The following is a 288,358-nucleotide window of genomic DNA, read 5'->3' on the forward strand; positions in this document are numbered from 1 at the left end:
TGGCTCTCCGGCAGCGGCCCCGCCCGCCTGTCCCCGCAGCAAGTGGCAGTGCCGTGCCGCGGGCTCTCCTCTCCGGCAGCGTCCGAAGGATGCGGAGCGGCGGAGCGCGGGCGGCGGCGAGGCGCCGCGGGGTAGCCCGCCGCTGCGCCGGGCGCGGGCGCCGCCGCCCCTGCGCGCTGCGCTGGGCAGCAGCTCAGTGAGCGCGGTGGCCGCGGCGGGCGGAGGCGCAGGCGGGCTAGCTGCAGCCGCTGCCGTCGCCGGAGGGGCTGCGAGCCGCTCCGCGCCGGCGGCGGGGCTGCGCGGCGCCCCGCGCTGGGGAAGGCGCGGGCGCCGCCGCCACAGGTGACTTGCGGGCCGGGGGCCGTGTACCGCCCCGCTGCCGCTCGGCCGACCCTGTGTGTTCGTGCCCCTGCGCCGCGGCCGCCTGCGCGAAGCCCATCTTTAGCCACTTCACCGTGTCTGCGCGACCGGGAGCGCCGGGGGACATGGCTCTGCTCCGGCTCCTTCTCCTCTTGCTCCTCGCCCAGCCGGGGCTCGGGGCTGCCGCCGGCCAAGGGCAGGCGGTGCACGGCCGGGAGCGGGCGCTCGGAGAGAGGCAGCCGATTTACAACCACATCAAGAGCCGGGAGCCTCCGCCGGCCCCGCGGAGCCGCTCTACGGAGAGCACCATCTTGGCGCAGCGGCTCACCGAGGAGGTGCCCCAGGACGTAGCCTCGTTCCTCTACACGGGCGACTCCCGTGAGCTGCGGCGCGCCAACTGCTCCGGGCGGTACGAGCTGGCCAGCCTCGCCGGCAAGTCGCGCTTCACCTCGCACCCTTCCCTGCACGGGGCCCTGGACACCCTCACCCACGCCACCAACTTCCTCAACATGATTCTCCAGAGCAATAAGTCGCGGGAACAGAACTTGCAGGAGGACCTGGAGTGGTACCGTGCCTTGATCAGGAGCCTCCTGGAGGGGGACCCCAACATCTCCAGGGCAGCTATCACTTTCAGCACGGAGCCTTTCTCCTCCACCCCCCAGGTTTTCCTCCAGGCCAGCAGGCACGAGAGCCAGGTCCTCCTGCAGGACTTGTCCTCCTCAGCTCACCACCTGGCCAACGCCTCTGTGGAAACAGAGTGGTTCCACAGCTTGAAGCGCAAGTGGAGGCCACATCTGCACAGGAAGGTCTTAAACACAGGCTCCAGAACTTTGGAGAATAGCTGGAAGAGGCGGGAGACCTTCGCCGCTGATAAGAACCACATCAGGTGGTCCTCACCTTACCTGGAGTGTGAGAATGGGAATTACAAACCTGGCTGGCTAGTGACCCTCTCAGCGGCTTTCTATGGGCTACGGCCAAACTTCCTCCCCGAGTTCAGGTAGGAGGAGTGTTCCTCTGCTTGCTTTCTGTTGGGAAGGGAGTAGGATGGGGTTTGGGTTCTGCTCCCGTGCTAGGGAAGGGCGTGTTGTGTCTCTGGAGTGACCTCATCAACCCTTGCCAGACAGGCTATTCAGTCGCACCGCAGAGCAACCTCGGGCCTTCCTGTTGAGCTCTACCTTTGTGTGCCTTAGGGAGTTGTTGCTCAGTAAAAGAATCGCTTTCATCTCCGTTTGTAAGACAGCGTTTGCTTTACCTGCTCCCATTGAAACAGGTGTGCATGTGGGTTCCTGTCATCCTTTGTGGGGGGGGAGAGGAGAACAGCAGTTGCCAGTTGTAGTTTATTTCTGACTGCAAGAGGAAGATATTTACTGAAGTGTTATTTCTTACTCCACTGCATAATTAAAACTAACTTGACCCCAGCTATGAGTTTAACCAGCTGGGAAACAACGTTGTTACACTGGTAAACTGCTATTTCTGGTCTCCAGAGCACATCACTGTGGGGTGCTCGAGCCTGGTCAGTGGTCAGTACGTTTATAGGTAAATAAGTGTTTGTGACTGCAGTTCTGTCATAGTGCATGTGGCTACAACCTGAGCTGGCAGTAGGAAAGCTTTTCTTAGGACACCCCCCTGTTACATAGCTGGGTAGCTGATACTTGGTATATGTAAAGAATTGCTTTTTTTTTTTTTTATTGCTCTTAGTCCCAGGACTTTGCAACTGGGCTGTGACTAGCAAAGAGAAGGATAGAAGAAGGCCTGGTTTTGTGTCTTTATATTTTGACAGCAAAGAGGGATGTGTCCAAGGAATGAGAGTATCCTGTGGGGTGCGGGATGTCAGACTTTTCCCACTGGCACTTCTGTGGTGGGGCTCATGGGTAGCTGTCCCTCAGGGAATGCCCACTGCTCTGAAGCAGCTGGCATTTGTCAGGAGGTGAGAGGAGCCACAGAATTTGCTTTCTGCTGCAATTCAGTAGTAGGTAAAGATAAATAAGAGCACAGCCGACACCAAGGAGATTTTGCCACACCTCGGTGGCTGGGCAATTGTGTATATGTGAACACTGTTTTTCTTGGCTTAGTCTGAAATCCAGTGGGACCAAACAGGTATGAGTGCAGTTGTGCATCCTTGGGGGGGGCGGGGAATAAAAACCTGCTGAATAGAGGATGGCTGATTATTTCTGTATGGAATTTACCTTTTGCCCTGAAATCTTCACACTTAAGAGACTGGTAGGGTTAAGTGAGCTCACCTGCAGGCTGTTTGTTGTTGAATTCCTCTCAAGACCAAAGCTGAAGAATAGCTCTACTTACAGAGCTCTTCTGGATCCTAGCAAGAGGACTGTCCAGAAAAGTTCAGGAAACTTCTTGTATTTTGTTGAAATGCAGTGTTTCACACTTGATAACTTCAGCATGCAGATGAAAGCTAGTGTAGGCTGATATTGTCTTGTTGGGGATAGAGGTTCCTATACCCTAAAGAACCACCAGGCTGGGGGTGGGATGGCAGCTGCTAACCAGCTATCTGACAGCTTAGTTCTTGATATAAAGCTTAACTCAAAGCAGCTTCCATCTTGACTTCAGTTAAGAGAAAAACAGATTCTTAAATAACAGAGACTAAAGCTTCAACCTCAGCTCTGTGCCAAGATCCTGTGATGCCAGGAAGCATCTCAGTGGTGCAGGTTTCTGCTGTGGTAGCTCTGGTGTGCACAACACACCAGGTCCATTCTGGAGTAACCCTGACCAACCAACGCAACCAGTAGAGGTCCTCCTGGGTGCAGTACAGAGCACTGCCTTCACTTCCTCATCTTCCCAGCCTCCCTTTACCATGTGAGAGTCACTTCAGTTGAAGAAACAGAATAACCTGTTGTAACCGTGATAGTTCAAAGGGCATCCATTAAGCACATCTAAGCTTGGAGAACCTCTTCTTTAGAAGACCTTGCCATGGGGTGTGCTGTGCCCGTTCGAAGTGTTGGATTGCTGTTGTACTGAACAGTTAGGACAAAACTAACTGTTTTGTTGTATCAAAACCAGAGATGGGTTGGTAAGCATTTCTAAGAGAATGGGTCAGTGTGTTTTTGGTAACTGTATAAGGAAACAGGTGGAAGAAGTACATATATATACATAGAGAGAGAGAGAGACACACACATATATTCTGGCAAGGCTAAATGATGGTTCCCATGTTGCTAGTTTGAGGTATGTTACATGAAAGATGGGCTTCTAATAAAAGCTTATTATGTGGGATATTGAAGAAGTAACTCTGCAGCTACTTAGGAAATACTATAAACAAAATACACTTCTCTCAAGATTTGTGGGTAGTCTTAATATTTGCACAATATTTTCTATGCTTGATAGGCACACAGCCTCAGTGTGAGTTCTTAAGAAGTGGTTTAAAGTATAAACATGTAATATAAAAATGTAAAATCTAATGTAGGTATTAGAATATTACTGTTAATTACTATAAGGTGCCTCTTGAAATAAGCTTTATTTCCCCTCACCATCTGTCTTTGAGCAACACAATGGTTTAACTTTAAATTCCTGTATAAGGCCTATATGGTAAAAGCAGTATGTATTAACCTCCATCTTTTGAGAAAGCTACATTGATTTTCCCAATAAAATATCTCTGAACCATCTGTTAGGAACATGTTAATGGATCAGTTTACATGCTCCTTCCATTTAATAGTCTGGCATGAGGTCATTAATGGTAATTTAGTGCATACTCCTTTAATATTCATCTAACAGTTCATGTGCTTTCTTCTTTGCTGACATTAGGTTTATGGCATGGTATGTTAGAGTAAGGGACATTCAGGAACACATCACCGTGAAAGAGTTCTTTTTGATTACAGAAGGAAAATCCATTGTCCCTGCTTCTTGGTCTATCTTCTGTTGCAGTAACAGATGGGTACTTCATGTGGTGTAGCAATGGAAAGAGTTTAATGAAGGCAATACTAATAATTACTGCTGGTTATGTTCAATACATGCTACCAGTGCAATGCTGTTGTCAATGATGTTCTGAAAGTGCAGCCAAAAAAAGCTTTGTTCTTGTGGTGAAGGGTTATGGTGCTTTCTGCCAGAGGAAGCGAGTGTTAAAAGTGGGGGGCTCCTGCAGACAGCTTGCTACCTGTCTCTAATTTCATCTTCTACCTTCTTCTCTCCCCCAAGAGATGATAGCCGAACTGTACAAAGTGAAGGCCAAGGAAGGTGAGAGAATATGGTCATTCAACTTGTCTTGCCAAGGCTGGCACCGTAGGCCAATATTGAGATGAAGTGGAGGAACCAAAGACAATTTGATTGTGCTGATAAATTTACCAGAAGGTGTCCAAGCGTGGTGGGACCACATTAGCCCCGTGCAATGCTAAGCTAGGGGCACTGACTGTACACAGCTTCTTAGCAGTGCTTGCTCGTGGTGGTGTCTGCATTCACCAGCTTTTGGTCTGCCAAAGTGCAGGGAGTAAACATTCCTGTCTGCTTACTAAATCCAGTGTAGGCTCTCGTTCAGAAACGAGGATCCACAGAGACTAGAACTAACCTCTTGGTGATACTGACCATTCCCTTCTCCCTTAAAAAGTCCAAGCTGATGCAGTTTGCCGCTGGAATTCACCATCTAATGTGTCTAATCACTCTACAGCTAGTGCTGCAGAGGGTAGAGCATGATAGCACTTGTCACTGATCTTCAGTGACCCTCCTCTGCTACTTCCTACCACACCAGTACACCGAACCATATTCTGTGGCACATGGTGATTCAGCTGATCTTTTTTCAGCTCTCCTGTGGAAGTGGAATGGTGTGAGAAGCTGCATTTTGTGAGTACATTTCCTTCTCTAAAAGTACTCACTTGATCCCTGGAGAGGAAGCAGGAGATTTTCCTTGCTTTAAGCAGTCTAGTAGGCTGGTGGGAAGGATTACTCCTTAATCTGGAAGAAAGGTATGTGAGTAGTCAGCTACTAGGAGCATATGAGTTTTTTTTAAAAACAAAAGTTCTCTGGGTCACTGGATCCAGACCCACTTAATGTCACTAGCTGACCAAATTCTGTCTTGAAGTAGGTAGGTTTCCCTCTTGACTCTCCAGTCCACTGGCATGCCAGGCCTAATGGTTGGATAGCTTCTTCTAATTTGATATAAACTTATTCACAGTCAGTTCTCATCCATTTATTCCTGTTCCAGAGCGGCCTTCTATCTGAAATAGCACTTTTCGCTGTTGTTTGCTGCTTTGACCTATTTATGGGCAGCAGTCCCTTCTCCACCTTTGTTTACTAGACTATACAAACTAGCTTTCTTTCGTCTCCTGTTAGAAGCTCTCTGTTGCCATGGTCCCTCTTCTCAAGTTGTGTTCCAGTATGTCTTGAATGTGGTTGGTCAGATTCATGTGCAGTATTTCAGCCTTGTGCAATGACATCAATTATCCCCAAACTCTGATGAATGAATTGCTGCTTTTGCAGTTCAGAATGTTCTCTTGCATGCTGTTCTCACTTTCTTTGATGTTGTGTTGTAATATGTCAATGTTTTGGGAACTGTTCATTGCTCTTGCACTATTTTTCATCTAGGAGGTCAGAATGTCTTTAGGATACAGGGACATTTTTTTTTTTTCTTCCTACTATGTTCCGGTAAGGTCAGGTGTTTTTTTCACCAAAACCAGGACAGTATTTGCAATCTTTTTCGAGGACTATTGGGAGAATGCAATGGAATAATTGCTGCTTTGGCAGAAAGGCATACAATCAGCAAGCTGAGTAAGTTTGGTTTTTTATTTGGAATGATGGTGTGTTCTGGAGTGCTCACAGATAACTTCATTCTGAAGTTTGGCTGAGTCAAGTGTTACCTCTGAATGTTTCTTTGTCTTCCTGACAGTTGCTACTTCTCTGTTAATTATTAGAATGGTATTACTTGGTGCAAAGATTAATCTTTATTGCACAGTTAAATTTATCTGTTTCTTCCCTAAAGGCAGTGTAATGTAGTGATTTCCACCATACTACTGACAATGACTTGGACTGCTCCAGTATTAGGCCATAGTAGGGTGCTTGCTGAGGAATTGTTATTGAAGGCTAATTAAACCATGGAGGTAGAAGTATATATGACAAATAAGTAATTTCTTAAGGGATATATGATTTCATCTTCTGCTAAGTATTTAATAGGTATTAAATTGTTTTGTAAAATAACCATAAATATAGACATAAAAAAAGATTGTAAAAATCAGGAACTTTTAAAAATATAGTTTAATTTCTTCCTTCAGCCCCCTCTTTTAGTTTCCCCTAATCTATCTTTAGTCTCAGTACTGAAGTAAGAAATAAAATTCATCTTAACTGTTTAAGGAGGCTTTCTAATTTTTTGTGACATGATACATTAGTTGTATAATCCTGAAAATATTTTAAAATGGTGAGGCTGACATTTTTTCTATAACATGCCCTGGCCTGTATGACATGATTGAAGGCACGAGTACATTTAGAACAGGTTTTAAAAATGGAGTAATTTATTTCCTAGAACTTCTGAAAGTTTTGGATTTATATTCCTGAAAAGAGGTGAGAACAAAGAAATGTCTTCCTATGATGTACTGTCTGCTTATAGAAACCCGCAGTGTGTTTCGAGTGTTGTCTAGACAATCAATTATGTCTCTGCCTTTTTCGTAGGAGGTCATGGATGAGGATAGAAAACTGGATGTTGATGAAACAAAAGGAACTATAAATATGGATTTCTTTTTAGAAACACGATTCAGCTTTCATCACTATTGGAGAAACAGAAGTGGGTGTTTGAAGGAAGCAGTTAAATGTGGCTAGGAGAGGATTGAAACACATAGTGCGTTTATGTCCACAGTTGTGTAGCACATGGTAAGTCGCAATAAAAGGAACTAGCTTTTTTTGGGTCAAACTGCTGTTTCCACTCCTCTGTTCTCTACCCCTGTTCCCCTCAGGCAAGGCTTCCAGCACAGCAGGTTATCAAAGCTCTTTTGAAGGGGATGGACATGTGACAGTCCTTGCTATCTAAGATTCAGTTCCAGGACTGTCACCTCCTATTCCATCTACTCATGAACCTGAGCTGATATAGAGAAATGTTCCTAAAGGTAAGAACAAAAGTATTGTTGCGTTAGATGAAAGGCTTACCGAGCCCTCTCTCCAAAAGCAGCTTCTGGCAGGTACTTAGGAAAAATGTAAGAGCAGTGGAAGTGCCAAGTTGTCCTATCTTGGTAATATCCCATTTATGAATAATAAGGAATAATAAAAAGAAGTTTTTCAGACTCTATCTGAATGAGTATTGATAGTAAGTATGGATTAAACTGACCTCCATGATTCTAATTCACTTTTTAACCCATTTTTGTCTTCTGCAATGTAATTTAGCATTGGGTTCCATAATATAATTATGAACTGTTCAGAGGAAAAAAAAAAAAGTTCTGTTTTCAAATTTTCATGAATTTAAATTCCCTGGGAGATCCCAGATTCTTGTGTTACAAAAACGCTTTGGAAAGTGTTCTTTCATCTTCTCTGTGTCAGTCAGATTTAGTTGTGGGTTACACTAAGTGTTTTTATTACCTGCAAACTTTGTCGCTGGTCACCCATTTGTGGTCATCTGTGTATATGTTGAACAAAGCAGGGATAGATGTGGTGCCCAGCTTGTTAACATCCCAGCATGTGAAAGCTGGCTTTTGTCCCATTGATACTCTGAAGAGTGGCCCAGAGGTTGAAGCCTTCCTGGATCTGAAGTGTGCAGTGATGAAAAGAACTCATTTTCTGCAAAGGCTGTCTCTACCCTGAGCAGGTTTTATATCTTGGTTTTATGTTGGCCTTACAGATTCTATTTCAAGCTTCCTTTTTCTGAGGTATTTGAGAAATTTTTAATTAGTAGAGCCTATGCTTTTAACATGCTGCTTCCAAAAATCTTTTTTTTTTTTTTTGTCTTACATTCTTGTAGTTTTGTATGTTCCTTGCCCAGGTTTATGCTTCTTCGTTTTCCTTTTTTTTTTAATGTTGGCTTCCACTGACTTTTCAGTTTTAAAATTCCCTCATTACCTTTAAATAAATCATCAGTGTCAGAAGATTGGGTATAGTTAGGCTGAGGCGATCTCCCCTGTGTAGGATCCTTCTAATTCAAAAGCTTTTCTTGTTCCTAATGTCTTTTTTTTCTTATATCACTTTCTATACTGTTCCTTGAGGCCCTTTCTTTCTACCTGTCTCTTTGATCCCATGGATAGTAGGAGGAGCATTAAAAAAATGCTGATTTCTTGCTAAATAGCTTGAATTTGGCTCCAAGACCTTTTTTCGTAGGGAGAACCTAATGTAAGTGGTACCCCACCATCATTGACACCTCAGCGTTCCTATACAAGGTGATGCTTTGTGACAGAATTAAGATGCTAGCAGCAACTTGAACATCCTCAAGCAAAAAAAATATCACTGGCCCTTGAAGTATCTGTATCTAGGAAGCTCTCTGACTAAACTGCAGGAAAATCCCCAGAGAGGCAGCACTGCATGCCATAAATCTGAAGGCAGATTTAAATCTGAAATAGTTCTTCAGACAACAGAGGATTCAGCTTTAGGTATTTCGCCCTTATAGTACTGTTCCAAATGGCCTAGAGGGATTTTCTTAGCAGGTGAATCCTAATTCATGTGCCCACACTGCTATACATTACTCTTCAGTTAAGTTGATTTTTAGTGAAAGCTGGTTCTCCTGTGAAAATGTGTGCTGAAAAGCAGCAGTCATGCTATGGCTGAGGAGCTAGGTAAGTCTGTCTGTCCTGTTAGTGAGGAATTAGTGGTAACTGCGTGACCAGATCAAAATCGTGTTGTATGTAACGTCCCAGTGGCCTTTTGTGATTTTGGCTGGATGTGCAAAGGTGATAGTTTTAAAAATGTTTAAGTGATGCAGAATCCTAAATCTTAACTTTCAAAGGCAACTTGAACCTGCAGAAGCTGCTGATTACCAGTAGGACTTATGGCTGAAAGTCACTTGTGAATTTGAGACCAGGATTATTTTTGAATGCCCAGTTGATGGTACATTGAAGGAGCCTCAGGTGTCAGGTAGTATGCACTGTTTGAAAATTAATATTCTTGAAAGTGTCAGCCTCCAAAATGAGAATGATTAGAGAAGGTATCTGCCCTGAAACCATTGGCTATACTAAATTACAGTATGCATTTATCTAGAGGTCTGGGCATCTGCAGATTTGGGATGGCTGTAAAGAATTTGTTTTTCTTACTCCTTGTTTTGTGGTAAGGAGGACTTATGAAGGACAGGATGTAGGGGTGAACGAATATGGCAGCAAGAATCTAGGCAAGCATTTAGATTTGGGGGATGATGTCTGCTTCAGCATGTGATAACCATGCCTTATACCTTAATTATGGCTGCTTGCAGGTACAAAAATAAGTGTACAAACTTAGAAGACAAACTTTGAATGCCTGTTTAGCTGAGCTGTGATGACCTCTGTGCCAAAAAGCTTCTGAAGATCTAGAGGACTAAGATATTGTTTATCACCATTTAAATGTTGGCAGGCTATTATTCTGTGCAGCTCTGGCTGAGAGAAAGCGAACATGCTCTTTCTGCTTTTTTTACGATGTAACAGTACAGGCAAAAAAAAAAATCTGTAGATATAGGTTTTACAACATGTTGTTACAATGAAATATTATAACTACTGAAACTATCAAGATAGCTAGTAGGTTGGGAAAATAAGCTTAAATCAATTTCTGGCACATTTTTCAAGGCAAACAGCATGCCAGCAAACAGTGGTATGGGAAATTAAGACAGACATGAAAGCCTCTTAAATCAAACCTCTGACCTGACAGAAGATCCTTGCTGACATCATTCTTCAATGATTATCTATTATGTACAATTCAATTAATTCTTTCTTAATTACGTGTTAAACATGAATATGTAATCTTTATCTATTTTGTAAGAACTGTAAAATTGTGGCAGAAAACAAATATTTATTGTTATCAGGAGATTAACAAAATATACTTACTTACCAGATGGTCCACAATTACCAATAGTATTGTTATTAACTTATCACTGGCTTGAGTTCAGCCAGGCAGCATTCAGTGTGGATGAATATGTCTGCTCTTATGTCATTGATGTTTGCCTTGATCGCTTCTATTGAGATAGCAGAGCTGCAATTATTCCCAGTTAGTTCAATAAATATAACACAGGTAGTTGGTCTGTATACATTCTAGTAGGATGTGTTCTTCCATATGTTCCATTTTCCGAATGCTGAATCAAAAATAACTGAAAATGTGGGTGGCTAAACAGGCTGTGCCAGCTACTGTATTAATCACAGATGAATTTCAGAAATGTATCAGCATGTACATATCTGTGTACTCTGTGTAATAGCGGTAGGGTGCAAGTCTGAGATGGTGTTTTAAAATGGCAAAGCATCCCAAATAAATGCAGTAGAAGTCTTATACCATGGTGATGCTTTCTGTAAATGCCACATGTATGCTTAAATAAACTTTTATTTTGAAAGCATTATATCCTCAAGTAGTTGCAGACCCTATTACTACCTCAGCAGAACTGTGGTGTTACCATGAAGCATGAACATATATTGCAGAGGTTTAGTGAAAAAAGAATAGTGCGCACCATGGGGGAAAAATGGAAAGCCTATGGTAGATTGTAATTGTCAGGAAAGATTGCTTTCGTATGCCTGCTTCTGGACTTCACGTTTTTTCCTTCCTGTAGGCTTTCACCCAAGAAATTCATAAAGCTCTGAGAAAAGGAAAAAGCAGAACAACTTAATCATATCAGAAGTTCAGGTTGTGTTACAGAAGAGCTGCAGACAGGAGAAGAGTGTAGGTAGAAATGTTTTGCATTGAATTCACAGACTGGGTTTTGTGGAAGGCAAAGGTTCTTGTAAGAGAAGTTCCAACACAAGGGAAGCAAAGGGAGAACACATTCAGTTTCAAATGGAAGAATTTTGTAGTGTTTCTGGAAGAAGTACTGTGAAAATATTTTGAAATTAGATAATTTTCAGGCCTGCATGGCTTAACAGGGAGCTCCTGACAAAACTCAAGCATGAAATGGAAGTGCACAAGAGGTGGAAGCAGGGTCAGGTGACCTGGGAGGAATACAGAGACACTGTCTGAGCATGACAGTGAACATGAGCATCTTGTATCAGAAATAGTGTGGCCAGCAGGACTAGGGAAGTGATCATCCCCCTGTACTTGGCACTGGTGAGGCTGCACCTCAAATACTGTGTTCAGTTTTGGGCCCCTCACTACAAGAAAGACATTGAGGTGCTGGAGTGAGTCCAGAGAAGAGCAACAAAGCTGGTGAAGGGTCTAGAGCACAAGTCTTATGAGGAGCAGCTGAGGGAACTGGGGTTGTTTAGCCTGGAGAAGAGGAGGCTCAGGAGAGACCTTATTACCTGAAGCAAGGTGGGTGTCTGTCTCTTCTCCCAGGTAGCAAGTGGTAGGACAAGAGGAAATGGCCTCAAGTTGTGCCAGGGGAGGTTTAGATTGGGTACTAGGAAAAATTTCTTCACTGAAAGAGTTGTCAAGCAGTGGAACAGGCTGCCCAGGGAATTCGTTGTGTGACCATCCCTGGAGGAATTTAAAAGACATGTAGACATAGCGTTTGGATACATGGTTTAGTGGTGGACTTGGCATTGTTAGGTTTACAGTTGGACTTGATGATCTTAAAGGTCTTTTCCAACCTAAATGACTCTCTGATTCTGTACATGGGTGGGTTTAGGGAAACCAAAGCCCATATGGGACTGAATCTGGTGAGGGACATGAGGGGGCAACAAGAACTAAGTACACTGGCAGCAAAACTGGCACTAGGGAGAATGTGGGTCTGCTGCTCAATGGAGCAGTGGACTTTGTGATGGAGGACATGGAAAAGGCCAAGGTACTTGAGGTCTTCCAAGAACTACAGGCTGGTCAACCTCCCCTCAGTCCCTGGGAAGGCGATGGATCAGATCTTTCAGAAAACCACTTCTGAAACACATGGAGAAGAATGTGATTTGGAGTAGTCACTGTGGGTTTATGAAGGGGAAATAGTGTTTAACCAACCCAATAGATGACTGGAGTCCAGCTGGAGGCCGGTCACTATTGATTTACACCAGGGGTTGATACTGGAGCTAATTCTGTTTAACATTTTCAGTTGGTGGTCTGGACAATAGGGTAGAGTGTGCTCTTAGCAAGTTTGCAGATGATAAAAATTGGGAGGAGTGGGTGAGAGGCCAGATGGTTGTGTTGCCATTCAGGGGGACTAAAACAGGCTGGAGAAATGAGCCAAGAACTCATTTGAACCTTGTGAAGTTCAGCAAAGGCAAATGCCAAGTGCTGCACCTGTGTAGGAGTAACCCCATGCATCAGTACAGGCTCAGAGCTTAATGATTGGAAAGCAGCTTTTCAGAAAAAGCCTGGGGGGACCTGGTGGACACCAGTTTGACATGAACCACCAATGTGTGCTTGCAGCAAAGATGACCGACAGCCTTCTGGGCTGTGAGAGGAAGAGCATTGCCAATGAGTTGAGGGAGGTGATCCTTCCTCTTTACCCAAGCCTGGTGAGGCCATGTATGGAGTACTGTGTCCAGTTCTGGGTTCTCCAGTACAAGAGACATGGATGTACTGGAGTGAGCCTAGTGAAGGGCCGCAAAGATGATTAAAGATTGGAGCATCTGACAGACAAAAAAGGCTGAGTGAGCTGGGACTATTCAGCCTGGAGAAGAAAAGGCTCCAGGGGATGTTACACATGTGTGTAAATACCTGATGGAAAGGTGTAAAGGAGACAGCACCAGATTCTTCTTGGGGTAGTCAGTGAAAGGATGGAAAGTACAAGAGGCACAAATTGAAATACAAGAAATTCCATTTAAACATCAGAAAACTTTTTTTTTTTTTTTACACTGTGAGGGCGGTCAGACACTAGATCAGGTTTCCCAGAGGTGGTGAAGTCTCCATTATTGGAGACTCCATTAAACCCAACTGAACTGAGCCTTCTTTGAGCAGGTGATTGGACTGGATGATCACAAGACGTTTCTTCCAATGACAGCTGCTATATGAATCTATGATTTTCGTATCTATTTTGAACAAGATAATTGTATCAAAGTGTTTTCAAAGGATACAAGTTATTTAATCAATTCTGATGTGAAAAATCCAGAAGTACATTTCCTTTCTTTCCAGTACGTGGCTCTAAGTGTAAGGATGCTATCCTGCTTTCTGCCTCTTGACCCACTGGAACATGCCACTAGTTCTTCAAGTTGCAGCATGTCTGGCACAGGGCCGCACTCAAATGCTTGCTCAGTGTGGTTACTGTCCCTAAGTCCTCTGGCTTGTATGTGTTGTCTTTCTCACAAGTAACCTCTAGGTAAGTTTTCCTTTGAAAATGTTTGTATCCCTTTGTATTGACTCTGTGCTTCTACAGGGCCTGCCTGTGATGCCACGCAGCAAACTCTTAAGGTGTTTCTCCTCTCCTAACAGTGATTAGTTTACCCTTAATTTTCCATCTGTACCTCTCTCTCTGCAGAAGCATTTGTAGAGGGGAAAGGGAGTTTCCTCTCCTACCCGTTAAAAACAAAATGTACCCAAGGGAAAAGCTTTCCATGTAAAGGAAATAAAGACCTACTTCCCTAAGGTGCTTAGAGAGTCTCCCAGGTGAATCTGTTGCAGCCCTAATAAGGATGAATCATCACTGTTTTTCGTACTGTATAAACTGATTTCTTTAGAGTAGTCAGAATGATGCTAATGCTTGAGAGACCCTTGCCAAAGTGCCGGTGTATAGCATGAACTAGGAGAGCAAGGAGTAGCGTTGGTCCTGTTCCTGCTGCCTGCTTCATGCCTCTGTGCAGCCCAGATGAGATTATTTGCTTGCAGAACAGGTCCTGACCCCAGCCCATATGCTAATGTTTATGCTCAGAAAGGTCCAGAAAATATTAGAAACTTACCTGGTGGGATTTGCATATGATCAAATGAGGAATTGGTTACCTCGGCTCTATGAGCAGCTGAGACAGATACCTTGTTAACAGGTTAAGATATGCTTGTAATCCACTGACATCAACATCTTGTAAAGAGTTAGTATGTACAGTACAGCAGTTTTTCCCCTAAGGTTGCTGGTCACCTGAAACATGGAAAAAGCAGTTGATTGGGGTGGAAGTGTTATTTTAGCAGTCCCTGGAGAAACTGTTGTCCAAAACAAGAGTGGAAAGTTTACAAAGCTGTAAACTAAAAATATTTCTGAGTATTCTAGAAGCATGGTATGTGCTATTTCAAATTGAACTTGCTAGAGCCAGGACTTAAATATTTCAGGTCATTTCTAAGTGTGCACAGCATCAGATTATTTAGATTCTAGGCAGGAGACAGAAGGGGATGAAGTGCTCTTGTACTGTCTAACTTCCTACTGGCTATCCTACATAATTTCCTAATGCATTCTTCAGATCACTTAAATGATGTGCTTGTGTTTCTCCAATGACTGTATAGCATGTCTGAAGATGAATGTCCAAATATAGCTATTGTGGACACTTTGCACTTGGTTGTACTGGGGCCAGGTATGAGGGAGCACTATTGTCCTGGTTTGGATCAAGCTTGCTCAGTTATGTTCAGATTTTGTTCATGAGTGGCCTCTCAAATATATGGCTCTGTAGCTCTTTTTATTATTGTTAGAATTCTTACATGTACTGAGCTTTAACTAAAAGAGGCAACATACTTTGAGGTGAGCAAGGTGTTCTTGAGATGGAGGTTGGGCCATGCCCTTGGTAGTCCACAGCCTGAAAGGAAGGATGATGGTGTTTGTACTTGGGGAAGTTTAGACTGTGGATGTCAAAACTTTTGTCTGAAGTGGCTGAAACAGTGGACTTAAAAGAACTGGTACCCTAGATTTAAGAAATCACTACAGAGCATTCATTGGTTACAAGTGAGTCCGTGTAATGATCTAACTACCAGAAGTTGCATACTGACGTTTTTCCTAAGTCCAGACAGCAGCGAAGCAGTCAGATACGTACTTTCACAAGATGGTGCTGTAAAAGTTCTACGTCCAAAGTCATTCTGCAGGTTATTTTAGAGAGAATAAGGAAATTTTGAAAGCTTTAAGATAAGTGAGTAAAGTCTTACAGCTTTCTTTCTTCTGGTGATTTCCAAGTTGTTTATAAAATAGTGTTGGCTTTGAAATCGAGCTTTTAGATTTTCATTCAAAAAATTTCAGAGGGAAACCGTTGATGACGAAAACTTGAGTGTTCTTGGCATAGATCTAATACAGTTCAGGCAGACATGAGGACCTGTGTGTGTAGGAAACATTGTTGTGTTGTTTTGTTTTTTTTTTTGTTTGCAGACATCAGTGGCCTACTCCTGGCTCATGCTGCCCTTCTGATGTTGTATCAGGTATTATACCAGCGCTGGCTGGCAGACGTGGGGAGAGAGGGGTTTGGATGCCTGCTAGAGGAGGGTGCTGAGCCATGGAGGGAGGCCTGAAGTTGCTGGAGGTCGGGATGTGTTGGGGGAGTACAGAAAAAGGCTTTTGCCCAGTGGTTTTGGCAAACAGCATTCCCTGGAGCAAAGGGGAGGATGTCATTGTCACCGGGCTTTGGGGTGAGATGTGGTGCCTGGTACTGTACTGAGAGGGGTTGATGGCCTTGGAAAAAGGAGTGCAGGTCATTCATTGTATTTATTTTAGTTCTTCTCTGCGCTGTAAAATGTGAAGTGCGTTAAATTATTTTTAGTATATAACTTATTCTTACCTGCCACCTTACACTTAATGTGTTAGATTTACCCAGCTCTTGTCATAATACATCTCAGTGAGGTCTAATGTAAGACCATGTCCCTGCAATCAAGGCTTCGGGAACACAAAACTTATCTGTTTTCAGACATTTCATCAAATTCCTTATTTAGAAGAAAGATGTAGTTCCACTTTGCAGGCTGCAGCATCGTAAAGAAGTTTAACCTATTTCTGTAGTCGCTGTGTTCAAGGCTGTTTTTCGCTTTTTTTTTTCAGAGGCGTTGTCAAAGTCGACATCAATCTGCAGAAGGTGGACATTGACCAGTGTTCGAGTGAGGGGTGGTTCTCGGGGACGCACAGGTGTCATCTCAACAATTCTGAGGTACGTCTGTCCCTAAGGGACCGAGCTGCACTTCAATAGCAAGTCTTTCCACTATGAATAATTTTCTGTAGTATAAATGCTGTCTGTTTTATAGACTTTAAATGTGGCTTGTAGGCTGAAAAGATCTTTCTGCCCAAGGCATTACGGTGTGCGTGAGTTTTAAGAGTGCCTGCGTCTCAGGAATACTAGTGTTAAATAAAACAGAAGCGAAGTTATTGTGCAAGAAATAACAGCTATAGGGAAAAAGAATATTACCAGTGAAATGATTGATGAAGCTCTGCTTGCAAGTCAAACAATTATTTTACACTCAAAATCAAAATAGGCTTTTAATGTCAGTGTCACTTTTGACTGGACAGACTTGCAAAATACAGTAAAAGTGGCTCAAATGCTCATATTTATTCAGAAAAACATGGGTGTTTGGTAGAGTGATACAGGATAACAAGCAGAATTGGATACTGTAATTCTTCGCTAATAGAAATGCCAGCGTTTTGACAGAGCTGACTAAATGTTTCTGTTCAGCTCCTTCCTGCTTCCCCTTCTGAAGGTCTGTGCCTGGCTCCGTCTGTCAGCGTATCATAGGTCATTCAGCCTGGCCAGTCACGTGTGTTCAATGAAACTTTAAAACAAAATACATTCAATTATTTTCTTTTTATTATGGGGTATGATGTTGTTTTCAAAGGCACCCATTTGTTTTCTGTGAGAGTAGGTACCTCATGCACTTCTGTGCTTCCAGAAAGGAAAATTAAAATGTAGGGAAGTTGATAGTTGTCTACCAGAAGTCAGGAGGTGTTTGCCCAATTTGTTATAAAATGCCAATTTATCAAAGCCAAATCTAAACTTAGGAGAAGAGTTGGTTTTGATGAATTCATCTGCTAACATTTCTGAGCAAGAAAACTCAATTTTTGTAAACATTTTGGGTATTTTTCACTTGAAGATTTTTTTTCTTAAACTTGAGGTGAGATATCAAGTAGTATTTGATAAAGAAAGATAATTTTAAATGAAATATTTCTGCAAATGGAAAAATAAGGTTTTGTCAAGTACTTTTAACTTCTGAATTCAAGAGAAGACTTTTTAATATCTCATGTTTCTTCTGCGAAGAAAATATTGTTTCCCATGAGATCTGGTAAACCTTGTTTTTTATTATATGCTAGCTATCCTGAATGTGACTATATATTTTTGGCAAGTGCTCCTCCTTTTCCTAATGTCTTATGAGCAGAAATGTCAGCAGAGAAGTAGGATTTTAAGTTGCATCTCTTCCTGCAACCAAGAAGAAAAGGGGAAAAAAAAAATACCTTATAAGAAGACTAAGAAAAACCCAGGCAAAAGTAAAATGGAGAAAATGAAGAAGGATCAGTGGTGGCCTTTAACACACCTTTAGTCTGGTTCAAAGCCCACTGTTTGCTGTAATGGGCTCTGAATCATGCTCTGTATTCTTAGTATCTAGGAAAACAGAATCTGAATCAAAATCTGAATCTGAATCAAACCAAACTGGATATAATCCCAAAGTTACACTTCCCTTCCAAATCTAAGTTCTTAAGAGCGTGTCCTGGAGAGGACTATTCAACAAGCTACTCTCTGGAAGAATTTGTTGGAGAAGGGGAGGAAATAAAAGGATTTTTTTTCACTCTTCACAGTTCATTTTCATGGGAGTAAAAAGTAGTTTTTACTTCTCTGTAGAATTAACTCTGATTATGAAAAGGGATTTTCTTCATGAATATGACATTCAGTAAAATCTACCCTCCATTTTGTTATTACACATGAGGCAAGGGGAGTGTCATTTAGGAAACTGAGTGCAGACTGAAATTCTGCATGGAAGATGACCTTAAGGGTTACAGAACGTTTTCTATTACTTGCAAAACCCCATTTTAATTCCACAGTCTTTAGTGTCTCAGTGGGCAAGCTGGAAAATATCACCTCTATGATTTGTTGTCTTACTGTGTATGAGAAACTGAGGTAGCTGTTATGGATCACTGATGCAGAGATGGTATCACAACCACCTTTGAGCCAGGACAGGGTTCTTGGCATTCTGGGCTTCATTCTCTTGCTGCGAGAGTGCTGGGCATTTCCTGTCTGCTGGGGCAGAGAATAACATTTCTTTTACTTAAAATGTAAAATGTGCATTACAGATTGGTTCTTCATGTTGGGATTTTGGGGTGTATTCTTGTAAAGCTGGCTGTGCTCAAGTAAGTTTCTTTGCAGAGCTCTTATTTATCAGGCTCACTCACACTGTTTTTGCTTCTTTTTTCTTCTGTCCCTGTCTATTCTGTATAGTGTTTTCCTTGTTCTTGAGAGCTAACAAAGGCTGCTGTAAATCATTTGCAATAATCTTTTTTAAACAGCACTTCTGCTACTGTGGAGTCTAACCTGATATATCAGTGCAAAACCAGAGCTGCTTTTTTAGAGAACAGGAAGCTTCGTGCTGTTTTAGAGAATAAGTAAGCACTACATTTGCTGATGTTACAAAGGGTATTTTATTTTTCATACTGGACAATTGCATGTTTTTGTTCTAGTAAGCCTGCTGTGGTGCTGTAGTCCATATGTGAGTTCCTGTAATGCAAAAAGGTTTTAAAATATGCATTCTAAGGTAGAAGATCTTTAATGTGATGCTCTATATGTGAGAGGGGCTCATGTTCACACCTTAAGGTGTTAATAACATGGGCGAGGAAATTAATACTACTGCATGAATGGCTTTTCAACTTGTATGCAGAGAATAAACCTGCCAGCTGTCCAGCTCTTCTTTCTTCTCCATGGCACTTGTTAGAGTGTTAAATCAACAAGGGTCTCATGGCTAAGAGAAGGATATATAAGTAATAGAAACCTCCCCCAAAATGAAACTTGCCAGCAGGGAGTGCTTTTACTTATTGTGCCTGAAGTGGGTGAGACTCCTTGCTTAACAACAGTGACCCTGGGGATGGGGAGTTGCTGGGAACAATCTATAGAGAAGCTTTCTCTCCTTTTACCTTATTGTCGGTCACCACTTCAGGAGAGTTCAGCCTGATGGGAACTTTACAAGCAGGTCCCATATGCTGCTTTTCACACTTCGTTTCATTGGAATCTATCCTGTGCAATAGGGTAAATTACATAGTTGTGCAGCAATGCTTTCCACACAGTTTGTCTTATAAATGCTAATGAAATTATATTCCTCATCCTCTCTTTTATTTTCTTAAAGGCAGATACAGAAATACCTGCTGACACTGGAATGCTTTGTCCTAGATTACCAAGTCAGTCTCTGCCAGAGTAAGGAAGAGAATGGAGATCTCTGGATTTCCAGTTCTGCTTAAGTTAGACCATCCTTCCTCTCTTTAGTTTTGTTAGATGACTTGAATATTTAGAGCCTTTCTGCAGACCGTTTGGTAAGCCTTTGCCGTAGTGAATTTCTGATTTGGCTCTGAAAAGTCTGTTTACTGCATAGTCCATGCTACTTGGCCAGGCTACCAGTGCCATTAAGTCATAAAAGCATGAAGATCAATATTTCAGAGATCCAACTCCCCTCTTCCCATACGGTATGAAAATATAGCAAGTGACAGAGAAGGGGAAGGGGGTGACTTAGGGAATGGACAAAAGGAAGAAAAAACTCCACAACTTATGGGTTACTAAAATGCTTCTTTGTCTTATATTTCTGTTAGTTTTGTAGTGGCTAAAATCTACTAGATGTCACGGGCAAAGTTTCCTACTTTCTGTGCTGTCTTGAAGTGTTTATCTTCTAAATAAAAATTATTTGAAAAGAGGGGGATGGAGATGCATTACAGTGAACTTAATGTGGTAAACCAGTGGTCTGTATACTAGACAGAAAAAAGGAAGGAATGGATGGGACCCAGCTTTTACCAGAAAATAAAGGAATTGTTGAAAGTACTGTATTGCCTTTTTGTGCTCTGGCACAGAATCAGAAGGAGATGATGCTAACCTGTGTGTGATGTTGGGATTTGGCTTTGGGAGGTCATCAAGAGTAACCTAAATATGTGCTGGAATAGTTGTAGTGCTAGTCTTTGCTTGAAAGAAAAACAGTGTGTGGCTGGGGAATTAAAGAATATTACGATTCAAATACACAAAATGCTTAGACATCCTGTTCCTTCTTTAACTGCCATCTGTCCTTAGATTTAGGTGTTACTCAGGAGGCAGATTGTTGACTCTGGGACACCTTGCTTTGTGTATGGTGCCCTTGAATACAAAACAAAAGCAAGCGCTGGGAACCTTAGATCCTCCATTTTTAAATTGACTACCTAAATTCCTAATATATAGTCATGTCTTTTCCCGATTTGGTCTTTTGTGTTCAGGACTCATATCCCTGATTTCATAGATGAAACTGGGAGATTAACTGGGAGAGCAAGGGTGCCCTCTTTCAAGCTCAGGATGACTGGAAACTGCCCAGCCTAATTAGGCAGGAAGTTAGGTGAGGTTTACACAGGGAAGCCAAACTGCAGCAGTGGCCAAAGTCTATTTCAGTTGCAATTTTTCTCTTTTTTTTTTTTTTTTTAAATGGTATCAGACAAAAAGGGAGGAGGCTACTGCCAGGTGTTTTTTCATTGGCCTGGGGAAAGAAGGGACAACTCATGGTGAAGCACAGAGAACTACATTCTCCTTTCTGCCCTCTACCTTGACACTGAAATAGGGAACAGTTTCCCTGAAAAAATATATGGGCAAGGGATTTGGATTCTGTGGGACTGTGATGGGTGAGGTGGGTAATATCTGCAGGATTAGAAATAATTAAAATGAAATGGGTAGAGAACAAAATGATGCAGATAATTCAGAATTTAACAAACATAGGAAAAATATGGTTACCCAATAACAAGTAATTTCATTGTACAGGCAAGACTGGTTATGGAGGTAAGAAAATATGCATTTTTACCCTCTTTGAAACATTTAAATTTTTTCTTTTAATATAGTAGATTCTTTCCCCATATGTGCTGGCAGCAGCTGCTGGAACTTTTAGTAAAACCTTTAGAGTCTTTGTTGAGACACCAACAATAAAATCAAGGCTGAGGAGCATCTGAAGAAATCAGCTGGCGTAGCCCATTGAGCTTGGCCCAACACTTCCAACCAGCAGCATCAGTCTGAAAACCAGCAGTGGACTCCACGCTGTTCCCCCATCCTTAATGAAACTGCCAACAGCTTGCAATGCAAGGCAGGCTCAGCTGACATCCCTTTGGGTTTCAACGGTATTCCACAAAGCATGCAAAAATATCTAGAGGGAATGAGAGAGGCAGAGTAAACAAAAAAGCTGCATTGCTGTCTGTATATAGTGTGTATATATCCGTGTGTGTAGAAAGATGCATAGGCCTACTGTGTGTGTATTTATTCTGCACAAACACAAAACCAACTGAGAAAGGAAAACAAATGAGCAATACAGCCAAAATCTTTTTTCTATCGTTTAGCAAAACATTTGAGACCATCATATTTTATTATACTGTATGTAGTGTTACAGACAACCAACTGAAAAAGGGAGAGGCGGGGGCTGATTAAAAATAAAAATGTAGTGGGGACTAAGTTGGGAGAGAGGAAAACCAGTGCTTTCCAGGTTTTTCACACAGATGCTTTCCAGTGCCCTTGTCAAATGGGGAAAAGGCTATTAATGCACATACTCTGTGGGAGGGGAAGCATGACAAGAGGTTAGCATCCAAAGTCATAACCCAATGGGTCATACCCAGTAGCATGGGTTTTGCTTATTACTTGCATGTATTTTCTGTACTATCCATTAGGAATAATGCAGTCAAAATGAGAAAAATTTGAAAAGAAAGCTGTTTCGTGATTCAATCTGAGTGAACAGGCTTTACGGAATATAGTTAACTTCTGTAGAAAGATGGAAAGAGATTTTTTACAAGGGCATGTAGTGATAGGATGAGGGGTAGTGGTTTTAAACTGAAAGAGGGTACATTTAGATTAGATATTAGGAAGAAATTTTTTCCTGTGAGGGTGGTGAGACACTGGCACAGGTTGCCCAGAGAAGCTGTGGATGCCCCCTCCCTGGCAGTGTTCAAGGCCAGGTTGGATGGGGCTTTGAGCAATCTGGTCTAGTGGAAAGGTGTCCCTGCCCGTGGCAGGGGGGGTTGGAACTAGGTGATCTTTAAGGTCCCTTCCAACCCAAACCATTCTATGATTCTAATTTGGAAATAATCATCATCCTTGGAGCTACAGATTGCATCCAAGACAGGGCAAGAGAAGTACTCACACCAGGGTGGAGAGCATATGTCAGGATATGTTTCCTCTTAGAAGAAAACAAGATCTTTAGTGGTAGAATACAATCACTAAATGCTATATCAAATCCTGGGCTAAAGGGCCAATCTAAGACAGAAAGGGAAGCGGGTCAGTACAGTACACAGATAAAGAAAACCTAGCCAGCGCTTGTTGGATCCGAAAGCAGAAAGGTGTATCTGTTCTCTCAGGCTCATGGCTGCTCACACAACTCAGTATATTTGAAGAGCATGCAGTAGACAGAAAGAACATTTTAGATGCTATTTTTAACTTAACTTTGCATCATCTGCATTCATGGGGAAAAGTCCCTTTGTGACAGTATACCAGATCTAATCTGGCACTCCCCCAGACATGATTACATAAAATAAGGTGAAGGTTTGTCAGAGCCTTCAGTGATAAACAAATTTCTGTTTAAGGAAGAGCCAGGTTGCTTAGCTACAGCAGCCTTGCCTTTTTAGAAAAAATCTTAAATGATTCTGTGTTTTGCAGGAGCTAGTCTTGGTTTGCAGTGTCTTCTTCAGAAGAAGAAAACCTTTGCAACAATTCCTTTCATCCTAGTTAGCAGTGTTAACTTGAGCATTTAAATTCATCCAGGTCAGTTCTATTTGCTGCTGTTTTCCTTTCCCCAGAGCTAAAAAGTGAAAAGCAGTAGGTGATTGGTTGATGGATGCTGTCTGACAAAAATGAAGATAACAGGGAGGTATTTGGGTTCTCTTGCAGCTGACAGGTGATGATAGTGTTGCACCAGTTACCAGTTCGTTCAGATCCATCGCTACAACTTTCAGATCTTTCTCTGCTGGACAGAGCATCCCATTGGGCAATGGTAATTAGCTGAACGGGTGGTTCTCCCCATCATGTTTGAGAAGGAAAGAGATGAGGGCCCTGAAGTTTAGTTAACTGGGGGGACATGGACAAAATATACCTGGTGGGAGCAAAGGGGAAGTCGCAGAAAGGGGTACAAGTGCAGGGAAGAGCTATTCCCTGGAGAGACTGAGAAACTGATGGTCTGTGGCTGGGGCAAGAGAGAGAAGGTCAGGGTCTGTTGAGAGCTACAGAAAAACTTGCTGCAAGGAGTCTATGGGCTGTAACTAGGCTGGACCATTTTCCTTTGGCAGGCTGACTGTGAGTTATCTTTCCCAGATGTGAAGTGGCAGTAGCTGTATCAGATCTAGGCATGAACAGAGCACAGCTTCATTCAGGGCTCTCATTTGTTATCACTACCTTCAGAGGACTGTACAACATCTGAAAAATGTCTCTAGTAGTATTAAGTACAGCTAGATATATACAATTAGATAAATATACAGCATTTCGGTATCAAAGCATCTGGTCCATCCTATGTGAGGTTTGATATGCTTATCTTGGAATATACGCAAGTACTTCCATATCTTGAGAGATAATATAAAGACTATTACCCCCATCTTACAGCTGGGATGCAGAGGCAAAATGATCATCTCTCAACTAATAGACACCTTGACTCAGATTGAGGTGTGATCTCCAGGTGTGAAAATTACCTTCTCCACAGTCTGGTTTCTGCAGAAAGGTACACTAAGCATGTGACCTGAAAGGGAGTTCTGATGTGCTCCAGTCAGGGTCCAGGCTGCATCACCTTCAGAGTGGGATTTTGGGGTGCATTACAGCATGCATCCACCCCACGCTTCAGATACTTCCAGGAAGAGTTAAGCATCCTGATCATAGAATCATAGAATGGTTTGGGTTGGAAGGGACCTTGAAGATCATCTAGTTCCAACCCCCCTGCCATGGGCACAGACACCTTTCCACTAGACCAGATTGCTCAAGGTCCCATCCAGCCTGACCTTGAACACTTCTGGGGAGGGGGCATCCACAACTTCTCTGGGCAGCCTGCTCTAGTGCCTCACCAGCCTCACAGCGAAGAATTTATTCCTTTGTCCTATCACTGAGGAGAAGAAACACGCCTCCACACAATCCAATGTGAATCAAAGTGAAGACGTTTATTAAACATAAGCTGTCCCTTTTATACATTTTGTACTTTCCCTGGCTGTAAGCATGTGCATTGCTATTGGTTAATATTACTAAACATACTCTTCTTTGATGTGTTGATTGGTCACTGCTCTGCCACTGGTCCTTTCTTAATTGACTCCTTCAGTTCTTGTTTCTTCTCCTCTGTTTTTGGCTCCCACCGGCTACTCCCTCAATTCTTGTTTGCTCAGCTGCTGTTTTTCCTCATCTCTTCTCTCCAAGGTCGGCTTGTTGACACTAGCTACATGAATCTTGTCACGCAGCTGGGCCCTCACTCCATGCTCTCATACTTCTGGCTCATTACATGACCATTCTCCTCCAAAAGCCCCTCTACATATCACTACATGCTGTTGTAAAAAGTTTCTCTCCTGCTTTCCTGTAGGCCCCCTTCAGGTATTGGAAGGCTGCTAGGAGGTCTCCCTGGAGCCTTCTCTTCTCCAGGCTGAACACACCCAACTCTCTCAGCCTCTCTTCACAGGAGAGGTGCTCCAGCCCTCTGATCGTCTTTGTGGCCCTCCTCTGGACTCATTCCAACAGCTCCATGTCCTTCTTATGTCAGGGGCCCCAGAGCTGGACGCAGTACTCCATGTGGGGTCTCACAAGAGCAGAGTAGAGGGGCAGAATCACCTCCCTTGACCTGCTGGCCATGCTGCTTTTGATGCAGCCCAGGATACAGTTGGCCTTCTGGGCTACAAGCGTATGTTGCCGGCTCATGTTGAGCTTCTCGTCAACCATCAGTCCCAAGTCCTTCTCCTCAGGGCTGCTCTCAATCCATTCTCCTCCTAGCCTGTATTTGTGCTTGGGATTGTCCCGACCCACATGCAGGACCTTGTACTTGGCCTGTATCCTATATATAGTCCAGTATCAGGACTATATCCTGGTATATTTTTGAAACCTGTTGTCTGACCAGCTTTGTAGTTTTCTTAGTGATCTTGATTTGTGATATCATTCTGGTCAAAAATGAAGCCACCCAGCCTCCTCTTACCTATCGCACTGTTGCTGCACTTGGTGTCATTACAAAGGACACCAGCTTCTTATGAACTGTGCAGACTCTGTTCCTGACTTGCATACGTACCTATTTGCTTACTCAGGCAATATACTGCAGAGGGTTTTTTGGTGGTTAAAATATGAAAATTCTGGTCATGCACATATTCCACAGTTAATTAGTTTTGTTGAAAAAACATGGACTTGAGAAACAGTAAACCAATGGAAAAAACTCATCGTTTGTGTTATTTTAAAAAAGCTTTTATTAAATGTAGCAACTGTTTCTCCTACTTTTTTTATACTGCATGATACCTGCACAAGAGACAAGTTTAATTTAGTCTTGAGGAGGAAGTTCATTCCTCTTTTTCTATAACAAATTAAAATTAGATTGAAAACATATTAAAGATCCCAAGATGAAAAACTAGAGAGAATAGCTGCTGAATCTTCATATTCAAAGCAATGTACTGAGCCATAGTAATAGCTTTAATGGAAACAAACTCATTTAGTTTTATTTTTGGAGCACGATTTTATAGCACTAGACATTCAAATACCATCATTTTTGTTGGTGACTTCTGGTAGGAGGTGAATGTTGTTTTGCAAATGAAAGATAACTGCTTTTGGTTTACCTATGCTTTTGTTTAGGTCCCAGTAATTCATGTGATTTGTTCTTCTAGTTTTCATTTGCCAGTTCTGTGAACTGATGGCTATCAGGTCATCCATTCACTGAGGAGGAGCTGGGCTCCTAGAAATTTCTCAGTCTTTACTAACTTACTTAATATCTTCTCTTGTGTTTCTTCATTGCTTTGTTGCCCTGTGCTATTTTAGAGCATGAATATATTAGGCACCAGTACTGACATGGGAATGCAGAACATTTGATTTTTAATCTGTGTCTTTTTGAGTATTTCTTCATTTCTTTTTTATGTTTTGGCTAGTTTATAAGCCCTTACTGAGCTTCACTGTATTACTGCTTTTCTTTCTCATTCATCTCCTTTAAGGGTTTTACTCTTCTTTTTGTCAGTGAATAAGTAGTGAAAGAAAAAACACTTCTCCCCAACATACTATGCATGTAAACTGGAGAGAAGATACTTGCTATCTTTGATTTCTTCTTTACTTGGAAGAGATGGTGAGGAAAAGTAGATGTTCTTGTAGAGACAAATAAGACAGTTTTATATTTGTAATACTGCACTGTTTTCTTCTTGTAGCAGGATCAGAATTCCTCTGCAGTTAAATTTAATCCCTAGATTTACCACAACTATTGTTTGCAAGGCAATCAGTTTCCATTTACTTGCATAAAATAGACAGTAGGATTTGCTTACCGAGCTCCGTTCTGTCAGAATATAGTGGTTACTTTTTTTTACACCACCAATTCCATCTAATCATTCTGTTATTTTTTTTCATCTTTCAAATATGGTTGGCTAGGGAAAAAATACTAATGGAGTGGTATAACTATGCATTCTAATTTAGGCAAAGTGAGTTCTGTAACTTTCATCCAAAACAATTATGGTCTCCACTCTTACATTTGAAAATAAAGCTAACTAGGTTGGCCTGACCTGAGAAACAAACTGAGCTTTCTCCATAGCTGATAAATTGAATTACTTGCAACCTTCAAATATTTCTTTTGTGTATATGTTTTTATATATACATTTATTTATAGCTAATCTGTGTATGTGCATGCATATGTACGGACATCATATAAATGCATATAAATGCATGTGCATGCATGCCTATATGTACACAGGGAACTGTGAATGACTTGGTTGTTTGCACGTAGGCATTCTGCTAGACCTGTTCTGTGGTGAGGTGTTACAGAGGCTGGGGAGATACTGCTCCTTGTCTTGCACCTAACCCCTGCACCAGTACAGGCTGTGGGGCTGAATGGCTGGAAAGCATCTTGGCAGAAAAGGCTCAGGGGGTCCTGGGGGACATCAAGTTGACCAAGAGCCAGCAATGTGCCCTTGCAGCAAAGGCAACCAACAGTCTCCTGGGCTGCATTAGGCAGAGTATTGCCAGCTGGTCGAGGGAGGTGATCCTTCCTCTTTACCCAGCCTGGTGAGGCCACACGTGGAGTGCTGTGTCCAGTTCTGGGCTCCCCAGTACAAATGACATGGATTTACTGCAGTGAGTCCAGCAAAGGGTCACCAGAATGGGTAAGGGTTTGGAGGACCTGTTGAACGAGGAGAGGCTGAGTGAGCTGGGACTGTTCAGCCTGGAGAAGAGAAGATTTGGGGGATTTTCTGTGTGTGTAAATACCTGATGGAAAGATGTAAAGGAGACAGAGCCAGACTCTTCTCAGGGGTAGTCAGTGACAGGACAAAAGGCAATGGACACAAACTGAAACAGAAAAAAATACCTTTTTTTTTTTTTACACTGTGAGGGTAGTCAGACTCTAGAACGGGTTGCACAGAGGTATGGTGGCGTCTCCATCGTTGGAGATATTCGTAACCTGAATGTACTTGGCCCTGAGCATCCTGTTCTAGCTGAGCCTGCTGTGAGCAGGGGTTGGGACTGGATGATCTCCAGCGGTGCCTTCCAGACTCATCTGCTGTGTGATTCTGTGGCTGGCTCTTCCAACTTTCACATGATTCGTTTTTCCCGTCTGATTTATATCTGGGAAATATGGTATCCCTTTTGAGCTTTGTATTTCCACTCTGGTTTATCCACACTTATGTCAAGACTCTCTTCCATTGCCAACTGCTTTTGCTCACCAGTTAGTTTCTTTTAAACTTCTCATAAGTTTGTGAAGATGTGCATGGGAGTTTCTTGAGAGATCATTTACTTCTCATACTTTCTCTATAACAAGTTCAACACTTCTTTCTCCTACTACAATAGAAGAAATGGAGTTAGTATATTCAGATTCTTATTTTTTAGTTAGTAGCTGCAAATGTATCTACTTATTTTCAGAACTTCAAAAGCTGATTTAGTAGTGGTAACACTATGATTTTAAATGATGATACTGGCTTGCTGCTTAGGCTAGAGTTGAAATATTTTTATCCCTTCATATATATTATCTGAGTATCTAATGGTTAAAGCTTTGAAAGGGAAGAAGATCTGTAATATAGATATGGTAGTGGGATTTATTTGGATAACATATGCTGCATTATAAAACGTGAGTTTTCTAAACAGGGTAAATTAGTCTACAATGTATAGGATCCTGTCCTAGAGATGGAGGAGAATTCCTAGGGTTATTCAGTAAGTTGTTATTGGCTTGTTTGAAATCATATCGTTTTGATACTTGTTTTCATCCTGAAATGGAGTGAAACCAATACCTGCAGTGCATTTTTCTGAATTAACATTTAAAAAAAGTATTAATTTGGAAATATGAAAATATGTATTTCAGGGAGCTGCTCTAGGAAATTGTATAATTTGAAAGACTGATAAAACTTGATTAAAAATGTGCATTAGTTTTAATCCTTTCTTTTGGGGGGGAAAAAATGAGAGAAAGATATTTTGAAAGTCTGTTGTATGGTAATGGAAAACAGCTTGGTGATAACATTTTGAGCAATTCTAGAAACCTATCAACCAGTCAAAGCCCCACCAAAAACATGTCCTTTTTTTCCTCTTGAAACTTTTGATACCATTTGTCCAGTTCCATCACTAATTATATCTGTCTTAGGTCACTGGATGGTCATTGTGTTTTTTAGCTCTGACGAAACAACTCCTCTCTCTTCCAAGAAAGGAAGTTAAATAAAGCAGCACTCCAGAACTTGTAAACTTTTACAAGACATGATGAAACATCTTTATATTCCAATATGTACAAGACACAAATTGGGTTTAAGCATGTGAGAGCAAACCTTTTGCCCTATAGAGCTTAAACTCCTGAATTCATATGGTTCCAGAGCCCTTCAAAGTGAATACTGCATTACCCTATTTGAAGGAGGCATTTCTGGGTAGTTATACAGAATTTTTATATAGATAACTAACAGGATGATTGTTTGAAATAATTTCTAAATAAAATGCTCCAGTCATCCTGATATGAATCTTCTGGAATATTTTTGTGAAAAACTCCCAAGACTGACTTTTTTTTTTCCTTGGTAATCGAATGAAGTTCAATTTTGAAGTTTGAGTCTTCTTGCAGGATAGGACTCCATAATAACGATTGCTTTCTAAGGGACCACTTTATGACTACATAGCCTGTGTAATTATAAAAAAGCAATTTTTCTGAAGTATTACTTAGTAAGCCACTTAAAGAAGAATTATTTTTACAGGTTTAATGCATATTTCAGTTATGTTTCATTTCCATAGGTGATTGAGAGTTGCTTTTAATTATGCATCAGTGGATTATTCTAGCTGCTTTCTAACATTGCTTAACAAAAATGGTGATACATTATAAGTAATTTTTGTTACAAGTGTAACCTAAAAATATTTTCTTCAGTGATTGCATGATTATAAGGAGTCACATTTTGCATCTTTATCATTGTATTGTACTGCACCAAATTTAAGTGTTTTCCCTATTTGTTTATCTTTGTTATTACACAGCCAAATGATGAAAATGTTGGAACATCTGGAATAGCTAAGAGACGCATCGCTTTTGAAGGCTTCGCTGCTCGCTGAATTTTCCATAGCCCTTGAGTTAATTCTATGTTTAAAAGTGTATGTATGTTACACGAGAAACGGTTCCTGTATCTCGCAGATCTATGAAAGAAGGCAAAGTTGGTGTTTATGTGAACCACCACATATGTCAGTAGGATCCTATGGCCACAGAAGGCTCCCCTGAAGCTAGAGCTACAAGCTTCAGTGTCCTATTGAGAAAAGAGTGATGGAAAAGAGAGCACTTGAAAGTGTTAAATTCTGTACAAGAGCTGAATACGTACCTTCTTAGTAAGAGTTACATGACAAGAATAACACTGTTAACACTGTTAACGTTAGCTCTTATTTACAGTCAAATGGCGTCTCACGTGTTGACTGCAAACATCAAACATTTGACTTTGTCTATGCTCTTATTCCACTCAGTTTGTTTTCTCCAAAGATATAAGCACTGTTACAAAGAACAGTTCTTGCATTCTTCCCCCCCTATTATTTCTTGCCTCGATTAAGTCCCAAATAACTTTAGGGTTGCAAGTGTGAGTATGTTTATAGTTATCCACAGATGTTCCTTAGCTGTATGATTTCATAACAATGATTTTACATTAGGAATTGATGTTTCAGTCTGGAGCATGCGGACAGTTCTCACTAATATGATTTTAATCCTTATTTGATCCTGAGAAATCAGAGGCAGTAATCTGTGATCTCTGCAAAGATGAGTGGAGCTACTGACCCGTTGCGCTGGCCCTCAGAGCCCCTGTTGTGCCGCCTTTTATGTTTTTGGGTATCCTCTGTAGTGAGGCATTTTAGATCTTGGAGGGAGAATGACAGCAAATGGGATATGTTCTTCCCTCTTGCAACAAAGGCTAATCAGCTCACCGTTCAGTGGATCATTCTCCCTTTATCACCTTCTCAGGTACTATTGATCTTCTTGTTCAATTTAACCATCAGTACAAGCAACGTACTCTTAGTAAGTAAAGCTTTGTGGACGTGGTCCAAATCGTTGAGGTCAGACCAGTTTCTGGCAGGCATTCATTCTGACTTCTGGAGCACCTCTATGCAGGTTAAAAAAAGTCTTTTGTTTCTGCTTCCTCTTTTGGAGTGGAGAACCCTTTTATTTTCTGAAATAAAATAACCACTTACCTTACTAGTGGCATTTCCCTTCATTTTTGGAATGACTGCAGACATCGCAGTGGTCATATTTTACCTTTCAAGAAGGAGCTTTGTATTGATAGCCAGCACTGTGGTGATGTGCTTTTAATGTTTTCTTTTACTAGCAATTTATTTGAGTGGAGGTGAAATCTGACTCTGTCTAGCGCTTGGTACAATGGGACCCTGGGGCTGGTTGGCCTTCTTGGATGTTACCAATAATTATTTTCGCCTTTTGATACAGTGTAATAATTGGGACAATCAGACCCTTTCCCTGTTACCTTCTCCCCCACAAAATCCCACATCACACTTTGCCTTTTTGGAAAAAAACAACCCCAGACAACTGTCTAAATTTGTGCTCTTGAGTCTGCAGTCTTATTTTAAATATGAATCTCTAGCTTAGCCTAGCTTTGGTTTTAGATTGTATTCCTGGATTTGGGAAGTATCCAGATGTAAATAAAACTATTTGTTTGCAGCTCTTCGCCTTAAATGTTTTTGCTTTTCTTCTCTCTAGATTGACTATCCAGTGAAATGCTTTGGAGTTTCAGCTTTTCTTTCTAACAGTACTTCTGATCTCTTCTGTTATTCTCTTCCTATTATTTTTGTTTTCTTACCAGCTTATGTAGTGCCTCTAGTAAACATGGTGGAACGCATTGGGCTGAAGTGAGTTTTGAAAGTGGCAGAAACTTGTGTATTGTACAAATGTGTGAGTGTTGAGGCGTGCGGGGAGCAGTGGACGGCTGCACCCTCCCTTGGACCTGGACCTTCTTCTTCTCCCATTGACAAGAAATCCCTTCTGCTGTCTGATAGCCAGGCCGCTGAAGAGGGTGAGGGGGTGAAGGTATAATTATGCATGCGTTTGTGTTGTTTATTTTGCCTTGATGACCATGAGTGCAAATGCATTGTAGGCTGGTGGTATTTGCACTGTTAACCAGGAAAATCAAATCCAAATACGGTCTAACCTCTTCTCTGTCTGGTTTTCAAATGCAGACCAGATACCTTTCTGGAAGACCCTTATTAGCCATTCACCTGCTGTTGGGATCTGGGCAGAGGTGTTTTGTTTGAAGCAGTGTGGTCAGTGTTATATAGTTGGTCAGATTATATTATCTAATGCTCCCCTTTGGCTTAAAATATAGTCAATAAAGTCACAGAAGTGCTGAATCATTTCATCATATGTACCTTTGGTCCTGTTACTCTTTCAATGCTGAGGGATTTTGAAGTATAGTAAATGTCTCCTCACCTTTGATGTCTTTTCTAAACTAAATTGGCTGAGAGTCTTCTAAACCCAGACAATTATACACCAGTCCTGTGCAATTTTATTTAGTCTAACCCCATTAGAGAGCTTTCGACTTCAGAGCTTGTTTCCTTTTTGCTTCAGCCACTCACATTTGTGAAGTTTTTGCCATTAACAGCCTAATGCACGTGAAAAAAAGCCCAAAAACTTCTTTAAAATATTACTACTCTGTAATGGATTTCAAGAAGACAGGAGTTAATGTGGTTGCTGTAAAACTGCTGGATGCTGGACTGTGGAGCAAAGGCTGGTGCGTTCGCAGGGCTGTGCAGGACGGAGTGGCTGCAGGTGGGTACTGCGAAGGTCTCTGCCTCTCCTGCGAGAGACGAAAATGCAGAAATGGCAGCACCTGGCTCACCGAATCAGCAGCTTGTCTCTATTTTGAACCAGTTCTGCTCATATATATGAAAACTCTTCTTAGCACAGACGAACAAAAATAGAACTTTAGAAGAAACTTTTTTTTCCCCTTCATGCGTCTTCCTCAGACTTCTTAACTTGATGGACAGCTAAGAGCCTAATTCCTATTAGGCTTGTCTCTGTAATGAAAATCAAGGAAAGACATCCAGTGGGCCTCTGACAATTTTCTTTGTGCTGCCTTAAATATCCCCACTACATTTTGATTACAGAATTAGTCTTGTTTATTTGCTATATCGCATCTTGTTGAGAGAAAGGCAATGCATTGGGGTGCTGTGGCAGCCTGAGAGCCTTGGGAGCACCACTGGACTGGTCACATCTCTATCTCCCTGAAAATAGTCTGTAGGAAGAAAAAGAACAACTAGATTTTGGGTGCTTGCCTGAGACTGCCAGTTTGGATTTTGGAGAGGAAAAGCTACAGATGTGAACTGAGTGAATCTTGTTTAGGATAGCTACAAGCATGGAGCCTCATAATAACAGTCTTAGACAGTCTTTATGAAGAAGACAACAGGTTTTTAAAGAAACAGCACAGCTATTTTAAAGGAACTTGCCCAGTTTGCACATTCACTTCAAAACACTGTGGCCAGACATCTGTAAAGAGAAAGTCTAGGTTCAGATCAGTGGACATTAGACTTCTTCAACTTTGTATTTCTCTGTTTTTCTCCCTACTTGTATAAAGTAGGTTCTCCCTTACACTGCTGCTAACACTGATCTTGTGAGAGTTGAGTCAAGAAACTATCCTCTGACTGAAAGGTAGAGATTACATATTGAAGGGATGGTGAGTTGTCAAAACATCTGAAGATTTTTACAATATAGATTCCAAAATGAAGATTTTTTTCAGCACTCCTTCAAAATAGTGTTGTTTTTATCTATTCCCCTTTCTCACAAAGAATTGCTTTTTCTTGTCTCTGTCAAAATGCCATTAACTGACATTTCAGATCTGATGGTCCTGAATGTTGAGGCAGCCCACAATCTGATCTTCACGGTTAGAGCCTCTGGTATAGCTGCTTTAGGAGGGACGACGATGAGGATGTGTTCTGTAATGTGATACCATGTCCCAGAGTTGCTCTAGTTCTTGTGGAGACAAATATTAAGAACTTTTCCCCAAAAAAGCCCAGTTGTACTGGGAAAATGTGTGATGGGTTCTACCACGGATATAAGGAATACAGGCATGTTTATTGTCATGTAAGTAAATGTTCCTAAAAGCAAATGTAAATCAGGCTTGAAGAGTTGGTAATCAAGTAGACTGTTTTCAAGCCAAGGAAAAGGGACAGGAGGATGGGGAGAACATGCCACTTAGTGGGAAAGGCCCATGGTTTTCCTATTTTTCTTCTTTCCAGGTATTTTTTAACGTTTTGTGTTGAATCGGGTTATCAATAACAAAGCAATTTTTTAGGGCAGTAATTAACAATACTGGGATGGATTTAGACCTGACTGGGAAATTTTGGATGATCCCTTTCTTCATGCTGGATAGCAAGTCAGGATGCTGGATAGGAAGCTTGAAAACAAACTGTTCTTTCTTCGACTTGCACTGGAAATATTTGTAATGACTTAAGTTTGTTGAACTACTTTATCAACCTTTGTCTGTGAAAGTCGTGCCATTAAGTTAGTTGTTTTGTAAGGACAGTAATTTAAAAGTGGGGTTGTATTTGGCTGTATACAGTCACGTTTGAAGTGATGAAAGCATTAATGCCCAGTTTGTCACTACGCCCAAGCGAGTTCTGACAGAGGAGCCATGTGCTATTGCCAGTACACCTTGCTATGTGCTATTGCTTTGTAAAACACAGCTCAGCATCTTCTAGACCACAATGAGAAGATCCTTTCTTAGTTATTTTTTTCTGCTAGAACTAAAAAATTACAACAATATTCTACTCATAAAATAATAGGTGCTGTCAGGCATGAGAAGTAATGAGGAAAAGAGATCAGCAAGCTTCTTAGCTAGAAAAAAATAAATAACAGGAGCCTCTTACTTGGGGATGTAATTATTTGAGAGTATAGTGAGGATATTAACTAAACAAAGCAGATGGGGAAAAAGCAGTTTTATTAAATTTCAAATATGTAAACACTGAGAAAAATGCAGTCCTATTAATTTAATTGCTTTCATTCAAGGTAAGTGAACCATTTTTATTCAGTAGAGCACTATTTAGGAAGTTGTTGTAAGTTAGAACTGATGTATATTTTAGAGCCTAATTTTAGACTTCTCTTGTATATAAATTTCTATCAGGCAGGGTTTTTTATTGGAAAATCCCTGATTTTAATTTTAGATGATCCAGAAAGAAAGTAATGCCAAAGCTGTTCTGTAATAAGACATTTTGTAGCCAGTAAGAGTATAGTTCTGCTATTACAGGAGACAAGGATTGCTAAGAAATTTTCAGAAAAAGCAGAGCATGAAGCTGTTCCCGTAGAGCTGATAATGAGCACCTAAAGGGTGCACCTATAAAGTTAGTTTGTCTGTAGGTCATCTCAGGGTTTTCAAGTACACCATATCTGCCCACAACCTGAATTCCTACGTGAGAGGCATGGTAACAGTTTGGGCAGTCCAGGCAGTCCTCTTCAGCTGCTGGACCAAACCTTCTGAGGGATCTGGTACTGACTTCAAGCACGGTTTGAAGGACTGCAGAAATTTGGCAACTGTTAACTTACTTTTTTGAATGAAATGAGGACAAAAAATCTGCTATGCTTGAAGAATTATGTCTTATTTTACTCCTTTCTCATTGATGTTTGGCGATAAAAGTTCATACTACTAAGTCATTTATAAATCTCAGAGTTTGTGGCTGAAGATGCAAGGAGTTAACTGTTCAGGTCTAAAAGAATGCAAAAATCCATTCTTAGCTCATAAGCTTGTTATTACTCAGAGTATGAGATATTTTGTCTTAAGGGTACCTTGAATTGGAAAACATTGAAAATTGTTTTTTATTTCCATGCATTGATTTTAACAGTAATCTAAAAAAAAATATAAAAATAGGACAATAGTTCCCACAACAAATATCATGTAGGGAGTTCCAGAGAGAAAGGGATCTTGAACTGAGTGAGAGTGGGTAGAAAAACTCGTTGCAATTTCAGAGGAAATTCCTTGTACCAAAAAGGGTCTTTCTGTATTCAGAAGTGCCTTTGTATTCCTGACAGATTTCTGCATAAATGCTATGTTACTTTATATGAAAGTGAAGTAACTTTGGTTGAGAAGTTGAAAATCCCTTCCCCTCTGCAGAGTCTCCTAGCAGAATATTATGGCAGAAGAGCCACAGAGGAAGTGTGTCTTTTGCTTTTGAGGTCAATGTCATCCTTTCAAGAGTAGTTTAAAAGATTAAAAAAACAGAAACAAAAACAAAAAAAAAACCCCAAACAAAACCCAAACCAGACAAAAAATCCCAGACATAACAATATTTGAGTGTTTTTATGGGTAGTGTTTTGCTTTCATTTTTGGCATTTGAAACAAAAGTTACATATTTTTGACGTGGTGATGGAGACTGGGAATGCTTTCTTTCAGAAAAAAAATCAGTGTTCCTTATCCTCCGTTAGCCCCTCCACAGCCCAAAGAAGATTTTAAGCCAATCCAAGCAAAATACTTTTGGTTCGGACACTGGAGTCAAAAAGCGTTTGGAGAGATCTGATGGCAGGAGCTCCAAGACCTGTAGCTTTAAAACCATTGTAATTGTGTCAAAGTTGCACTAAGACCGCGGGAGCTGGCAGTGCCATGTGTACCTGCACAAATATGGCTACTACATGTAAAGTCAACAGAAGCAGCTCTGCTGTAGGTCTTCAGAGATGTTCAGCTTTGCTCCTCATTGGGCAGTGCTGCTGTTGACTTCAGTTTAGGACTGAACTTCTCACAGCAGAACTTTGCCCTACAAGTGACTGAATGTTGTCAAATGACCTTTGAATTCAGAAAGTAATGATATAAGGCTTTGAAAGCATTTGGAAGTTTCCAAAGCTTTCTAAAATGCTTATCTGGGGAGAAACTACTGTATTAAAAGTTCACAAGAGTATGGAGTGTTTATGGGTAAAAGGACCCCAAATCCATTCAAATAACCTCTCTGAAATACCTTTGTTCTTCACTCCCCCCTGCACATTCTTTCTCCTTGCTATCTGAGCACAAGTGGACATTTGTCTGCCACCTTCTGCACAAGTGCTTGAGCTTCTCTCATTAAATCAGGTAGATGCCCAGTGGTTGGTAGCTTCCCAATGCAAGTGGCAAGATCTGCTATGCTATTTTACAGGTGGCCCCACAACAGCTGGAAGCTTATTAGTATTCTGTAGCATTCTGTGGCCTTTAGGAGGACATGAGTTGCTGAGGACTTTCTGGAAGATGTTGGGAAAACCATTACTTTTTACTTTTGCTCTGCCTGAGAAGTCAAAGTAGATCAAATAACTCCATTGTGCAAACAAGTAATGGATACATTATTCATCTCTGTCGCTCCCAGTTCATGCATTTTGTATATGATCTCTTTCCTTCCATTTAATGAAGAAGCTAAAAACCCCTCCATCCTGCACGCAGTACCTCTTTTTTTTTTTTTATTTTTTTATTTTAACAATGTTCTTGCCAGTGCTGGCTTGTAAGAAGCCAGGTCAGGGTCAAGGTGTCCAGTTTACCCAAAGTGAAAAGGCTGGACCTACTTTTAAAATTGGAAACTCCAGCAGTGGACATCATTGTCTAGAATTGTTTTGCTGCTACAGCTGGTAACTGTGAGTTTGCTTTTATGTAATTGCGTGCCTGGATGGGATAAGAAAAACTTCTGATTTGAGAACTAGGTATTTTAAGAAGGAGCCCAACTGAAATGTTGTGTGGTAGAGAGTGTATCTTGCCGTTTGTTTCACATCTCACTCTTACCCTGTCAGGAGGAAATAGAATACTTGAAGATTATTGAAGATCAATACTTACACGTTAATGAAGGGTTACTTTTTCCTCTTGCTTACACAGGGCTTACTTCAATGTGATTGTGTAGACTCCAAGGAACTGCGTCTGAGTTAGGCTGTCAAATCATCACCGAGCCTTGCGTTTCTGAGCAATTGCAACCTGAGGCATTGCTGTAGCAACTGTCATGTGTAAGGTGTTTAGTTCCCCCAAAAGTCCCAAAACATGACTCATTTTTTTTTTAATTACTATTCCTTCCCTTCCTTTCTGTTTTGTATTTGTGGCTACTACCTAATTTCTATATTCACGATTTTTTACAGATGTTTTCACTTTAACTTCCACCCATACAAACTCAACTTGGAATCTCAAGATTAATGTGCTTTTGCTTCTTTATACAAGACAAAATAAGGTTCATGTTTGTCTGACCATATTAGTGTATCATATAGATGCCAATGATTGAATTCAGAAATAAGAATGAAGTTCATTTATCCATAGATTAAGTTACTTGGTCTTTAAGGTACTTGAGGAGCACTTTTTTTGAAAGTTGTGTGTGTCTGTTACTACTGAAATTACGGGAAAAAATTTCCTGGGTGAGAAAGTGCTATCTTTCTTCCCATTCAGGTCTATAGCAGGACCAAATTTACAAATAGTTTGAACAATTTTGTATTGTGTCTGACACTGAGGATTAAATGCAAGTAAGTATCTAAACAATTTTCAGTTCGGTGTTTCAATGTTTCAGGTTTAAATGTTGTTTTGACCTTACTTTTCGCAAGTATTTGTATGCAATTTGTCTACAATATTTGTCAATTAATCAGTAGGTAGCAATGCCAATAATGAAAGGTAAGCAAACCAGTATGCACCTGTAGTCTGTGAAAAGACTTCCAGGGCTTACCCTGTATGGTTGACTATACCAAAATGGAATTTTTATTTATGAACCATTACTATAATTAAATTCCAATTTTTTAGGTTGTGTATTCCCACTGGAAAATAAGAAAAGTAGGTCAAAAAGCGTGACTGTGAAAACACAAGCTGTTTTTGGAAGCAGAGCTCAGCTCTTGGAGACTTTGAAAGTTCAGTTCTCTTGTGACTGATAGGTACTGAGCACTCTAAAGGTTTTTTTCCTAAGAATGTAGTGAAAAATTGAGGAATTACATTTCTCAGAAGTTTAATGACAATGTCTGTGTTGTCTTTAGTGGCTATAGGGTTGTTAGACCTTAATGGCCTTATTTTAAAATAACAATGCTAGGAAGAAAGGCTTGAGCGCCTTGTTTCTGTATAATACTGCAAACAACAATAAGAGAACCAGCAATAAAGGAGCCAACAGTAAGGTTGGCTGTCTGAAGTCTTTTGCCCTCAAATGAAGACTCTGACCTTGAATCTGTTTGCATATTGGTTCAAGGTCCTAGATCAGGAAAACATCAGGAACAGGACAGAATGACATAAACCTCAGTGGTACTGAAATGCCACTTTAATTTTCAGCACAAGCTTAAGTGCATTCCCAATAGGAAGTCTGACTTGGAAGTGACTGAAGAAATGAGGTCAATACATTGTAAAACTTGTCTTCAATCAGGGAAGGGTACAAGACCACTCTCTTTGGATGTGTGGGCTACCCATCTTTGTAGTGAATTTTTTTTACACACCTCGTGGAGGAGACTTATAATACTGAAAAGGATTGTTTGATAGGTCCATCTTGTGTCATTCTTTTCTGGCCAAGGTATTTTCACACTTAAATAAGGATAAAAGTGACAAAAGTTGGTCCATAAGACAACTTTCATCTTCCTAGCCCAGGTAGCAGCAGTAGCGAAGAAAAATAGGTAACACAGAGTTTAGTACAGAATACACGAATTTATACATGTCTGTACGTTGCCAGGTTAAGTACAGGTAGCTGAATTTTTTCCTCTTCATGCTGAAGACATGATTTCCCAAGTGTTGCATAAATACTTATGGGACACCATACGTCATAAGTAATGTCAAAAAAGTATGAACTATAGGAGAGAAAAAAAGCTGAGGAAAATGCCATGACGGATGGCATAATCTTGCCTGTTGTAATCAAAAGTATGTGTCAGCAATTGTCCAAGTAATTAAACATTAGAAACTAGTGTGTGTTGTATGGGGTCCATTTCATCTCTCGTAGGAGGAAAGACTGAGGGAGCTGGGTCTGTTCAGCTTGGAGAAGAGAAGACTGAGAGGGGATCGGGGATCTTATATAACACTTACAGATACCTTAGAGGTGGGTGTCAAGAGGATGGGGCCAGACTCTTCTCAGTGGTGCCCAGTGACAGGACAAGGGGCAACAGGCACAAACTGAACCATAGGAAGTTCTGTCTCAATATGAGGAAAAACTTTACTCTGAGGGTGACAGAGCACTGGAACAGGCTGCCCAGGGAGGCTGTGGAGTCTCCTTCTCTGGAGATATTCAAAACCCGCCTGGATGTGACCCTGTGCAACATGCTCTAGGTGAACCTACTTTGGCAGGGGGTTGGACTAGGTGATCTCCAGAGGTCCCTTCCAACCCCAACCATTCTGTGATTCATGGTGGGGAGGGACAACAACAGAGGTTTGGGGAAATCAAACAGATGGATTGAGCCCCGTGGATCTCATTTGTTATCCACTGAGAATCTCTTCAGTCTCAGTTCTCTTGCAAAAGTGGTAATTTTCCTAATGAGTAAAATTCACGTTTTTTAACTTGTCGGCATTGTCACAGCAGTAGAGCTGATTATTAGTTTTAATAGACCAGAAAGAAATACTGCAATTTTCTTGTTGATGTGGACCGCTGTATAGGTCCCTACCAGTGCTTAGTAGAAATAGGAAAAACTTTTTATCTGAGTAGAAAAATTTATCTGAGTAGAAAAATTATGTGCAAATTGTATCGCTACTCTGTTGTTAAAGACATGATGAATATAAATTTAATGAAATACAGGACCATTCCCATTGCATTCTCTGAGAAAGATGCTTATTACCCTTGTCTACTTGTTACACCTTAATTCACAGGCAGCTCAACTGGATGTGGTGAGGTGATGTTAGAAACAAAGTGCTTTTTAATGCAAGAGACACAGAATCTAGGAATCCTCATTTCTTTTTCACCCATTCTAAAGTATGTTTTAAAACATTCATTTTTATTTCATCAGAAATTATTAAAAGCTATTTTCAAGCATTTTTTTTTTCTTTTGTCCTTCCACCTTCAGTCTCCATCTCGGTAGGCTCCAGGTTTCTTACAATATAGAAACGTTTCAGTCTGGACAGTCCTTTTTGCAGGGTCTGGTATTAGCTGATTCCAAGGGATTCCTTGCTGAAAAGGGAAAGAGGAATGTTTACTGGGTGGTTAACACAGATAGCCATCACCCTCTGCATCTACAGCTTGCTCTGATTAAGATCAGTTGGCTTGCCACTGGATAAAGGTGCATTTTTCATTAAGGCTTCATAAGAGCAAGAAAAATACATAGTTTTATGCGTGTCTTTTTGGCATCTAAAGTAATTTTTCTTTCTTTGTTTTTTTTTTTAATGAATAGTGATGCTGAATAATTCTTTATTTCTTAGGAGAAATGATTCTCGCTGTCACCCTAGTCCCAACTAGCCCTACCTACTGTGAACATTAAAAGCAGAGTCATGTTTTTAACTCAAAAAAAAAAAAAAAGCTAAGGGATTCTGTCAACCATTTTTACAGAAGGAACAGCCATATTCCATCAGTTTGCTGTTACCTTTATTTCAGATCATTTTTGTCTTGCTTTCAGGAAAGTCTTCATGATTCTGTTCACTGTATTATCACTGTAATAGACTGCAGCTGCTCTTTTGCAGTCCTCTACCTTTGCAGAATGCCAAGATTGTAAGTATTTCAAGCTGAAGCAAACAAAAATCAAAGGCACCAGCTGAATTACTGACTGATGGAGATAAAAATCATGCCGTGGTAGCAGGCACAGGGACTTGAACAAGAAGCCTTCTAGTCTTACGTTATTACTCAGAGTACCCGAGGCTCTCTTTGCTCCGTCTTTTGTGAAACAATTCCGTGCAGTAATTTCATGAGAAAAGAAATCAAAAGTCCAAGCCCTTGTGTAGAACAGGTTACCTAGACTTACCTACTGATTCCTGCATGAAACTGGTAGACCACAAGGTGATGACTTGGAGAGGGAGATCCCCTCTTGTCTTTACATTTCAAATGGTAAATAATCTGGTGGCGTGATAGGTTTTCCAGTGAAAATAATTCTCTTATTCCATATTTGCATTTGTCTAGCTTCAGTTTGTTTTTCATCATAAATGTCATATGCAGATTCAGAGATAACATGTACATGTCAGCCTTGTCATGCCACTTATCTAAAGATCTCCTTTACTGCTGATTACCTTCTTCCACTATGGATACTTAGATGGTAATCAAATAAAATTTGCTGCCTTTGTGAAAATGTGTTTCGATCTAAACAACTCAGTCTTTTTTATGATGATGAGGTCTTACTGTAAAGCCCATTTTCTGGTGTTTAGCTCATTTTTATGGATCTTTTTCTGAATTTACTCCAGTGTACCACTGATCCTTCACAAAATGTATAAACCAGGAAAGGGCACACATCCCAGAATATGCTTCACCATTGCTGAATTCAGAGATGATACCATCTCCCTACTTCACTATTTGATATTTTTCCAGGTATTCTATTCAAAGATTATGTTCTCTTTTAGTCTTTCAGGTGACTGGAATGTTTATCTTTGTTTAGACTTCTGAGTGGATCAAAACATTTGAGGAAAAAACAAAATCGTTTAGTACCTTTATCTAAACTGTAGACTGAGTGTACCCTTTAGTAAAATAGGAAGCAATTTTTGTAAATTTTGTATGCATTGATATTTTTACTCATTTTTTTGCTGCTGTTGGGAATTTGAAATGTGAAATACATGCAGGTGTGTTTGTATATGTGTAACTGATATGAATTGGAAATTTGAAGTGAACTGCGCTGGCAGATCTGTGATGCTTCAGTATTTACCTAGGATGCTTCCCTAAGTGGGTACTTACTTGAACCAACCATGATTATTTTTTTGATTGGCCTGTTGCTGGTATGTCTAGTGCATCTTACAGCACTTAAAATGTGCCACTGAAAATAGAAGATGGTAGAATACCAAATGGTTTTAATTAAGAGAAAACACCCTTCAGAGACAATATTCAAGAATATAAAATGCTGAGGTGTCACTTTTCCTTAAAACTTTCCAAATATATTTACTTCAGTTTGAACTGGATGTTGTAATCTTTGGTGCACTACTCAGAGTCACTGTGCCAGTGCTTAATGTCAGCTGTATTGAAGTGAGTCTTGGATAAATTACGTGAAATCAATGGAGTTGCCCTGATGCATTGAAATCTGAAACTTCTAAAATAGCTTTGTCAACTAGGGGTGGGAGAAACCGCTGTCTTAAAATTCTGGCTAAACAATTTAATTTGTCTCTACAGCATGTTTGTAATCCCTCATTCAGTTTCAAGAAAGTTTCAATAAAGGTATTTGATCTTGGTTGAATTTCTTCCAATGATTTATAGCCAAACACATGAGATGACAGGCTGTTCCAAAAGTTTGTGACTTTAATTGGCAAAAATAATAAACTTATTTCCATTTTGAGGTTCTGTAACTTCAGTTTTTAATAATTGGAATGAGTCAGGCCGTTTTGTTGGATAAAGAGGCAACCAGTACTAGAAGTCTGTCTGACAGGGAAGAATTTATGAAACTAATTTATTATTATTTTTTAATAAATTAGACTATCATTGTGCATATTTCTCAACCTTTGACTCATTCCTATAACTGTTTTTGACTGCTTCCTTTCATTTGCTCATATACTTTCTGAAATTTGCATGCTAAGACAGGACACTATCTTTTAATTATGGCTGCATGAATGCCATAGTATGGTATTAACATTGTCTCTTCACTCTTGCAATATTCCCTTCCTGATGTATGCCAGGATCAACTCTGCTGTCTTAGCAGTCAAGAGTAATTGGTGATGAATTTTGATCACTAATTTCTAATCCTTCACAAGTCCTTCAGAGTTTCCTTTTCCTGATTTCAAGTTCAGTGGTTATCAGACTCCTAAGTATTTTCTGAAGATCTGAACTTCAGTCATGTTCTGCATTACTGCTTTCCCTAGCACTGTCCTTCATCTACCTTAGCTCCTTGCTCCTTTACGTATAAAATTTCAGGTAGAGCTAGGTTAAATTGCATGTTCTGTGAACCTCCTTAACTGGCTGTGAAATTCCTATTTTTCCTATGTAATCTTAGTAGCACTTGTTCTTGATTATGCCTTCCTTTTAAACAGTGGTTTTCCAAGTTTGGCTTTCCATTTCCTAGGATATCAGGAGCAGTTTCCCATATGTTAAAAAGGGAGAAAATGTCTCCACTCTTCTTTCAAAGTGAATGCTTTTTTACTTTAACTACTTATGCATTTGATATTAGGTGAAGAAGGTGAATGAATTTATTAATTCAAATTAGGTATCTTTGACATATTATCCGAGTTACCTGCCCAAGCCTGTTTTTAGTTTAGATGTCAGAAGACTCGAGTAACCCTACCCAGACTGTTGGCCCTGGATTTCTTGCTAAGAGTTAATGCTTTTTGTAATCCAGAAGTGAAGCATGTTGTGTCATCATTTTGGGTAAAATTTAGTTCTGCTCATATAAATGAGAAATTTTTGCAGATGTTTCTGTAGCAGAAGGGCAGCGTCGCCTACTGGACACACTCTTTCCTTTGTAGCTTCAGCAGTAGCTTGGTAGCAGGAGCAACTGGGGTACAGATGAAGCTTCAGGTTTGTAGTAGCTACCTAATGTGTCTAGACATTCCTGTCTGTCTGGGACAGTTCTGAAAACAGAATGTCCTGGCATCCTAATGGAAATAGTCAGGATGGTTTTGTCCTGATGTTTTCTTAGGGCATGAGACTTACTTTCTACAAACTCCCCTCCCCCAGCTGCAGCTGTAGGAATTAAGCTGTTTCTGGGCTTTGGCTGTGAAATGTGATCACTGCCTTGGGTTATGGAACCTGACAGAGAGCAGGTCCCTGTCACATGCACTGTGACCATCTAGAATATAGAAAAAAAATTAGAAAAATCCCAAACAGAACAAAAAAGTGCATTTATTTAGAAACAAGAAATGTCTTCGTATTCCTATTGCAAATTCCTGAGGTTATTTATTGAAGGCTTGAGTTGCCTGTAAGTATTAACTGGTACTATTAATTATAAATCTTTCTTGATAAAACCAATTATCACATGTTCTGTGGCCTTTTAAAATTGACAGCACTTAATTTTTGAAGACCTACAAGTTAGTAAGGTCCAGCCAAATGAATGACCAATTAAAGAGTTGCAGCATCACAGCAAGGCTGAGCTGTCTTGTTTCTGTCTGCTTTGCAGCCTGTGTTACAGCCCTTTGCTTCTGTGTTAGATACACCCATGGTCACTGCTGGGCAGCGCCTGCGTTTTTCTGCAGTCAGCATTTGAGAGTGTGGAGATCACATTAAGTGGTTAAAACTCCCATCAGCTTGAACTATTCATGGTCAGCAGTGGGAACGATTCACAGGGTAGTTAGGACTGCATCTTTTCCAGTGACTTTTCTAGGTGTCTTGGCCCAAATAGAGTAGCTGGATCTCCATTACTCTGAAGATGCTGAGCTGCTTCTGCCCCGAGCTATTGTCATCAAAATAAAAAGTAAAATGCTTCCCTCTTTTCTCTGTGATATAGTTCTATATTATCAGAGGGCTAACTTGGTGGGTCAAAATAAATCCTGTAATAAAGTGAAGACTTCATGAAAAATGGTGAATCCTTTTCAGTCTATACAGTTTGGACAGTTCTTCGTGCCGATGTGACATTTGGCCTGGGAGAAGCAGATCTTCCTCTATTAGCACAGAAAAAGTAGATCTATGATCTTCAAAAGTATTCTCAGCTTTTTCAACAGAGTTCTGAGAGTTTACTCTGATCATACATAGTATAATATTTTGCTTCAAGTTAGTGACTGCTGCCCATGTAGAGCAAGCATCAGCATTTGCTGGAAGCTGGATGTGTTTCCTATGACACTATTTCAGTTATATCTGGAAACTTGCTCACTGATATTTTTAGCCTGTTCTTGTCTTGGCACATTTCTAATTTTTGCTCTTTTTTGTTGCTTGTGTCTGAACAGTTTTGTTATTTCCTGCTGGCTAATGGCTTCTAGTAGGAATGGCTGCTGCTGTGGTAATGGATTTTGATAGACACATTTCAAAGTTTCAGGAAAGCAAAATATGATCTACGTAGGCTGCCACGAACACCACAGAAGGAAGATAGTTCTCTAGAACAAATGAAAGCCCTTTAGTCTTGTGAAGTTTTGTTTCCGCACTTCTGGAGAAGTCTTCCTAGAACTGATATTCTGCTATCTTGAAAACAACAAAACCACTAACTTTACTTGTTATGATTCATGTCCATGATTTCTCTGTGAGAGCCAACGCACACAAAATACTACAAGGCTGATCAGAATTAAATGCCAACTCGACTGGGGTAAAATGTCTCAGCTCCCTGCCCCTGCTTCGTATAGCATGTTTTGTGGGGAAAAAGTAGTTTTCTTCCACCTCTAGCTGTGTCATAAGAAATTGCGAATTGTCCCTCCCTGTCCGCTTCTCCGTGGCTGTCATTTTATAAACTTCAGTCGTGCTTCTAGCGAAGCATATCGCTTCCAAGCTGGAGAGACCTGCTCTGTTTGGTTCCTCACCAACTCATATACGTTTTCTCCTTAATTTCTTTTTTGGTTGGCCAGCGTTGCTTTTGACACAGGGGAGCTGTCAGCCAAAGGTCCTGTGAGAAGCATAGGTCAGAAGCACTCTTGGCTTTCTCTGTCAGGAGCGGTGCCTAGAGGTGGTGGGGCCACAGGAACCAAAGCGCTTTCATGCCTGCCTTTGTTGGACTTGGATGCATGGTTGTGCCTCACCTAAGACACCGGGAGCCTTTGCTGACCACTTGGCTTCTGTGGAGTGTTGACTCTGTGTTTATGGATGCCAGGAACTGCAGAGCTTCAGCTGCAACTTAAGAGGTTCAACTGAACTGTAGAGGTTCAGCAGTGGTTTTCTTGATGCCTGTGTTGTTTTTCAGGGTATACATCAATTATCAATATGCTATATTCTACTGTAAGAATATGGACTACAGCATAGAGAAACAAGGCCCATCCTTATGGCAGCTTGTTTTTTGATTAAAGTAGCTATCCTGTAGTTCACTTTAATTTTGAAATTGTAATCCTAGCTATAAAGTTTTTCTAATTTTAGAGTAGATGTTCGCATCCTTACCCAAATAGCAGACCATGGATGTATGTGAGAACTAAGATTAAAAGGGTTGTAGCCTCTTCCCCTTGCCTCCTCAAGAGCATTGCCTGGAGTGGTAGGTGTGCTCTGTATCGGGTGGTGTGGTGGTGCTTGGCTGGTGTGGAAGTCCACTTTGACCCTTACACCCTAGTCCACTGTGGCAGCATACAGCAGTGAGTGTATCATCTCCCTCGTTTGTCTTTAAACTAATGTTTAAAAGGACTTACAATATAAAGGCCAATACTTCAGCAGTGTTTTTTAAATAAATTTTTCAGATAATGATCTTTGTAGTTTGAAAAGAAGTCAATGAAAACACTACTTGGAACACCCACGTCTGGTATGGTAAACACCAGCAGAACCAACTGGGTAATGTTTAAAAAGCAGAACATACAATTTGTCAGCAAGCATCGTTCCCAAATTTAATCAACTACTAAGATACTAAACAGTTAGTAATTGGAACTAAATAAAATGGAAAAAAAAACAGAATGAAAAATACGAAGTTGTTCTAGTTATAAATGTCTGGTTATTTTTTTCTTATTTAAGCGTTAAATTGAATTTCATGTTGATGAAGTACATAGTGTGATGTACTCAATAGCCAAGTGAGATGGTGTATAAGAGGAAAAGGAAGAGATTTTGGATTCCTTAGCAAGTATATCTGTGTTCTTCTTTGTATTAGTGAAAGCAGCCTGAATTTTCGTTAAGTGGATACAGTGTTGAAAATCAGCTTGGAAATGTGGCTAATTTTGTCTGGGGGCTGTCTTTAAAACAGTGGATGTGAAAAGGCATGGCTTTGTGTATATATGTGTACGTAACATAGCTGATGAAGGTTTGCATTTTATTTTTTTTTTATTTTCTCTATGTTTTTATATAGAGAAAGGTTAACAGAGAAGAACATTTACTCCTTTCCACAAGTACTGAAACAGGAAAGAGCAAAAACATTAAAACTTGAAACATGGTATGTAGCAGAATCAAAGTGGAGCTTTCTGTTTAAGTAGGTGAATATCTCTTAAATTCAGAGGGTTTTTTTTAATAGTTCTGTACAGTATGGACTAGATGTCTGTTAGGGGTTTTGTGTATGAGTGTGTAAGAAGTGCAGAGCCAGGCTGCATTCCTTGTTGGCCTGGGGGAGGGCCAATGCATGTGATGGCTGACATCTTCCTCTGAGCCCCAAGTGTGTTACCTGTCACCAGCGCTATCGGACAAGACTGTGCCTTTTCCAGGCACTCTGCTACAGACCAGCTCTGCTCACTGTGTATTCACAGCGGTCGTTACTTCTAAGCGGGGTCTACCGCCTGCCACCCAGGATTATATGCCATTATAGGACTGCATTGGAAGCCCGTGGTGACAAAACCTCTGCAGTTTTGCTTCTTGTTATAGGGTGGTTATTTCCTCATTACTTTCCGCTCTCTTCCTTGGGACTATCTCTATATTAGTGAAATTTCCTAAGTCTGTTGCTTATTGACCCCAGGATATTTGTTTAGTTGCCAGCCATGTTCACATGAGAACTGCAGTTGTAAGGAGCTCTCTGTGAAAATGTTGTACATTTCTGTTTCACTCATGAGTATTCTTTCAACATTTACATAAAAAACTTGTTAAGTGTCTGGATATAAATACACACTGGAGCATGCACATAACTCCTTTGAATGTGAGTAGTTTTATTGATTAGTCTGTTAAGTGTATTCAGTGTTGCCTCCCATCCCTCCCAAACAGGCTGGCAGTCCCAGAAACAATTCAGGTTCCTCACTGGCTACCATGCTTGTGGCAATGACTTGACTTCCTCACCAGAGCTTGGGAGGCAGAGCCCTGCAATCTCTGCTACTGACTACAGTTACAACCACCAGCTTTAAAGGTCTGCTGTAGCCTTTGGGATACAGCTCTCTCCTGGAGAAGATGCCTCTGGTTTCTCAGGTTGCTACGAGAACACCATCCTGTATCAGCCTTCTCTTGCAGCACTGGTTTGTTATTGTATACGAGGAGGTCAAGATCTGTCTGATTTTATTTTTATTCTTTTCCCCGCAAGTGGTGACTAGGTACCAGAGATACTTTATCTTTCCGTAATAATGACGTTCTGGGAAGGAAGATACCAAATGCATCAAGCAGGTGACAGACGGAAGAAGGGATTCCTTTGGGCGCTGAATAGTTGAGCACTGAAATTCCTTGACAGAGGGCACCGTGGAAGCTAACAGTTCATATATGTTCAAAAAATGTCCGGACACAGGAAGGGAATCAAAATCAAATGGGGATTATCAAATCCAATGACACCACCTCTTACCTCTGAGCTGGAAGTTGGGAGAGTATTGTAGAGAAGTATCACTGTATATTATTCCAGTCCTTATGGGCTTCCCTACATTTGCTATTAGCCACAGTACCAGATTGGATGCTAGGTACCGTTACACCTTTGGTCTGATTTAATGTGGGTCTTCTGTGCTTTTGAGGGCATTCTTTAAAGGATATTCATAATAGGAAAACCAGCTGAGGTCTCTAGCTGTATGGAACAAAAAGTGGGAGTGGTTGCTTGCGTCACGTAGATGCAGCTTTCTAGCTTTGTGGGGAAGGGGAAGGGTTAAGAACAGTAGTGAATTTCTCTCTCTTTTGCTTAGCTTTCTCAAGTCTCTCCTTGCTCTCTGCCTATCACCATACATTACTGACTCCTAAACCTATGCACTTTTTTTTCCCAAGAGATCCTCTTACAAGCATCATTTTGGACAGGACACACACAGCTGTACAGTGATCTCCTAGAAGCTGAAGAATTATAAAAATCTGTGTTAAAATTGGAAATTACACTATATACAGCTTCCAGAAAGATACACAGGCAGACTAAGAAATTTTATCCCATTGCTGACTGCAGTTACATTTTTTTTCTGCTAAGTCTACTTTATGTGTGATTATCTTTTGATTGTGGAAGGCTAATAGCTTCTTCAGTTCAGCTGCAGACAGTTTGTGCTGTCCCTCAAGCAGGGAGTGGTTCCTAACACACGCCTGGCCCGATGGGCTGCTCAGTCCGGGCTGTGCCGCAGGTGATAACAGGCTCTTTCATACAGCCCTGGTTTTGCAGGGTGAGCAAAGAAGATGATAGTTTCACTGTCATCTGTGCTATATGGCTTTCTGCTGCAAGGTGGGAGCTCACTCTTGTCTTCTAGCCTCTACAATATCAGGACCGTGAACTGATATGGTAGCAGAATTACCACTCACACCCACAGCATCTCAGTCAACCCATGCAGGTTCAGTTTAACTGTCAAGCAGCTTGATTTATAGCCCCCCCTTTTACCCAGTACATATCCCAGTATATCAAATCATGCATTTGCTTTTTTTTTTTCTGAGGTTTTCATATACTACATGCGTATCTGTGCACAGTTCAAAAAGGTGCAAAATTTGCTCCTTTTACTCCTTCATGCTTTGTGTACACCTAGAGCACACAGCTCTGTAGCTGCTTCAAATTATTATGATACGCAAATAATTTGTAGCCTGATTCCAGATAGTTATTTTCAGTTAAAACCACAAATATATCAAAGTCAATCTAATTAAAAGTATCTGTCTTTGTTAGCTTTGTTAGTTCTATTAGCTTTCTCAACCCTGTCAGTACTACTGGGGTCATAGTTAGTAGTGTTTAACTCATGTATATGTTTGTGCAATTAGCATATTCCCTTTACAGTGTAAAGCAGTTTTGCCTGTTGGCAGATGTACTATGTATTATTTTAATGCATGTAATATCACAGTGTCTGAGACCTTGCTGAGCTATCAAATAACACAGCCAAAAATCCCACTGCTTGATGTCCATATTTTCAGCTGGCAGCGTCCCACAATCATTTTAAGTGGTTTCATTTGATGAAAATGGTCAAAAGATCATAAGACCTTCGATGGTTCTTGCAGTAATGTAAAAGTGGTAACAAATCCTTTCTCTGCTGTGGAGAGATGCTCTGGGTTCTCCTGTGGTGTTGGGTTTGTGCCATGTTTGAAGGGAGACTTGAACATGGTTTCCCACAGTAGCTTGGATTGGATAGTAGCACTGCAAAATTCAGAATATCATTCTAGACCACTGGTGGAACAAAATGAGACTGTGAATGTCAAGGTGTTAAATCAAAAATTGTCTTTTTTTTTTAATCTGTGTAGGTAGTGAATCACTAGAGACTTCAGATTTTTTGTATACTGGTATCACTGGAAGTTTGCTAAAACTTCTGTATTGTTTCTGTGAAAATGTTTAAATTTAAAAGATTCTAGTATTTTTAAAATAGAGCCTCACGTTTATCCCCTTTTGCCTGCCACGGGAGTGTGATAGTCACAGAAGGGCTGAGTTTGGTCCCTGTTTACTTCCCCTGGTCAAATTCAGCCTTAATGATATTTTTTTTGTTACACTGTTTCCTGCAGTGTAAAAAGTAATGAGATAAAGAATACATTGCAGTTGGTTGCAGGGTGCTTTATGGTGCTGCAGCTGAAGGAGATTACAGGATACAAATAATACTTGGAAATTCTTATGTAACCTTGTATTATTTATGCCTTTGCCAAAGTATTTATTTACTGTGAATTGTGAGATATGACCCTTTGATACCTGCTTCTAATCTTGCCTCCTCCCATTTCAGATATGACTTAAGGATCCAGTATATAATACTTTTTTTTAGAAAGTTAAAGGAGGAGATTAATGCTTCATAGCAATGTTTTTTAAGCTATTCTTGGATAGTACAAGGATCTGCTTTCTATTTCTGGCTGCTCTTGAATAATTGGTTGCTAATATCACATCCAAATTGAAATGAGGGAGAAGGAAAGTAAAAATGTTATAAAAATGAAATTATGTGATTTTAATGTCTAATATTGTGCCACTTGCCAGGAATAGAATAAAATGCTTTCTACCATTTGGTAATCGAGAATTGCTGTGTGCCATTAGCGCACGGGATGTTCTGATGATGATGGCCCATGAGATATCAACTTCCCCAGCCTCAAACGATTTTCTGTGGGGAGCAGTGGAAATTTGAATTCACTGAGTCTTGCTCTAGTGTAATTTGTATTCTTCGGGTTCTTCAAAGATGTAAAAAGAATACAGTAAAGATTACAAAATCACTTAGTATTCCTCTGTTTCAAAATTACTGCAAGTTAGCAGTGATAAGAATTAATGTATTAATGTTATTTAAAGAAAATATTGGTGGGTTTTTTTTTTCCCCGCATACAATCTGAAGCTGATTATTACTTTACTTTAGGGCTGCAGCTTGTTCATACATGAAATGCTTCCTGATTTTGGACTTGGATTAAACCAAAGCTGAGAAACATGTTCCTATCCAAGTTGGAATTACCCAGGAACTTGTAACTTGATGAGCTGTGCCACGTTACAATTGTTTTAGGCAGAGGCTCGTCTGTAAAGTCAAATATTCATTTGGGAAGTCTAGACCACATGAAGTCAGATATCGTAGCCTCAGCAGTGACGCACTGATTTTAAGGCCACATAGAGAAGCATAACTGGTCTGATCACCTGCATAATTCAAAGCACAAAATGTCACTTGGTAATTCCTGCTGTGGAGGAAATTCATCTTTCTAGGATGTAAGTAAAAGCTGTCAAGTCTGATAAATTGTAGCTGAACTCAGGTATGTCTTTGAGAAGAACATACAATCTGAAATTAAAGACTCTAATCAATGAGCAATTCCTTAGTTCCTTTGGTAATCTGTCCCACTGTGTTACTCATGGCTGTGAGTAGCTCGTACTCTGCAGTTGGACTGAACTGTGTGTGTGATGTGAGTGGATGACACGTATGCTAATGCTGGCCTTTCTCCATTTCTGCCTTTCTCTGTCTGCACTTTTTTAAAAACTGTAATTCTCAACTTGATGAAAAATGTGCAAAGTGAAATGAAATGACTAAATTATAGTAGACTGAAGGCTAGCGGGAAATAAAATTACCAGTGAAGAGACAATGAAAGGAGAGAATTTCAACAGCGGAAAGCACCTCATCCTGCAATACAGTGAATATTGCAGCTTCTTTGCCAACAGGCAGAAATGATGCATATCAGCCGAGATAATTAGGGTAGTACTGTCGAAATCATTGAAGTTGTTAAAGTTTGATTGAGAAAAGAATTTGGCCACTTATGATCCATTTTTAGCGTATTACTCATATAAAACCACAAAGATTGGTTTAGTTTTCAGAACAGATGTCCTTAGTGTTTATTTGAGCAGCCCCGTCCAAATGTTCTAGAACTTCTGCTCGTTGTGCAGGGTATTTCTTGAAGCTCTATTTGCAAAACTCTTGGATAGGGAGGAAGATGTTAGTTCTTGCAGAGAAAATGGGAATTTAAGACTGCATAACCAACCTATGTTTTGAACTGGGAATTGTGGAAAAGGTGATAGGAAGGTATGTAGCTTATCTCTTTATTAATACAGGAAGGCTTAGCAACGCTGGATTTTGAAAGATGCATCTCTTGACTTCTGAGTCTAGCAGGATTCTTCCTTTTCTGCTGTGCCAGATATTTTGTGCTTCCTCCCTAATTCTTATCTGCCTGTTTCGTAACTCTTTGGAACAAGTGGTTACAATTTCTGGGTACTGAACTCAGAGTACTTTGCAGTAGAAAGTACTTTGGACTGTTTGTTTTTCCTTATGTCACCCATCTCTCTCACACCTCTCTCTCTCTCTCCCCCCATATGAAAATCTGATTACAAATGGATATCACGCTGTAATTCCAGCCGGCAGTATGGTGGTACCATTTTTGCTACAGCCAGCTACTCTGTCAGAATTAATAAACTGTACAAGTGATTTTATAGACATAACTTCTGAATTTGGTGTCCTGCTGGTTTCCGCGGGTCCTTCCAGTTGCAGTGCAGCCCTATGTCTAGGATGTTGAGAGGGCAATTCAAATATGTTTCTCCTCTAAGCACATAACTTCGCGTTGTTTCAACTGGCTGCGTATACAAGAAAAAGCACAATATAATCGACTTCTGCATCTTTAATCTTGTAGTAAACAGCATTTTATAAAAAGTATTACTTTAAATTTTATTTAGATCAGAAGAAATGCTTAAGATTATGTTTATGTTATATATACAGCTGTTGTACTAACTGTTGTATTCTGAGCTGTATTCTTAACCAGTGAAAACAGAATAATTCACTTTTTTTTTCCAATTTAACATTATACAGCTCTAGTACCTGAAGGTGTAGGCAGTTGTCCCTAACAGTATTTATTTATTTGTTTATATTAAAACATGATGACAAGCACAAAGTCAACGCTCGTGAAATTAGTTTTGAGAGCAGCATTACTTTGGAGAAGTAAGATGGGTTATCCTGATCCCTGAGTGCAAGGGGGAATCTTTAACATCCGTGTTCTCAGCAACCAGGGATAGGCAGAAGGGACTTAGTTTTATCCTCTTATCAAGGCTATAAATAACTTTATAATTAAAATATATAGCCTTTGTGAGTTGAAGTTCTGAAATAATTTCAATGTCAAATATTATCAATACCTTATCATTAGACATACGGGCTGCTAGTTATGTCTGATTTGGGATGTGTCTGGAGTCTCCTGTAAGTGATGACCGTGAATTTTGGCCTTGGTTTCATGGAGATTGTGAATTAATAGAGGAATTAACACTGCTGTGCAGCAACGCCCATCACTGTTGTTGATGTAATTCAGGCTCGTATCAGTTGCCTGCAGAAGCAGCTTACAAAGGTGGGGTTGGTGCAGGGCATAGTAAGTGTCCTCACTGTTCACTCAGCATCTCTTGAGTGATTTTTCCCAGAGGGAATGACAAGAGCTAAAGAAAGAGCAAAGGTGCTTGGGCACTGGGAGACAGGGGACTGAGCCCAGAGTGTGGACAAGCCTGAGCCTAATCCAGATTTTAACTCTTGGAGCCGCTGAAGTTCCCTTTGTCAGTACTCCTTAAGAATATGTGTGTACTCGTCTAAGGTGTAAATATGTTTTCTAAGCTACAGTGACTACATTGTTCCCACTTCTGGTGTCACACTGCCATAGCTCCTGAAGTCTCACGTAAGTCATTCTGAGTGAGTAGGAATAATAGCAGCAAGACACGCAGTGGCACTGGAGATGCTTAAATATAAGGGCACTAGATTTAGAGAAGAGTCATTCTGGTTCGGGAAGCTGTTGTGCTTTCTTGGAGCAGCCTGGACATCAGTCCTGGGCTTGCTGCCTGGCTGCTCTGCGGAGAGCTTGGGCAGGTGGCTCCCTGCCTCCGCCACCCCTCAAACCTTCTCCGAGCAGCTCCACAGGGCTTGCAGTGCTGGCTGAGAATAGCACCATCGCGAACTGCTTCAGCCTGCTCCCATCACATTTTCTTTGACTTACAACACTACAGTCAGGGAGCCAGGGACCAAGGGAAAAAAAAATACAAAAGTGTTGAGGAGTTAATGTGCAAACCTGGGTGGATGTGCTGGTCTAAACCAGAGCTCTGCGCTGCTGCGGCAGTGCGGTTTCCCAGTGCGCAAGCCAGCCTGTTCAGAGATGGTATCTCTACGCTGCACTGCGTCCTGCAGCATCAACACCCCCACTGTCTCCCGCTGTTTGATTCCTCCTGTGCTCAGGGAAGTAGGACTTTTATAAATATAAACACAGTTGCGTCAGAGGCATTTTTGGATCTCTGATCAATTGCTTTCCTTTCTGAAGGCAGCCCCCAAACCACTGACTGTATTTAGTGTATGTCAGAAAAAGCACCAATACCATATAATCATATGTATACACAGAGATCAGCAAATTACTTTGGCTTGGTTTGTACTTATTATTTTATGCTTTTTCTTCTAAGCTGCTTTTACTTGCTGTTTCAAGGTAAGTGCTCTGTCATGTGACCTCAAGTCTGTTTCTAAGAGGTAGCAAAAAATACAGAAAACTGAGAAAAAACTGAAGGGCAATATGTGTGTGACAACTGAAGTAGAAAACCTGTGAGATGTTACTAAAATTTCTATTAGCCAGCAGGAATTTTGCTGATTCACGCATGCTGCAGATCTGGCCTGATGAAGAGTCAGGGAGACGGATCAAGTGTTGTGGCTGTGTGGAGGGACCAGGGAGCTCAGTCTCCCCAACGTGACCTGCTTATGGAGAGAGCTGGCACTTGGCGTGTTTGGTAACTGGGCGTTTTCAGGTGAATCATGCTGAGGCATCCTGAGATCAGAATAAGTACAAGAGCTGGCTGCTGTGGAAAACATTGCCAAGATCTATAAATACCTTTGAGGTAGTAATAGAAATGTAGGAGGGGAGCATTGCTCTGCCTGCATCCATAGGAAGACAAACAATTATCTGAATTTAAGTCCAGGGGAATTCCAGGCTCTGGCAGATGTTTGCTGGCAAATCTACATGTAGTAGATGGAAGCACTGCTGCCCCCAGCCCTCTGCGTGTCCCTGCTGTCGGAGACCTTCATCCCTGCCGTGGGGTGCCGACAGGTACATTACCTGCATCGGTTTTCCATCCTGAGCTTTAATGCAAACCCAGCTTTACCGGGTGATGATAGTAAGATCAGAGTGTGAGCTGAGTAATTCAGCTGTGGCCAGGGCAGAATAAATGCCCAGGGCAGCAATGTCCTCAGCAGCGGCAGCTAGAGACAGCCTTGCTGGCTGTCAGGCTAAATATTCAAAATAATTCACAACAGGTGGGTTCTCTGAGGAACATCTGCAAAATCTGTCTGTTTTGCATGCTTATGTGCTACCTCTCCTTATGAAGTATCTGACACTTGACAGCCTTTTAAAGCAGCTCTTTGTGTGTTGGCCCGGGCAGTAGGTATGTGCTGTAAGCTGTGTCTTCAAAAGGCAACGTGGTCTCAGACAAATAGCTAAGTTATGGTGGGGTGGCAAACTGCTGCTCTTCATTTAAGGCACTGTAACTATCAATCTGATAGACTCACAGAGCAGTTCAGATTGGAAGGACCTCAGGAGTTCATTTGCATGTTCCTAGTCTTCCGAAATAAAATGTATTAGCTTAAACCTTTTTGCTGAGGTTTTAAGTGAAGCTGCATTACTTCATAACTCAAGGATAAATATGGGAAATCGCAATATAAAAAGAAATTTAAGGAAATGGAAAGCAGGTTGAAGAGAAGGTAGAGACAGTCATTGATTAGTCTAGTCCATGCAACAGTGTACTTAAAGGACACGGCCAGAACAACCATGGGTAGGATCTTCAATTTGAAGAAAGAAAAATCAGATTTCTAAAGCCAAATCTGACACCAAGGACTGAAACTTGAATAATAAAGTGACTCTAACACTGGAAGCGCTCATAGGACAGTTTACTCCACAGTAGTGCAGATCCTATTTGCAGCAGTAAAAAAAATGTATGAGACTGTCTTCACAGAGTTTAGAAAAGGAAAACTTTGAAATCACAGAAGAGACTACCTAGAGAATTGTTTAAGGACATATGGAAGGAAGAAAAGGCAGATAAAGTCAGATAAAGAGCATGAGGGAGTGGAGTGCATTAATACGTCAACAAAATGAACGATAAACGACTGTGCAACATGGTTTAGTGTGCCCTCAGCTTTGGCACAGAGCCCTCTGTCCTGACAGTGAGGTCCTGGATATGAGAGACCATTTTGAGGCACCTGCTTCAGCACCAGGTTAGCTGAAATTCGATGGATCAAACCAGAAAGCTAGATGGAGTTTTCTAATTTACTTGTCTCTGTAGTCACTGAATTTTTCTGTTTAATGAATTTTCTCCCTTCTGTAGCTCTTTGTAAGACCCTGAAATAAAAGCGTCATAACCTCTGTAGACAAAGACTGTTTTGCTTTGTGGTTCATGTAGCCTGGACCACACGTGGTCCATGGATAGAAATTTGCATGACTTCTGCCATCACATTTGGGTGCTTGCTAATTTAGATCTTTGCACAATTTCTGATAAGCAGAGTTATAATTTATAGTTTATATATAAATTATAAGAAGCAGACTTATAAGTTCATACTGTTTGTTTCAGATGATCCAGTCTGGTATTTCTGCTGCTATGAAGTAAAGCAGGATGGATAAATGCCTTATCACGTTTACATCTAGAAACATTACAATTTGTTATTCAATGTGTCATATTTATCCACTTCTGCTGACAGCTTTAATGAACTGTAGGTCTTCTAAGTTTTATTTTCCCTGTGGTCAGTCATGAAATCATTATTGAATGGTCAATGAAGTCAGGCAATCAAGCACTTCAACAAAAAGCCTAACACAATTTAATTTGCCATAAGAAGAAAAGAAGGATGTTATTTATTAAATAGGAGGTCTAATAATGAAAATATAGTGAGTCACAATGTAACTGGTGGCTTTCGTTTGGCCTATTAATATACATGTTGTCCCTTTACTTTTTGGTGATGTAATTCCCCCTCACTCCTTGCCCCCCAAATCTACCTCTATAGGAAGTTCCTCTCTTAAGTTACATATTTGGAAAAGTAGGGCAATTTCCATTCTTCCTCCCAGAAAGATGCCTTCTCCTCAGCTTCTGAGTCACCATGGCTGTGACTCACATGGCTTGCTTTCATGAAGATGAGTCACTCAAAATTTTCTGTCATTAAGACTATCCTACTGTCTGTCAGTGTGTTATCAGCCATACACTGAGTAATGTTCCAAGCCACACAGTTGTAAGTAGAGATCAGAGAGGAGTAACAAGAGAGGGAAAATCTTTAAGCAATTGGTGGTTGGTTTGATTCTTTTGGGGGAAAGGGGAAGGTGAAAGAAGATGATGGTGATAAAGTGTAGGTTATTCTGGTGACATTAGCAGATGTTATTCCTTTGACTGCCAATGTCCATGGGTAGCAATTTGGGAGACAGTGTTAAAGAGAGACTCTTTGCCGGTTAATTGTGAGAAAGAGAGAGAGAAGTCTTTAAGAGGCTGAAATAGCTGGTGTCTGAAAATAAGAAGCCTTTCCCCCTCCAGTAGCTGTTGGAAGCATGTCAGCAGCTGTAGCAAAAGCCGAAGAAGCTGGATAGCAATCATGTGCTGTGTAAACTGCAAGAGTAAATGTCCACTTTTTTTGTGAGCTGTTATTTCATTTCTTCAGAGGACCCAGAGAAGAGTGGTAACAGCAAAAATGGTTTTGCTTTGATCATTTGACTGTAGACATGCACTCAGAGAAGGCTCCCCAGAGGCTGGGCAGGTTGTCTTGCTGAATCTTCCCCCATTTGACTTTTTCTCTGCTTTGTCCTTTTCTTCAAAGTAGGGGATTTGCACCTAGACATAAAACCAGCAGGGCTGGAATAGTGTGTGTATGTATTCTTGGATTTATCCAAGAGGAAATGCGCTGAAGGGCTTCAGCACATGGCAAGACAAACTCGCGTAAAGCTGGGGAGTCTTGGGGGCTTAAGCTCTATTTCAACGCCGTGAGCTCAGAAGATGCAACAGAAAGGGCACTGGGTTAGGAGGCATATTTAGATTCAGTTCCCTGTGCTGCTGCTGACCCATTGTATGACTTCTGGCAAGTCACCTAAGGCAGCAGAGGGGTCTATTAACACGCTGCTGAGCCCCCCCTTCATTATGGGCAGCCTTTTTTATTTTTTCCCATGGAACTCGCCATGCCTCACTCTTTTAATGTAAAACACAGCTGGAGGAAGAGCTGCTGCTGGTATCCTCATTCCGCAATGGCTCAGTAATTGAAGCTCTCACCCAGGATGAAGGAGACCAGATTCCAGTATTCTTCGTTCTGAGTGAATATAAAACCACACAGATCAGAGGAGTAACATGCCACCAGGCTAACACTGTTCTTAGCTGGAACACACACCTCTCTTCTTGTTGACTTGATGCCAGTGCGTAACCAAGGATTCCAGATGAATCAGATGGGAGAAAAGGGTTGGGGAAAGCACTGTTCTGTAGCCAGCTGGTCAGGGACCTCACTAGATAGAGAGGAGACTTGTCTTCTTCCTGCTGCATATGTAATTTCTTTGTCTTGTACAATGAATCTTTAATTCTGTTTAATAATGCTTCAGCTACATGGCTGAGGATCAGTCCCCACCTCCTCCTGCCCTTCGTCTCCTTTCACATGCACAGAGTACAGAGTCTGGTGGTTAATGCTCTTTCTTGGGATTTACAAGGTGTGGGTTTGAACATTGTTCAGACAAGAAGGACCTGAACTGATGTCTCTCCACGTCCCGTGCAACTGCTCCAACCCAAAAACTGTTACAAAAACAGGGGAGAGGGGCAGATGCTCACTAGGCAACTGCAGCAGCTGCCTTCTGCAGGGAGCCTGTTTCTGTCGGTACTTGCACGCTTGCCAGGCTGCACACCAGGTACGGGAGGAGTAAGGTCAGCAGTTCTTAGCTTCTGCACCTTTCTCAGATGTCAGCATCTGTTCAAAGAGTGTAAAAGCCTAGTTAGCTCTTGTTAAGGGACATTGTCTGCCAACAGGCTTAGTGCCTTCAGTATTGTATGACTCAAATTCTGTGCTTTTTTTTTCAGAGGATGGGTGGGTTATCAGGGCTAGTAATAGAAGTGTTAAGGCTGAAGTCCACCTGCCATTTTTGTATGCATTCCTGAGTGGACTGAGATAATGGATACTCAGAGCTGAAGGCTGGGGTTACCTTCTCTGAAGGTGTTGTCACCAAGACTTAAAAGTTTTCAGACTTAACCAAGATGCTGGAAGTTCCCTACAATATTATCTTTACTTTAGAGCTCATCTTTTCGGAAGATAGCAAAGATGTTTGCTTGGGGATGTTGGTGCAAAAATAGAGAAACATTTAAAGTAATTTTAAAAAATTACATCATTTTGTTTATGTTACAGAGTTTGCAGAGTTCTTTCTCCTGTATTCTTATTTTGACACATTCATGTTTTGGAGGGGGCTTCACAACTTTATGGAAGATAATTTGAAAGAATTCAAATTATTCTGAATTGAAGTTTAAGATATTTGTTGCAACGTCCATTTCTGTAGTTATTAGACTTGTTTAACACCCAACACCTCCAAACACATATGCTGGATTTGAGTCAAACCGTTTTTAAGGCCTCAAACCAGTTGGCAGTGTCCCTTTAAATTTGCTGTTGCACTGCTTTCATCAAGCACAATAGTCAGTGCCACAAAGCAGCTTAAAACATGCATATTTTATGAGTATTTCAGAGAACTGCTACACAAAAGGAGAAGTAGGCTATGTCTACAGTGTTACCACTTCACCTATTGTAACCTTCTCAAAGATTTTTTTAGATAAAAGAAGAGCTGCAGTGTATGATCACTGCAGAGCAGGGTCAGAGATCATAGGAATGGGGAGGAAAACAATGACTCGCGGTGTCTGAGGACACTTCTTGCCACCTTGGTGCATGCCATGTGATCATCAAACTCTGTTCAGAGCTTTATTTTGAGGGTATTTTTGGAGTCATTCAGATCGTATTAACCCCCAACACTTGTTTCTGATTTTTTGGGGCTAAATTATATGAAATGTTGGCTGCATGGTTCCTATTTTTTGTTAACTCTGAAGGCTTGTGAAAGCTGGGAATTACAAAGGATGCTATATGTCTTATGAATCCTATACTCAGTTTCGATCAACCCTTGTGAAAACAGCTTTTACCTTTAATGAGAATGAAGAGAAATGTTTGCTAAAATGAAATGCAGTTGTTGCCTGTTTAAAAATAAAACAGCACAGTCTGCATCCTTTTAGTATTTCAACTTCTAGAATATTTACAGGTTAATTCAACTATAAAACCCCGTTGGGAATACTAGTTTAGATGTAGCGTTATGCAAGTAAAACTAAGTGTGCAACACAGCTTGTGTTTGCTAGGCCATGCAGACAATGTGGAGTAGTATTATTGCATTCAAATGTATAGGAAGAGCTGCAGCAGTTATTGTCCATCAACAAACACAGCAGCCGGGGACCGAGGTGACCTCCACGCAAGACATAGCTGGTGTGTGCAGGGTGCTTTGGGAGCGGGTGGGTGTGCAGGGAAGCCAGCAGAGCTTGCTCCCACGGCCGGAGCGGAGCGGTGTCAGGGTCTGTGCCTCTTGCCGTGCAGCTGGGAGGGTGAACAAGGACCCCGTGAGTCTGTAAGCCCCGGTGCTTCCGACCTGCAAATAGCCACAGGCTACTGAGCTCTTTTAGCATCTATTTTAGATTTCTTGTGAGGTGGCCTTGGAGGACTATTTATACAAAAGTTTTAGAGGCACTGTTAAGGCAGCTCTCGCTGTAATTATTTTCCATTATTTACTCATGGGCTTTGTTTCTATGCTGTCTTTTCTTCTTCCTGCTGCCACATGGCTACCCATTGAAGCTGCTGATCGTACCACATGTGATTATCAGACTGCTTCAGCTGGCTTCCCTCTCCAGCAGCAAAAACATAAGCCCAATGTCATCTGCTCGGCGCTTGTTTCTTTCTTTTGATCTCTGCTGCTTCCCTTCACTTGATTTTGGTTTAACTGAAGTTCACTGTGCCCAGGCTTGAGCAGATCTCTGCCTGTTGGAAAACTCTTTTTTGCTCCCTGTCTTGATAGGATCGCTGTCAGGATGACGCAGGAGAGCTGCACTGAGCAGGCAACTGTTGAGACAGGACACAAGCTATCCATGGATGTGGTAGGGTTCAACCAAACGGACCTCAGAGGAAAATCTCACATTCTTGTTTCTCTTCCTTAGTAAATACTTCACTCTACTGACTTCGGGTGCCTTACATGCAGCTGAGTGCCTGACTTCCTGCACAGGGCATGTGAGCCTGGGCTTCGTGCTATGGATGCACATGGTCATGGATCAGCTCACTGGCAGCGTGAGCTCATGTTGACTTGGAGAAAGCGTAGGGTGAGCTCAAGTCTGCCAGATTGACTACACATACCCTTTGCAGCCTGGGCAGGGATAGAAACAGGTTCTTCAGGGAAGTACATAGTTATCTGAATCATGAAATCATCTTGGAAGTCCTCTAATGCTTTGCCTCATTTTCAGTGCACTGCTCAACTACTGCAACAAATGAAGCAAGGGTTACTCAGGCAGCAGGCTCTGTCAGTGAGCACTGGGATTTGTCCCAAGTCCAGATCTAGCCTGTGTCCTGAATGAAGAAGGGGTGACAGCCTTAGACTGTACAATTACAGATAGTATCCTGTGATTCTCTTCTTTGTCTTGGTGTTTACTGGGCCCTCCTAAGTTCCTCTTCTTGCTTCTGGTGTCAGATAAGGCAGTACTATAAGGGTCACAGAAATATGAATTTCAGGACCATGGAGTGGAGGTAGAAGACAAGGTCAGACAGGTCCCCCCAGGAAGTCTATTGCTATGTTCAAAAATACATGAAAAGGCCAGGTGGTGTAGCTGGAAATGGCACCAGGATAGACCTGGATGTGATTTGTAAAATGGAACAGTCACATCAGTTCAGAGGCAAGTTGATGTGTTATATTTATGGTACATGGCTTGAGAAAACGGTAGAGAAAGGAGCCAGAGCAGGGCATTGAGAAATGCAGCTAATGACATGGCCATGAAAGAAGAGTCCAGGGAGCCTGCAACAGGGAGATACATGTGGCTCACCAAGGCTGGAGTGTCACCAGAAGAGTCACAGGGTGGTGATCAGTAATGGCCGCCACTCCCTGGCATGGTGTTGGTCTTAGTGAGCTGTGTTGGAAAAGTCAGAAAGCCAAGGGAACCACAGGAGGGGAGCGAGGCTGCAGTTTGCTCTCCCCAGCTTTACCCAGAGCAACCTTTCTGACTGACGTGCCTGGTAGGAAGGAGCTGTGACTGAGCAAGCGGGCTTCTGGGAGCCATAGTACAGTGCAGGACCGGGGCTGAAAACCCATCCTCAATTGTTGCTCCTTCCCATCGGTCAGAAGCTGTGGCAGAGCTGGACAGTTCACAGCCTATGCTGTAGTCCTTTGAAATACAACCTATTAGGTGTGTATCGTGTTTGAGACAGACTCAAGTCTTCTGCAAGTAAAGCGTGAGCAAAGATTCAAAGTACAGGAAGAAGATTTTCTTTAATCTGGAAGTGGGGTCATAGAGACCACTGATCACTTGTCTTTCCATGGTCCTCTCCTAATACTGTCCAGAAGTCCAGAGCAGTGGATAGCCCTGGGTCTCTCACTGCAGCTTCTGCTTCCTCGAACTGCTGCGGATAAAGGTCATTTGGCTGTTCTCTGAGAGAATGTCAGGTTTCTTTTTCCTGCAGAAAGTAAGTCAGGTTTCCACACTCCAGGATCAGTTAGTTACTGGGAAGCAATGTCATTGCCCAGTTTCATCATGCTGATCACTTGCATATTTGTACCTGTGAAACTTAAAAAAACTCCGTTTCTTTTTTTCTTTATTACTTTTATAGGAATTGTAAACACTGACGTCTTTTCAACTGAGTCTTTGCTATCAAATACAGAATGGTTTATATACATAATGCCACTCCTGATAGCCTAATAATATAGTTGGTAGAATTAGGTGCATTGTGCCTATGAGCGAGATGACTTGGTTTGCACCATCTGTTAAACAAGGAGAGGAGCTGCCTCTGCAAACTTCCTAAGAGCGGTGGGTTTCTTGTCGCTGCCACAAACTGGTCACATGGCAGGAGGCGAACCCCAACATCACTGTGATGCAGGGAATAGGTAATATAGGATTTCATTTTTATGTTGAATAGCAGAATGGGTAACAGCTACTAATGCGAATGAATAGCCGATAATGACAGAAATGGTCCTGGGGCAGATTGAAATTATTCCCATATGGTCTGGGGAAGATTTGTGGTAATATATGAACACACAATTACTCTTGGGAGGGAAGGAAAAAAGAAAAATAAAAGGAGGAAACTACTACTACTTGAGTAACCTTAACTTAGTGATGTAAAGGAGTGAGGAAATGGGGAAGGAGTAAGTGACAAACAGCAAAGATGCTGTGCAACCACCTACTAAAGCAAAAAGAAAACACAGTTAGAATGCTATGGACTATATTTCTTCAGAAATCTATGCAGTGTATTCACATTGATATTTATTTAAAGCTTGGTTCAAACGCCGTAATAGGGCAAGAGGAATTTTTTCACTAACTTTGGCTGTATTTGACTTAAATTCTTTATTGCACAACTTTGGTATTTTTGTATTTTTTTTTTTTTATGAACTGAGAAAACTGAAAAATGCACAGGTTGGTTTTAGAAATTGACTTTTTAGGTATGTTCTTTTCAGAGACATTCACAAAATATTTTGGTGACTAATTCTTGGTTTACCACAGCTTTTCTCCACAATTTAATGTTCCAAATACAAGCCATCTCTTTTGGTTTTCTTAGAACATGTTTGTCACATATGTTCTGTACCCTTATTTATCTTACAATATCTGGCTATTAGGCATTTGTAATTCAGTTTTCATTGTTTGCACCATTATTTCTGCTGGTAAACTGCTTGGCTGATTGTATGTGGGAGAAAACCAATATTTAAAACCAGAAAAATAAATTTAATAAGCAGTTTGGATAAGGGAAGATTCATTGAAACTTTTAAACACTTCATTAGTTTCTAGATATGTGCATTTTTGAACTGAACAACTGCAAATGAAGAAGGAACGTAAAATTTAAATCCTTTTAAGGAAAGTCACTTTGAGAGAATTATCAGCATTGCGTGCTTTCAGTCTACAGCCACTGAGAAATGAAATGAAAAAATCATGTAATTCCCAGACAAAACCCCATCCTTAATTTAGCTGAAAGTGTAAATACATATCTGCTAATTAAAAATCTTATTAGACTGTTATTAGAATTTCCCAGTACATCAAAAACCAAATCTTAAATTCAAACAGAAGGCTAAGCACAAATGCAAATGTGTACCCATATCTTCACTGGAAAGAGTAGCAGCACACAAATCAAAGACATTTTTATCTATCATTAACAATCATGGCAAAACCCAATAGTGGTTTACTCAACCTTGAACTTAATTTTATTTTTTTAAATGAAAAAATTACCTTAGTGAATTGACACTTCAGTTCCTGCATTTTCTTGCTATTTTTACATTTTTGTTCTGACACTGAAGCTCCTTCTTAGAGAAGACATCTAGTAATTATTAAAACTCTGGAGACTTACTAAGAGGAAAAAGAAAATAATGTTGCGTGCGTTCTAGACTGACTCCCGTTTCTCCTAGAAATCTTTCCCAACCATTGTTGCACAGCTTAGGAGACAGCAAAGGGAAGACAGCAAAGACATGTTCTGGGAAAGGAATATCGGTTTCTTGCTACATGCTTGCTCTTAAGCATAACAAATGAGAATGTCTTGAATTGAATACAACTGGAAAACAAGATTAGAAAGTGCATTCTTTTTTTCATAAGCAGTTCTCCATAGTCCATCCTTATATTAGTATCCATAAAGTTGCAGCTGCAGCCTTGGCTAAGATCAGGGACAGTCTGATTAATGATGTCTGTCTCAACGAGGTGCAGCAGCCCCCCAGCTGTGAGGAAATTTCCAGTGATTTTCAAACTGAAATGATGCAGGTCAAGGCTGCCCAGCTTTCTGTCAAGGCTACAAATGTGGCAGATGATGGATCAAATGCTGCTGTCTTTTCTGGCTGGGTGTAGGTTAGTGGTGCTCACTGCATTGTTTAGGCAACTTTGTATAATCTTTGGACTTTGGATTTTGGGGCAGATTCTTTTAGGCTGCAGATGCGTGACCTCCCTGTTTGGGAAAGGTCCATGAAGAAACCATTATACTCTTGCTTATGGCAATTATTAATGCTTTTTTTAAGCAGGAAAGATAGGAGTACCTGATGGGGAGGCCACTGGGTAAATTTTGCTTGGGAAGCTGGTTTCTGCTGATGATAATCAAGTTAATTATTGCTCAATAAGCAGTTAAGATTATATCATTATCCTTGCTTAGTTGCTTTGAACAGAACAGGAGCCATACTGGGAAGGACAAGTCATGGCAGCAGTGGTGGGCACAAGTGCCTCGGAGTGCTGTCAAACAAAGCTGCTGATGGTTAGCTGCTTGGGGTCAGTGGTCGGCTGGTGCTGTCGGCTTCCTTGTGGCTGACCAAGAAGTGGATGGGATTGGTTGGAAATTATATACTCCTGTTGCTAAGAAAGCATGAAATGTTGGGTGGTTCTCTCTTCTCAAGACACTGTCAATCAGTAGGGGCCCATCTTCTTTCTGCTGTTGGATGGTTACAGAGGCTATTGGCATGCTGATGTCATGACTTCTATCTGTTGTACTTAAATAGTGGTACTGGACACAAGAGACATGCTTTTGAATAGCTACAGCGAGAGTAACCTACCTGCAGCTGTGGCAGTGCTCATAGAAACGTGGAAGCTACCGTGGAGATAAACGATTCTAAGAAAAAGAATGCTTTTTTCTGATGATTTCTACTTTTAATTGGTAAAGTGTCAAATACACTGGGAACTCTTATGTTTCTACAGTCATACCTCTGTCCAGGTCATACAGTCGAAGTTGATTGCAGAGATGTGCGAGCTCAACAGCAGAAAAGTGCTGAAATTGAGCACTCTCTGATGGTGTTCAGTCTTGCGTTGGGATAAAGAGAGTCAGGTCTTGGCAAATTTGTGGGCACACTCCAAGACCCCAGTGTTGCTAAACAGGGAGTCTGTGTGGAAGTGTTTTGGAGGCCAGGCATCCAGGTTAAGTAGGGACAGTCTTGCAGCTTGGTGGGTAATGAGCACAGAAGCTAGGGGTGAGTGTGATAGGAGCGGGGGGGAAACTGTGTTGCTGTTGGATATATTTCTATTGTAATTTTAGCCTGGTTTCTCATGCAAAAGTTCTATTTGCGACTGTGTTGTGTGACTGTCAGGTCATCTCACACAGAAAATTTTGAGCCAATTGGCCAGTATGACAGTGAGATGGAGGTCACAAACGTGTTGTGGTCCTGTAATGTTTTGTGAAGAGAAAGGAGTGGAGGAGAGTGAAAGCTTTCCATGAGGTGAAAGACGTGGGGTGACTTCATCTATTTCAGACAGGAGAAGCTGGACAAGTGCAGGAGATGTTCTAAGTGTCCTAGCCACGTGAGGTGATTTAAGTACAGCTCACAGGTACATTATTAAGAAACCAGACTTCCTTCATTGTACTGCTTACAGAATTTTTTTTTAGATGGTACCAAAGGCATCCAGAGTAGCAAGAGAGATGTTAAATCCTGTTGTCACCCACCCTTTCTATAGTCTAAGGTCTAAAAGCAAGGACTTCATATTCTGTCAGTACTATAAAGCACTGCACAGTCTGGGCAGGCTTTTTTGAGAAAACTAATTTCTAACAAAATTCAAGGGACAAAGCCTTGTGCCAGCCCGTGAGCTTGCTGAATTCTTGCCTACTAACCACAAAGAGTACCTCTGCAGGTTGCTTTGATGGGGCTCTGTTCCTTTGTGGCCTTTTAACTATTTCCTATTCTGACAGCACACCAATGGATAGTAAAGTGTTATACAAAGCAGCATTTCACTTGGCAGCTGCACCCCTGCTGTTGATGCTTCCCTCTAGGGAGCCCTTGAGTTAAATGGTGCATCGTCAGCTGACTGTATCTTTCTTCTGTCCCATGGAATGACTTCACCTCATTACCTCCCAGGTGAAACTGGAGCTGTCTGCATCAGCAGCCTGCTTCTGATTTCAAAGAATGAGTTAGGATTTATGACTGTTGGCTGTGGAAGGCAGGGGCATTGGAGCACTAGCCGATTTTAAATCTATTATACCAACTTTTTGTTGCAGTCACTGCTTCTGGAATTAATTGTTGGGCTTTCTTGGTCAGTTTTGTTCTAAAATACTGAAGTAGAAAGTTGAAAAATGTAGAAAAGGAAAGGAAGGCAACACTACAGAAAAAAAATACGTATTAAAAATCTTCCCTGTGACTCCTGAGAAATGGCACAGTAGTCCTAGATGTAACGTTCAAATACTGCTTGCAGTTCTCCATTTATAGATTTAAAAAGTGTATAGCTAAATATTTAAGTATGCAGAACATAAAAATGCATTAGTGAAAGAAGGGGGAATAATACCTGATCGGTTTGCTTCTCTGCTCTAGCAGCTTTTTAGACTTCAAGAAAGATGTTGAGGTGTTGGAGTGAGTCCAGAGGAGGGCGACCAAGCTGGTGAAGGGTCTGGAGGGTCTGACCTACGAGGAACGGCTGAGGGAGCTGGGGTTGTTTAGCCTGGAGAAGAGGAGGCTCCGAGGTGACCTTATTGCAGTCTACAACTACCTGAAGGGAGGTTGTAGTGAAGTGGGAGTTGGCCTCTTCTCCCGGGCAACTAGCAATAGGACAAGAGGGCACAGCCTCAAGCTTCACCGGGGGAGGTTCAGGTTGGACATTAGGAAGAATTTCTTTACAGAAAGGGTTATTAGACATTGGAACGGGCTGCCCAGGGAGGTGGTGGAGTCACCATCTCTGGATGTGTTTAAGAAAAGACTGGACATGGCACTTAGTGCCATGGTCTAGTTGACAGGGTGGTGTCAGGGCAGCGGTTGGACTCGATGATCCCAGAGGTCTCTTCCAACCTGGTTGATTCTGTGATTCTGTGTGAACGCTTTTAATTATCTTTGTAAGATACCTTTGAAAATTCATCAAACCCTTACCTATTTTTCTAAAACAGTTATTTAAAAAGATGTAAATCCTTTCATTTCTATGGAGATGAGCAGTGACAAATAATTACAAGTGTAAGCTAGGATCAAGTGTATCTGCAAATAAAAGCCTGGGCTCTCCCAGGGCGTCTGCAGCTCCAGAGTGCCTGGATCCAGGCTGCCCAGTGAGAGGTTCCTTGGCATTCATCTCCTAGTAGGCTAATCCTACGCTGACAGCACTTAAGAGGAAGAAATCTTTTTCCTTCATTCCCCCTCAGCATTCAGCATAACCTATTTAATATAGAGGCAACAACTAAAGCAAAAAATCACAAGCTCAGCTTGTTCTGTTGCTCTGAAACCCAACATAGAAGCTGAGGAAGTTGGATCACGTGGAGCAAGTTCACATGTATTTAAGACAGCTGCTGTCAAAGAATGAGTGGAGGGGAAAAACATTCTCAAATTCTGTCCCCAAGCATAGATTCCTACTTCTGCAGGTGGTGCTATCTGCAGCGCTGTTTCTCATGGTCCCCAGGTGGGAGAAGCGCTTCCCACAGAACCCTTGGGAGCTCTTAATGTGATTGTGCTCTACCAGGTTGCATGCCTCATTTCTAATCTTCTTGGAGGTTACCAGCTTTCCATTAGCAACGACCCTGAAGACACAAAAAGTACTGAAAATATGGTAATACAGATCTCTCGAGAGGAAGTGCCTTGGGAAGCTGACAGAAGTGGTACAGGGTTGTAGGGAGCTGGTTCATCCTGACTGAGGATGCCCAGCTTCTCCAGCCAACCTAAAGGTGCTTCTGAGTTCATGTCCTGTTTTGATTGCATTGGTTTCTCTGAAAAAATAGTTAACTCACATAGACCTGCTTGATGACTTCTTAATTCCTAAGCGTTTCATGCATCTTTTGTTACAGGGACCAGTAGTGTGGTTGGGTTTGTCTTTCATATCAAAAGTGATAATAGGTTTTATTTTAGTCATATCAAACTGAGCTAACAAAGGAATAGAAAAGGAGAGAAAAACAAGAAGCAGAAAAAGACATTGAAAGAAATTTTAAAAAAGGGGGGGCAGGGAGGGGGAAAGAACAGCAGAGCAATTCCTGCAGGTGCAGCTCAGGGCTGTGAAGATGCCTCCCGAAAGATGAGGGCTGTGGAGGGCAGACAGGCGAGGAGCCAGCACTGTGGGAAAGCACAGGAAGAGCATCTCCCAGAGCTCAATAACTGTGACACCAAACTGCCTCGCCCATGCGTGCTTCTCCGGGCTGTGAGTTCCTTGGGCACAGATCATGAGTCTCTGCCATCCAGTGCTCTCGTGAGTGTTATAAAATATTTCAGTGCTCTGGTGAAACATGTGAAAACCTAGAGGGCACCTTGAACAGGAGAGAAGTGTGTGAAAAAAGATGTAAGGGGGGTTGTTTCGGTGTGAGGAAATGGGAAATAAATTTTACGCTTCGACTCTACCCCACTAGTGTCACTTAATAAATCACTTAAATAAAGTGCTGCCATGAAGCATGGAAGCACCGAGGACGTGTGAAAGGATCAATAGCCTGGTAGCTAAAGGGTGCATCCGAGAGGTGAGATGCTTTTTCAAAGGCACATTCAGAGACTTGAACTAAAGTGCCCAGAGATGAGTATCTTACACTGTTCTGGCAGAGTCTGGGAGAAACCACTCCCAGAACAATGTGTAGTGCTAGAGCAGTCTCTGGGCATGTGAGATGCAAGTTTGGGTCCTTCAACACAAGGGAAGGACCTGGATCTGTCATGCCTACCGCACCACGGCAGGTGTAGGTACTCCTGGTTTTTCAGTGCGCAGTGGGAGACCACCGTTTCTGCAACCATTATTGAACCCATATTTTAATCATACAGCATTTAAATTCTCCCTCTCCTCACCAGTATTTTTCACTGGAGTAGATTTAGATGGTTAAGTAGTTTAAATATGACCCAAAAAATTTGTATTTTGCAAATAATAGTTGAAAAGTAGTTGCTCACCCCTGCGTGTGATAGTACTAGAGCTTTCCTTCGGCCCATATCTCATCGCTGTAAGTTAGCAAAATAGGAACGACCCCAATTTTTTAACAGAGGCACTAGATCTGCTCTCCTCAGCTGGTAGAATTCAAGTCTTTGTGATATATCCATCACACGACATAAGTTTGTTAGGGGAGAAGGTGGTATCACAGCTGTGTAGCTGCTGGCAGCGCTCTCAGGCAGAGCTGGTGCCCTTCCCCAGGTCAGGGCAGGTGGCAGCTGAGCCAGGCGAGGGGCGTGGGAAGGGTCCTCAGTTTGATCTGCTGGTTAAGATGACTGCAGAAAATATGTGTGGATAGACGGAGATGGTCCTTCCCTCTTGGAGAAGGATGGCCATGGTCCATGTGCGGTCGGCGGGGACCCCCACATGGCTAGCAGCTGGGGCGGGAGGGCAGGTGCCCAAAACCTCCATCAGGCAGAAGGGGAGGGGAGCACAGGGGAGGGCAGGAGAAGCTGTGGCGTTGGCTCCCTGCGTACAGGCTTGGCTCCTCTTTGAAACAAATAGTACATAGGTGTCCCAGGCATGCTTTTTAGCCATGATTTTGTCTGGTTAAAAGTGGGGCAGACAGTGGACCACAGCCTTTGCCACTGGATTGGACTGATGCTTTCAGACCACTTACTACCTCATTGTGATCCATATTGAATAGGGCAGAAAGTAACATTGTGCTGTGCTAGGTATTTTTTGGCAGAAAAATTGCGATTCGCTAATGGCCTTTCCCCAGTTAAATGATGTACAACTACATTCTTGTAATTAATATTTAATCAGACACTAATAGCACTTTATGCAGAATTCAGATGTGCTGGTGAGGCCTTGCTGCATCTCGGAGCTTTGGGCTGTTGTGCTGCTTAGAGAACAGTTGTGTGCATTTTAAAATGATACACCAACAGATAGCTCTGCTTCCATCTCTGCAGTCAACGTAGAGGAAATATAGCATAGGTAAACGTGACTGCAAGTTGTTTTGCTCTATGAAATTCTACAACACTGACAGCAAAATAAGACCTTTTGAGGCCACAGTTCCTTCAGAAGACTGGACAATATATTTAGGAAAATATTATTGGAGTGGAACTGGCACTTACTGTTTCTTTTTTAAAATTTTACCTACAAAATTGAAGGCTCAAAAAAATTACAGTAAGTTTTTTCTCTTTCTTTTCTCTCTTCTCCTACCATTGGATCTCTTAACTGTGCTGTCAGGCAACGTGGCTTCATCTCTTGCGTTCCTGAGAATAAAACTTTGGACTGCACTGCTAAACAGAAAACCTTAAAGCCAAGCCGCAGTTAAAATCCTCAGTGAAATTAAATTGAAAGCTACATGTATACAATTAAGAATAATAATGGGGAAAATCAATCTTCCTGGTGAAGTGTGTGTTGACATACTAGACATTGCCTTTCAGGTTTGAATGAAAATGCTTACAATGTTTTTCTTCAGTTGTCATTCAACCCGACATTAATTATACTGTAGGGTTTCCCCAATGACATGTTTGTTGAGCTGTATGTAAGTGACAAGATGATTATGTCTAAATGATTGGTAAATGTGTTGGCTTTGAGGGCTTAAATATTTATATAAATTATTCTTCTGAAAGCTGAGGAATGCTCGACATCTTCACAGATAACAGGATAACAGCTTTGTTACACACCTTATTTTTGGGCTGTATTTTGATTGTCTTGCTCATTTTGGTAGTTCGTTACTCCAGCAAAGCAACCATGAAAATCCGAGGGGCTGTTTCAAAGTAAGAAGCAAACCAGTATAGAGAAGATGACAGAATCCCCTATGCAAAGAAGGAATTTCTTTTGTTGCTGTAAGACACATACAGCTATGACGCCTACTTTTCTGAGAGCAGATGAGGGGAAAATAAACCTGGAGTTAGTGTCTTCAAGTGGGGAGTGCCTCTTACCTCTGTGAAAGAAGTAATTTGTTTGGACAATAAGTTGAATAGAATTCTGCAAAGTTATTTTAAAGGATGAAATTTCGTAATAAACATCCTGATTCAAATCTGCATAATCTTAATAGAAATAATATTCTAATGATTTTAATTTCTAAGGAGCTGCTGACACATTCAGTTAAGGAGATGTGTGTGATGAATGTGAATGCCAGGGTGGCAGCCTAAAAACATTTATCAAACTTCCCTCAATTTTTCTATAAATTAAGAAGCGTGTCTTAGACCAGAAAAAAAGGTGGAATAAAGAACTACGTGAAGCAGGGCAGAGAAGGGGGAGCTTTAACTGGCACCATTTCAGGTTGCGCAGGTAGAGGAACCTCCCAAGGAAGCAAACAGAGCTGCAGGCAGGCGGGGGGACAGGGCAAAGATGGCCTTTCCAATCCAGCGGGCAGTTCACGTGAAAGGTAAGTTAGGGCATGAAAAGTATGGTGGATTTACGTGATAAAGGGAGAGGATGCTGTCTATAAGAGATCTGGGTGATTATTGAAACAGTGAAATTCTCATAGCTCAGATATGAGTTACTGCTGCATAAAAATCGGCTAATGTACTGAAAGTGAAAAGGTGTCTCTGGGCTGTCAGAAGTTCTGGTGGTGGAACTGCTTTTTTCAGACAGGGGCTTTCTGCAACATAATAGCTATTTTGGTTGTCTAATGAAGATGTGAATCACTTAGGCCATGGCACAGCATTATGTTCTGAGCCAGCTTTTTCTGCAATCTCAAGTGATACTACAAATAGATATTCCAAAGGATCTTTGGTTTTCTTGGAAAGAACCTCTTTGTTAGTCCTACCAGTGAAGTTCAGGCCGTGTCCATAATCTCTCTGGCATAGATTATAGTGAGTAGGGTGTTCCGCAAAAGTAATTCAAGTCCTATTAACAATCATACAGTCACATAACTCTCTTCCTCTTTCAAAGATCCCACAGTCCGCTTTATTGACTTAAAGAATAGCTCAGGAATTTTTTCCACCTGCTGAATCCGAAATCCAGCTGTTTCTGTGGTAGAACTTGGCAATTAGTTGGCATCTCAAGACAAGTTTACTGTACACCTTACAGCAAGGAGAGGGGCTTGCTGAAACTGTGGATTGAAAAAGAGGATTTGAGGATTAAACGGTTTTAGGAAAATATTCACTGATAAAGCTGGAAATTGATGAGGATCTGGGAAATCATGTGGCTAAATGAGTGTTATTTGCTAATTGGCAATAGCAGCAGGCTGCCCTAGCTTCTGGTCCTTCTGGAATCTGCTGGAAACCAGCATCATGGGTGACACTTGGGGCTATGTTGGTCTTTGTTCTTTAGGTTTTGTAACTTCTTAGTAGTCTCAACAAATGAATTTATATTAAAGGAATTGAGTATAAATTAAAGTACAAAAGCAGAATGAAGCAAAATAGATTTGATTCTAGCATCATTAGCCAGTAATTTCCGTGAGGTGACCAGCAGCACTGGAGTCACTGGAATTTTGTTTTATTTAAAATAAAGGCAAATGAGAACAGAATTGGATCCTTCTCATTTTGTCTTTCAAGTGTCTGTTACAATAAACTTCATGTGACAGAGACTGTATACGTCCTTTGTTCTGTGCAGCTCTGAGCACATTATTGTGATTCTGAAAATAACCACTAATCATTTTCTGAAGAATCGTCCTTTTTGATGAACCGCTGTGTATTTTCAGCTGCTTTTGACATTATGCCATTAAAAGCTAGTTTGCCTTTCAAATGTGTTTCCTCAGCTGTAGTTTGAGGTTCAGCAGCACAATTGCTTCTGAGGATAAATGGATTTGTCTGGAAGATTTAGAGATTACGAGGCTGGGTAAGGAATATGAGGGAGGAAAATACTGGATGGGGTCCTTGGGATAATAAGATATACTAAATTTTCCCCCTTCCTCTATATTGTTAATTTTGATGTGAGAGAAACTAAAATAAGAGGAGCTTAGCTACAGTTTTCTGATGGAAAGAGGTTTTCATAAAAATGCCAGTTCAACTGATGTGATTTTTTTGAGGGCACACATCCGCTCTGTTCAACTTGATGCAGAAAGGCAAGGAGACCACCCCAGTACACGGCTGGGCTGCAGCCCCTGTCTGCTTCTCCCCTGGGCTGCCTTCTGGCTACAGACTTGTGCTCTTCTTCGCCACCCCAGGTTACATGTTTACATTAGATTGTATCTACATTTTGTTGGAATTTTGCTTGATATTGTTCTATATTACACTCTTACTGTTAGAAATTTCTCATTGCTAAACCATCCTTTAATCCAAATTCTGACTTGAGTATCAGCCGTAATCCCTGAGGCTACTGATTGAGCAAGTCAGCAGTTAGCGATTAGAGCAACTATTTTGAAATTTGCTGATTTGTAACCTAGAGATTCAGTGATGACATATGTTGCAAAGTGACTGCTGTAGTACATTGCAATACAGAGTTGTTACTAAAATCAAAATGAAATTTTGTAAAAAATTTGTTAGTTATTTTTGTCATTAGTAGATCTGATAATTTCTACTGTAAAGTATTTTAAATTCCTTGTAGTTCAAACAGAGACACATTGTTGGTTTAGCTATAGCTAACTGATGGTGATCATAAATATCCACTCTAGTTGTTACTTTGTTACTTTCAATACAGGTTTGCATGCAAACATGTTTCTTTGGTGGCTAAGTGTGAGTTATGTATTCTTTTTTATATTAACTTTATATGGTCGGTATTTATATAAATTTATATAATTCGTATTATTCTAAATTAACAGTAGTATTTACTTTTATTACTAAGAGATTAGTGCAAGATGAGATGTCTGTTTTTTTTTCCACTCTCTGTGTATTTATTTTGGAGCCTTATAATAGGAGTTAATTATGAGATGTGGCTGAGGAGCCTGTAATATATCTCAAGGGAGGGAGACAATTTTCAGGATACTAATAGTTTCTGTGAATACCTGGGTAAAATGGTGTAAGGTGCTAAAGAGTGCCATTGAAAGTAGTGTTTCTATGTTAAATCATGTCTTGCAGCTGTGGAAACTGTAATGAGAAAAAGCATGACGGGTGCAGTCTATAAAAGCCCGTCCTTCCCCTCACTCACGTGTGACAGCTGGAGGCGGATGAAGCGGCACTGGCACTCACCTGGCTGCTGCTGGAAGGATGCGTTCCGGAGGTGGAGGTGTTTAATTGCCCTCTGACTTCTTTATGTTTGGTCCCTACCCGGGGAACTTTTCCTTCACAAAAATGCTAATTGTTCTAACACAAACCTATAAAAGTTCATTGGGGAAATGAAGTTGTGCATTTATGGTAGATTGTAATTTGAAAAGTAGCCAAATGCTGAGTGCATCCAAGTACGTTTCCCAAATTTACTTTAGTTTTAATATAATTAACTTCAATGTCTATAACTTGCTCTGCCAGTACCAGCATCACTGCCAATATTAACAGGGGTTTTTTACAGGTCAGGGTAATTATAAGCAGCATACCAGTCCCAAATGAGCTAATAAGGATAGCAAAGAGTTATAGCAGAATTGAAGTACAATTTAGCTTGTCGGGTAACCTTCTCGGTCATGGGAATACTTTAATAACATTTACATTACAGTGAGCAAGTTACTACTTTTTAGAGCAAGGATCCTTTCTTTTTTTTTTTCTTTTTTCTCTTGTGTTTCCTTATGGGTACGATACAGACTAAATATCCTGGTATTTATACTCGTTCACCAAAACACTTCTCATGGTACAAAGCTGTATGAAATGCCTGATCTTGAGATGCCTTGAGGGTTTGCAAGTGGGATCAAAAAAGAAAATCTCCCACCCCTGAGAAGTCCATAGATGAGAAAAAGATGTGTCATTTGCAAGACAAACGGAAAAGCAGCCTATAGGTAAGCAAAGGAAACATTTTCCTGGTGAGAGATAGGTAAGGATCGTTAGTAGGTAAGTCACATTGACAGTCTGCTGAAGTATTTGTCCTGGAGTGACCATGCAGATGCCTGTGAACTTCTGAGCATTTTTAACCTTATCAAGAACCTCCAAACTTGACCTGGAAGCATGCAGGCTCTGCAGGTCGGCAGGACTCTAGTGCTGCTAATATAGAGTGCTTTCCTTTTTCGCCTGATGTTTCTGACTTTTTTGAACTTTCAAAACATTGCTTTGGGGTTTTAGGGTTTTCATTACGTTTTCTGCAGCTGACACTCCAGAAGATTGATGAGAGTGGGAGTAGGATTTCACCATAAGCTTCTGCCATGGTCCACTCATGCAGCTTTGTAATTCTATAATATAGTGAATACAATCCTATAATATGAGAACTGAGTTTTTAACTTTTGGATATAGTTATCATATTATAAGATTGTATTCACTATAATACAGAATTATAACTTTTGTATACAGAATCCAGAAACTTCCTGGAATCTATGAAGCAATGACAGTACATGGAAGAATTTGCCTCAGAATCAAGAAAACTCAATAGAAACTCTTGTCTTCAGATTTGGCTGGTTTATAATTCACTTATGGTGCAGAAACATGTTCATGCAATTTACCTTCAGGAGGGTTTTTTTGGTTTTAATGAAGTCAATGGTCGAGATGGATTTTTGGAAGTCTTGGAATAGAAATTTGGCAGACCCTATCTGTGTCCCATTTGTGCTGACAGAAAACTTGGAAAAGTACTGGTCAATGTGTCTGAACTGGGAAGGCTGTTCACACTACTGAATAGGCTGATGCCTGGATTTGCCTCTTGTTTCCTAAGTGTTGGGAATAAGAGTCTGTTGGAGTTAGGCAAATGGAGAGTCCTGTGTCATTCCTGGGGGTGACATGGGAGATTTTTCTGGGGAGGTGGGTCAGAAGTCTCATGTCTTTGGTGACGTGTTGCGTTTTACAGCGGAATAAGGGTAGAAAGAACAGAGAGGGGAGAGTGGTAACACAAAACATAACAGCAAGCTAATTTTACCAGCCTGTGTGCTATAATGTTGTCATTCTTATGGAATTGTTAATCCAGAAAGACAGGCAAGCATTATTTATTTATAAATGTGAAGCAAAACCTGATGCCATTAACTGCAGGTTAATGAAGTTACTAACCAAACATTTTCTCTCTTAACCTGAAAGTTGTTTCTTTTTCCATTGTCACCTTTATAATATGTAGACATTACCAACCAAAACCTATGAATGTGGGACAGGACCTTGTTCTGCCTTCATTTGTCCTGGCTTTAGCTTCATGAGTCTCAGGGACTTTGCCACTTGATGAAGTAATAACTGTGTGTCAGACTCTTCAAGTGATTTAGAAGTGAGAGCTAAAAAGTGAGATGATGTGGAGCGAGGGTGGGCTTTTGTGTGGGCACGTGTGTGTCACATTAAGGCTGGAAGGTCTTTGATGCTATTTCTGTGGTGGCTTCCAGTAAAATGGGTTTACTCTGTCAGATGGAAAGTAAACTTGACATTTTGTTGAGTCAAAGGCAAACTTTTCCAAGCATCTTATTGTCTGCTGAGGTTTATATGTCTACAGTGTCCTGCTACCAGATGCTGTTTCACCGTTTCTGAGAGATCTGAGAACAAGAGGTACAATTCTATAATTAATAATAGAAAACAATTTTCTTTTTAATTTTAACAGTGTCAGAAAAGATCCAGTCCATCATGCTTTGTGAACCAGCTCCTCGCAGCTGCTGAATAGTAGAGAGAAAACTCCAGCTTGCTTTCTCTCCAGTGAATATACCATGTTACTCATTATTCATTAGTCCTATTTTCATGCAAGTTCATTAAATAGAATTGGTGGGTGATAGGTGCCTTGCTGCCTGAAGGCCACTTCGATTTCTGTGTTTCAGTGTTACCCTTCTGCCACTGTATACTTGGAAGTGCTTGAGGAAGAAATAATTACAGTGCAGATAAACTCGCTGAATTTTCTGACATTCTTAATGATCCCTAGGAAACTGGCTTCCAAGTTTGCAGTCGCATGCTTTTCAAATAGTGTTATCAGTAGTTACCCTGCCAGGAGAAGGAATACAAAGTTCTAGAGTTTCAGGTTCCAGAGACTGTTTGATGCTTTGCTTTGGCTTCCTGCTGCAAGCTGGAACATCTTCATCTTTATTGTATCTCTGTGGTGTTGCCATCTGCCATTGGGGTTAGCAGGGAACTCATTTCAGAACTGGTTAAGCTGTCTGCTGGTTTGGGACCTTGGCTCAAAAATGGTGCATTGCTGAACCAAGGGAAAGCAGAGTACTGAACAAAAACTAAAAGTGTATTTTATCCTTCCAGCTTAGATTTGAACTTAACCTTCATTTTGGTGTATGTATTGTTTATACATCTTGGAGGATTAATTATATGTGGCTGTACTTCTGTGATAAAGATTAGTTGTAACTCCAATTTATGCAAGAAGCAAGCTGTCCTGCTGGAGCTCGCACAGTGGAGGAGGGCTGCTACCAAGATTTTAAGCCACCTTGGCACACTTGTGAGTCTGGGCTGCTCCTTGGAGGACCCTGGCATAACACTGACACAGAATCCCAGCAGAGCTCTGGGACCCATTAAGCTATGGGTGTTGTGCTCCAGCAGACCCCCACCTTAAACTGGTATGGATACAAGAGGACTCTGTAACAGAGGGGCTCCCTGTTGGAGACAGGGCAAGGGAGTATCTGCTTTCATATACAAGTCTAGACACAATAGTTTATTCTCAGTCCTAAAATAAGAATGCTGCTTATAGATCTGCATCAAAGCTGGTGTTACACCATGAGCTTCAGAGAACATCTTTATAACGGGTGGCTTTTGTAATGTTAAATGGAGGCTGGGTGTAGCTTTGTATAAAGGAGGAGTTCATCTTGGGCAGGAATAGCAGTTGAGTAAAACAGGGAAAAGTGGCTTTTAATCACTGGGGCACAGGAATAGCCTTGTTAGATTGAGTGCAAACCTGAGGGAAAAATAATGATGAGCAGAGAGAAGCATCATTAAATATCAAAAACGGTCATTTAGAGAGAGCCTTCCAAGGAATTTACATTCATAGCCAAACCCTCCAGCTCCAGAAGGCAATAGAGCGAGATGTGAGTCATCAAAGCTACATTGGCTTTGGATAAAAAGTAAGAAACTAGATTTGAGATAAGGGAAGCAGAAGAACAGAGGAAAGATTTTCAAGGTGTCTGTCTAGAATATGGTGTCTCCATATAGGGAGGTGGATCACCAGCCCTCTGGCTAGCCTTGGACGTAGAAGTGAGGGCTTGCCTATGGACAGTTACTACTCAAAATTAGGGCATTTTTCCTCAAAGCTGATAAAAGTTGCAAGAAGAAAGTAAGTGTTCAGAGTAAAAAACAGGATTTCATAGTGTACCCTCATGGCTGATCTCTCTTTGGTGTCCTGGATGAGAAGCAGTAAGCAACTAAACGGGTTATTTAATTTATTAAGTATATTGCTGTTTCATGTTCGGTGTAGTTATAACTTTGTTTCTGATTTGTTTCCCAAAAGTATAACTGTATGTCTTGCCCAAATGCATTTTTTTAAAGCCCTTGTGCTTGCCTAGTGCTAAAGAAGAGGCTGAATGGACTAGCAAATAGTGGGTGCTGTATTTTCATGGTGCTAGTGGGACATGCAAGGACCTCTGTGTGACTTGTGCCTTGTAATGAGTGAGTATACAGCTCCAAGCTGTGAAGATCAGTGTGAGGCTGGTACTGTCAAGTAATGGGAGTTTGGGGGGAATTTTTTCTTGCGGCAATAATATGGTGCTGCTTCTGACTGTGGTATGTCCCTTATGATGGTGCTTGAACAGCAGTCTGACAGTCTATGGTATGCAGTGTTCTTGGGCAAGAGGAGAAATGATGGATTTGTCACAAAATCATTGTTTCCTTTGATAGAAGAAATTGTGAAAGAAGCCAGGTGATGAGATTACAGATTCTTCTTGATTGCTTTCAGTTTAACAGAGCTCAGATCATAGGTTAAACCTAGAAACTGCTCTGAACTTCGGTTCTGAGAGACATCCCAACTTTGAGGATGGGAGACTTGTAGCTGGAACATGGAGACATGTTTGACAAGTAGAAAATCTCAAATTCTGATACTATCTTGTAAGCAAGATTAACTTTCTTGATGAGCTGACACATTGTCAAAATGTAGAGGCTACAATCCAGAATAAAGCAAAATTAATGAAAGGATATTGATCAAGTTGTGGACAGAGCAGTCACTCTGCTGCAGGACTTGGCTGTCTTCTTGCATAAAAGAAATGCTTTTGAAATGTATGCTGCTGATGGGCAGAACCTAGCTAGGAGTTTTGTTTTACCAGTGACCACCAAGTAAGCAGAAAGGTTCATTTAATAGACCATATCAGACTCTTTTTGTGATAAAAAATGCTATATCTTCATTCAAGTACCAGTGAGGTGGATATTTTCCTTCAGTTGCTCTCTAATGTTGTGCTACTATAAAAGGAAAGAATGCAAAATTGAGCAAAGATATTAAAATTCAGGTCCTTTATGCAGCAATCTTTTTGATCATGTTTCACACAAAATACCCAAGTAGAATTTCAGTAAGAAATGATTTTGTGACTAGGAGCATCATTTATCCAACTTTGCATAGTTGGACTCAACTCAAGACTCCTGGCAGTCCTGAGTAGTAAAAACCTCTGGAAAAATGGGCCAGCTTGTCCTAAAGATGGACTGAATGCCAAGGAACATGAACATCAGATTATTGTAGCCTGCTTTCCTAATGCATTTTCTTATGCTGTTACCTGACGTCTAAGAGTGCACCAGTGCCAGCTAAAGCTTTTCTTATGACTGTGGCATTTCAGAAAGCCTTCTCTAGTGTCTAATACAAGGTATGTCGTCATGATGTAGTCTCTCCCTCAGCAGGGACACTGATAAGGTATCTCTTCTTTCCCAGGATGCTATTTTCATGAAGATTATGGGAACTTAGCAAGTTTCTCACCCCTACTGCACTGCCTGGAACCAGCCAGTAGGTCCAAAAAGTTACCGTGGGTTGGGAAGACAGACACAAAATGTTACACACCTTTTCCAACATGATCGCATGTCTTGCTAGTGTGTGGCATCAGCCTAAAAATAATGTTTAAGAGTCAAGAAATAGTTACGTTAATGGTTGCTGGGAAATGCAATAGAAGTGACAGATACAGCAGCTGGCTAGAAAATGTTGTTTTAGCAATGTTGTCCGTGTTAACTTAATAAAATATTGTGCATTGTTTTCCACCATTTTATTCCTCGCTTTGAATTATGCATCTAAATTACCCATTGATTATAGCAGCTATTTTTTAGCTTCTGGATGAACTATAGGAAAATGTTTCCCTTTCCAAATTGCAGGGCCAGCAGGATCTCCATACTGGTGGTACTCATAGAATCATAGAATTGTTTTGGTTGGGAAGGACCTTTAAGATCATCAAGTCCAACCATTAACCCAACACTACCAAGTCCACCGCTAGACCATATCCCTAAGCACCACACCTACTCATCTTTTGAATACCTCCAGGCATGGTGACTCCACCACTTCCCAGGGCAGCCTGTTCCAATGTTTGATAACCCTTTCAGTGAAGAAATTTTTCCTGATATCCAATCTAAACCTCCCCTGGCACAACTTGAGGCTGTTTGCTCTCGTCCTATCACTTGTTACCTGGGAGAAGAGACCAACACCCCCCTCGCTACAACCTCCTTTCAGGTAGTTGTAGAGAGCAATAAGGTCTCCCCTCAGCCTCCTTTTCTCCAGGCTAAACAACCCCAGTTCCCTCAGCCACTCCTACTAAGACTTGTGCTCTAGACCCTTCACCAGCTTTGTTGCCCTTCTTTGGACTCACTCCAGCACCTCATTGTCTTTCTTGTAGTGAGGGGCCTAAAACTGAACACAGTATTTAAGGTGCAGCCTCACCAGTGCAGAGTACAGGGGGACGATTACTTCCCTAGTCCTGCTGGCCACACTGTTTCTGATACAAGCCAGGATGCTGTTGGCCTTCTTGGCCACCTGGGCACACTGCTGGCTCATGTTCAGTTGGCCATCGATCAACACCCCCAGGTCCTTTTCCACCAGGCAGCTTTCCAGCCACTCTTCCCCCAGCCTGTAGCGGTGCATGGGGTTGTCGTGCCCCATATCACTCTTTAACAGTCAGGCTCTTTCTAAAGAACAGTGCAGTCTACAAGATGTTCAGCCATGCCCTTCTGTGAGATGAGCTATGCAATTCCTGTGCACCCTCTATTACTCTTTCCTATTCTGAATGAGGTTTGTTTACTTAAACTCCACATTCTCTCGATGAATTACTGGCTTGAACTGGCTATTCTAGTATTTCCTATCGGCCTTTAGAAGAAAATGTGAATGGCTGTTCTTAGTATTATAAAGAAATATATTTTATAAAGTTTATAAATATGCCAAATGGATTTCAGAATGGAAATAATTTGTATTGTGACAGTGCAGATAATTGCATTTATTGGCAGAGGTAGGCCAACTGTGAAAATTTGGTTAAAAAAATTAACATCAATAAGTAATACAAAGCTGAGGTTTTTTTACTTTTTTTTAAAAACATTGCAAAATTCTGCTAGTTTGTTAATAATTCAGGGAAACATGAACAGGTGAGGAAGAGTACTCCACTACTCAGAACTGCACCCTTCATGGGGATCAGGAATAGATTCAGCTTTTCCCCCCACCGAATGTTTTTGGAAATGCCTCACATTCTTGCAGTTTTTGGCAAACTTTCTTAATCCTCTGTCTTACTGTGTGGCCCATCTTCCAGGCAAACTTTTGCAACACTTGCTGCCAAGTGACAGATGAAAGCAGAAGCAGTTGTCAGAACCAGAGGTAAAGGACCTCTGTGTATTTTGGCATATTCCTTGACAGCTTCTGGAAGGTCTTCTGCAGATAATGTTTGGTATTTCCAGTACTGCCCCTATGTAAAGCACAAAATTGATCCTAGTGATAGGAAAAAAGGGGTAGAGATTCAGTATGAAAAAAATTCTCTCTGATGCACTTAAGACACTAAGGAAGTGAATTAGACTTTGCTCTTAATACAGTTCAACCTGTGCTAATAGTAAAAAATGTCTTAATTTATCCTCAAAGCCAAGAAAATCTGGCCCTGAGAAAGTGCCTTCAAATTAATCACACTGCATTATTTAATGGCTATAAAACTATCAGTCCCTTTGGTGTCTGTTAACAGGTTCCCCTGTAATTGCTGCGCGGTTTTCTGGGAGAGGAGAAATTGTGATTTTGTTGTTTAGCAGGTTAATCAGAAGCGAAGTTTGATGTGTTCTGAAATGGTATTCAGGTTACCAATAACAATTCCGATCTGTCATATAAAGAGATCTTTTTCTTTTTGTTTTTCTTTTTCTTTTTCTTTTTCTTTTTCTTTTTCTTTTTCTTTTTCTTTTTCTTTTTCTTTTTCTTTTTCAGTAGCCTGATTGTAGCCTGCACAGGTATTTTCAGCAGTAATGAAAAACCTGTCTTAAACACTGTCACTGCTGAGAACCTTTGAGTGCCTGAGCTACCCAGCCTCTGAAAATTGCTGTAATTGTTGTGCTTTCATCCTTCGGTAAAGGATCCCAACTGTGGGAAGCACAGTTTGTAAGCTGACCTTGGGTTCTCCGTATGCATGACTACAGCTGATGATGAGTTTTCTACTCTTTATCCCCCCACGCCAAATAACCTGCTTTCAAACACTGCTGAATTCACCTTTCATCACCTCTGTCTTCTAAGCAAGTACCATGATTTGTATATAGTTCTGATCTCTCTTCCATTCCTTTGCAAAATGCTCCATTTCCACTTTTTTTTTTTTCACTTTTTTCACTTGAATTTTTGTCACATTTGTCCACCAGTGGGCTGATAACATTGTCATCTTGGGAGTGATGGAGGCAAGAACCAGAAGGGAATCCTGTATGTCCTCAGGCACACAGCCACATCACCAAACTGATTCACGTTGCAGAAGGGGTTAATTAGAAGTTACAGACTCTGCAGTCTCTTACATTTAGTGGGTGTCTTCCTGCTTGAATTGTGAATGATTTGACATTAACTTTTCTTTGCATGGTTTGTCAGTAGTAACCAAAGTTTCCTAAGAAAAAAAATGTAACATGAACAACGTATTTAATTTTCTGAGTGTTTTGAGTGACAGCTAAGATTAATAAAAAAATCAGACGTTATAACTTTAATGTTCGCATGTGACTGAGCTGAGGCTCCTTATCATCAGTATTTACTCTGGTCCCATGGCTTAACAAGACCAGAATAACGAAAAAATCACATTAAAAGGCAGCAAGAAATTTTTAACGAAGCTTCAAAGTATTGAGACAAATATTGTCCTGAGGGCTACCTTTGCGCTGAGCTGAATCAGAGCAGCTATTGCTGTGCTTTGTCTGACTCAGGGTTTAAACAACTCACTGTCATTGTAAGTCCATTGTTGTTGGAAAACACATTTTTAAACTTGAATTTAAAAAAAGAATTAACTCCACTGATGCACTCAGAAGGTAGGAGAAAACTATGGGAGCCTACCAAGTAACCCTGTGGTGTAAATTGTGGAGTGGCCAGCCCTGTCCTTTTGAAACAATATGTTGTGTCTGAAGAGAAAAAGCTTAAGAGTAGTGGTGTTAGCAGGCTGGCTGCCTCCCAAGCTGTCTGGAGGCAAGCGAGGGGCTCCCAGGTGATGGATGCAGCAGGTCCTTGGATGCGTGGATGTGCTCACTGCTCAATTCTGAGCAGGCTGCAAACACACTTTAACATGAAACTCGGCTTTTGAAGGAGAAATGAAGTGCGAAAATATAACATGTAAAGCCTTTTCAGTGACAGAGCTGTAACTGACTTCAGCAGGCAGAATTTTACTCTGACTTTTATCTTCTCTCATTTATTTTTAAGTGAGCGTGCTTGACAACATGGTGAACAGGATCAGAAAGGAGCTCTCGGGGTCTCGCAGGATGCCAGCCTGCTCCAGCTGCCATCATGTGCCAGGCACAAAATGACTCTTCTGTACATAGTATTTTCTAGGAGTTCCCTATGTGCTGCCCCAAACTAGAGCAAAGAAATGTGGGCTTATTTGTATTATTTTTGCTAAGCTTTTTTGATCATGACGTTGCTCTTATTACGTCCTTTGAACAAGGACTTTAGAAAAGAGAGGCATCCCGGTTGCTGTATGCATGTGGAAATACAGATTTTGAAAGATGCTTGTTGAAAAACTTGAAATACGCAAGTCAAGGCTGGCTGCATTTTTAGTCTTTTTTCTTTTTTAATTCTAAAACTCCTGTTTTAACCCCTCTACTCCATAATGCCACTGGCCAGATTTATTTGGTGGTGTTATCTAAGTTTCCAAATTACATGTAGGACATGATGCCACACGCTTTCTCTTTTAGACTACTGGTTTCTTTTTGCCTTTTGTTTTCTGGTGTGGATGTAACACCTGCTTTGAGTATTTGCTGAATACTTTGTCACTTGATTTCTGGCTAATCAGATCTGATGAAGGGCTTTGCCTCTCTTATGCCTGAAGATTTGGCTCAGACTTCCGAAGCGATTGCCCAGGTTATTAGAAGGATTTATTTTCTTTCCAACAGTTATATTCTTGATGACAATAGATTTTTCCAAATTTGTCCTTTAGAACGAGCAGCATAAAAATAAAACCAATACAACCTTTTAAAACTGGTTTAGATGATGTGTCTGTGTTTATTCAGGGCCTGTTTATTTATAAATAATTTCAAGATAGATATTCATTGAATATCTTATTTTTTGAGCTGACTGTATAATTTAAAACATACTGTGTTAAAGCTGAAAGTATAAACTTGCAAACCAGGGAACAGACAGCTGCAATCAATGTGCTGTGTGAATTGTACAGACACCTATTATTCTCTTTTTAGCAAAGATTATGATAAAGCTGTTCTGAGTTTTAACCAAGCCATCTATAAGTGCTAATGGCTGGAAGTTAAAGCAATACAAATTCCATTTAGGAGTGTGATGTCCTGAAGGGCGTATGGAGGGGAAGGCTCACTCGATAGCCACCCTGCATCTTTCACTGTTTGCCTTGACACTGGCTGCTGGACACATAAGAGGTGTGATACAAGCCTAAATGGAGCTTCTGGTCTAACCTAAGGTAGCTGCTCTTATGAATTAAATAAAGCATGATTTTTAGAAAGCTGATGGCCACTACTGAAGAAAAAAATACTCAGGAATATGGTGGTTTTATTCCCAGAGCTTTGCTTTCACATTCATAAAGAAATCTGAAACCAGGTCAGTTTTATGCTTGCTTTTTTTTGCTTATGTGGAGGTGGGTATTTTTCACACATCTGCTTTTTTTTGGTGCTAAGTTCTATATGGATCAAATCTTAAATGACTTAGCAGCAGATTAATATTTTACTGGCTATGTCTGCACAGTCTGTTGTGGGCTGCTGAGTCCCTGTGCTCCTGGCAGCCTGAAGCCCATGACTGACACCATGGGCTGCTGTGGCTGAGCGAGTACAGCTTTGCAGGGCTCAGGCTCTGGGTCTGCCACTGGGGTCACTGGAACCAGGGTGCCACTTGCCAGGGCAAGGACAAAAGTTGCTTGCATGTGCCTGCTGTGTCTTGTGTGGCTTCACCCACAGACAGACAGGAAAAGCCTCCATATCTGACAAAACAACCCTGATTAAAGGAATCTGGACTTTGCTAAACTCCTTCTGTACACCAGCAAACTCTTACTTAGTTTATTTATTACCTTTTTTATCATAATATTTACCACCATTGGTTAATATAATATTAACTGTTAAACCATTTGTAAAAAAAAGGGATTTTTTTTCTTTCCAGGAAAAGTATTTTCCCCATTTTTGGCCACATGATACTTAGTGTTCTTCCCTGCCTAGCTGATGCAATTTCTTAAAAAAAGCGAGGCTGTAAATAGTTCTGTTTGATGCAGTGTTGAGCACGGTGGAATTTCAGAGTTTGAAACTGCATCTAGAGGCATCTAGGCTTGCTTTCTCTCCTTCTCTCCTTCCCTCCTTTCAACAGACTGATGCTCTGATCCCTTTGCATGGGATTATGTGGGCTGCAAGAAACAGAATTTGACCAATGGTTTTTAAGGTGTGTATTACAGCTGCCAAAGACTGGAAAAAAGGATCATATCTTAGACCAAGGAAGGATAACAGCATTTGAAATATTTTGTTAATTTTCAAGTTCTAGACTGGTCAGCAACAATAAAGTAAAAGTTACAGACGTGGTGTGAATATTGGATGTATGTGAAAGGATCATCAGTAAAGCATTTATTTTAATGCAGAACAAATTCATGACATGAGGCTGTGACACATTTTATATGAAGAATTTTTTCAGTATGAATGGGTTATGGATATGGTACTAGGGGTGCTGCAGTGTTTGCAGAATTCCGCAGAAGCTACTTCTTTTCTTCCTTGCCTTCAAAAAGAAAATGCAGTGTCTATAGCAGCATCTACCTTCCTATTACAAAGCAAGAAGCCAGAAAGGCAGAACAGAATTTTCCCCTGAAAAATTCTTTTTACTACTTTAACTGCTTTTTTGTGCTTGGTTAAAGAGGTTTTGCTGTCATTGGACTTGCACACATGCTCATCCTACTTCGATTTCTCCCATCCTCCACCCTGTCAACAGTCACATTTCTGTAGGGTGAATAAAAAGGTTTTGTGACTTCTGGTTCCATTTTTTCTTGTTTTCATGTTTATACAAAAGCTGAATGAATTTTCAGTGTTCTTGCATGCCAGTTTCCTGCTTATTAGTTGTTTTCCAATAGCACCTGCAGGTCCACACTGTGTGCATGGACATCGGATCGACAAAGGCTGTGAGAAAAGACGATGCCATCTGGGGAACTGAGGCAAAGAAAAGCAAAGTGACTTTCTCAACATCAGGAAGAATTATGTCACAAAGCTGAAATTTAAGATTAAAAAAATTGAGTTTTTCTTAAGTGTCAGTGCAGACTGTCCTCTCTCAGTGTGTATTCGATTTTTGAAACTCAGCTCTTTTTGACTAATCTTCCTCCCAGTCGCAGGCAGTTAGAGACTGAAGCATATTCCAAAGTCACAGACAGTCACAAACAAGTGAAATGTAAGGAGGTGAGAGGACTGAGGGTGTTTTAGTTAAATTATTCAGTTGCTCGCTGAGGAACTGCTAGTGTCTAGTTCCTATTCATGGAGGATTTCCCAGGGCAATCAAAAGGGACTTCAGGGCCCTGGGGCGTTTGGTAAAGGGGGTAGGTGCACAGGTTATATTCTCCTCAATTCCTTCGGTGTTTGGTGAAAATAGGGAAAAGACTATGAAAGTACAACAGATTAATATGTGGCTAAGAGACTGGCGCCGTAGGTGGGATTTTGGGTTTGTTGACCACGGGGCGGCTTTCATGGCACCGGGCCTGCTTATGCCGGATGGGGAACAGCTGAATCAGAAGGGGAAAAGGGTTATGGCCCAGAAGTTGGCAGGGCTGATCAAGAGGTCTTTAAACTAGGTTCAATGGGGGAGGGGGATAAGACCAGGGCAGCCACAAATGAACCTAGGGGTAACAGGCCTGCGTCGGGGGCATGGCCGCTAGCCCAGCTGAAGTGTGTTTACACCAATGCACACAGTATGGGCAACAAACAGGAAGAGGTAGAAGCCACTGTACAGCAGGAAGATTATGATGTGGTTGCCATCACAGAAACGTGGTGGGATGACTCTCATGACTGGAGTGCTGCTATGGATGGCTATAGGCTCTTTAAGAGGGACAGGCGAAGCAGGAGAGGCAGTGCGGTAGCGTTGTATGTTAGGGAGTGCTTGGACTGTGTCGAAATTGGGAGTCGGTCCTGAAGGGCAAAGGAGTCCAGGAAGGCTGGACGTGCTTTAAAAAGGAATTGCTAAATATTCAGGAGCAGGCTGTACCAGTCTGTAGGAAGACAAGCCGTCGGGGAAAAAGACCGGCCTGGTTAAACAGAGAACTTAGGCTAGAACTTAAGGAAAAAAAGAGAGCCTATTTGCTCTGGAAGAAGGGTCGGGTAACTTGGGAGGTCTGTAGGGATGTTGCCAGGTCGTGTAGGGAGAAGATTAGAAGGGCCAAAGCTCAATTAGAGCTTGATTTGGCTGCTACAGTTAAAGATAACGAAAAAAGTGTCGACAAATACATCAACAGCAAAAGGAGGGTCAAGGAGAGCCTCCACCACTTGCTGAATGAGGAGGGTAGTGTAGTGTCAGGGGATGAGGAAAAGGCAGAGGTGCTCGATGCCTTCTTTGCCTCGGTCTTTAATGTCAAGACCGGTTGTCCTCAGGAGACTCGGCCCCCAGAGCCTGAAGTTAGGGACGGGGGACTGTGTGAACTTCCCGTAATCCAGGAGGAGATGGTTAGTGACCTGCTGTGCCAGTTGGACACCCACAAGGCTATGGGCCCGGATGGGATTCACCCCAGAGTAATGAAGGAACTGGCAAATGAACTTGCCAAACCACTCTCGATTATCTACCGGCAGTCCTGGTTAACTGGAGAAGTTCCAGCTGACTGGAAATTAGCAAATGTAACGCCCATCTACAAGATGGGTTGGAAGGATGATCCAGGGAACTATAGGCCTGTCAGCCTGACCTCGGTGCCAGGCAAGGTGATGGAACAGATCATCCTGAGTGCCATTACACGGCACATGCAGGACAATCGGGGCATCGGGGCCAGCCAACATGGATTCATGAAAGGCAGATCCTGCTTGACCAACCTGATCTTCTTCTATGACAAAGTGACCCGCTTAGTAGATGAGGGCAGGGCTGTGGATGTAGTCTATCTAGACTTCAGTAAGGCGTTCGACACTGTCTCCCACAGCATCCTCTTAGACAAACTGGCTGCCTGGGGCTTCGATGGGTGGACTCTTCAATGGGTTAAAAACTGGCTGGATGGCCGAGCCCAGAGAGTGGTGGTGAATGGGGCAAAGTCCAACTGGTGGCCGGTCACTAGTGGTGTTCCCCAGGGCTCAGTTCTGGGGCCAGTGCTGTTCAATATCCTTATAGATGATCTAGACGTAGGGATTGAGTGCACCCTCAGTAAATTTGCAGATGACACCAAGCCGGGTGGGAGTGTCGATCTGCTGGAGGGTAGGAAGGCCCTACAGAGGGATCTGGACAGGTTAGATAGATGGGCGAGACCAACGGCATGAGGTTCAACAAGAACAAGTGCCGGGTCTTACACTTTGGCCACAACAACCCCATGCAGCTCTACAGGCTGGGGGAAGAGTGGTTAGAAAGCGGCCCGGCGGAAAGAGACCTGGGGGTGCTGATCGACAGCCGGCTGAACATGAGCCAGCAGTGTGCCCAGGTGGCTAAGAAGGCCAATGGCATCCTGGCCTCTATTAGGAATAGTGTAGCCAGCCGGTCTAGGGAAGTGATCGTCCCTCTGTACTCGGCACTGGTGAGGCCGCACCTTGAATATTGTGTCCACTTCTGGGCCCCGCACTTCAAGAAAGATGTTGAGGTGTTGGAGCGAGTCCAGAGGAGGGCGACCAAGCTGGTGAAGGGTCTGGAGGGTCTGACCTATGAGGAACGGCTGAGGGAGCTGGGGTTGTTTAGCCTGGAGAAGAGGAGGCTCAGAGGTGACCTTATTGCAGTCTACAACTACCTGAAGGGAGGTTGTAGTGGAGTGGGAGTTGGCCTCTTCTCCCAGGCAACTAGCGATAGGACAAGAGGGCACAGCCTCAAGCTTCACCAGGGGAGGTTCAGGTTGGACATTAGGAAGAATTTCTTTACAGAAAGGGTTATTAGACATTGGAACGGGCTGCCCAGGGAGGTGGTGGAGTCACCATCTCTGGATGTGTTTAAGAAAAGACTGGACATGGCACTTAGTGCCATGGTCTAGTTGACAGGGTGGTGTCAGGGCAATGGTTGGACTCGATGATCCCAGAGGTCTCTTCCAACCTGACTGATTCTGTGAATGTTGGTGTAGGTACACCTATACTGATGAGAAAGGCATCAAAACAGTAGCCTGCTTTGATCTGATAAAGAGAAATAAGCTATACTGGGGGAAAATAATTTTACCACTGTTTCTGCCTTTATGTTGCTGAACTGTTTCTTTCCTCTGTACTAGGCAGAGTCTGTTTGTTGTACAGAAATGGTCTGATAGTAGCTGTTCTGTCACTGTAATAAATTTGCTGTGGTTGTCCTGATGTCAAAATTAAGCGAAAGTGAATTTGAGTTAAAACAAAACTCGTTTCACATATTACTTCCTCAAAGAGGGACAAGAGAGCTTAGACGTATGGGGCTCCCATTGGCGTAGGTTTGCTGCCTTTCACTTAGGTCAGATTTAGGTCTGCAGCCATTTTATCTAACCAGTTGTTGGCTTTGTTTTGACTGGGTCAGTCTCCACTCCAGTATGGTTGCCATTGTGGTGGGGGCATCAGCACCAGCACGTGCTGCCTGCAGAAGGTTGGTGGCTTGACTGCAGCTGTCCACATTCTGGCTCACGTAGCATGAGCTCCAGCCATCTGAACCCCACCTGCTCTGCTGGGAAAAAGTGCTGGAAACTCTCTAGAAAAAAGCACATCCATTCTGATGTCCCATCTAGAGCCAAAATACAAGAGTGATATTTGGCACTCGGTTGGTCGGTTTATCAGTGAGACAGGCTTGACTATAGCTGTCTTTGCTGTTTGCTGGTGATGAACAACAAGAAAAAGAATTGGAGTCATGTATGACTATGGGAAAAGTTGCTGAGAAATACTGTCAGAGTGGAAGGGATGCCTGTTTATTCTTAGAAGTCTACTCATAATGTCTTGTAATGTTTTTATGCCTGAATGTACATCTGAGTATATTGTTGTATGATCATCTGCATGACTTTCCTTTTTTTTCCTTTCTCACAGTGCATGCCAATTAAAGGCCTTGGATTTGTGCTTGGAGCCTACAAATGTATTTGCAAGGCTGGATTCTATCATCCCAACATCTTCTCAGTGAACAGCTTTCAGAGTAAGTGCCTTTGCTTGATTTTTTTAAAAAAAAAAAGAAAACAGAGCTAGCATTAATAATGCAGGGCTCCTTTTATCCTTGTCAGGGTTATGCAGTAAAATCCCAGTGGTTTGCAACTCGGATTATGTAATCACGTAAGGAATTCTAGCCCTTTGGTTTGTCATTCACGATACTCTTGGGGATCCTGTGAAACATACCCACTTGAAGAATATTTCATTTGTGAATAAATGTTAAAACGTGAAAAAAAGTCTTGCTGTGGGGACATAGAGATTTCTGGCATCTGTGCTCAAGCATAGGTATTGAGGAAATTAACCCAGTAATTTTCTCTTTATTCAGGGCCAACCAGAATGCCCTAGCCTCTGGCTTTCTGCAGGCTTTAGTGGTTTTCATTTTACTTCATTTGCAAAGGAGAATCCAAGAACCATCCAAACTCTTAATACTTGCTTTGAGGTATTAGAGATGGGTCAGGTCTAAGAGTCTGGTTGGCTTTATTATATGGATGACATACAGCTTACAGTTGCCCAGGGCACACATCGTATGGTACTTAGACTGAGTTACCAACAGTAAGGGAAACATAACTTGGTTGATACTCAGCAGGGAAAATATGTAAACTGTCATGCCCAAAGTTGATGTCTGTTACTTTCATCATACGACCAAAGTGTAATCTTTGCACAGATTTTGTGCAGAAATTATTGCAGTTATACTAGTAGAGCTCATGCTGCAGTCACTGGTGTAAAGGTGTTGCTTGAAGGTGTAACAAGGCATCCTCCTTTGCCTCCTGCTTTCGAGTGATTACCATCGCCAGCTTCTTCGCACCATTCTTTAGTTGAAGGTTCAGGTCGTCAGCTCTCTGCTGCAGGAGCAGTTTGTATGAGATGCCCAGGGAATGGCGATGAGTAGCTTTTGCCAAGCTTAGTCCAGACCTGTGGTTATTATGTCTTGCCTTGTGTGAACATACCTGTTCCTGTTCCACTACAGAAGTACCTCTAGTAGTATTCAACACTTAACGTGCAGCTCTGTAATACTCACAGATACAGATTCAGGTGTTTTGTACTGGTAAATCATGTGCAGGATTATATGACATGGTACTTGTAAAAGCATGCCCTCATGCTACAGAATACCCAATGACTGTGTTAAATAATTTGGTGCAGACTCAAGAGCTGCAAATAAAATTTCCAAGCTGCTTCCTGCGTTAGTTACTCATGAGCTCCGCTTTCTTACATAAGAAGTGACACGGGTTATAGAGGAAAAGGAAGTAACTTTTAATATTAGGAAAGCTTTAGAATTCCCTGTTTGTTTGCAGCCCTGAGTTCCAGATATTAAATACTTTGATCTGTGTCATGGATTGGCATGTTTTTTTATTGATTTGATCTGGTTTGGATATAGATTGGCCAAGATATCTTACCTTTAACTTAGTAGATCTCATATGTATGAGAGGGAGAGATATATATGTCATGTCTCCTAGGTTTCAGCTGCAGTCAGCAGTGAGAGCGTGGCTCCCCTGGAGGGTAATTCTGCTGCTTTAGAAAAGCAGAATTTGCCTTTAGATGGGAAAAGTAACTCTTCAGGCAAATAACTTTTTTTCTCCATTTACTATAGAAGGAGGAGCCTATATAGCTACCTTAGACTGGATATTTAGCTTCTAAATAGCTAACATAGACTGAAATTTGTCTCATGAAAGTGTTTGCATATGCTGATATTTTAGGGGGTGTAATTACATGATCTGGGGCCACTTTGATTTGAGCATGTGTTATTGTGAGCTAACATAAACATGAGTTTTGAAACAGTAATAAAGAACTGCTTTAATTCATCCAGATGCAGCTCAATCTGACAAGCTCTGGTGATTGCAAAAAATGAACAGTGAAACAGCTAGTGTGAGACTGAAAGTGACTGTGAAGTAATAAGAGAAAAAACAGTGGTTCAAGGGAACTTAGCCCCGTCACCCAGCTGCGTTCTGTAAAAAGAAAAAAGGAAAAGATGACACGCTTAAAACAGCTCTAGGGCATATTTGGAGGGTCAAAATGATGCTAATACAGGAATTCTAGACATGAATCCTGCAAGTGGTTTTGACAGAAACTGTCTGACCTGAAGATCTCTTTGTGGCAATAGGTTGGTGAAGTCTGATGATAGAAGAGATGAAACTGAGTAGAAATGTTAGTTGTTTAGAAAGTGTTCCTAGAGGAAGAAAAAGAGGCAGGAAAGAATTGCAGGTCTCAAGATAAGATGTAGGTAGGTAGATAGATAGAAAAATGGACCAATTCTCTACTTCTGTGGATTGAAAAATTTGATCTAATGGGTTATATCTTGAAATGGGAGCATTTCTGAATGATACTGGGATTCTGCACCACAGCAAAATATGGTTAATTACAGTTGCACATTGTACCCAAAGGGTCAGAGTTTTAAGCAGGGGCAAGGTTTTGCTTTAGGTCCAGATGGATGTTTTGGTTTGCGTCTGAAAGATAGCTGTATAAAATCTGCAGGGATTGTTGGACTCTGCAGGACTCTACATGGTTTGCTGGTGGGAAAGCTTAAAAGATTCCTTATCTGCCTCCTCTGCAAACTCAGCTGGGGCCCTGAATGCCAAGATGCCATGTTGCATAAACAGTGTCCTTGGTAGGAAAGATTCTGCAAATCAGTTCCTTTCCTTCTTCTAGAGGGTCTGAAAAATGTTCTTTCTTTTTGGCAAGGAGGGAAAAAAAAAAGATGGGGATTGGAAATAATTCCTTATCACATTGTGTAAAATCTCAAGTAGATCCATTTTTTTTTGATCTTTCTTGCATTAGCTATAGTGAAGAATCATTTCAAAGTCAAAAGATATTCACCAGATAATCAGTCATAGCTGGCAGTGCAGGAGATATGGATGTTCTTCCTCTGTATACAGCAGACAGCATGACACCAGACACATCTAAGCAAACACTTGCTGTTGCGTTATGAAGTCACATCCTTGTGATATTTATTGCAACATGCAACTGTTTACTGGCTGTTATCCCTGTAGTATGTGACGAGCATACACATGAAGAAACTTCCAGGCATGATGCAGATAAGAAAATGCTTGGTAAAATGGATTATAATGTATTTGCAACAACTTACAGGGTTGAACGTTTCAGAAATAAATTAAGAATATCAATTTTAGGACCATGCAAAATTATCGAGCCGTATTCATATAATATTTGTGACTTAAGTAACCTCATAACTTTAGGTTTTAAATGATATTTTTTCAGTGGTTAAGTTTTTACACTGAAAATAATTTATTTAGTTAGCACAATAAAAACACATTAACAAATGGCTCATGTGTGGCTCGGAAGTGTGGGGTTTTAAAGAGATTAAATAATCTTTTTGGAGATGGGCTAATTGAAGGGAGAGTCTTTATGGAAATTATAAAGGAACACATGGGTGGTGGAAAAGCAGGTTGACGTGAGTGCAAATGTTGAGCAAACAAAGTGGAAAACTCTGACAGTATATAGTGCACTCTTGATTTGGATACAGAGATGGGAGGTGGGAGCCTGTGACTTCTGTCTCTGTCAGAGGACAGCGTGGGTCCGTTGCTCTAGCTGTAATTTAGAAAACAGAGATACAGTGTTAGATATAGAGAATGTGGTTTCTGGCAAAGCACTTGGAATGATAATGGACCAAGATCCATGAGTGCTTGCTCTGAAAAGAAGTTCCAGTCCTAGGATATCTTCAGGATTAGTGTTCCTTAGAGGTTCTCCACCTTCTTGGGATGCCCAAGCACGGTTATTTTCCAGCATTTCTATTCTTGCCTCCCACAGTCTGGGTCAAAAAGACACAAGATCTCTTTTTACTGTCTGCTTGTATCTAAGAAAATCTGGCTACCAGCATGAGTCAGCACTGCTCTACTATATTCAGGTTTCCAACATCTTTGTTTAGAATAAAGCTCCAAAGAGAAATCCACAACCTTCACGAGAAATACCAGCCCGGTCTCCGCTCACTGCAGGATGCCGAAGCAAAGCATCCTACACTGAGGGTGAGGAGCACAGGGTTGCTGGAACGGCATGCCAAATAAACAGACTTGGGTATACAACCTCTTTGTCGCTTTGCCTGTCAGCAGATGTGTACTGATGTGCATTCGTACATAGATTTGAGAAAGCAAGAAATAATTACCCTTCCAGGTAACTTTCTGCTTCAAATGTTTCAAGCTAAAAGTCTGAAGAGTTTCATAAGCCAATATGCATGTGCAACATTGGTGGAATAGGGTGTCTCTTGAATTAAGGCTAAACAATGCATGATTTACTACTTCCACTGATGGAGGAGGAGAATTTTGATCAGTGATGTTGGAGCAATTCTCTAGTCTTGTGAAAAGTGAGAGAAGTTATCACACATTTTAACACATCATTGATTTGGCTTCATACATGTTCTCTTGTTTCTGGAAACTCCCAAGCCTGTCTTACTTATATTAAACATTTTCAGCAAATTCAGTTTTCCTTCTTATTTAACATTATTCTTTTTTGCCTCCTTTTTCTTTTGCCTTTTTATTCCATACATTGCCTGTAGGGTAAGCAGTCTTGCAGGTGATTACGGGCAAGTGTTCACAGATCAGAAAAAGTAGGAATCCTCCTGTGTGCTCTGTTGGTGGGTTCACTTTGATGGAGGAGATGCCAGCTCAAGAATCATGGATTTTCATAGACAGAATATTAACTTTCCAATAGGTTTTCCAGATTTCCTGGTGTGCTTGTGTGAACAATGGAAAATTATACTCAGTCTAAGTGCACTGGTTTTGCTTTGGGGATAGAATAGTGCAATCATGCAACAGCAGGCAGAACAAACATTAATTAAGAAGGGTTTTATCTAATTTGAAGCTAATTAATTCAATAGATAGAATCCTTATGAAATTGAAGAACAATCTGAAAGAGGATCCAAGCTTGTACTGTGAACATTAAGTAGTTAATGGGTCTTCTCTTCATGTGTCTGTGTAAAATCCTTTCCTTATTCCCAAATCTTTGATGTATTTTTTTCCCCATTCAGAAGTCTCCTTCAAAGAATTTCCTACACAGATTTAGCCCACTTTCAATACAATGGGAAAGCATTTGGCATTTGGTAAGCTTAGTTTCCTTCATGTCTAAATTGGTCTTCATATTCTGAACGTGACAAAGGAGGGTGAAATGGCAAAAGCAGCCCTGGAAGCCATTTTGTAACTTAGTGAAAGAGACCAACAGGGAGGGAAGGGGAGTGAGCAGAGGACTGGTTTGCTCCTGTATGGATGAACTGCCCATACTGTACAACTAAAGGGGTCTCCCCTTACCCGTCTGATACTTTCAGGAAAGGATGCAGAAAATCGCTTTTCTGGCGGTGAGTTGTCGGAGGAAGTCTACACCTGCCTACCCTGCAGGGAAGGATGTTCCTACTGTACAGATGATACTCCCTGCTATGCACAGGAGGACAAGTATTTACGGCTGGCTATCATCTCATTCCAAACACTCTGTATGCTGCTGGACTTCATAAGCATGCTGGTAGTCTACCATTTTCGTAAGGCAAAGGTAAGCAGACATGTTTTACTTTGATATTCCTGCTCATCATGTGGTACAGACTCATTTATGTTAGGTGCACAGCTTCTCATTCTGACAGTTAGTTTCTCAGGTAGGGAGATGCTTTAAGCATGGAGATACCTAAATTGTTTATGTAATTTCTTAAAAAAACGCTGAGCAATTTGTGTCTCCCAGTGACATCTGCTTATGTTTATAGATGGTCAGCAAAAATCAAGGAAACCTGTTACGTTTTGAGCAATTTTGGAAAATCAGGCCAATTACACCGGTACCTAAGGAGGCATGTGGGTATTTATGGTCTCAGGATCTTGAAAGTCTCTGTTTTACTGTGGCTGGGAATGGTGTTTGGTTTCAATATAGTTGAGAGACTAGCTGGAAAATAATTATATCAAAGAGAAATCTTTCCAAATAATTCTAGTTCCTAGAGGGTTTAAACTTTTTTCTATGGTTAAAGATTTTTTTTTTCCTCTAAAGTATGAATATGTTAAGGGCTGTCTGTAAATTGCCGATGCAGGCTACAGTTGTTTTATGTACTAACCTAATGAACTTTCTGCTTTTACCTCACTCAAAATCTTCCAACATGTCATATCTGATGGAATCTCTCTGTTGCCTCAGTAAATGCAGAATATTCTCTGAAACTTCCAGTTTACTGAAAAAAAAAAATGAATTGAAGCTGGCACATATTCACTACCTACATTTGGGAGACATGGTATGCTACATTGTTAAAATTAATAGCTTTATCCACTTTCCATAACTAGATAAGCATTTCCATTTTGGTTTTTGGAACACTTGATCCCAGAGTCTTCCTAATCCTACAGTGTCTGTGTTACAAATACGTGGCTCATTTTGAAAGACTTTAATATCCTGGCAGGAAATCACAGAATGAACAGTAACATTCTATTTTTTTTCCTCTTCTGTTCCTGACAGAGTCTTTGTATTTAATGATATTGCATAAAATGATTTGAATTACAGACTTAATTGTATTTATAAAGTTTTTCATTATGAAAAGTCTGTTGTAGGCATCTGTTTAGTTGCCTTACATTTACCTAGCAGAAGAACTTCATTGCAATTTTGTGAGTTTTTAGTCCGCATGGTAATGTTACTCGCTTTTAATCTCATAGACAACATCATGAAAGAAGCATTCCATGTGAGTAAAAACTTTTCTCTCTAGACCTACAAAATGAACAGAGTAGACTACTTCATATGCAGCTATTGCAAGTTTGGCTTGATTTTTTTTTCACATTGAAATATTGATTGTTTTATAAGATATTTCTTTATTTTCTCATAAATAGAGATCAGAGATGAGTAAGCTTGCATACACTCTTGCACTTGTACACTTGCGTATGTTCTGATATGTGTATCTACTACAGTAAAAAAAAGATACATCTTTATTAAACATACTACAGAAATCTTGTCTTTCACAAAACCTGCTAGTAATGAAAGGTGCATTTTTACTTTTGTGATGATTAGCCATTTCTCCAAAGTATGCTATGAATAAAGAACCAGATGGGATCTGAATATTTAATAGCAAAGCAATACCAGAGAGGCATATACATACCTTTCCTTCTTTCTAAAGAACTTTTCAGCCTTTATAAAAAAGTTTGAGCTTATTTTTTTCCCAGATTACCTCCTACTATTAGAGATTCATCATGACATCTGAACAAGTGAGAATCAGACTTTAAAACAAAACATTCTTTTTTTCCAGAAAGAAAAGTGATGCCTTTGAGACATTGTATTTCATTCAGTTGGACAGACATAGATTCAATTATAATTTTGCTACCTTAGAAGAGAGATGACTTTGCTCTAAATGTATATCTCACAAGGAAAAGGGGAGGGAAAATGAGACAAAAAAGTAATATGGTGATTAACAATCCTTTCTTGTATGATCAACGTTTTAAAGGAATAGAAACTCATAAACAGATGTTCCTTTGCTTTTCATATCATTCAGCTGAGTTTTTTCTTGGATTCCTTTCATGTTCTTTATCTTGTTGGTACAGCATGATTTTAAAAAGAAAAAGTTCTCGTGTGATTGCTATGAAATGAAAAGCTGTATGAAGGGCAAACATACTGAGAACAATGAGTATTTGCATAAGAAAACAGCTGGTTACATTGGATAATGACGGAAATTTTGAGTGAATGAAGAAAACTAGTAACTGACTGTGTGCTCTCTGCCAAGGGGGGAAAGTCATGAAAATGAAAGAACAGTTATTGAAATATATTCAAAATATCTGCATTTAGAGAATTTCCAACTGTTAGTGAAACAAACCTCAATTAGGTTAGTGTATCTGTCTGTGATTAAAGTTACTGTGTTAAACTGCTCATTTCCATTGTGCTGGGTGGGTGTCAGAGAAGACCGTTTTTTGGATTCTCTCCCACGTATGGCACTACAATATTCAAATAGTTAAAAAAGAAATTTTTAATAAAGTATTTTAACAGAAAGAACTATGTACTGCTACTATATCAAGAAACAGTCTTCAAAATCTTTAGAAGAGCAAAAGGCGGGGGTTAAGAATTAAAAAATGCTAAATTATGGCCCCAGTGCTGACAAGAATGAGAAGTAAATAAGTGACATTTTGGTACAGTTGTTGATCAGTAAAATGAGCTCAGTAAAATAGGAAGGCAAATTGGATCAGGTTACCACTGTAGTAAAAATGACTGTGCAAAATACTACTTGATGTTTGTACTTTATCAATGCTCCTGCTAAATAATAACTTCGAAAAGCTAAGGTCCTGAAAAGTTTAAGTCTGCCAACAGAAAGCGCCTTGGGAAGAAACACTTCTGACACCTTGACTGTCATATTGTGAGTATATTAATCAGAAAAAGAATGATAAAGGTCCATAAGAACCCTTTAGATCATGATGGAGGTGACAGCCTTGGTCTGAAAAAAATCAACGCATCAGTAAGAGCAGATGCAGATCAGAAGTATTTTAGGGAAGAGAAGAAATATCTCAGCTATTCAGATCATAGTGGTTACACATATTATGGCCAAGAAGTACTGCAGGAAAACTGCAGGAAACTGCTGTGGAAGAGTCACTTATAGGCTTAGTTTCATCAACAATGCAGAATATATGCTAGATCCAAGCCAGTTACTAAAAGATCAACCATTGGTAAAAGATCTACGGCTCCACTCCCAAAGAACATAGCAATGAGAACAGAGATGTTTTCAACAATTACTGCTAAAGTGTTATTGACAGAATGTGGCAATACGACTTTTGTTCTGACAGGATCTTTATTACTGACCTAGGATGTAATAATAATGATCTACAGGGAAACCTGGTAAATATCAACCAAAGTGGTTCCACACGTGAAAGATTTTGACAAAATGAATGGTGATAAATAGGCAAAGCCTATAGCAAAGCCAGATGACTAGCTTCTAAAGGCCAGGCTTCTCTTTAGAGGATCCTTTAGAAGTCTCTGAAGTTTTAAGTCTCTTTTAGAATGTCTAAAGGTTCCTCTAAAGAGTCCTCTTCAGACTTCTGAAAGAACTCGTCTACAAAACCGCTGAATTATTTACTGTGGGGTAAGCTACTGCTTACATTAATAGCAGTAGCGGGGGAATGGAAGATAGGAAATGTGACATCTGTGTTTATAAAGACTTCCCGTAATGGTGACAAGAACTAAAGGTCAGTAGGTCCAGCTTATATGCTTTTAAGTTCATAGAAATGGTAATAAAAAATAGAACTGCTGGGTCCGTGGATAAGTGTGGGAAGTGGGCTTTTGTGAGAATGTGATGCTGTACAAATGTATTTATATCTCTGCAAAGGTGGATTATGAGCATGTGGAAATGAGAGTACTTGTTCCAAGATCAAGTTAGATTTCATGCCTGTTCTTGAAAGCAGTGTAGTTACTTATATAGACTTGTACCTTTGATACATGGCAAAACAAAAATTGAACTCTTTTGTCCAAGGCACAGTTGCTCCAAACTATCCCTGGTACCACTGACCAAAAACTTGGCATTGCCAACCTGTAAATGAAGCTGCAAATTAGTGTCTTCAAGCAGTAGTCAGCATTGGCAAACAGTACAAAATGGCACTGCGGAAAGATACTGTGCAAAAGCTCAGATCGATGCTGAGGAATTCATTTGAGACTTTGTCAAACAGGTGAAAGTGACTCAGCAGCCCCGAGATTAGCTCAGCAGCAATGGTATTAAACCGCAAGAGTTATAACTAGAGAAAATCACAGGCAGAAAATATGGCTCTTTGCCAAAAGGAGAACTCCAAAATGGTAAGAATAAAAAAAAAAATTGGAAGAAGGCACAGAAGGAGTAGCAGAAGCTAAACCACTAGTGAAAAGCATTGTAGGGAAAGGCAGCAGAAGATGAAAAATGTAACAGACAAAGCAGATGCTGATGCTGTAATGGGAAAAGGCAAAACATTTCAGCAGGAGAGTAAATGGCAGAAATGGTACCAAACAAAGTTAAAAAGGAAAAAAAAAATGTTCACAGCTAATACAGAAGGGAAAGCAGATGTGCGGATCGCTTCAAAGAAATCTTTAACTACTCTAGACAACCCTTATGCCAAGCAGTAGTGAAAGCTGGAAAGCCTAAGCCTGGCATTAACACAAGCTGCAAGAGACTGAAAAGCTCCTGGGAGATGGAAATGGATGAAATCCCATCAGAAGCTGGCGGCACCTGACAGCACCAGTTTAACGATGCTGGGGGAGTTGTGCAATGAAGCCAGGGAAAAAGAGATTTTTCCTCAAGAGTGGAAATGTTGGAGTTTTATTAGACTGCCCCAACAGGGTGATCTTGCTGGATACTACAGCTGGGAAGATGTTGAGGCTTCTGCAGTGGGACACTGGATGCAAAATGAGAAACAGGCTCAAATGAGGCTCTCAGCGCTTTGGCTGGAGTAGACATGGGTCCTAGCAATTGTAGAGGAGTGTATGAAGGACTAGGCTCCTCTTATTTCTTTGTTTTTTTCAAAAGACTTTGACAGACTATGAGAAGATCTTGCAGAACAACTTTCAACCCTATGGAGTCAGATCTTCATGGCTGTGTACAGAGGTGCAAAATATTCTCTAAGCTGAACAACTAAGAAACAAATCAGCTCAAGGTGAACACTAGCAAACATCCTTGTGTGCTGTGGCATTATTATTGATTGGATAATGCAAACATCACTACTGAAAACACACCCAAAAAGTATGCGGCTAAGCTAACAGAAGTAGCTGGCTAGGCAAGGACAGAAATCACTGATGCTAAAACAAATATTCTCAAAGATGAGAAGCTGAACAGAGATTTTGTAAGAAAAAGCATCAACAAAATAAGAGAATTCGTCAATGTTAGTAGTGTTACATGAACCAATGGAGACCTCAAACAGGGAGCGACCGTCTGCAGTATTGATTGCATGCAGTGTAAGGGTAGCAAAGCTATATGGCACCACAAAGAAGCAGAATGTTTAAATAAATATAAATAAAAACCAGATTTTTTTTATTTCAAAGTTTACATAGGATTTCAAGGGCTAAAGATCTACCAGAGCCTTAGAGAGGAAACCAGCTGCGTTATAAACAAGTTCTTATAAAAGTACCAGACCGTGGAAGGACATCACCTTAAAAGAACCTAAAGAGCTCACCAGTTATCAGGCTGCCTCTTCAAATGAACGAGAAAGAAGAGCTGAAAATATCTGACATTTGCATAGTGGCATACCAACTTAAACATGGAGCTATCAGGTAGAATACAACTGCTGTGAGGAATTGTAAGTGCTCTTAAGAAATGCTAAGAGCCACTCCTGGCAAAGAAACCAGAGAAGCTGATCTCAGCTGTAGCATGGAAGAGGCTAATTGCTACTTCAGTGATGAAGGAGAGATGAGAATGTGATGCCAGCCTTGACTCACACTAGACCTACTCAGAAGGGTCTTGTTTGCTGTGAATTCTCATCCAGCTCAACACTAAAGGGTTCAGAGTAGTTGCACTAAAGTCAAGCTGCTTTCCCATCATCTTTCCTTGTCACGCTCTACAGCACTGCTGGGTTCTGAGCAGGTAGGGGAACCACAGGCACGCTGGAGGAAACCTTTGCGGATTCTGGTCTTTCTGTCTTCCTAATGCATCTGTGGCCAGCATCTCTGGATGTAAATCCAGCATATCAATGTAGAATTGACAGCAGCCAACGCACTTGGAAAAGATTGTTTTCAGCTTTTAAAAATAATGTAAAAAGTGCTTAGAAGAGAGTCTTCAAAACAGCAGTTCGGAACAGTATTGTCATGTACAGTGTTCTCATTAACAATGATGAAGGACTGCTATAGATCCCATTGAAACCAAGGGCTTTGCCCCATTCAAGACTATTTCGACTCACAAGTGTTATAAATTTATAACTAAACAACCTTTTATTGTACTGGTCTTTTTTTCCCCCACGTTTAAGAACACTCAAGAACTGTTGGAAAATACAGAAATAGAAATATATTTCATGAGAGGAGAAAAATATGTATCTGTAACTCTGATCAAGGAAAAAAACTCGCAGTTAACAGGGCCACATGGCTAATCATCAAGAAGAATAAATCATTTTGCCTTTCTTGAGTGAACTGTGGCAAATAACAGTGACTGACTTTTTATATGGTTTTTACTCTTTGTTGAATACAGATTTCCAGTGATTTGGATTCAGGATGGCTAGATATTCTATGCCACCACTTTCCTATTTTGCCATTTAGTGTAAATACATCTAAGTGTTCTGCTGATTATTTAAAAAGTGTAAAGATAGTCCCTAAACAATGCAGTTTTAAACACTGCACAAATCTGCACATAGATGGAAAGGCAACATGCATATTAATGCTGTAGTTCCCCTTTCTAGAACTGAGAAATCAAGAATTTCTTTTCTCCCTTACTGCATCCATGGTAGGATGAAGTAATTAAGAGTGAGATAATCACAGGCTATTGATGTGTGATACATCTTTAAATATTAAAGCATGCTGGCTTAGCAAATATACCTTTTTTGCTAATGTAAATCAGTCAATCCTTTCTCTTTTTTAACTACAGTGGCATCTCAATGTGATTATGCCTGGATGACTTTCATCTTTGGTGCACATTCTGCTTTTTTTATCCCTAGACACCCATTTCTGACATTTCAACTGAAGTGGAAACTTGATAGAGGGAAGAGATCTATCTTGCGCAGATGGAGCAGCTGCCTTTACATGCTGTGCTGGTGGGCATACCTGACATCTCACTCAGCACATACACATTCTTTGCAGTGCTTTATACACCCTTTCTTCATCATATGCTAGAGTGAAAACCTAGTTTCTTGTGATTTCTCAGGGAAGCTTATCGTAGTCTTGAGGTGTGCAGCTTTAAAGACATTGGCGATGTTTTCAAAACTGTTGTTGTTAGTGGAATTCTCGTTTCCTTTATTTATAAAACAGAACTCATAAAATGTCCTTCCCCATTTTTCAGCATAGTTAAGATAAGCCTTTAGGGATGCTGTACTTTTTCAACTCTCACATAAATAATTGCAGAGTGCCATATTGAAAAGATAAGTGCAGTGGCTGTTAGCCTGCAGCAGCAGTTGAGAATTGGAGATGACGTGCTGGCTGCTGGAGTTCCCAAAGACAGCAGGCATTGGGAGGCATGGCTGCGACGGTAGTATTGCCCTGTCTTTGCGAGGTGTTATGGCATTCACTTCGAAAGCCCAAAGGTTTCACATCTGCATATAGTTGCATTCTAATACATGGTTTAGAGGAATTAAGTGCTTGTGAATAGAAAAATAAACCTAGTTCCCCTGTAGATGCTTTAGGCCTAAGGAAAAACTGAAGTGTAAAGAAAATAAAGACCTAGATATAAAATATGTTGGTTGATTTCAGTTCAGTCTTATGTAGAAGAGATAATAAGCAGAGCAGGGCAGTAGTAGGAAGCACAAAAAGGCTATATATAGTGTTCACTAGGGAGAGTCTACCCATGATGGACAAGGTAGCTCTTAAAACTGACTTTTCATCAGTACTCAACAGTAGCTCTAAGGATCCGAAAGCTACCGTCTTCTCTGTATATCTTTATATTAAGCCAATATTTGTCTCCACAAAGTTGAATTACAAAGCACCTTAGGGCCCATCTGGAAAACATACATGGTTTATTGAGGAGTGTACTGCCTTCCAAGTCATGTGAACCAGCTGTGGACTGTGACACGTTTGCTTCGCTTTGGTGTTCAGACTGTTTCCTGGCCTTTACTTTCTTAACCTTAATGTCTTGCTATTTAAGACCTTGTAGGCTATGAATTATTGTTATCTTCTGTTCCACCAATGCTCCGCAAAACTCTACAACACAGAGCCCCAATGTTCAAATTAACAGAGATGATAGTCATGCACTTTCAGTGTAGAGTGCTGGTCAGGAAGATGGCTGTCACCAGAGACGAGGCTGTAGTAGCCTTGAAGGCATGTGTAAATTTAATTGTATTACACTGTGATTTTACTTTTAAAATAAATCATGCAAGATAAAGGTAATCAAATCCTTGAATTTCAGCATATGTTTTCCAACAACAAGAACTATTACAGCATAGAATAATTTTTCCAAAGCTATTTCAGAGCTAGAAATTAAACTGAGCAAACTGCTAAGATTATTGGTTGTCTGTTACTCTCTGGTTTTGGTTCTTGATGAGTCTTGTATTTGTCCCCCTTGAAGGGAAGCTGAGTAGATAAAATGATCTGTCACATGATAATAAGTTTTCCCCACTGATTCTTTGATGCAGTAACTTCAGGACAGTTGCATTGACCTGAAGTTTCATTTGGGTTTGTGAATGGGCATTTACAGATTTGCTGGGAAGGGACTTCCTGTCATGTCAGCAGAATAACAGCGACATTATTTATTTATCCTGCTATTTGTCTTGGAGTTTTATGCTGCTATGAACCTTCCTTGTACAATCAATAGCAATAGCAAAGTCCCTGATGGCTTGCACGAGGTCTTTGGCATGCCTCCCTTTCCAAGAGCAGGCTTCTGTCTGAAGTAGGCCTTTCTTTTTGTTTTAAGGGTCTAAGTGGAGGCTCAGAGCTATTCCAAGCGTGAGCCCAATTTGTAGTGGAGGGACTTTTCATCCAGGAAGGCTTGCAGAATTTCATGGGGACCGTCATTTTCTTGATGAGCTCTTTGTCTCTAGGAAAAGCATTTGACCAACAGACAGGGCCAAGGTTTGGAGACTGAAACGTGGTTTTTGATGCAGCTGGGATTTGCGTTCCAGTGTGCCAGTGTCTGGACCCTGTTTTGACACTGAAAAGCAGTATAACTAAGGAGAAGCACATTTGAAGATGAGAAAATAATTTTTTTAAAAAGTTTCACTCAGAGAGAAGGAAGAAATAGCTTAAATGAAGAAACTGGGAAAACAAACAATATCAGAAAAAATGTAGCATGAGAACTTTCAAATAACAAATAAAACTGTATTGGAAACCTTATTCTAGGAAAAGTCTTGCATTTTTTACTAATTTTTTTAAATTGTACAACTTATTTAATGGTAGCATCCTCAGAGAAACTTTATGTGCTGCTTTTTGTGTGTTTTTTTTGGCTGTATCATGTGGTGGAAACTCAACACGGATCATTCAAGACTAAAACATATGCCTGTTCTTCATTCTTTTCTCCATTTCTTTGGGCGAATGTTGCAAGTTTATAGCTCACAAGCAGCAGCCTTATGCTGTCAGCTTCTCTTTAGGACTTTGTGCCGTGAACACAGTCAGATTGCTTTCCGCCTTCCCTGTCCCAGCCGTGCCTCCCTCTGTCTAGAATAAAATCTTGACATTTTTCTCTGACATCTTCTCATCGACACCAATATAGCTGAAAAGAAACCTTGATCTTCTCCTGCTTCCCTCTAAGACATCCCAGCTACTGCTTTCTTAGTTACTGTAGCAACCTGCTTGTTATCTAACATAATTTTGGACTCTGGAGCTCACTTTGCCTCTGGCTATGTCTAAGCCTTACTGTGTTCCTTCTGAGTTCCCCGTTTAACACATGTTTTCTGCCGGTCCACAAACCTAAAATTCTTGTCTCAGCTTGTTATCTTGTGTCTTGACTACTGCAATGTCCTTTCAGCTGGCCTTGGCAAATGCAGTCATGGCCTGCTTGTATCTGTTCAAAATGATGCTGCAAACAATTTTTTGTACTGTCACTTTGTGTTGTCCTCATTGCATTTCCCTGTTGACATCGTACATTCTTGGTTTTTGAACTCCCACATGAGCTTTTCTCTCTCTCCTGATGCCATTTCTTTGATGCAGCAGTGTCAACACCAGCCTCCATCATCATCATCTTGTTACATTTTTCAAAAAACACCCATTTTTCCCATCACTCTTTCCTCATGCTTCTTGGAGGCTCTCAAGAAGCCTCGGAGGCTTCTTGAGAGCATCCCGTGCTCTCTGTATCATGTTTTCAGATTCCAGTGCTGACAAAGTATGTGACTACAGGTGGGAAGCCGATAGGCTGGGACTACTGATTGCTTGTTACGATATGTGATATTGCCTTGTTGTTCTGTTGTTCTTCCCATCTGTCCTTATCGGTCTGTTGTCCCTTATCTTAAACTCTTAACTTTGTGGAGGAAGGACTTTTTTTTACTTTCTCCTTGTGCGGGGTCTGCGATAACTTGAGGCTGACCTGGGGCTGGGGCTGTCCAGTGGAAGGAAGAATAATTAAATTATATATAGCAATATTTCCTTGAAAGGCAAGTTTTAGATCAAAACTTATCTCAACTTTTTAATAAGGGATCACTTAGTGTAATAAATTCTGAAGAGCTGAAAAATCTCACTACTTTTGGGATCAGCATTTCTCAGATCCAGTCATAAGCTATTAGTTTGAAGAGGTTTAGCCACTTGGCTCTTATAAGGTAAAAGTGAATAAAACAAACTGGAGTTGGATTATAAAATCTTCAGAATTATAAGGGTTTTTTTGATTTGAAATTAGTATAATGATCTTCATCTGTAGTTCATTTGCCTTCTCAGTTGTGAATAATGAGGTGGTTTTATCTTTATCAGATTTATTCTAACCCTTCTCTTACATCATTCTCAGTTTGTTTCCTTTGAGATGTTACGAATTTTGAGCTGTGCAGTCAGGTTGTTTTTTCTCCTGTAATTCACCACAAACTACTTCTTTCTACATGACTGAACTACAATTTATACAGACTGTTTTAGTGAGCTGTGGTATTATCTTCTGTAATAGGTGATGCCATGTGGAATTAGAGAGCTAAAATTCAATTCAGGTGTTCTGAAGCTATTTGTAAACTAAATCAGGGGGACATGCTAACTGAGTCCCACCTCCTGCTCGTGAAATTTGGTTTTGTATTCCATCAGATTTTTTGTATATTCCGTTTGATCTCTTGCTGATTAAACAACTATAAATATTAAAGTGCATTTTGTTCTTGAAGACCATAATGCCTTTGCATCTTCCTTTCATTTCATTTCTGCATTAATTGAATGCATAACCTAGTGAAACAGGCACTTTAAGTGATCCAGAAATTTGATGATCATCGTTTTACATATTCAGCTTTTAAATTAACCCTAAGGATGTGAATAGACTGAAAGTGAACTTAGGTGTTATTTACCTCATTACTGATTTTCCTTCATCTACATATTCATCACTATTTGGTGAGAACCAGGTATCTTGATCTAAGGAGTATGTCGCCAAGGAAGGAATTCCTGCTCTTATAAGAAAGGTGTCCCTGGACATTAACCATTTTCACTGTGAGGGTTCTTCACCAACAAATACTGTTTTTTCAAATATCTGTATCGTAGGTGGTGTAGTGCAACTTATATGCAGTGGGACCCATGTTTCAAAACGCAGAACACCTTATCTTCATCATGATATATCATAATGGGTTTCATTACTTGTGTAACAGAAAGGATCAAGGGCCACATGAATTGAAAAACAAAGTATTTGGGGATTTCTTGGATCCCTGACATCTTGTGCTCTTTTAATGAAATTGATTTATGATTGATGGCTGCTTCACCTTTGCTTTTCCTGATTTTTTTCCAAGTAAAAAGTAAATTTAATAATTACGTTCTATTTGAGCTGAGCTATAACTAGTAATAGAAGAAAAATTGACCTTTGAATAAGTATTCTTTAAGAGGAAATGAAAAAACATGAGGATTATATTTATTTGGTTTAGGAATACTGCACAAAAACTGTAAATGCCAGAAAATTCTGACAATTTGCCAATATAGCTGTCCTGGTTTGGCCCAAACCAGGCCAATTAGTCTTAGAGAAACCAAAGTCACTGCTAAATTCCTCACTGCTTATGAGTGAAGAGCCGAAGGGGGGTTGCACCTGCAGGGAGGAGCAGACAGGGCAGGTGACCCAAGATTGACCAACGAGGTATTTCATCCCATACACGTCATTCTCACTTTCCTATTTATCACTAACCCACTGCCTCCTGGAGGTGGGGCCCAGGAGGGAGGGGTCCTCCTGTCTCCCACTGATTGGTACCAGCTTTGCCAATTCTCCAGTTAAAAGCCTGCAGGTGTGATGGCAGGGGAGCTACTGCATTTTCCCCTCTGCCTGTGCTGGGGGGAGCAACTCTGCCTGAGGAGGATTTCCAAGCTCTTGATCTTGGTTTTGTATATATTTGATTATTTCTATTATTCTTATTATACTCTTTTTCATTACTATAGTTTATTAAAACTGTTTTAACTTTCCAACCCATAAGTCTCTCTCCCTTTTCCCTTTCCCTTAGAGTGGGGGGGGGGAGGGTTAACAGAGAGCGTCTGCCACAGGTTTAATAGCTGGCCCAGCTTTAAACTGTGACAATAGCTTAAGTGGCAGCACATAACTATAGGCCTGTCCTTGGAAAACTGGCCTTTGCTATGAAATTCACTGTATTTGCAATCCATACTCTATTAGGAGGCTATTATTCAAATAGAACAATTATAATTAAAAGTATTTGTCAGTGTGGTAGGAGGTTGAACAGGACACAGAATTTCATCTTGAATATTTTACAAAGAAATGTTCAAAAGAGGCACAACTGTTTCTCCCTTGAAGTGAAGAGTGCTTCCTGCAGTTAGTTGAGAATGAGTTGCTTGAATTTTGTACGTCAACCAACAATAATAAAATGAAAGCATAGCCTTGTTATGGCATTTGAAATTTCCCTTTTCCTGGATAGCAGTCCTAATCAGTCCCTGAGTTTATTATTGAGAACATAAAAAAATTATGACAGCACCATTCTAGCGTACCTAACTGAGGCTTCAGGGGACTCCTTCCAGTTGCTTTTGTGCCCGTTCTTTAGTCCCTAGCAGTCCTTGTCCAGGTGCAAACAGTGTTAAGATAACCACTGCAATGAAATGCAGTTCCCACTCTTTTCTGCTCTTCTTAGTGTTAGCAGCTGTCTGGGAACTGGCAGGTCCAGCTTTTGTCTCGTAACAGAGGAGCCAAACATCTTGTTCACTGTAGCTCAGCCTCAGGGATAGAAAGAAGGATCTCTGTATTCTATTTCTTACAGGTAAATTTCAAGTGAAATAAAATTTCTGAAAACTAGCACTTTAGTTTTTCCACACAGCTTCTTCACTGAAAAGTAATTGGGAAAAGTTATATGGGATAAGAGGCAGGAAAAAGGTTCAATGGGCTTTGAAAAACAGTGCATGGAAATCAAAGCAAAAATATAGTCATACTGAAAAAAATTTGTTTGCTGAGAAAGTGTATTTTAGTCAGAAAAGGAAATGGTAATAAAACATTTCAATGAGCTCCACTTCAGACCAAATATTTTCAGCTTGACAAAATTTCCTCTCCCTTCTGTTGTTTGACAGAAGTAAAGAACCACCTATACCAGGAAACAAGAATTTGAACAGGAAGGGTTTTCAGAGAAGTAAGAGGCAGATTTGGGTTTACAATCCAGTAACTTCTCATCACATCTCCTGTGCCCTCATGTGTAGAACAGAATGGATCTGTCAGACCTGCACCATGAGGGTGGTGCCAGAGCTACTCCTTCTAGGAGCACCGGAGAGTGAGCGCACAGCCATCACATGTACCTTTAGCTAAGATTTTTGTTTCACTTGTTCTGAGACAGTTTTGCATAGTAATTTATTTAGTCACTTCAAATACCTCAGCTGAGCACAACAGAGCAAACCTGTATGTGTTCAATTCTTGGAGAAGTAAGGAAGGGGGTCAGCAGAACTGCTACCTTGGACTTCCGGAAGGCAGACTTTGGCCTGTTTAGGAGCCTGGTTGACAGAGTCCCTTGGGAGGCAGTTCTGAAGAGCAAAGGGGTCCAGGAAGGCTGGACACTTTTCAAGAAAGAAATCTTAAAGGCGCAGAAGCAGGCTGTCCCCACATGCTGAAAGATGAGCTGGCGGGGAGAAAGACCAGTCTGGCTGAACAGAGCTTTGGCTGGAACTTGGGAAAAAAAGGAGAGTTTACGACCTTTGGAAGAAGGGGCAGGCCACTCAGGAGGACTATAAGGATGTTGTGAGGCTATGAGCAGAGAAAATTAGAAGGGCCAAAGCCCAACTAGAACTTAGATCTGGCCATTGCTGTAAAAGGCAATTAAAAATGCTTCTACAAATCTCCGTCCTTTACTGGATGCTGGAGTTCACATGGTGACAAAGGATGAGGAAAAGTCTGAGGTGCTTAATGCCTTCTTTGCCTCAGTCTTCAGTAGTAAGGCGAGTTGTTCTCTGGGTACCCAGCCTCATGAGCTGGAAGACAGGGATGGGGACGGGGAGCAGAGTGAAGCCCCCATAATCCACAGGGAAATGGTTAGAGACCTGCTATGCCACTTAGACATGCATAAGTCTATGGGACCGGATGGGATCCACCCAAGGGTACTGAGAGAGCTGGCGGAAGTGCTCACCAAGCCACTTTCCATCATTTAACAGCAGTCCTGGCTAACCGGGGAGGTCCCATGGGACTGGAAATTAGCGAATGTGATGCCCATCTACAAGAAGGGCCAGAAGGAGGATCCGGGGAACTATAGGCCTGTCAGTCTGACCTTGGTGCCAGGGAAGATTATGGAGCAGATCATCTTGAGTGCTATCATGGGGCATGTACAGGACAACCAGGCAGTCAGGCCCAGTCAGCATCAGTTTATGAAAGGCAGGTCCTGCTTGACTAACCTGATCTCCTTCTACGACAAGATGACCCGCTTACTGGATGAGGGAAAGACTGTGGATGTTGTCTACCTAGACTTCAGTAAAGCCTTTGACACTGTTCCCCAGAGCAATCTCCTGGAGAAACCTGCTGCTCATGGCTTGGATGGGCATACACTTCGGTGGGTAAAAAACTGGTTGGATGGCCGGGCCCAAAGAGTTGTTGTGAATGGAGTTAAATCCAGTTGGTGACCGGTCACAAGCGGTGTTCCCCGGGGCTCAGTGTTGAGGCCAGTTCTCTTTAACATCTTTATCAATGATCTGGATGAGAGGATCGAGTGCACCCTCAGTAAGTTTGCAGATGACACTAAGTTGGGCGGAAGTGTTGATCTGCTTGAGGGTAGGAAGGCTCTGCAGGTTGTTCTCGACAGGTTGGATCAATGGGCTGAGGCCAACTGTATGAAATTCAACAAGGCTAACTGCCGGGTCCTGCACTTGGGGCACAACAATCCCATGCAGCACTACAGGCTTGGGGAAGAGTGGCTAGAAAGCTGCCTGGTGGAAAAGGACCTGGAGGTGTTGATCGATGGCCAACTGAACATGAGCCAGCAGTGTGCCCAGGTGGCCAAGAAGGCCAACAGTATCCTGGCTTGTATCAGAACTAGTGTGGCCAGCAGGACTAGGGAAGTGATTGTCCCTCCCAGTACTCAGCACTGGTGAGGCCGCACCTCAAATACTGTGTTCAGTTTTGGGCCCCTCACTACAAGAAAGACATTGAGGTGCTGGAGTGAGTCCAAAGAAGGGCAACGAAGCTGGTGAAGCGTCTAGAGCACAAGTCTTAGTAGGAGTGGCTGAGGGAACTGGGGTTGTTTAGCCTGGAGGAAAGGAGACTCAGGGGAGACCTTATCGCTGTCTACAACTACCTGAAAGGAGGTTGTAGCGAGGTGGGTGTTAGTCTCTTCTCCTAGGTAACAAGCAATAGAACGAGAGGAAATGGCCTTAGGTTGCACCAGGGGAGGTTTAGATTGGATATCAGGAAAAATTTCTTCACAGAAAGGGTTATCAAGCATTGGAACAGGCTGCCCAGGGCAGTGGTGGAGTCAGGAGATGAGTAGATGTAGTGCTTTAGGGATATTGTTTAGGGATATTGTTTAGTGGTTGACTTGGTAGTGTTGGGTTGATGGTTGGACTCAATGATCTTAAAGGTCCTTTCCAATCAAGACAATTCTGTGATTCTGTTCTCCACGTTTCCTTGCTTCTGTACGATTCGTTATGTATCCATATGTGCTTTCCAGCTATATGTTGAGTGGTAGATACCCTTTACAGTTTAATAAGTATGAGTGTGTCGTATTCAAAGTTGAGATCAAAGACGAAACCTGGCTTCACTTTTTCCTAATAATTTCTTGTAGGCCTTGTTTATCTGTAAGGCAAGCTCACGTTCTGGTGGTGAGCCACCTTTGCAAAAGGAAATTTCTTTAAATCACAGCCCCACTTAGTCATTCTTTGTATTGTAGAAGTGGCAGAACTGTTTAATGAAGGTGAAAAAAATCAAAATATGCCAGCCTTTTCCCCTCACTAGGTTTCCATGGTGCCGTGCTCATATAATACAGTGACATGGGGCCTTGGAGAAATCTGCAGCCTTCCTGGACTGACACCAGAAGTGTACAGTTCTGTTAATTCAGTGACAGACAATATAGCAGAGACAGACTGGCTTTAATTTCTTCTTTTTTCTCCTTTCTGAAAATACTTTTGACACTCATATCACTGACTTTGTGTGATGACATTCAGAAATTCAATGCTAATTAATGCTGCTGTATTTCCTGGATTGCTTAGGACCACAGAGAGTTGACATGCAGTATCTTCTATGATTTTTTTATCCATCATTTTAGCTTTTTGTTTTGTTATACTTGGTGCAACTTGGCCAACTACATTTTTTTTAATTTCCCTCATGCAAATAATTGTTAAGCATTTATTTATGACCCTTTAGCAGTGCCCAAGAGGCACCTATGACTTTCCTAAAGTGATTTACCACAGAAATGGTGTTGCTTTCTGAGATCCAGGGATAAGGAATGACTGTTTATCTGAAAAGCTACTAATGCGGTTCTAGATAGTATGGATAGAACGAAGACTGAGCAAATCCCAAGGCATAAAGCAGCCCTTCACAAACAATATTTTTTGCAGGGCTAGTGTCACGGTTTAAAGCTGGGCTGGCTATTAACCAGGTGGCAGATGCTCTCTGTTAACCCTCTCCCCCCCCCTAAAGGAAAGGGAAAGGGAAAAGGGAGAGAGACTTATGGGTTGGAAAGTTAAAACAGTTTTAATAAACTATGATAATGAAAAAGAGTATAATAACAATAATAATAGAAATAATCAAATATATACAAATATATACAAATATATACAAATATATACAAATATATACAAATATATACAAATATATACAAATATATACAAATATATACAAATATATACAAAACCAAGACTGAGAGCTTGGAAATCCTCCTCAGGCAGAGTTGCTCCCCCCAGCACAGGCAGAGGGGAAAATGCAGTAGCCCCCCCCCCAGCACGGGCAGAGAGGAAAATGCAGTAGCTCTCTGCCATCACACCTGCAGGCTTTTAACTGGAAACTGGCAAAGCTGGTACCAATCAGTGGGAGACAGGAGGGCCCCTCCCTCCTGGGCCCCACCTCCAGGAGGCAGTGGGTTAGTGATAAATAGGAAAGTGAGAATGACATGTATGAGATGGAATACCTTGTTGGTCAATCTTGGGTCACCTGCCCTGTCTGCTCCTCCCTGCAGGTGCGAGCCCCCTTCGGCTCTTCACTCATAAGCAGTGAGGAATTTAGCAGTGACCTTGGTTTCTCTAAGACTAATTGGCCTGGTTTGGGCCAAACCAGGACATTCTACCCCTTATTCCATACCATTCATGTCATACTCAGATCACCACTACCTTTTTCATTTTCAAATATATATATATATATATACATATCACTAGTTTATGATTCATCTTTATGCAAAAAGTCCATCAAGTTCATTTGGTTCAGGATTGTGGGTTTCCATCTGGCTAGCAGTCTCTCAGCAGTCTTTCTGGCTAGCAGTCTCTCTTTTGTCATGGTTCGTGCCCACGGGTTGCAGGTTAAAGATGTCAGACTCGAGGAGGTTATTGGATGCCACTTGATGAAGCTAGCTCCGGTCTCATCACCACTGTCTTAACCTGAAAGACACTTATGCAGTAACAACATACAGTTCAGAATTAAGTATTCTCACCCAGAATCAGATCACCTTCAGGGACACATCGGACTTCACCATCTTGCAACATCACCCACCAAGTACATCCAGGTCCCTGAGCAAAAGCAATCCCACGAATAGGTTTACCTTTACCCGTTGCAGGAAGAATCCAGACAGTTTTTCCCAATAGATTCCTTTCATGCACCACCGGGACTTTATCTCCTTCTACTGTATGTAGAAGGTCTGACTGAGCAGGGCCAGCTCGATTGATAGATCCCCTGGTGTTAACTAACCAGGTAGCTTGTGCCAGATGTTTATCCCAGTTTTTAAAGGTTCCACCCCCCATTGCTTTCAGGGTAGTTTTTAACAGCCCATTATACCGTTCAATTTTCCCAGAGGCTGGTGCATGATAGGGGATGTGATATACCCATTCAATGCCATGCTCTTTGGCCCAGTTGTCTATGAGACTGTTTTTGAAATGAGTCCCATTGTCTGACTCAGTTCTCTCTGGCGTGCCGTGTCGCCACAAGATTTGCTTTTCGAGGCCCAGAATAGTGTTCCGGGCAGTGGCATGGGGCACAGAGTATGTTTCCAACCATCCGGTGGTCGCCTCTACCATGGTAAGCACATAGCGTTTACCCTGGCAGGTTTGAGGGAGTGTGATATAGTCAATTTGCCAGGCCTCCCCATATTTATATTTCAACCACCGCCCCCCATACCACAAAGGTTTTAACCGTTTGGCTTGCTTAATTGCGGCGCATGTTTCACAGTTATGGATAACCTGTGCAATAGAGTCCATAGTTAAGTCCACCCCTCGGTCACGAGCCCATCTGTATGTTGCATCTCTCCCTTGATGACCTGAAGTGTCATGAGCCCACCGAGCTAAAAATAGTTCACCTTTATGTTCCCAGTCCAAATCTATTTGGAACACTTTAGCAGCTTGATCCGCTTGTTGGTTGTTTCGATGTTCCTCAGTTGCCCGACTTTTAGGTACGTGAGCATCTACATGACGTACCTTCACGACTAGTTTCTCTAGCCGAGTAGCAATATCTTGCCACAATTCAGCAGCCCAAATAGGTTTACCTTTGCGCTGCCAGTTGCTTCGCTTCCACTGCTTTAACCACCCCCACAAGGCATTTGCTACCATCCATGAGTCAGTATAAAGATACAGCCTTGGCCACTTTTCTCGTTTAGCAATGTCTAGAGCCAGCTGGATGGCTTTTACCTCTGCAAATTGACTTGATTCACCTTGTCCTTCTGTGGCTTCTGTGACTCATCGTATAGGACTCCATACAGCAGCTTTCCACTTCCGATGCTTTCCTACAAGACGGCAGGATCCATCGGTGAACAGGGCATACTGCTTCTCATCCTCTGGTAGTTCATTATATGGTGGGGCTTCTTCAGCACGTGTCACCTCCTTTTCTGGTGGCATTCCGAAGTCTTTGCCTTCTGGCCAGTCCATGATCACTTCTAAGATTCCTGGGCGATTAGGGTTTCCTATTCGAGCCCTCTGTGTAATTAATGCAATCCATTTACTCCATGTAGCATCAGTTGCATGATGACTAGTGGGAACCTTACCCTTGAACATCCAGCCTAGTACTGGTAATCGAGGTGCCAGGAGAAGTTGTGCCTCAGTACCAATTACCTCTGAGGCAGCTCTAACTCCTTCATATGCTGCCAGTATCTCTTTTTCAGTTGGGGTGTAATTGGCCTCAGAGCCCTTGTATCCTCGACTCCAAAATCCTAGGGGTCGACCTCGAGTCTCCCCTGGCACTTTCTGCCAGAGGCTCCAGGTAGGACCATTGTCCCCAGCTGAGGTGTAGAGCACATTTTTAACATCTTGTCCCGTACGGACTGGTCCAAGGGCTACTGCATGCACAGTCTCTTGTTTAATCTGTTCAAAAGCCTGTCGTTGTTCAGGGCCCCACTGAAAATCATTCTTCTTTCTGGTCACTTGATAAAGAGGGCGTACAATCTGGCTGTAATCTGGAATATGCATTCTCCAGAAACCCACAACGCCTAAGAAGGCTTGTGTTTCCTTTTTGTTAGTAGGTGGGGACATAGAGGTGATCAACAAGATAACAACTATCGGGATCTGGCGACGTCCATCTTGCCATTTAATCCCTAAAAACTGGATCTCCCGGGCAGGTCCCTTGACCTTGCCTCTTTTTATGGCAAAACCAGCTTTCAGAAGCATTTGGATTATTTTCTCTCCTTTGTCAAAAACTTCTGCTGCTGTATCTCCCCACACAATGATGTCATCAATGTATTGCAAATGTTCTGGAGCTCCACCCTTTTCTAGTGCAGTCTGGATCAGTCCGTGGCAAATAGTAGGACTGTGTTTCCACCCCTGGGGCAGTCGATTCCAGGTATACTGGATACCTCTCCAGGTAAAAGCAAACTGTGGCCTGCACTTTGGTGCCAAAGGAATAGAGAAAAATGCATTAGCAATGTCTATGGTGGCGTACCACTTGGCTGCCTTTGACTCCAGTTCGTATTGAAGTTCTAGCATGTCTGGCACAGCAGCACTCAGAGGTGGTGTAACTTCATTTAGGCCACGGTAGTCCACAGTTAATCTCCATTCTCCATTAGACTTTCGCACTGGCCATATAGGACTATTAAAGGGTGAGGGAGTCTTGCTAATCACTCCTTGATTTTCTAATTGTCTAATCAGTTTATGAATGGGGATCAGGGAGTCTCGATTGGTGCGATATTGTCGTCGGTGCACCGTGGTAGTAGCAATTGGTACCTGTTGTTCTTCAACCTTCAGCAACCCCACAACAGAAGGATCTTCTGAGAGGCCAGGCAAGGTAGACAGCTGTTTAATGTCCTCAGTCTCTACAGCTGCTATACCAAAGGCCCATCTATACCCTTTTGGGTCCTTAAAATACCCTCTCTTGAGGTAGTCTATGCCAAGGATGCACGGAGCATCTGGGCCAGTCACAATGGGGTGCTTTTTCCATTCATTTTTAGTTAGGCTCACTTCGGCCTCCAATACAGATAACACTTGAGATCCTCCTGTTACTCCTGAAATGCTGATAGATTCTGCCCCTTTATGATCCGATGGCATTAGGGTGCACTGTGCACCAGTGTCTACCAGGGCTCGATACCTTTGTGGTTTTAATGTGCCAGGCCATCAAATCCACACAGTCCAATAAACTCGGTTGTCCCTCTCCTCCACCTGGCTGGAGGCAGGGCCCCCCTAATTAAGAAATGGATTCGTGCTGCTCACAGGGACTGGACCTTCATTTCTCCTATTCACACTTGGGAAAAAGTGATTTGAGGCCCATCTCCCCTGACTGGGGTCCTGCTCACTGGTAACTGGAGCAGCCATCCTCCTAGAAAAATTCTCTCTGGTATTTCTTTTAGCTTGCAACTCACGTACTCGTGCCTGTAGGGTACTGGTAGGTTGTCCATGCCATCTGCTCATGTCCTCACCATAACCACACAGGGCAAACCACAGGATACCTCGTGATGTGTTCCGTTTCCTTTGAGCTGGTCCTGTAGGAGAGCGTTTGCTCCTAACAGCTGCAACGTGCGTCTGTGTAGGTAGAGAGTCAAGTTTATTCTCGATCTTGGACAGTTTGTCTGACAGTTGTTTAAATGAGTCCTTGTTTTCCTTAGTCAGTTTTTCCACAGCCGAGATGCGTGCCTGTAGTGGGGAAGAAATACTATCTTCATACTGTCGCATACAGTTAGCCATTTCGCCCACAGTAGAACGTGCCATATCATCTTCTCCCCATACTAATATTGACAATGTATGGGTATGTGTCGGTGGAGCATTCTTCACAACCTTCCGGAACATGGATCGGTTGCATTCCACTTCATCAGGATCTACAGGATCTACAATGTCCCGTGGGTGTCTATAAATGATCTCTTGCACAGCTAGTTCTCTAAGGTAGTTAATACCTTTTTCTATAGTGGTCCATTTGCTTAGGTGGCTCATAACATCATCTTTATAGGGATACCTGCTCTTTACAGCTGACAAGAGCCGCCTCCAGAGACTGATAGTGTTTGACTTTCTTGCAAGCGCCTTATCAATACCACCATCTCTGGACAGGGATCCCAACTGTCTGGCTTCTCTGCCATCCAATTGCATGCTGTCTGCCCCATTATCCCAGCATCGGAGCAACCAGGTAATAATAGGTTCACCGTCATAACGGCTGAAGTCTTTCCTTATATTTCTCAGGTCCTTCAGGGATAAAGAGTGGTAGGTTATCTCTACATCCGAGTCCTCCTCTTGTGATAGTTCTGCTTTAGAAGGACCTTTCTTCTGTGATGGGTCTGCTTTAAAAGGACGATTGAGGAAACCCCCATCTGTGTCAGGCCCTATCTCTGCCTGAGAAGGGCCCTCACCTGGGTCATATGATGGTTCTGCCTTAGAAGGCTCCGAGTCATCATCCTTCACCTCATGAGCTGATTTCTTTTGGTATTTCTTCCTGGTTACAGGAGCAATTGGTAGAGATTCGATAGATGCTGGAGTCTGAGTAGATGCAGTGGCTGTCGTGGGAGTGCTGAGAGTCTGAGTAGCTGCAGTGGCCATCTTGGGGGGTGTAGCAGCTGTGGTACAGGCTGCCGAGGTTTCAGTGGGTTTAGTGGCTGTAGTGGCAGTACACACTGTAGGATCTGAGGTGGCTGCATAACACCTACAACTGTCCCTGCACCGATATTTAATCTTATCCCACATCAGAAACATATTCAGGACAACCGAAAATAAAAACATGCCACCTAGACAGCACCATCCTATTTTCGCAAAATCTAGTGGCATCAGCTTGGCAGAAAAGGAGAAGGTACTATTTCCCGATGTAAAACTGGAAGTGTAATCATTAACAGAATCAGCTAAAGGACGCCTGGAGCGTGCAGATGAAGTCGCTGCTACTGATTCGCGATTAAAACTGCCCATCATTGTGTCATAGAGATAAGAGATCGGAATAGGAACTGCCCAGTTTATCACAGCATAAATCAGTATCAAACCCCATACCAAAACAATACATTTTGACCAGCGCCCACTGCTAAACTGCATGTAAACATTCATAAGAAGCAAGCAATAACACAGTGCCCACGGCAGGTAAGGCATCATTGCAATACTCAACTGTGAAAGAAACTCTATAAAAAGACGACATAACACAGCATTCAAAAATGACATCACCATTTTCACTATCTGTTTTAATTTCCAACCTCTCGTAAATCTTAAAGGAAGAAATCTGATACTCTCTCAGCTGAGTTCTCCAGGTCTCCTCCCACCAGAGCCAGGATTCAAGTTATCAGAGCAACCTGTTGGAGCTTCTCTCGAGCCCCACGTTGGGCACCAATAAATCTGTCACTGTTTAAAGCTGGGCCAGCTATTAACCAGGTGGCAGATGCTCTCTGTTAACCCTCTCCCCCCCGCTAAAGGAAAGGGAAAGGGAAAAGGGAGAGAGACTTATGGGTTGGAAAGTTAAAACAGTTTTAATAAACCATAATAATGAAAAAGAGTATAATAACAATAATAATAGAAATAATCAAATATATACAAATATATACAAAACCAAGACTGAGAGCTTGGAAATCCTCCTCAGGCAGAGTTGCTCCCCCCAGCACAGGCAGAGGGGAAAATGCAGTAGCTCTCTGCCATCACACCTGCAGGCTTTTAACTGGAAACTGGCAAAGCTGGTACCAATCAGTGGGAGACAGGAGGGCCCCTCCCTCCTGGGCCCCACCTCCAGGAGGCAGTGGGTTAGTGATAAATAGGAAAGTGAGAATGACATGTATGGGATGGAATACCTCGTTGGTCAATCTTGGGTCACCTGCCCTGTCTGCTCCTCCCTGCAGGTGCGAGCCCCCTTCGGCTCTTCACTCATAAGCAGTGAGGAATTTAGCAGTGACCTTGGTTTCTCGAAGACTAATTGGCCTGGTTTGGGCCAAACCAGGACAGCTAGTCATGTAAATGTGCTTCGCTAAGGCAATTGGTAGGGGGAAACAGAAGGTCAGATGAGAGATACTTGGCCTGCACTACCTAGAAACTCCCCGCCCCCTCGTTAGTTTCACAGGCAATTGACAGTAAAGCTCTAGGTTGAGAGGTAGACTGTTAGTAGCGTGCATGGAGCTGATGAATAGTTCCTTCCTGCCATGGAGAGAGTCTCAGGAGCAAACCAAACAGTGCAGTAACACTGAAATCCCACTTTTGAAGTGTTGTGATGTGAACATGATCTGGCTTTACCTGTTCTTCTCCAGTGACAATTGAGAGTTAGACTAGATGTGTTTGCTCCTCAGCTCTTGTAGTCACCATTTCCATTTTTCTCCAGGAGCTGCCCTCTTGTTTTGGTCATTTTCTTTATGAAGTAGCTGAAGGTAATACCAAGAATAGAAAATGACATTCCATTTTTATGCTGGATGGAACCAGTAGTCAGATAGACAAGAAACTCTGGCTGAAACGCAGTCTTGGAGTGAGATGGATGAGGAAGCTCTATGAAAACCCCTTGCCTTGATACCATCATCTTAACAAAGGCATCTGTTCATATATTGTATGTCTAAGTCTTTATTTTATCCTGATCTTTTCATTAATCAAATGTCCTGAGCAGCAGCCTGGCTGAAGCAGACCAGGAATCTCCAGTGGAATCAGGCTGAATACAAGCCAACAGTGAGCTCTCACCACAATCCAGGAAAACAGTATACTGGGCAACGGGAGGATGGCCAGCAGACAAAGGAAAGCTGTTATTCTTCTCTACTCAGTGCTAGTGAGGCGGCTCCTGAAATACTGGGTCCAGTTTTGAGTTCCGTGGTTCAAGAAGAATGTGGAGAAACAGGAGAGAGTCCAGTGGATGAGTACTAGTGGGGACTAGAGCATATAACCTACTGCTAGAGCTTGAGGGAGCTAAGTTTCGATAGGATGGCAAAGAGGAAGCTAAGGGGCAATCTAGTAGCAGCCTTCTTGAAGGGTGGTTGCGAAGACAAATCCAAACTCTCCTTAGTAATGGCAAGTGATGGAAGTAACAACAGTCACAAATTATGGCTTGAGAGGTTTAAGCTGGGTATTAAGAAAAACTTTCTCACTAGGAGAGAAGTGCTAGACCAGAGTCAGCTGGGTAACACATCAGTTACCCAGCTCCATTCTTGGAAGCTTTTAAGACTTGGATAGACAAAGCCATGGCTGACCTGATCTAGTGTTGGCAGTACTCCTGCTTTGACCAGGGAGTGGGACTAGATGATCTGTCAAGGCCCTTCCAACAAACATTTCTATGAGTCATTGATTCTATGAGACTAGTTAGATTTTATTATGCACATTGTGGCATATTAGAGTGTTTATCGATCAGATACAAAGCATGCATGGTAACGGGAACTGTGAAAAGAGCATGTCAGTCTTCTTTCAGCTGATGATTAGTTCTTTGTAAGGTTCATATTCCCTTTATTAGGATATCCTGGAGAATATCAAGACTCGGAACGTTCCTTATTTACTTTCCTTTGGATAAAGTAGATTCGAACAGGAAACCTTTACTTCTAAGAATTTTTCTGGTAACCTTCCTTGACATTTTAATCAGTTATAGTGAATAATATTGCATTAAATCCAGCTGATTGATGTTTTACCTTTGTCAGTAGTTAGAGCTTTACCTATCTGTGCAGTGTTACTTCGTCTTCTTTCAGTTTCTCCAAATCCATTCTGTAGATCAGTAGGTATTTTTGCTCTGCCACCCTACCCAGACACCTCCTTTTCTAATATATTCAAGAGAATAAAGGGTGGTGATCTTACTATGAAAGGTTCTGTAAGTCTCAAGTTCCACTGGCCCTTTTTCCTGTCACAAGACTTTGCAAATGAATGTTTGTTTGCAGATGTGACCCCTAGGACCTGTATTATTTCTAGCTTTACCTGCCTGTTCCATCTCACTTTTTTTTTCTTTTCAGGTTAATAAATTTGTGTGTTCTCTCTGCGTACTTCTTACATGCTAGCTCCTTGCCTAGAAAAGCTATAGACATCAAACTCATAACAGAATCAGGATGATCTACACGTTAAACACGTGCATGGTATTGAATGCACATTGCTGCTGCTGCTCCTCAGTCATGTTACTTTTGTTCGAACACTAAGGAGTGGTCACAGAGTCCTCTGTATTTTGTGGTAGTATGTTGGGGTTTTTATCCCTTTTCTAGTAAAGGTATATAAAAAGAATCTAATATATTCCAATTGGGCACGCACTCGCTCTTTCATTGTTCCTTCTTCTGTTCAAGTCTTCAGTTTTGAAATCAGGCATTAGCCCCAGTCCTGCTGGTTTGGATGAGTCCCGTGAGTTACTCTGTGTTAAAGGGGTGCTGCTGTCTCAGCTGGACTGCTATTCACAGAACAGCACAGACTTATGGTGATGGCATACCTCCTGTAATAGTGTTTTTGGTTTGTTTTTATTAATGAGAAAAGATACATAAGAAAGTTAGCAAATAACTGAGTTTCTCTAATAAACAGTGAATGAGGCTTTCTGTAAAGAAATTGCTGTGGAAAGACTGTTATGTTTGCTGCACAGGAGAGCAGAAGTAATGAACCAGCCTCTACTTCCTTGTCTTCCTAATTGGGAATATTTGTATGTGCTGAACTGAGATTTCAGTATTGAAAACGCAGTTAATAAGAAAAATGCCTCTGACTGTCTGTGTGTTTGGACTGCACCAAGGTCTGGCAAGGTCTCCTTTCTCACAGGGCTGCCTCGCACCCCAGCACCCTAATTTTGCCCTTCCCCCAAGGCTCTGTCTCCTCTCCATCAGAGCATCTTGCTTGACTGACCAAAAGAATCTGCCATGGGGTTACCGTTGACCCACTTTTATGTTTGTCTTCCAAGGGGAATCCTACAAAGGCAATTTCAGTGTAGCTGCTCTTGGACTTGTTTATAGACTGAACATGCTACATCATGTAGCGTGACGTCACGTGCCATGACTCTGACCCTATACCTGGGTGCAGAGTTGCAATCAAATCCTGAGTCTCACGCGGAGGTGATAACTAACCTCTGAGCTGGTAATGACCATGAGTATTTCTTGACTTCGTGAATAGTTTTAACAGTTTACTTTAGATCACCAGCACTCATTTAACTTTGAGTAGTCACTGAAATGCAAAACAGTGAGTATCATCTCACAGCTGTTGGTAGCTACATCCCAGCTGAGACGAGTTGCTGTGAATATTTCTTGTGTCTTCCTCCTTGAGTTGGAGTGCTGTTTAACATGAGGGTATGCGCTCAGCTATGAGTCCTGTGCCACTGCCTAAGTCACACTAGTTTACTTGAACTCACTTTTTCCATAAATGCCTCTTGAAGTATGTTACATACAGATGCAAGACATTTTATTATTTGCGTATGCTGATTTTTCTGTGTAGGTGTAACATTAAGTACTCAGTGATTCAGAAGTTACCCAGGCATTTAAGTCCTGTGTCCTCACACTACTTCGTTATTTGCATTTGCTACCATGTACCTAAACCTATCTTGCATTTTGCTAGCTGGCCCTTTTGATAGCTTCCTATGAAATACCCAATTGCAATTCACCTGAATTTCTCTCGTGGCTGACAGCTTGCATCAGATTTGCTGGAATTGTCTTAGTGGACATTATTGTTCACTGCAGAATTGAAGGATGGTAGCTACTCTCTAAAAAACTCTGGTTCAGGATGAAGAAGATGGTAGAGACCAGTACATACCTCATCTTGACCTTTAGTGTAATACATGCCATACTATTTTAATTTTGCTTCCTTTTCATTTGATTCCAGTATTTCTGGATGGAGGCTGTATTGAAGCTTATGCCTAGTTCAATCATTATTTTTCCTCCTTTGACTTATTCGTAATAATAATAATCACTATTTTTTATCCAAGATCTCAGTCAATTAAAAATCAAACAGACATAAAGAATGTGGAAAATGTATGATAGAGATAGGTAAGCTAAGTATGAAAGTTTGTATGAAGCTAGAAGCAGAATAAATTGCAGTATCACTTAGGTGTCAGCAATGTATAACCATTAAGTGAGACAGGGAAAACCAGAAAGGACAGTTTTACTGACACAAATAAGTAAACATAGAAATAAAACCCCGAAAGTGAAATGAGCACACAGATGAAGCAGCAATAAACAAACTGTACGCAAGATGAACAGCCAGAGAGATAAATAGGCAAAAACCAAAATAAATGCCAACAAGCAAGGCAGATGCAAAAAAACAAGCAGCTGTTAAGGAAGAGAAAAAGAAATTGAGCAAATGTTATATGCAAGTGGAAGAAAATCCCACTGCATGGAATTTCAAGGCTATATCCTAAAATGCCCTGATTTCTGTGAATTCCATCAGAGAATTTTAATTGTGCAGACAGTATAGGTGGACACCAGTTGGTGGAGGCTTCGGGTTTTCATTTGTTTCCATCCTTTCATTTGTTTTCTTAAAAGAACAAAAGCTTTTTTCTGAGGTATGTGGGCATATTCACTGCTGTGTATGTCGCAGATTCCCGTACAGTCAAGCATTTGTGATGCTGCCCACAGCTGTGCCATAGGGGCCTGTATTTGCGAAGTCTGTACAGTGAAGGACTCAACTTTTGGTGCAGAAACTGGTGCTCAGAGAGTGGTGGAAATACTGTCTATCTAATATAGAATATCTTTATCTAATAAATTAATTTAAAAACATCCTGGTTTAGTTTTGGTTTTCCCCTCTTTACCTATTCCCTGTTATTAAGGCTTTAGTGCTGGATGAAGACTTTGCTTCCTGGACCTTAACTCTTGGGCTATAATGGGGCTATTGGAAGAAAAAAGTCATATATTTTTTTAAAATCAATGTATGTGTTTTTTCTAAACCAAAAGCTTTCATGTTACATTTTTTGTTATTAAAATATCTCTTTTTCTTTGCAGTAGAGAAAATTAACAACTAGAGTTTCAAAAATTTAGTTTGGGAGAATTCTGATGCTTCTATTTCCATCCCATTTTTTTTCTTTTCTCACACTTATGCAAAAATAGTTCTTTGGTTGTACTATTTCTTATTTGAAGTTTTGTGCTTTTCTTCATCACCGTGGATGGCATTCATCTCTGCCAGAATGTCTGCTCCATTTGCTGAAGAATCCTGTTACGAAGAGCTGTGGTATCTGTAACCGCTGGGTTAAAACCTCCGTTCTCTAGGTATCAAAGACTGAGATAAAAGCACAGCCAAAACCTGAATTCAAGCTCATTTGAATTCCCGTGTTGCTCTGTAAGCCACACTTTTTTAGAGCAGGAAACAGAAGTGCATAGACAGAATTCACAGAGAATGGTTCCTGCTGGAACACAGGTGAGAAGAAAATAATGGGTTAATTCATTGTTTTGGAAGAACTGGAAACGCTGAAGTTCTTTGCCCCTGCAGGTTATCTTATGATCATATCGCCCAGAAAAAAGCTCGATAAGAAAAGACTGATCAGGATGTGAAAGACTTGTTTAGAAAAGGATGTTCACACAGAAGCTGTTTGAAGACCAGCTTTTTCAGATCATTTCCGTCTTCACTATGATACCCATTTCAGCTGCTTTCTCAGCCATTCTGCCCTATCCAGATGCATTGTACAAAATAAGAAAAAAATGCTGCTTAAGTGGTTTAGGTATTGATCAATAGCAGGAGATGTGAGTTCACTGACCTGTGCCAGTGCCTTGTGTGGTGTTGAGCAAGACCCTTCTGCATTAATTCCCAATGAGTAAAGTGCCGTTGTCTTACAAAGATGATGTGAAGAAAAACCGTATCAAAATGTGTGGGACTCCCAGCTACAGCAGAGTCAGGGCCACATAAGGAATCTTATGCACATGGTCCTATAGTGCTTTTTTTAAGTTTATGATATAGTGCTAGGAACTTTACATCACAAAGTGTGAAACCTGTGTTGGTGGAGGTAGATTTTAACCTTTTCTAAGCTTTCTAAGCTTTTCTTTTTTCATCTGCTGCACACAAGATGTATGTCTCAGGCTAAATTTATGTGTTCATTAGAAATGTGAACTAACTCATACTGCCATTTATAGTTTGTAAAAATATTTGTGCTTTCTATTATACATGTCAAAGCAGTGTGCATGATCCATAGCTTCAACCGTTTAAGCTCTAAAATAATTGGGAGTCTAGTCACTTCTCAATTAAAATAACCTGGAAGTCTTCCAATTAATGACTTCATAACTGGCATCTAAACATTTACTTCCAGCTTTTTGGTGTTATATTAGATCAGAACAGAACTGTTTGCAGAAAGCAGTCTTGAAAAGTTGTCTATAAGTATTGATTTTTTTCGTGCCATTTGAAAAAGTTGAATGTGTCTGCATACAGAAATATGGGTACATACACAATTTTATTACAGCAGCCATAAAAGATAGTATCATCCCTTCGGGTCTTTGTTTATTTTTTAGGGATGCTTATAACAAATGAGTGTCTCACAAATACAAAATCAATGTGGTTTATTCTGTGTGATTCTGTGATTCTGTGATTTTTGGTCTGTTGATATACTTTGTGAGTGTCTCTCTGGAGCATCCTTCTAGATGAAGTGAGGAAAGCTGTTACCTGGGGAAACGCAGTATGGGAGTGCTGGACTTACATTAGCAGACTAGGGGGTGAGGCTGCCCACCTATCCAAGTGACAGAAATAAATTATACAAAGTACTGACTCAGTTGAATTTGATATGTCATTGAACAATGGGATCACTTGAGCCTAAAAAAACCTGACACTGGCATTTCAGTTACCAGTTTCCCAGCTTTTTGCATTTGGGATTGTGTTTATGTTTTACCCAACATTATAATACAGAAAAAAAAAAAAACAACAAACACTTTAATTTAAAATTTTATTTTTAATTAAAACCCAGTGTAAATATAAGCTGCACTTGTGGGTCGCTATTCAAGTTTCAGCAATGGCTAAGGTAGGCATCGCATTCTATTCAGAAATATAGTTACAGTATTTTAACTATTTGTTGGTGGTTTGTTTTGCTTTGCTTTTTAAGAAATGTTTCATGGAAGCATATCAGTTCCATGAAAATTTTGCTAGAAATATGTATGTCTCAGTTTCAGGATGCAATTTTAGAGAGATGTAGCACAACAGTTTTGCAATCCTTAATATGAAACTTAATGCGAAAGGTTAAGGTTCACAAAGAAAAGTGAAAGGATAGGAAAAGTCTAGAAAAGAGGAGCCATAATAATGATTCTCAAATACATAAAGAACTCTGGCCAAAAAATAAGGAAATAAAGTGTGTTCCCAAGATTTTCCTGTGAAAATCATGCAGTGGTTGAACCAAATAGCCACTATTATCATCTTAAGACCAGTGGAAAACTGTTCCTAATCCTTACTCCAGGCTTTAACTGTGACTAAAATAGCATCAGTAGCACAAAGATGTCCCTGGAGCAGTTATACTAGTGTTTTCCTTAAAAGGGAAGCTTTGATGTGAATACTGTGAATACTCATTGGAAGTAACTTTTCATGATAATTTTTGAGGTGGACACTGGTGTAGGATGTTGATGACATCTCTGCTGATACATGTGCTTTAGACAACCTTTGCTGCAAATTTCACCATTGCTAGAAATCAGGTAGCTCCATAATTGTCTCATGCTAAAAAGGCTTCCTGAGAATTTTGTCCATGTCTTTCAACCTATGTTCAGTACATTAGATGCTGTAAAAGTAAAAAATGAAATTTTTGGTTGAAAAAATGAGTGATGAAATAGGAAATCTGAGTAAGGTTATAGATTCACTGAAAAGCTGAATTTTTATCTAGAAAATTCCACCAATCTTTTGCAAGCAGAAACTGGACTCCAGGGCACCAAAAATATGTCTGTAAATCCATTCAGATAGAGTTTTTTTTTTTATGATTGGCTTACTTCTGAAAGATAAACTCCATCTAAACCCATGAGAGAGATGACCACGAACCATTGATTCCAGCCCACAAGAGGATTTTATGGTTGCGAAAGGAGGGGATTTTTCAAAAGATTCTTGGCAAAGCCTCTTCTGCTGTCCTATCTGACTGCGTTGCTTGCAGTTGGGAAAGCACTGTGTTCTTCCAGAACAGTGTATGAAACAGTATCTCAGGGAAAGGAGATGATTAAAGAAATGGGAAGCAGTGTTGATGTTTTGTCTTTAAGATAAGCTGCAGATGCACTATACGTAAATAATCAAACTTAATTGGAATGTGCTTTGTATTAGGAAAAATAATTGATTTTTTTAAAAAAAATTTAAAATATAAGAAAACTATGATGGAGAGACTGCATTAGAATCAGTGAGGAAATGGCATGCTGTTTTACAATATTGACAAGTTAATGTCTGAATCAACATCTTTGTACGAAATTTCAGGAAAAATAAAGGCACTTTCAATCAAAAGCACACTCTGTATGCAGTAAAATTGTAGATTATTCATACGTATTATAGAAGCTAAGTCATTAATATTAAATAAGTCAAAATGTTCGAAGGATTTCTTGAAATTTAAATAGTACAGAACAAATTCTGCAGTTAAATTCGTATCTGCAATTCATGTGATCCATAATTCTTCACACTTGAGAGCAGTTTTAGCAGTTTCAAAATGTATCCAGGTAATGTGTGTATTGTATATAACATAGGAAAGAGTGATTTTTTAAATTGGATTTTGTAAAACACTGTGAGGTTCCCACGGGACAAGGGTCACGTACTGAACGAGCTATGTCCAGGCATGTCCAGGGGGTGGTAGTAGGGTGGTGATGAACTAACCAATCATAATACAGAACAAGGGCCTTGGCTATGAGACCAACAAGATATGGGGGAAGTTGAAAAATAAGAAAGAATGCTGCACCTGCAAGATATAGCTTTTTAGCATAAGCCAATCAGAACTAATATAGAGGCGTGTGAACAAAGCATACTAACCAATCATAATAGAAATGACATGTACACAGAGCATGTACAAAAATAGAATAGTATAAATGTACCCTCAATAGAATAGTATAAATGTACTCTCAGATACGTAAATAAAGGAGAACCTCCATACTCATATTGAGACTGTGTCGTTACTCCGGGACCGTCTCCCAACTCCAACAAAACACAACTATTGTAATGGGCCTGTGAATTAAAGAATGTGGAACATGCCAGTATGACAGGCAGCTTAATACTGTGCTTTAATAAACATTACTGTGGAAGCCTTATACTGACAAAAGTGAAGGTGCCTTCTGCAAAGAACCCGGCATCTAAATGGCACACAGAGAGAATTGTCTAATATTTTGTGTTGGGTTTTGTCTTCTAGAGTATCAGAGCTTCAGGGCTGGTGCTGCTGGAAACCATTCTTTTTGGATCACTTCTTCTGTACTTCCCGGTAAGTCCAACTATAACTTTTTTTGAAAAATTATATTCTTGCCAACGTTTTAAAACCTTGTGTGAATCACCTTGGTGGAAATATAGATGTCAAAACTATTTATGTAATTATTAGTTTAATCTGACTATAAAATGTGCTGTGTTCTATAAATATTCTTAAGAACACCTGAATGTTTTACTATATTTGTAATAATTCTCCATTTTCAGTTTAGGAAACTTTCCAGTGTTTTTTACATGGACGTTTTTAGGTGTTCTGGGTTAAGCTGAGTTTTTGCTTCTAAAGACGATACCTCTCTAAACTATGCTATGGGAAAAATATGACAGGTGTGTAAAAGGAAGACACTGATTGTACCAGGTATTTCTCTGGAATGTAGTACAAAGGAGAGTAATTATTCCAGTGTATTACTGGCATATATTTTGATGTTTCTGAAGCTACATGACATCTGCGATACCATGTATTTGGGAAAATGAGATGGTATTGTCCCTATGCTATAAGTGGGGAAAAAAAAAAGTAATTTCACAGTCACATGAGGAATATAACACAAAACTCATAGCAATATAGATCCGTTCTCTTTTAAAAAATCCTAGAAAACCTGAGTTTGTTGATTGCCACATAAAGCCAATATAATGACTAGATAAAGCAAGACATAAAAGTGTAAATTGAATGAAGTTGATAGAAAGCGTGCAGATCATGAGACAGAAACAAAGATGGAGTTGTGGATTATTTTAAAATACGTTTATGTTCTCTTTTCCTAAGTCGTCAGAATCTTCTGTGCTTTTACAGACCATCATGTAGTTACTGAGAGACTAGCTGGAAAATATAACTCCATAGCAGTTGCAGAACAAGTAGCAAATAAACTGTAGTAAAATGAGGTGTAAAGAATATAATAACCACAAATCCCGATAGAATTTTTATACATTATTTTTTGAATCATGTGGGCCTTTCAAGTTCTAAAGAAGAAGTGTATTTCTAGGTAGTTTTATGTATTTTTTCATCTTTCACTTTGCAGGTATCAGGAAGAAAGTAGTTTTGTTTTTTTCCATATTGTAGAAATGCTTTTTACAGCTTGCAGTACCTCTCCTCAGGGTTTTCAGAGCTTCTTGCATATTCTTTTCCAGTGAGCAGAACAGAAAGCCCGTACACTGCTTCCTCAGCTAGTGTAGAAATGGTGTGAAGCATAGCATAAGGCATAACGTGAGGGGTTTCCTTTCCCTGGCTGTCTCCTCTCTGCTTTCCCAGAGAACCCTGGAGCCATGTAGTGGCTTCCCCAGGCAGAGGCTCCAGAAGGACCGGTCAATGTTTGTACAGCCTCAACTCCAAAGTATGCCAGAAGCCTCATCGTAGCTCTTGCTGTGTCTGCAGTCTGCTCACCTGTCGCTTATTCTTCAGTTTCTTTCCCAGTTCTTGTCTTGATCTTCTGATTGTTGTATTTCACAAAGGACAAACATCCTTTGGTGGCTATATGTCTTCAGGCCTCAGGTGCTCAGCATCAGGAATACTTAGATAGTGTCGGTGGAAGACAACTCTCTTGGCAGTTGAGTTGAAGAAGAACCGTACAGTTAGATGCAAGAGATGGCCATCCACATCCTTTAAATGCAGAGGGAGATGAAAGGAAAGGAAATGGAGCTGTGAGGGAGGGGTTCGATAACCAAAGCATCCCCTCAGCTTTTCACTGATGTTTAAACATTTCTCCCTTTTTTTTCACTGACATTAATGGTGTTAAATGTACAGCAAGTACAACATGACAATTTGGTGTATTCTGAGGAAAAATCTTTTGCTCAAAATTTCTGATTAGCCTTTCTTCCTGTTGACATGTAGATACTTGACTAGAGCTTATTCTTTTCTGCACATCTCGTTCTCATACTGTATAAATAAACTGTCCACTGAGAATACATTATGTTAGAAACGAATATGCAAAGTGTACGACCTGAGTTCTCTCTTATAGCAATTTTATGCTCCCACACACTTTGCTGGGGTTCTCTTTCTTTCTGACACAAGTAATTACTAATCAGGCTGTTACTCCTACAGGCTGAAACAAAAAAGAGAGAAATTTTATTGTTTCTGTTTTCAAGGTCTTAAGGGAGGGATGTAGAGAGTGTGATAGTGGGAGTTCATGTTAGTGTTCAGACAGAGAAATTAATCCTGATTTCACCAACTGCAAGAATATGGTTTTGCAAAAAACAAAGAAGATTGGGACTGATACAGAAATATCAGGATTTCAACATCCCTATCCCTCAATTCATTGCAGGGAAGATTTCATCAGTTTCTGATCCAGGACAAGACAGTGGAACAATAAATGTGTGAAGGCTATAAAGCGTAGCCAGAGAGGTCTATTATGTAATCTTTAAGAAAGAAAAGCCTGTGTTTCTGCAAGGTGTGAATTATGGGGTTTGAGTCTTTGGAATGTGAACTCTTGACATTTTGCTGTCCATGGACAGTATCTAAATGTGCTCATCTGCTGCTTTTCTGGAAAAGGAGTACAAAACAGAGCAGGATGGTGTGAGAAAGAAAGAAAACCTCAGCCCTAAACAGAGTCTCGTTTGCACCAGCTGACATTCACACACATGTTCGTTCATAGCAACATGTAGAGCATAGATTATCAATTATCATATTGGCTATAAGTGACATACATGCAAAGCAGATCTTATTTTTCCTGGGTCATATCCATTGTTTATTTACTTCTTCCTATTATTTGGTGGTTTTATTTGTTTCTAAGAAGAACTGGGAATATTTTGTAACTCAGTGGTGTGGTTAAAGACTTCATAATATGTGCACAGAGGTAGAGTTGTTTCAGCTATTTGATTTGCTCCTCATTTTACAATAGAGGAGTAGATTAGAGCTTTAAGACTAATTAATATATAGATCTCACCTCTTATACACACAAATTAGGCTGTTTTCCACAGCTAGCATGAAATGCAAGTTAAAATACAGAATGGAGTTCACCAGTTTGAGCCAGACAAGCATCACTGCAGTAAGGTGTTCTCCTTTAATATAAGGCTGTTTTCCTTTTTGTGTCATCTCTTTTTCTCTTGTGATTTGGATGATAAAACCAAAAAGCTTTACTTCTGCGCTCAGCTGAGTGCAGAATTACACAGCTTACCTTAGCGTATATACAATGTAAAGAGATAAAATGACAGCATTTCAGTTCTAAATAACTCAAATCTCTGTTAGTTTAAGGATTCAGCGCAAAATTACGTTCTTATTTAAAAATCAAAATGCCCTTAGATTTTCTCAACGCTGTTTTAAGTCTTTTGCATCTCACTCTCCACTCCTCTACACTTTCCTAATTCTCGCTTTTTCCAGATCCATTCACCCAGCCTGTCTTGGATTGTTTTGAAGAGCCTTCAGCATACAAATTTTGCTGTGTCCAGAAGGGCTTTATTGCATCTCTGACTTTTCCTAATCTCCAATTGAATGGAAACCAAAACCTACTTTGTTACATTGCTTAATTTCTTTCACTAATTGTGATTGTTTTTATGTCTACATGCAGTAATCTATTTGTAATGTAGCATCATTAATTGAAAAATAATATCACCAGCCAGCTGGTTTTGGTGAGAAAAACAGCTGTTACAATGCCCTTCTAACCAAACGGGAACTGCAAATGATGGTCTCCACCAAAATTTATTATTCAAATTCTGCTGTACTGATAACAACACACTGATCTTTCCTGAATTATAAGCAGGCAGATGAGCTTTGTCTATTACAAATGCATAGATTGTACCCAGCAGTTGCTGGGCAGCTTTCATTTCTGAGGCTCTCATTTCTTACATTTTCTCTAGTTCTCACAGTAACGTCTCTGATTTCCCTCTACTTAGTCTTTCCAGTTATCGATGGACGTCCTCCAAATGAATGCTGGTCTTTCTAATTTCTTTGTTCTTTCATTTTGAAGAGAGGGCCAAAACCTGATTGTTTTATGCAGGAGTCTCTTAACTTCTATACTTGGCGTCTGAGGGGAGGATTCTCATTACTTTCCTTTTCCAGAAATACTGACTGTGGTGGAGCTTTTAGACCTTTCCTAACTCCCTGTCTTGCTGATGCTTGGAACACATCTTGCACTAACACAGGTTTGAAAACTCTTTGCATGTTTCAAAGACCTTCAAATAAAGCAAGCACTTGGCCTGCAGTCCAACCTCCTGCTCAAAGCAGGGTCAGCTATTAGACGAGCTATAAGACAAGGTTACTAAGGGCTTTATCTAGACAGATTCTTAAAAACCTTCAAGGAGAGAGACTACTCAGCCGAGCAGTGTGCAGGCACATTAAATAAAGTCACATGGTTCTAGTTTTTGAATCTTGTGACGAAATATGTGATGGTGTTGAAACATACAGCGGGGTTTATAAATGACAGGCTGTAGATAGGTCAGTGAAGGTGTAGATATGGATGATACTATCCTTTCATGTCTTGGCCTCCCATGCTCATACTTCTGACACTAGTTGTGATACCAAGATAAAACCTGGTCTCCTCCTTCCACTAATCCAAAGGTGCAGTAGAGGATTGTAGAAGGGCAGTGTTATTTTTGCTACTCTGAAAGCTTTTTTTGAGAACTGAGTTTAAGGACACATTTGTCAGAATCTAAGTTCACTGAATAGCCAAGTGTATGTGTGCGTGCAGGCCTTGAGAGCTGGAGAGAAAAGGACAGCAGTCAGTGACCTGAACCAACTGCCACATTGAGTTTTCACAGAATCACAGAATCACAGAATGTTAGGGATTGGAAGGGACCTCGAAAGATCATCTAGTCCAATCCCCCTGCCGGGGCAGGATTGCCTAGACCATATCACACAGGAACGCGTCCAGGCGGGTTTTGAATGTCTCCAGAGAAGGAGACTCCACAACCTCTCTGGGCAGCCTGTTCCAGTGTTCAGTCACCCTCACCGTAAAGAAGTTTTTCCTCAAATTTAAGTGGAACCTCCTGTGTTCCAGCTTGCACCCATTGCCCCTTGTCCTGTCAAGGGATGTCACTGAGAAGAGCCTGGCTCCATCCTCATGACACTTGCCCTTTACATATTTATAAACATTAATGAGGTTCATTGACCTTTTTATTTTAAATGACCGTCTTACACTGCTGGTTTGCAGGGACTTACGTGGTACAGTCTTGTCAGCCCTTCATTCAATGAAAGTGATCTTGTAGTGAGGGGAGCAGGGCAAGGTCTTGTGGTCTTTCCTCTTAACTCATCATTCCACCGAAGTAACTCATATGAATACACTTACTTGCATATGTAAGACTATGTAAGAGTTAATGTCTTCTCTTCAAAGTAATATTATGAAAACAGACCACAATCTTGAAAAACAATGCACAATGCTTAGCCAGGGCTTTTTAACTTTTTTTCACAGAATCACAGAATCAATCAGGTTGGAAGAGACCTCTGGGATCATCGAGTCCAACCATTGCCCTGACACCACCATGTTAACTAGACCGTGGCAATAAGTGCCATGTCCAGTCTTTTCTTAAACACATCCAGAGATGGTGACTCCACCACCTCCCTGGGCAGCCCGTTCCGATGTCTAATGACTCTTTCTGAGAGGAAATGCTTCCTAATGTCTAACCTGAACCTCCCCTGGTGAAGCTTGAGGCTATGTCCTCTTGTCCTATCGCTAGTTGCCTGGGAGAAGAGGCCAACTCCCACTCCACTACAACCTCCCTTCAGGTAGGTGTAGACTGCAATAAGGTCACCTCGGAGCCTCCTCTTCTCCAGGCTAAACAGCCCCAGCTCCCTCAGCCATTCCTCGTAGGTCAGACCCTCCAGACCCTTCACCAGCTTGGTCGCCCTCCTCTGGACTCGCTCCAACACCTCAACATCTTTCTTGAAGTGCGGGGCCCAGAACTGGACACAATATTCAAGGTGCGGCCTCCCCAGTGCTGAGTACAGAGGGACGATCACTTCCCTAGACCGGCTGGCTACACTATTCCTAATAGAGGCCAGGATGCCATTTGCCTTCTTGGCCACCTGGGCACACTGCTGGCTCATGTTCAGCCGGCTGTCGATCAGCACCCCCAGGTCTCTTTCCGCCGGGAAAGAGTGATAGAGTGTGAGCAATAACGTGCACAAGTTAAAAATCTGCTGCAAGTAAAAGTTGTGGAGAGCTCGTTTCTGATCATAGAAAGCACTGACACACAAAATTATCCAAGGGTGAAATGTGGGTAAATTCATATGGTGGAAGATAGTGCTGGAAATATTCATGGTATGCTCCTTACTAATGAGTGGAACCATGCTATAATAATTCATCCTGTTTGCTCTGCACTCTAAAACTAAAACATTTTTGCTCTGCTCTCTAAAGCTAAACCTTTAGGGGGTTGGCTAGCACTTGAGTGGGAGACCACAGCAGTGCTGTAGTCAAGCCAAGGAATTACTGAAGAACACCTGGTAGAAAAAAAAATCTGATTAGTGAAAGTTTTTACTTGCCCACCCTGTTTCTGCTGAATTAGAGTAACAAAACAGGAAAAAAAAAGTCATCTTGAATGATTATGTACTTTATTTTATGTAACTCTTGTTGGATCCCAGTGGCATATAAGCTAGAAAGGATAGGAATATTTTTCTTGGCCAAACATGTTTTGATGATCACATTGACCACTGGGCAAGTGAACTGAGTGGATGTGCACGATGGTTTAGAATATGTTCAAATTTTACTGTTGTGACTTAAGTTTATGAAAAAATCAACACATGAAAAAAGGCGCTCTCATGTATTAGTTCAAAATATAAATGTGATAGAACTTCTACAGGAAAGATAATGAAAAACAATATACCACATTTTTATTAAACTGTAAAACTAAAGGCAAGATTTTTTGACAGTATAGATGAGCCAGAATTGAACTGTGCCAGAAAGGAAGATATTAAAAGTTATAGTCAACATTTGAGATATTCTCAGTAGGGCATAGTGCTGACATCAGTGATTTACCTTCACTAATCAGTTTAACACCTGAGAGACCGCATGTTGATGGGAGATAAATTTCAGTCATTGTTTTTCACTTACCCACATGTCTTTCAGTGAAAGCTAGGGGTATGTTCATATTTTTCCATCAAATGTCTTCTCTCATTGTTTTCGTACCTGAGACCCAAGGAGCAACAACTGTAGTCAAGTGAAAGGCCTGTAGCTTGTTCTTAAATCTTGCCGAACTTCCTAGACTCAGCCATTGCCTGCTTCCTTAGTTCAGGGTTGTTGTGATCTCCATCAACAAGAATCTGAAGCAAAATGAAAGCAGAAGCAGTTCATGCCTAGGGAGGACTTGACTTAGGTAATCTGATACTACCGAGCTGTTTCTGGTATGAAATTAAGTGCGATTGTAAACCAATGCTGTCAGTGAAATGGGCAGTATGATAACTCGCCATGCCTTGGAATACAAGTTTGAGATATTAAAGGTAAGACACAGACTGGTATAATAGGTACAGCTGAGTGGTAAAACATGGTATCTTATGTATCAGCTTCCATGTCACTTGACAGAGTACTCTGCATCAACACAGAGGAAAAGGGAAAGGCAGAATCCCCATCTCAAAGCCTGTTCACTGTGCGTAATACAGGAGCTGAAATATGCTTTTTTCCTCACTCAGTTTTTTCTTCTCAGTCCCTCTTCTTTTATGTATGAATGCATTCCTAACCATCTACTTAGAGTTTAAGTTTCACACCATGGGGGATGATTAATGGTTAATGATTAGGAGAGATAAGAAATTCAATGCATTACAACGGAGAAAGAGAAAAGTTGATGGTTTTGGAAGAGATCCTTAGGAAAGGAGATTTCATCCATCAAAGATGAGACTGCCCTTATTCAGTCATTCTAAATGCTGAGAACCGAGAAGATGCAGACAATGATATCTTTATGGTTTTGAATACCAACTGCTAGATGCTGTTAATCAGTTTTCAGTTTGCAGGCAAAATGATATGATAACTAGTGAAATCTGTGCACTGGAAAAGGCTTATAGAATTATAATAGTGATAGTAGAAAGTTTTCATTACTGTGTAGCACTTTTAAACTTCTCATTCTAAACTCTGGGATAAGAGATTAGTGGGATTTAAATCAATGCTTTTACCCTAAAACCACTTATCACCTGATGTAAATAAGAAATTAGCTTTTTACCTGTAGAGAGGAACTGGAAAAAGTAATGTAAATACTTAGGAGAGCAGAGACAAGTTTATAACATAAAATATAAGTTGCAATATAAAATTATCCAAACCCATCAACAAGTACTAGTGTATAAGTTACGCTGTATTTCCTCTATTGTTGATAATAATAGTGTAGACTCATCTGACAGAAATATACAAAATTTTAGTTTACCAGGGTTAAACAAATGAAGAGTTAGAGACCAGCAGGTAAAAAAGTTCACCATGAAACTAGCCAGATTGATTTTTGAAAATGAGGCATTCAAGAGTAGTACCTGGGTCTAAATCTGCACCACATCAGGCAGGGAGAGATGAGATTTCTGTTCTTAGAAGTAGCAGTAGTACTGGGGATGAAATCAAAGTTGTTCCCTAGAGCAAGCGGTTAGTTTTTACAAAAAACAGCTTTTTCCTATGTGATATAAACCTTCTGATTTATTGCATACAACTCTGTATATTAGAACCACATAGAAAAAGCAGTAGTATTTTCAGCAAAGTGTTTTATACAAACTACTTGATTTCTAGTTCCTCTGTCTTTGTGGGACTAAGCACAGATCTGCAAATATATGCAAGTTTTGAGGAGGCTGTTATGGAATATCATGTCCTTCACAGCCAATATACAGCATCCATGTGCTGATCTCTCTTTGAAATCTGAATCTAAAGTAGATTTCTTGTAGTGGCATGATACAGTTCAGTAAGTTCTGCACTTTCTTGGGGGTGGGGGGGAGCAAAGAGAGAAATATGTCAATTCAATCAAATATCTTAATGGAAATCGATGGGAGGATTTCAAAGCTAAAAAACATTTTAAGCAATTCTAAGGTAATATATACGGACAAAAAAAGGTCGAAAATAAGAGGATGAAATGAGACTTTCTTTCGTCACACAAAAAGTTGAGTGGAAGAAAATAACATTTTCACACATTTCTTTTAGAGTGTATCATTTATCAGACTTAAATTATTTCATAGAATCATAGAATGGTTTGGGTTGGAAGGGACCTTAAAGGTCATCTAGTTCCAACCCCCCTGCCACAGGCAGGGACACCTTTCCTCTAGACCAGGTTGCTCAAAGCCCCACCCAACCTGGCCTTAAACACTGCCAGGGACGGGGCAGCCACAGCTTCTCTGGGCAACCTGTTCCAGTGTCTCACCACCCTCACAGGAAAGAATTTCTTCCTAATATCTAATTTAAATCTACCCTCTTTCAGTTTAAAACCATTCCCCCTCATCCTGTCACTATTTGTCCTTGTAAAAAGTCTCTCTCCAGCTTTCCTGTAAACCCCCTTCAGGTACTGGAAAGCTGCTATGAGGTCTCCCTGGAGCCTTCTCTTCTCCAGGCTGAACAGCCCCAACTCTCTCAGCCTCTCTTCATAGGAGAGGTGCTCCAGCCCTCTGATCGTCTTCGTGGCCCTCCTCTGGACTCGTTCCAACAGCTCCATGTCCTTCTTATGTTGGGGGCCCAGAGCTGAATGCAGTACTCCATGTGGGGTCTCACAAGAGCAGAGTAAAGGGGCAGAATCACCTCCCTCGACCTGCTGGCCACGCTTCTTTTGATGCAACCCAGGATACGGTTGGCCTTCTGGTCTGCAAGCCCACACTGCTGACTCATGTTGAGCTTCTCATCAACCATCACCCCCAAATCCTTCTCCTCAGGGCTGCTCTCAATCCATTCTCTTCCCAGCCTGTATTTGTGCTTGGGATTGCCCCGACCCACATGCAGGACGTTGCACTTGGCCTTGTTGAACTTCACGGGGTTTGCACAGGCCCAGCTCTCAAGCCTGTCAAGGTCCCTCAGGATGTCATCCCTTCCCTCCAGCATGTCGACCACACCACACAGCTTGGTGTTGTCGGCAAACTTTCTGAGGGCGCACTCAATCCCACTGTCCATGTCGCCGACAAAGATGTTAAACAGGACCGGTCCCAATACCGACCCCTGAGGAACGCCACTCATCACTGGTGTCCACTTGGACATTGAGCTGTTGACTGTAACACTTTGAGTGCGACCATCCAGCCAATTCTTTATCCATCAAGTGGTCCATCCATTAAGTCCATGTCTCTCCAATTTAGAGACAAGGATGTCGTGCGGGACAGTGTCAAATGCTTTGCACAAGTCCAGGTAGATGACATCAGTTGCTCTTCCCCTATCCACCAGTGCTGTAACCCCATCGCAGAAAGCCACCAAATTTGTCAGGCACGACAGCCATGTTGGCTGTCACCAATCACCTCCTTGATTTCCGTCTGCCTCAGTATATTTTCCAAGAGGTTCATCCACAATTTTCATTATTCTTTGATGTTAATCTTTTAAATAAGCTGGGATGCTAAAGCTTTGTTGCATATTGTTTAGTTAGGAAAAAGCAATGTGAAGAGAAAAAGGAAAGGATAATAGTGAGAAAAAAGAATAGGAACTTTGCCCCTAAGCATTAAAACACAGCAAAAAGTCTAATATAACAACAGGAAAATTAATCCAATACCAACCAAACAGTATAGAAATGAAAACAAGACAGAAGTGATATCTTGTACCTGATACATTGCTGACTTTTCTCTCATTGTCACGTTTACATGTTGTAGAAGATTCCTGTAAAACCACAAATTGTATGTTCAGTGCTTATTCTTTGCTTGCATACAGTTATTTCTCACTACTCCTTGCAAGCTTTCTTCTAGTTTCCTAAACCACCACTTGCATAATTGTAGAAGATAAATCTTTTATTCTTTTGCTGAGCTTCCTCTGTATTGACATGTGGGTTCTCATCTCATATTTAAATTATGAACTCTTTGGTACAGGGATGTTTGGCATAGCTGTGCCGTGCACAGCGGGGTCCTAATCAATGAGTAAGAATCATATTACAAATGGCTGTTACTTATAATAACAATGAAAGTGTTTAAAAATATTTTATTAAAGGTATGAGCAAGGACACATTTGATTGTGAATTTTTTATCTTTTCAAAGGTCTGGTAGCATGCAACTGTTTTTAAACTGCAAGAGATGATAGATGCTCTATGAGAATGATCTAAGGATATTTGATTTAGGCTTGAAAAAATTAAGCCATAAAAATGCTAACAGAAAAAAACCTGATTCCAGTCCCACGTGGACTGTATTTCAGAAGTATTCAACTAATTTCTATGGAGCTGCACCCAACTTGCATGACAAGACATTAGACGATAAACAAAGTGGGGAATAGTAAGAAGAAAATCCATCACTACCACTAGAAAGGCTCAGTCTGCAGGATTTAAGGTAACATGGGGAACAGTGCGAATGCTTGCAATGTCAAGGGGCAAGAACAAGAAGAGGTCCCAATTTTACTCAAATTGATGTTTCAGTCTTCTACTGAATAGTCCAGAACCATGAATTTGTAACTCAGATTTGTCCGTTTTAGGGGACTGACCTGAGCTCATAAGGTACAGACTGTCCCGGTGAATGCTTTCAAGCATTGCATGTAAACTGGAGCAGCTCTGCTAGCATGAGTTGAGAACAGGCCAGCTTCAGATCACTGAGCTGCCTCATGGTTGGCATGCTATTACAGATAAGGGTCTTTGAACTCTCTCAAACTAATCAGGGATTTAAAACTGCTTGTCCACAGCCTGAATGAGGTTACTCAGTCTCCTGGTCTGGCCTTGCCAGCAAGACTGGCTCCTACATGCTAATAGCTGAAGAGGGCTCAGAAGGGAGTTAGACGTTGCATAGTTTGGCACTGGCATGAGTTAGGTAGGTTGGTTTGTGTGGAGTGGTAGTGCTGGAGGGGGTTCAGATGCATGCTAGATTAGGCAAGCTTTTGGTGACTAACAGCAATGCATAAGTCTTGAAGTTAATGTAATCCTTTAGATGCCTTAGTCCCCTTGGCAAGTAAGGACTACCAGTTACATGTGTTGTCATCTTCTCCTCTTATGTATTGCAGATAATAGAAAGTCCTTACTTCTGTATGTCCTGTGTGAGGTTGACTCAAGGGTAGTGAGAAAGACAGTAAGCCAAAAAGTAGGCAAAAGTAAGCCTAAGCAGTCATTTGGAATACCTGGAAATATTATCAGGGTCAGGGTCATTGGTTTTAAAAGTAATCTGAAGGGCCAAATCCACTGGAAAATGCAAAACATAGTGTACATACACCTTAATGTCAGAAGGGAGAACATGTTCCTTGGGTGTGCTGAAATCTCGCTGCTGTGTGATGGAGTAAAGTTGTGTTATGAATTTCTTGTAGGAAAGCGTGCCCTCTGCTGCCGCTGTGGCTGGGCTCTGTTCAGGCAGTGGCACATCGCTGCTGTGGGCTTTTGCTGTTTGAGAGCATATTACAAAGAGGTTTGGTTGTACTTCATGGTGTGTGTACAAAGCTTGGTGAAAAAACATATATGGATAAAGAGAAAAGTTAATAGTACTTTGTTTAACTTTTTTTCTGTTAAATGCGTATTGATGCTGCTTCTCCTGCATGATCTAAACTTTTTTGGTCATTTTCAGTGAAAGAGGTGTTTAATCCTGTTACATGTATATCCAACAGGTATATTTTGTATAGCATATGCTGGTACTTATGTGCACTATAATGACATTCAGGAAGAAAAGTAAAGGAAGTTTTGTTGCCATAAGGAAGTTCTTTCCACTTCAGTTATTGTATCTTGTTCAGAGTCTTATTTTCCTTTTAAATTTGGGAATTTTCTATAAAAAATAGTTAAAATAACCACTGTTTTTAAACCTTGGAGCTAAGATTTAATCTTCAGATCTCTTCTTCCATGTCAATCCAAGAGTGCAAGTTGTCTCATTAGTTAGAGTCCAAAATAATTTTATATATTGCAGTAATATGTCGTTAAATCTACTAATCTTGCTTAATTTGTTAACTAGCCCAGTCCTCTCAAATATAGCATGTATTGGGGTACAGAGCAAGTGTTCTTAGTGTTCATCTCACTCTCTTCAACTCCTAATCTGAAATCACCAGCGTGCTGAACTATTGAAATGTTGTTTTGAAACTCTGGCAGTTTCCTGGCCCATGGAGTCAGCTCGTCATTTTTTCTGTCTTTATTGAGGGCATTGCCTTGAAATCTGTAAAGAACTAATCTGCAAAAAGTCAGCTATTTATATCCATATTTATTAAACTTGTATCTACTTTCCAAGCCTCGAGGCATATTTACATCTTTGAAATCATAATCCAGATACATTACTTCCATAGTAGCTGGCACTCTTATGTTCAAGTAATCACCAGTCGTTGCTACAATAAGAGAAGGCAAAATGCTGTCACAAGAAGTCTTTTAAAACCCTAAGGAATATCTATATTGATCATGAATTCAACATAAGGCTCTATTTTATGAAGACCCAGGAGTTTTGGAAGATAGCTGAATCGGAACATACCCTAAATACCTACAATATAAGTCTTAAGCAAGATTAATAGATTTAGTAACATTACATTGGTAACAATAAGGTATCTGCCAATTTCAGATATCACCAAGAATATTAAAAAAATATAAATTGAATTTTTAGCTGCTCTTTATGTAACTTTTCTGTAACCAAAAGACATGCCACGCGTCTAAGTTCAGAGGAAAAGAAACTTGATCGGTTTTGACCCCAAGCTGAGATTACTTTCTATGGGCTATAGTTACTGCTGTTGGTTGTGGGAATAACAAATAATGAGGAGTACTTCTTTTCTCAGGCAGGATATTTTCTCTGTTTAGGGTAAGAGCCTTCAGTGCTTACTACATTTGGAAAAGAAACCTCTAGTATATTAGGCTTTCCTCAAGTGTTTGTGAACTGGGCTAACCTGATAACATCAAAAGCCTTTCATATCAAATGATATAGTTGTGAAAGGCACTCATTTCTCTTTTGACTCTCCAATGTGTATAGCAGACATCAGAGGTGCTCAAGAATTTGTAGACATGAAATTAATTTCATAATGGATAACGAATCATATTTTTATACCATAATTAGCTCGTGTTATTGTCTATATTAATGACAAGGCCCCAGATGTGGATCAGATGAAACAAACAAGCAAGCTGACAGAGAATGAATTCTTGAGAAGACAGTAAAGTTGGGAAAAGTCATTCTCTGTTGTTTTCAACAAATTAAACAAAAAGCTTGGAACCTTGATCGAACTTCAAGTAATGTTGAGTCTTAACTGATTAAGAAATAGGTTGGAGAACAGGAAAAGAAGAAAGCTGAAACCACTCAGAGTGAAAGAGAGAAAAAGAAATCGAGAACAGAGAAGTCCTTGTTGCTAAACACTGAGTACTCTGTTGGTCTAGAGAGCATGCCAGACATTCTTGGGATTTTGTATTTACCTGAACAAGTTCAAAGAAATGTGTTTTTTTTCCCTCCGTATGTGTCTTTCATAAAGTAGGTGAAATTTTGCAGCATGATACACTGAATCTGCTAGGTTCATTTCCGTAGAGCGTCTGAAGTAATGCGTTTTTCTCAGACTTGTCACAAGCAATCCTGTCAAAATTTGCCTGTATGAGTTGGTTTTAAATCATAAATAGTTGTGATATATACAGTAAGTGTTCAAGAACCTTGAAGAAAAAGAAGGTCATGGCCTTCTGAGTACTCTCAGCTCCTTGTCTAAATGTGGGTCTTAAAGTGTTTGTTTTGGCCAGTCTCAGATATGGGGTCTCACCGCTTGGGTGTTTTATTTCGTTGCTGTCTGTCTTTCTGTCTCTTATCAGCCTGACTTATCTTTTTAAAAAATGCTTTGTTTCTCCCTGGCCGCCTGGAGTTTGGTTATTTTGGTTTCTGTTTACCATCTCATTCTTAGTTCTGATGACAGCTGTTCATTTTGCTCTTAAATATTTTGTCCTTCTGCTTTTATGCTGTTTTTATTGTACAGTTGTTTATCCAGCACCCCAAGCAGCTTGGTAGGGAGGATGGAGAAGGAAATTCATATAAATAAATAATTGTTGTAAAATGCAGAGGACTGCCTAGCAACAAAATGCAGTAGGATATGTGTCTCCTGGTAGAGGGTGGGCCTTTTCTTTGATAAATCGGTGAAACTGAAACAGGAGGACTCCCCCTGTGCTCAGAAAGGAGTGGAACATTTGAAGAAAGCCACCTTCTGCTGTTTTGTTGATCTGTTAATGAACCCATTTTGTGGACTGTGCAAGTGAGATGTGTCAGCACTGCAAATGAGAGATCTTGCCCTGGAAGGGTGGTATTTCTAATGCTTTATTTTTACAGCTGCAGCAATGGGAGGAAACCAGCAAGTACTGTTTATAGCTATTTTGGTCAGCGTCTCTGGAAGGAGGAGAGCAAAGATGGTTGGTTAGGCCGTTAGCAGGGAATGTGTTTCCTAACATAGCTTCATTTTTTACCGTGGCAAGTCTTTTAAGGACTCAACTTACTGTAAGGTTAGGCATTGCAACTCCAGATTGCAGTGCCTAATTTTGGTGCCTTGAGGTAACGTAACGTAGTCTTTACATTAGAGGGCTGTGTACCTACAGTCAGAGACACAGAAGCCAGCATGCCTGCTTTGGCTAGCTTGCAGGTAGACGTGCTGAAGAGAGAGGCATTTGTGGTTTATGGTCTGCCTAGTTTTTGTGCATGAGAAGATACCTTCCTTCACAAAGGGCTGCAGATTTGAATCCTCTCTTCAGGTGCACCATGCAAGCCTTGCTTTCTTACCAAGTATAGATGTTAAAAGACCAACCTATAGATAGGTTTTTTTAATCCAATATCCCACTTGTTAAAGGTTACCTATTGGTTAGATCGTGGAGACCTGACTTCTAATACCTGCTCCAATTAATAAGCTTAAGTTACTTTTAGGTATAAGCACTGAGTAGCATATGGACCTAGACTGTTATCACTGGGAAGGCGTAGCTTGAAGTTGGGTGTTTCCCAGGTTAAAGCATTAACTGTCAAGAACTTTCCTCAGGAGCCTGCTAGTTGTTGCACTGAGGACAAGGTGTGTTGTTTTGTCTAATCCCACTAAATTTTCAAAATAATAAAAAATTGACTCCTCTGAGTTTCTTTTTCTTACCCACTATTTATTTCTCTACAATTATTTTACATGTTTGAAATAAAAGGCAATTTTAACCACAAAAACCCAAGCCCTAAGTTACAGAGAAAGCATAATTCAGCAAAACAAACTGCAAGTCCTAATGCTGTTCTGGGTGTTTGAGTTCAAATCTGTAGGACCTGAAAAGACTTCATATCATGTGAGAGAGAGGATTGAAGTTTTTAATGACAACTGAAAAGGACATTAAAGATCAAAGATATGCCCATCAAATACAGCCTTACATCTCAAATGTTTTTGTGGTTTATCTTTCTTTTTGAAAAAGAAATTGCCCATGTCAGACACTTAAGAACTCATCAATATGTTTACTTTTGCATTTGCCAATACAGTTTTATGGAAAACCAGAATGTATGCAAAGGTTAGCAGATGCAGTATTTGGAAGATGAGATGTGCCTATTATCCCTTAGGGATTTTACTGTTGCTGATTTTTCAGGTGATGAGCAGCAATACAAATCATTGGGGTGCCATGAAACTTTGTTTTCCAGAGGAGGAGAATTTATCACCCTTAGTTTCCCTCAGTCAGTGATTTCAGACTTTGCAAGTCCTCTTTCATCTGACTCCTCTCTTTCCTGCACCGTTGCACTTCAGACATCTCACCAACTGCTCAATGACCTCCACAGACTCTTTAAAGTTTTTCAAGTCCACACTCAGTTTCCTGAAGATCTGCTCCGAGATCCATCCCTCCTACTTTCCATTTCCATGCAGCATTTCGAAGGGGAGATTTCTCTTCTGATTTGTTGTTCTGTTTAGTTGGTTGCCACCTACATGTGTTGAAGCTTTTGAAGACTGCTCTTTCAGAGTTCAGTACGTTGTTCTTGTACTATTAAAGAAATACTCCTCCTGAGGTCTCTAAAGAAGAAATCTTCTCAGGCTTCTCTGAGTTCATTCAGCTATGCTGCTAATATGTTGCTCGAGATCACTTCTTAACAGCTTGTATTCAGCATGGCTAGTCTGAGATCATTGCTTTTCATTTTAAGACTTATGCATTTTTCTTCTGCAATGTAACTACACCCGTTCATTCAGAACACAGCCCTCAATGGGCTAATGTCTGTGTTACTTTCATTGCCATCTTATTTCTGTGTTTCTGCATACCCTCATGGTTACCTTAAAGTTCATGAAACCTACCTTGTGTTCTAGACCTATTTCTTTCCTCAGTTGGATTCTCCTGAAGTTTTTTTTCTTCGAGATCTCCAGTTTAAAATAGTATAAATATTAAATTAGGCTAAGTAGTTCTGAAGCCTTTTCCAGCTTGTTCTCCTCTATAGTATTTCAGAGTTGAAGGATGGGCTTTTCATAGTCTGCTAGGTTACTAGCTGCCTGTGGACTGTAGAAAAGTCTTTCTCGTTTGAGAAGGAGAAAGTGCTGAGAACTGCAAGAAGAACTTTGGAGCGGTAATTTGTGGTGCAGGGTTTTTTTTAATTGATTTTAACTTTGAACATTGTATTTTGCCCTTAGGCTCCCTTTACAGCCTGTGGAGAAAAGTAGGCACCTCTGGAGGACAGTGCTCGTAATCCACCTTAGGGCCCTGCAGAAGGACGATGTGAGTTGTCCTCTGCCTATGATGCTCCCCATTGAACACAGAGGCAACTTAGGCTGCCTGTCTTGGACTTCAGCGTTTCACTTGTCTTCCCTAGCTCAGGTGTGTAGGAGCTGCACTCCAGATTTCTATTCCCTGTAGAATTATAGGGATTATAGTATCAAATCATACGAGTTGAATGTGGTGAAGGAGAGCGACTGTAAAGAAGTTAATAGGACTTTCTTCACATACTGTATGAAGAAGTGTTTTGTGGCTCATGGAGATGCCATGTGAACCCTTTTGCACTAGAAGTCTGTTTCAGGGCTGCTTAGGATTGCGGGAGACTGAACTTGGTGTTGTTCTGTGTTGCTTCTCATAAAGAAAAAATATTGGCACGATATACTTAAATTGAATTATGCTGGTATTTTGGAGTCAATGTGCTGTAGAATTGGTATGAAAAGTAGCTAACTTTTAAAAGAGAATGATGATTTTCCAAGCAAAAATGAAATCACAAGGAAAGCACCAAATCTATTTCTGTATATAATTGTATAGATATATAAATATTCATACAAGCATGCAATTAATTTTATAGGTGCAAACACACATACATGCACGTCAGCTGAAGAAGCAATTAGGAAATGTCTGTGTATGTAGAACTTACACTCAAAAAAAAGGTTTGATGTTTTATTTACAACTATGCCCTCATACGCACACGCATACCCATAAACACAATCACATTCCGCAGCGTCATAGTATCAATATATATCTGTAGTCTATATGATCTCAAAGTTTGTGAAAGCATTCATTTTTGCACCATCCAAGTATCTATTCTGTACTGCTTTTATTTATTTAAGAATGTTTTCCTCCTCCGAAGCTATATGACAGGAGAAGTGGAACTCGTGTGCCCTGCGACCTAGTTGTTCACCTTAACACAAGAACTTGAAAGGCTGGTGAGTCAGACTTCTCCAGTTAAGGGTTAAGTCTGGTGGTTAAACTCCATGAGAGGTAGGAAATCCTATCTCTAAAAGAGTAAAAGTGTTATTGATTAATTGATCTGGCAGTGTCTTGCACGTGCATGCCAAGGGATGTAAGGGCCCAGCTACTTCTGAATTCAAATCCAGATGCCAAGAGCTGGGAGCTTCTACCTGAAAGAGATGCTTTTCTAAGGAGTCTTGAACTCTCAGCACTTCTTAAGTAGCAAGAGCAATGTTCAGAAATGTACTGGACTTCTACAAACCTAGGCTTATGGCAGCCCTCATGATAACAAATGTGTGGTAGCAGAATTTATTTCTAATATGTTTTCAATGGCCAACTGACAATGAAAACAGGAAGACAGGAATTATGCTGTAGACTTCATTCGCCTGCACCTTGGAGCCTAAATGCAGTGAGGAAATAAGAAGCGTGTTTCCTTGAAAATGCTCTGTCTATGGTCCTTCCAGTAAGCCCAGCTGTTCTCTAAATATAGAGGTGATTGAGTTTTTTGTTTTCTGTCCATGCTTAAGAACCAAAATGGTGGAAATACATCACAAAATATCACAGAATCACAGAATCACAGAATGTTAGGGATTGGAAGGGACCTTGAAAGATCATCTAGTCCAATCCCCCTGCCGGAGCAAGATTGCCTAGACCATATCACACAGGAACGCGTCCAGGCGGGTTTTGAATGTCTCCAGAGAAGGAGACTCCACAACCTCTCTGGGCAGCCTGTTCCAGTGTTCGGTCACCCTCACCGTAAAGAAGTTTTTCCTCATATTTAAGTGGAACCTCCTGTGTTCCAGCTTGCACCCATTGCCCCTTGTCCTGTCAAGGGATGTCACTGAGAAGAGCCTGGCTCCATCCTCTTGACACTTGCCCTTTACATATTTATAAACATTAATGAGGTCACCCCTCAGTCTCCTCTTCTCCAAGCTAAAGAGACCCAGCTCCCTCAGCCTCTCCTCATAAGGGAGATGTTCCACTCCCTTAATCATCTTCGTGGCTCTGCGCTGGACTCTCTCTAGCAGTTCCCTGTCCTTCTTGAACTGAGGGGCCCAGAACTGGACACAATATTCCAGATGCGGCCTCACCAGGGCAGAGTAGAGGGGGAGGAGAACCTCTCTCGACCTGCTAACCACACCCCTTCTAATACACCCCAGGATGCCATTGGCCTTCTTGGCCACAAGGGCACACTGCTGGCTCATGGTCATCCTGCTGTCCACTAGGACCCCCAGGTCCCTTTCCCCTACGCTGCTCTCCAACAGGTCTGCCCCCAACTTGTACTGGTACATGGGGTTGTTCTTGCCCAGATGCAGGACTCTACACTTGCCCTTGTTATATTTCATTAAATTTCTCCCCACCCAACTCTCCAGCCTGTCCAGGTCCCTCTGAATGGCTGCACAGCCTTCCGTTGTGTCAGCCACTCCTCCCAGTTTTGTGTCATCAGCGAACTTGCTGACAGCGCACTCTAATCCCTCATCCAAGTCATTAATGAATATATTGAATAGAACTGGTCCCAGAACCGACCCTTGCGGGACTCCGCTAGACACAGACCTCCAACTGGACTCAGTCCCATTGACCACCACTCTCTGGCTTCTTTCCTTCAGCCAGTTCACAATCCACCTCACTACCCGATCATCCAGACCACACTTCCCCAGTTTAGCTGCGAGGATGCTGTGGGAGACCGTGTCAAACGCTTTACTGAAATCGAGATAGACCACATCCACAGCTTTACCATCATCTATCCTCCGGGTAACATCCTCATAAAAGGCTATCAAGTTGGTTAAGCATGACTTCCCCTTGGTGAAGCCATGCTGAGTGCCCCTAATGATCCCCCTATCCTTGATGTGCCTAGAGACAGCACCAAGAACAAGTTGTTCCATCGCCTTTCCGGGGATGGAGGTGAGGCTGACCGGTCTATAGTTACCCGGGTCCTCCTTCTTGCCCTTTTTGAAGGCTGGAGTGACATTCGCTTTCCTCCAGTCTTCAGGCACCTCTCCCGTTGCCCACGACTTAGCAAAGATGATGGAGAGTGGCCTAGCAATGACTTCCGCCAGCTCCCTCAGCACCCGCGGGTGCATCCCATCAGGGCCCATGGATTTATGGACGTCCAGGTTGCTTAATTGGTCCCTGACCCAGCCCTCATCAACCAAGACAGATTCCTCCTCTATCCTGACTTCTCCTGGGGCCTCAGGGGTCCGGGGCTCCTCAGGACAGCCTCCAGCAGTATAGACAGAGGCAAAGAAGGCATTCAGTAACTCCCCCTTCTTTTTATCCTCTGTCTCCAGGACCCCCATCTCATTCATCAGTGGGCCTACATTGCCTCTAGTGTTGGCTTTACCTGCAATGTATTTGAAGAAGCCCTTTCTGTTGTCCTTGACCTCTCTTGCAAGGTTTAATTCCAAGGAGGCCTTAGCTTTCCTAGTTGCCTCCCTACATCCTCTGACAACAGACTTATATTCCTCCCAAGTGGCCAGCCCCTCCTTCCACGATCTGTACACCCTCTTCTTCCACTTGGAATATAAGTTCTGTGAAGAAAAAGTTGCTAATGGAAATCTGGAGGAGAAGAGTTGTCTTAGGTACATATAAGAAGAAAGGTCTCCTCCTTCACTGAGATCAGTCCACAGCTCTTCCAGGCAACCATGGTAGTAATCCCACTTATACATTTATCACGTTCACTTCTGCTTTATTAGGCCATTCTTGAACTACTGCTTTGCAGTATCCCTGAGTCGTCCATAGGTAAGCACCTCAAATACTGTGTTCAGTTTTGGGCCCCTCACTACAAGAAAGACAATGAGGTGCTGGATCTTGTCCAAAGAAGGGCAACGGAGCTGGTGAAGGGTCTAGAGCATTAGTCTTATGAGGAGCGGCTGAGGGAACTGAGGTTGTTTAGACTGGAGAAAAGGAGGCTCAGAGGAGACCTTATCACTCTCTACAACTACCTGAAAGGACGTTGTAGCAAGGCGGGTGTTGGTCTCTTCTCCCAGGTAACAAGCGATAGAACAAGAGGAAACGGCCTCAAGTTGAGCCAGGGGAGGTTTAGATTGGATATTAGGAAGAATTTCTTCACAGAAAAGGTTATCAAACATTGGAACAGGCTGCCCAGGGAAGTGGTTGAGTCACTATCCCTGGAGGTATTTAAAAGACATGTAGATGTGGTGCTCAGGGACATGGTTTAGTGGTGAGCTTGGCAGTGCTAGGTTAACAGTTGGACTCAATGATCTTGAAGGTCTTTTCCAACCAAAACGATTCTATGATTCTGTAAGTAGTGACTTACCTATGGAAGTGTCTGGGTTTCCAGAGAAGAGGACTCATAGTACATGTGCCTATGCTCCGCACAGAGGAGGGCCGGTTTTGCAGGCTGCTCTGCTCCACTGCTGCAGAGAGGAGTGGAGCTGATTTATGCTGTTCTTTAAAAATCACCTACAGATCATATGTGACTGAGAGAAAATCTCTGAAGAGCCTGATCATTTTGAATCTAGACATTTCTTTTTCTAAATTTATTTTCTTTTCTTAGTCACAATAACTTATCAATATCTCATCAACACAACATAACAGAACACAACAACATAAATATTTTTCTTGTCTGGATTTATATTAAGAAATAATTTTCTTTTGACTAGAACCAAAGAGTATGAGCACTCTGGCCCTCTTAGCCAAGAAAAGTCTTCACAATTGTTTGGAAGGGAGCAACGCTCATATGCTTGTGATATGAGAACTCTAAGTATGTCCGTAGGAAGAGAAATAGTTTCTGCTATGGAGTGAATTTTGAGTTTGCAGCTGTGGCTGGTTTCTTCTGGACTTTGTTAATTACCCATAATTAATTTATTATATTAATGACATAATTTGTTTAGTATTGTTAATACAGATTTAAGACCAATGGGATCATAGATCATGTCATCAGAGTATGTCACTCATTTTCACAATTCACGCAATTACCTCTCTACTGAAGCCAATAGCTTCAGTTTACCTACAGCAGATTTACCAGACAGGCAACGTTCTTGATTTGGGAACGTTAAGAAGTGGGGTGTTCCCACCGCTTCCTCTGGAGGTTTGTCACACTGTGGCCTTTGGCTTGTCCCCACTGCTGTTGTTGCTACAGGTGTTTAAGCTGAAAATGAAAAGTCAATAGTTCCAGCAGTGATGTCTGCATTAAACTAATCAGCACTGGCTCGATTGAGGTGTCTGGCTGGTATTCTGTGGAGAGAGGTTTTCTAAATTGCTGGTTGTGAAAATAAATACCGACAAAAACTTTCCTGCAGAGGGTAACAGCCAGTTCTGTGTCCTACTCTTTGCTGTGGTTTAACAGGATATTTCAAAGATCTGCTCTGTCCCTATTGTCTTTTCCAAGTAACCATCTTAAAAGTTGGTGTCAATAAAATTCTTCTACCTTGGCTTGTGAACCTGCCTAACATGTAGTTCAGAGAGAGCATGCAGCCAGGAAGGAGGTGTTCCTGAAGAACCTAAACCATCGGGTAGTTTTTTCTCACAAACTTGGTGTTAAATACTTCACTGGCTTTGTTAGATTAAGGTCAGAAGATAAGGTATTTCTGGACCTCTAAATAGCTGCATGTTTTCTTTTTCCCAGGTAGAAGTCACTATTCGAAAATACTCACATAAAAACCACTCTCTGCACTCTATATTTGTAGGGATTTCAGCCATATTGTAATGAAATGCAAAAGTCTATGTATTTTATGACCTGTGTCTTGTATTAAGTATACTGGGCAAATTGCTCTGAATAATTTAGTCTATTATGTCTTGATTTCGCTGCAGCTCTTGCAAGATTTATTTTAATATGGACTACTTTACCATTATGTTTTTAAAAGGTTCCTTTTTCTTAAAATTACAGATGTCTTAAAATGAATTGTTAGATTTTCCTTGTTTTTAATAAAATATTGTATTGCGTAGTGCACTTCTTTATTCATAAAATGAAACTAGCATATTCTTAACCCTGTTGTTAAAATGTGTCAAGTATTTGGCAAATTGCTGGGCTGAACAGATGTCTGTCTTCCATTAGAGATGTTTCAGGTCCTTAAAATTTTTCTCTTTCTGCTTCTTGGGTGACCACATCTTTGTTAAGAAAAGATGATAGTAGTGCATCCAGTAAGAAAGTTGGGCTTTTTTTTTTCCACATATGAAGTATGTAAACTAGGACATTCAGTTGACTGTTATCATCTACCCAAGTGGCATGTCAGACTGAAAAAAATGTATATGAACAGATGAAAGAAATAGTTGGATTATAAAAGTTAACTGATGGAAGAAGCAAATATTTTAGAAGATATTTTGTCTTTACAACTTCATTTGATTTTCCACTTTCCTAATTTTTGGGTGAACAATTTTTGAAATGTGCCTATGCGTACGTACCTGTTGCCTAGATAAAACATTCTGGTGAAATTACTTCTATTAATTTTGAATTACCTTTTTTGGATGTATTGCAAGCCATGAGAACAGAAGCATTGAATGGTTAAGGAGCTCAGTTTCTGCTTTATGCTTCGCTCATGCTTCTTTTCTCGTCCTTAGCATGCATGTGGCTGGAGTCATGAATGTCCCACCTGCTCATCTTTGCTTTTAGTGTTATTGCTGGCAGAGCATGTCTAATAATCTCCACTCAAAACCTGACCATTTGCTTGATCAGGAAACCCACATTTTCACATATATTTCAATACTTCACTGGAAAGTAATCCAAGACCTTTATGTATAAGTTTAGGAAGAAGAAACATCAAATGAAGGAGTGCAGAGCGTCAATGTGATCTACACTGCTTTTAATACTTGCAGCTCTTTTTGAAGACGGGGAGCCAGATATTTTTTAAATATTTGGGTAGTTGCCTTTTAATGAAGTCCAAGGCTCCTAACTCCCTGGCTAGCTCCTAACTATCTTTAAAGTCAGATCAATGACTATACATTAATTTTGTGCTTCAAGGCTGACGCTGGTGACCTACATGAGTCAGGAAAAACATTTTTCCCTTATGTACAGTTAGCTACATGGATTCTGATGGGCTTTAAATTTTCAAACACAATATGTTGTTTCTGTTTTTAAAAATCTTGTTTAAACAGATTTTAAACCTTCTGTGGTAATGTGCTGATTTCAGTGGAAACTTCTGACATCCAGCCAAGTCCACATCTGTCCAGGTTGAAGTCTCTGAACTGCTGAGATCAGCCAACTCTGAAGTACTCAGGGACTGACTTCTGAGGCTGTTCAGGCTGCTGTTAGGGTAACTGTATTAAAGAATGTGAGGCTGTCAGAGTGAGCCAATATATGTATGAGGGTTATGTACATACCAAAGACGGAGAAATAACTGGCATGCCAAAGCAAATGGATAAGAAGATCCATTGGGCCAACCAAGCCCATTCCTGTTTGGATTCCCTGAAAAGTATTTATTTGCTGCTTTTGCTTTATGGTGGTCGTGGAGCAGAAATACCTTTGAATGAGGATGAGGAAAGAGTAGTATACAATTCAGGCTTTATTTTCTCGTCTTTCTTAAGATGGGATGTGACTAGAGCTATTGTATAGATTTTTATTCTTTTTTCAGTCTTGGGTTTTTCGGTGTTAGGTATTTTATTCGTTGTGCTACACCCTGTCATAGTCTCAAGGGAATTTCTGAGCTTCAGACCTTCTCCCTGTCTTGTACTGGATGCTGCAGAAGCATCCAGTAACTCACAGTGGTCAGGAAGACACTTTTCCTGGGCAAACATTTGCCCCCAAGAAATTAGATTTGCCACCTCCAGCAGCTCAGTGCCTATAGCCCCTTAAGCTGGGAGACCTAATACGTCCTGAATGACCATGTTTTACTGTTATAGAATCACTACTCCCGGGGCCAGTGCCACTGAAATCTCTCTTTGTATTTGAGAAGTTTGCAATTAAAAACAAATAGTTTATTCTATTACAGTGAAAAGCTAGACATTAATTTCTGTGTTTGGAGATGGATACAGGGAACGTATGTGACAACCTGTCTCTTGATTTAGCTTGGTTTCAAGGTGATTTCTGTTTCTCCTCAATTCCCCAGATGGTTCCCACAGCTGCCCGGGACAGGGGTCTAGTCCTTTTGGTAATACTAGTTCTTATTGCTTTTCTTTCCCCAAAGAGGATACAGACTTAGTGTGTTGTCTTTCTTTGTATCCGTGTTCTCCTGTTGGTTGTGAATTCACCCTTGGGGAACCCTGCAACCCTTAGCATTTATAACTGATTCAACCAGGGTGTCTATTTATGTCTCTCATAAGCTAAGGAAGTGTTTTCTGACAAAGTTTTAGGCATTATTAGGAAAAAAATGTGGAATGCCTTTCTCTCCTGCGTGGGCCTTGTTGGGCATAACACTTCATTTGTTGTGAACAAATCTGTTTACAGAGTGCAAGCATGTATCTTTCTAAAGACATTGTGGATTGTAGGTTAACTTTTTATTACTTGACTGTAGAATACTATTCATTAGGCCAACGTAAATAGAAACAGTGAAGCTGGATCGTTAGTAAGTCTACGTAGAGGCTAGAATTTATGGCAAATAAATGCATTTTCAGGCCATGTGTTCAGGTCACTTATGAATGAATATTTCCAGAGCTGGTAGGATCTGTGACATATCACTTTTTCTCTTCAAATTGGAGGAAAGACATGACAGCATCTTGGAAGTCACATGGACATTTATTTTTCTCAAAAAAGCCTATTCAGAGGTGACTGTCAGGTATTAGCTGGAATCTGCTTTATGAACAGGAAAAAAAAAGAGGGAAAATAACTGAAGATATATCAATAAAAAGGCATTCTAAGTATGCTGTCTTGTGTCAAACCAGAATGATCTTGAAGGTTCTGTTTGCTTAACCACCAGATAAATCTCTCAGGAGGCTAAATGAGCTCCACTGTAAAAAATGTGTACCATAAAGAGCTTTAGAGATCTGCTCTTACTGCCTGATGGAGATGAATCCAAAGTATAATAAAACTTAGTCATAGCAAAGCATTCTGATGAATCAAGTTCTAGAAGTCTGTCCTTGTATTTTACACTGGTAAAAAGTGGTTATGCACTTGTACTGCGTTGTGGACTTCCAAAAGACTTTACAAACAAGACATGTCTTTGCTGAAACACAGCCAGAGGTTTAATATATGTTTTAAGACAGGCAATGGAGAAAACCTGTCTACAGTTGAAAGTCTAGTGGGAGGGAAAAGAGGTTTTCAGTAGGCAGAATTTCAAGCTGGATTTTGTATGGACGGCTAAGAAAAACTTGTCTTCTTTTATGAAGAAATCCAAAAGATCTTAAATGGCCGTAAGTATTTTGGCTTTGACATTTTATCTGAAACGCATTGCCCCCAGTAGCAGAGTGCCTCCAACACTGTATACTGGGGTGTTGATTCAGTTCCAATTCAGAGGCAAGAATAAAACCTACTGTGGTTTCCTGCAGCAACTGTGTGCTTTGTAGAGGCATTGAGCTAATGATCCAGCACAACTCTGCTTTAGAATTGTGAGATTTGCAAGGATAACAGCATTTGTTGGTACTGTGTGTCCATAGGCCTGTTAGAATAAAATGTTATGGCTTAAAAAGCACATGTGGTTTAAAAAAATGGGATGGAGATGGAAGGAAGTGTTCTTACATAATTAGCCTAAGCATATATTCAGCTGTTATCATACCTACCTCTAAAATGTTTTGTGTAGTTGCACCGGAAATATTTATTGGTAGTCCAGGATTGGATAATGAGTTGTGCATTCACTAATATTTAAGCAGATGCTCTGAACTGTGAATCATGTTTTAAACAGTGGTATGTGGTGCCCGTAGTGTACACAGGCTCATGAATGCCTTCATTCATGCCCATCTGTTAAGATGGCAGTGTGCCCACATACACGTGGATTGATCCCTTTTCTAGAAAGCGTAGTGCCAGACTGTTATGAGTTTGGATGGCAGGCTTGTCTAACATTGCAAACAGCATCTCTGTTGTGGGAAATCCCTTCTCACTATTAGGACTGAAGCAATAATAGGTGACTTGATGTACTGGGTTACCCTGGAGGATATTTTATATGTTGAAAGAAACTACTGAAACATGGCAGAAGAAAGAAGAGTGCCCATCTCAAAGCACAGCAGGATACCGAGAGGAAGTGTCTGATGGCTTGTTCCGTAGCAGAATTGCCTAGAGACAGCCCAAGACAGCTCTTGCAGTTGGGCAAGGGCAGATGGTGTTGGGCAGTGGAACAGATCAGATGGATCTCTTCACAGTATCTTCTAGGTACTTGTTAATGGAATTAGCCCAAAAAACATTACCTTAACTGGCTACGTCATGTCCTGCATTGAACTGTGTAGAGTACTTGCAGCAAATTCTGAAGTTAAATAAAATAGTAGGTAGTTTTCCTGTAAAACTTTTTGGGTTAATGGGGCACAGTTTTAAGAGAAATTTGCTTATTTGAAAATCAGAAAAAAATTAATACTTTTGCATCGCTTTTATCTTAAGCAGGTGACTTTCACTTTGGATCCATAACCAGATCACATACTGATGCTCAAATTCCAAGCTCTGTATCTTATTTCCATGTATCCAACATCGATAACATCCCTGCCTACAGCACAGGGAACTAGATGATCTTTACAGGTCCCTTCCAGCCCAAACCATTCTGTGATTCTATAACTGAGGGCAAAAATAAGAAGAGTTCAAAGGTGAACACCCTGGGATTTTTTGAGTAAGGTACTGCTCAAAATTTTTCATATTTAGGCTTTGTATCACTGCCAGTTCCATCTATTTTTAAAAATACTTGTTCTTTGACTTAACGTTCTTTTGAGCCATTGTAGTATTGCCCGTTCTCTCTCAGCATGGAGGACAGAAATTTGATGACTGAAAAGGAAAATGAGGTTTTGATCTATTAATGTGATTTTTATGGCTTAAGGATCAAAGTTAAAAGCAACTTGTCTTAAATACATTACAGAATTGTTAGAGCTGGCTACAGAGTCCTCCTAATGTAGGTTATTAATTGACATCTACTGAAGCAACTTCCCTAAAATAAATGCTTAAGTACCTTTCTAGTCAGTGGAGATGTATATTTGAAGCCTTTAGGCCAAGATTCTGTCCAAGCAGCTGAAGTCCTGAATTTCTTCAAGGCTCCCCAAGGTACCTGCTTTTATCCATGGGTTATCTATGGAACTCACATTAGTAGGGCTGATTTACTAGACTCCTATGATTTAGGCAGAAATTACATGCCTGATTTAGGCAGACTGAATACCAGTCAATGCACCCACCCTGGGGAACTGCACAGTATTAAAATATTTTCACCTGCGTCTGGTGCCCAAGGTGAAGCGCAAAATTAATAATCTTATAACATGCACAGTAAAGTTAATCTGAAAAACAAAAGAATATTTTTTTATTGCATGGAAATATTGCTCACTATTCATGTTATAGAGATCTGATAAGGTTTGATTTGGTTTTCTTTTCTTTTAAGGAATCTTCCTAAATGCTGTATTTCTTTTAAGAAACAATGGCACTGAAGCTGTAAAACTCATTATTTGCTCATTTTTTTGTGAGGACGATGTCTATTATGCTTTTGAACATTAAATTGTCCAATGTTAGTTCTCTTTGCACTTTTACTGTCCTACCTGTCCTGATAAGAGAAATTTGCCATAGTGGGCAGAGTGCCTATATCGACTTTAGCCGTTGTCTTTAGAGAGCGTCTGTGTCTGTTCATCATGTCAGCTGAATCACTGAGCTGGCTCATCGCTATGTCAGCAAGCAAAGTCTCTCTTCCATGTCCATAATTCTCCAGCTCTAAACATACTTGACAGTTAGCTGGTGACCTTAGAAAGTCTTTTCATCTCCGACTCCACAAGTGGTAGCGTGAGTACTGGGACGATGTTTTGGCAAGGGTAATAATAGCTTAAAACACGTTGAGGTTAAAAGCAAACATCTAAATGCATTTGTCCACATGACAAAGATGAGCCACAGTTCATGAAGTCTCACGCACAGCTGCAGTAAGTGGCACATGAACAGGCACTGTCTGACTTACCTTCTTCTGGTTTCCAAATATTTTTTCCCCAGATCTTTGTTGTTTGAGGAACAGAAACTGATATCTAGTATTTAAATGGGTTTCAGGAGCTGGTGAAACAGAGGATATCCCATTTCCTTGTGTACAGTAAATAGGTTTTGTGACATCCATCAGCAAAACCTCTAAGCATTTTTAATGAGATTTATGCTGCTGTCATGGTCTAATGCATTATAAAAGCAAAAAGGGAAAATGAATTATTGTCAGATTTTTGGTGGGCAAAGAGGCCTTTTAAAACTGCAGAGGGATTCCCTTGCTCTCTTGAGAGCAGCCTGGGTATGTGGGTGAATCCTGTGATCATCCTACACTCCTAGCTTGGAGCTCAGCAACCCATTGCTGCATATTGTTTGTCGCTTTAAGGAAGGCTTATCTCTGGGAAGAACAGTAGGGAATTGGAGTTTTCGTAACCAGAAGGTAGAAGAGGCTGATATGAAACAAAACCAAGACTTCTCTGTTATGTTTCTTTTTTTGTTTGTCTTGTAGCTAGGGAGAGTGAGGGATGACATGCAGCAGCCATACTTTTCACCAAATGTATATTCTTATGTGATTCCACTAAGATGAAAACCTTGAACACTGAGCTTCCAGGGCAGTGTATCTGGAGCCTTGGGTCTAATCCATTAAAGATTATTCAATTTTAAAATTGTGCCACTAAAATTCACTGTGATTGTAAGAGACTTAAGTCTGACAAGAGCTTAGAGAGGGCAGTCAACTGAACATCCCAGTGAGCCCTGATGGGAATGGAAATGACATATTCATAGGATAACCTTCTGGAAAGCCTAAGAAGCAAGCAAAACATAAGTATAGCGATTCTTGCTGTTCAAAGCCTTGGTCCATGTCAGACCACATGCAAGTTACAGAAGAATCAGTAGCAATGAATGCTGGCCCTTGGGAGGGCATTGTAACTCTTCTCCATCATATAAACACAGGAAGATCCAAAAGGGAATCAAACTTGGATCAAGTCTTACTTCCGCAATGCACTTGACCACTGGGCAAAGGAGTAGTTAAAATGTGTCTATATTCAAATGGGAAGAGGAGAACAGTTTTTGCCAGCAGTGCCTTGCCTCTGCAGCCTTCATGGTGAGCTGCCACATGCCAGCTCACACCATGCTGCATTTGAAGTGGTGTTTTCTTGGTTGATAGCTAGCCAAATGCCTCAGCTGCTCATACAGATGGTTCAATGCAAATCAATGAGATTTTCTAGACACAAGCAGTTAATATTTCAACAAGGAACTGCAGATAAAATTGCTGCGTCAGACTGCATGGCAGAGAGCTGTCACCCTTGTTCAGAAAATTCTGTGCCTGAAAGTTTTCAGACCTTCCCATTTCAATCATCTGAAAAATTCTGCTTTCAGATCAACTTTGAAATGTTCGGAGTCTCTGCATGCCAGTCTTTTTTTTGACATTGGTTTTCTAGTTTGGAAGACTCAAAAACAGGGTGTTTTCTACCCTCTGGCTAACCTCAGGAGGCAGGTTACTGCTACAGACTTTGCTCTGGTTCTGCAGTTATCCCAATGTGTATAACTGTATATTACGATAAGAGGCTATTACTGTCATTCAGGTCTTTCTGAGAGAATTCTTGCTGGATGCACTATTTACACAAGCGTGCTCATGTGCAAGTGGATGCATTTTGTTTTTCCAGCTGATTTTCCGAGGAGAAGTGTGCCTTTTGCTGCACGCTGTTCCCTTCTCTACATGTAGAATTTCTCAGATTCCTGGAAAATGTCTACCTTGAAACATGTCAGTCTAGTAACAGTGAAAAAAGCAGATTAAATTTTGCACCATGGTTTAATTCAACAAATGATTTTTTTAAAGAAGTAGCTTTATTCTGCTGTAAAAAACATGCCAACGAAGCACAGCAGCTTCTTCTCTCTCTCTGAGCCCACATGTCTGCCATTTTTGTCCCCACTCTCCTAAGTATGTCTGTGTCACCCAAAGGACATAGTCCTGGGCTTTTGGCCAATATCCTGGGCTTGAATTCACACATAGAAAAGCATTTACTTAGGAAAACAATATCATGTGGCAGCCGGCAGGCACAATACTACCTCTACTGCCAGAATGTACTGACTCTAAATGAAGCTGTGGCAGATGGCCTGAAATGCTGCAATCCTTTCTTTCTCTAGACCAGGATTACACAATTAATTTGTACTATGGTGAGTCATTTTACCAGGTTCTGGTCAGATGGGTAGGATGCACTGGATCTAGCTTTGCTGGACCAAGCAGGGTCTGCAGGTGGGGTAAGGGCAGTGTACAGCCAAATCCCTGGGACAGCAGGCTCCTAGTGGGGCCTGACGAGTGGGAAGGAATGTGGGTTCATCCTTCATGACAGCAGGGACAAGATCTGTTGGAACAAGAAGAAACGGACTACTGGTTCAGATCGTGACCGAGTTCACCATTTGAGCAGCCCAGTTTTAGACAAGGGTGACATTTTACTTGGTAATGATGCTTTTATACACACTATACCTACAGAAGTAGCTTTATGTTACTGTTTATAGAGTGTGGTCCTCATGCATGGTACTTGATAGATAGAACAAAAGACCAGTAGGACCTTTCTGTTGTGATTAGAGAAATCCATAAGTGAACAAAATGGTTATTTCTGTTAAGGAAGTGGTGATGCATAGGGAGATTTGGTATAGCTTAGGGAAAATATATGGGGAAGAATAAGCAAGAGTCAAATATGACATCAAGGTTTTGGGCAGAGAGAGGCTAGTGCAATCATTTTTAGTGTGGCAGAAAAGTTGGCAGAGAAAAATGAGCAGCTATCATTTTGCTAGGTTTGTTAGAAGGAGTGACTTTGGAGTGTAACCTAGTAAATACAGTCCATCAAACCAGAATTAGGCCAGCTGTGTCTTACTGGAATAGCTCGAGGAAGATGTCCTTGTCTGTTCTATCCTCTTCTCTGGGTACACTTGGTTAAGAAAAGTCAGTGGAATTGTATTTAAAAGTGTTGTCACTTCACAGTCTGTCACAGGGCTTTTGCCAGCTCCCTTCAAAAGGAGTTGGTGCCTAGAACTGTGCCAGCTGGTTGATCTGATCATCCCATCACTTTACTAGAAAATCTAAATATACAGCAGTACAAGCTGAAAATATGTCTGCTGTCCTGTTTTGCAACTATTCTGCATTTGAAAGAAAAACTACTTTCGCATTAAAGAGGTACTGAAGCTCTCTCTATCTTTCTGTTCTATAGGTTGTCATTTTGTACTTTGAGCCAAGTGTATTTCGCTGTGTTCTCCTAAGATGGGTTCGTCTTCTGGGCTTTGCTACTGTTTATGGAACTGTGACGCTCAAGCTGCACAGGTATTTCACATATTATTAATTTCCATCTCTGCGTGAGTATGTGCAATCTGTGTGGGTACTTAGGTGGAAGAGCTGCAAATATTATCATAAACAAGCACCGTTTCTGATTTTTAAAACCACTGTCTCTTTCTCCTCACTATTTCTGCTCAAATTATATGCTACTAATCCCAGTAGAGAACTATGACTGCAGACAGGATTTGATGTAAAACACATACATCAGCTGTGAAATTGTGCAAGAACCCCTTTTCACAGAAGATGAATATATTTTCCTTGAATGTAGGAAAATGCAGAAGTGTTCATAGAGCGTTCAAAAGTTTCCCTGTAAAGTGTTCATAGAGAGATCCTTTCTAAGTGTTTAGATGGTGGGTGAAACAATACACTATGGTGTGTGTGTACTTACTATGTTTTCTTATGGATCATAAGTCAAGGGCTGCTTTCTTCAGGCAATCACAGCAGACAGGCTACACACTCACAAGAATCAGTGCCTGCCAGCAAAAATGTATGGGAAATTCTGGGTTCCATGGGGTTGACAGTGTGATTCAGAGATTAAGATTCAGAGACCCAACTTCAAATCCCACTTCCACAGTCCCCTTAAAAACTGAAGCCTTTTCTGGGTATGCTGGATAAAATCCTAATGCTTTTTCCTCTTTAAACTTTAGTGAAAAAATTACTGATACATTCTGTAAGTATTTTTGTTGAAGCAAAGAGATATGCAGTACGTTTATACTGGTACTTGGACATCTTGGATGAAGTAGGCTTGTTCATCTTTTTATCTTAGTTTCATTACTCTGTTGGGATGTTAGGTAGAGGAGGTTTGATATTATGCTCGTAAACTGAATGAGGACTGAGAATATCTCGTGTTTCATGTTGCACTATTGGCTTATCACATTTTAGGTGGAAAACCCTGCTTTCCCATTGAAATAGTGTCTCTTCTTGCAGATCCCTTTTATTTCTGTCCCTTGTTAGAAGTGTACACTTTGTCTGGTAAACTCTGACTGTATAATGCTATGTCTGACCACATCTTTGCATTGAAATTCATCCAGAAAATCCCAACCCGCGTGGTATTTTCTGGGATGAACAATTTCTGATGCAAAAAGAATAACTAGAGCACTATAGAAAAGATAGAACAGAACTGGTGACATTGCTTGGATGGTTTGTTATCTATAGCTCAGACATACAGAGAAACAGCCTAAGACTATGGAAGACTCACATTGTCATTGCAGTTCTGCTACCCTAATGGGTTGTTTATATGATTTTACATGATGTGAGGAAGCAATATCCTGACAGGGCAGTTGATCTTCTGTTTATATGAAGTAAGGACAGGTTGCAAAATTGGGCAGAAAATCTTGCACTTCTGCATTGCTCATTCAGCTGCTCAGTGTTACTTGGCACCTGTGCTGACAGGGTCAGCAAACGGGACAAAGATTGAATAAGAAAACAAGAGTGAACTACATCCTCATCCTTGATCGGCACAAAACAATGAAGCATAGCAGCAGACTGGACTGTATCAACAGAACAGCAGCCAGAAGGTTGAGGGAGGTGATTATTCTCCTTTACTTGACATGCCTTAGACCATACTTGCAATGCTGTGTCCAGTTTTGGACTCTCCCAAGACATCAGTGAACTTGAGTGAGTTCAGTGAAAGGCCATCAAGATGGTCAGGGCTTGGAGCACTTTGCCTGCAAGAAGAGGTTGAGGGAACAGGGCTTGTTCAGCCTGGAGAAGAGATGGCGTTGGAGGGACCTAACAGCAGCTATCCGACACCTACAAGAGGTTACTGAGAAGATGGAGCCATGCTCTTTAGCTGCAGTGTATATTGGGAGACCAAAAGACAATGACAAATTGAAATGGGATATTTCACCTGTATACAATATAAAGTAGCATCAGGGTCAATGTTATACAAGTAAAACATTTTCACTATCAGGGTAATTAAACAGTAGAGTTCGTTGCACATGAGGTGGTGAATTTTCATACTTGGAGATTTTCAAGACCCAAGTGGATAAAGCCCTGAGCAACCTGGTCTGGATTCAGTGTTAAGCCTGCTTTGAGCACTGGATGACCTGAGGTAATTCCAACCTGAATAATTCTATATTTCTGTGTGAAACATTAAGAGAAAAAAAACCCCACCATATTTCATACATTAATCCAGAATTACTTTCTCTAGGAATCTATCTTTGTTTTCCACCCAGGTTTCCTGACTGTTCATTTCCTACATTCATGATATTGTGGTCTTTTTTCAGGACTGACTATCTCAGTCGGGGAGCGTGCCTTGCAAAAGACTGAGTCAAATTAGATATATATTTTATTATATACATATGCAACAGTTTGCTAATTAAGAATTATCATGATGCTAGTAGAAATTTGGTAGAAATTTTTGGCAGATCTAATTTAATCCACAGTTATTGCAGGGCTGAAGAATGGCTTACTGCAGACACCACAAATACAGCAAGCACTGGTTCCCTCCTGCAGGTAGCTTGTGTCTTGCCTGGGGGAAGAACTAATTGCTAGCAAGGAACTTGTGACTTTGCTAAGTTTAATGGGAAAACCAATATTGTGTAAAAGCAGCTATTAATGATAACCGGAAAGTCTACAGCTGTGTTTCTCAAGAAATTAGGTGCTTTCAGTAGCACTGGAGCATGAAGGTTATCCAAAGCCAAGTAGGAGGCACTGGAAACTCTTGTTTTCTTTGCATCCTTTTTTCCTCGTAGCTCCCTGCTTCCTGAGGAGGTCTTTGAGGTTTCATTGGGGTCAGACATAAAGGAGAAATCAGAAAAGTAGCCAAAAGCAGATGCTTAAGGAAGAGTAAAAGAACAGGGAAGTCATGTACTGATTCATTCTTTGAACACTCATCACAGTCAATTTCTATAGTTCCTCATCTTAAATTGCCTCTTTCTTATTCATTGTGTGTTTTTAAAATAATGAGCTGAGGTTTATGGGGGTGGGAGGATGGAGGTAAGGAAATGAACTTAATTTCAGAAATCTGACTGTAGAGCTGTGAACATAAAACTCAGTACTTTCCTCAACAATGAATTCTTCAAAATAATTCTCTCAAGAAATAATGATGTTTCAAATTTAACCTTTTGGGTTTAAAAGAGCTGCTGATGTTGCATCTTTCAGTATATTTCTGTGACTGAAGATTCTTTGTGTCCTTTTTCAAGCCCTGTATTTTATGAACTCATTATCTCATTATTTTTAATATTTTGTAAACTTCTACCATCTTGTTCTCAGGACTAATACAGAATTCTTAATTCTGGATTAAAGCATAAGAGTGAAGAAAGCTATAGGTGTATACGTACAGACATATGTGTGTGTTTGTGTGTGTGTATACATACAGAAATTTTAGGAGAATGAAACCCGGGAATGGGATCTCCAGTTCATGGGAGCCTCCATTTCTTATAGTACTAAGAGAAAAAGAAGAGAGTGGGGAAGTGAGTGAGATAGTATGGAGAAGGTAATGTTCCAGACGTGGAACACCATACAATGACATAAAACGGCTTTTTTGTAAGTAGTTATGGTGGGATTGGGGTGTTCATGGGGGACAAGAAGATGTTTACCCTGTGAGGCAATTCTGCACTTCATCTAAATTCTGTGCTAAGATTACATTGCTGTGCCTTGCCATCTGGTACAGTCGGAGCAAGTAGTGGCCTTTCCTGCAGATCTTCGTAGGTGATAAAGAAAGGAGGAGAAGAGCAGTGTGGGTGGTGTGCAGTGCAGCATGTCCCGTGTCGTGGTTCAGTACATTACAGAAGAAGAGACTCATGCTAGCAGAGAAATCAAAGAAGATGTCAGTTTGGTGACACTAGGGAGAAAGTGTGCGTTGATTGTGAGAACTGGAAAGAGGACGACATGGTGTAACTTCCTCTTGTAGCTAGAGGCGGGAAAGAACATACAGCTGATCCCATCTAGAAGTGGCTGGTGGGAACATGGTGCAGACAGGTACAGAAGGTACCTTGGCAGCTGGAGCCTGTACAGCTGGGTGGTCCCTAGGCCAATATTTCACAGTTCGTAGTGTCAATAGATCATAGTTCCATAGTGCCAATATGCCATTGTCCAATATTTCCATGAAAAGGGTCACTAGTGATGAAGCACTGCAGAGAGAAATTTTGTCTTGGAGTAGTGGTTACTGTATAACCTCAGCTTAGGTGGGCAAGGAAAGTGAGATGGGCCTCAGCTACAGCGGTGAGCTACCCTTTGTTTTTGAAATTAGTCAGGCCCTTGTGGTCATTTTGGTTGAACACTCCAGAAAAGTGGGAGATGTAATTTCTATCAAATTATTTGCATTTTTCTTATGGAAAGCATGTGTGAAGTGGCTTCAGGTAGATGCATACCCTGTGGGATTTTGCCACTGGATGTGGTCTGTAGTGGTTGTTGTCCCATGTGAAACAAGAGGAGGAAAATTGTTTTGGAGACATGTTGCTGTTGCAGAAATCGCAGTGTCCTGAGCTCTGGTCAGATACTGCCTTGTGGAATTGTTTTTACTGCTTTAACTTGACTGGCAGGAATAGGTGTTTTAGTCTGTTTACAAGGCAGGAAAAGGGGTAGTTTAGTCAAGCTGTAGCACGGGTTACACCGTAGGAGCTTACTATAACCATTTTGACCATTTGTCTTTCTCTTCCCTGGAAGCAGCGTATTTTAGCACCTGAGAAGTTTGTTATATTTTATAGTTTTGTTCATATAAAACCATTCAATGGGTCATGTCCAACCATTGCCCTGACACCACCATGTCAACTAGACCATGGCACTAAGTGCCATGTCCAGTCTTTTCTTAAACACATCCAGAGATGGTGACTCTACCACCGCCCTGGGCAGCCCGTTCCAATGTCTAATGACCCTTTCTGAGAAGAAATTCTTCCTAATGTCCATATAAATCCGGTTCCTATGATCTTATGGTAAATGCTTGGGGGCAGCTATTCCTGTTTATTATATTCACATAAAATAAATCACAGCATCAGCTGCAAGAAAGCCAGGTGACCTGTCACTGTGAACTGCCCTCTAAAGACCAACCGTCTTGAGGCAAACTCACTGTGAACACTATAGGTGTAAGTTATAGGATATATTCCATGGTTCTTTGTGGTGAAACTTACTGTAAATCTCCCCTGGGCCCTGGAAGGAGAATTTGCCTACCTCTGCTTCTGGGGGATTTGTGGAACTGTCCACAAATGAGTGATTTTCCTTTTTCTCCTCCTGAAAGCGGGCAAGCTGAAACTGTGGTTAGACTTGACCCCAAGACTCATGAACTTCAAAATACTCCTCTCTTGGGTGAGATAGTTTTTTGCAGTACTCGTGTTCAAATTAAAACAGATAAAAACTCATATTAGTTTTGTGCAGTTAGGTAACAAAGGTGTCACCCCAGGTTTCCTTATTAACTTTAATTCCTGATAATGCAAACAAAGCTTAGTGACACCGTGTTTCTGTGTCTTCCATGCAACCTCATGGAAGGAGGTTCGATGTGCAGTTTCCCTGGTCTCTGACTGCATTATCTTAAGCAGGAGAAGGGGAAGGGTATGGCATCAGACCTGAAACCGCCATTAGTCATTCCTGCAGAGAAGCAGTAAGTGCTGTGTCTGGCACACAAGTCTGTGCAGATCCCTGGAGAGAGAGAGAGGAAGATGTGAAGATGTTTTTCTGGAGATGGGAGAGACACCCAGTCTGAAGCCTTGGCTGAACAGAGTTGCCTGAGCACTGCTTGTTATCGTTCCGGCTTCGGGAAGAAAGGCAGCTGGACTTTTGAAAATAAACATCCTCCACTGAGAAGATCCTTGTTTTGTACTGCCAGTTTCTCTTCTACAAGGAAAATTAACTCAAGAAGCTTCCAAAATTCGCCAGTGCTTGGCAGAAGGGCTCACAGCCGTATGTGTTTTGCTGTGGGCTGCTGGAGTTCCACGCCTCTCTGATGCTCTTGCAGCCGTAGCTCCCTGTGCTGCCTCTTCTCTTTAACTTGTGTTCATGCAAGAGCTCCACGATGCTGCTTCGAATATCAGAGCCAGCAGCAGTGCGGAAACTGTAAGGATTTAAAAAGAGCCTTCCTGTGTTACTGTCACCTCACAGCTTCATTTTCTTGTAGTGATGACTCAGATGAGAGGGAGGTGTCTAGTTTTGGCTAAAAGAGAGACATGGGGTAAAAAAGAAAGGCTTCAGGTTCTTTTTGTATTTATTATGAACTTAATTAAGAAAAAGTAAATCTGTGAGAGCAAGGCATCCCTGTCCTCTTCTACTTTTCCCACATGTAGCACATTTACCTGTCTTTGTTTAAACAAGAAGTAAAGCAGTACATGTTAAACGTACATGAATTCTTATGTCATTTGCGTTATTTGAAGCTCACATCAGTGATACTTCTTTTTTTATGAAAAGAGATAGTTCAAACATAGCAGTGAAGAAGAGGTTGTATGCACTAAGGTCCTGCAAAGCTTTCTGAAAAACAGTGTTGGGGCGGAAAACAGACCTTATGAATGGAGGAAGGGAGTTGGACTTGCTACAAAAAAATACACACGTACAGTAGGAGTTCATAAGGAATGACATTTCACTAATTAGGCTAGTCATGAAAAAATCTGTTTTCTTGTTAGCGTGTCTTAACCTAATTAATTCGTTTCCTAAGTATAATTAATTTCTCTTGCCTGCTGCAAACTTCTGCTAGTTTATTTATTTTTGTAGGCCTTAGACAACAAGTTAGAGAGTTTAGTAAATTCCATATAGCATTCCTGCATGATGCACATTCAAGATGAAATTCTAATTTTGGTAGTTCTTCTAGATAAAATAAGAGTCACATTCTGTTTTACTGTGGCTTTTTTCCCAGTAAAATCTGGATTATTAAAATCCTATTTAGCTCTTTTGTATCCATGCCATTCTCAAGCAATAACTAGCCTTAACTAGACAGCATAATGGTTCTGTTTCGTATTTCTCAATAAAATACCGACTTTCATATCTATAAACTAATAAAATGTAGCACAACTATTATAAAGAGACTCACTGCAGAATTAATCTTGATGGAGCACAGTGTAGAAGTGGAACTAATAAGCATTATCTTTAAGCAAAAAAATCAGTGACATATAAAGTACATAAAATTATTAGAGCACTGTGATCCTGAAAATATTCTCCTCCATATTCCTATTAATATTTAATTTATATAAAAATGTTGTAGATACAGCTGTTCAGTTCCATGGGCTGCTTTTTTCTATCACCTTCATATAGCACACGTTCTGCTTTAGCACAGTAGACCAAGTTTGGCTAGGAAAGTTCAGAGAGAAGATAAAGAAAGTATCTGGTGATTTAATATTAAATTATATTGCTATCATGCTTAGGAAGAAAAGAAACAGTGAGTTGGAAGGCCCTCTGCAGCGATGCACAGGTATCACAAGGCCTTTCAGATGTCTTTTGATGGCATACAAGAGCACAGTGGCAGATAATAGGACTGGTTTCGCACATCAGATTACATGATAGCAGAAGGGCTTCAGAAGTGGAGCTGGAAGACACCCTCTCAGAGACTTTATCTAAGTCCAGGCCCCCCTCAGGTTGCACAACTTTCTGCTGTAGTACAATACAGCAGCATTTTCCTTCCAGGTAGACATGCACTTGCGCATGCATTTGCTATGCAAGTAACGTAGCTCTGCAGACTGGATGTTTTTTTCTCATTCATAGAATCATAGAACCGTTTTGGTTGGAAAGGACCTTTAAGATCATCAAGTCCAAGCGTTAACCTAACACTGCCAAGTCCACCACTAAACCATGTCCCTAAGCACCACAACTACATGTCTTTTAAATACCACCAGGGATGGTGACTCAAGCACTTCCCTGGGCATCCTGTTCCATGGGAAGGACAGAATTGGTCAGTGGAACAAGGTATCTGCTGCCCAGCTGTCTGCTGGGTGGGATTATGGCATGAAAGAGAAGCCAGGCATTGCACTGCAGTACGGGAGTTACAGGCTATTTGTGGAGGAGTGTGAAGAGGGAGTTGAGTATGTGACTCACTCCACTGATCACAGTTAAGTGGAAGCAGAGATTTGCAGATCACATATGCTGTTAGTGAAAAATCAAGTCTGGAGGGGAGGCTTTTGGTGGGCTCCTGTGAAGGATCAGCAGTAAGCCTGATACTAGTTAGCATTTTCAGTTGCAGTGAAGAACCAAGCACAAAATGATTACTCATAAAATTTGTGGATAACACAAAGCTTGGTGAAATGGAGAAGTTTGTTTCAGAAAGGATAGTAATGAAAAGTAATCTTTATTGCTTGGTAACTTGGGCTTAGTCAAAGAGATACACTTGAATACAGCCAAAAAGCAAATTATAGTCAGGGACTAGTTAAAGACACAAAATTGAGGAGAATAGGAGTTTTAAAAGTTATCAGTAGAGAATTGATTTCACAGCAGGAGGCGACATCTTTGAGACTAATACAAATGCATTATGTCCTGTTTGAAGGAGGACATATTTATGCATTTTTGAAGGAGGTGTGCAATAGATGGATGTGGTTCAGAAAGTATTTGAGGGCTGGGAAAAGTGCTTGATACTGTGAAACTTAATCTGGTTTTTAGATCAGCAAGAAGACTGAGAGATGAATTCTTGTGTGATGTATAAACAAGCAAGGAGAGAAAAAGTAGTCACAAAAGACTCTTTAATCTATTGGACTGAGGTTTAATGAGATCTAGTAGCTGGAAGCCAAAGCCAGAGAAATTCAAAAGTCTTCTCAGAAGGGTGTTTAGCTATTGTAAAACCTAAGAAGAGAAGTGAGGAATTTTTTGTGCTGCTTTCTGATCAAGACTGAATTGCTTCTTGGAAGATATTCTGTAGTTAAATACTACTACAAATTACAGGAGTTTGTATAGAAAAATGTAGTGGTCTGTGTTATACGACTGATCAAGCTATATAATTAAGCGGTTAGTGCTATATTTGGCCTTTATTTTACGAACATGCAATAGAAATGATACCATTCATGTTAGTATGGGTCTATTGAGAAATTAAGCATATTTATAAACTGAAATGACATATTTATAGTTGTACTGTTTAATGGGACACATCAGCTGCTTTGAAATTGGTCCTGATCACTTACCCTAACACAGATCTTTAGTACTGGGAAAACTGGTGCCTGGACCAAATATTCTCAGATATTGGTTGCTCTTTTCTACATTGCTATGAAGGCCAAAAATTGCCATTATGTTCTTGAAAAACTGAGTCTTTATTTGACCAGTGGCAGCCAACCACTGGTGACATAAGATGCTGTGTTGGCATGCTGTAACATACACAGGGGTAAAGCTTGTCCGTGTTGTACCAGTCTGCATGTTAGTGAGTTATCCTCATGTATGCTTTTCTGAAAGATGTCCCAGGTGCTCTAAGAATTTTAGATGCAATGTATTAGATCCATAATCTGAACTGTAAAGGCCAAGACAGCACTGCCTTGTCTGCTTGAAGTTCAGGAATACATAGACAGGAGGTCCTGAAGAAAGCTTCAGTACTTATTAATACAGTTGCAAATAGCAAGCGATTCTTTTTAGAGCTAATCTGTAATAATTTCAATAAAAAATTAGCACCAAAAAAAAATAAAACTCTTTTGCTGTTGCAGAGTATCACAGTATTGTGCACTGGCAGGTTTTACATGCAGATGAGTTTTTTATTTTCTTGACTTGAATCTTATCTCTTTCATGTGCACAGTGTGAGCCTCTGTACATAATTGCTGTTAGTTGTATACAATTCAAGCTGGAGCCTCTGTTTCTGGGCAAGTATAAAAATACTAGCGGTTAATAATCAGTGTAAAATTTTGAATGCCTGTTTCTAATGCATGAATTAAGTTAGCTAGCGGCGCTGAGTTACTCAGGGGCCTCTGGGTCTCTTCCCAGCCATCACCTCCGTTGTGCTCTGGCAGTTAACAGCAGCGCAGTTGTTCCAGTGGAGCCATGTGCTGCACTTGGCCTCTGTAACAGCAACGTCGATGTTATTTTTCTGAGATCTTCTTGAGCAAAACAGTCTCTCTCCCCCTTGCTGGGATTTCAGGGAGATGCCAGCGGTTCCTCCTGGGTGTGCGGAGGGGAGGTTACGACTTCGCGTGAGTGCAGGGCTGCTGGCAGTGAAGCCCCTGCTGTTGGCAGCCTCTGCCTGAAGCGTTGCCTTGCACAGAGTGACGGCCACTCTTCTGACCACAAACCTCCCTAAGCTTTTTGTTTCTCCTTGCCTATCTTTTTATATATCCATTAGGCCCCTCTGACTCTGGCATCAGTTTTCACCAGTGCAGGCATTCTTGTTTTCAGCTTTCTCTTCTACAAAATAAGCAGTTGGGGATTCACTGGTGCTTCTTTGTTGCTGTATGTGGACCAGGGTCTCTCTCATGTGTGTTTTTCAGCATTGCTCTGACATAATTTTCTACTGTTCGGTTGTGAATAATGCAAATTGACATTACCTGTCTGAAATCACACTTCAGTTCAAACTAGGTAAATTCACAGTCTCCAATCAAGAGCCGATGTCAGAAGGCACTGTAGCAGTTTCACCAAGGCTAGTAAAAGAGAGCTGATACGTATAAGGATGGAACTGTTTGGTACCATTGCCTGACTGAAATAAGGCTAAAAATCTAAGAACTCTTTTTTTCCAGACACTGCAAACAAATTTGTGCCCACATTTTTGCAGAGATCTTCTGTTCTTCTGCTTGACTTGTCTTTCTAGTTTTGGCATATGTGACAAGCTTTTAGAACCTTTTTCATGCCACTGTTCGTATTTTTTTTCATAAAGTTCTGTATTGAACTTTATATTGGATACTATTTTTTATTAAAACGTGTATTTTCTAGCTCTCCTATGTTTTCCTTCAGTCCCTAAATGATGATCATATATTCATTCTGACATACTTCTCTAGCACCTCAGAAATTACTCTCTTGTTGCATTGAACAAAACTCCATACAGTGCTGAGAGCCCTGAAACTTATAAGAGGGCTGGAATTACACTGTCCCAGCCATCCCTTAGTAACAGCCTTAATTACTTTATGCAGGATCTTTCCTCAGTAATAAGTCTGCCTTCTATCTTAGACTGGGCAGGATTTTTTTTCTTTTAAATCAGATTAACATAATCCAGCTCTGGACTTTGCTCCTCTGCACTTTTTCAAAGGCTTTGGAGAATGTGGCTGCAATGACCAAATCTTTTCCAAGTTTTTATTCAATTTGAAAATCATACTTTGCTAGTTGAGAAAGTAGCCTGTGTATTGCTGTGAGAACCTTGTAGGTGGTGACTGTCAAACTCTTTCTAGAAGTAGCAGTATATGGCTGCTGGTGAGTATGAACTAACACTGTTCTTTGATGAATAAAAACCTATTACACCCATGAAAAAGAAACATTGACCGGTTTACCATTTGAAGGTATTAAAATGTAGGATTTTGCAAGGACATATATGATGTAATGTTCAGTTTTGTCTGTGGCTCGGTCTCTTGTAAGGAAACTTTGTCAGTGTCCCTCCACAAAAATATTGGCTGGTGCTCAGTTCAATTTCTTTGCTTCCTATGATGAACCCCTCAGGGATGGAAGCCCCATGAACGAACTCGTACTGTTTTTCATATTCTTTATTTGGATTTGCACTCACATCTGCTGTACAGCTGCACCATCAGGATCGCTGGTATGGGCAAGAGATTAGACACAAAATCCTTGTTGACCATTCTGTGTATTTTCATATCCTTTTCTCATTTGGGGGGAAACATGATGGTGACCGCCACTGTCTATTTATGCTCCTCTTTGAACTTTGTTCCTCTGCTTGCCATTTCTCTCACATGGCATTCTGGTATTTGTTTATCTTTGCCTAGAACCTGTAGTTCCATCAGAGATACTTAGAGCCTCAGACAACCGCTCTACAGTTCTTCCTGTACCAAAATGACACTTAAATAGATTAATGAGTTTTGTGCTAACAAACCGCTTTTGTGTTTGTGACTGAAAATTTAGGCGTGCCCAAGATGACCTATATCTGACCCAGAGGAGGCAGCAGGCTTGTGCTATGCATTGAAGCATGGAGCAGGAGTACCAAACAAGTGCTAATGCTTGTTTTTTCTTCTACAAGGTACAATGTCATGCAAATACCTGAAAGCAGTAAAGCCTTGCAACAGCGTGCCAAACGTGAGCAAAGAAACGAATTCTGAACAAATAGCTGAGGTGTGCACCTCACTAACATCATCATGGTGCTTCCAATCCCAATACTGGTGTGCTTTCTACTAATACAGCATTTTGATGCTATGCCCCATAGCATCTCCCAAAGATGAGAATGATGCGTAATTGCCTCAGTATTTTGTCTAGTCCACGTTCTCTGGGATTTCCCTGGTTAGAGCATCCAAATGTTTCTTTCACATTCTCATTTATATTGTAGCCTTACAGGGGCAAGGTTGCACCTTTAGCTAGTCTTCATTTCCCTTCTGGAGAACCACAACCGCCTCCTCCCTTGCTTGTTTGTCAGAGCAGGAAGTGACTCTCACTCCTCTTAAGCTGTTGCTGTGTAGTAAGCAGTGTAAATCACTGAAGTCATAAACCTGTAGGTCATTTGGACTCTTATGAGGCTGCCAGGATGTTCCTCAGTTGCCTGCTTCCTTGCCTCTCCAAAGAAAGGTATTGCTGAGCGAGACCAAGAGTGAAACATGCTTTTATCCTCTTAATTCATACGCATGTTTGTTGGTAAAACTATAAACTGAGTCTTTTCCAATTATATATTTATCCATATGTATATTTAGCTTATCAGGGTATTTGCTTGCCACTTAACTCCCAAACTACACTTACTTTTCGTTACCTGTGCGTTTACTTTGAGCACTAGACATTGCTTCAGGTGCTGTTTTGGCTTGTCTGCCTTGGACTGCCTTGTAGTTAATGATAGGATACTTCATTGGTTCATTCATCGCTGTGGTGGAACTAGCAGTATTGCTGGTTTACCCTAGTGCAGGGTGTGAGTGCTTTGCTGGAGCAGTCAAACTTGTGCTGTTCTTCAGCCTTTCTTCAAACATAGACAAGACATCTATGTTCTTCAAACACCAGGCATGTTGCAATACAATCTTTCCTGTAGGTTCCTCTACATGCCTTTTTGTCCTAGAGATCTTCTGATCCCAAGTTCTGTTTGGGTGATTTGTTTGCTAGACAAATCCTAGTGGCTTTTTAAAGGGCTAATTCTGGGATTCCGGTAATTCCCTTCTGAGTTTTTTCAATCAGATGTGAGCCACAACCAGGTCTGTTACTCAGCTGCTCCACCTCAAATGACTAGACCAATTCTTCACCGTAGATATGTTACAACCTTTCTTGTTCCCACCGTCTTTTGGGTGTCTGTTTCAAGTACCGCTTTTATGAAGAAAGTCTTGCACTTTCAAATTTCGGTGTAGCAGTATTTTAGCTACCTGTCACTGCCTCTACCTGCTGCTCGCTCCTCGGTGGTCTCGGTTGCATGCGCAGCTTGCCTGTGTTTGAAGGGTTTGCCGGTTCCAATTTCAGGCACCATGAAACACCTGAGCTACTTGTGGACCTGAGAAAGGTAGGTTGACCATAGAAAACTAAGAGTTGTCTGTATTTTGTTTATTTTCCTTCTATAGTGTTCAGAAATCATGCAGAGCCAAAGTCTGCTTTATCCAGTGAGCACAATCCAGTCAGTGTTGTATGACAGGAGGGGCACAGCCACCAGCTGCAGTCCCTTTCTGACAGATCTTCCTAAAGGCACAGTTCCCCGCATCTGGCAAGCACGTTCTTGACGGAGTTGCATAGGGGCCAGAATGCGATGTGTCTGTTAAACCTGCAGCCTAGACAGAGTGCACAGGCTTTCTGGATCAAATAAGCGAAAAAAAAAAAACCAGCCCAAGCCCTTTAGACTTCAACTGTGAGCCTTTTTGTAAGAAAAAAGAATTTATAAACCAAGTCAGTGAACTTTGTAGCTGTTTTCTGAACCTTGTTCCTAAAAGCACAGTGATTCTATTAAAGCCACTGACAGGTATGATCATGCAAACCCAAACGTTACTACTTATTCCAAATCCCAAAAGTGTTTCCTGAGTGGGCTCCCCAGCCTCTGGAATGAACACAAGACTGTCAGGATTAGCAAAATTGAGTAACCTGAAAGATATTGAAAATCACAATTAGGAGACAGGTTTTGTACCTATCTTCTCAGAAGGCAATGGGCATTTAAGATTAGCTGTTTCCTAGCTTGTTGCAGCTTGGATGCAGCCCTAGCAGGCTCGGATATATGAAGAGCTGGCAGCACGCCCTGCACTGGGAAGCCTCAGGTCTGTCATCATGCATCTGCATTAGCATGCAAAGTCAGAATCATCAATGTCATTTGCAAGACTTGTCAGATAGAATACAGAAACCAAATTATATATCTGAAGACTGTTTTCAGTAAAAACAAACCATGTTTTCTGTTTCCTTTTGTCTCCATGTGCAGTTAGACTGGGCTGATTTGTTTTATTTTCATCTTCATGCTATAGGAAACACCACATTTAAGCTCCTTGCTATATTCAAGAGTCCAAATCTGTTTCTTGTGTGATTAGCTCTTGTTGCATGGATGTCACCAAGTCTGAATTTTGATCAATGTCTGACTATTAATAAGAAAGGAGTCTTATTTATTCCCCCTTTTTTCCGTTTGTTTCTCTGGATTATTTGGTTGTGAAGCAAGGTCATTGCCAATGCATTTCTTAGCACTACTTGATGTCTTTCTGATTGGAATATTTCTGTTTAAACAACAACTCTTTAAAGAAAATTCATGGCTATCAATACTTTTCTAATGTATTTGTGACCTCAGAGTGGAGCTGGGATTCTTTCTCCTTACTTCATCTTTGCAGATTTTACGGAGCTTCGAGTATATTGCATTTTCCTCTCCTGTTCAGTCCGTTTTGTTGTCAGTAACATCTCATTGCTGTAGGTGGGTAGATTGCCTGGGTCTGCATCTTTTACATCTTCTACATTTGATTTCAGTGAGGATCTCTGAGAGTTTTATCTATCTCATAGCAATAAACGTTTCCTCTTTCTTCCTGAAAATTGTGGAATTTAGATTAGCTCTGCTGGGTGCTTGCTTAATGCTGCTTCAGAATGGCAGAATAATTTTAATTCAGTTTGTCTTTAAATAGACACATTGTTCTTGTTTTTCTAGATTGGCTTAGAACCCTTGACAACTAAACCTTTGACTGTAATTTAAATTGTCATGTTTTTCATTATTTTATGGTGAAAACACAACGCAATACTTTTCAGAATTCAGCTTGTCAGATGATGCTATTTCTTCCTGTGCATATGAGAGGAAACACAGAAGATGAGAGTTAGTGTTTCTTGCAGTTGACTTTTTTAACTTGAAAATTTTATTGCAGAAAGACAAATGAACAGAATGTGACATTTATTTATTGAAGTTGTATGTTGCATTGATATATATAACCATCCAGGGGAGTGCGAGTATTGTGTTACCCTCTTCATTAGAATGGGTTACAGTGTTGTCTGGTAAATAAATCTGTAAATAAAAGTGAAAAGGTGTACTTTAGTGGGCCCGTGAGAGCAGAATTTGTGATACTGTGGAATATTCAGTCAAAGCTCTGAAGTGGTTCATAGAACAAATTATACAGAAGAGCTTCTAGTGCTAACTATGCTTCTAATGCTAATACACTTCTAAAGCGTATTAAATCTTAAGATTGAAGATCGGAATAAAAAGCTTGTTGCAGAAAGCATACTAGTGACTTCAGAGTTTCTTCTATCTGTCTGTACACCTGTATGCTGACTACGTAACAATACAGAATCACAGAAGAGTTGAGGTTGGCAAGGACCTCTGGAGATCGTATAGTCCAACCCACCTGTTCAGAGCAGGCTCAGCCAGAGCAGAATGCTCAGAGCCATGTACAGTGAGGTTCTGAATTTCTCCAAGGACAGAGATCCACAGCCTCTCTTGGCAACCTATTCTAGTGTCTGACCACATTCACAGAAAAAAAATGTTTTTTCTTATGTTTAAATGGAATTTCCTGGATTTCAGTTTGTGCCCACTGCCTCTGATCTTGTCACAGGGCATCACTGAGAGGAGTCTGGCTCCATCTTCTTTACCCCCTCCCATCAGATATTTATACACATTGATAAGATTCCCATTGAGCCTTCTGTTCTCCAGGCTGAACAGTCACAGCCCTCTCAGCTCCTCCCCTTATGAGAGATGCTTAAGTCTTTTAATCATCTTTGTGGCCCTTCACTGGGCGCAGCTCCAGTATGACAATGTCTCTCTTGTACCGGGGAGCCCAGAACTGGACACAGAACTCCAGGTGTGGCCTCAACAATGCTGAGTAGAGGGATAGGACCACCTCCCTCAACTTGCTGGACATACTCTGCCTCATATAGTCCAGGAGGCTGCTGGCTTTCTTTGCCACAAGGGTACATTGCTGGCTCATGGTCAATTTGGTGTCCACCAAAGTTGCCTTCTGCAAAGCTACTTTCCAGACAGTCGCCCCCTGCCGTGTACTGGTTCTTGGGGTTATTCTTGCCCAGCTACAGGACTCTGCATTTCCCTTTGTTGAACTTTCAGATTCCTGTTTGCTCATTTCTCCAGCATGTTTCCATCCCCCTGAATGGCAGCAGAACCATCTGATCTCTCAGCCACTCCTCCCAGTTTTGTATCGTCCGCGAACTTCTTGAGGATGCACTCTGCTCCATTGTCTAGGTCATCAATGAAGAGGTTAAACAGTGTTGGCCCCAGTATCCACCCCTGGAGTACACAACTAGTGACTGGCCTCCAACTGGATTTGCTGGTAATCCACAACCCTTTGAGCCTGGCAGTTCAGCCAGTTTTCCATCCAGCTCACTGACCATTTGTCTCACCCATATTTCATCAGCTGGTCTGTGGGGTTTTTATAGAAAACAGTGTGAAAGGTCTTCCTGAGTCAAGATAAAAAACATCCACTGCTCTTCCCTCAGGCAGCCAGTCATCTCCTTGCAGAAGACCATCAGGTCAGTCAGGAATGATTTCATTTTCATAAATCCATGCTGACTACTCCCACTCATTTTATCCTTCATGTGTTTGGAAAAGGTTTCCAGGATGATTTTTTTCTATCACCTTCCCATGGATTGAGATGAGTTCGACCAGCTTGTAATTCCTGGGATCCTTCTTCTTGCCTTTCTTGAAAGTTGGAGTGACATTTGCTTTCTTCCAGTCAATAGGAACCTCCCCCAATAACCAAGACCTTTCAAAGAGTATTGAGAGTTGCCTCGCAATGACATTGGTCACATCTTGTCACATCTCATGCATGGACTTCAGTATATCCAGTTCTCTTAAGTGTTCCCTAACTTGATTCTTCTCCACCAAGTTTAAATCTTCCTTGCTCTAGACTTTTCCGGTGGTCTTGGAGACCTAGGATTCCTGAAAGCAAGTCCTACTAGTAAAGACTGAGGTGAAGGCAGCATTGAGTATTTCAGTCCTTTCTGTGTCATTTGCCACCAGGTCCCTACATCATTCAGCAGTGGGCCTGCATTTTCCCTAGGGTTTTTTTTTTGTTGTTTTTTTTTTTTTCCCTGCTGTTACACCTGTAGAAGCCTGTCTTGTTGCCAGTTGAATCTGCCCTCACCAGACTTAACTCCGGGTGGGTTTTGGCTTCCCTAAATCCATTGCTGTATGCTCAGACAGTGTCCCTGTATCCCTCCTGGGTCACCTGGGTCCTCTTTCCACTTCTTGTATGCTTCCTTTTTATGTCTAAGTTTTGTCAGGAGCTCCTTGTTCATCCATTCATGCCTCCTACCACTTTTGCTTGATTTCCTGCACATTGGCATGGTCCATTCCTGAGCTTAGAGGAGCTTGAAGCTTTTTTCCGTTCTCTCAGGATCCTGAACTCCACCATTCATGGTCACTGCAGCCAAGATTGTCCCTGATCTTCACGGCACCAGCAGTTCTTCCTTCCCTGTAAGCATGAGGTCCAGCAGAGTGTCTCCCTTCCTTGGCTCCTCAGTCATCTGTGTCAAATTATCATCAGTGTCTTCCAGAAACCTCCTGGACTGCCTGTGCCCTGCTGTGTTGCACTTCCAGCAGATATGGGGTTGCTGAAAACCCTCATGAGGACCAGGACTTGCGAACGTGAGGCTTCCACCAGTTGTCTGAGGAAGGCCTACCTCAGGACTTGTCTTTGCATTCCTGATCAGGCAATCTGTAGCAGACACCCACCACGGTGTCACCATTTAGCCCTCAGCTGGTGTCCCAAGGCAGAGCTCCATGCATCCCAGCTGCCCTCTCACAAACAGGGCAACTTGCCCTTCCAGTGTGTCCTTCACAAAGTGCCTGTACCCATCAGACAGAGGATAAAAAGAAGGCGGAGTTACTGAATGCCTTCTTTGCCTCTGTCTATACTGCTGGAGGCTGTCCTGAGGAGCCCTGGACCCCTGAGGCCCCAGAAGAAGTCAGGATAGAGGAGGAATCTGTCTTGGTTGATGAGGGCTGGGTCAGGGACCAATTAAGCAACCTGGACGTCCATAAATCCATGGGCCCTGATGGGATGCACCCGCGGGTGCTGAGGGAGCTGGCAGAAGTCATTGCTAGGCCACTCTCCATCATCTTTGCTAAGTCGTGGGCAACGGGAGAGGTGCCTGAAGACTGGAGGAAAGCGAATGTCACTCCAGCCTTCAAAAAGGGCAAGAAGGAGAACCCGGGTAACTATAGACCGGTCAGCCTCACCTCCATCCCCGGAAAGGTGATGGAACAACTTGTCCTTGGTGCTGTCTCTAGGCACATCAAGGATAGGGGGATCATTAGGGGCACTCAGCATGGCTTCACCAAGGGAACTCATGCTTAACCAACTTGATAGCCTTTTATGAGGACGTAACCTGGTGGATAGATGATGGTAAAGCAGTGGATGTGGTCTATCTCGATTTCAGTAAAGCGTTTGACACGGTCTCTCACAGCATCCTCGCAGCTAAACTGAGGAAGTGTGGTCTGGATGATCAGGTAGTGAGGTGGATTGTGAACTGGCTGAAGGAAAGAAGCCAGAGAGTGGTGGTCAATGGGACTGAGTCCAGTTGGAGGCCTGTGTCTAGCGGAGTCCCTCAAGGGTCGGTACTGGGACCAGTTCTATTCAATATATTCATTAATGACTTGGATGAGGGATTAGAGTGCACTGTCAGCAAGTTTGCTGATGACACAAAACTGGGAGGAGTGGCTGATGCGCCGGAAGGCTGCGCAGCCATTCAGAGAGACCTGGACAGGCTGGAGAGTTGGGCGGGGAGAAATTTAATGAAATATAACAAGGGCAAGTGTAGAGTCCTGCATCTGGGCAAGAACAACCCCATGTACCAGTACAAGTTGGGGGCAGACCTGTTGGAGAGCAGCGTAGGGGAAAGGGACCTGGGGGTCCTAGTGGACAACAGGATGACCATGAGCCAGCAGTGTGCCCTTGTGGCCAAGAAGGCCAATGGCATCCTGGGGTGTATTAGAAGGCGTGTGGTTAGCAGGTCGAGAGAGGTTCTCCTCCCCCTCTACTCTGCCCTGGTGAGGCCGCATCTGGAATATTGTGTCCAGTTCTGGGCCCCTCAGTTCAAGAAGGACAGGGAACTGCTAGAGAGAGTCCAGCGCAGAGCCACGAAGATGATTAAGGGAGTGGAACATCTCCCTTATGAGGAGAGGCTGAGGGAGCTGGGTCTCTTTAGCTTAGAGAAGAGGAGACTGAGGGGTGACCTCATTAATGTTTATAAATATGTAAAGGGCAAGTGTCATGAGGATGGAGCCAGGCTCTTCTCAGTGACATCCCTTGACAGGACAAGGGGCAATGGGTGCAAGCTGGAACACAGGAGGTTCCACATAAATATGAGGAAAAACTTCTTTACGGTGAGGGTGACCGAACACTGGAACAGGCTGCCCAGAGAGGTTGTGGAGTCTCCTTCTCTGGAGACATTCAAAACCCGCCTGGACGCGTTCCTGTGTGATATGGTCTAGGCAATCCTGCTCCGGCAGGGGGATTGGACTAGATGATCTTTCGAGGTCCCTTCCAATCCCTAACATTCTGTGATTCTGTGATCCACGGGGTGCTCCAATCCTCTGGTCAGCAGTTATTTTTAAGGGCACCGTTAGTCATGTCACTTCAGGGGGTACTCCTGGCTGTTGAGGCAGATTCCTAGCAGTGAGGTATTATGCAGGGCAGGGGAGGGAACAGCAAGTATTTGTCAAGACATGCAACTTGAATTATTTTCACAAAATTTAAATTCAGATAGACATTCAGAAACTAGTTTCCAGGAAATCGTAGCTTCCTCAGAAGTGCTCATGATTAACCTAATTAGCAGTTTTTTCTGTGTGCTTACACATATTGAGAGTAAACATAGTTGAATGAGCATTTACCTGGCAATAGAACATGGAAGCTTATGAAAGGATTACTTTTATTCAGATATTGCTGACACTGTACAATCATTCTGGGCTACGATTCTTTAAATTTCCTTTAATTGTATGTTGTATTTTATATGAAACATTGGAAAAAGAACATACAGAATGCAATTTATCTCCTCCAGAGCACAAATGTAACTGATCTGTTTCAGTAACAACAGTCAGCAGCATGCCAGATTCATGCAGAAATAGCGTACGGAAAACGTGGGGCTGGTCCACACTGCTGTGTACCAGGCTGCTTGCACGAGCCCTGCTGAGGCTAATCGGAGCAGAAGAATCCATCCCTCTTCAACAGTTTGTCAGATGTCAATTTTATACAGTTGGGGCTTTTTAGTTGCTGGATTTTTCAGTTATTTTTCCTTTACTATAGTAGAATAAACAGAAGAGATGTGTTCTTCTCATTCTTATGTATTTGACGTTGCTCTGGCCAGAATTTGTTTTCTGCTTTAGCTGAGAAACTGCTGTGCACATACTGATGTTCATCTTCTTACATGATCATTGCTCTGCTTGTTCTTCCCTCAGGAGGGGTGTTTGGCATACTGGAGTATGAGTGAGATTAGACCTAAAAAATAGTATTTTGGTCTGTTTACCTTTACTGTAGAATTTCCTTTTTCTAAAATTCTTAGTGAATGCTAAGAGGAAAACATAAATAAGTTGGGAAATATGTCAGGGAATTTATGTGACTAGCAGTTTGGTTACCAGCTAACATCCGTCATCTGCATTCTGAAGAGAAAACGGCGTTGAAATGAGGAAGGCTTGGAACCTTTTGTCATTGTTGCTTCTGAGAATGGAGAATTTAAAAATGTAAAATAAGACTACCACAGCAAAGGGAGGTCTGCGGGTCGTACTGAACCTTTAATGGCCCTATCTGCATCTCTATATTGATAGAGTAGAGGTGTATTTATATGTGGTGGTGTTCCTGCATCTTATGTATCTCCTGTGAGCCTGGACGTTGCGCTGAAGGACATGAAGCTGCTGTGGAAACTTTTCGTATTTAACTTGCATGTTGGGCTTTTTATTCTACGAGAAGGTCACTGCTCCTCCATGACAGAAACTAGCCTCTTCTTCTCCCCACTGTGGGAGATGCTTAACATAGACCAATAACTCAACACCTGACTGTACAAACTCCAGAGTAACCTGCCCTTGTTGATGCAGCTTTGATCAGGAGAGTTGGATTAGGCAGTTTCTTAATCTCTCCCTTCCAACCTCAGCTATTCTGGCATTCTGTGAATTAATCGACCAGAGCCACAATAACTCCCTAGATGCCTGATGAGCTTTAATACCCTTGCCAGGATTTTCATTCCCTTCAGTGTAATTTACTCCAGGTGCACATTTGCAGAGGAATATTGTTAATAATAACAATACTTTATCCCATGGAAATTTTATCCAAAGAAGTTAGCATTGCTTATGGTCTCAGTTTCTATTGGTGGTAACACTGCTATATCTCATGACAGGTGGAGATGTTCCTGATTTTATCTGTCGTTTGAATCTTATCTTTTGCAGACAAGCTGAAGAATAAACTTTCCTTTCAAATGCACATGACGGTCTCAGCCATGATACCTGCATGCACAACCGTGAGATAAAGTTAATATTTATTCCGCAAGTGGAAGGAGAACACAATGCTGATAAAGAGCTTCGTTTTCAGTAAAGTTGATATAAAACGCTGCTGCCTGTCAATCACATTATAAAGTGGTTAACATTTATTTTATTAAAGTGGGCACAAAACTCTCAACAAATATTATAAATAAATATTACAGTTATGTGTCTTTCTGCAGTTTTCTGTACCACATTTCATTAACACCTGTCAGCTTTGTGGGTCACAATATGCAGAGGGTCACAACAGCCCCATGCAATGCTATAGGCTTGGGGAAGAGTGGCTGGAAAGCTGCCTGGTGGAAAAGGACCTGGGGGTGTTGGTCGACAGCTGGCTGAATATGAGCCAGCAGTGTGCCCAGGTGGCCAAGAAGGCCAACAGCATCCTGGCTTGTATCAGAACTAGTGTGGCCAGAAGGACTAGGGAAGTGATTGTCCCCCTGTACTCGGCACTAATGAGGCCACACCTCGAGTACTGTGTCCAGTTCTGGGCCCCTTGCTACAAGAAAGACATTGAGGTGCTAGAGAGAGTTCAAAGAAGGGCAACGAAGCTGGTGAAGGGTCTAGAGCACAAGTCTTAGTAGGAGCAGCTGAGGGAATTGGGGTTGTTTAGTCTGGAGAAAAGGAGGCTCAGGGGAGATCTTATTGCTCTCTACAACTACGTGAAAGGAGGTTGTAGCAAGGGGGGTGTCAGTCTCTTCTCCCAAGTAACAAATGATAGGACGAGAGGAAATGGCCTCAAGTTGTGCCAGGGGAGGTTTAGATTGGATATTAGGAAAAATTTCTTCACTGAAAGGGTTGTCAAGCATTGGAACAGGCTGCCCAGGGAAGTGGTTGAGTCACTATCCCTGGAGGTATTTAAAAGACATGTAGATGTGGTGCTCAGGGACATGGTTTAGTGGTGAGCTTGGCAGTGCTGGGTTAACAGTTGGACTCGATGATCTTAAAGGTCTTTTCCAACCAAAACGATTCTATGATTCTGTGAATCATATAATAAGGGTACTGGCAACCCAGCACCTCTTCTTTAGCTCTGCTGAAGTACAGAACTCTGAATTGTGGATCGGAGAGGAGGATTGTGTCCAGTGGGTGCAATTGATGTGGGTTGACAAGAAATGCAAATTTGGATTGTTCTTGTTCATGATTACTTGATTCTTATTTTGTTAGGAAAAGGTAAATAACTTTGAGCACTAATATGTAAGAACTCTGCATGATTAATTTATGTGGACTACTAGAAAAAGATATTTTTCCATATATTAACTGTATTAATTTGAGGGAAAAACACAAGTCTTGGAAATTCCACTTAAGTAAATCTCATCAGCGTTAGCTGGAATTCAGGATTTTTAATTTTTTTTAAATAAGGTTTCCGTATTTGTATATGATTAGCAATGAAGTGATAAGATTGGGAGGAAGATGCGATAAAAAATGTGAACATTTATATGGCTTTATTTGGATACGTAAAGGTGCACATGCTCTTGGTCATCCAGTGTGGAAGCTGCTGGATGAACCTCTCTCAAACAGTTCAAAGTAACTTCCAGCACTGAAACATTCTTGACAGAAGGACAGTGAAAGGAAAAAAAAATACACTCCAAAACATATGGAAGAAATAGAAGGGCATAAAAATGGCAATGTGTTACAGTTTATAAAGATGGGGGAAGTTCCTGTCCTTTCAATTGCTAATGTTTGCTTCCTGCATCTTTAATAATGGATTGCCATTTTAAAGTAGTGTGTAGGAACATCATTTCACAGCAGAAAAAGAAACAAGTGTTTGCAAGTAAATTGGCGAGGAGATACTGTAGTGCCAGAAGTTTTGTGCATAGTGCTTTAGTGAGCACTCCGCAGATACAGTACTTCTCCTGGTCTCTTTCTTTTCACTGGAATTTTTTCGAGACAATATACTTCCCTTGAATCTTCTCTGATGATGCGGCTAGACCCACAGTCAGCAACAGCTTTGAGCTCTATGCACCTTCTCCTGCAGGAGCCTCCTCCAAAAAAGCAAAGAGAAAACTCAGAAGAATAGGGATCTGTTTGACCAGCCAAGGTGACTGATTTTTCTTAATGGAAAAAACTCGAGGTATTTCAGGCTAGAAATAGCAGTGTTTATACCTAATTCTTCACTTGTGTACTGTGCCCTTGCAAGGCAGGTCTTGATTTGATCTGACTTAGTGAATTTTGAAGTTGCATCAAGCTCTCCACAGTCTTCTCTGGTTCTTGGGAATTTTGTTTCCAGGCTTGTGGATCTGTTCCAGGTTTCCTACTGTCACCCACTGCCATCTCCCAGATCTCTTCCTGAGCTTGCTGAGCAGTCCATTGACAGGCAGAGCGATATAACTTCCGTCAGAGAAGTCTACTGACCCCATCTTGTATCTTTAGTATCTTACAAATAAAGCTAATACCAGATGTCACAGGGAGTTTGAAGATCCTCAAGAAAATCTGATCAGCATGAGAAACTGTCTAAGGAAAACACAATTCAACTCCTAAGGAGAAGTTAATTTTACTTTGCTTTTCATCTCCTCCTACGAGTGTTCAGAGAAAGCATTTGGTCACTGAAGGTCCTGTGATGACAAACCCAAACTCAAACTTTGTGATTAGAGTTTGTTCCTTTACAGCAGGGATGGGGAACCTTCTTCTTGCTGGGGCCTGGGAGACCATACAAACACCTGTACTGGTTTGCTCATAAATATGTTCCTAGGGATGTCAGCCAGTAACTGCCCAGCCTGAGTGAAATGAAGAGCTACATCTGGCCTTCAAGCTGTAGGATCTCAGATCCTGCTCTAGAAAATCCAGTGGCGGAATTGTGTGATATTATTGTAAGAGCACCTTTCATAGTTTTAATGTTATTAAAGCAGCTAATAAGACAAAAGAGATCACATAAAAGCACATTTCATTTTATGGTGCTTTAGTATAGGAGCTTGCTATGTAATTAGAAATAAAAACTCAGTAAATTAGTTAGGTCTTTTTATTGAAATCTTTTTTATCTTGTTCAATCCACAATGTAGCACACATGAACTAACAGTTACAATATCATATTAACCACATGTGTAATGGGATACAAAAGGGAAAACAATGAAACGTCCATCTATGAACATGAAGACATTCATGTGAAATTATGGTTATGTTGTTCTTCTTAAGTTGTTGACTATTATTTAGTGCATTTCTCAAAAAGCAAAGTATAATGATCTGTAAATATGCTATGGATATATAGTTCAGTCCTCACAATAAACAACTGCTAGCAGAGTGAATTGTACTTCACTCAAGTTCACTAAATTTTTGTTCACTGCTTTTTGATCCAGAGAAAAGCCTTGCGCTTTTCTTATATAGTACCTTAATAAATTAATCGAATAACTTAAGTTTATAACAGTGATGAGACATGTAGTGCAGCTGCTATTAGTTGCGAAATCTTACAGTCCTGTTGAAAATCTTGTGTGTATTGTTCTTCTTAAAGCTGCCACTTTTCACATGATGCAAGTGGATCAGAATATCTACTGTCCTTAGCTTAAAAGAAAGGAGGTATTTTGTTTCTGTGGCCACATTAAACATGCTGAAAAGGTACCGTCCTTTTTTACGTGGGGCTTTTCATTCTCTGATCAGAAGTGCAGTGCTTGCCAGTGAACTAAGGAGCAGAAAGGAAAGAAAATCTTTCTGGATCAGGATATGTAACCATCCCCAAATTTACTTTGGCCTGGATTTGGGCTTTATCCGTGGCAAGACTTTTCCTATCTGTAGTGTGACTATTTTAAGAACAAAAATACAAGCTTTGGCATAAGGTTTTGACCAGCTACCTTATTGAGGATCACTAGAATATGCCTCTAACATTCAAAAATGTTGTTGAAATTGTCCGCAAATGTTTTCGGCGGGAGAGGATGCCTGTATGGAGTAGCACTAACAAGGAGGGGAATTTGTGTCGTCCCCACTGGTTTTACTCATCAGCCCTTGTTAAATGAAACCTTGTGAGCTAGGATCGAGAGTTGGCTTTCATACATTCAACTCCTCAGCGCTCTGTGAAGCAAATTTTGTAATGAAAGCCTTGAAAATGTTCTTGACCTGTTGTAAGAAAAGATTACCAGGAGGCAGTTCCTGCATCTAGTTTCACCGGGTAAAATTCCTGATAAATAGTGACCTTGAGATCTTTTGTACTGCCTGTTCTGAAAGTCTTTGGGTAAGGGTAAAGAACTGAATGGCTTTAGATTTACAAAAAGATAATAATCACCTGATGATTTTTAAGAAGTAAATAATTAGCTTAGCCAAAGCTTATATAGGCTGAAGGATTTATAATCTTCAGTCTAAACTACTGGTGGCAGGAGTCCTAAGGATCTGTGAATTAAGGTTGCCACAAAACCACTTCAACTTTGAATGAAGAAAAGAGCTCAACAAGATTGGCTTGCTTATGGAGAAAAATGTCTGAGGAGCTGACCTCATTTTTACTGAGTGAGGGATGTAGTTATTTAAACATATCTATCAGGAGGAAATTATTGAAATGGCTGTGTTAACCATTTGGTAGCAGACTCAGAAAGAGATGGCATTGTGCCTGTCCCAAGGACCTGGGATTTTCAGAATTTAGGAATCTCACATAGGATTCTGTGGTTGTGAGCTCTTGATTTTGGTGCCACCGAAGCAACTGTGTGATGTAACCTTGAACCCGAATAGTTGACAAACAAGAGACATGTCACTGCTGGTTGTCTGAGGACAGATTGATGGGCTTTTTATTTAATGGTTTACATAGACACGGTGTGCTCTGCAAGAGCTCTGCCTGGTCAGAGTTTGACAGCGGAGGGTCAGATATTTCACTGACACTCTGTGTAGTTCTGCTAATCTCAGCAGGATTCATGGAGGTATTAGTGCAGTAAGTAGTTTATTAGGAGAGATAATTAGCACAAAGCAGATGAGGATTTCATAAATAAGGAGACTTGGTCTGCATCACTGAAACCTAGTTACGTGACATGGCGAGTCCCCTTGTTGAGCCGCCTTACCTCTCAGCTCCCCAGTGCTTGGCGCATCCATCTGCACATACCCAGGATGGGCAAATCTGGTTGAGGAACAGCCATTTCTGATGAGACCTACCTGGATGATGCGGTGTTATGAACAAAAGCACTTCAAAAAGCAACACGCACACAGTTTCAGTGTCTACTGCAATGGGAGCTAGCAGACAGCCGGAACAGATGCGGGCAGCAAGGCAGTGAGCTGGGGAGTGAGGAGGCACTGGGGAAAAGCAAACCTCAGCTGACCTGTCAGAAGACTCCAGCTACCGTCCTTGGAATCGGCTGCAGGCAGAGAAAGCTTTTTGATCTACAGTCCACCATGAAATTGAGCTTTCCTCAGGTGGGAATTTAGATTTGCAGGTGAAAGGAGAAAATAAAGCGTATGTATAGCATGAAAAATGTCAGAATCTAGGCTGAATTTAAAGAAATAAATCATTTTGTTTGCTCATTCCAGGCTTACCTACAGATTGACAGACAAAAGCTACTTCAAATCAATACATTTTCATCAAAGCAGGTCGTATTTTTAGACTCTTTCCATGTTATTAAATATGCATGAGACTGAGAGTCCAGTGCTGCTCACATGGGAATTGAGTGAGTGGTTCTGATTGCGGTGGGAGGCTTATTAGACTCCTGTTGCCTCCCCATACCCGGAGCCTTCCCTTGAACGGCATGTGATTTCCCTCCCACCTTCCTCAGTCAAACTCTTGGAAATTATGGCAGCACAGTTTATCTCCTATACATTGATCCAGAAGGGGAACTTTCACTGAAGAGCTATAGAACTACCTTTATACATGTAGTATTAAAGCTAATCTAGGAAACTACAGTACAGAGTAGGTTAGCATTAAGTCATGACCCATACGTCTTTGCTTACTAATGGTAGTTTTTACCAGGCACTGAGATAAAATACATTTTTAACTCCTCTTCACAGCTTGCTTTTCTAGCCATACATCTGATAAATTTGTATTACATTAGTTTTCCACAATAGGAAATCACTTTAAAATTCTAGGGAACATATCAAGGAAACTGTACTTTCAAAATCACATTTTTGAAAGTAAATATAGTTTGTTAAGGAAAAAGGATGCTACTGTTACCCTGATCACTCAGTACACAAGATTATCTGATCGGTAATTTGTTAATGTACCACCAGGTATCCTCAGATATGAATATTGCCATTTATTGACCACAGACGCCCAAGTGAGGATTTGAAGGCAGCTGTGCTTCCAGTACAGAGGAAACAATCCTGAAACACAATCTCCCTCCCTGTGTTTCCAGTACCATTGGTACCTGGGGTTTACCTTGTAACTAGCTAGCAAGCTTGTGATATTGTTAGTTGTCTCACTGTGCAGACTGACCGACTGACCTTCAGCCAGCTTTTGCTCTGTTACCAATGACAAAATCCAGTGCATTTGGATGGGTTAGTCATTTCTTCTAAAAATTTGTTGCCTTTCATGGCAATGGTCTTCTTGACAGTGTATTTGCTATTACAAAATTCTTTCCTGAAATGGAAAATGTGGGAGATATCCTATTACCAACACTTCGATTTATTGCAATTGTGGTGTGAAGGAGTTGAGATATTTTGGTGGCTAGCAGTGATATGTGGTCGTGTTTGCTGGCTACACATAGGATGTGGACTCTCAGGAGTATTCATACACCCAAATAATTGCCAGAACTTTTTCTAGTAGTTGTATCTTTTCACTGGACAGGACATGATGCATATGATGCAGGCTTTACCACGCCATTATGCTGATGACATGGCAGGCTCAATAAAGCAAAAGATCATCCCGATTTCAGTGACTGTGTTCTTCAGTGCTGGACTTCATGTCTGTTCTATGCTGAGGTCTTGAGAAATCACTTGGGAAGTAGACAATGACTAATTTCACAGAATCACAGAATCAACCAGGTTGGAAGAGACCTCAGGGATCATCGAGTCCAACCGTTGCCCTGTCCAACCGCCCTGTCAACTAGACCATGGCACTAAGTGCCATGTCCAGTCTTTTCTTAAACACATCCAGAGATGGTGACTCCACCACCTCCCTGGGCAGCCCATTCCAATGTCTAATAACCCTTTCTGAAAAGAAATTCTTCCTAATGTCCAACCTGAACCTCCCCTGGTGAAGCTTGAGGCTGTGTCCTCTTGTCCTATCGCTAGTTGCCCGGGAGAAGAGGCCAACTCCCACTCCACTACAACCTCCCTTCAGGTAGTTGTAGACTGCAATAAGGTCACCTCTGAGCCTCCTCTTCTCCAGGCTAAACAACCCCAGCTCCCTCAGCCGTTCCTCGTAGGTCAGACCCTCCAGACCCTTCACCAGCTTGGTCGCCCTCCTCTGGACTCGCTCCAACACCTCAACATCTTTCTTGAAGTGCTGGGCCCAGAACTGAACACAGTACTCAAGGTGCGGCCTCACCAGTGCCGAGTAGAGAGGGACGATCACTTCCCTAGACTGGCTGGCTACACTATTCCTAATAGAGGCCAGGATGCCATTTGCCTTCTTGGCTACCTGGGCACACTGCTGGCTCATGTTTAGCCGGCTGTCGATCAGCACCCCCAGGTCTCTTTCCGCCGGGCCGCTTTCTAACCACTCTTCCCCCAGCCTGTAGAGCTGCATGGGGTTGTTGTGGCCAAAGTGTAAGACCCGGCACTTGTTCTTGTTGAACCTCATGCCGTTGGTCTCGGCCCATCTATCTAACCTGTCCAGATCCCTCTGTAGGGCCTTCCTACCCTCCAGCAGATCGACACTGCCACCCAGCTTGGTGTCATCTGCAAATTTACTGAGGGTGCACTCAATCCCTACGTCTAGATCATCTATAAAGATATTGAACAGCACTGGCCCCAGAACTGAGCCCTGAGGAACACCGCTAGTGACCGGCCGCCAGCTGGACTTTGCCCCATTCACCACCACTCTCTGGGCTCGGCCATCCAGCCAGTTTTTAACCCATCGAAGAGTCCACCCACCCAAGCCCCGGGCAGCCAGTTTGTCTAGGAGGATGCTGTGGGAGACAGTGTCGAATGCCTTACTGAAGTCTAGATAGACTACATCCACAGCCCTGCCCTCATCTACTAAGCGGGTCACTTTGTCATAGAAGGAGACCAGGTGGGTCAAGCAGGACCTGCCTTTCATGAATCCATGTTGGCTGGCCCCGATGCCCCGATTGTCCTGCATGTGCCATGTAATGGCACTCAGGATGATCTGTTCCATCACCTTGCCTGGCACCAAGGTCAGGCTGACAGGCCTATAGTTCCCTGGATCATCCTTCCAGCCCTTCTTGTAGATGGGTGTTACATTTGCTAATTTCCAGTCAGCTGGAACTTCTCCAGTTAACCAGGACTGCCGGTAGATAATCGAGAGTGGTTTGGCAAGTTCATTTGCCAGTTCCTTCATTACTCTGGGGTGAATCCCATCCGGGCCCATAGCCTTGTGGGTGTCCAACTGGCACAGCAGGTCACTAACCGTCTCCTCCTGGATTACGGGAGGTTCACACAGCCCCCCGTCCCTAACTTCAGGCTCTGGGTGCCGAGTCTCCTGAGGACAACCGATCTTGACATTAAAGACCGAGGCAAAGAAGGCATTGAGCACCTCTGCCTTTTCCTCATCCCCTGACACTACACTACCCTCCTCATTCAGCAAGTGGTGGAGGCTCTCCTTGACCCTCCTTTTGCTGTTAATGTATTTGTAGAAGCTTTTTTTGTTATCTTTAACTGTAGCAGCCAAATCAAGCTCTAATTGAGCTTTGGCCCTTCTAATCTTCTCCCTACACGACCTGGCCACGTCCCTATAGACCTCCCAAGTTACCCGACCCTTCTTCCAGAGCAAATAGGCTCTCTTTTTTTCTTTAAGTTCTAGTCTAAGTTCTCTGTTTAACCAGGCCCGTCTTTTTCCCCGATGGTTTATCTTCCTACACACCGGGACAGCCTGCTCCTGAATATTTAGCAATTCCCTTTTGAAGCATGTCCAGCCTTCCTGGACTCCTTTTCCCTTCAGGACCGACTCCCAAGGGACTCGGTCCACCAGCCTCTTAAACAGGCTAAAGTCTGCCTGGCAGAAATCTAAGGCAGAAGTTCTGCTCTTGCCCCTCCTTACTTCCCCCACTATCGAAAACTCTAACATTTCATGGTCGCTATTCCCAAGACGGCCACCAACCCTTACATCTCCCACTAGTCCTCCTCTGTTCACAAACAACAGGTCAAGCAGGGCCCCTCCTCTAGTGGGCTCATTTACCACTTGCATGAGGAAGTTGTCCTCCACACATTCGAGGAACCTCCTAGATTGCTTCCTCTCTGCCATGTTGTATTTCCAGCAGACATCTGGCAAGTTGAAGTTGCCCACGAGTACAAGGGCCGGCGACCGGGCGGCTTCTGACAGCCGCTTGTAAAACGCCTCGTCCGCCTGCTCATCCTGGTTGGGTGGTCTATAACAGACTCCCACCGTAATGTCCGCCCTGCCGACCTTCCCCCTGATCTTCACCCATAAACATTCAACCTTGTCATCCTCATCATCTTCCTCAATTTCAACACAGTCCAAGCACTCCCTAACATACAGCGCTACTCCACTGCCTCTCCTGCTTTGCCTGTCCCTCTTAAAGAGCTTATAGCCATCCATAGCAGCACTCCAGTCATGAGAGTCATCCCACCACGTTTCTGTGATGGCAACCACATCATAACCTTCCTGCTGTACAGTGGCTTCTACCTCTTCCTGTTTGTTGCCCATACTGTGTGCATTGGTGTAAACACACTTCAGCTGGGCTAGCGGTCTTGCCCCCGAATCAGGCCTGTCATCCCTAGGTTCATTTGTGGTTGCCCTGGTCTTATCCCCCTCCCCCATCGAACCTAGTTTAAAGACCTCTTAACCAGCCCTGCCAACTTCTGGGCCATAACCCTTTTCCCCTTCTGACTCAGGTGTTCCCCATCCGGCATAAGCAGGCCCGGTGCCGTGAAAGCCGCCCCGTGGTCAACGAACCCAAAATCCCACCTCCGGCACCAGTCTCTTAGCCACATATTAATCTGTTGTACTTTCATAGTCTTTTCCCTATTTTCACCAAACACTGAAGGAATTGAAGAGAATATAACCTGCACACCTACCCCCTTTACCAAACGCCCCAGGGCCCTGAAGTCCCTTTTGATAGCCCTGGGACTTCTCTCTTCAATCTCATCCCTACCCACCTGGAGTACTAATAGTGGGTAGTAGTCAGAGGGCCTCACCAGTTGAGGAATCCTCCTGGCAACATCCCTTACCCGAGCCCCAGGGAGGCAGCAGACTTCCCTGTGAGTCGGATCTGGCGTGCATATGGGGCCCTCCGTTCCCCTTAGCAGGGAGTCACCTATAACAATTACTTTTCTTTTCTCCTTTTTGGAGCTAGTTGCAACCCTCTTAGTTGGTTGCTTCTGTTTACGTAGCCCCGTAGAAGGTCTTTCACTTAGATTTGTGTCTTCCTGACACTCAGGAAGACGCTCAGGCTCCAGCACCTCATACCTATTTTTCAGGGGGACGTGGGGAGGGGAGGAAGGTCGGGATGGGATTAGCCTGCCACCCCGAGCAGGGACATGCCTCCATTTCCCCCCATCCCCTAGGTCTCCTCCTGCTCCTCGTGGAGGAGGAAGAGGATCCTCCACTACCCGGGGAGCATTAGGCCCGTCCGTTTTCCCCAGGACAGGCAGGGAACAGCACTGCCCGCCAGCCTCTTCCTGGGATGCTCTTGTACTCCTTAACCTTTCCACCTCCTCCTTGAGTTGGGCCACCAAGGAGATCAGGTCGTCGACCTGTTTGCACCTCACACAGGTGAGGTCTCCGTTACCCTCGAGTGCCAGGGCCAGGCTCTGGCACTCCCTGCAGCCTGCCACCTGCACCTCCGCATGCTTCCGCGGCAGGTCCGTTTGGGTTGCCATGTCTTTTCTGGCACCCGCAAGGGACTTAGGGCCCCGCCGAGTGGAAACCATACCTTCCTGCTCGCCCTGCCTGCGAGAACTGCTGCGCAAACTGCCACGTCCCTGTTTGCGCGCTCCTGTTCGCCACGCTCCGAGTCGCCGCGCTCCCCAGGGGCCCTTCAAATCTCCCACGGTGCCTCCGGCTCCACCCCCTCCTCTCCTGATTTGTTGCCAGGAACTTCCGGGTCCAGACGGGACTCGGGGCTGCTGCTCGGGTGGCCCTGAGTACGGAACCCCCCGGTACAGCCCGATCTCACCCTCGCCCACACTCACCTCAGTCGCTGTCCCTGCTGCCGCTGCTGCCGACTGACAGCAGAAGGTTCACAGCTCCTTGGCGCCTTCCTCGCCTTGTGCACTGGGAGAGAGTCAGCGCCCTCCGCAACGAGCTGCAAACAGCTGTGGCCTCCCCCACCCCGGGACACACACAGTCACTGCTTACTCACCCTGTACCCTCTGGGCAGGGACTAGTCCCTGTCCTCCCAGAGGCTTCTTATCACCTGATCACAGGGGGTGGTGCTACACCCCCTCCTCTCCTGATTCGTTGCTGGTAACTTCCAGGTCCAGACCGGACTCGGGGCTGCTGCTCGGGGAGGCCCAGAGCACGGAAACCGCCCAGTACAGCCCGATCTCGCCCCGCACTCACCTGAGTCGCTGCCACCGCTGCCGCTGCTGCCGCTGCTGCCGACTGACTGTTTGTTATGGTTTCACCGTAACAAACATGGTTTGTTTGTTATGGTTTCACCATAACAAATGGTTTCACCATAACAAATTTGGAGACTTTTTGCTGAGATGTGGTTTAGAAAGCTGTTCATTTCTCTCTCAGTTGGGTTTTATCCTTTCCAGCTCAGAGCCAGTTACTCCTGGTATAAGTGTATCTAAATACGAACTGTGTGGTCTTGGGCCTTAAGCATTGATGTTCTTTCTTCAGTCATCTTTTCCTGATGTGGAAATAAACCCTGCACTCAGTATTTGTTTGTGTGTGTGCCTGTGTGTCGAGTGTGAAGTGTAGGCTCTCTTTTGTATTGACATGATGCCATACATGTGCCATTGGTACCTTTTCACTGTTTTTGGTAGAATCACATCAGTTTACAAACTCGAAGTACCTAGTGGCATGTTCACTGTTACTCCAGAAAAAGCAGATAAGACATAATCCCTGCACCATAGGAGGGCAATATACTTCATAAGAGCTTGACCTGCTATCCTTCTGATGTAGCTTTCATATCACAATAAAAATCATCAGTCTGGAACAGAACAGTTTGGCTTGATGACTCAGTAGAGCCGCAAAATGACAGATGCTAAAATAGAAAATAAACAGACCATGGCAGGTCATTGCTGTCAAAGCAGGATCCTTCACCTGTAGTTCCTGCCACTTATGCAGTCAGGTAATAGTTTGGGAGCCATGTTTTCTGATCACAGGACAGATTATTGATATGAGATGAAAATTTGTTATGGTTTTATTTATTTTCTAAGATTACACGTTACTTCTCAAGATTTAACATCTACAGCAGCAGCTACATGCTTTACTTTCGTTTCCAAGCTGGCGATCCCAGCCAGTCCTGTGAACCAGCATGCTCTGTCCTGCTACTTCAGATCCACTTGCAGCATCACTCCTCTTCCCTGGGCTTCCCTCGGCTCTCAGCTCTTAGTGTTTGCAACCAAGCCCTCCCCTTGTCCATTTGTATGGAGTCAGGCACCCCAAAAAAACCCCTCAGACCATGTAGCTTAATTCTTCCCATACTTGGCAGTGCACCCAGCAGAGTTCTGAGATACCTGCAGTGGTCTCCAGGCAGTTCATTCAGCCTGAACTGTGCCTCCTGTTTACTCTGTAAAAGGGATGGCTATTGGGTATCAGCTTTAATGCTGCCTGTAGCTGTCTGTAGGTCAAAGCTTTGCTTGAAGGCAGCTGTGTCTTACAGCAAAGCAGGCAGTGCAGATTGCAGTGTTCTGTCTGATCTGCCTGCAAACAGAGCTGATGACATGTCACTGAAAATGATAAGTTGATTATCTGACAACAGCACATGAAAGTGGATTGCATATGCTGAGCAGTTTTAGCTGGGAGAAGAGCTAGAAGATGCTGAGGAAGGTGGTTGAGTTTCCTCTTCTGCCTTAGATCAGAGCCCATATGTCTCAAACAGTACCCTAAGTTTCTACCAGGGCACTGCCTGGCACTACCAGGCATTTTGGGGTTACATAGGTCAGGAGGAGGAGTCGTCCCAGTTGGCATTGCCTTATGTCCTGGTTTGGGCTAGGACAGGACCAATTTTCCTTTCAGTGTTTTTTCCTTTCAGTTAAGTTTCTTCTAAGTAACTGCACTTTCTGAAGCTGACTACATGTTTTGCAGACAGTGTCTGCTTCTAGGATTGATAACACTCGAAGTTTATGTAGTTATTAGTGAGGTAACGGTAGGAATGGTATGCAGAAAGGCTCTTGCTTAGACTTATTCCTATAGAAACCCAAGGTCACTGCTAAGTTTCTTATGGTCCACAAGTGAAAAGTCATAAAAGAGTCACACTTGCCGGGAGGAGCAGACAGGACAGGTGACCCAAAATTGACCAACGAAGTGTTCCATCCCATACGTGTCATTTTCAGTTTAAAACTGAGGGATCACGAGGGTCTCGCTCTCTGTTCTTCTGTGGACAGTGTCTGAAGAGGACTGTGTCTGTTTTTCTCCTGCCTTCAATCCCAATCTGCACGTTCCTGAATCCAGTTCCCATCTGTCACTGAGTCCAGTCTGGGACTTCCCAGAGCCTGCCCTGCAGCGCCAGTGGCGACGTGATCGTCATCGGGGGAGCTTGATCTTAGTTTTGTACATATTTGTATATGTTTAATTAGTTCCATTATTATTAGCCACCTATTTTTCATTGTTATTGTTTATTAAAGCTGTTTTAGCTTTCCAACCCATAAGTCTCTCTCCCTTTTCTCTTTTCCTTCCCCTTCTGCTATCCATTTACTAGCCAGCCCAGCTTTAAACCTTGACACCTTACTTGATACTCATAATTAAACATTAATTTGCTCAGGGATTTGGATCCAGAGCTACAGCTATATTCATAAATTAAGTAGCATCAGAGAACATTCCTGGGCGCTGGAACTCCATCATCCATCCTGCTGAATTGTTCTAGTGGTCCCTGGCCTGCCCTTGGCCCGTGCTAACCTGAATGCTCCCAGGCGGTTTCCTGGCATGGCTCAGGAGTTGGCACAGGCAATGGCAGTGTGGGCAGTCTGCATGCAGCTGCCCCGTGTTGAAGGGTAATAGTTATGGATGCCAGCTGTCTGTGCCAGTTGGCATCAGTGCCAGGGACAACCCTGGGCGTATTTAAGTTCCTAGTATAGATGTAGCCCACCAGCTCCACTTCTTACCTCCCTGAGAGAAATCTGTCTCATTTGCTTAATTGCTGTTTCAACCCAATATATAGATTTAGAACAGTGCAAAAAAAAGAGGACTGAGTATTGTCTACCCAGAAGTCAGGGCAGGCATTTGAACCAAGAACTCCCCAATTGTTCTGATGGAGGGTACCAGTCATCAGACAGTATGCGTTTGCTGAGGCAATTTGGTCTCAAATTGCAGCAGTTCAACTTTTTTATGGTGAACTTTAATAGTATATGAGTCAGAGGTACAGGAAGGAGAATGATGCTCCAGCCTGCTGGGTAGGCATGCTCCTGGGAGGGGAAACTCCTGGGCACATGTCTCTGCTTTGATACATGTTCAATAATACATAGGAGATGAGAGGAGATGGAGCACATCTGCCAGTGTTGAGGTGGTGAGCAATGCAGGTTTGAATTCACATTGCCACAGGAAGATGAGGGAATTGCAACTCTGGAGCTCATGTTCTGGTTGAGTACTTCTATGCCACAGCCTCTGGGAAGGAGATTTTCAACACTACAAATCTAACTAAGCTTTCCTTACAGCTTCTCAGAAAAAGAATTTCTTTTGAAAAAAGCATAAAGGTTGGGTTACATGTAGGCCTGCAAGTTCAAGGTAGAAATGGTGGTGGTGGTAGACACTTATTTTTGTGAAAAAGATGAGAAAAAAAAGAAATGTGGTTTGATCCAGATTGGAGGGGTTTTGACTGCTGGACTGCAAAATGTTATTTGTTTCATTGTGCTTTGATCAATAACGTAAGAGCAACCCACCTCTCTCCCTTAGAAAGCTGTCTCACAGTCAGAAGTTAATGAGCTACTACCAGAAAAAAATTAGTCCAGAAAAAGCTCATGTGTTGGCTTTCAGTAGAATCACCAAGAATTGACTTTGAAGAGCCAAAAAACAAAGAGAAGAAAAGTTTCTAGTAGTTCTCATCTGGTTTGTACGATTTCTCCAATTCTTAAAGCTTCATAAATATGCGCAATGGCACAAATGGCAAACTATAGCTGTGAAAAGATGGTGTTTTCCAGTTCGTTACAAAAAGAATACCTTTTCCTTCTCTTCAAAGAAGCTAAGTATTGACTTGCATTCACAACAGGGAGGAGGAAAGTCTTTGCTTATTGACTTCTAGTGTTCTAAAAAAGAGGATTTACCAGTGCTGCCCTGGAACAGTAGTGGTGCGGCTGAGCAGTGCAGAGGGAGTTGCCTGCCTTGCCGCTGTGGAGTTGTCTGTCTGTCCTGCCTGAAGTCTTTGGGAAGCTGCTTCCAACATAAAACACTTAGCATCTGTAAAGGGAGAGCAGAACATCTATCAAACATGGAAAGATCAAAACCTGTGACTCCCTGTGGAGTAACTGTGAGGAGGTAAACAGCTGAATAATGTTGAACACATTGAGATCTCTGGCTTCACCTAATGCACGCTGTGAAGGCTGTGTTTGTAGTCAAATGATGATTCATTTTTATGGATGTGGAAAAGCTTTTTTGCTTCTGCCTTAAAAGACACTGCTCTATTATTTGTTTGAGAGGCAATGCCAGTTGCTTCTGCCTTCTCTTAGACAAATATAAGCATAAATATTAATCTGGAGTGTGATATTTTTCTTTTGCTGAAAAGGTGGGCTTGGCTGTGGAATGGCTTGGGAGGTGGCTGGATGCTTGGTACACTGGAAAGACTTGAGAGCTGAGAAGAACATTTAAACCCCAACTTTCTGAAAAAATTCGAGTTCCCTAAACCTCAGTGATAATTTGTCCCTTCATGGATATCAAGAGTATTCACTGGACATGCTCATGCTCAGGAATCAGGAATGACCGTGGTTTTGAGGACAAAATCACTGAAACAGCTCACCTCTTCACTTTGAAAGGCTCCTCACCCCAATCTCTAAAAACGCCTTTAAACGTCAGCCCATCCACTTCTAAAGGTTTGGGTACATGAAAACTTCTGTGATAGCCTTTCCTCGCTGCCCAGCCTTAGTAACTTGGCAGGGTCAAGGCAGGAGCACTGCAGTGGCAGCAGCAGCCCCTGCAGCCTCCTCTTCTTGTAGGAAGACACCAGGAGAAGATTAGATGCTTCTGTCAGATCCCATGCCGCAGGCAACACAAAGAGATATTCTGTGCTGTGTGAAGAGTCAAACTACTCCCTCTTCCTGAGCCAGTTTCCTCAAATTTTCGTTGCCCTCATGCTCCCATCAGGACCTTTTTCTGCTTTAGCAGGTGGTGATGGGTAGAAAATGCAGATGAGATTTCCTTGAACAGTTCTTGGCAGGAATAAACATATCCCAACAGTAAGTACAAATACTTTTAAAGTGAATGCTCCATTTTCAATGGCTGTTAACATGGTATATGTGCCTGACATATGATGTGGCTTTTCTTATGATGGTTTTGTCCCAGCTTGAAAAACATGATGTTGCCTCTAAACAAGTCAGAACACACTTAATTAGCAAAGTGCCTTTCACAGTTATTTCTATGAGGTGTAAAGTATTGTCTCGAAGCATCAAACTCAATGGGAAAAATATCCAAGTGTTAATTTTTTCTCTGGAAATAGTTTGATTGGGGACGAGCAGACTGCCAGCATCAAAACGAAATGAAATCTTACACACATGGTTGCTGTTTTATGGAAATGACCTTCCCTTTTCCAAAGACAGAAGTCTTCCACAGGGAGCTGGAAGGTACAAAACAGCTTGACAACACAGCATGTGAATGCACGTCTCTAACATAAGCATAGCTAATATTTTCTGTTATTGCTGTGTAGCACTCTCTGGGCAGCAATCAGTTCCGTTTAAATACGATGAATATGAAAGTAATGTTTCAAATTTCACTCTTGTACATACTGTCAGGGGAAAGAATGTGGATAATTTTTTTCAATAATCTGACGGTGAAATAAAATGAAATTCTAAGTCCTGCGACACAGCTAGTGCTCTTTTTAATTCTGCACTGTCTGAATTTTTCAGGGTTTTGAAGGTATTCCTGTCTCGAACTGCTCAGCGTATTCCATACATGACAGGTGGGCGAGTGATGAGGATGCTGGCTGTTATTCTCCTGATAGTCTTTTGGTTTCTCATTGGCTGGACTTCTGCAATAACCCAAAATTTGGAGAGAAACATTCCGCTCATTGGCCAAGGGCAAACATCTGACCACCTGATCTTCAACATGTGCCTCATAGACCGCTGGGATTACATGATGGCTGTTGGTATGTTCATTTTCTAGCTTATCTTTTAATTTCTAAAATAAAGATTGGTTGCCTTTTCACTTTTCTTCTTTTAGAATATGTTAAAGTTTTGTCAGACTGCGTAACATCACGTGAAAAGCTTCTAGGGGAATGAAATATTGGCATATATGGTTTTTAAATGGGCTGAGAAGTAAAACATTTAAAATATACTGAGACTTTTATGACTTTCAAAGGTTTGTAACTTGGATTGTAGTAACAAAGTGATGGGTGCTCAAGAAATTTCATCTTTCAAGGCAGAAGATATCGTGCTCTTCTACACTATTAAAGTGAGAAATTGTGATTAGAATAACAGAAGTGCTTTGCTTCTGCACCACAGAACTGGGCAAGCTCTTGTGTGTGAGGAGGGAAAGAACGTGCAAGAGCACTCTTTCATAACCTTACAGAAATCAGTATCAAAGTAATGTGAAATTACTTTGATACTAAAAATAAAAAAATGAAAATAGGAAATGTGCATCAAACATCCCAATTTAACGTATATGTTAGATCTGCTCTCAATGCATGGGATAGGCAGGAGCTAAAAAAATGACACCCTGCAGAGCTCATATTGAGGAGAAAAAACGACACATTTTTGTTTCCTTAATTTTATAACAAACAATGGATTCCCCACGCCAGGGTTCAGTTATACTGTGTAATGTGCTTTCTCCCGATAGCTGGACAGCTTCAGTGCTTCTGCACCTAGAGCCGTTGTTTCTAGTACAGCCCAGGTGGTGCCACCCACTATCTCAAATACATCAGTGTTTTGAAATCTGAAGTAAATTCTTACCTTTCTGCCCTTTCCCTGCTTCCCCCGTGGACATCCCACTGACAGAGCTTCGCTGCTGAGGATTAGGGAGAGGTAATGGTGGCTCCTCCACAGGCGAGTGCAGACGGCATGGATTGAAGCAGCCTGGGGGTATGAGGAGTGTTTTCTCTGAGGGTAATGTACAGAAAGCCAGCATATGGTAACGCACAGCAGTTTTAAAGGGCAAATCACTGCTGCCAGCTTCACCAAGGACTTTCCATGGCTGCAAGCTGCCCCTCTGCTCTGCTCCTCTCCTTCATGTAGGATCTCAGAGGTGGTCAGGCACACTGGTAGCCCATGTGTCAACGTGCTCGCTGGTAAAGCACATGGAGAGGAGTATAAAGGAGTATGTTTTGAAATGTGTCTCAATTTGAGGCATTTTGGAGGGCTATCCTAATAAAATATAATTATACGTTGCAGTAATGGATTAGTACTATTGCCAGGTATGATGAAAAATTAATAAAAAAAGAGAATTAAATGTGGAACAGTTGATGATGTCATCTGCACTAGTCCATTTTGCATCAAAATTTTACTGCATTCCACAGCCAGTAATACAGTGTAGTTTTATTAAAACTTTGGTGGTGGTGGTGGTTGCATAATGGCAAACAAATGTTTTTATTCTCTGGATTTTATAGCTATGGTAGTGAAGTGATTAACAGCTCAGATCTTAATACCTAATTATGAACAGTAGTCCCTTTTTGGTAAGAAATTACGTTAAGTTGCTGTCTGCCTAGTGTTGGAAAAAACATGGATCATTTTTAAGGTGTATTTACATTTAGAGGGATTTTTTAATGTTTTTCAAAATACACTCAAGGGCAGGAGGGTCAAAGCGAGCTCTCGAGCCTGAAAAAAATTGTGCAGAATTTCTTATGTTCTATCATTTTGCCTTCTTACCCAAACTACCTTATAAGCAGAGTTATGTTTCTGCAAGTCTTCAGTAAACTATGCAGCCACATTAGTGATACCAGGCGATGTACGCCTACAAGTCTGTACTAACGTCTGTGTCTATATGTATGTGTGTGTGTGTATGCACTTCAATATTTTTATTGTTAATAGCAGTCTGAAAAGCTTACAGCCAGTAGAAACTAGTTCCAAAATTAGATATGTCGTCTCAGAGATATGTCAGGAGAAATACCCATAATGCAGAACCCCTTTTAGTCCTATAATTACTGGGAGCAGCCTTGCAAATGATTCTATGTGATAAATTAATTGATAGAGTATGATATTTGATTTAAAATGCTAAAATTAAATGCTGGACGATAATTTATGGAAGGCGTGTTATTTAATTTAATTTAGTCAGGCACAGTATTTTATATAAAACTAGTGAGTGTTTTGGAATATATTCCGTCACCTGTAGCCCTTGCTGGAATACCTCCCTGTTTCACTCGGCTGTCAATGCTTTACTGAAATGTGGAGAGGGAATTTTCAAGGTCACAGATTAGTGAAGTGAGAATTAACAAGGCTCTGTTAGACAGTTGTAATGAGATGAATCCTTTATGCTATCAGAGGTTATTGGAGTTAGGATTTATGAAGCATTTTCCATACTAATCATGCTACTTAGGCTCTATCTCCGGAGACTTTTATTGCAGTGAATGTTTTATATTTACATTTCCATTAAGTTTAAGAGGATGCTCTCTCTGAGAGAAGTGGGGACTTGGACACAAAGATTGTCACCATTTCTAGCATTGCCTCTGTACTCTGTGATACGCTGATGAGAAAAACTAGCATTCAGTAAATCTTATTTTATCTACATAATGTAATTTAAGTTAGTATGCATTTTCCTTGAGGTTGGATACTTGTGGGTAGCTTATTTGTCACTTGCCTAGATTCATTTATTTCCTTTGTGTTCATTTCTGCATCACTTTCAAGGTAGGGGCATCTGTCTCATTGATAAGCCATGGCATGGTTGACGATCTGATATTTTAGAGAAAGACCTAAGGGCTTGAAAACGCTCACCCACAAAGCCTTTTTCCTATGGCCTGAATATATTCTATATCTCTACCTGTCACAGCTGGATTCCAAGTTTGAAAAAAAAAAAGTGATAAACTTGTGATACCTAAGGGCTCACAGTGTCACAAATCAAACTATTGTTCTTTATCCCGAGGAAAAAATCCTATAAGTGAAACAGATACCAGCACAGGATTTAAAAGAACTTCCTAGAAACTGATTTAAAAAAGCAAAATAATAAGTTTAATGAACAAAGCCCCAGGCAGGAGAGAAAGGGAAGCAGAGAGATAAACCATGCATGCACAAACACAAGTAAAAGCAGAGGTGCAATCTTGGCAGATAGATGTCCCTGACTTCAGCAGGACCAGGGTTTCCCAGCTTGGATAGGATTTGAAGTCTAGTTTTTAAAAATCCCCCCATGCATTCTCTGTGTGTTTTTCAATGTTTTTTGTTTAAACCAGAAGCGAATGGCAGGTATTAACTAAGTGCAGGGAGATATCTTTCCCCAGCACTGGTTGATTCCCGGCTGGCAGGAGCTGGGCTGCTCCCACGCAGCTGGCCTGAGCTGCTGCCATAGCCCACTAATCGGTGGGTCAGGCTTTGGGTCCTGGGCATCAAGAGGATTTCAGACACAAGGCTGCGTTATGATTGCTGCATCCCCTCAGCCAGGAAAAGGAACAAAGTAAGTATTTCAGGCTGTGCCCAAAGAACTCCCTCCCACTGTTCGTTTGTTGATATTTAGCATATATAATCTTTGCATCTAAAGAGGGTGTGAGTTGCCAGGACAGGCTCTGACAGACTGCCCGTACAGTTTTGAGCTAGGGCATTGTAACACAGCCTTACGAGGCCCTTTATTACATTTTCTATAGGCCCTCTGCTGCATTCAGCGAATGAGTGATTGTTATTTCTTTTTGTTACCCCCATTTGATGTGGCCCTATGCCATATTCGGGGTGTGGTGTTCAGAGCATGCAATGAATAAAGAACTATTTGTTTCCAAATGGGCATTTTTAAGCCGTGTTCTCCTTAGCATCGATGTACAAAGATTAAAGCCAAAATTGTCAACAGTAGCTATCCATTTTGAGCGTCTGTCTTGAGACATCTAGGGATTGGTTTTTCAGAGCGCTGTTTATAGCCGCATCTGTGCAGAAAGCACAACCAGGAGGTACTTGTTAGAATTCAGCACTGATGAGGATCTGGCTTCATTTCTCACATTAGATATTCAGAAAATGTATCATGTAAAAACACTGATCACTCATGAAAAGCCTACTCTAAGTGATAAGACCAGGGCTGTATAAAATGTTAGCAGCAGAAACAGGAAAAGAACCCCGATTTACGAAGGACCTCTGTCCCTTTCCTGCCAACACTGTGTGCAGTTTGTGTCCCTCGTCTCTAGGATATGGTAAATCTGAAAAAGTATAGGGAAGAGCAACAAAGATGGTGAGTGGCGCAGAATGTCCCCTCTATGAAAAGAGACTAAATCAAGTGGGACAATTCACTCATCTCAGATTAACTGTTTCTACCAATTTATTTTAAAATAAAACACGCTCAAGGATGATGGAGAATAGAACTTTTAAAAAAAAACAAACGGTTGGGTTTTTTTTAACAATGACCAGCCAACATTTTTCTGTTTTCCTTTCTCAAAACTAGCTGGAATCCCCAGGCTGAGCAGTTTGGGTTGCATTACCCCCTCCAGTAATGTTGCTTTTTCTTGGTATCTGCTACATCACAGGTGAAATCCCATAGCCTTTATTTAGGCACCATTTCTATGAAGTACTTCTGCTAAGGAAACCATATTTGGGTTACCTTAAGCCGCATGTTTATATATTGGTAAATGCCATATTCAGATTCTGCTGCAAGCCACCCATAGGAGAAGATGGCTTTGGGAGAGGCTGGAAGATGCTCTGACTTCCTCTTGTCTTTGCACCACCCATTTTTGAATCCACTTCTTGTATTGCTCCAAGTCTTTCCAGCCCTTTAGGTACTTTGGATACTATTGGAATTTTCTTGCGTCCTCTTTAAGAAGTGAGAGAAGAGGTTCCACACTCAGCTTGCTTTCAGCTGCTGGTGGTAGATCTCTCTGACTCTGTTCTCCCCCTTTCATCCACACACAAGTGAAGAGGATAATGGGGCACATGGAGACAGAAGAGCAGTGAACTATGTCAGGAATGAGGCAGGATAGCACATCTGTGTAGCGGAAGGAATAAAATGCATGAGTATAAAGGCTAAGAGAAGTGCAGAAATGAGGGGAGTTCTTGGAAACTGTAGACCTGAGCGCTGGCATATGTTCCATGCAGGGAGACTCCTAGGCATGTTGCTCACACTCAAGTCAGTGGATATGTCTCCATTGCCAGCAAAAGCCATCTCTAGGTCACCTTCAAGCCATGGGGCCCGTAGACTGTGGGTCAGCGTGTCCCTTGTGTTACTTCGAGTGGACCTGCAAGGCAGACTTGTGGCTGTGCGGGGGACTGAGCATGCTGTGCCCCCCACCAGCCCATGGACCCGTGCTCTTCTTTCAGCCTTGCACAGCCACACGCCATGGAAGTTCTGGTAGAAAAAAAGTCAGGATTTGGCACCATTAATTCACAGATAGGTCTCTCTATTGCTGTGCCTAGCTGATTAAAATGATGCTGAGATATGGTGAGAGAGACAGATAAACCTCTGGTAATTTATAATTTACTAGCAGTAACTCAACACTAAAGACTTACACATGTAATCACAGTTCGTTGAAATATATGAAAATCCTTTCAGTTGAAGAAAAAATCTTCTCCTATGACATGGTGTAACTCTCCAGGTGGGAGATTGGACACAGTGAGGCAGAAAGAGACTGCGCTGACTGGTAACACAGGAGCAATCGAGGACACCGAGAGGCTGGCCTGAGGAAGCATAGGAGAAAGGCATTTCTGGCAGGGTAGGAGGGCTGAGAAGCAACCAGGACAGCCTGAAATAAGTCACTTTCCTTTCCTGACCATGGCGGGAAGGAAACTCACAGTTTAGGATTTAAGCTGTTCACAAATATGGGTAAATTTATTTCCGCTGTCATCTTGCAGTGACAGGGTGGCATTATCCCCATTTTACACAGCCAGAGCTGAGGCACAATGAGATTAGGGTTATATGGTCCATTTAATCTGGGTGCCCATTTTGCAATGCCTTTGGCTCAGTTACAGAACTTAGTCAAATCTATATATAACATGTTATCTATGGTCTCACTGGCTACAAATACAGCCCTGTGTGCTTAGTTCTGCTGCAAATCGCAGCAAAAATGCCAAGATTGGCACCCAAATAGAAGAGAAATGCTCTTTGTGATCATCTCTGCGAAGCTGGACTTGAGTGGGGACTTTTTTCACATGCACAAGAGCTTGAGGTACAAAGTTAGAACTCAGTTGTGCATGTGCACAAGACTGCTTTTTTCTCCCTGCAGTCGTTTCTCTCATTCACTAGACATCTAAATGTCATTTGCAACAAATTACAGAGCTTTCTTCATTAGCCAACCTTGATTTATCTCTGGAATTGCTCTGTCACATGCATTAAATGAGTCTAGTCTCTTAAGAAATTATATAGTTAGCTGAAGATTATATATGCAAAAAAGAGTAAATTAAGGCTTCATATGTGGTATTTTTATTTTAGTGCTGTCCAATTCTTAGAGACAGCAAAGCTGTAGAAGTAAGGATGAAGTACTTTCCTAAGGCCTCTAAGAAGAGTTGGTGTGTAAGCCATGTTCAGAAATCCTGCTTCATATCACAGAATCACAGAATCACAGAATGTTAGGGATTGGAAGGGACCTCGAAAGATCATCTAGTCCAATCCCCCTGCCGGGGCAGGATTGCCTAGACCATATCACACAGGAACGCGTCCAGGCGGGTTTTGAATGTCTCCAGAGAAGGAGACTCCACAACCTCTCTGGGCAGCCTGTTCCAGTGTTCGGTCACCCTCACCGTAAAGAAGTTTTTCCTCATATTTATGTGGAACCTCCTGTGTTCCAGCTTGCACCCATTGCCCCTTGTCCTGTCAAGGGATGTCACTGAGAAGAGCCTGGCTCCATCCTCATGACACTTGCCCTTTACATATTTATAAACATTAATGAGGTCACCCCTCAGTCTCCTCTTCTCTAAGCTAAAGAGACCCAGCTCCCTCAGCCTCTCCTCATAAGGGAGATGTTCCACTCCCTTAATCATCTTCGTGGCTCTGCGCTGGACTCTCTCTAGCAGTTCCCTGTCCTTCTTGAACTGAGGGGCCCAGAACTGGACACAATATTCCAGATGCGGCCTCACCAGGGCAGAGTAGAGGGGGAGGAGAACCTCTCTCGACCTGCTAACCACACGCCTTCTAATACACCCCAGGATGCCATTGGCCTTCTTGGCCACAAGGGCACACTGCTGGCTCATGGTCATCCTGTTGTCCACTAGGACCCCCAGGTCCCTTTCCCCTACGCTGCTCTCCAACAGGTCTGTCCCCAACTTGTACTGGTACATGGGGTTGTTCTTGCCCAGATGCAGGACTCTACACTTGCCCTTGTTATATTTCATTAAATTTCTCCCCGCCCAACTCTCCAGCCTGTCCAGGTCCCTCTGAATGGCTGTGCAGCCTTCCGGCGCATCAGCCACTCCTCCCAGTTTTGTGTCATCAGCGAACTTGCTGACAGCGCACTCTAATCCCTCATCCAAGTCATTAATGAGTATATTGAATAGAACTGGTCCCAGAACCAACCCTTGAGGGACTCTGCTAGACACAGACCTCCAACTGGACTCTGTCCCATTGACCACCACTCTCTGGCTTCTTTCCTTCAGCCAGTTCACAATCCACCTCACTACCCGATCATCCAGACCACACTTCCCCAGTTTAGCTGCGAGGATGCTGTGGGAGACCGTGTCAAACGCTTTACTGAAATCAAGATAGACCACATCCACAGCTTTACCATCATCTATCCACCGGGTTACGTCCTCATAAAAGGCTATCAAGTTCTTTAAGCATGACTTCCCCTTGGTGAAGCCATGCTGAGTGCCCCTAATGATCCCCCTATCCTTGATGTGCCTAGAGACAGCACCAAGGACAAGTTGTTCCATCACCTTTCCGGGGATGGAGGTGAGGCTGACCGGTCTATAGTTACCCGGGTTCTCCTTCTTGCCCTTTTTGAAGACTGGAGTGACATTCGCTTTCCTCCAGTCCTCAGGCACCTCTCCCGTTGCCCACGACTTAGCAAAGATGATGGAGAGTGGTCTAGCAATGACTTCTGCCAGCTCCCTCAGCACCCGCGGGTGCATCCCATCAGGGCCCATGGATGTATGGACGTCCAGATTGCTTAATTGGTCCCTGACCCAGCCCTCATCTACCAAGACAGATTCCTCCTCTATCCTGACTTCTTCTGGGGCCTCAGGGGTCCGGGGCTCCTCAGGACAGCCTCCAACAGTATAGACAGAGGCAAAGAAGGCATTCAGTAACTCCGCCTTCTTTTTATCCTCTGTCTCCAGGGCACCCACCTCATTCATCAGTGGGCCTACATTGCCTCTAGGGTTGGCTTTACCTGCAATGTATTTGAAGAAGCCCTTTCTGTTGTCCTTGACCTCTCTTGCAAGGTTTAATTCCAAGGAGGCCTTAGCTTTCCTAGTTGCCTCCCTACATCCTCTGACAACAGACTTATATTCCTCCCAAGTGGCCAGCCCCTCCTTCCATGATCTGTACACCCTCTTCTTCCACTTGAGTTTGCCCAGCAGTTCCCTGTTTAACCATGCAGGTCTCCTGGTACCCTTCCTTGACTTCCTACCTGTTGGGATGCTCTGATCTTGAGCTCGGAAGAAGCAGTCCTTGAATGCTAACCAACTATCTTAGGCCCCCTTACCTTCTAGTACCCTGTCCCATGGGATTTCCCCTAGCAATTGCTTGAAAAGGCCAAAGTTGGCCCTCCTGAAGTCCAGAGTTGTGATTCTGCTAGCTATTCTGTTCCTGCCACATGAGATCCTGAACTCTACCATCTCATGGTCACTACAACCAAGGCTGCCCTCAACCTTCACCTCTTCAACCAGACCCTCCTTGTTAGTGAGGATCAGATCCAGCAGCGCTCCTCTCCTAGTTGGCTCATCCACCATTTGCATCAGAAAGTTATCATCAATGCACTGGAGGAACCTCCTGGACTGAGGATGGCTGGCTGAGTAGGCCTCCCAGCAAATATCAGGGTAGTTGAAATCCCCCATGACAACCAGACCCTGTAATTGAGAGACTGCTCTCAGCTGCCTGTAGAAGGCCTCATCACCCTCCTCATCCTGATCCAGTGGCCTGTAATAGACACCCACAACAGTATCACCCCTGCCAGCCTGCCCCTTAATTCGCACCCACAAACTCTCAACTCGCTCCTGATCCGCCCCTGGACAGAACTCAATACATTCTAGCTGCTCACTCACATAAAGAGTAACTCCACCACCTCTCCTCAGTGGCCTGTCTTTCCTGAACAGGACATAGCCATCCATGACCACATTCCAGTCATGCGAGGCGTCCCACCAAGTCTCTGTGATTGCCACTAGATCATAGCCCCCCGACCGAACACGGATTTCCAACTCCTATTTCGTGGTTTTTCATGTTTCCTTATATGATCTTTGCTTTTCTGAATTCATTTTTCCTTAACTCTCCTGAAGTGTCATGCCCTTACTGCCTTTACTCCATTTGTCATCCTGTGGGTGTTCTCTTCCCGTACCCACTCAAGTGTGAGGAGGCTCTCAGTGACTTTTCCCAGTCTTGAAAGAGAGGAAGGTGACTTTGGCCACTGCTTTCAGTTCATCATACCTTGCTCTGCAGTTCTGTGCAGTCAGGTGAAGTACAGACATCTGCAGAGCAGGCAATGAGAGAGGATATGGATTAACACAGGAATTTACTTGCACTGGGGGCTGGACAGGGGGGAGCGGGTCAGTCTGCATTCGCCAGGCCTGTGCAAGGCATGACACAACTCGGCTAATGGATGCTGAAAGAAAATGTCACAGAGACTGTCTCTGGACACGGTTTTGCCTTGTAAGGGCTTTAAATATGAAAGAATAGTTGGCAACACAGACAACTGCATGTTTAGCAAAACCTAGTAAATATATTAACCCAGATCTTCAGAGGAAGTTTGATTGAGTCAATAATACCAGCCCTGAGTCTGTCCTCTGTAGAGCAGATAGGTATCACATACTGTGAACACATAATTGTCCTTCATTATCAGAAGATGCAGAATATGAACAATGGCCTAAACAAACCCCAAGTGAGCAGCCATGGTGCACTCTTAGTTGTAACAGGCCAGTGGCTTTGGGCATGAGTCTGATCCAGTGTATTGGATGACCAAGCTAAGTGTTCCAAAATGCTCCATTTTCTGAAAATATGATGGGCATTGCAAACAAAGGGAATAACCTTGGTTTTTAAATACCAAAAGATATAACTAAGCAGGTTGATTAGATAGTGCAAAGACCAGATAAAATCCTACATGGATAAGAAATACGTAATGACTAGCAAAAGAGGTATTTAAAGATTAATTCATTTGTGCACATGGCCACATTTTTTTTTCATCTTTTACCTTCCATTCATATCTACATCCTTTTATGCCTTTATAGCAATTTTTCCTTTTCTTACTCTCTTATCTATCACAGATTTGCACCCAAAATCTGAATGCCTGGTTTGGATTGTTGTACAGTAGCTACTGCAAGTTTTTTCATAGCTCTTTTATGCTTCATTTTTTTGACTTCATATTTTCTGTCCAGAGAGGTGTTGACAGCTCTTTCTCCTAGGCATTTCCATCGTTTTTCAGAAGTGGGAAAGAAGGTATTTCATGTTCTTGTGCTTAGTAAGTGAGATGGGATAATTTATAAGCCTTATGATAAATCATACTTAAAGGAACAAGATCACATGTTTTGAGCTTTGAGTTTGGTCTTGGCAGGTTTGCAATATGCTAAGATAGTCCTGTTGTGGTCAGGAAGTCACTCTTCTACACCAGGCTTTTAGTGGAAAATTATTCAGCAAGCCAAACAGAAATCTCGTATCGCATCTCACAGATTTTAATCATTAAAGATATTTGGCACAAAACGGTCACTGGTGTGCCATAGACAGAACTAATAAGGCCTCAGAGATGAGTGGTACATTAGAATCTTGCTGCGTGGTGGCTAGATGTGCTCCATTATCTATCTGTCTATCTGTCTGTCTATCTGTCTATCTATTTGAAATTAGTTATATCTGTGTTTTTCATTGGTGTAATAAATGCATTAATATGTCACCCTATTTTGTACTGAGAAACCAAAAAGGCCATTTTGCCTGTAGCTAATTTTATGAACTTGATTTCCCCCTTCAAGTACAGCTTCTACATGATACATTTAAGCTGTGTAATTAGTGGTTTAGATAATAAATTGGTTTTCTATCAGTCTGTTTTGTTTGTTATTGCTAATGAAATTATTGTAACATTGGGCTTAGCAAGTATAGGAACTCTCTTATTCTACCTTCTCCTTTAAAGGCTATTCCCTATTTGTTTTGCATACCAGATGTCACACTAATTATTATCTGCAGACAGGAATGCCAACTCTGCTCTAAATGTAAAGCTTTTATAAAAGTGTTATGCATTAAATGGTGCAAACTACTGTTGTGCTCCAGTATATTAATGCTTTGAAATCTCCTCTTGTCTTAGGAAGTCCTTATAACTATGATTGTGAAACTGAAAACTGAAATTTTCAGAATTAATCAGATCTGGAGATCAAATGCTGCCTTAATTCCTACGTACCCCAGTTCACTGAAATTGTTTTTTATTATGGAGGTGTGGCTTTTTCACATTCATTTGCTCTCTGGGATACCTGTGTACAAATCTGTACACAAAAAAAAAAAGTTAATTCTTGTAAATCTTCAAACTTAGAGCAGATTTTTTTTCTTGTAAAAATAAGCAAAATTTGGCCCACAGTCTTTAGTTTAAGTAGGAATACCTTCAGCACATGGAGTTTTATACATGTATTTTCATCCCTTTAAAAGCCAAACTTTTTCAAACTCTCAGCCTCTGTTAGCACTTTGTAACGGATCTTTTCAAATCAGTAAGAGACTTGGGGCTCCTCTCACTTCAGTTCAGGAAGAGAAAGAAGAATGGGCCGTGGGTAGTTTTGCGGAACATGCCTATTATTTCACAGTTAGCTCCACTGGTAGCACAGCTAATTATCTAGGAATGAAATGGAAATAGCAGCCAGTTTGCCCAAGCGGTGAGTATATGGGGGATGTGGGAAGACGTACCTGCGTACATGCTTTTATAAAGCTCGAAACCATGCTGGGTGGGAGTCTCAGAAGATTTCACAGAATCATAGAATACCAGGTTGGAAGGGACCTCAAGGATCATCTGGTCCAACCATGCTTTTTTCATATTGACAGTCAGTAAGGTCCCAAGTCAAACTATTAAGAGTCAAAAGGTTTATTATTGTTGGGATTTTGTTAAGGAAGAACACAAAAATAGCAGCATGAGTGGATTATGCCTTTTCAGTTGTTTGTTTTTATGTAACTGGTAAAACTGCTGGGTTTATGTAGGGTACGTTCTATTAAAATGATGGGTTTAAAGCTAGGCCATCTATTTCTGATAAAAATAAGAAACAGCAAAGTGTTGTTCAAACTGGACTCTTACCAGAGCACAGAGAGATCTGTGTGACTGAAATAATTTTATCAAAACTTGTCTCTTATTAATTTTAGCTGAAATTCATAGAAAAATTAGAAGTTTCAAAATGTATAACACTATAATGGATGTAATTTACAGCAGTTATGGACTGTTAAAAGTGGGAAGAACCAGGGGACCTGTTCTCATGAGATATCCCATGCAGATGTTTTATTTCAATCTGTTGCTAATGGGGATTCACAAACATTTGTGTCTTTATGCAAATGACCAGTAATGATTTGCTGATCACTACCATAGGGTGATGTCACTCGTCACCTGTTCTAGTTACAGTATAACAACATGTATTGGCAAAAAGAAGTATAAGAAATAACTAGTTTTCTATTGTACTATATTTGACTGTCTTTTTTACTGTAGATGTAATTTTTTCGATCTTTACATATAGTGAGTGGTAATTTAAGATGCAATGACAAAGTACAGAAATTCACAAAACCGAGAAAAAGGTTAATAAAGGACTTTCCTTTAGCTCAAGCAGCCAATTTAATTAATTTCAGAGATGAGGAGGTGTGGTAGGATTTAGCTTACCTGCCAGAGCATCTAACATCCAGATGCTTAGATTAGGGTACTCATCAGAGTGCTCTCAGTATTCAAGGAGAGACGTGGCACCTACTGTTGTGTCAAGATGTGACAACCTGCGCTGTAGAGCTGACCAACTCTGTTGATAGGCAGTACAAGGATCAGGGGCTGAGCTAGATGCCTCACTTTTTGGTGGCTGGACATAGGTGAGTTAAATCCCATCCCTCCCTTTCTCTCAAATGTATGAACTTGCTCTCAGCGGAGTTGAATGTACAGTGGTGTCACTAATGGAATAGCCAGTAAGTAAAGGGATACAATGGTCAGTGGATTTGTTGCAAAAATTCAACAAGGCAAAAGTAATGTATGACTAACAACAGGATCACACTCAATTTCTGAAGCTGGTCAGGAGCAGTGCCAGCATTGCAGGGGTCTACCATGGAATTGCACATTGCTGGACAGACTTAACCACTTCCAGGGATCGTCAACCCAGACTACAAGGCAAAGGGCACCCACGCCAGCTCTACTTATAGCTACATGGCAGAGCTGTGGGTTTTTTTTTTCTGGAAGGAGAGATTTTTCAAGATTAGTATGAAATTATTTCATTTGTATCGAAAGCAAAATGATGTCACAGCCGACTGTCTACTGGAAACTGAAGTCAGAGCACTGCTGGGTGCAAATGAGTTAGCTCTAGCAGGATAGTTTAAGCTGATCCTGACCCTTTACTTCTCCTTTCTTCCTTTACTCATTTTTCTCCTAACGGAGAGAAACACGTCATTTGTTACAATTACATTAGGCCGTCAGAAATGACTCATCATATTATGGGCACCGGCAGAATTAACTATCATGAACAGAGGAATTTTTTTAACCCAAAATATATTGTTATATCTGAGTTATAAACCTTTGAAATGAAACTGTTATCTTAAAAAGCTTGTAGTCTAGTAGTAGCAGTGGTATGTGCCTCTATAACAAGAACCAGACCTACAAATACAAATACTTGTTATTTTAAGTGATGTCAAACTTCTATAGTACCAAATTGAAAAACAAGGAACACATTATTAGACATTGTCTTGAAGTTTGTCGATTGAAAAACTGAAACACCATGAATGCAAAGGTTCCTGATCTGGAAAAAAGAAGTGTGTAAAATGAAAACCAAATGTATCATGTGCAGTGACAATATCCAAAAGAGTCTGAATGCCTATGTGTGTACATATATACATGTATGAGTGTATACTGTCTTTGCATAGATACACATAGATACTATAGTACTTCAGATTTCCTTCCTTTTTCATATATAAAACTAATTGCAAATTATTTCTTTTTGTTCTTCTCACAGCTGAATTTTTATTCCTCTTGTGGGGTGTTTATCTCTGCTATGCAGTGCGGACAGTCCCATCAGCGTTTCATGAGCCACGTTATATGGCTGTTGCAGTTCACAATGAGCTCATTATCTCTGCTATATTCCATACAATTAGGCAAGTGATCTGTAGATCTAGTAATTAACTATCTATCTTTCAAGTTTCGTAAGGTGCAACTTAAAATGGGTGAATGGGGTAGGGTGCATAATGGAAGGCCTCATAAATATTTAATTCTGCAAATTAAGTGATTCCTGAACTTAAAACTGTTCCCATAGAATTGATAATATGTGCAATCAACTCGTTAATTGTATAGTTAGGGTTTGTTTCTGTATAGCTAGCTGATATGTTCTTGGGTCAAAGTTCAGTATATATGATAAATTAGGTATAGCAAAACTACTGTCTGTCTTCAGTCGTCTGCATACTGCCCACTGGTTTGTATCCCTAGAAAAACAGCAGGTAAGAATGTTGGTTTACATGAACTTTTCCTGGTGTGTAACAGATTGGCAAGGTGCAGCTCTATGTTAAGGTAATTGTACTGGTTTGTGCATGAAGTATAGCGTTTTCTGTGCTAGCATAAAAAATTGTTATGCATATGATGCTGTAGCAATAATGTAAAGCATGTGTTTCTTGTAAAGTTTATAATGAGCTCTCCTTTTCATACCTGTAAATTATTAGAGTAGTAGGAAATAAATAAGGGTCTTTGCCAGAGCTATGTGAAAATTACTATATATGCCTTTCCTGCAGAGTATCCTGTAAAAATGAATTGGTCCCAGAAAATTCAAAATAGGAAGACAGCATGAATTTCATCTCATGCTGTAAGAGATTCTTATGAGTTTCTTATAACATTCTCACAGCTGCCTTTGCCTCCTGACAGACCTTATCAACTAAGATTTTTTTTTTTTTAGCATCGCTCCGTTGACAGTCTTCAAATACTCTTCTCTGTTCCTTGGTCTGTCTTGGAACTCACATGTCTCTCTGCTTTCTTGATGTTTGCTTCCACGAGGCATCATTTTTTCTGAGTAAACATCAGCAAAGCAAATCTTTCATCTCTACTTCTTCCAGGTGCTCTTTTCCCCTATCATTGTTACAAAGTTTGCTGCACTTTTCAGGCTTGCAGCTTTTTGTTTCCTTGACCTTCTCCTAACCTCATATCTCAACATCCACATACTCTCAAAATCTTCTTCTTTACTCCCTAACACAAGCATCTGAAAAAATAATGTTTAAAATCTGTATTTGGTGGAAGCATTTTTCTTTTCAGTCCTGATAGATAAAAAATTCAGTTACAATACTTTTGAATTGATTATAACCAAAATGACAGCTTCTCAGTCAAAATTTTCCCCCATTAATTAATGTTCCTAAACCGTATTTTGGGCCATGTTAGAAGATACAGTTCAGTGCATTAGAAGAGCTATTATGTGGGCTGCAAGTTTCTTTTAACAATAGGACAAGATGAAAGTAATCTTGGATTAAAGAGAGGGGAAAAGGGGAAAATGTGGCATTTTAATACATGCATTATGAAGGAGACACAAAAGGATTAGGTCTTTCAGTTTATCCTAGTGAGGATCCTGTTCCTTCAGCCTAAGATCTGCTGATTTTGTTCTTCCTTCTTTTTAAAAAAAAAATGCACGTTTTGTATTGATTCTTTGCCCTCTGACTGATACATGCTGGTTTGTTGAAGAAATATCATGTACTGTTTACAGATAGGAATGAATAAAATGCACTGGAAGTACATGATCCCTCCTGAGATTGTGTCCATTTCTGTATACACAAGTCACAATCCTGTCTCTTTGAAGTTCACATTTCCTTGCTTTTTTTTTTTTTTTTTTTTTTTGCTTCTGTCTTCCTTGCCAAGTTCTGGATGTAACTGAAAGAGCGGAAATATAAGACTCATTTATATGACATATCTGAGTTGTCATGAATTTGAAAGCACTGGAGCCTTGAAGGACACCTACTATTACAAGGCAGCCATCCAGTCTGAAAACTCCTGAAGCTCATATAAAATTGATGTGAGCACTAAATGAAACCTTGAACTGTTTGCATTTTGTTTTCCTTTAAAACTATTATTTCCATTTCAGAAGCAGAGGATTCTTTATTATCTTCAGATCAGCATAGCATTAAATTCCTGCATTGCTCTTTCTCTTGTATTACTGAGAAAAACAAAATTTATATGGAAAAAATCTCATTCAAATAGAAACCCCATCTCTGCTAGAACTGAATTGCTACTACAAATGCTATTTTGCTTTCAGGGGTGTGGCATGGGTATCTTAACCAGTCAAGGTTTCATGCATAAAACAAGTAAAAAGCCTTCACAGAAGGGCATCAGGACCTGGGAGCTTTCTCCCATCCCTGTCTGATGGATGTGGCTGCTCCTGTTTCGATTTGCAGACCTAGCGAGGCTGAGCACATCCACTATGGGTGCAGTCACACGGCTGGCCACATAGACCAGCACAGGTCCAACACGTACAGCCTGGTCCTGTTCCTCTTCTGCAGCTGATCAGGTTCACTAATGAAACACGCACCCTGTGTGGGTTCACAAGCACACTACATTCACAGGTCCTTCAAATACGAGCACAGTCCTTAAGCCAATCTAATATCCATCTTTGGGTTTCGGGCCCCGTATGCAGTCATGGGCTGAGACCTTGGGTCTTCCCAGATGTGGGTCTTCCTCATGCTGACTAGTCCAGCCTGAAGTTTGGTCATGGATTGCCCATACACACATGCACAGTGTAGAGTGAGATCGCACAGACGTTAGGAGAAGGATTTAACGAGAAGATAGGAGATATTGCAGTGATCAGGTACAGGGCTCAGTCAGTGACAACTTGCTTACGTGTCACTAGCCCGTTCTTTCCACGCTTGTTCTTCCCCCATCAGCCTTAGTCCCTCTCCGTCTCTGTCCTTGTCTCCTCCCAAATAAACAACTCGTCTCTTATTACTTTTTTCCTGTTGGTCCCAGTTTTGCTACATCTGTACTCCAATTTGGTATTTCTGATATCATTAGCTAGGTAATCACAGCCTGTTACTGATATGGTTACATCGGTACCGCTGACCTTGCAAGTTCTACTCCCCAAAGGCCCCCAATGCTCCCTTCAGTTACCTGTGAATCTTGGCCATCTTTCAAATGACTCCCCATAACCACATGGAGAACCTTGCCATCCCTCACAGCACTGCCTGTAACTTTTGTACACTTTTCGCTCTGTTATTGGTTATATCCAGCAGTTTCTCATGTCATCTTCAATAGTTCTCTTGTTGGGTTCAGTTAGTTAAACCTCAGGCCTGAGCCTCCTCATATCCCTGCATGCTTCAACAGCAACATCTCTGTAAGAAACAATTATAATATTTTATTGTGTTCATGAAACATTTAATTTACAAAGTATTAAACAAGAAACGATGACTGTATTATTATGGCGTATAAGCCAGTGTTTCATGCCAGACTATTTCTGTTAACAAAAGCTTCTGCAAAATGTGCATCTGTGGACTTGGATAAGTTGCAAATGTCATTTCAATCTGAATGATTTTTGTAAACCTGCAAATTACAAGCCAGTGGTACATCAATTCATCCATTGCACTGCTTACCGTTCCTGTCTTTGGGAGCTCACTAAAGCAGAGAAGCCAAGCATGCCCCAGCTACCTTTAACTGCAGCGCTTGTTCTACCGCACTTTTAGAAAGCTCAGCAAGGAATTGCTTCATTTGGAAGGTTCAGCCACTCATTTCCTAGCAGTCGCAAGGCTCTTGGGCCCTTGGTATTGGGCCCAGTATTGGGCTGGGCGGTCCTGCAATCAAGACCATTTCTCTGCTCCCCACTAAAATGCATTTCACTTCAGTTCTGCCTTTGGTGGCTTCTCAGCCGCACTCTATAGCTGCGATCTATGGACATGCTGTATTTATGAAGTGCGCTGCAATTTATCATAGTACATATGCTTACTTAACCTAAAATCATCCATTCAGATCCTTAATGTATGTAAACTGCCATAACTCAGTTCAGGCCAAAGAAGCTGTGACAATATAAACCATCAAAAAAAACAGCTAAATAGAGTGAGAACGATGGAATAAGCAGTATCCTTTAAGGTCTGTTGTTTCTTTTTATATTTTGTTTTGGCTTGTTTTGTTAATTTTTTTTTTCTCAGTTGTTTTGAAATTGTGGTGTATAAGTAAAGCATGTGGATGTAATTTTTAATCTGTATGAAAGCAGTACAGAGCAAAACCAGTTGTGTTTGGCCTTTCAATGAAAAGAATCCTAAGGAATATTAAAAATGTTAAATGTAATGCACTGGAGAAAAGGCAGTGAATTACAACCCTGAATTCTATTTTCAGATTCATTCTTGCTTCAAGACTTCAGTCTGACTGGATGCTGATGCTGTTCTTTGCACACACTCACTTAACTGTGACAGTCACTGTTGGGCTACTTCTGATCCCTAAGGTATTCAAGTCTCCTGTCTCTTTTGCCAAGGCTGGGGAAGATAAATGTTGTCATGCAGAGGCAATGCTGTATAAAATTAGCAAGCAACTGATAGAAAAGGAAGATGTAAAATTTGGCTGTGTTACCTAAAAAGCTGTATATTTTTTTATTTTAAAAACTCTTACACATTTTCAAAGATTCTTTATTTCAGCTTTCAAAATTTCAGGGGCTTAAAGTACTTAAATTTTTGATGTGATTAATACAAGGAAAGAATCCTGCCTAACGATGCTTATTTCAAGTACTTGGGTGACCATGCTGCTGCCAGAGTTAGCTGAGATCTGACAAAGAGTTTAGGTGAGGGGATAGAAAGACTAGGATGGACTGCTAATTAAAACTGGAATGAGGAGCTTGGACTAGCCATGAGTTAGAGAGGTTGGGATTTAAACCGGGCAGTTGTTACAGGCTGAAAAAGGAGGGAGCGTGGGATGGACAGATGCTGTATACTGAGACAGAGGTGGCCTATGATATGGAGCCAGAAACGGTGCTGGGTAAAAAGATGAGTGTGTGTGGGACACGAGAAGATGGCGGATGACAGGAGGCAGGGAAGAGAATAGAAAGCTCTCGGAGCACTGCAGCATGCCTCCCGTCAGGCTCTGGGAGCGAAGTGGCAATATGTCAGTCTCCCCAGGGACAGGGGCACCGCAGGCAGCTCCACCTGCCTCTAGCACCAGTCCACAGGGTTTGATTGGAGCTTTCTTCTCAGACAGTACCCCGGCAAAGCGAATCGTTTTATAATGGCTTTTGAAATGACCAATAATATTAATCGAGGAGTCGAGAGTCAGAGAGAACAGTAAATGTGAAAACTACATATGAAAGAAGGACACTGAGCAGTTCAAGTTGATACAACTTTCAGGTTAATGAAGCTGCTATTCCTGTCTCTTGCCTGTGCGTCAGAACAGGGTATGCTGGTAACTGTCAAATACATGCATTAAACAGTCATAACAAGGGGACACATCGATGCAGCCTTAATACTGAATAACCTTGTTTTTTTTAAATTACTTTTCTGGTCTTTAGCAATAATCTTACTATTTTCCATTTTATATACTTTATCACCTGTCTTCAAAGATGTCTTTCTAGACTAACCTAGAAAATTTGTTGACCTTTCTGAAGCTGACTCATAACATTTCCATTTTTAGCTTATTATCTCTGTAACACTACACAGATTTTTCTTCCAGCATGACAAAGAATTCAGGGAATTAAGAGAAGATTCACAAGGTTTAGCTCTTCATAAAGTTCTGAGGCCAGATGACTGTGTGGACAATAGTAACGACAGATGAGTGAATCAGTATGAATAAATAAATAGCTGACAACCTCTCTCCAACTCTTGATCTGAGCATTTGCTAAAACTTAGGAGAGATAAACTTGTCTCCTTTTTTATTTGTTTCCTTTTTTTCCTCTTTTTTGCTTGCCACCTCATCTCTTCTTTTTCAGGGTTAGGATCTAAAATGGGAGAATTGCTTCCTTCAGGATTATTCAACAGTATGGAATACAAAATACAGTCTTATGGGTTTAGCAGCCTAATTGGAAATACTGGCTGAAAGTCTGTTTCCATACTAGCTTAATTTAAATGGAATTTAAAAAGGTTCAGATAAGCATCAAAATAAGTGCAGGGTTTTTTTCTTATGCAAATCTCTAAGATTTATCAAGTTGAGCATCATTAATAAGAGTTCCTTCCATACAATACTGATATTCTATAGGACACTACTTATGCCAATGATGCCTATAGCTAGTGTTTTGAGTTCAGAAAATCACATGTAATCCATAGAAGGATCATTGTGCCGTGTTGATGTAAACTCTTACAGTGATGTTCAAGTAAACTTTTGCACTGATGGCAACATCTTTTTTTATGAATACTTGTTGCAGTTTTCACATTCAAGCAATAACCCAAGAGATGATATAGCTACAGAAGCTTATGAAGATGAGCTTGATATGGGTCGATCTGGATCCTATCTGAACAGCAGCATCAATTCAGCATGGAGTGAACATAGTTTGGATCCTGAAGATATTCGGGTATATATAACTCATTTGAATAGCATTTATTTTCAAGAACAACACTTTTTCCTACAACTAAACTCTGAATTGCGTCCATTTGACTTTTTTTTTGCAGGTATCAGCTGAAACAGGCCAGCTTAGGTCTCTCAATGATTGTGGTATCAGGTCATGTAATATCTCATGGAAAATATTCACTAGTGTGAAGAGAAGCTGCGTTACTAGTTGTAGTAAAAGTCATACTGGAGGCTAAAGAGGAGGAATCATCCACAGCAAGAGCTGTTTATCAGTTACATAGGCTCTTTGAATTATCTCTCAGTGCAAACAGGATTTGGTGTCAGTGTGATTAGTCATTTGTATGTAACATATACATAACTATACATAACTATATAACATAAAATTTTAAAAACACATGATTAACAGAAAAAAATACTTTCTTCCTATCTTACATGATAAAAGGGCTTATGTTCCCAGAATAAAGAATAGCTATAGAGTTCAGTAGGAAAGCATACACCACAGCATTGTGAAATCTGAAACGTACAGTGTGAATGTACATGAATTGTGCATGCTGTATGATGCACGGCTGTGGAAGGTAACGTGTTTGTGCAAAAGGCTTGACTTACTTTTAAAGTGGACGAAATGGGAGTCAAGTTGATGGAGTGGCATATTCAAGAATTAGAAAAGACAGTGAAATAAGTTTAATGCCATTTTTAGAGCAATGGGTAATGCATTCATCAGGCTGCTTGTTTGACTGGACTTGCTCTGTACGTACTAGTTTTGCCATTCACTTTGCTTTACAGGATGAGTTGAAGAAACTATACGCCCAGCTTGAAATCTATAAAAGGAAAAAGATGATTGCTAATAACCCACATCTCCAGAAAAAAAGGTGCTCTAAAAAGGGCTTGGGGCGCTCGATAATGCGACGTATTACAGAAATCCCTGAGACGGTCACCAGACAGTGCTCCAGGGACGAGAAGGACCTGATGGAGCACAGTGCTGTGAAGAACATGGGCACACCAAGAAAAAACCCACAGGATTCCACAAGTTCTGCAAAGCCAAAAGAAGAGACTTTGAAAAACAGAGTCTTTTCATTAAAAAAGTCCCACAGCACTTATGATCATGTTAGGGATCCAACAGAAGAACCAAATAGCTTAACTACAGAAAGCACAGAAGTTATAGCTGCTGAGAATTCGCTTCTGGATTCATTGAATGATAACAAATTGACCAAAAATGCTCCAGAAAAAGTTGAAGCTGTCTCCACTGAATCGGTCCCTTTGGTGTGCAAATCAGTAAGTGCACATAACTTAAGTGTCGATAAGAAGCCTCTGCATCCAAGAACATCTGTGTTACAAAAATCCCTCAGTGTTATTGCTAGTGCCAAGGAAAAGACTCTGGGACTAACGGGTAAGACACAAAGTCTAGAAGACAGCACTAAAACTCATAAATCTCAGCAGAAGGGTAAGGAGGCCAGCAAAAAGCACTCAGCCTCCGATAAAGGGGAGCATAAGGATTCCCACCGGAAGAACTCTACCCACTCTGAGGAAACAAAGAAAACCCATAAATCTGGAATTATGAAACAGCAAAGGGTTAGTCAAACACCTGCAAATCCAGACACAGGCCCAGGTAAGTCTCTGCACAAGGACAATTTCGACATAGGAGAAGTTTGTCCTTGGGAGATATATGACCAAACTCCTGGTCCTGTGCCTTCTGACTCTAAAGTTCAAAAACATGTGTCTATTGCTTCCTCAGAGCCAGAGAAAAACCACTCTTCCCAGCCAAAGGGGAAGTCTCATCATAAGCTGAAGACATCTGAAGGGTATCAACAGTCAAATCAAAAGAGCTCAGAGAAGGTGGAGGCAGCTTCTTGGGAGACACAAGAGCAGCAGGTCTTTGAAAATGAGAACAAACAGTCGAATTCCAAGTCTCAGGTCTCCCCTGGGCTGAAGTGTGAGAATATTAATAGATATGCACCTAATACCTGTGCTGGGGAGCAGGAGGAGCTACCCCAGAAAGCAGGAGAAAAGGAAAACCTCAATAAATTGGCAGAACAGAAAAAAAATGCCTCTTCTGAGGGAAATGTGCGTTCATCTGACTCCCATAAGCCAAGTAGTTACTTACAGCAACCTTTAGCATCTCGAGCTGAAGTCTGCCCTTGGGAGTATGATACACCAGATTTACCAAATGCAGAAAGAAGTGTAGCTTTATCGAACACCTCTGCTATAAGTGCAAATAAAACAGCAACACCTCGAAAATAAGAGGCTTTTGGACTGAGGAGAGTAGCAACATTGAGAAGAAAGACAACAGGAAAGACAGAGGGGACTTAGGCCAAAAGGATCTGAAAATTCCTAAGGAGCATCACTTAAATCAAGGGAATCAGCACTAGAAATAAGTAGGAGTTAAGCAAAGTAAATTATCTTTACTGTTGTTATTATTTATTTATTGAGTGCCAACAATGTGATTAGCAGTGCCCAGAATATGATCCCTGCTCCAAGGATTTTACTGTGTCAATGAAAGAAACCTGCCTTTGTGAAATCACCTCTCCTTTAAAAAAAAAATACATGGTGGTAACAAACGCACAGTGTAGATCTTAACTGAATTATTTCTGAATGCCGCGACTGGCTTTAACTCGCCCTTGGGACTTTAAAGATCCAGCAGAAGTAGGGCACGGAAAATGTTCTGATGGCAAAAAGGGGTATCAATGAGCAGCTTATTAAAATGACGACTTTTCACTTTACGTATTTAATCTAGATAGCACTGCTAACTCAATGCATCCCAAGAATACATTTTATATAATGGTTGCTCTCATTTTCTTATTACTGTGTGTTGAAGTACATTGTTGTGTCTCATATTAAAGCATTCCAAATTGTATAATTTTTGCAAATAACTTTGATATTATGTGACACAACAACACATTTATGCAATCTGCAGATACTTTCTTCTAATTGCAAGTTAAAATACCTGCTGTAGACTTTTTTGTTTATATATAGAATTGCAGTAATCTTTCACTGGGTATGGAAGCTGTAATTCATATCGGGAAGTTCCTTTGGGCTTTGGAGATTTTTTTTTTTCCTTTCCTGTGATTTATATAGTGAATTTTTTATTTACTCTCTGTTATTTAAATTTATAGTTTGATACCGTATTATTCAGGGGTTTTATATGCAGTAAGTTACTTGTTATGCACTTCCCTGTTAATGCTCATAGACTTTGTTAATAGTGGAAATTAAGTCGTCTTAGCTGCATATTCTGGTAAGTCTTAGGACAACTTATCTGTTGTTTGTTACTAATTGGAAAATATCATCTAACAAACCAGAATTCTTACTTTAAACATTGACGGTGATGATCTTGTTCAGTATTTCATACTGAGCATATCCTGCTAAATAAGACAAGCAAGAATGACAACAAATATACCCCAGAAATTATCATGTGTTTTACTAAAACCAGACAACTCTGGGAAATATATTAGCCAGTTCATATAGAACAACAGTGTACTGTTTATCCCTGTTGGCAAACCTGCAAAAATTGGCCTTTGGAGTGAGGAGAGAAGTCCAAAATATTACTCTTCCTCCATATATGCAATTAAAAGAGAGAGTGGGAATGGAAATGGTGGCATTTCTCTCCCGCTCTCCAAAATGCTTTGATTTTTTTTTTTTAAGTTTATTTATACATACATTTACCATAAAAGTTGGTGTTGAATACAGTGGTAATTTTCAGTAATAGCTACAGTCCTCATCCTGCATATTGGCTTAAATCATAGATGGCCCATTCACAACTATGAGTCTTAGTGATGACCATCAGGGCCTGAGGATGTATTGTAAAGATTCTGAGGAGTGCCACTAATCATAAAAAACCCTCAGCTATCTAAATGCAGTACCAGTAAAGTGCTGTTCACTAGAATTGGCTATACATACGGTACTCTGAAACAAAGACAGCTCAGTCCTAAAGAACTTGTGCAATTTGAGAGAAGTGATGGGATTCAGTGGAAGAACATGAAATGAGGATGATTGAATAGAATGTGTTGTTCAATATATATATAATATATATATAAAACAGATATTTATATATGTTTAATATATATATAATGTCATATCTAATACACACATGCATATACATGTATGTAATATAAACTGATTTTTGTGGCATCATAGAAAAAGTGGCTTAAGATAAAAGGCAATGAGCAGAGGGATTTAGACAAGCTGGGCATGAGGAGGACTTTTTTTGTCCTTTAAACAGGACAGGAGTCTATGCACACGTCTACACTGACAGATCAAGATGGATCTGATCTTCCTACTGCCTCTGCTAAGCCCAAACCTGGACCGTGACGACACCTGAGCCAGCTGGGGACAAGTCGGCTCAGGTCTCAGTGCTGTCTAAACACATTGGCCTCACTCATGAATTCTGCGCATTAGCTCCATATTAAAGCGGCCAAAGTGCCCCAACCAACCTGGTTAGCCTGGATGGTGCTCAGTTCCACCATGGGGACATGCTGATTTAGGTCTTTGCTACCCTGGGCTTGTCTAACTCTCCCACCCCTCTTTTGTAGGGTGTAGTTATGGCTTAGGAGATCTGGTCTTTACCTTCAACACACATCTTCTAACTGCGACCCTTACAACCCAGAACCCCTGTTCACCTGTGAAAGGGAGTCAGGCATCTGAGTGTGGGTGCTTTGGACATCTGTGCACCCACTTTGCACACACGGTGCCAGTGGCATCCCACGTGCAGCCCAAATCCAGCTCGCTGCTTAGTGTGGAAAAGAGCTGAGGCTAGACCTGGTGTGCCCAGATTCTCCCTTCCCAGTTGCAGACACTCACGGGGTTCAGCAGTAACTTTTCCATCAGCTTCAGTGGGATTTGATCAACTCTTCAGAGAGAAAGTAACTCTAAATTTCCCTGCATGGGAAGAAGTCCATCCTGGGAACACAGCTTTCTGGGAGTCCTCCAGGAGCACACTGACCCTGTGTGCAGAGAGATGCACAACTGCTGAGTATGCTGAGCATGGTGACCACCTTGCACCTCTCCTACCCCTGAAGGGAGGTTCTGCAGCCCATCTGAGCAGTGGTTTGTATGAATGGGGTGGGGGGGACATCTTATGGCAGGTTGCCCTGTCTCACTAATGGGAGTCAGCACTTTGTCAGAGCCAGTCGCTGCGGTTAAAAGTGGGCATCCATGGAGGAGTCATGAAAGGAGATGTTTGTACATACTCACTTCTTGGAGACAGACTGTCACAAGGAGCAGGCGCCAGCCCCGGCACCCTCGCTCATCCTGCCCTCCCTCCTTTACCTCATGGCCAAGCGAGGACACGCTGCCCCTGCTCTGTGGCAGCCATGTCGGGGTGCAACGTGCCCCAAGGGTGAGGCGATCTGGGTTGGCAAAGCATCCACACAGTACCACTGCCCTTTGCATCACTGGCAGGATCAAGCCCTTTATGCATGACTGTATCTGTGCCACCGCTACCTATATACAATTCCTTGCTCGTTTTCTTTTTCCTTTTTTTCTTAAAGATAACTTCATTAGAAACACAGAAACAAAGCCCATTCCTTGGCTGGTGTAAAACAGCCCAGCTGCACGATGAGCGAAAGAATGATGGCTGATTTACTAAAGAAGGCACTGGCTTGGATATTCTTGTTTGGTTTTGTTTTCTTTCATCCTGACCCTTTCCCTCACTTCTTAAAAAATGTCTGTTATGGTTCTTTAGGCTTGTTGTAGAACATCTCCTACGACTGATACAATTGGAGAACTTTTCTTTAGAAAGCAACAAAGCTTTCCCCGGTTTATTTAGCAACTGATATTTGGGCTACAGATTCAATTGAGACTTTAAATTATTTCGCACTTCAGAAAATGAGGGGCCAAACTTCACTCAACTATTCTATTTCACTATGATGCTGCTAGAAACGTTGCGCAATGAAGACATACTAAATTAGACATAAGTAATGTTCTGTATTTCATAGATTTTTCTCCACCAGCATATATTGGCTAGATTGCTTAGTTGTCTTTTTCTGGAGTTTCATTGTCATTATGCAGCTAAGAGAAGTGCAACTCTAGAATTAAGATTATTTCTAGCAGATCTGTTAAGAGAAAAGATAATAAGCACTAAGGTCACAAACATTTGCTAGGTTGTCCTTTTAAATGCATGTGCAAGCTGCATTTCTCCTTTATTTCTAAGCCATGGTTTATAAATAATTAGATTTATACCAATCTTATTAGACTTGTATAATTTATGCAAGATTATACGCTTTAAAATATAAATCAGTACACACCTATCATGAGCTTTGGTGGCATCATAGACCTGAAACCGGACAATACTTTTCTATTTGCTCTCCTTAGGCTTTTGCATGCATATGACAACAGGCAGGCCTGAGCAAACACTGCCTTTTGACTTTTAACATTTTAGCTACTCCAAGTTGTAGAGTATATAAAGCTGTAAGTCTCTTCACTTTATAATGTGGTTCTTATAACAATGTTACCTGGCAACCAACAGCATCCACCATGAAATACTTGATAGATTTCTGTTGTAATGTGTTGCAGCATGTAAATAATGTAACTTCTCTGCAATAAAGCACATTTATATGAAATCTGTCTGCAAGGTTTTGTGTTGTGATTTTCTGAAGTCATTACTGATCCAAACTAAAAACATTTCTCATCAAACCTGTAAAATAACTAACAATGAGTTTTACAGCATATATGATCTGATCACATCATTAGCATTTTATGGATTTTCCGCATATTTTCTCGATATCAACCTTTAGACAAGCTGTGTACTGTGTTCAGGATTTCACATTAAGGATATAGCATGACCAGCAGCTCTCTCTTCACAGTGGCTGCAATTTTGAGATCAAAATTGTAGGGTCCATGCTATATTTGCAAATACAATGTTAGAAAATAATAGGAAATAAATAGATAGCATTTTATGATGTCGTTGTAAAATGCTATAGCTCCTCTGTATATGTGTGCATGCCTGGATTCCTCATCTAAAATATGTGGCTAGCAGATGTAGAAAAGGTAAAGAATGGTAACAAGGATGATCAGAGATAGAGAATGGCTGCTGTGTGAGGGCTGACTAAATCAACAGAAACTTGTTTAGCTTGGGAAAGAGATAACAGAGAGAGGGATGAGACCTATATAAAATTACAAATGGTCTGAAGGCAATTAGGAAACTGATAGTTGCTGGTTTTCGTCATGCAGGAACTATAAAACACCCAGCGTGGTCATCATGCAGCAGTTTAAAAACAAATGAAGTTTTCTTCTACATATGGCATAATTAAATTGTGGACCTTATTTCCACAGATAGCTGTGGATATCATGAGTTCAAAAAGCATTGGAGAGGTCATGGAAGAGAAATCCATCAAGATCCCTGGACATGGTAGATACAGTGGTGGATACACAATCCCTAATCTGCAGATGGCTGAAAAGTAGAACTGTCTTTGCATAATCACCCTGTTTTCTTTCTGCAATCACCCACTGCTGGGTATGGTGCTAGATGAGCATTTTGTCCAGCACAACTTTTGTACCTTGTTCCTAAGTCTGCATAAATACAGACAGTTAGGCTTAATTATTTTCTGTTGTCATCCCCCTTTTTTTAATGACCTGTTATTCTTGTAGGAGTTCTGGTAGGTTCTTGCACAGGCATATGTGTATTCATTTGTAACCTCCCCAGTGCCTCCTGGGTTGAAATGCTGCCGTTGGGTAGGGTAACCAGTCTGAGTCATGGTATCAGGAGTGACGGAGACATGACGGGGGGAGGAGGGGAAGGGAATTACTTATGTTCATTAAATGAACTGCGTACAAGTCCTTTGCAAGCAAGAAGTCCAGATATCAGAAAAATAGGGCCTGGAGATTTCCATCTGAACCACTTCATAGGGCTCAGCTCAAACCTAGGGCAGCTTTGCTCTCTCAGGCACAGGGTGTTGAAACTATAATGGCCTTCTGAGTTCCACTTCTGACATTTTCACAGCTTTTAGAAGCAAGGGAAAGATTTCCAAAGTTTTATGACTTTACAAATCACCCACAGCTGTATTTTCTATGAACCTCTTCCTTCTTCTATTCAAAAATGTATTTCATTTGGGAGGGAACTGTGACTGCACCTGCCCAGCCATGAGAAGCTGGGGGGAAAGGGGGGGAACGTGTCCCACCAGCAGCCTGCTGGCACCCATGAGGAGGGTATTGATAAGACAGAGTCGAGCTCTTCACAGTGGTGCATGGTGGGAGGAAGAGAGTCAATGGGTGTAAATTCAAATGAGAGGCTCAGATTGAATATTCAGAAGACTTTTCCACCATGAGAGGTCAGGCAGTGGAGAAGGTTACCCAGAGGTTGTGGGTTCTCATCTTTGGAGCTTTTCATGCACCAACTGGATAAAGTCCTGATCTTGTACTTAACCTTGCTTTGAAAAGCAGGTTGCACTGGAGGCCTCCCGAGGTCCTACCTGAATGATCCTGTCATCTTATGAACAGTGTTCACTACTAGAACATGTTCTTCATATCATCCTTTTGAAAGCCTGCAGATGGATACCCCAGGCAGCTTTGACTCCTGCCTAAGAGGAGGACATGTAGTCATTTATACAATACGTAACTGTGGGCAAGCCCCCTTAACAAACACCAGCTGTTGTAATAGAAAGGCATTTTGCTTTTCTTCTGATCCCCACAGCCCAGAGTGATCAGTGACAAAGTGACAAATTATTTTGTTTAGAGCTGGTTGGGAAGAACAGTTTTTAGCTGCATATGTTGAGTGAGCGTTTGAGCTGGTGCACAGTTGAAAGAATGTCTTCCACCAAAAAAAACCCAGAACCCTAAAAAAAGGGTAATGTTTTTGTCTAACACTCTGAGGTTTTTTTTTAGATCAGTACTGGATTCTGAAGGAACCATTACAGAAATTCTAAATTTGGGGTGGTTTTTTTTTGTGAATGCAATTCTTCAAAACGGCAGTTGATTTGGTTCAGGGTTACAGGGCTGCATGCCGGCCTGCAGAGAAGTTATTTCGAGCTGAACACTTTTTTGGTAATAAAATAGTATTTCTGACAGGTTGGAGCTAACTTTTCCCTATTCTAAAGGAGCTTTTTTCATCAACTCGGAAATTAGCTTTAGCAATGCTAGAAATTTAGTAAAATATATTGATTGCTTCACTTGGTTTGGCAGGCTGCCATCATGTTGCAATATTCAATCTTCTGGTTCTTTAATACTAGGAAAATTGAACAGTATTTCTCCATTTATGAAGGTGAGTTTTCTTTTTTTTCATTTATTTACAAGTTAGTTGTTTTAGTCACTGAAAGTGTACAAAAAAATCAAATGCTGGACATTTTACAATCAAATTACTGGATTTTAGATTTGTGGATATATGAGTTGGGTCCAATTTTTCATTGTGTCAAAGCATGGAAAAACATTACATTGTACCCAAAATCGCCATATATTTTTGAAATGTGCATTTATGATCTTCTGTGTAATATACAAGTCTCTGTCTTATCAATATACAAGTGTACAGAATCATCATTACATCTTTGTAGCTGCCGAAGGCAAGGTTTTCCAGTAGACAGATAGCAGCCTTTAAAAGAGGAGATTGCTAAGCCTGCTCAGTGGAAGTCTTGTAATGAAATTCAAACCACTGGGTGTCTTTCAGGTCTACTAGCATAAAATGTATGCTAAATTAGGGCTTGCCTGTGTGTTTGCTTTGTGGCTGTTGGGGAGATGTTCTGAGGGAGAGCAAAAGCAGATGCCTCTCTAGTCCCTCTGTTGTCCAAAAAGTGGATTCAAGCCTGATGTGCAATTAAGCAATCTCACACACTCAGGAGAGATATTGTACAGGGTGCTTGGTGGAATTATCCACAAATCAAGTACACCTCTTGTAAATCCTAGTACCGTTTTTATACACAAAGAATTACATGAAGTCATCCTTCTATTTGCATTACACACTTTTCATTGGTTAATATATCTAATTACAATTAACATAAATGCTTAATCTAAAAACTAATACTTCTGTCAAGGTTGATTTACATTTGACAGTAGTAATTCTTTTACATTAACCACACCACACATCAAAGTCCTTCTATTCTGGGGTACGCCTTTGTTCTTTTTCTGCCTGCCCATCTCCCTAGATGTAGATAAGGTGGTTGTTATTCTTTACGCTAGCCTCCCTAGATGTGGATAAGGGTGATGTTGTCTTCTTCAAGACGGACTAGTTGTGTCCTGACAGAATGTATCCTACATACGTCTTCAAGCAATTATTAAGTACAGGTGCACTAAGTAAATGTTCTACCATGAATATGAGTTTCACTACATCATCCTAACAGACTGTAGCACCACCACAGCATGGGCTGTCATGCCCACATGTGTGACCTCTTGCTTTCCTGCTTGCTGTTGGCCTGCTTTGCCCTTACTTCATGATGGGGAATCGTGGAGTAATTCTAAAAACCTGTATTTGGTTGATCTGCCTGGCAAACACCCGTAATGGTGGCTTTCTGTCCTACCTTTTCCCCTGCTGCTGCACAGAAGTTGACAAGAGCAGTGGCGATGAGATGGGTCTGGATGTTGCAGGAGTGGGGCAGAATGAGTCTCTTGGAGGCTGCCTGGATCTGTTTGGAGTTGACCACTATTAGCTGTACTGCTTGACAGATGATGTTGACAGGGAGTTTAGACTGGCTGCAGGTGAAAACCAGGTTGATTTGACATACTTCAGTGCTAAAAATAGTATCATATAATGATGTCTTTGTTCCATGAAGATTTTTGTGAAGCTGCAGGGTGGTAAGAACCATGTGGTTCCAAGCAGTCATCTTGGAGACTTCATCAAGGGAAAAGCACAGCAGCAGTGGAGAAGACATCTGTCCAGCTCTGTTCCCACATCACATTTTATGAGGTACTTGGCAAATGCACATGATTTGTATAAGCTAGCAAAATTGGCTAGTGCTGGTTATATGATTTTAATGCTTTTCTTTTATAATATTTCAGTTTCCTTTTGCTGACAGCAATTTTTTTCTCTCTGTGATGATTTTTTTCAGTTGTTTTACAGGAACTTGCTACAAAACTTCCATTTGTATCTCAGCTGCTTCATTTGCAAGCATTATCATCACAAATTTCTTTATGTTTGAAGTCAGAAGGCAACAGTTTCACAATATATGGAGTTTTCCTTCAGAAATAGTTAAATATTTTAAAATACAACTTTGACAATTTTTATTCTGCTTACTTTAATTATATATTCTGTTTTAATGATCAACAAAATTGCAATAAGTAAGAACTGCTAGCAAAATGATACATTCGTTACTTTCTAAGTGTTATTTACATATATTTTTGCTTCTAGGATTTATGATTAATTGTAGATTGCAATTGTGCACTGCATGACCTTTCCGTTCAACTGTTTGTTGTCTACATTATAACTAGAATTGCAAAGTCATATGAAAAAAATACAGTGCCTAGGTAGGGTTTGGGTTTTTTGCATTTGCCATCTTGCTTGTATGAGAAGCATTTTTACACACAAGGTAAACTACTTGCTAAACTGCTTGCTTTGGTGTTCTATGCATTACCTTGTAAATTTAGATATTATTCTTAATTCCTTGGGAACAACATTATAATTCAATATAATGGACTAGCAGATAATAATAGAAAATCAATGAGATAAAACTGCATATTCTTTTTCTTTGTTAAACACATGGTAGTGAAAATGTTAAAACCCTGGCATTTCTGGGGGAGGAAACAAAACAAAACAATGAGGATTTTGTTTATTACTTTCCCATTCAGAACCGATTATTTTTAGTATTAAGGAGCTTAGAGAAAACTTTACTACATTTCTGGTTGATCAAATACTGCCCTGTACATTCTGTCTATTTGAATTACTTGTGATTTCAGCTGAAACAAGTATGTATCTTGTAGTTCTTGCCCCAAACTCAATTTTTACTAGTGGTGCATTCAACCCAGTGGGGATGGATTTCAACAGAAGGTGCAGAAACCATGTCTACATCTGTTAAAGGTCCGTGCCTGCGTATGATTGTGTTTATATTAAGGCACCATTTTATGCTGTTCCTGCTTTCACCTCACGGTAAATTGCCTTTCTGTGGAAGTAAATTTGGATATTGTTACTTCAAACGTGTGTGCATGTTTAGAGTATCGAACAGGTAGGTTATAAAAGGAAATACATTTACACGAAACAAACAATGCAGCTTTTAGAGGCTATTCACGCAGAGTTCCTACTTTCCTCTGCTTTTCTTTTGTCTCCTCTCATGTGAAACACATTTTCTAGTGTAACTTCATAAGACCCAAAAGAAGACTTAGAGGACAGGAGGTATTGAGTTACCGAATGAGAGGCAAACTATTAGTTGGTTAATTCTTAGCATAGAAATTAATGATTTTCAAAGCCACCAGAAAAGGAATTTCGTCTCCAGTCCACTTTGAATTCAATGACTTTGAAAGCTCCAGTCTAAAAAACTAAGTTACTGGTTTTGATGGTATGATGAATCTTTACAAATGGCAATAGCAAATCTGCAAAGTCAGCAGAAGAGTCCATGCCCTGGTACAACCACTTGGAGAAACAGACTGATGCTAAGCTGGGCGGACTCTTGGCGTGGGAAACTGTTTTGAAGTTTCCCTCCCCACCCAGCACACGGGACCACACATTAACTATATCCAGAATTAATGCATTTTGCACTACCAGGAATGAGTTATTAGAGCCAAACAGGAGAGAGAATGTGTTTGAAAGCATAGACACCTTTTCATGAAGACTGAGATGGAGAGAACACAAGCTCATTTTAACTAGGCCCTTTAGCTGGCCCTTGTTAAGTCAGAATCTGGTTCACATTCATACCACGGAAACAGAAACCTACTGTCAGCAACCCGCCTGATACAGAATCACAGAATGTTACACAGAATGTTAGGGATTGGAAGGGACCTCGAAAGATCATCTAGTCCAAAACCCTTAAGGAACAAAAAAGCATTCATCATCCCAAGAGCTGCCACTGGGCTGTTCCCATCCCTGCTTTCCAGCTGGTGGTCCCACCAGGTGCTTACTGCCCTTTGCCACCCTGCAAGTAGTACAAAAGGTTTGTCTCTTCATTGGAAATGTCGCAGTGGCTTATGCATGGTTTTGCTCTCTTTTCAGCCGGAGGCCAGAACCATTGTGCTGCAAACTAAAGCTCTTTTCAGCTTTTTCTCCTTGCTGTTCAGCTCCCTTTGATCCCCTGGAGTTACTTTCCTCAGCTCAAGTCCTGGGCAGATGGCAGCGCTATTCTCCTAATCCTCTCCAAACATCCCACTTTATTTTTAAATCACATCCTACCATACAGACTAGAGCTGTCTTGGTAAAATACCTCCCCCCTACCCCAAACCGGAGATAGCTAGGACAAAGCCACACTCATTCAATTTTCTGCCTAACTGTAAACTTCCAGTGCAATATTTGGCAAATGATTTAGGGGCAGATTAGTCAGTACATAGGTACTGGCCTGGCTCCCAAGCTCCCCGTGCCTTCATTTTCCATCATCAGTGTGGGGATGACCTGTCTGCCTCCAAAAGGTGGTAGGAAGAAGGATGCGTTCAAAATCTTACAGTCTTCAGATATTCCTGAGAGCACTTAAGAAACACAAGGATGATACTGCTCCTCACCTTTTATGTGACAATGGATTGTATAGTGTTGAATGGCAGTAAAATGCATATTGATTCACAAAGCAGGTGACTATCAACTGGCAAGTTATGGAAGCTTGGTAAACATAAGCGATTTTATGCTATGTGAAATTCCCTCTTGGCTGTTTTATAATTTCCAGTTTTTCTTAGCAAAATTAATAAAACCCAGGCAGACCCGAAGTTGAAATGACCTGACCTTTTCCTACATTGAAATTCTTGTAGTCTCCTGAGCTGCTCAAACGTAGGAAATGAATACTTGGTGGTTTTTAGCACCAGTGTCAGGAGTTCTCCAGAATTGCCCTTGCACACCTGCACAGCTTGCTGGTGCTGTCACAGCATTCCTGTGTACACACGAAGAGCGAATTAAAAACCCTTCTTGCTTCTCCAAATACTATCCAAATATCACAGGGACAGTCTTGGGTATTTGCGTCTCTGGTATATCAGGTGCAGTTTTGTACATCTGTTTAATTTCAGCAGCTCCTCATCTCTGTTCAATTCCATGGAGACAGGTAAATTCAAAGAAATAATACCAAAGTCTGTTCCTCTTTACATCCTTAACTAACGTAGCTGGGCTCTGTAAACAGAGCTGACTATGCTCAGGAGAAAGGTAAGTTGTGGCACAATGTGGAGATCAAATCTGTTGTGAGCATCCAGTTTATTTGTATTTAATGTCACTGTCACAACCTTCATGCACAGGAAACCCAGATCTTGAAGAAAGCTTTAAGTGCATTTCCTGATCCTCCCTTCCAGTGTTCTCTACTGATCTCCTTCAAGGTTTGCATTTTCTCCCCCCCTCTCTCCTACAGAGAGTGATCAAAACAAGCTCATTTACTCACACAGGCTCAGATGCATGGATGTTTCCTAGACTTGCCGCTTTATGTCTGTAACCCAGGGCTGCAGATTCCTTTATAACCCCTTTTGCATGCCTGATGAGCGCTTGCTCAGCTTGATTAGAGCTCGTCTAATTTTTCAGCTCTATCTGTTGCTTCCGAGTAGGACACTGGTAACAAGAGAGACATAGAAGCACTAAGAATTTAGGTGTTTTCAAAAATCCTATTGACCCTGTCTCTCCCGCATGTTTCCTTGTCTTTGATTCTTAGCTTCTCAGACACGGAAACTTTGTGTTACAGGTTTCCTCTGCCTTTTCAATTAGTCCTGTGCTTGTGCCTTTCCTAAACTCTACCAGTTTTCCTGTTCTTGCAGCTTCAAAATCATTTCAGTTAGTGCAGACCACGTGCTCCATCCCCACCTCCCAAACATTCATCACCCCTCACCTTGACTTCTGCTCTGAATTCTCTTCTCCCCACTGACACGTGTGTTTTGCTCCAGACACTGCTGCCTACTTGATTGATGCTTCATCCCCACCAGCCTTTGTGCATTCTCTGAGCAGCACGAGGCAGCAGTGGCAGTGTCATTGCATCAGTTCAGGTCGTGGCAAGCACTGTACAAAAATGCACATACATTAATAAGTGCTGGGAAGTCCTTACAGCCTAGGATTATGGGAAGATAAAGACAAAAGCAAAAGAGGAAGAGGGATGACTATCACTTGAGTATAATGAACACATCACTGACAATAAAAAGATTTATTCACCATATTTCCAGCTATATTTGCCTGTTAAGATGTTAAGATTTGTTAAAGAGTATTTTCAGGCAAAAATAAAAGATAAAAGAGATCAAAATAATTTTAAGAGATGAAAGTAATTCTGTTGACTAAAGTCTGCGTGTATCCATACTGTTTCATGAACCACATCCTCTACGATAATGTAGGAAGACTCCATGCTTGTTTACATAAACTGCAAATTCTTAAGAGAATTTTATAGTTCCATTTGCTAGCTGCTTTGCCAACGGAAATCTAACTATGTGCATGGACTGCTGCTTCTTTCTGGTCCATCTCCCAAAACTTTGGTTTTTCTTTCTTAGGACCATGCTGGATTAGGATTTGCTTTGTTTAGAAAAGGCTGTTTCGGTGGCAGCTGGCTGTAGCAGGGGCTGTGGTGCTAACAGATGAATTGCACTGAAAGACACCGTTTTGCTGCTGTTCTGCTGTACCTTCTGGATACATCATTCAAGTGTCTTGGATTTTGAATTAAATACTTCCTTATTATTATTACCACCAGGAGGAGGAGGCCTTTCACCTTGCTGCTGTTGTCCTTCTGCTGGGGCATGGATTTCCATGCCCCCTTACTCTCTGTGGCAGACCCTGCTTCCTAAGGGGTGTGTTGCAGTGGTCCGGCATTGCCAGGGAGGGATTCTGCCTGTTTTGGTGGCAATGTGTACTGGCAACTTGGTCTTTCTGTTGCCTTGTGGTACCCAGCAGCAGATGCTTTGGGTGGGACTGTCCTGAATGGATCTCACCTTGTGGAAACAGCATCTGTCTTAACGAGGAGAGGCTGAGGGAGCTGGGTCTGTTTAGCCTGGAGAAGAGAAGATTGAGGGAGGATCTTATCAATACTTACAAATACCTTAGAGGTGGGTGTCAAGAGGATGGGGCCAGACTCTTCTCAGTGGTACCCAGCGACAGGACAAGGGGCAATGGGCACAAACTGAAACATGGGAAGTTCCATCTCAATATGAGGAAAAACTTCTTTACTTTGAGGGTGACAGAGCTCTGAAACAGGCTGCCCAGAGAGGTTGTGGAGTCTCCTTCTCCGGAGATATTCAACACGCACCCGGACACGACCCTGTGCAACGTGCTCTAGGGGAACCTGCTTTGGCAGGGGGTTGGACTAGATGATCTCCAGAGGTCCCTTCCAGCCCCAACCACTCTGTGATTCTGCGAAACCTACATATGAGCGAGTCTTCTTTGTACCCTTGTATGGTCAATGGAGATTTATTCAGTATATTCACTGAAGTCGATGGTATAAATCATTTCACTCTAAAGACAATGTATACAGGTGGCCATTTAAGTGGCACCCTAAAGTTGCCATCTTTCCATTTTCCAAGGGAGATTAGGATGACTAGCTCAGATTTGGAAGTATCCAGGATGTCTCATACTATGTGGGATCCCACATAGGATGTGATTCATCCTATATTGTACATATTGGCACCGACAATGCCTTAGTCCTCTTTCCAGCCTCCCAACTTTTCATCTGGCAAGGATCATTCAAATACCTGATTTTACAGCATTGGTGACTGTCTGAGTAAGGCAGAGCGGACACAGGCCAGACAAAATCCTTCACTTTTCAACAGAATACATAGTACTCATTAGTATTCTGTATAGAGTGGTAATGTATGCAGAAATAACATAATCCTTCTCGCTAAGAGCGAGCTGATCTGTTTTGATCTCTCCTGGGAGCTGAGTGGGGGTTTCATTAAATTGAAGTGTCTCCGTTTGGTTACCAATCACTCTGTTTATTGCACACTTTGCAGGGTTGTATGGTGCATGTCTACTCTCATTTGGCCCCTTGCACCCAGCAAGTGAATAACTACCCACTACTGGGGGATCAACAAACCCCCGTCAACTCCAAACAATAATTATTCCACGCTTTCTGCAGCAGGGAAATTCTGTGCTTTCTGCAGAAAGAGGTGTCTGAAGGACTAAAATTTAATTACAGTTCCACCTAGACCTTGGTCAAGCTCCATCTGTTCTGCTGGTGTGAACGTTACAGCTACGGCCTTGTGCCAGGAGCTGACATGTAGGAGTGTCCCCGAGTTACCAACCTGTTGTCTGCTCCTTTCGTGAGTGTGGTTCTGTTATTTAGTGGCAGTCTGATGCGAAGCCCAGTGAAGCCACAGGGAGTTTTTCCACTGAATTAAGTAGGTTTAAATCAGGCCCCAAAATAAAAATTCTCTCTTTAGAAGGCAGGATGTAACAGAATGGTGAGGAACTGTGAGTGGCTTAATCATTACATTTGCTCAGCTTTATGACTAATGCCTGTGTCAGTTAACAAGTTTTATTAACAATATAGTGACCTTGAAAACTCTGTATATCTGACTAACTCATTCTCTTTTATGAGTAAGTGCTGTATATATTGAGCAAGGATGTAATTGAAATGATGTCATATAAAGTGACTTGAAGCTTTGAATGACTTAATATATGGATTGCAATTTCACTTGAAACTGATAATAGTTTTTAAACATTGAAACACCTTAAATTACTGAAATTAAGTGTGGCAGTATAGTATCAGTACCAGGTAAAATATATGTATAGTGAGGTGAATATTAAGGCTATTAATCATAGGTATGAAGTGCTAGGTAATACAGAATTATTCCAGCACTGAAAACTATTAAATATGGATATGATGAATTTGGGGTCCATAATTTGCCAAGTTTGAAAATCTGTATGACAGTGAAAATGGATATCCATGAAGTGTATGGACCATAATGCTGAAGTTGTGGCAGGTCATATTTAATATGAAATGAGGATTAAAAGATGCTCCATACACAAGCAAGCGCAGAGAGCTGGACAATTACTGTGTAGTTACGGGGAGCGGCTGCGATTCGCTGTATCAATGGGGAGGGTGCAAATGGTACATCTCACTTCAACCCACTGAGAAATCTAACCGCCCCTTCTCTCTGCCCCCAAAATGTCACTTATCACTGAGCTAAATCAGCACATCTACTTAGTCATTTAAGTTCTTTCTCTTCCTCAAAAACTCTTATATGCCATAGCACAGGTGTGATATATGCAGCGTGATCACACCTCCCGGGATACATAGCTGGCCTGCCTGCTGTTGAAGCCAATCTTTTACACCACTCAGCTAAATATCATACCCTTTCTTTGAGAAATGAATATCCATACATTTCTCTGCGCATGCATGTTGTATTTTGCCTTGCATTATAACTCTGCAGACCATAGCAACCATCAGTGTAGTAAACTGCATGCATCAATAATGCGCTGTGGTTGAGCACCATGACTCCATATCCCCCCTGATGGCCTCATTAACCCAAGAAACAGATACCAGGGCCCAAGCGTAGGTGATACCTGACCTCCTTCCAAATGCTTTGTTAGTTAAACTCTTCGTTTAACCCAGCTTAAATGTGCAAGGACAGTACTCCTGTGTTCCCTCATCCAGGAGCACAGTAATTACACAGCATTTCCAAATGGCAACACAACTCCACAGGCTTGGGGCTTGCTCTTTCGCCACAGTGCTCAGCTGCAGCTGCCCAGGCTCCTCTCATCTCATTTGGAGATCTAGCACAGGGCTGTTGGCATCGCGTCCTGGCAAAAGGGCTGAGCCCAGGTGCAGACAGGTGAAATAGTCCCTGTGAGCACCAGAGCCTTCTGTTAAACCTGCAGATCACAATGGTTCACCAAGATGACCACCCTTCACACCACATTCCAGCCAAATTCCATACTGGGAACCGAGAGGAGCCATGATTCTCCTGTGCTGCAGGGATTGGGGGGAAAAAGCAGCAAGAGAGAACACTCCACCATGAAAGGTGTGTGGGAGGGATGAGGGAGGGAACTGAGGAAACTGGGGAAGTATCAGCAACTTTCTTTGCAAAGACTACCCAAAATAGTATCCATCTGAGTAAAAGCCAACATCTCTGTGAGTCTCCTTAGGTCTCCTTAGATCAAATCAATATAGTTGATGGAGTCTGGAACACAATTAGTCTCCTGCTAAACTCCACATCTAAGAGATCAAATAAAACACACCCCAAAATATCCTGTAAAGCGTTGGAACAGGCTGCCCAGGGGAGTGGTTGAGTCACTATCCCTGGCGGTATTTAAAAGATGTGTAGATGTGGTGCTCAGGGACATGGTTTAGTGGTAGACTTGGCAGTGCTAGGTTAACGGTTGGGCTCAATGATCTTAATGATATTTTCCAACCTAAATGATTCTATGATTCTATACTAATTTCTCTCTCTTGAACATGAAGGAAGTTAAGGTTCGAGTTCAAGTTCAAACATCAATGCTGACCTTGTGCATGTCTAAAGTATAACTGGGGTAAGAGCCACCACTGTTGACTTTACAGAGAAAGCCACATTTCCTTCCCAGAATACTGTTAAGCAGGATTACTACTTAATTATGAGTAACAAAACCTGTGTGTGTCAGTAACTATAATTGTTAAGCTTTCATTTAACTTCTGTGGGTATACTGTAATCTCCCCCCCCCTATATTCTATAATTATAACTATCCATTTTAATCTTCTTATCTTGAATAAGCTTGAAACACTTAACAGAAGTTTGGGGGAGTCTCAAGTTTGCACCAATTCAATTCATTTGCTGTCAGGAGGCAAGTGAAGTCTTTATTCTTAACTCTGCCCCTGTGCCTACAGTTCCTGTACCGCCTGCCTGCTGGCCGCCCTGTGCTCTTCACTGTGACATGCTCTCCTGCCCCACGAAGGCTGCTTTGACTTCAGCCAGAATCCCTCTGGGAGCACTGATAGTACGTGGCTGGCGGCATACGATGACTCTCTGCTACAAGTCGAGCTCTCTCTTTTACCATGCTTTCGTGAATAGCCAACCAAAGTAATTTATGTAGAAAAATAGTTTGTGTATGTATGTATATGTATATACATTATGTATGGAGGTGAGTGTATATGTATAATGCATTTAAATACACACATAGGCATACATACACAACTATATCCAACTATCCCTGATTACCTCCTAGGTGATGCCTAAAGACCCTGGCATTTAAAAGCATTTATTTAAAAAACACAAAGAAAAGCTCTAAAAGCAGGAGACTAGTACTGTATGTTAACTTTATTGTTATGCAGATGAATTCCGTCACCATTGTAGCTACAAATCCATTAGGCTATACCTTTCCTCCAGTAACGTTTATGCAATGCTCCAGATATTAGTTGATCAAGTAAGGTGACAGTCAGTCCATGTACATTGAATAGATGCTACTTCAGAGAAATGTGACTCAGAATAAAGTGCCTTTGGGGAGGTTTTCTGTGTTATATCTACTGAAGTGAGTCACTATGGAGTGAACTGCTGCTTTTTGCAAGCAGGCCTTTAGACAAGAGACTGTGAAGCATGAAGGAGCTCTGAAACATCAGCCTTGTTCTAGAAATCCCTCTATGTAAAAAGAAGCCCATCTACTCCAACCTACTCTGACACGAGGTGCTAATCCAAGTCGTCTTATTGTGTCGGTTTATTGGGGTTTACTATCTGGCAGTGTTTTTTCCAGAGTAGAGGAATGCTTGGTGGGGTTAACATTCCCCTTCAGAGGTTCCCAAGGTACAAAATGCTTCTACCTTCTGTACATGAGTGTTACAGATGACTATGCTGTTGCAGCTGTAGTCTCGATTGATGCTGGCAATATACTGTGTTCTTAAGATCTTACTGAACACGGTTAAGGTTCATCATATATGGCAGCAGCCTGAAGAGAACTAAAATGTTCAAGTTACAACAAAACCTGTAGCAACTTATGAATTCAGCCTTAATTTGAAATCTAAAAGAAATATGAGCATTTTACAAAGTAAGGAAATGCACAGCTCAAATACCTTGGAAACCCCAGCTCTGCCCTTTTAGCAACAGCAATCCAACTTCCTTCCTCCTGGCAGAGCTTCTCCGAGACATATGTTCTTTGAGCCGACACACAGTGTCTTGCCATTAGGGGAGGACTGAGGAGAGCTGGAAAAATACAAACCCTGTTCTGTGGAGAGCATCATTTCTTGTTTATGTGATTCTTTTCAAGTTTAATTAAAAAATGTAGGAAGAGTGACTGGAGTTTGGAGATCATGGCAACTTTGGTGCATCATGGAGAGTTGTCTTCTCTTTGTTTGATGAAGTATGTTAGGAATTAAAGAAGCTCTTACTGAGGAAAGGTACATCAGTACATTGCCATGGAAAGCTTCAGTGGGTTGGCATTTTCTGACAGCAATATAAAAGGCTTCATGAAAAAAAAATCTTAACAGGCTCCAGTGAGGGTATCTGTGCCGTTGTCCTGGCACAATAAGCATCTCCTGTAGCTTAGATTTTGCCCTTTGATATGTTGTTTTCAGAAAGGCTTAAAAAAGCTGCTTGTAGCCATTGCTGCTATCTCCCACTAAGCCAGACCGCTGAACAGCATTACTTGTCTTCCTCACAGTTAATGCTGAGGAAGTCAACAGTAAGATGGAAAAAGTGATGTTAAGCTGCTTCAAAGAACCATTGCTAGGAAGGGAGCTGGAGGAGCAGATTCACTCATGGTTTGCACCTCTGTGTCTGAATCAGAGAGAAACACATTTCTTCCCTCTCCCCCTCCTCCTACACCCTTAAATAATAAAACAGGAAAATATTTGAAATAAATAGTTAATTCTTCACTAGAAATGTGTACTTTAGTTTCCTTACTTAAATGACAGGACTTTATTAGGTGGAAAAAATCAGCTCTCGTTTATATGAATTTATAAGAATTAAATAGCTGCGAAGAGGATCATAAAAACACGAATCCTAAAGGCTCAAACATCAGAAGGCAATTAAAACTTGAGGCTTGGCACATACTGAGAGAAAGAGCGGCTATACAAAAATAACTTTGAGGAGGATACTTTCATGGCAGAGGAGCAGCTAACTCCTACATGCAGCAACACATACGTGCAGCCTACTTTTTGTCAGGAAGGGATTCGAGGGTCCCCAGGGGTCCTGTGTGAACACTGTCACTCTGCAGTCACAGCTTCAAGCGCAAGAAAATCCACTGCAATGTGCACTTAATCCTTCGGAGGAGCCTGGGAAAGCCAGCCTGATGTTACACGCTTCATTTCATACGTCTTCTTACAAATTCATACCCGCCCCACTGCAGGTTCCGTAGAGAGCCCTACACTGGGCAGGTGAGATAATTCTCCTTGTCGCCTCCTCCTTTGCCAGCAGCATTGGTCTCTGGGGAGTAAGGATCCAGGCAATCACCACAATTTCTCCTTCATGCAGAGGTGGATATACCTGTGCGAGTATCTAGGCCCCCTAACAATATGGAACTGCGCTGTCACAGCCCTTTCCCACACAGCTGGAGCATTGCTGGCGTTGGTTGCAGAGTTTCCAGGATCTCTAAAACTTTACTCTTTTTACAACATTGCTTCAGGAAAAAACACAATAAGCACTTCAGATTCCATGTCTGATTTAACTGTTCCTTGAATGCTATTTAAATCGGGTGCAAAGCAACATCTCCAACACCAGTGGCTGTATCAACTAGTAAACATGATATTTTAAGCAGAATTCTCTGTGGGAGGCTCATTTTTCCATTAGAAACTTCCTTCTCCTTCTTGATTATTTCTCCATCATCACTGGTGCTTGTAATTCTTCTCATTTGCTGGGAATATCATTAATATTATGCACCAGATATGTAATGAACTGACTAAAAAGGGATAAACTAGTTCACAGTAGGAAGCCAGAAGTGTACCAGGCCTGTAAAATGGAGCTCTGAGTACAAGACCAGAACCTCACAGCTATATATGTGGATGTATATTTCATACAACTGCCTCTTACTAAGTTAGTCATTCTTTCTCTGAGCCTCAAGTAATGTTACTCCACTGGGAGGATGTGAATGCATTGTGTAGGAAAAAAAACTGGGCCAAGCATGTTTCCATCTGAAGATGTGGAAAACTTTGATCATTCATTAGACAAGAAGGAGCAATATTGAAATCCTTTTCCTTGTACTAAAAATAAATCAAAAATGCAGAAGGGAGTTCTGCAGCCTGCCACTGGTCTGATCCTTCTGAGGGCTGCAGTTTTGGCTAACATTTCAGCAATTGTATTTACCTAATTCTGTCAGGAGAGTGTCAGTCCCTTGGGGCTTGAGAAATGTTTTCTTTATTTCTCTCTCAATTTTTTCCATTCAGGTTTTGACCTGAAAGCTTTTTCTGTCTCTGTGTTGTGTATATTTCAGAAGGTGGTTTTGTTAAATGAATTTTCCTGGAGTACCACAGTACTTGCAGCGTTACAAAGAAGTGTTTGATGCTGTGAGAAGTTTTGGTGTAAAAGCAGGTCCTTCTTATCCTTGAGCTTTCCACTCCGGTGTTATTGCGTCCTTCCTCCCCTGCAATAGAGAGCACAGAAATCCTGTGAATATTGCATTCAGGGCAATCGCTGGAGAAACACAACCTGGAAATGCAAAGTACCTCTTTACTGTGGCAACTTCTGTAAGCCAAAACATGACTGGCAAAAGATGTGAGACACCCTGTTTCTGACTAAAGGCCAATATAAATCTTAATAACTAAAGAGGGTTTACAGAGAGGAATAAAAATATAATGCATCTCTGATTTGCAATTTTCTCTTTAAGTCCTCCTAAATAAACTATCTGTATAGACAAAGTACATTGCACACATGAGGTCAGCAAAAACACACAAAACAGGCTGGTGAAGTTACTTCTGTTTCATGCTTCCCCAAGAATTAACATGGATATTATCTTCAGAAAATAGAACATAAGACATGTAACAGTCAAAACTATAACAGTGGTTGGAATAATGTCGTTAAACATGTGAGTGAATCTTAATATAGAAGCAGAAGTACTGTCATACTGGCTCCCATAAACCTCTGGCTCCCATATACCTCTCACCCAGTAGACTGGCTCAATAAAGAAGCAAGTGGAGGATCCTCAAGGGAGGATGCAAATATTGCTTTAATAGGTCATTATAGAATAAGCAACCTATTGGGAGGTAGCCCACTCACTCAGCATAACTGTATTGCTGATGTTCACTCTCCCATTGTTAAATCCTGTTTTGTTGTGGTGACCAGATTTTAAATCCTTTTTCTGGTCACAGACAGATTGTTGATTTATGATCTGTAACAACAAACCCTCAGCGTAATCTCTTATGCCATTTCTTCTTAATCTAATTCTCCCTGCTCCTTTCCCCGTTGCAGATGCTTGCTGAGTGATGGGGAGGGTGCGGGTGGTGGTTTGACTCAAAAACACCAAGGCTGGGGCCCTGCCGGTCCTGGAAGGTTGTGGAGCTCTGAGGGCCACTCAGAGCATGTAGGAGAAGAGCTACCCCAGGCCACCGACCATCCACCTCAGGCATCTGAACCGCATACCTATTTTTTAACTGGCGGTACTAATTTAGACTGTCATTATCTCTAATTATTCCTGCCAGCACCACTCTGCATGTCACCTTCCATCTCACTGCTCACCCAGCTTTGCTGCAGTAAGTCTTCCTGAACTTTTCTCCATTTCTGATATTTTAATGCAAATTTGGGGGGAGGGGGCCGTGTTAGCTGCAAATTATCTCATTTTACTGGACTTTTCCCACAGTAATTAGTAAGCAGATTATGTATCATTCCTGGAGTGAGTATTGTAGGCTCACCTTGTGCTGTGCTGAAAACTTATTTATATTGATTGTTTGCTTCATTAACTGCAATTGATTCTGGTAAAAAAACAAACAAACAAACAAAAACAACTTAGGTAAGAGATTAGTGAGGCACAATTTTTCTTTGGCAAAGTTCTGGCAAGAACCTTATGATATCATGACTACCCAACAGTTTCACCATTTCACATTTAAAATTATGGTTACAGCCAGTTATATACTACTGAAAATAATCCTGGGTTATGTACATTTTTCCTGAGTTGTCCCTATTTTTTAATAAGAGGACAAACACCTATTGCTTTCTGTTTCTCTCTTACAGCCATTGCATTTTAAGAGCTGAAAAAAAAGCAGACTGTGGGAAGTAGGAAGTCCCAGGAGCATGGACATGTTTAAGCCAATAGCCTGTTGCAACTGAGCAGTATCCAAAGGAAGTGTATGAGAGCACGTCTGGTGCAGAAGTTACAGATGATGACTCAGACCTTGGTGATGTAGGTTACAGTAGTGTGCATAACACAAGGGTATAAAGGAACCATCATAATGCCATAGATTTACCTTACCCCTACTAGGTACAGCATTAGGTAGCCAAAATCTAATCTCAGGCTATATAAAATGAGTTGGCTACACTTGATTAAAAACATGGCAAGATTTACAAAATGGGACTTTTTCATCATTCTGTTTGTTCTGCATTTATTGCTAGTTGAATGGAGCAAGCCTAAGGGGATATCCTACATGGAAAAGGCTTTTCCTCTTGAAGGTTAAGTTCATTTAATCAAATTCTGACCTTTTAGAGTTTACACTGGCTGAGCTTTTCTGCTCCCGAACCTCCAAGCGAAACTGTCAGTCCACAGATCTCACTTTTCCACAAACATTCCCCCACTTTCCCGACCATCAGAAGTCCCTCCTTGTTCTTAAAGTGTTTGCTGCCATTCATCAAAATGCGAACCATGAAAGAACATCTATGAAGCAAGTGTTAAACCAACACGGCTTCAGTTATAAAGGAAATACTTTTCAAAATAAAACCAGTTCTGCAATCACAGATTTCCCAAATCAGCACAAATGTATAGTCATAAGAACAGCGGCACACATTTATACATACACATATAATACATGCATAAATACATGCACTTAAGCAAGCAAGACACTTTTTTAGCTTGCTGTGATGGCTCTGCTGTGGGCCTCACCTGAATGCATCATGTTCCTTTAACTCCAGCCCCAGATGAATAGATTGCCGGCTGAAGGGAGTCTTTTTATAGCACTAGTCTGTGGGGAAATTCTTCAACAAAAATGCTTTTCTGATCACATTTGCAATTCATATATGCTATGAACAGGATTCTATTTATTGAACACTGAAAAAATATTCCTAATTATTGCATATATTATTAATGACCTTCATGCCTCTACAATAAGCAAACCCGCAACGTTCAGTACCAGTGCACGTTGTGAGAGTTTTCTCACTTTGCTTTTTGTGCAACTGCTCTTCAAATGGTTATTCTTTCCTAAGGATTTCTACATTTAGGTGACAAATCAAGCTTCTCTAATTGCCAAATTGTATCTGCTCCTTCATCAAGAGACACCTCAGAGCTTCTGAGTCAGAGTAACCAGGCAACCCTAAGCCTCTAGACTAGGAGGCAAAGAAAAATGTGTACTCCTACAATAAGAAGAAAAATGATTATTTCAATCTCTATTCAAAAATTTGTCAGAATAGATATAATGTTTGCCATGACTCAAACATTTTAAAGGTTGATATAAATCCTCAGGCTCCCAAGATGTCCCAGCCAGAAGCTGAGGGGTTTCTTTACAGTTCTCCCAATGTATTGGTGCTGGGCAGACCAGAGCCCTGTCGAGAGCTGGTCAGGCAGCGCTGGGCCTCTGAGCTCTCACATGGTAATGCCTTTTGAATCCTGTTAACTGTGTAAAGTCATACCAGGGAGATACCAAACGCCAATCTGTTGTTTTTCCTGGGGAGAAATCCCCTGATGGCCTGGTCAAAGCCAAGCCTTTGTAGTGCAAATTCCTGCAAATCCCAATGATGACCTTCCACGAAGGGCAGCCACATAAGCCCAGATGTGCTTTGAGTCTCTGAGATTTATCCAATCACCTGCCAAAGAGCACAAAATCATATTTATTACTGAAAAACAACATTAGAAATAACTATTTATACACATACCTTGGACTACCAAGTGCTCTGTGTGTTCTCTGTGATTGCAAAAAGCAAATCGCCTCACACGTCTCATGCTTGTCACATCTTGTCCTGGGACTCTCTCTGCTCTCAGCTAAGTGGATAACGTTTTCAACAACTATCATCAGACACATTGCTCCAAAAACCCTTTGCCCTACCAGGCCAGACCAGACTGGGTTTCCTCTGCAGAGGAGTTGGGAACACATCTGCTATCAGGCCCATGAGGATGTATCATAGAATCATAGAATGGTTTGGGTTGGAAGGGACCTTAAAGATCATCTAGTGCCAACCCCCCTGCCACGGGCAGGGACATCTTTCCACTAGACCAGGTTGCTCAAAGCCCCACCCAACCTGGCCTTGAACACCGCCAGGGAGGGGCCGTCCACAGCTTCTCTGGGCAACCTGTTCCAGTGTCTCACCACCCTCACAGTAAAGAATTTCTTCCTAATATCTAATCTAAATCTACCCTCTTTCAGTTTAAAACCGTCCCCCCTCATCCTATCACTACATGCCCTTGTAAAAAGTCCCTCTCCTGCTTTCCTGTAGGCCCCCTTCAGGTACTGGAAGGCTGCTAGAAGGTCTCCCTGGAGCCTTCTCTTCTCCAGGCTGAACAGCCCCAACTCAGCCTCTCCTCATGGGAGAGGTGCTCCAGCCTGAGAGATTTGGGGTTGTTCCCATAACCTGTTGACTCTGAGAAAGCCACATTTCCATGGCATTGTATATCTGTCCCACAATCCTCCAAAAGCATGGGTTCCATGGTAATACATGGCAGCTAAATAACAGATAAAATGTTAAGAGGCATAATTCATGTTTAAACTACCGGAGTAGTTTAGACATGAATGTTAAAATAGTCAGTGATTAAAAAAAAAAAAAAAAAAAGAAGAGGCCAGAAGAAAGGACCATCAGCACTAGTCATGATTTGGGAGGTGGCTAAAATGGGGGCTCAGGGCATGTCTTGGGGTGCTCCCCCATCCCAGGGAGTGCTGCCCTGTGTTGCAGGCTGTGCTGAGGAGGAGTGCTGCCATGGTTTCAGCAAGGACAGTAGCAGGCTGGAGAGCCAGATATTCAGTGGTGATTATGTGCTTGTCCCTCTCTCAGCGTTTGGCATCTCCCACAGCCAGCAGTCAGGAGGCACAGATGAAATCCACTTTCCACAGAAGCAGCAGTTTAGGCCATCAAACCCTGTCCTGATTGCTTTTGGTCACCTTGGCTTCTGGATGCAGAGTGCTAAAACAGCAGCAAAGTGACAGATAGTCCTCTGAGCTCTCTAACCTCCTCTTCTCATAAAGGCCATGTCTGTCTGCTGTTGCCCAGCCTCCTCCCTGCTCCCTTTGTGTCACTTTTGCCCCATGTGTGGTTGTTCATGGGTGAGCTGGGTGCTAGCCAGTCTCTTTTCCAGCAGTGGCTGTGGTTTAGAGATTTTCATCACAGTCCAAAGGGATGCTCTCCTGCCTTTAAAAAGCTGACATGACACCCCCCAGATTATTCAGCAGCACTCAGCTACCATGAGGTGCCTCAGATTCAATTACACAAGACCATGGAGGTCTCAGCTGTGCTGCAGGTACACAGTTCCCAGGGGAGCGATGATTTCTGCAGGTTAATATCAGGACTTCCTGGTGTTTAACTAGGAAGAAATGTAGGTATTGCATTTACTCTCCTGTTTTCAGTGCTAGAGCGTTACCTTATGGCAGATACTTCTAACAAAATCCTCCGGGACTATTGCTTCTCATGTGGATTTGCTTCCCTGCACTCTCTTCAGGGGCTGCAGCAGCGGAGGGCAGCAGACCTCAGCTTTGCTGGTCCCTCTGGCTTCCTCTGACAAGGCTCTTTGAGGACATTCTCAGGATCTTGGAAGAGCAAGGCTTTTTTCTCTTTTCTTTCTTTTCTTTTCTTTTCTTTTCTTTTCTTTTCTTTTCTTTTCTTTTCTTTTCTTTTCTTTTCTTTTCTTTTCTTTTCTTTTCTTTTCTTTTCTTTTCTTTTCTTTTCTTTTCTTCTCTTTTCTTCTCTTTTCTCTCTTTTCTTTCTTTTCTTTTCTTTTCTTTTCTTTTCTTTTCTTTTCTTTTCTTTTCTTTTCTTTTCTTTTCTTTTCTTTTCTTTTCTTTTCTTTTCTTTTCTTTTCTTTCCTTCCTTTCCTTTCCTTTCCTTTCCTTTCCTTTCCTTTCCTTTCCTTTCCTTTCCTTTCCTTTCCTTTCCTCCTTTCCTTTCCTTTCCTTTCCTTTCCTTTCCTTTCCTTTCCTTTCCTTTCCTTTCCTTTCCTTTCCTTTCCTTTCCTTTCCTTTCCTTCCCTTCCCTTCCCTTCCCTTCCCTCTCCTCTCCTCTCCTCTCCTCTCCTCTCGCCTCTGCCACAGAAGTCAGCAGCCTCACAAAGAATTATGCTTCTCCTTAGAGCATTTCCCCTTGGCCCCACTGAGTGAGAAGGAAGAGGAAAAGGAAGAGGAGGAGGAGGAGGAGGACGAGGAGGAGGAGGAGGAGGAGGATGAGGAGGAGAAGGAGGAGGTGGAGGGCTACAGGGCAGCGTTCACTGGCCCCAGTCCTGGACAGCAACCAGCAGCATGCTGAACCTCAGCCATGGACCTTAGCGCCATTGGTTTCACCAGAACATACGTGGATGTTTCCATTATTTGCTGCAGGTAAAGGGATTTAGATATTTGTTCCAATGTGTAAATTAAGGCCTTAATAGTCCATTCATTTTAAGTAAAGCTGCTCCTGGAGTTGGCTGTAGTTTGAGGGATTAAGGGATGTGACTGGGCTCCATACTGGGTAATTTTTCATTTCTGCTGTCCTTAGAAGCATATTGGATTGCTGTGTTGGTGTTCCGTGAAAAATCACGGCATGAGCAATGCTGTGATCACAGAATCACAGAATCACAGAATCACAGAATGTTAGGGATTGGAAGGGACCTCGAAAGATCATCTAGTCCAATCCCCCTGCCGGGGCAGGATTGCCTAGACCATATCACACAGGAACGCGTCCAGGCGGGTTTTGAATGACTCCAGAGAAGGAGACTCCACAACCTCTCTGGGCAGCCTGTTCCAGTGTTCGGTCACCCTCACCGTAAAGAAGTTTTTCCTCATATTTAAGTGGAACTTCCTGTGTTCCAGCTTGCACCCATTGCCCCTTGTCCTGTCAAGGGATGTCACTGAGAAGAGCCTGGCTCCATCCTCATGACACTTGCCCTTTACATATTTATAAACATTAATGAGGTCACCCCTCAGTCTCCTCTTCTCCAAGCTAAAGAGACCCAGCTCCCTCAGCCTCTCCTCATAAGGGAGATGTTCCACTCCCTTAATCATCTTCGTGGCTCTGCGCTGGACTCTCTCTAGCAGTTCCCTGTCCTTCTTGAACTGAGGGGCCCAGAACTGGACACAATATTCCAGATGCGGCCTCACCAGGGCAGAGTAGAGGGGGAGGAGAACCTCTCTCGACCTGCTAACCACACCCCTTCTAATACACCCCAGGATGCCATTGGCCTTCTTGGCCACAAGGGCACACCGCTGGCTCATGGTCATCCTGCTGTCCACTAGGACCCCCAGGTCCCTTTCCCCTACGCTGCTCTCCAACAGGTCTGCCCCCAACTTGTACTGGTACATGGGGTTGTTCTTGCCCAGGTGCAGGACTCTACACTTGCCCTTGTTATATTTCATTAAATTTCTCCCCGCCCAACTCTCCAGCCTGTCCAGGTCCCTCTGAATGGCTGTGCAGCCTTCCGGCGCATCAGCCACTCCTCCCAGTTTTGTGTCATCAGCGAACTTGCTGACAGCGCACTCTAATCCCTCATCCAAGTCATTAATGAATATATTGAATAGAACTGGTCCCAGTACCGACCCTTGAGGGACTCCGCTAGACACAGGCCTCCAACTGGACTCTGTCCCATTGACCACCACTCTCTGGCTTCTTTCCTTCAGCCAGTTCACAATCCACCTCACTACCCGATCATCCAGACCACACTTCCTCAGTTTAGCTGCGAGGATGCTGTGGGAGACCGTGTCAAACGCTTTACTGAAATCGAGATAGACCACATCCACAGCTTTACCATCATCTATCCACCGGGTAACATCCTCATAAAAGGCTATCAAGTTGGTTGAGCATGACTTCCCCTTGGTGAAGCCATGCTGAGTGCCCCTAATGATCCCCCTATCCTTGATGTGCCTAGAGACAGCACCAAGGACAAGTTGTTCCATCACCTTTCCGGGGATGGAGGTGAGGCTGACCGGTCTATAGTTACCCGGGTCCTCCTTCTTGCCCTTTTTGAAGACTGGAGTGACATTCGCTTTCCTCCAGTCCTCAGGCACCTCTCCCGTTGCCCACGACTTAGCAAAGATGATGGAGAGTGGCCCAGCAATGACTTCCGCCAGCTCCCTCAGCACCCGCGGGTGCATCCCATCAGGACCCATGGATTTATGGACGTCCAGATTGCTTAATTGGTCCCTGACCCAGCCCTCATCAACCAAGACAGATTCCTCCTCTATCCTGACTTCTGAGGCCTCAGGGGTCCGGGGCTCCTCAGGACAGCCTCCAACAGTATAGACAGAGGCAAAGAAGGCATTCAGTAACTCCGCCTTCTTTTTATCCTCTGTCTCCAGGGCACCCACCTCATTCATCAGTGGGCCTACATTGCCTCTAGTGTTGGCTTTACCTGCAATGTATTTGAAGAAGCCCTTTCTGTTGTCCTTGACCTCTCTTGCAAGGTTTAATTCCAAGGAAGCCTTAGCTTTCCTAGTTGCCTCCCTACATCCTCTGACAACAGACTTATATTCCTCCCAAGTGGCCAGCCCCTCCTTCCATGATCTGTACACCCTCTTCTTCCACTTGAGTTTGCCCAGCAGTTCCCTGTTTAACCATGCAGGTCTCCTGGAACCCTTCCTTGACTTCCTACTTGTTGGGATGCTCTGATCTTGAGCTCGGACGAAGCAGTCCTTGAATGCTAACCAACTATCTTGGGCCCCCTTACCTTCTAGTACCCTGTCCCATGGGATTTCCCCTAGCAATTGCTTGAAAAGGCCAAAGTTGGCCCTCCTGAAGTTCAGGGTTGCGATTCTGCTAGCTATTCTGTTCCTGCCACATGAGATCCTGAACTCTACCATCTCATGGTCACTACAACCAATGCTGCCCTCAACCTTCACCTCTTCAACCAGACCCTCCTTGTTAGTGAGGATAAGATCCAGCAGCGCTCCTCTCCTAGTTGGCTCATCCACCATTTGCATCAGAAAGTTATCATCAATGCACTGGAGGAACCTCCTGGACTGAGGATGGCTGGCTGAGTAGGCCTCCCAGCAAATATCAGGGTAGTTGAAATCCCCCATGACAACCAGGCCCTGTAATTGCGAGACTGCTCTCAGCTGCCTGTAGAAGGCCTCATCACCCTCCTCATCCTGATCCAGTGGCCTGTAATAGACATCCACAACAGTATCGCCCCTGCCAGCCTGCCCCTTAATTCGCACCCACAAACTCTCAACTCGCTCCTGATCCGGCCCTGGACAGAACTCAATACATTCTAGCTGCTCACTCACATAAAGAGCAACTCCACCACCTCTCCTTAGCGGCCTGTCTTTCCTGAACAGGACATAGCCATCCATGACCACATTCCAGTCATGCGAGGTGTCCCACCAAGTCTCTGTAATTGCCACTAGATCATAGCCCCCCGACCGAACACGGATTTCCAACTCCTTCTGTTTATTCCCCATGCTGCGCGCATTGGTGTACAGGCATTTCAGGGAGCGAGCTGAGCACACCGATTTCACTCCAGGGGGATGGGAGGCCTCCTCGTCAACCTCAACACTAGAGCATTGCCCCAGTGGTGCAAGCCCAGCTACTACCCCATCCCCCTTTGAATCTAGTTTAAAGCTCTCTGAATGAGCCCTGCTAATTCCTGTCCCAGAACCCTTTTGCCCCTACGACATAAACCTTTCCCATGTATTACCGTCATGCCTGGTGTCTTATAAAACCAGCCATTATCAAAGAACCCAAAGCCCTGCCTGTAGCACCAGTCTCGTAGCCAGGCATTAATAGAGAGAATCCTCCTATTCCATCCCACGTCATCACCTGAAAATGGAAGGAGGGAGGAGAAAACAACTTGTGCCCCAGACTCTTTCACCAACCGTCCTAGGGCCTTGTAGTCTTTCTTCATCCCCCTCGGACTACGGGATGCAGCTTCTTCCCCACCTGTCTGGAAGATCAGCAGGGGGTAGTAGTCTGTGGCCTTCACCAGGTTGGGGAGTTTCCTGGTGATATCCCTGATTCGGGCTCCAGGCAGGCTGCAGACCTCCCTGTGATGGGGGTCAGCTCTGCATATTGGGCCCTCAGATCCCTTTAGGAAGGAGTCTCCAACCACTAATACTCTTCTCTTCTTCCTTGTGGAGGAGGTAGCTATACGCCTGTCAGGTTTTTCTGACTGTGGTGGGACCTCTGATATAGGTTGCCTCTCCACCACATCCCCATTGGACCGGCTGTATTCCACTAGGGCTTCATATCTATTGCTCAGAGGCACCTGTGGAGGCAAGGTAGGCAAGGAGGGCACTCGCCTTTTGCCACGGCCATAGACTTGCCTCCACTCACTCCTCTCCTCTAGGTTATTGTTTTCCACCTGAGAGGGGCAGAGTACAGGGGTCCCTCGATCCTGGGAGCTCTCCGGCAGGTGCTCCCATTTTTGTTGCAGGGAGGGCAGAGCCTGGCTCCACCAGTCTATCTCCATTTCAGCCTCCCGAATGCTCCTAAGCCTTTCTACTTCGGCTTGAAGCCTTTCAACCTGGCTTTGCAGCTGTGCCGCTCGGCCGAGCAGATCATCTACTTGCTCACAGCGCACACAGCCCCCTGACACCACAGAGACGCTGTAGCATTCCCTGCAGCCTGCAACCTGCACCATCGCCTCCTTCCGTGGGAGCTCTGTCTGGGTTTCCACATCCATTTTGGTCTTCTTCCACCGGGTAGATACCATTGTTCTTTCACTGAGCTGGGAAATACCTGTTGGTGACCCCCCTGGTTCACAGCTCCTTGGCACCTTCCTCGCCTTGTGCACTGGGAGGGAGTCAGCGCCCTCCCCAACGAGCTGCAAACGGCTGCGGCCTCTCCCGCCCTGGGACACACCCAGTCACAGCTAAGTCTCCCTCTCCCCTCTGGACAGGGACTAGTCCCTGCCCTCCAGGAGACTTTTTATCACCCGATCACAGGGGGTGGTGAGTTTAAATCGCTTAAATCGCCCGCAATGCCTCCGCGGTACCTCCGGCTACGCCCCCTCCTCTCCTGATTCGTTGCCGGGAACCTCCGGGTCCGGGGTCAGAGGGAAGCAGCTCGGGGCTGATGCTCGCGGGGGGCTCAGGGGGGGCCCAGAGTACGAAAACCGCCCGGTTAAGCCCGATGTCGCCCTCACCCCCGCACTAACCTCAAGTCGCTGCCGCCACTTTCGCTGCTGCTGCCGCTGTCAGGTATCACCTGAGGTGCTCGGGGCAGCCTGGCCAGAGAAAAGAAGGCCGGAGAAGGCTGCGCACACCGGCAGGGTGGGTGGGAGAGCGGAGGGTGTCCAATGGGCAAAACTGATAAATGGGCAAAAGGCGTCGGGGCAGCGTCTGGCAGTGTCGGGCAGTGTCTGGCAGCTGGACTGGAAACGGGTTCAGTGGTGAAACCTGGAGCGGTTGGCAGAGTCACGGGGCTGTAACTGAGAGGGGCCAGGACCCATCCCTGGGCCTCATCCCCTCTCTTGGAGCTGCCTGGATGTGGTGCTGCATCTCCTAGACCCCATGAAACCACCAGTGCTGGCAGCTCCCCCATGGCTGGGGCTGCCATGTACCTTCACTGGGAGGGGACCGCTGGATTATCCCGCTGAAAACACCCACTGCAGATAATGAAGGTGTCTAACGAAATCCACGACTCCTTCAGGGAAAGGGAGAGCCACCTGCAAACCCCCAGCACCCATTGCAGGTGTCCCTGTGTCTCCCACCCGTGAGCCTTCCCAGTCCCCTTCCCAAAGAGCCTCCTTGCAGACCCTCCCTCCCGCAGCCCCCGCACCTCTCGCTGCGCATCCCGCGCATGGACACGGCAGCACCGCACAGCACCACATGCTGTTTACCATTCAAAACTGAACTCAAAGGACATTCCTTAAAACCTGTCTTTTGTAAAATGTATGGCCTTACATTTACGGGGAGGATTGTGAAGGCGAACAGCGGGGCAGAGCTCCACCTCGTGGTGCTGCTGCGGCTCTGCCACGCCTGGGTGCGACTGGGAAACACTGGTCTGCAGCTTTTTCCTGTTGATGAAGGCTCTTGATGCTCATTCCACCTTCCACTCCTAGATTCTGCTTATGAGGGCCCAAACTATTTTAAATGAAGGATGCTTAAGGGAAAAAGCCCTAGAAGATTTTTCACTGCTGTGTGTTGAACCATTTCTAGTACGACATCTATCCAACTCTTCCCAATAGTTACCTTACAGCACTACAAAATCCTATTTAGCATCTAAACAACATTTCCTCATTTCTATAGGCCAGGATACAGTTCAAGACTTTAAAAAAAAAAGGTCTTTCAGTGCCAGTTTGATTCTTAATTAGGAACTCACTCAAATCCAAACTTTCCCAAAATATATGATCAGAGTAGGGAATATAAAGAGTGCTTTATTTGGAAGTGTCCTCAGCATTTGACATGTCTGAGTGAAATCAGCTGGATTTCTATGATATTCAGTGCCCATAAAAGCAGCTGAGTCAGATCAGTAGATATTTGTGACAACACAATTTCTTTATTTATAATTAACTGCAATGGAAAAAGTTCCCCCAAGTGGTTTCTAAGCCCATTGCAACATGAAGTAAAAGATGGGGATGGCTGTGGAAGGAAAAATGCCTTTATTTATATGATGGTTAAAAAATAATAGAAAAGAGAGGTGCAAGGTAAGTGAGTGAATATATAAGGATGCTGTGCAGTATTTATGCCTCTCCTCTTTGCTGTACTGCCCATTTCCAGGTATCATTTTGGTAACCAGAATAAAAGGAACTGCCTGTGCTTCCAGCAAGGTGTTTTACACCCCAGTTTTAGAAGACGAGCATGCAATGGAAACGGGCTGCACTGAGGGGCTGCCCCTTGGCCCAGGCTGCACCAGGTGGGCATGGGCACCAAGAGCCGAGCACTCAGTGCTGATGCAGAGCACTGCACGGACAGGCACTTCATCACACCCGTGTGGCAGGCTCCTTCGAGCAGGCATGGGAGGGAAGAGCAAATCGCCACTGCATCCTTCTGGGTTTGTGAGCACTGAAGACCAAGGGATAAAGGACAGGGGAAAAATGAAGGTGGGGGCCTAAATGACTCGTATTAACATCAGCATGCTTTGCTGCAGGTACTGCCTGGTGCTGCTTGTGCTTCTGTGAGCAACTCTGTGGACTTCCAAGGTCCTGCTTGGGTGTGAGGCACGTGAGGCTTGAGGGAGCTCATCACACGGAACAAACCAGCAGCATCTACAGCTCGTGTCCCAGTGCTTTTCGAGCCCCTGCAAGTAAAGAATGCTAGCAAAAAAGTTTTACATCCATGATAACGTGTCTGCAAACAGACATAAAGTCACATCAGTTGTAGGCGGTGGGAGGAAAGAATGATTTAACTGTATCTGTCTAAGGTACGGGCTAACAAGCACCACATTTCCCACCCCCATAAAATCATCTTTCCAAACAAGGGTGGATGCAGGGAGAAAAGGAAAAGCATCTATCTGAGCACCACACATGGCTCTGGGGGTTTCATCATAAAAGCAAAAGCTGGCCTTTGCGAAACACACAGGATAAAGGAATGAAAAGTAAAGCAGAGACAGCGGGGATGTCACAACTGGAACACATCAGCTCCTCATGACTACAGTGACATGTTTGTCCTCTTACACCCAGAGGGTGTTTAGCCTACAAGTTAATGAGGGCAAATGTGGGATTGAAAAATGGAGGATTTAATTTTGAACAAATAGCTGAACTTGTAGTGCCAAAGAAGAATGTACTGACGGTCTCGATAGCAGTAAGGTGCCAGACCTCCCAGGGGCCCCCGTAATCCTCTCAGATGGTGCGGGTAGCCATGTGCTACCCATGCAGCAGGGACAGAAGATGAGCAGGAGACAAAATACAAGTTGCAAATGTAAAATGGCCCCTGAAAAAGTGAGAAAAAGCTTCCAGAGTCCTAGAAAAACCTCAGCCCTACTTTTGATAGCAGCCAAAGAGGAAAACCGAATATTCAGGAATTAAGAGCAGGAGAGTAGTGACTAACAAAGGCAATGCCATGTGCCACAGTGTAAGTGAGTACTGTAGAGTTATTATTTGGAGCCATTGTCTTCCCCCATACTATAAAAGCATAAAATAGGCCTTAAAAAAAGTAGTGTTTAAGATGACCAGTGTATCTAATGGCTACTGTTTGAAGAGAGAGCAAACAGCCTGAAAAAGTGGTGACCAAAGGCCACACTAGAAATTCTTCTTAAAATGCCAAACAGTTTCTAGAAGGCAAGCAGCTACTCGGCATGGCTCCCCCTACAAGAGCAGGGAGTCACCCTGCAAAATTTGTGCACAAAGGACTTTTAAAACAAAATGAAGTCTTTCTTAAAATTTCTTTTTTATTCCCCCACTGCAGGGACGCAGCACAGAAGAGCGGAGCAGTGGCCCTTCTTCCCTCCTGCGGCCAAAGCTCTCAGAGCCACACACATTTTCTTTGCATTTATTTGAAATTCACAGCATGGATTCAGTGCTGTGTCTTCCACAGCGGCTCCTGTTACTCTCATAGCTATTACATCCCCTTTCCGTATTAGTTTTAAAACCTGCACTTTATAGGAAATTAGCAAAATGAGAATTTTCTTAACGCTATATAAGATGCAGATGGGCAGGTTTGGGCAGCAGAGCTGGCCCTGGCAGAGCCACGGGGACACTGGCCACTGAGCCATGCAAAAGGATTAACTGAAAAGCATGGCACGTGGGGATGGTGTGGGAGGTGACGGGGTAGCCCACAGCCCCAGCGATGCGGGTTTCGGTCTCCCCGGGGAGGCAAAGGGGGCCGGAGGGGTCTATGAGGTTTCGAATGACTGGGGGAGATATTGGTTTGGACTTCAGGGTTTTGTCTTTGAGCAAAGGGCATGAGATCATATGCATTTCGGTCACTTTGAGAGAGAGATGTAGGCTTAGGATGAGCACATCCAGTCACCTCTGACGTTGGGTTTCCACAGAAAATTCGTGAAGAATATTCACTTTCCTTCAGTCTGCCCTCAAAGTCATACTCCAAATCTGCTTCATTGCAAAGCAAAATGTTCTCAGCAGATCTATCCTTTCTCGGTGGGATCGCCGAGGGAAGACTATTATTTAATGCTGGCACAGTGAGAACTACCCTCTGCTGTGAATAAAAAATGTTTATTCCCAACCAAATCCTTGCAAAAAGCTAGTTGCTCTGTGACACTGTCCTAATTTTTACTTTTTTCAACTCTCTTCATGAACAGCTCCAGTTTGCTTGATTTACTTCAGTGTCTGTGGTTTATTGAATAGCATTTGCAGTACGGTTTATTTTGTTGATTATGCCTAAGTATCTAAATTATTATGACTTGCAATTAATTGTGTGTTATTTTCTATTCCTTTCTGAGAACAGGCTTAAAAAAATGTGTTCTCATTTTGTAAGTCTGGTTTATTAACCAGTGAAGCCCACACAGTACAGAGAGTTTTAGAAATTCTGATATTTACTGATATTTACTCTGGGAACATTTCCATCGCTGTGTGACGGTGGGATGGAGACATGGGGTCGGCCTCATTCCCTCTCCCACAGCTCAGAGGATGAAGCAGGAAGGCATGGGTCTGTGAAGAGGGGCTGGAGCATATTTTCTGCAGAGTCCCTTCCTCCAAGGGAAATTTGTATCTTCAGGAGATGCCTGGGCCACCCAGAGCCGCCAGGTTCCCTTCTCTGCTCCGAAATGCAGAGCATCTATGAAGACAGCTGAGAGAGTTGGGGCTGTTCAGCCTGGAGAAGAGAAGGCTCCAGGGAGACCTTCTAGCAGCCTTCCAGTACCTGAAGGGGGCCTACAGGAAAGCAGGAGAGGGACTTTTTACAAGGGCATGTAGTGATAAGACGAGGGGGAACAGTTTTAAACTGAAAGAGGGTAGATTTAGATTAGATATTAGGAAGAAATTCTTTCCTGTGAGGGTGGTGAGACACTGGAACAGGTTGCCCAGAGAAGCTGTGGATGCCCCATCCCATCAGTGTTCAAGGCCAGGTTGGATGGGGCTTTGAGCAACCTGGTCTAGTGGAAAGGTGTCCCTGCCCGTGGCAGCGGAGGGTTGGCACTAGGTGAACTTTAAGGTCCCTTCCAACCCAAACCATTCTGTGATTCTATGATTCTATGCCACGGGGTCCTGGGGGCTCCAATCCAGCATGGAGGTAGTAGTTCTTCATGGAGGTCACTGTCTTTCTTCATTGAGACAAATAACATCCCTGAAGGACTAATGCTTGGAAAATGCCACAGGTAAGATCTCCAATCTCTTTAGAAGGGAGAAAAATTTTGAACAGTTTTCCTACAAGTTTTTTAACAGATTTTTTCAACATATGTGTTGAATAACCTGCATGTCATCTTTTGCTACTGAAATCAAACTTCTGAATTAAAATGTCCTTATTTGTTGAATTGACCCAAGAGTGTGTGGTGTCAGCCCTTTGCCTCCTGGAATGGGTAGTTCTGGTGCTATGGGGCTGGCTTCTTGACAGGGCAGCGGCTGCCATGGGACACCCGCACCCACATCACTCCCATGAGGTACCATGGTGGCTGAGACCAACAGATTACTTGTGATAAATTTCTTATTTATCTACAAATGTGTGAACTTTTCTTTTAGGAAATGGGCATTTGCTGGAGCCTGCTTCCTCCAGTGGAAGTGCCTCCCTGTGGAAAATTCCCCTCCAGAGTTTTTGTAAATCATATAATGAAAAAGAGGCACCAAAAATGTAGTTAAAGTTGCATTAGTTATTTTCTTGTATTAGGGAAAGAGCAGAGGAAATACCCAAGATATGGTAATTTCCAGCAAGAAAGGAAGGAAGACACTAAAAGGGGTGAAGGAGGCCTCTAAATTTTCTATGCACATACAATTTAGAAGGTAACATGGTGATAAATGAAATATAAAATACTTTTTAGATTTAACTTCAATATACATAAGAGGAAACATATTAAGCATTGCTCCCTCCTTTTCTGTACAGAATGTCTCTCTTCACTCACCTCAGAAAAAGACGGGCATAAATCTTTTATATGACTAGAATAAAGGTTGTGGAATATTTTATTCAAGGAAACATCTATGAAAAGAAATCTAAAAGCATCAACATACCTCAGAACGACATGCTTTTTAACAAATGACCTCATTATGTGTAACTCAGTTCATGCTGCAGAGCTGTGTATAAAAGCCTATGCTTGAGCAGCTGTAAAATCAGAGCCTCCCTTAGGCTGCAAGGAACCTCCAGAGGTGCAACATGTCGTGGCAGGAGGGCTGGAGCAAGCAAATGTCGTACGCTTACAGCACAGAAATGGAAATCGCAGCATGGCTGTTGATCTTAATTGTTTCTGTCTTGTTCCTGGCATTCTCATAAGATGTTGCCAAGGCAGATCACAGTGTCTTTAAATAAGTTAAATAAAGATTTCGCTAAAGATGTTCATCTGAGAAGTTCAGTGAGAGGCCAGAGTGAGAATAATCCAAAAAACAATTTCTGGTCTTCATCTCTCACCCTTATATATTCTGACACCAAACAAGAACACTTGGAAGAAAGTAGTTTTAAAAGACCACTAAAAACCCAGGTCACGACAGCTACAGAGACAAGCAGTTATGTGACAGGGCAAGCACTGGAAATGTGTGTGACTGCCCAGGAAGGCGTGAGGTGTTTTCCTAAAGCCAGTCTCCATCAGTCCACGGAGCGAGAGATGAGTAAAACAAGCTGTGCTCTGAAACATAAGTCAGACAGCAAATGCTGGCTGGGGTGCCCAGTGCAGGTTTCCTCTCTCCCCTGGCACAGGAGAGCATCATAGGGTGTCCTCCAGGGGGAAGGAGCACAGACGCTCCACTTTGGCAGCCGCTGCCTCTCCCCCTTCCCCCTTTAGTTTACATTTGACATTTGAATTGTCTCTGAACTGGACCTGGGCAATATTATGCCCCCCACAGTTATGTGCCCATCTTCTGCCCTGTCCCAGTTCAGTGGTGAAGAAAAGACAGAAGTCAAATAGCAACCAATTCTACTTTAGAAGGTGAAGTCCGGCCAAATCCGTCGTGGTTTTGCCATAGTAACACGTGGGCTTACCTCATTCATTCTTGTCATCGCAGGTGGATGTCACCCTCGTTCGGTGATGGCAATGAGCTGTAGTAGCACATCTGCCACCTGCTTTCTCCCCAGGGGAACATTAACTTTGTCTCCTGATGCTGTGAATGAAGCAGTTTAAATGACGGAGTGGCTGTCCAGGTCGACAGACACACCATGGCTCTGGGATCACCGCCCCAAGGTGACACATATCCGTGGGTCTCCCAGCAGCCAAGGGGGACCAGTGGGCAGCAGCTCCCTGCCTCCCCCCTTCTCCCCCCAGAGCTGCTTATAAGGAATTAAAATTCAGGTGCAATTGTACTCTCTGGGTTCTTCTTTTTGCAGGGGGAGGATGTTTTCCTTATGAGTGGGTTAGCAGAGAAAGTTGAAGAGGAGAGGGTGAACCTCATTTGAACAGTAAGCAGCATCTCACCTGATGCTAGTCTGCAAAAACCCCTGTGGTGAGGGGTTAGTTACCCATCCTCTGCAAATACCTACCCTAGGTGGGAGTGAACCACCTCTGAGAAGTCTTGTCTTGATCCACTGACTTTCATGTAGGTGATTATTTCAGATGAAATTTCAGCATTTTGATTTTCCTATGTTAGACAAGAGAAATCTCAGGGATAGGCTGAGAATCACACAGACACAGACACGACAGAAATACCAAGGATGACTGGACAGATACAGACAACATCTTAAAGCACACATGAGTCTAGAATATTTCCTGCCGTCCTCTAATATAGGTGTCTAAATACAGGTTACAGTATTACTGTAACAGTAGCAGTGCAGGAATACTCTTTACTGACACTGGCTCAATTCTGTTTATTTAATTTTTTTTAATCCCTGAAAAGGTTAACTCCAGGCCCACTGGAAACTAGACTTTCTCAAAAGGATGCAATCATTCTCATTTCCAGCTACACAAAGAAGGGCTCATCCTAAATGATTTGAGAAGACATGAATAATCTTTTATCCAAGAGGCAGGGGCTGACCCACAGAGATAGTTCTGACAGGGATTCGAAGGCAAACACAGCCAGTTCCCTCGCCTGCATAGCAAACCCCATCAAATCCAACTCCCGGGTTTTCTCACAGGAGCTAACAAACCGATGGCAATGTCAGCTTTGAAAGACATAGAAGCAAGCGGATCACGATGCATCCATGAGCCTCTGGCATTTGCTGTCGCTGCTTCAGCTCTCTGGAAGCCGCAGCACAGAAATCCTTCCTGCACCCACACCTTTGTTAGCAGGGTTAAAGATCTCAAGCTTCTGCATATTTTCTGACTTAATCTTTCTGAGGTATAAATGTGGATGGATGTGCAAGGTTATCTTTTTGTTTGCAGAGCAGCCCTTTGTGAGTCCGTCCATCTGAGATACTTATCACGTCTCTCTTTTTCTTTTTTGATCAGCCCAGCAATTTCTGCACCGGAGACCTAGATTTCAGAGCCCAAATCTATCATTAAATATTAAAAGTCTTCAAGGAGACTGGTAAAATTACTCCAATTTCCCAGCAGAGTAAATGAGACCAGAATTTATTCCCCTTTCTCCTGAAAACCGGCATGACTGTTGAGCTGAAGTGCATATCAAGAAGGACATGTGCTTTAGCCTCCATGCTCTGCTGAAGGCTGCTCTCAGTAATGTGGGTTGCTATGGTGCATCGGAGAGCTCGGGGGCATCTTTGGCCCAGCACTAGTGGAAAGCTGCTGGCGCTAATAGGGTTGACATGGTCCTGTTTGGGGAAGCGTAAGTGTAATGGATTAATGAGGTCTGACTTTGCAGTGATGGATAGAATTGGAAAGGGACAGAATAAACTCACAAACTGTTCCACCGTTGATTCAGAAGTGTTTGCAGCTAAGAAAAACAGAAAAGTTAAATTTAAAAAGTTATCTCTGGAAGAGCTCTGTTGAAAAAACCCCAAACTTTTGGCATAGTTTCTGTCTGAGTTATGGAAAGGAGCAGTAGCGTCAGCTGTGGTTTATACTCTTCATTCACTTCTTCCAGGCAGTTTTATCTGCCTTTACATGGCTAGAAGTGACAGTAGATTTACCCACCTCCCATGACCTTCTTCTTCCCTTTCACTCGTTTCCCTCTACCCCCTCCCAAGCCTAACTCTTGCCAGCCCCCACATTGCAGGCTGTTTGGCAGCACCACCACTGCTGCCTTCCCCCTTGCTGGGTGCCCATTGCAGAAAATGCAGGAAAAGTCTTCCCAGACATAAGCCCTCTCTGTTTCCTTGTGTGCAATTCGCTCCCTAGCTGTCAAAGCACTTTTCTCCTTTTTGTATGCATTTTCCTCTGTTTTTCACTGAGATTCATTATAGGAGGTGGTTTGTGGGCTTCATGGTCTGATGTATAGGTTTGCCCACAGGGCCAGGCTAGCTCCCTGCTCCTGCCAGTCACGTTTGCTCTTCAGTAGGAGCTGTGTATTAGCCTCCTCCTGGAGATTGCTGAGATGGCCGTAGCCTCACGTATATCATAATGATGGCTGATTGAGACCAAGAAGCTCTTCATGGAGCTTATTTTATCTGTATTTGCTTATGTGTGATTTGGGGTACTGAGTACACTCTGCCAAACCGCAGTGTATTGAGTGTGTAAAGGCAGAGTCACCTGAGGTAACACCTTGGCTTTGCTCTTCTGTGCCAGAGCTTCATGCCCTGCTCATTCCCAGTTCACTGTGAACACTGAGGTCCCAGGCTCCTGCCAGTTTCAGGTTGCTTCCTTTGGAATACTCTCTTTATTGTCATCTTCTAGTCTGGCACAGATTTTGATGGCCAAAATTGACCATTCAGGTAGGGATGCCTGGCCCGTTGTGCGTGGGACATGCACACATTTCCCTGTGTCAACACCCTGACACTGGATATCTGCAGCACCCACTGGTTTAATCATGCATCCCTCATTTCATAATATGTAGGAGAATCAAGTAGGGTATCTGGTGATGGCCAAAATCTTTGCTCTCTAGTTGCTTCCTAAGCAATAAAGTGAAACATCTTTCTGTGGATGCAATCATGTCCTGGGCAGGCCCTCTCTGAATATATGATTTCCATCAAGGCTTCTACGCAGCAGGGAAACTGGGTCATCTGAAATGGCAGATGGCATGGTGCTGTGGGTTAGCCCCAGCCAGCAGCTCAGCCCCACGCAGCAGCTTGTTCACTCCCCCGCAGCGGGATGGGGGAGAGAATCAGAAGGGTAAAAGTGAGAAAACTCATAGGTTGAGATAAAGACAGTTTAATGGGTAAAGTGAAAGCTGTGCACGCAAACAAAGCAAAATAAGGAATTCATTCACTACATCCCATTGCAGGCAGGTGTTCAGCCATTTCCAGGAAAGCGGGGCTCCATCTCACGTAACAGTTACTTGGGAAGACAAATTCCACAACTCTCAATGTCCTCCCTCCTCCTTTTTCTCTCCAGGTTTTATTGCTGAGCATCATGTCATTTGGTATGGGATATCCCTCTGGTCAGTTGGGGTCATCTGTCCCAGCTGTGTCCCCTCCCAGCATCTTGGCTACCTTCAGCTTACTTGCTGGGGGGGAGTGTGAGAAAAAGAGAAGGTATTGATGCTTTGCAAGCACTACTCAGCAACAGCTAAAACTGGTGTGTTATCATCAACACTGTTTTGGTCACAAATCCAAAACACAGCACCATGTGGGCTGCTATGAAGAAAATTAACTCCATCCCAGCCAAAACCAGTACACACAGGATATTTGTGATGCCTGCAGTTCCCATTTATGGATGATTGTTCACACTTCTATTACTATCATCCAGCACAAGTTACCACAGTGGTCCTTTGCATCCTAAAGTACTCCTGTGGCTTTCTGTAATAGACAAGCAATGAGATTGCTCCATTGGTTGCTCCCTCTTCCAAACCTGGCATTCAGCTGATGACAGTATTATCAGACATACTGCTTTCTCTGAAAATTTAGCATGGACATTGAGAACTTAACAAGACCATGTCTTCCTACATAGACTGTTCTGAAGAGTCACGAGTGGAGAAGTAGTATATGGGTCTGGATTTGGTATAGAAAAAGACAGTCTGGCCAGCCCATCGTTGCTTCCTCAGAAGTGTAGGCAATTTTACTGATAGAATAAAACAAACCACCTAGGTAGCATTTAGCCTGGTCTGGGGTAAGCATAAACTGCCTGAAAGCTGACACTCCTCCCAGGTAGGCAGAGTCGGTGTAGGGTCGTGCATACTTGAAGCTGTCTGCCATCAGGTACAATTCGTAAAGCACTTTTGGAGACAGCATTCATACTTTACAACTCTTCTCAGAGCCAGATGATATTTATGCCATCACAGCCACACCAATGGTGTCATTGGTAAGCAGTGGCAGGCGATCGCTGGTGCCCTTGGGGTGAGGAGCAGCAAGCGGGCAGTAGCTCAGCAAACACACTCGTAGTCCAGCTGCGTTCGTGACGGGAGCCCTTTGCTGTCGAGTGAGCAGCGTTGCTGTGCTGTGGGTACCGTGACAGCGCACTGAGAGTTTCCCAGGGTGCCAGATGGAGGCTTGAACTGGTGTCAATCAAGTGTTTTCAGTTCGAGTACTTAGAAATTGAGCCCAGGCCATTTCACTGCCAGTTGGTTACTGACAAAAGAGCTAAACAAACATCAGGGAAACAGAAGAGAAAATAATGTTAATTACCCAGCTTTTGAGGGCTCCTAACGAAGTATAATATTCTACAAAAGCCATGAGGCAGGGGGGTGACTCCCTGGGAAAGCATCAGTGTGGATGGCAAAGTTCGTTAAAAGACTGAAAATTATATAATTTTGCTTAAGCAGCATTTTCTGTGCTTAGTGTTTAAATCATTTCATTTAACCATTTATTTTCAGCGTAAGATTTTGTTTGCTAAATGCAAAAGCTACCCAGCTTATCAGGTATATGTGCACAGTACAAAAATAACTGCACTTGGGGCTCGGATGCAGCCTCCTGCAAGGACAAAGCCTCCATTCAACCAATGCAGTGACAGAAGTCCTCACTGACTGCAGTCGCAGCATCAGCCAGGGAGTTAGCGGGGATGCCTGGGAGTGCCTTGGTCCTCAGGGGTACTGGTCACTTACAGCCCCAGGTAAAGGCATGATAGTTCCATGTTTGTGACAGCCAGGCCCTGCAAGGTTACCAGAAGAGGGAGAACCATAGACATCACCCAGGGTGGGATTCAGCTTATGTCTGAAACATCTAAATGTGGATGCCAGTGAGCTCTGGGCTCCGCTAACTTCAGCTGCAGCAGGCTGAGAGGGAGCATCGGTACCTGACTCAGTCCCATAACCAAACAGCGAACATGGTTGTGGGCAGTACGGCCTGTGGAGCCAGAGGGTGATGAAGCCCACTCTACCAGGGAAACCAACTCTATGACAGCCTCAGTCACACCCTACACTTTACCAACATTATTGACTCCATCCACTATAATGCAGCATATGTACTTAGCTCTCACATACATGTGTATGTAGATATCTAGGTTTGCATCTGTAATAATCTCATGCTGAATCCCACACCCTCAAAGACCCATGTAGCCAAAGACAACCAAGCCACTGACTTCCAGCTTAACTGTAGGACTGCATGTGAATTTAGGAGAGGATAACTGGAACAGCTTAACTTAACACTATGCTGAAGGATGGGCGAGCTCTTCTTAGAGCAGTAAGGCTCCTTTATTTTCCCTCAAACTAAGAATAAATAAAAGCAGTTTCCTTCTGCATTGAGGACATCTCCTAGAGGACTATGACACATGCTTTCTCCATGGCATACAATAAGCCAGATCATGATTGCTTCATCTGTCACTGGGATATCACACATACAGCGCATACTAACCTACTTCCAGATGATGCATGATCGTCAGAAGACAACGGGATGAGCCCTTCTCCTTGGTTGACCTTGGCAATGCTCCTGCACTCACACGGCAAAACTGCAATTGGTTTCCTTGCTGAAGGGCTGCAGAAAAAAAGGAAATCAAGGGAGGCTGCCAGCCTGAGGAGATGCCAGCATGGCCAGAACACAGTTGCCAAGTGATCCCAGCTGCAAAATATCCTATGGCACCAAACGCTCAACAAACAGGGCTGGATTCTGAAGGGCTGCACAGGGCTAATGGGACAGAGAGGAAGTCCTCAGGGCTGAGCTACTTTGGCTTCAAAAGGGGATTGTGCTAACTGTTAAGTCTTCATTTTAAAGTAGCCCCCAGAGATGTTAAATTCCATCTCATATCTTAAATATTTTCTTCACTACCAGTAAGATGGAGGCAGCCTAGTTACCTTTTCCTTTTGACAGCCCGTGCCCTTTCCTGCAATGATTGAAACACATCTGCTGTTCTGTGCCTTGTATAAAAATAATTTAAAAAAAAAGCTCCACCTTAAATGTTTGCTCCTGAAAATGTTGTAACTCTGTACAAGTGTAAAGTAGGTGACTAAATGTTCCAGGACACGTGGCCTGGTGACAGTGTAAATCAGATGCTGTAATCACCAATTTACTTATCCTCATGGGTATTCAGTGTAAGCTGAAATGTGCCAGCAGTGAGCATGGGAGCCTTACAGCTCTAAAATGTGGATTTATGATGTGTTTGTGTTTCCTTCCTGTATTCTACCACCCAGGTGTATAAGCGCTGCCCTGGCTGGCTGCCCTCTCAGTATTCTGATATCATTTACCCATTTGCTCTTTGGCTGAAGATAAACTACAGCAAACGTGTCAGAGCTCTGTCAGATTATCCGTGTGTGTTTGGATTCCTGAGCAGGTGAAGCTGGTGATAAAGTTGCAAAGCTCACAAACCTCCTGTTCTTACGCCAGGCAGCATCTATCTGTCCACTATACCCAGGACATTTTTGCTTCAGGCTTGTGTATGTAAAGCAGAGCCATGAGCAGGTGTAACCCCTCATGAGGGTGCCAGTTCCCCTTCCCCTCTGGCTGGGGGCGAGACATGAACTGTGAGGTTTGAAAGGCCAGACCCAACAGGCAGTTCCTGTGCCTCAGACCTAGGTGGCTTGGTATAAGCATTATACTTCTTGTCACCTGTTTGAAGCTGGATAACGTACATTCTTTTGTTCAACCATATCTTGATTGAGTTAGTTACCTCAGCCTCTCTGTGTAAACTGATGGTGCTTCTGAAAGGTGGCCCTGGGTGGGGAGAAGCAAGGCAGGGGGTGATGGAGCGGGACAGGGAAGCAGGACCTGCTGTTGCACCCGCTGCAGCACCCGGCGGAGCTGGCAGCGTGACACCGTCCCTCCGAGCCGTGGCCATGTCCCCCGGGGCGAGGGACAGCACTGCCCCTGGGCAGCAGTGAGACCATCCGGCCAGCACGGGGGCACTTACAGTTACAGAGTAACTCATAGTTACCTAATGATATGGTTTTTATAAGTGGTGGATTTCCTCTCAGCTACTGCTACAGGCTGGTCCGGGCTTACTGAAAACTTAATTTCGCTCTGCCTAAGAAATAAAAATGGCCAGTCATCGGTGTAGTTGAGCGTACTCTCAGGTTTATCAGCTTCATTCGAATGCTGAAGAGACTTAATGAACATCTTCAAAATGAACAGAACTTCATGATAATTAAAAACTGCAAAGGGAGGCAAGTTATCAATGGTATCGCAAATGTTTAGAGCAGACTAGTTAGATACAGACTAATACCTGCACAGGGCTCTGTATGCTATCCAGTGCATAAAACTCATACTTGGCATGAAAGTCACAGTGTTTAAGCATTTCAGTCCTTTCTGCAGCATCAATATAATATTTTGAAAGTCAAGTATTGGAAAAATAAGGCATCATCCTGCAAATTTTGAGACTGCATTTCAAATATTGCAGTTGAGGATTTTTTAAATTATTTTTGGCTAAGATTTTTAAAATAAATCAGAAAGTAGAATGCTGAGGAGTCCCCTTACTTCCAGTAACTGGGATTATAGAAGAACACAAAATATTAAAAGAAACTTGAAAAACTTGTGAGAGTTGACAGTGTACAGGTAAGACACCATATAAACAACCACATAAAGTTGTACTAACTTTGCCAGGCTGAGCAAAGTGCTGTTTTGACAAGATAAGAAATTAAAATAAATTGTGCAAAGCAGTTGAAAATCTTTTCTTTTAGGCTGCCATATCACTCTGGCATCCTGGAAATGTAAAAATGAGGTAATCCATTAGCTCACCGCACACACCGTGACATCAGTTTACAGTTCCTGCCACCAACTCCAGCATCTCACACAGCTCTCTGTTAGCCTTTCACTGCCCTCAGACATTTCACTCTTGACAACATTTCTTATAACTGTCAATTTATTACATAGTTGCCACGGAAATTTGTGCTGAAATATCAGTTTCTGCTTGAAGAGGCTGGGGGGTCAGTTTGTACCCCTGCTCTACAGCGGGCTGGTAGCCCCCATAGGGACCCCCCACGATCATGCACTGCCAAAGCCAAGTACTTTGTGGAAGCAAAGCTGCTTGGACAACATGGCATCTCCCTCCGGGAAGCTTCCTTCTGGTCAGCGGTGTAAAGAAAAGTCCTGTTGGTGTCATTCCACCTGGCACATCATTTGTGTATCAGCTGAATGGATTCATAATGTCAAAAGTGATGTTTCTGTGTGTTTTGAGGCAGGCAGACAGGGAAGAGGAGCTCCCACCCCAGGCTTTTGCATCTGTAAGCGGTAATAGAAGCATACCCCTCTGTTGTATGCCTGGATGAGAGTGATGTGCTGATTTCTTAAGTCCAAGTCCCAGAAGACTTTAGCTGCGAGATCTGACCCACTTTTATTCTAAGAACACTGAAGGTAAACTTTGAAGACTTACTTGCACTGAGCCTGCATTTGCTTACAGCTGTAGCTCTGCGAGGAAACCTGCCCGCCGCTATATTTTTCCTGCTGGGTATTTACAAGAAGTCAATTGTAAGTGAATATGAGAGGCGGGACACATGCAGGCAGATTTCCTTGCAGTAGGAAATAGAGAGCGGTGTGGAAGAAACCCAAACTTGCTGAGGCTGATTCTCCCACCAGCGGTGGTTCCTGGAGGTGTTCAGGCAAATGAAGTGATGGAGAAAACAAGAGCTGGGATGTGAGCTTGGCAGCGGGGTGAGCTTTGCCCAGCCACCCACCTGCTCATGACCCCTGTCCCACACCAGGTGTGGAGGCCTGGATGAGTAAATAGTGAAGCTCGGGGGCATCCTCCCACTTGAAACCTACCGCTCACAACAACTGAGCCAATTTTGGCTGGAGGGGGTTGTATGAAATGTCTTCATTTTCTGCTAATACTATTCAACACCCCCTGATATAAGGAGGAGGGAACTGCATATTGCAGTCATCTCTTTGAAATGTCTGGGAGAGGTGTTTAGCACCGCTTCCTTAGGACTATACATAGTGGTATGAACATTCCTATAGCTGTGTGACATGTCTTTACCATGAGCCTTGTGACATGCAGCACACTTCTTCCAGCTCTTGGAGCCGTAGGATATACAAGCATGTCAGCTTTCACCTTTTAAGAAATAACTACAGTTGTGAAGACAGACATCAAAATATGATGCAAGAGCAGTCTGTAAGTACAAAACTGAGAACACCCATCGTGCTTCCATTGTAGAGGGAATAAGTTGGTTCATTTTAATTTTTGTCTGTTAATGAGACAGGTTGGCAGCGGCCTCATTTCCGGGTTTGGGACGGCAAGGAGGGGATTCTGTTCCAGGAAAGCCTGGGCTGCTGAAGGGATGCTGGTGAGCTCAGTGGTACGAGTGAAGGTGAAGGTTTGCAAATTCAAACTTTAAAAAAATGTATATGATCAAAACAAGTGAGATTGGTCATCCCTTTGGACTCTAAGTGGTTGCCTTTTCTGTAGTGAATGTCATCCATCCTGAAATCTGTTTTCTTTCTATGAAAAACAATGAATTTTTTAACCCTTATCTTTTCACTGCTGGCATCAGATCATACTGCTCTTTTAACAGATCAGCAGCTTTGCTGTAGGTAACAACATTCATGGTACCGCATGTAGTTTCTGAGCCAAAGACAATTATTAAAGGGAATACAGAGCATGAAGCCTATTTCTCTTGGCACTGCTATCAAAATTGAGTGACTTCATTTTATTTCACCTTAGTTACATTGATCGAAATGTGAAATTACGTTAGTAAGTGGCTCTCCTGCCTATTTATTAGAGTTCATTTGTGTTCTGGTTTGGCCCAAACCAGGGCAATTAGTCTTAGAGAAACCAAGGTCACTGCTAAATTCCTCACTGCTTACGAGTGAAGAGCCAAAGGGGGGTCGCAGCTGCAGGGGGGAGCAGACAGGGCAGGTGACCCAAGATTGACCAACGAGGTATTCCATCCCATACATGTCATTCTCACTTTCCTATTTATCACTAACCCACTGCCTCCTGGAGGTGGGGCCCAGGAGGGAGGGGCCCTCCTGTCTCCCACTGATTGGTACCAGCTTTGCCAAATCTCCAGTTAAAAGCCTGCAGGTGTGATGGCAGTGGGAGCTATTGCATTTTGCCCTCTGCCCGTGCTGGGTGGAGCTACTGCCTTTTCCCTTCTGCCTGTGCTGGGGGGAGGTACTGCATTTTCCCCTCTGCCTGTGCTGGGGGGAGCAACTCTGCCTGAGGAGGATTTCCAAGCTCTCAATCTTGGCTTTGTATATATTTGTATATATTTGTATATATTTGATTATTTCTATTATTATTGTTATTATACTCTTTTTCATTATCATAGTTTATTAAAACTGTTTTAACTTTCCAACCCATAAGTCTCTCTCCCTTTTCCCTTTCCCTTTCCCTTGCGGGGGGGGGGAGAGGGTTAACAGAGAGCATCTGCCACCTGGTTAATAGCCAGCCCAGCTTTAAACCGTGACAATTTGTTCATTCAGGGAGGTGATGGCCCATATCTAATGCTGAATCCTCTGTTGCTTCATACAAGCTCTTCCTTTGGCAAAAAGGAGGATTTTTACCCTTCAAAATCCTTTTGAGAAATTAAGTAAAGTAGTACAGTACAATGAAAAATCTGATTAAGCTAATGAAATACTACGATTAGATTCATATCTTCACCTAAATGCAGGAGGCCACCATGACTATGACATCTTGACTCTTGCACAGCTTCTGGGCCACATTATTCAAGTCACCAAGTTCATTTTGTGCTGTGCAAAAGGTGCAAAATTCATCTGACACCAGCTGATATGTGGACATGAGAACTTGCCTGTGTGTGTTAGCTTCACTGCAGGAGGGGAACGAGCTTATGCCAAGGGACAAAGAGCTGTATCAGAGTTAGGAATGGGAAAGAAGGTGAGTGACTTTCTACCTGGATTTCTTCAGCTAAGGAGAGAGTATGCCACTAAAGACATCGCAGTAGAGTATCTGCTAGATAAGCCTCTAGCAGGAGGCTTCTTCAGGAAGTTTCTCCCTTCCCCTTCAGGAAGCCCTGAAGACACAGACCCAGGTGGCAGGCAGCAGTGTCAGCTCAATGCTGCAGCCTGTGCTGCTGCCTGAAATGAGGACGACTACTGATCATGTTGTGTCAGCAGCTAACAGCAAAACCTGCGCAGAGCTGCTTTCATGTCCCACATCCTCACCTTTGAAGTAAAATCCCTTTCAGGTGTTTTCAGCTACAGTTGAGAAAGAGCTGTGGTAGAGCTCTGGTGGCTTCCAGAGCTGAGGAAACAGAGCACTAAAAGTCTAAGCACTCAAAAAGACACTACCAATTTCTGTGTGTTATGGACTTCAAGGATGTGTGGCTGCAATGAGGCAGTGCTGCCAGTGTAAGCAACTACCTGCATCCACCAAGACTCCAAACCCGTCCTCTGAGAAACTTCAGCTGTGTGAAATAGTGCTGTGCATTTTGGGAGCCCAGCCTGCCCCAGGACTGCACATCACAACGTCCACCCCAGCATTGCTCTTCTCTGATCGAGTGCAGAGATGGAGTTTCTAGGTAACGTAACCTTTTGACACCAGCTGTCACCTTGACTATGTTAAAGAAAATTGGCAGAGTCCGGGTCTCTAGGTTTGCTGGTTTTATTAAACAACTCAGAGTTGGACCACCACCACAGTGAATGGTACCTGACTCAAATTCACTATCAGTTTATATAGAAACTAATAATCAATTACAGCATAAACATTTCATAAGCTTCTGTTAATAATCCACTAATTATTTCAATTCCTCTTTCTTCCTTCGTCAAGAGTCCACAAAAGTCCATTCTTTTCCATTGGTTAGCTGATCTTTATGTTCTGGTTCCGCTCCGACTCCGGTCGACACCCCGTCCTCGATGTTCTTCCTGTGATCGGCGTCCTTAATGTTCTTGCCGTGATCAGCGTCCCGTCCTGATCCAGGTTGATCAGAGTCCGGTTCCCACCGCCAGTGTCTCCTAAACATTCAACCTTAAAAACAACTGAAGTTATATTTAAAATCTTATCTGTACTAATTTTTATTTCTAAGTGTCCTATATTTCTTTTAAGGTAAAGAAAAGGTTAACCATACATTCTCTTTACTAAAATCATCAGAAGGTAATACTTCTAGGCCTACTCCTGCTTAGCTACTCATTAAGCTTTGATTGATGATTTGTTCAGTCATAGGTCAGGATTACACAAGGAGCTTTGAGAACAATATCCATGGATTGTGAAAGCCCACCTGTGTTTATTCAGATAGACTTAATTAATTATTCTATTCACCATTCTATTTCACCCTTATTGATTCTTGTCTCTCTAACTCATAAGAACTTTTTCATTAATCGTGTGAAAATTTCTATAACAGACTACATTAAGCTGAAGATTACCGATTACTTCTAATAATGACTGCACATACAGACACTTGTGATGCAGAGCAGCGGGCGTGCGGCTTGCGTATGGAGGCACGAGGCTCCCGTCTGCATCAGCGGCACCCACCCCGGCATTGCCCATCCCCATAGCCGGAGTCCAGATCCCCACCTGCCCATCGGAGTTGATGCGGTTGCAGGTTTGGCTCACCCTGTAGGTACAGCTTTTACTTTTAGAAAGTTATTTTGCTTTCTTATCAACTGGTTTTGAGGTGTGTTGCCTGCATTTCCATGATAATAGCTACCACCAATTGTCTGTGTACTGCTGTATCCCCTTTCTAATGCAGGACCCAATTATATTTATGAAAACGAGTGTGTCAGAAAGTACCAGCAAATTATACCAAAGAAATCTCAAGATGGTTTCACAAGTCGTTATTATCATCCTATGAGGTCAGGAGGAAACTGGTTTGTTTAGTGACACATTGTTTGATTTAGCAGCTGAGTGACTCACACCAAATTGAAGATTTGTTGCTACACTGAATGTCTAATTGCAAAGAGAAGCCGTGATGTTAGTTCAAAGACAGTGTGTAGGCTGGGACGAGCAGATGCCAAAATCGTGAAGACAATTACTGAAGTTTAAATTATAAAGTCTGAATTGAAAGCTGTGATTAAGTGTGGACTGTTCTTCATTGCTCACTGTTTAGCTTTTTCCCTCTTTATTTCATTCTTCACTTTGACAGAAGCAACCCTATGGAGAGGACCTGAAGCAGAGCTAAATACCAGTGTCTGATTTGAATCTTACTTACAGGAATCTTCTGTTTCCACCGCTTAATTAACACCAGTGAAGCTACCCAGGTGCAAAAGTAACCAGAATTTTGGCCTTATCCCTCTGTCTGAGATGGGATGACAGCACGCAGACATCTCCCATCACCTCTGTGCCCTGTGGTGGTCCCAAAAGGCAAGCCTTATGTGAGCCTCGCATAAACTGTTCCTTGTAATTACTGATGCTCACTCCTTCCTCACTTGCTGTCTCGGGTGCAAACAGGAGCACCTCAGCTGAGTGCCAGGCATGAGCACAGGCTCGGTGGTGGCAGAGGGTCTGCGGGGACTGGAAAAGCAGGATATTGGGGCAGGTGCAGCTGGAGCCCCTGTCCCTAGGGCTGCCTGAGGCTGGGCAGGAGGACAGCTGGCAGGGGGAAGAGCCAGTTTTCATCTCTAAGCTGTCAGTTTTAGAAGTGCTGGTGGAGGCACTACATGTTTCTTAACTGGGAGCTGTAAGTCTTCTCTCAGTGCCCGGATGTCCTTGGAGGATTTAGAAGGGAGGCACCAGAGATGAAGCTCTCTCTGAGTGGAGAGTCAACTATGTATATTTAATCTGATAATCTTAACTTTTCATCTGGTAAATACATGAATGTCATAAACCATAGGGGTAGGAAAAGTGTCTTTGGTTAAAACTAAAGCTCCTGGCCTCATCCCCCTCCCTGCAGCTGAGGGGTAAGCACCAGCTGTAGCCCAGAATTGCTGCTACAACATCCCATGAAGAGCAGCCTCATCTCCCACCACACGTCCCCTGCAAGGGCCACCTCTCCTGGGTCACCTATCTGCCCTTCTCGTGTGGTGTCTTCCCTGACTCTTCACTTCAGGATCTTGCAGCAAGGCCATCACCTTGGCATCATGGTGCCAGCATGTTGAGGGAGGTGATTCTCCCCCTTTACCCCACTCTCGTGAGACCCCACCTGCAGTACTGCATTCAGCTCTGGGGCCCCCAACATAAGAAGGACATGGAGCTGTTGTAACGAGTCCAGAGGAGGGCCACGAAGATGATCAGAGGGCTGGAGCACCTCTCCTATGAAGACAGGCTGAGAGAGTTGGTGCTCTTCAGCCTGGAGAAGAGAAGGCTCCGGGGAGACCTCATAGCAGCCTTCCAGTATCTGAAGGGGGCTTACAGGAAAGAGGCAGAGGAACTTTTTACAAGGACAAGTAGTGACAGGACAAGGGGGAATGGTTTTAAACTGAAAGAGGCTGGATTTAGATTAGATATTAGGAAGAAATTCTTTACTGTGAGGGTAGGCAGACACTGGAACAGGTTGCCCAGAGAAGCTGTGGATGCCCCCTCCCTGGCAGTGTTTAAGGCCAGATTGGATGAGGATTTGAGCAAGCTGGTCTAGTGGAAAGGTGTCCCTGCCTGTGGCAGGGGGGGGTTGGAACTAGATGATCTTTAAGGTCCCTTCCAGCCAAAACCATTCTATGATTCTATGATTGCATGGGATGGCAGTGGTCCCCCCAGCACGTTCTGGGGTGCATTTGGGTTTGGCCTCTCACCAGTGCAGCAGGTGGAGGCACAGGGATCCCCCCCAGCGGGCTGGCGGGGTGAGGGGCTCCCAGTGCCTGCAGGGACCCCTGGGCACCAGAAATGGCCAAGACACCCCTGCAACACCTCCTTCCCATGGGAGGGGATATGATGGTAGAAATCCTTCCTCACTGCTGGGAGCTCCTTCACTCAGCTCCCCGGCAGATGGTGCAATCTCTGCCACCAGCAGCCGCTCAAGGTATAAAAGAGGAAAAACTCAGTTATTCCTGCAAGAGAGCCTGTATGCTCCCTGCTTCCCCCTGCTTTGAAGGATTGCTGTTGGCTGCTGCCCTCTTGGATGCAGGCAAGTGTATTTGTTGTGCACGCACACAGCAGAAATTACTGTGGCTGACAGAAGCAAAGGTAGAAAGTGTGATGCAACGATGTGGTAACTGCTGTCGCTGCAAGCAGTGCTGTGTTTGCCAGTGACGCTGCTTGTGCTCATTTCTGGAGCATGAAGTCCAGCACGGGGTGGCAGCTCTGCAGCCGGGTACCTCCATCACGCCAGTGCCCTTGTGTGATGGCGGTGGGATAACCCCGTCCTGCGCATGGGGAAACTTGTCTGCCAGAGCACTGCCCACTTGTTTTCTGAGGTACAGACCAGCTTAAAAATGCCCTCTGTGCTTTCACAGCCCAGAGGAGAGGGTGTGAGCCACTCCGCGAGGAGCGACAGCAGGGCTGCCTGGGTGCCTTCGGCAGGGCATCTCACCTGCTGAGCCCGCAGCACACATTCACGTGCTGTGCTGGGGGGAAGCCACAGGATGTATTTGAACAGGGTAAGCACAGAGTGAAAGCTAAGAACAGAAATCATCAGTGAAATAAAGCCCAAAGCTGTTGGCTGAAATCCCACAAAATGGGCACCGTGAAAGGCGCAGCGGTAGGTTTGTGATGCTCTCGGTGCAGCACTCTGTGGGTCATGCCACGAGCCAGGACAACACAGCGAGGGGAGGTGAGGCAGTGCTCAGCGCGCCTGCACAGCCCTCCTGGCTGTGCCCACGGATGCAAACCTGCACAGAGGACACAACAGAGCCCTTCATCTGCAGAGGGCACTCCAAGCACACCCCCACTGCTCTCATCACACCCCACATTTGGAACCCAACAGCTGCAACAGTTTTATGGAACTTACAGAAAAATATTTATTATCAACACAAAGCAGAGAGTCATCTTTTCCCATTGCTTTGGGGAAGGCTAAATAAGGACTCAAGAGTTTATGGAGGTAAAGAAGCAAAGCGATAAACAGTTTGATTCAGAAATTGTGGTTTTGCAGGGCAAGTTACCCACAAAGCAAAGCTTTTCCTTCTTCAGAGAGGGGGTACAACTGCACCAGGTGAATCATCACTCCCAGGGGAAAAATAGTTGAGTGAAATCCTCCCCACAGCGCCTGTGAAAGTGCCTTCTGTGCCCAATTGTTCCCATGGAATAACAATGTTGGCTGCAGGGCTTGTTCTCTCTTGCAAATAGATTAAGCTGCTGCCTTTTAAGCTTATTGGAGATATCGCCCCTCAGCTCGCAGGATTACCTTATCAGCAGCAACCAGATGGAGCCCATCAGGGCTGTGTCAGTCATTCCACACCTGTTGATCCTACATGGGAGCCAAAAAATTAATTGCTTAGAAATGTAAAAGCAAAAGCCTAAAATCATGAAAAAAAAGATTAAAGGGGAAAAGCAGGGAGGGCTGGGAACTGCTTGCCTGGTATTGGTATTGATGTCAGCACATTTTGGAGAATGACTTACGTGGCATCTGATGCAGTTTGCAAACACAAGAGAGGTGGAGACCCCTGAGAGGAGGTATTTTTGGCAAGAAATACCTATTTAGCGGCTACCAGCCATGTTTAATTTGCATACGTTTAACTCGTGGAGATAATAGCAAATGCAAAAATCTTTCTGAAAGGATGTCGCGCAGCGATGCTGTTGGCTTCCCGCTGCTGCTCGGGGTGTCACTCCCCCGCAAAAGGCTCCCTGCACAGCCGGGACTCCCTGGCGCGTGGCTCTCACATGAGGAGGAGCTCCTATGTCGGCGTGAGTCCTCGCACCGGGGTGGGCTGCGTCTGTCTCCAAGCCTCCCTGTGCTGTGGAGTGTGAAGGAACAGCGTTTCTCAGCTCCCTGCCCATGACAGTCTTCAAGAGCCCGAGGACGAGTATGAAGCGGGTCAGATCTCCACAGCCACCATGAAGACGCGTACCATGAAACGGCTCAGGAAGCAAACACGTGTGAGATCTCCCAGGCAGGATCAGGCTTGCTCCATCTTCTGTAAATCACTAGTCACGCTTTGGATGATGGGAATAATGGCAGCAAATTAGGGAAAAATGCATATAAAGATGCATATGGAAAAACTGACACTTTTAGCCTTGTCTTCTGCCCTGAGGAGACCCAGACCGGGAGAAGAAGTGAAGGTGCAGGGATGTTACTCAGCTCCCTGCACCCATGGGGTCTCATGCAACCACCACGGCACTAGAGGGAGCAGGAGGATGTAATCTCACCCTGCCCCACACCTTGCAGCGTCTCTCTGAGTGCTCTGCGCACTGAGAATTTTATACACATAATTTATATGCAGCTCTGCCTGTCAGGCACACAGGCCGTGGCTGGGCAGGCAGCACAGTCTTGGCTTGATGGCAGCCACCAATGGGCAATGTGCACATGGGGCGAGCAGGGTGTGCTCCGCTGCCCGGCCTGCCCGCGGCTGTGGGGAACACGGGCTGGAGCCCTGGAGCACTGCGCACCTCCAAGGAGTGCCCTAGGCTGCCTGGCAGATACAAGCCTACCAATGACCATCAAAATAAGACCCAGAAGATGCAAACAGGGTGTCTGTGCCTGCACTAGGGAAACAAGTTTCCTTCCTCTGTCTCTGTAGATACCAGTAGCCCAGAGACCCAGGTGATGGCAGAGGTCTATGCTGTGGAGAAATGGGGGAATTGCCCATCACACCCCAGAGGAGCCCCACTCCAAGCAGTTACTCCTAGAGGTCTTATTTTTTGAAAATGTATCATTTTGATTCCCTGAAACTAACTTTGCATGATTCACACACTTTGCTATGCCCTACTAAGTGACGGCAGTCATTCCACAATCCTTTATTTATGGATACAGAATGAAAATAGCACTGACAAAACAGCAGGGACTGAGGAGTGCTCATGTTCAGTTTGCTCCACTAGCATTATTCCACCTAGTGGTTTTGGCACCATTTTTGATTAAAATTGGCAAACCTCTTAGGCCAGCCTGTGTTTGTGACCTTCAGTCTCAAATTTGTTAACTCTTTGCTGTAATAATTAGGCTTTAATTCTCAAGCTCTGCCTCTTCTTTTAGTTCTCTCCTATGAAGTGATTCAGGCAACTATCAGAAATTTCTTATTCTCCTGATTTATGCTGTTCAGACTTGCCTAACCTCTTAAGAGGAGCTGGACTCTGATACTCTGCTTCTGTACAGAAGTCCACAGCTGCTGTCTCATTGCACGGACCGTTCATGCTGGGTGAAGTCACTGGAGTCTTAAAGAAGTCTATACCAGTGTTGCTTGAAATTCACACGGGTGTGAGATGGAGAACAGCTAACATAGCCAGTCGATTTTCATGCAAATAGAAGACCACTGTTATTTCATGTCCTGTTGTAGATAACAACAGTTTCCTTGTCCTCAATATACCAGATAAGCCTTTGGGAGCTGAGGACCATGCTGAAACTGGGTTTTATGTACCTGCCACCAACAGGAACATTTTTTTGCACCTAGGCTGCAGCACAGATAATGAAATGGCGCTGGGAGCCTTGCTGGGCATGGCAATGCCACTGTCCCTACTGCCAAATTGTCAGATCAGCTCCTGGATTGTTTCCAACAGTGGCAAACAAGGTCTCTCTTGAACCGCTCTGAGTCCCCGATAGCACAGGCCAGGGCTGTTCCCGGTGGGCAGTTTGGGGTGGTTCACTGGGCACCCATGTGCCTTTTCTGTCATGTTTAGTGTTAGGGAAATAGGATGGCTCAAAGCTCGTTAATAGCAGAGTAAAGTTTATGTAGGAAAGTTTTACATACTGTTTCAAAAAACCCTGCTGCAGAGGCACCTGTACCACGTAAAATGGTCAGGACTCTTCTTGTCTGACTGTCTGCCCTTTGGCTGCTCACCCCAAAGGCCCCTGCAGTGTCAGTCGGCAGAAATAGGGGCCTGTAAGCCTTTACCTATGTGACCTGTCTACTAGAAGAGTTCTTTCAGCTGGGATGAATCACTTTCCTGGAACTGCCTGTTCGTCTCCACTGACTTTAAAGAGAGTTACATGTCTTCATTTGGCTGGCTGAACACCACCTCAGGCAATCGGCAGGGAAAAAAAGCTTTTCCCTTTGTAAGAAATGGGGCCTGGGTTTCTCACTGCCCCTTAGTACAGGAGGTGCCTGATCTAGGGGCAGGGTCTCTGCACACTCCTCTGTAACGGTGGAGAGAAGCAGCCACATCCAGGGTAACCCTGATTTACTGATTTACAGGCAGCGCTGCCTCTGGCAGTGCCCGGCTCTCCAGGGCTGCAGACACCAGCTCCCGCAGGCAGCTCGCTCCTCCACCCAAACACAGCTGCCAGCTGAGGTGAATTAAAGTATTTCCCAGGAAATAATATAAATGGAAGCAAAGAATCAAAAACACAATTGAAATGCATTATGGCAGCTCTGCCACACTCTACAGCTACCGCAGCAGAAAGCAATCCTTTATGGAAAAGGCACTTTAACTTAGAGTGCCACGAGAGGACCCATAAACGCAATCACTGTAAAATAGTCAACAAAAATGTGAGTGAGAGCCAGGGGATTGCACAGTCGCTCTATAATTTCGATCCTCGTGCAGAAGAGTTGTGGGGAAGGGAATATAACTACATACATGTTTATTTACTAAACATTATCTGTCAAAAAGCTGTCAGTAAGATTTTGTCTTTCATGAAACAACAGTGACATCCAGTGGTACCGCAGGTGTAGCCGAGGAAAGGTAAAGCCTTCCCTGGGACATGCTCCTCTCCCTGGGACAGGCTCCCTGTGCCCTGGCCCTTGGAGGAGCCTAGCAGGACGCAGGCAGCTCCAGCTGCCCACAGCCTGGGGCAGCACTTCTGTAGTGGATGAACCTGTAAAAGAGAGGAGAGAGAACACATGCATTTCAGAGGCTTTGTAAGGGCACATACAGGGCAAAAAAAAAAAAAAAAACCACCATCCTGTTTTCTGAGAAACAACATCAGCATGTCAATCAAAGTCTACTTCTATGTAAACAAATGCATGGTATAAAAAATTATTCTCAGGCACTTAATTTTACTTGCTCTAAGACATAATTAAAATTGCCTCTTCTATTTTTTCCCCTCATTTTCCGTTTTGCACACTGATTTATAACCTTCTCAAAAATATTTTCCTTGGGCTTTCTCTCTAATCTCTTCCATTTTCCCTTTATTTTTCTACCATTTAGATTTGAATTGGCTCAGTTAAATTGTCTTTTCTACTTCTGACTGGTTCTCTTGAATAAGCTCTCAGAGAGCTTCTGTCTCATTCTGCTATCATTTTGACTTCCTTCCTTATTGCTTTCCATTGATTTTTCTTGTAGGACTTAATTTTAATCCAATCTATAGTGTCGGTAATCTGGGTAGCTTCTTTTAGTTAGATTTAGATTCCAACTCATTTCCTTTCCATTGACAACTGTCCGACTTTCTCTACTTAAATCATTGTACTCACTCTGTCTTGGCCAGGCTGGTCCCTTTCTGGCTGGGGCTTGCTGGCTCTTGCCTGCTGCTGGCTGGGAAGCAGAGTGAGGGATTGAGCGGCTGGGAGATGAGGCGGCAGGCGGCAGAGCATCAGAGACAGACACCCTTCCAGCCGTGGGTTGCAGTTATTCAGTTGTAGCAAGAGCAAGCAGAGGGAATGCAAATCTTTCCTCTGCACCAGCTCCCCCAGCAATCAAGGCGCAGAGTCCTGCTGGATGCAGGAGCACAGTGCCAGAGGTGGTCAGCTCTGCAAGGTCCCAGGGGATGGCAGGTCCATCTTCCCAAGGGCATCAGTGGCATCCATGGACATCGATGGGAGTTGGGCTCTGTCTGGCATGGGTCTACCGCTCCCTGGGTTTGTCAAGGAAGAGTCGTTTGCCAGGGGCACACATAGAGGCATCACTGGCAGTGTGAAGCCAACACTCAGTAATTAAAGCATCTGAAACCGTCCCCCTCACCCCCTGAACACACAGTGCCCACTCTTGTTCCTGAAGTAAAATGGTCAAAATTTGTTGCATTTTAATTGCCCTTTGTCAGGCATGAATCTACAGTGAGCTGTGAACACTCTTCTTTCCAGAGTAACTCCAGGAGGTATTTGTAGCTGTATCATGCTCTTCTTTCTTTGTTTTTTTTCTTTTTCTTCCGTCTTATTTTCTTTTCTTGCATGATTCACACATACAATTCCTTCTTTGAAATGTAAATGAAAAAGCTATTCCATCAGATCTATACAGAAAATCATCAATGCTCTTATCTCCAATAGCCTAACCACACATCTGGGGAAAAAAAAAACCTCACACTATAATGAAAGCACATTTTTCTCTCGGAAATGTACTTCTTTATAATATTTAATTAAAGATAGAAAAATAATCTTTCCAGTTATTTTTTGATAGAGCTGTCTTTCATTTCTTCTGTAGGAATAGTGGGCAAAAACTTAAAAAGGAATTAAAAAGTAGCTGTGCTTGACAGGAAAGGAGCAAAGCTGCCGTATTTTGTGCTGCTTACATTGACCACCACCACCACAAACTCGGCTGCATCTATTAGGAAAGATTCTGTGCTCTTTCCCTGCCATACACCCATCTTTTGTCCAGTTGCCAACTGGCTTAATCTTTCATCAGCAAATAATTTTCACGTAATGAGATTTTACTCTTAAGTGCCTTCTCCCTCAGGAGCACAGGTTTCCTCTTTGTCCAGTATGAGTCTTTTCATGCAGATTGCAGCAGTTACTGGAGCATGATGAGGCTTATTACAGGAATTGATTTGTCTTAGGCTGCTGTCTAGACAACTATTTTCATTGAACCGTCACACACACACACACATACATGTAAAGATCTGCCTTAGTTTTTCAGTGGCTACTTGTTTTACTTGTCAGGGCATAAGCAGGCTTACCCTGATCAGCTCAGGCCATCCTTCGAAGTTGTGCTGCTCCATAACTCGTGAGGACACAGTGAGGAAAGGCAAGGTGGAGGCTGTAATGGGCTGTCACATCGCACAGGCTGCGTGGGTTTATTTTTAGATCAGTACATCAGACACACATTTGAGTGATGGGAACATGCTCTCAGCTGCTCCTTCTCGCAGTGACTTTTAGGAGTAGCTCAGTACTCCTTCCCACAGCGCCTGCTCTAGGCTTCTCGCTGCTGAGAGGTGGGAGAGGGATGGCTGCCTGAGCACTGCAGGAG

The 288,358-nt window shown here is 42.2% G+C and overlaps 1 protein-coding gene across 1 annotated transcript; it reads left to right on the plus strand.

Annotated features, from left to right (window-relative positions):
• Positions 1 to 485: 485 nt before the first annotated feature.
• Positions 486 to 227,053, plus strand: GPR158 (G protein-coupled receptor 158). The gene is made up of 11 exons (XM_068405457.1): positions 486 to 1,357; positions 16,232 to 16,337; positions 92,913 to 93,015; positions 98,293 to 98,510; positions 131,857 to 131,925; positions 164,646 to 164,755; positions 203,832 to 204,070; positions 218,331 to 218,469; positions 222,665 to 222,770; positions 224,673 to 224,819; positions 225,599 to 227,053. Exons 1-11 carry the CDS (start codon positions 486 to 488, stop codon positions 227,051 to 227,053), a joined length of 3,564 nt encoding a protein of 1,187 aa, XP_068261558.1.
• The last annotated feature ends 61,305 nt before the right edge of the window (positions 227,054 to 288,358 follow it).

This window comes from Nyctibius grandis, chromosome 7 (genome assembly GCF_013368605.1).
Source record: "Nyctibius grandis isolate bNycGra1 chromosome 7, bNycGra1.pri, whole genome shotgun sequence".
Lineage (NCBI taxonomy): Eukaryota > Metazoa > Chordata > Aves > Nyctibiiformes > Nyctibiidae > Nyctibius > Nyctibius grandis.

What these genes read in the sequence shown, in the direction of transcription:
- GPR158 (XM_068405457.1), top strand. Translation starts at nt 486, where the DNA reads ATGGCTCTGCTCCGGCTCCTTCTCCTCTTGCTCCTCGCCCAGCCGGGG. An exon ending in GGATTACATGATGGCTGTTG is followed by an intron (nt 204,071 to 218,330) that starts GTATGTTCATTT and finishes TTCTTCTCACAG; the next exon opens with CTGAATTTTTATTCCTCTTG. An exon ending in TGGATCCTGAAGATATTCGG is followed by an intron (nt 224,820 to 225,598) that starts GTATATATAACT and finishes TTTGCTTTACAG; the next exon opens with GATGAGTTGAAGAAACTATA.